This window comes from Anastrepha obliqua, unplaced genomic scaffold (assembly GCF_027943255.1).
Source record: "Anastrepha obliqua isolate idAnaObli1 unplaced genomic scaffold, idAnaObli1_1.0 ptg000023l, whole genome shotgun sequence".
Taxonomy (NCBI): domain Eukaryota; kingdom Metazoa; phylum Arthropoda; class Insecta; order Diptera; family Tephritidae; genus Anastrepha; species Anastrepha obliqua.
The window spans coordinates 1,215,504-1,503,861 of NW_026562184.1; the positions used below are offsets into that span (position 1 = coordinate 1,215,504).

The 288,358-nt window shown below is 40.5% G+C and overlaps 2 protein-coding genes across 7 annotated transcripts; one reads left to right on the plus strand and one right to left on the minus strand.

The window, feature by feature from the left end:
• Positions 1-18,024: 18,024 nt before the first annotated feature.
• Positions 18,025-137,572, minus strand: LOC129251498 (plexin-A2). Of its 6 annotated transcripts, none has more exons than XM_054890830.1 (9): positions 137,270-137,572; positions 102,090-103,531; positions 27,536-28,781; positions 21,305-23,635; positions 21,051-21,246; positions 20,444-20,830; positions 20,224-20,354; positions 20,016-20,161; positions 18,025-19,951 (listed from the first exon to the last, which is right to left on the minus strand). In XM_054890830.1, exons 2-9 carry the CDS (start codon positions 103,512-103,514, stop codon positions 19,784-19,786), a joined length of 6,030 nt encoding a protein of 2,009 aa, XP_054746805.1. In that variant the 5' UTR covers positions 103,515-103,531; positions 137,270-137,572; the 3' UTR covers positions 18,025-19,783. The 6 variants fall into 6 exon arrangements, with proteins under 6 accessions (XP_054746805.1, XP_054746803.1, XP_054746808.1 ...); XM_054890828.1 differs by having other exon boundaries at positions 136,939-137,572; XM_054890833.1 differs by having other exon boundaries at positions 20,444-20,779; positions 136,939-137,571.
• A 92,560-nt stretch (positions 137,573-230,132) lies between these two features.
• Positions 230,133-232,299, plus strand: LOC129251486 (putative nuclease HARBI1). Its single transcript, XM_054890821.1, has 4 exons — positions 230,133-230,203; positions 231,707-231,890; positions 231,944-232,088; positions 232,208-232,299. Exons 1-4 carry the CDS (start codon positions 230,133-230,135, stop codon positions 232,297-232,299), a joined length of 492 nt encoding a protein of 163 aa, XP_054746796.1.
• The last annotated feature ends 56,059 nt before the right edge of the window (positions 232,300-288,358 follow it).

A 288,358-nucleotide genomic window follows, 5' to 3' on the forward strand; every position in this document is an offset into this window, starting at 1 on the left:
CACATCTTTGGTGACGCGCCAGAAGCTCCGGGAGCTCGGATCGGAGGTTCTTTTGCATCCACCGTATAGTCCGGATCTCGCACCAAGTGATTACCACCTATTTCTGTCCATGGCGAACGAGCTTGGTAGTCGGAAGTTGTCCACAAGAGAGTCCTGTGAAAACTGGCTCTCCGAGTTTTTTGACAATAGGAAAGCGAGCTTTTATAAGAGGGGCATTATGAAGTTAGCATCTCGTTGGGAACTCGACATCGAACAAAACGGCGCATTTTTGACTTACATCGCATTATTATAACCAATTTTATGAACAATTGAAAATTCAATAAAAATACCGCAAGACTTTTTTCACAACCTATATGATAACTACTAAGTTGTTAAGTAATACTTTTGCATTGATAATTTTATTTGTTTTTATTAAACTTTACTGATCAAATTTCAAGTTACAAAGCGTTTTTCAATAGGTGCGCTTCAACTTTTTTCCGATAGGGAGGGCGAACGACGCAATACTTTTTATTTTTCGGTTGTCATTTGTAAACTTCATTAGTATACATTTCATCATGGAACGCTACACACTTGAGCAACGATTGCAAATCGTGCAAATTTTTTATGAAAATAATCGCTCTGTTGCTGCTGCTTTAAGAGCATTACGGCCAAAAAATCATCTTCAGTGATGAAGCTCACTTTTGGCTCAATGGCTTTGTCAACAAGCTAAATATGCGTTACTGCAATCCACACGTGATTCATGAGGCACCGTTGCATCCCGAAAAAATCACTGTTTGGTGCGGTTTACATGCCGGCGGTGTAATTGGCCTATATTTTTTCGTTGACGAGAACGATCGCCACGTTACTGTGAATGGAAATCGATACCGCGACATGATAAACGATTATTTTTGGCCGCAATTGAATGGTATGGACTTAGTAGACGACATGTGGTTTCAACAGGACGGGGCCACAAGCCACACAGCACACGCTACAATTGATTTGTTGAAGAGTAAGTTCGATGAGCGCATTATTTCCAGAAATGGACCGGTCGAATGGCCGCCGCGCTCGTGTGATTTGACGCCTCTAGACTATTTTCTTTGGGGTTATGTGAAGTCATTGGTCTACAGTAACAAGCCGGCGACGATTTGTGAACTCAGAGCCAATATTGAACGCGAAATTGCTGGAATTTCGGCCGATTTATGCAAAAGAGTGGTCGAAAATTGGGTTCAACGATTGGACTTCGTAAAACGTGCACGCGGTGGTCATGCAAAAGAAATCGAATTTCATGCTTAAATCTATATGTTCAAACTCGATAATAAAAAAAAAAATTAGTTAAAAAAGTCAAACCGTTTGCGTTTTATTCAAAAAAATAGTTCAAGCGCTCTTACTGAAAAACGCTTTACTATGTGCCCAGTTCCTTTTTAGGTGATCGATATTTTTCAGGATTTTTCATTACGAGGTTATTGTTTTTGTTTTTGTGAGTGATGAAATGTGTGACTAAATAATAAAATTCTTGTTATTAAAGGCCAAGTGTGCTTTTAGTGTTTCCATAACTGCTTTTCTTTTCCAATGTGGGGCTACTGCCTATTCTAAGACCGGCTATGCCTTCTCCTACAAAATACACATGGCTCTATTTACTCTTTAGAAAGCAGTTTGTTTGCGTCGTTACCAATTTGCTGCACTGACGGTATAAAAATCATTATTCAAATTATACATCTAATAGCTTTTCGTTGTCGATAAGACCATACATATACATATGTATTTCATTATGATATTTCTGATAGATTTGAAAATATTTTAATGGACGTTTCAAAAGAAATACTAGCCTTACAGTTTTTTTGTTTTGGCTCATTTAAATCATTCCATTGAAGGTATATACATTTTACATGATTTCCGCCCAACCACAACTATTATACTATTTATTTATTGTATTAATAGCTTACATTTACATTTCTAACTAATATTGAATTTCATATTCGGACATCTTGCCTTCTTTTAATATTATATCATCTGTGAATATCGAGACTCACCCTTGCCCTTTTAACATTTATTACCAGAATATGTGTGGGTTTACAACTAAACCTTAGACTTTGTACAAATTAAGTTTATAATTGAACTCTGATGTTTTTTTTAAACTTTGTTCAAAGCTGATTTTTTGACGATAAATATCTACAACGTCTATTGGAAGGGTCGGGAAGCGTTCACAACTGGACTAGCTCGATGTGGTAGTCCTTGTATTGCTATACAACGAAAATATCGTTATTTGCTTCTTTTGTTGCAAAATGGAGATTCGCTATAGGATCAATTACCTATATGTAAAACTGATCGGTTATTCGCCATTTATAATTAGCGTTATACTTATACATATTCTTCTCCACTTATAATTAGCGTAATACTTATACATATTCCGCCAGGCAGCACAGATACTGCATAAGGCGCATACCTCGTAGATTTAGTATTTAAACCATTAAACTGCAACTTTTATATTTTAGGTGATTTTAACCTAAGTAACATAGTCCGGGCACCGGTGGATGACAGTTTAGCTTTGTATTCTAAAAATTTTAATAGTTTTTCAGAAATATATGTTGTAGAAAATGTATTATATTTGCGCCTCTCACAGATTAACAAATTTTAAAATAAACTTGTTAAGATCCTAGACCTACTATTTACAAGTGATAACATGAATTTTTCTCTTGGGGAATGTCTCGACCCACTTTCGCACTCTAGTCTACGTCATGTTCCTATCGTTCTGCAATTGGAGTTTCATGAATTTAAAAGCATTAATTTTGATACTCATTTTAAAAATTACCCTTTTAGGAACTGCGATTTTAATGATATAAATTATTAATTAAAAGAAGCTTAAAAATTTAATAGTTTTTTAAAACACATATTTAAATTGACAAAAACGTATTTTCAAAATGAAAGTAAGTCAGTATGTTTAAATCCCAGAGCAATACCCTCCATACAAAATATGTTACGAAATTTGACTCTGGCATGTAATTGAACCCTAAATCTTTTAAGTGTTACGTCAAATCGAAGAACTCGTGTTTAAGCATTCCCTCGCATGCAATCAAACCTATGCTCATTTTGCTTCAGAAACCGCTAATCTCTTTCCTAAATTTTTCAGCTCGAGCATTGCGCCAAATATGAACCTGAGTGAAGACATTGTTTCTCCTGTCGATTCCTCTATAAATTTTATAGAGCTCGTTTTACTTGGGAGGTAACTGTAACAAATCTCGCGGTTTTTTCTGAATTTTTTGTTTCTGCCTTTATTAATTAAGCTCAAGTCAATACCATCTAAACTGATTTTGACAATTGACTTTTAACAAAGTAACTCACTCACTCTTATTATCTAAACGAGCTGATCTTGGCTTTCATTCTCGCTTTTCGTCTTGAGTGAAGTCATACTTGGCGGAATGCCGTTATGCTTTTTGTCTTTTTTTTTTTGAATACAGTTATTTATTGCAATCTGGTTTTTAACATTCAGCAATACTTGTACTTAAAATTAAAACATTATACGAAGTCTGTTAATAAAATAAGGTGAATTTTCAAATTTCGCGGGCTACGTACATTCGATTTCTATTATTATTTTGTTTATGTTTGTACACACGCCTCGAAGATATGCTGACGGTTTTAGCAATATAGCACGTTTAGTTTGTTTGTGAGAGGATAAATAAGACAAGAGTTTTGCACACCACTCTCCACTTATTATGGTAGTGGGGCAACCATTTCTTATTAGCATAAAAATCCGTTGTTGACTTTCTCTTCAGTTCTCTTCAGGAGATGGGATTGAGAGTTATTTCTGCAACCAAAGGGTTTGGCAAGCTTTTTTATTTCTTCAGCTATTGTAGTAAATTTGAGATCACGATGGATTTGGGCATTTGTGATATAATATGGTGCGTTTGTAATCATTCTAAGTGTGGTTCGATTGGAATCTTTGAAGTATTTCGATGTTAGAATTGGCTGCAGTGCCCCAAAGCTGTTTGCTGTAGGGGCATATCGGTTTTAATATGGCTGTGTAGAGTGTGAGCTTTTGAGAGAAACATAAGAATTTCGATTAAGTAACCAGTATAGATTTTACAGTTCGATTTAAGGTGCCTTACATTTAGTGAAGATATGTGCTTTCAATGTATGTAAGCTTGCTGTCGAGGTGCATACCAATATATTTAGTAACGTTAATATGGGACATAATTACTTTATTGAGTTTCACGGCAGAGCAAGGACTTCAATTGAGTGTAAAAATTACTTGAACTGATTTTATCTCATTGGATTTTATTCTCCAATCATATAACCATTGAGTCAAAATAAAAAGTATTTTTGGAGTTTAAGTGAAGTCTTGTTCGGGTTAGAGTCAATTGCGACAACAGCGGTGTTATCTGCAGCAGTTCAGACGATAGTTTTCTCAGTGCCTGGTAAATCGTGGGTGTAGAGTAAGGGTCCATTATATTTCCCTGGGGTACACCAGCGAAATTTTCACAGAGTTCAGAATGTTCTTAACAAAGAAATGTCGGTCTTCGAGGAAGGACTTGATGAAAGTGTAATAATTTTTTGTAGAGCGTCTTTGATTTCGCATATAAATCCGTCATGCCAAACGCAGTCAAAGGTTTTGGACATGTGGAAAAATGCGTCGAGGAATACTTCTTATGCTTAAAAGCTTTGTGGAAATTATTTACGAGTATCTGTGCCTGTTCGATGGTACCGTGTATCTTTCTGAAGTCGAAGTAAAGATTTAGATTTAATTTTCGGCAGTTCTCATGCTATTCCTTCTATGAACGCCTGGAACGGAAGACTGATCGACTTCGGAAAGCTGCAATCACAACAAACAGCCAGCAGATTCGCCACTCGACTCTCACTCCTGCTCTCTGTGAGTACTGCCCAACAAACCGGTATGCACGAGCAATGCAGCAACATTTCTCGTTCTCTACGTACCGCCGCCGAAAAAGACATCGGATTTCGGCGAGGCCAAAAACAATTGGTACGACGATGAATGTCATGCTGCTGCACAAAGACAACACCTGGCTATAGAACCACGCTGTGATCGGGCGCAACGTGAGCCATATAGGACCGCTACAGGGAGCTGAAAAAGGAAGAAAGGCCTATTATTAATATGAAGAAACGAGAGGTCGAAATACGTAAGTACGAGGAGCTTGAGATGCTGACCAACAGAAAAAACGCCCGTAAATTTTACCAGAAAGTTCGGTGGCTTATACAAGGGGGTTTTTCTGTAAGAACAAAAACGGTGATATGGTGACGGATATCCAGATACTTCTCAAAACTGCTAAGTAGTGACCACTGCGTATGTCATACCTGAATCGTTGCCGACGGGACTGTCATTCCGCTACCCAACCAAAGCCAGTTAATATGGTAGCATTGTATATGTACGTAAGGAAAGGGATTACTTTGTCTGTCAGTTGTTCAAGTACTTCTTCTGTTCGGAAATCATATGCGGGAACTTTCTCTGTTTTAAGCCTTTTTATTGCTGCTTTTACTTCTTCCTTCGAAAATTTGTTTATCGGCGGATCCATTTTGTGAATGAGTATCTTTGACTTTTTGAGCATTGCTTAGCGAGGGTTTAATTTCATGTAGTGTAAAAACTCGGGATAAGTGCCGAGCAAATATGTGAGCTTTTTGAAGGTCTGATTTATCCGATTTATTGTTTTTTCCATTTTAATGGCTGTTTGTGTTAATGCTGGCTTTTTAGACTTTTGGCAGCTTTCCAAATTGAGTAGTCAGTGTTAGGGGTTACATCGAAGTTACTGAGGAAGTCTGGAGTTGTGTGTTATGTAAATTCTTGAGAATATCTTTTAGCTCTTCGGGGAGTGAGTTTAATGTTCTTTTGTCTTCAGGACGTCTATTTTTTTGCCATGTTTTCTTGCCTGTTGCATTTCTTCTAATTTATCTTTAACCACCAGAGATACTTGTGTGTGTTGTAGCTTGGTGAGGGAAGGTGTTGTGTTCCATGCCGCATGGTAAAGTCAATTATTAAAACCCTCGACGGAATTTATAATATATTCATTGCGCTTGATGGGGTGCTTAAGGTTAATTGTTGAAATCAATTTCGAAAGTAAAACCAATCGGTCTTATTATTCTGAAGAATGCAGTGGGAAAATGAGTTAACTGAACAGAGGATAGTTCATAACATGAATTGTAGGCTATTTCACTAGCTGGAATTCCTTTCGCAAGCAAAAGTCGATGAAATCGGGTATTTTATTTATGCCAGTTAGCCAATATGTTGGCGAGCCTGAGGAGGCCGTGATGAGGTTCAACTTGGTTATAGCTGCTAATAGTTGGTGACCTTTTGGGGTAGAGAGTCCGAATTCCCATTGAGTGTATTTTGCATTGCACTTATTATACTAAGAACCTGTTTCCAAGAGTTTTGAAGAATTTTTCATACTCTTCTGCCTTGATAGAATGGTTGGGTAAGCTGTATGCTTATGAGATTGTATGTGGGCTTTTCGAGTTTTGCACAACAATACTTGTGGCTTGAATAACTTCTGTACAGTATGAATTTCAGCCGTAGTGTTTAATCTGGGTTTATTGAAAGTAGTAGACGCAGTATGGGCTTTTTTTTAGCTGATAAAGCTTGTAATTTGGAGTTCGAAAATAGCTATAAAATGAGTTTCGAATATTAGGAGAATATTTATGTCGTGACATTTGAGTAGCGTTTTGTTTTAAGGGCCTAGTATGGGTTTTTCAGAGCCTATTGGCATTCTAAAGAAGAATATTCATGGGACTAAAGGGTTCAATTTTTGTGTCGTGAGAGTAACGAGCAGATTCATCATTGAAGGGACTTGTTGCAAGACTTGTCTGAGAAGCGTCATCAATTCTCGTATATTACTTGCTGTGTGTTCAAGTGTTGTTTCTTTGGGATGGGGCGCTAGGAGACACTTGTATTTGGTGGCTTTTTCAAGTTTTTGTACACCATGCAGACTGAAAAATTGGCTGCGTGATTTCCTACGCACAGGACCCATTTACGTCGTCAATTTTGTTTTTATGCGAGCAGTCTGAAGATAAGTGGGCTTCAGCGCATTTGATACAAACTGGTTTTCTGTGACAGTAGGTTTTAGTGTGGCCATACTCCTTACATTTAGCGCATTATGGAATTTCGCGTTTCGAGAGTGGGGGTTCAAAGACAATTATCGTGTTGGGCAAATATTTCACTTCATAAAGTTTTTTATTATTCCGGTTCGGCTTCAGCTCGACAATGAACATAGAGAGTGGTTTTTTCCTGTTTCTATGCTTAATATTATAGATGTTTTCGGCTGAGTGACCAAGCTCATTCAGCTCTTGTGAAACATATTCTGCTTTGGGCTTATCTGAGCTATTAAGTTGTCTCTTCTTTGACTCTGTAGATTGCCAATCATTACCTTGCACAGATTTACTGGTTGAGGGTAGGGGGAGGCATCCTTTTCTTGAGAAAGCAGAGGCAGCGATTTATGTAGCGGCAGAATATATTGTTGCACATTTACCTTCGAATTTTTTTAGGAAATTTGTGAATTTCAAATTGAGTCAAGGACTGAAATATTGGGTGCTCCAGGTGTTCGAAAAACTCTTTGGTCGGGCATCTGCTTCTTCTCTTGTCTTGTTGTAACATTTACTGCATTATTTATTGCAAAAAAAGAGAATTTGGGAGTAGTTTGTTGTCTTTGGTGTCGTTGTTTTTTTTTTTTTTTTTGGTTTCCACCGCCTCCGTTAGGCGGGGAGTTGCCAACAAACATTTTTTTAGTTTTTCGGAATATTTATTCAAAGTAATGTTTTAACATAAAATTATTTTTTGGCAACCCTCTTCAAATAGTTCAACAATTTTTTTTATTGTGTAAATTGCAATTTATGTTGTTTTACTGCGCAGTCGTAGAAAAGTTTTTAATTTTATTTTTAACTGGTTCTGAGCGACTGTGTTGAAGTTATATAACCGGGCTATGGGATAATTTGCACTTTTGTACACTTTTCACTGTGCTATCGTGTTATTCTTTGCACTATTTATTGTACATATATTTTGGGAAAACATTAGGGAAGTAAAATTTTCTCATCCGCACTTCACGAGAGTTGCCAACCGTTAAATTGTGTGAATGGTATTTGCTCGCGCTCTTTTATTGCTTCATCTGGTGTTCCGCAAGGTTTCACCATTGGACCTCTTTTATTTGCCATTTTTATTACAGTGCTTCAGGTGTTATAATATTTTTCGTTTTTATTAATGGCATACAACATTACTTCAGGTATTATAATACGAGATGTGTTAGAAAAGTATCGGACTTTGTTTTTTATTTCTAACACCTGACAAATTTGAAATACGGCCGCTTGCATAAGCGGACCTGTAACCTTTCTGCATATGTGTGAATTTTTTCCCGTCTGTCGCTAGCATCAGTTGCGTCAAGCAGTGTGATCGTAAGATGGTATTTAAAGCTCTCGTCGGGGTTTTTGAATACAAGTAAAATGACGGAACGATTGGAGGGAGCACCGTTAATGCATTAAATTTTGCCAGAAACTGGGCGATAGCCAGGTGGAAACCATTCAAAAGATTCGGTTGGCTTTCGGTGACGATGCTATAGGTATCACACAGATTAAGGAGTAGTTCAATCGGTTTAAAAACGGTCGCACATCGGCGGAGAGCGAGCCACGCTCTGGTCGGACATCAACATGCCGAAATGAGCATGTCATTGCCAAAGTGAACGCTGTGATGATGCGGGACCGTCGTGTGACTATCCGAGAAATTGCAGAGGAGATAGACATCAGCACTTTTTCGGCTCACTTCATTGTGACCGAAGACTTGGCCATGAAGAAAGTGGCGGCTAAATTTGTGCCGAAGCTGCTGACGGCGGGGCAAAAGAAACTTCGTGTTGAAGTCTCACAGGACATGCTTCATTCGATAAACAGTGATCCTGACTTCATGAACCCCATTATCACTGGTGATGAGTCCTGGTTGTACGGGTACGACCCGAAAACCAAAATGCAGTCGTCACAGTGGAAGCATTCCTCGTCACCAAGACGTATTCAAAAACCAACGAGAGCAGTAAATACCATGTTACGTTCACATTGCTTGAGAGCAACTGACGCTAGCGAGAGGCAGGAAAAAATGCACACATGTGCAGGAAGGTTACAGGTCTGCTTATGCAAGCGCGCGTAATTCAAATTTGTCAGGTGTTAGAAATACAAAACAAAGTAGGACACTTTTCTAACAGACCTCGTACTTTATTCATGACTTGCAGATATTTAAAACTGCCACGAGACTTTTGATTATATCAAACTTCAATCGAATCTTCATAATTTAACAGCTTGGTGTGATGGGAATCGCTTGCACCTAAATATTATAAAATGCTTTGATATTATTTTCAAAATCTCGATCTCCTATCAATACTAACTATTATATTATTGACTTTTAAATAGTCAATTTAATTGCCTTTCGCAAAGTTTTACTCTATGCTTGCATTCATTCTTCACCTAATCTCAGATTCCTCTGATCCACATTCACTTAAACTATGGTTTACATCATTGTTATAATCGAATTTCGAATATGCCGTCTTCATACGGAGACCGTATTATGTTTGTTATAAGGCGTTTTTCAATAGATGCGCTTCAACTTTTTTCCGATAGGGAGGGCGAACGACGCAATATTTTTTATTTTTCGCTTGTCATTTGTAAACTTCATTAGTATACATTTCATCATGGAACCCTACACACTGGAGCAACGATTGCAAATCGTACAAATTTTTTATGAAAATAATCGTTCTGTTGCTGCTGCTTTAAGAGCATTACGGCCAAAAAATCATCTTCAGTGATGAAGCTCACTTTTGGCTCAATGGCTTTGTCAACAAGCTAAATATGCGTTACTGGGCAGAAAGCAATCCACACGTGATTCATGAGGCACCGTTGCATCCCGAAAAAATCACTGTTTGGTGCGGTTTACATGCCGGCGGTGTAATTGGCCTATATTTTTTCGTTGACGAGAACGATCGCCACGTTACTGTGAATGGAAATCGATACCGCAACATGATAAACGATTATTTTTGGCCGCAATTGAATGGTATGAACTTAGACGACATGTGGTTTCAACAGGACGGGGCCACAAGCCACACAGCACACGCTACAATTGATTTGTTGAAGAGTAAGTTCGATGAGCGCATTATTTCCAGAAATGGACCGGTCGAATGGCCGCCGCGCTCGTATGATTTGACGCCTCTAGACTATTTTCTTTGGGGTTATGTGAAGTCATTGGTCTACAGTAACAAGCCGGCGACGATTTGTGAGCTCAGAGCCAATATTGAACGCGAAATTGCTGGAATTTCGGCCGATTTATGCAAAAGAGTGGTCGAAAATTGGGTTCAACGATTGGACTTCGTAAAACGTGCACGCGGTGGTCATGCAAAAGAAATTGAATTTCATACTTAAATGTATATGTTCAAACTCGATAATAAAAAAAAATTAGTTAAAAAGTCAAACCGTTTGTGTTTTATTCAAAAAAAAAGTTGAAGCGATCTTACTGAAAAACGCTTTATAAAATGGCTTGAGCGTGCTCAAAAAACTTTATGCGCTTTGCTCCTCGGTCGCTACGATTTTATGATCCCATACCTTCCTGTAACTCTAAGTGGATATTAATTAACTCAAAAGCGCTAAATAGTTGAAGAACTATTCTGTCATCGACATTTGTTTTTGATATAAAATGATATATTGCCGATTGATTTGCTATTCATACTCGAATGTATTCATTTTAATATTTCATCTAGAAGGCTACGAAATCACGATATTTTCCCTGTACGCTTTAACTATAAAATTCCTGCTGACGAATTCAACTGCTGCAAAAAAAAAAAAAACGATGTAAATGAATTGTCAAATGCGTTCGAGAGATCTCGTCTTTTCTAAAAATCTTTAAGTAAAACTAAATCAATGTTATCAGTTCGTTCTAACGATGCACTCAATTCAGAAAATGATTCCTAGGCAAATATTCGAGATAAGTGACACCCAGAATTGCGTTTCTTAAATTAGAAAAGATCGTATTATTTAAAATCCAATACAAGTTGTCTTCAAATTAGAGACAACTTTGTACACAAGCGAAACCCTACACGAAAAGAACTAGTTCCAGCGGATTAAAATAATAATACAGTCGATAAAAACTTACATATCATTCGTAAAAATTGTTCTTTGATTGATTGGACCTGCTCAATATTTACCCCATGACCATAAGCGTATACACATACGTATACATATATTTTTTTCATTAAACTTAAAATCTCATAAGGGAATCGACGGTTAAATACATCAGCAAAATCAGTCAGATGAAGATTAAACTGAACGCTTAACTTTTCGTAGTAAATGGAACTACTTCTAATAAGGGCAGACGAAGTTAAATCATCATCATTGTTAGCTCAACAACCCGGTGCGGGTTATTGGCCTGCTGCTATAACATTTGTCTCCACATCGATTTATCCCTCGGTTGAGTTCTCCAACAACGTATACATATATCTCAGGGTTCCAATCTACGCCATCCAACCATCGGAGTTTTGGTCTTCCTTTACCTCTATTTCTTCCCACCACTCTTCGATGGGTATGCTTCTTGTGCCTTTATTATATGACCAGCCCATCGTAGATGACTAACCTTTATTGTCTTGACAATATCCGGTGGTTTATATAGTCTTTGAAGCTCGTGATTGAATCGTATTCTTCAAATGACGTTTTCAAAAACAGCACCAAATATTTTTTTTGTAAATTATTATTGTCTGTCTAAACCCGGTCCGGTCCAGTAATTTTCAATCTGTTTTGTTGTTGTTGTTGTAGCAGAAGGTAGGTTGTAGCAAAGGTACTGCTACAGCATCTGTTTTGTCCTGCATCTTGTTGACGTAATGGAGGAGGTGTCTCCTGACATGCACCCTAACAAAATCTGCTTGCTGAGCAGTTTTTTGTGCTCCTTCACAGGGAGCATCTTGGCCTCATCGTGTAGCTGTTGTAGTGGGGACATCAGGAGATATCCCGTCGCTGTCCGAATAGCAGTGTTCTGGCAAGCCTGAAGCTTCGTGCAGTGCGTATCACTAGTACCAGGCGACCAGGCAGGCGTAGCGTAGTTTAGAACCGATCGGCAAATTGCCTTAAATTCTGATAGTAACATTTCTTTTCTTTGCCCCAAGTGCAGCCGGCAAGCGATTTGAGGACCTTGTTAGCAGTACAATTAGTGTGTCATCGACTTTGACCTTAAGTCGCAGTTTGACCTGCTTTATCCAGGTGGTAAAGAGGGTCGCCGTGGACTTCGTGGGGAAAAGTTGTAGATTCCTCGCAGTGAAAAAGCGAGAAAGATTATTGAGGTAATCGTTCACTGTGGCGCACAGGCCATCAATATCATTGCCCGACGCCATTATCGTACATTCGTAAGCGTAGGAGACCAGGGATACTCCCTCTGGTGGATGGTGGAGCTTCGATACATAGAAGTTGAAAAGCAAGGTAAAAGGACACCACTCTGCGGTCAGGTCTTCAGGTGCTCAACCCATTTGGTCCGCTGGTATTGGGACTGTATTGTGGATCTCCGAATTGATAAAGGATGCGGGAATCCCGGGATTGGCTTGGTGTAGGTGGTAACGCTTGTTTGTAAAAACGGCTGCTTCGGCTGGGAAATTGGGACGTATGTCCCGGATCCTTCTAGCAAGGATGGAGCGAGGCGCAGCAGCTGTGCCCACAGTGCGGAATGCACGTTCGCCTACACCCACATCCGTGGGGATGGGAAAAGCGGCGAAGATGCCCTCAGTGAAATCCGTGAAGCCGGCCCAATTAGCTTTGTTGAAGTTAATATATGACCCGTGATCCGCGGAAACAAAGTCGGCCGGTCCCTCAATCGAGATGATAATGGGCAAGTGGCCTGATACGGGCAGCAGATGACAGGAAGTATATATATGTTATAAACCGACCGAACAGCTATAACTTGACATTCTCAGGTGCTGTCCCTGCAGTCGATGCCTTGGTCGATCAGACGATACTGCACTGTGTGGTGGACTATGAACGCTAGGCCACCACCATTGTCTAGCTCGCGATCTTGTCTGAGCAGGTTATAGCAATACCTGGTATTCAGGGAGGAGCTAGCGTGCAGTTTGGTTCCTGGGACCGCAGCTATTGGTCTCATCTATCTTATCTCGTAAGTCCGTTACAGTTGAATTGAAGAACCTTGAAGCTCCTTGGTATGACTGTCGTAACGCATGGTGTGAGGGACGCATGGGGTGGGCTACGTTGGTCCTGCTCTGCGTTCCGCTGTTGTTGTTGCTGCGTTATGGTAGTACGCGGCCGCGCCTCAGGGGGCGGTTGAGGGTTCAGAGCTCTGCAGCAGGGAGTAACGTGGTCACGTGGCCACTCACGGGTGGTACGCAGGCCAGAGCATCTCCGAAAGTGGCACCAACCATTGCAAAAGTTTTGATGCGCCGATAAGCTCTTTACCGTTGAGGTATTGTTTGTAGCGGTTTGATAGTACCGGCACATTAGAGGATGTGGTAGCCATTGAGGCAGGAGACGACTGGCGGCGAGAGCGACATATAGCCATATACCGTATCTCCCCGTGTGCTGCAGACGCAGCAATAGAATACCTCTGGTACAGGGTTGGATTCAATACCAGCCCTGAGGAGAAGTATTTGGAATAAAATTGTTGAATAGGATTGCTAATGTGATGACAGAAGAGGGGTGCAGATACGGTGCACTAGACATGGCTGGTTTATTGGGGCGGCAGCCCTTGGTCGGCAAAAGCTCGAGTCATTCCCGCTGCTAAGGGAATGGGCTTTCGCCGATTTTCTCCACTGCTTGTCCTTCTGGTGATGACACTATTGTCTTTGTCTTGTCCCTATTAAGTAATAGTCCTCAAATGATATCGATATAGCGTCCAAATGATCTGCATATGCCACGACTTATACCTATTTAAAGAACATAGTGCCATATATGATTACGCCACCTTTCTTTATTACTTTCTCGAAGGCGAGAATAAACAGCAGGTAGAAAAGACCATCACCACGTCTGAGGCCACTTTTTGTTATGAATTCCGATGACAGCGAATTTCCAATTTCTAGGACGTTTCTAACATTTACTAGTGTTAATTTTTTTGTCGAATAAGTTTGTGTGGGATTCCAAGTGCGTGTATAGCAGCGACGAGATCGGTTCATATAATACTATCATATGCAGCTTTAAAGTCAATAAACAAATGGAATGTGGTTACGTTGTTTGCTTGGACTTTTTTTTAAATTCGATCTATAGTGGACCTTCCTGATTTGAAAGCAGCCTAATTATTTGCTATTATCTTATCATATAAATAATGTCGTAGAGAATATTAAAGACTGTTATCGGTCTATAGTCTTCACATTTGAATTTATCTCCCTTTTTTTGAAGTGGGGAAGATTATTCCGAATTCCTATTGTTCTGGGAAGGCCGGTTATAGCTCTTTCAAATTCACCAAAATTTAGGTCCTCTAAGTTTGGATCGCGTTCTGGAATTGAGAATTCAAATAGATCCTCAGATTCGCTGTTTCCATGGAGATGCTCATCAAAGAACTCTACCAGAAATCTACTGGACCAGACAGTATTTAGACAGTGAATAAACGACATTCACCAGGGGACCGTCACCACATTCTTAAGCTTCCGTCCTGTGAATGCCGTAATCGGATACCAACCACCACTTATTGCTGATGAAGAGCTCCAGCTTCCTCGTGAGACACGTGTAACACTGGCACAACTACGTTCTGAATACTGTAACAGGTTAAACTCCTACTTATCCAGAATTGACCCCGACATACCAGACATATGTCCGGCATGTGGAGATACCCCGCGCGACACTCACCACCTTTTTGCAAGCCCTCTAAAACCTACTCATCTAACACCCCTCTCTCTCTGGACCCAACCTGTCGAAACAGCATGTTTCCTGGACCTACCTTTAGATGAGCGAGACGAAGACGATCGGTGATATACCCCACACTGACGGGGCGTCTATTACTGTTAAAACAACAACAACAACAACAACAACAAGGTTGAATTCTGATCTGTCTTTATTGATTTCTTTGTAGAACTGAGGCGAATTACGGGTATCGTACGCACTTGTAACGATTCAAAAAAGTTTTTGATATAGTTTCTCTTTTTGGCTCTCTGGACTCGCTTTTCGTCTTTCCGCATTTGCATGTATTCCGCAGCTGAGGCCCGTGTTACGCGCGATAACTTTTTCCGATATGTCTCGTTCTTTTTATTGGTTGCGCTTCGACATTGCGCGTCGAACCAAGATTGGGCAACTGCGTATGGGTTGTTCCACGAATATCAAGGGAGACGGAGTTTATTGTGTTAAGTTGAGACTGCCACATCTCCGTTTGGTTCTTGATTATGTTCATACTTTTTAATTCCTCAATTAAGTTATCTTAGAATGTCTGTTTTTAAGGTTATCCAATACGTTTACACATATTGTTCCCCCTTTTGTACTACGCGCTTTTCTCGACAAGGAGACACGTGCTCGCAGGCTTGTTTTCCCTAAACAATTAGCAGAATCCACGTTGGCTCCGCGATATATACGAACATTTGCAAGGGACGATTTATGTCGACGATCGATCAAAACGTGGTCGATTTGGTTTTTAATTTTTCCACTGGGCGAAACCCAAGTCATCTCATAGACGTTTGACCGATTGAACTTTGCATTGAATGTTAATTATTCTGATATTGCAAAATTTAGCACAAATTCTAGTATTTACGGATGCAAAATTTGTTGCTTAGCCGAAAATTTTTTTGCTTAGCCGAAAATTATGAAACCTACACCAAATGTGTAATGTTTCGCACTGCAACTATATAAGAGATAATTTTGTTGTGAGCGACGCCATTTCCAGTCCACCTTACTTCTCGCATTGCTAGAATATCAGCTGGATATCAGAAGAAGTAAATTATTAATTGGAAATATGTAGGTGGATTTTTTAGTCAAATCGGTATGTGCCAGTATGTGCAACCACGGTAATTTGTCACTTAGTTATATACTCTAATAAAATCTGTTTGATCTTCCTTTTTGCGAACGAACTTATGGTATACCGAACAGAAGCAAGCTATTAGAAACAATTCAATTATACATTTTTTGTGTAAAAATCTCTACCTAATAATACGCTCCAAAAATTTACAGCTGATTTAAGGGTATCCCATCACACAATCCTTCTTTTAAGTAATATCATGTAAATAATTTAATTAGTATTACATACAGTGATATAATATTGTAATTGTTTTTGCGCAGGTAAGTGTAAAACAATTATTGAATTGACATATACACAAATGATCGTTTTTAGATAACGGCCATTTGAACTCAGTTATTATCTAATGTATTTCTAAAGTTTACAAGTTTCCAAGCTTATATGCTTACATGTTTACCTACAAATACCTATATAAGTACAGTATACATAATAGTATATATAGCATATATACATTGTGTTTTCTTTATGCTAAAAACAATAAAATAATCTTGCTCACTTCTTTTTATCGTTGTTTAGCATGGAAGGATATAGAAAACTTGTTACAGAAAATGTAACATTCGTCATTGGCAATTTAACTTTTGACTCATTTGATCTTTGTCCCTTCATGCATAAATACATATTTGTAGATATTTTAGTTGCGGTAACCTATTACCTTATGTATTCTAAACACAGCGATTATTGATTATAAATAAAAGGCGAAAGTTCCAAAATATACAAAAGCCGCTTTACATCTATTTCCGATATACCTCCTGCCTTCATTACTTTTTTCAATTTCACATCACGCAATACCTATTTAGATCGATTTATTTAAATACGTGACAAAAATTATCACCGTATATGCATGGTATGCATCTACGAGAGGCATGGTAAAATTACAATATACGTGTTAATATGCCCACAAAATTGAATACAAACAGTACATAAATGTTTTGATTGAATGGTTCATGTTAAATTCAGAGTTTTTTTTTTAAGATTTTCGTTGATTATCTAAATAAATGAATGCTTGTGAAATAAAAATAAATACGAAATAAAAACAACAAAAAATAAAAATAAATACAAAACATAAAAATGGAAAGAAACAAATAAATGCAAAAAACAAAAACTAAAACTAAAACAAAAACTAAATAAAATAAATATATATAAAAAAATAAACACAAAAAATATATAAATACAAAAACATAAATAGGTAAGTACAAAAAAAAAATGCAACAAAGTGACCGCTAATAAAAACTTAACTTTAAATACATATGCTTTGTGTGTGTGTGTATATATTACATTGCAATATACACGAAGTTAAATTATTAATTTTAAACAGGTATATGAGTTCCACTTCCTATAGTTGTTAAGTCTTTTGTAATTGCTTTAGCTAAGTGCTTGTTAAGTGTTTTTACTAGCTAAATTGGCTATATTTCTTTTGATACCATATGTAATGTAGTATAGTTACGATGGAGTTTCAATACATGATATGAAAGGTTTTGTTTAAGAAATAGTGCTTATGAAAATGTGTAAAAGAATATTTTAATAAAAACCAATAGTGTATATCATGGAAAATGTAGATTAAAATATAAACCATCGGTTTTCTCTCTTATAACGCAGACCTTACTCCAGACTAAGCTTCAACACATGGACAAGTATTTTGTAGCCTGTAATGGCAATCAATCAAAGTCCACTAAAGGTCCTACCTTCTTATGATAGAAAAGGTATACTACTTCTTTCCAAACTTCTTGTGCCTGGGTAACCTTACGTAACCTCAAATATCTACGCTTAATTAAGAAAGAAACAAGTAAATGAATGTTTGCGATTTGCATATTGAAAACTTCTACCCAGTTCTTAAAATTTCAAAAGTCTTCCCGATGTCAAATACAAAAAGTGTCGAAAAATCTGGATGGATGCACATTAAATTGTTAAGCACGGACTGATAAACGAAACCAGAACAAAACGCTAAACAAATTAAATTCGAGATTTAATATATAATTTCTTTTAGATAAAAGACTTTCTGTTTTTATTTTTGATTAAAAAATGTTCTATCAAAAAGTAAATTGAAATGTTTACAAATATACACAAACAAACATTAATTATCAAGAATAAAATGATACCAAGCTGATACAAAAAACTGTTAAGTGGTTGAATTAAAATATAGGAAATTAAAAATTATCATAATTAGAACTTTGAATAATTATAAATAATATTTAATATACAATACAAACCCAATAAACTATGTAATGAAATTATTCCTAAACTGTATTTTCATACTTTCATATGAAGAAATGTCATACAATAGACGAAATTAGCGTTTTGTTATAAAACAAGAACAAAACCGTCCATAATGTGAAGTATTATAACCAAAACATCATATCTCATGTCTATTCTCTTCATTATTTGAACATACATATGTTATTCCTTGACTAACAGATGAAGAATACAATATAAATAATTCGAATAACTTTCGAAGGACATATTTACAGATATTTTTCCAAAACTTATCTGACTATGAGTATGCGCTGTATTCATATTATATTTGTACTTATATAATGTACACACATAACTTTTATTTTACGCCTGTCTAATGTATACATTTAACCTTTTGTTACATAAGAATCGAAACAAAATGTAACTTTCTATGGAATTTGGAGTAAATTGATGCAGCTCTTATTTTCCTAATTACGGATTATATTACGTTCACATTCACAAATTTCATTATAACCGATTACAGATACAGTTATTACTATAATTATAAAATAACACATTCCTTAAATTTTTCGAAGAATAACAAAATCAAAACAAACAAACTCCTACTTGTATTTAATCCGTAACTGTTTTTGGATGTTTTATTTTTATTTTACCTAAATATTGTTAAGCTAAATGATTTGTATAATATAAAAATTTATTTTACTTTATATTTTATATAAAAATCAGTCATTTTGTATTTTTTACGTTTATGTTCGTTTTTATGACCTTATATCTGCTATGTTAATTTTTCGTGTACGTGGTTATGCAATTAAATCTGTGGGGAATGGTCAAAGGGATGGAAAAACCTAAAGGGACTATAGAAATACTTAGCAGCAGCGCTAGTGAGTATCATCATTAATATAGAGACATTTACCCGAAGTAGCATGTTCGCAATAACTGTGTACGTTAACATCCGCATCGATATTCAAAATTTTCTTATATTTATTAAATATAACTATTCATGACTTTTTGAGAACTTATAAAATGCTTTATTCGCAACCACGATTGAAAAATAGACAACGATGATTTTATTTTAGATTGTTACGTGTTTGAACACATGGATTTGTAAAAAGCATTAATAAATATAAATTTTGTAAGTTAAAAATCAAAACCACGCCACACTGACCGTTTTTTGCTTTAATTATTTAGTGTACTTTCGTAATCAAAAGTATTGGTAGCCGACACCAATAAATTAGTAAAGGGTTGCCATTGGGTTGGTATTGATAATAGAAAATACGTGTTTTGTTTCTATTCTACAAAAAAGAAATCAATATACTTGAAGACGACATGAACTTTAGACACTTTATGTACAATACACCTAGATAAAAGAAAAATATTTTCAGGCATTTGTTGACATTATGATGCCAAATATATCATAATTGTTTTTCCTTCCCATCGGCAGTATCGAAGTATTAATATTGTTTGGTTTATAAAAATATTTTAATTGTTGTGCAATTGAATGAAGCATTCAATCAAAGAATTTTGACAGTTTATTAAGATGTTGTCTTCACTGATTTTGTTTAATCTGAGTAATGATATTGCGAATTTTTGCTAATGTTTAGAATGAATTGAGGGCACTTAAAAAAGATCATATTGCATACTGCATTCGATTAATGGAAAACTTTGCAATCTCTATTCTCCTGACATCATGTTATGAACTTGCTCTAACTTAAAGGCAAGGCGTTGTTTTTGTGAAAACTCATCTTCTTCCAATGTTACTGTTAATTGTTCATTATATTTTACCGCGTAGGTATATAGTTCATGGAGGGCACAATTCGTATTGAACTCCGTAGTATGCAGCTAAAATAAACAGACGGGAAAAAGTTACAACTTAAGAAATTCGGCATCTTATTTCAGTTCATACTCTCGATTCTTCGGCTAACATAGCATTCATGTCCTGATCGGAGATTGAAGACATTTCTCTTATATCACGATAATACCTTTCAACCCATTTGCGATATTCAGGTATGTCTTTTGCGTACAGCAATTTCGAGCTCGGCGAATCTTTTCCTATTAAAAATATATATTTTTTATCACTATTTTCCACAATGAACGTTTTATGTCAATTTTACCTAAGCGATGGTCTGACGTAGAGCACGAGTCCATAAATGTTTGAGCGACAACCGATAAACAGGAATCAACTATATTTGACTTGTGTATGTCAAACACAAAGTTTGGATTCTTTATTAAATTAACCCAAAATCTAAAAATTTAATTTTTTTTTTGCAGAACAAATAGGCAATAAGTCATTGAAATCTTCACAAGGGAATTAAAAGAGCATATGTATATTACCTTAAAGGCAAACTATTGCTTTTCCATGTGTGCACAACTTCGTGATCAGTTATTCCATGTAACAGCGCTTGATCGTCCAAAAAATCAAACATATATTTGATCGCCAATGGTAAAGCTGAGCCTCGGTGAGCTGTGCTAAAAATTGTCTCAAAGAGATCATCAACAAATTTTTGTAAAGTTCCTTTGGTTGCAAGCAGACGGGTCAAATATATCTCCGACACTAGCTTATTTACACGCTCGCCTTCTTTTTGAATATCGCTATCATGGTGCTTTACCAAATGCCAAAATTTTATACCATTCTCGTGTAAATCATTATTTAGTGGACTTCCGGCTCGGCTAAACGTTGGTGAGGAAGATGTATATTTCGATAAATTCAATGTTTCATATCTGTTGGCGAAACGATCCGGCGAAAAAGCAATAATATTTAAGAGAGATATGTGTTAGTAGTTTATAAATTTTCATTTTCAAGTTTATAAGGTTAACATAATATGAGATTATATTAATGAAAAATGTAGTACGATTAGTATTAAGTTTATTTGCCAGAAAAAAAAATTATATTCAAATATTAAAAAAAATTTAAGTTTAGAGGTTTAATTCGTTCACTCACTTGTGACATTTCTCATTTTTGTCAGAAAGTATTGAAAAGTTATAATTCGAACTTTGCTTTGGAACTAAACTCAGGCCGGCTCCATCAGGAACATTATAGTGCTGTAATGTATTCAGTTTCTTCCATTCGCTTTCTGTTTTCGATGTGGTATCTTCATCATATAAAATGACACGACCACTAGCTCCAGTTCGCCATTCTGTAAAGAGGGAAAATAAATTTTAAAGCTTAAGATGTGGGCTACTGACAAGGATTACCTAAATCAAGATCATCCTTACGCGGTCGCTGACTCCAAGGAATGTTGCGATATATTGTATCCAAGCATTTTTCTTTAACTTGGCCAATTGTATCGCAATCGAGAACTTTTACCGGTACATTTTCGGTGTGAGTTGGCATCATGTCTATACTATTACAGAATATCGGCTGTTGAATAATACTTGCATATACAGTCATTGGCCGAAAATCGATGAGTTGTCGTATAAGCTTTTCTTCACTAAGTGAGTAACGAGCTTCATGTGTGCACGCATCAACAGGACCTTTATCTACTTGACCCTTTACTGCCCTGAACAGCATATATAGAGGCTCTCCGGCACATTCTTTTAAGAACTTATATAGTAAGAAAGTAAACCATGCACTGAGCATTTTTTCTGCAACACTTTCGGTACGACGTAGTAGTAGTTTTGGATGACTTTTACCCTCTATACATTTTTCAATTAAATCACCAAGCAATGTCTTAAGAATATCAGTACAATATTCTAGTTTTGATTGAAGTGTTACCATAATAAGTGAAGCCACATTGACGCGCTCACGCATGGAAAAGTAGCGATTCGATTCTAGTGTTCGAATGAAGAGTAGTAAAAATGTTTTATTCATTATAAGTTGCCCAAAGAGACGTAAGCCTTTTTCTTTGCGTAATAATTCAGGCCGCTCCCACTGTAACACAATGTGATCTTCGTGATTTGGAAAAAGAATTTTCATGGCATATGTACGATAATCTAAAAATGGTATACCACCGGATGTAAGATCGCCTGTTAAATCGGTCATTTCAGTTTGCAGCTCAGCAAAAGCTTCTTTGCATTCAGCAGCAACTCTAAGTTCCAATATATCCATTTGTTCCTGCATGTTTCGCAAAACACGATTCGATTCAGAAGTTTTTTTTTTATATGCAACAAGAAGAGCGACAAAAATTATAAGTATAAGGACGGTGCAGACTCCAATCACCAGCAGTACGTTTTTGCTTAAATCATGGATTAAATTAGGCGATGCATAGCTCAAAACTCCAATACGATATTCCAGAGATTGTCCAACACGAACAATAACTTCCGGGCCTGGGCCCGATTCTGTCGCTGATTCCGGTGGTGGACGGCACGTTAATTGTTGACGTGACAATGAAGTTATGTTGCAAATACCTTTGCCAATGCGTACAACTACATCAGTTTCCTTGCATGCACGGTCCAAATTGCGGCCATTTATTGTTAAATACTCGCTTTTATAATATTTGATATGCTCTTCGAAGTTATAATACAAAGGATTTGGATAAAGCTCAAAATTATTTTTGTGAGTACTAGAGAGATTTTGGACACGTAAAACGCTGTCCATGAGGAACCCATATTCAAGTAGCTCTGGATTCTCTGCATCAAGTATATCGTTATCAGTTTCAATGACAGGGGAATAACATATCATCTCTGTCGCTGATTCAACCTTGCATTGGCTATAAAATATTTTACTTTTATAATAAACATACATTCTTGGACTCTGAATATAATTAAACTGGGTTCCGGTCACTGTGATTTCAATGCCACCAGCCGGTATGCCCCGTGGCACTTTGAGCTGACCACTTGGCCCTGACGATACCTGTTCAATTGAAGGATCAAGGACGTACTTAAAGTTGTATTCATTGAATTCGCGTTGTCCGTTGTCAAATAAAATTTTAAGGCGCCCTTCAATAATACCTGGTGAAGGTGCAGTGCGGCATATAGCCTGTGTGACATCTACGCTCAATATTTCGCACGGCAAATGCTCATTTATAAATGCTTGGATTCGTGATCCCGCATTCAAATATTTCCCAATTATTCGTACATGCGTGCCCCCAGAAACAGGGCCATATTGAGGTGAAAAATTTGTGATTTTTGGATCCACAAACTCATAATCTTCCTTGGATTCGCCGCGGTAATCTCCAATTTGGACAACAATACGACCATTTCGATATAATTGAACTCCGGGACTATCCACATTACACCTAATTTCCTTAGTAGCAATATAGTACTGTTGGAATGGCATACAATTGATACCAGCTATACGTACACCCGAATAAATATCAGTGAAGTTTTTGCCTAAATTAATTCCACGTATTGTAATATTAGTACCCCCTTCCCATGGGCCAGTTTTTGGATAAAATGAATGAATTTCGGGATTCGGGCAAGTTTCCATACGATTCAGCCAATCAGTTTTCCCTTCGTTATTTTTATTACATTGTTCTTCTACTTCGCACGTATTTGTAGATGAACACCAACCACAATTGTATTTTTCAGCCAAAGCTAAACACATGCCACAGCTATCAGCCATATCCCGACACCTATATATCACAACTATTAAAAAATAAAAAAAAAATCAATATTCAGGAAAATAAAAGAAAAAGAACATTGACAACAAAATGAGAACTTTTAATTAATTTAAATCGATACATGCGCCATAAACTATAGAAATATTACGATCAATCCACTGAAGGCAAAATATACCTATAATGCAGCATGGTTGCTTTTCCCAAACACTCTGCATCAGAGAACGTTAATGTATAGAGAAGTCTCACGAGCTACGAATATTGTGAATTGTCAAAAATGAAGTGAAACCGCGAAGACTTTTTCACGTCGTTCAACTCGACAGCGGGTAACTTCTTAACAGAGCTGATTACAGTAAGTTATGTACAAGTACATTGGCTCTGCCCAGCTTTTGGTTTCTGTATGAAATTGACGAATGCCGACGGCATTTTGCAAGGAATTCGCTTGTACATTTTTATGTTCCCTTGATAAACGTAATTTTATTAAACTTATATTTTCAAACAAATTAAATGATTGTAAAAGTTTGAATTATGCGCCAACATTTAAAATGAAAGTAACTTTAATGTTCGTTGATGTAATTTAAAACGAAGAATTTAAACAAAATACATTATAAAACGTTTTAGTAAATTTAGAACTTCATAGAAATTTGATGAAAATGTTTACTATTTTTTCGAGTCGAAATTAGTTTTAGACAAGAATTCATAGAGCATACAGGTGTTTTGGTATATTGATGTACATATGTATTATATATGTATATCAATATATTATATATATATGAGACTGGGGCAAAAAAATCGACTTTTTTTTCTTCACTATATCGAAAATCTTGTTCAAGGTGATAAAAAAAAAATATTGTGAAGATTTGAGCCGTTAATATTAATTTTAAGAGGTCTATCACCTTCAATTTTGATTTTTTATTTGATCTTTCAATTTTGCGTCAAAGCTCCCAAACTACTGAGGTGAAAAAATTTTTGTATACATAGATTTTTAGTAAATTAAATTCCCTACAAAAAAGGTCTCTTTCGTTCTTTCTTTCTTGCCAGATGAGTCGTTTCCGAGTAATCAAGCTTTGAACATTGATATATTTTTTTTTTATTTAAGTTTTTTATTTTGCAATTCTGCAACTTATCAATAAATAAATATAAAAAAATGAACAATAAAGATTTTGTAAGGAAATTCAATTCTCTACCAAAAAGGTTTCCTAACATTTTTTTATAAAATCGCTCTTTCAAAAGTTATTCGCAATTGTAGATGAAAAAAAATTAAATTATTGTTTTTTTCGTTGTTTAACCAATTTTTTATACTCAGTGGAACAAATTGTTATTTTATTTAATAATAAAAATCATCATATAAATTATATAAGATATCCAAACCTTTTTTCTGTTAATAGCTATTTATTATTATTTATATTGTAGTAAAATTACGTTTTCGTGAAGGTGATAGACCTCTTAATATTAATATTAAGGGCTCAAATCTTCACAATATTTTTTTTATTATATTTTATCACCTTGAACAAGATTTTCGATATAGTGAAGAAAAAAAAAAAGTCGATTTCTTTGGCCCAGTCTAATATATATATACATATATTATGTAAGTTATGTTTGTGCAAAAGTTCAATTGCATCTCTAATTCTTGTAGTGTCACATATCTGCACACGCACTGGAGCAACAATGGCCCATCTCACGACGCAGCGCCTTACCATATTCACATTTGAATATGCATTCATTTGTTCCTTTGGCAAACGAAATTTTTTTCAATTTATATTTATTACAAGGGAATAATACATATATGTATGCATTTTATAGATAGTATAAAACTTTGAAATTTAAAATAAATAAAAGAAAACTTTATAGAAATGTATTTGTATGGGACAACTAAGTTCTATTGCATCTTTAATAAATATAGTATTGCACGCATATATGCACTAAAGCAACATGACCTACCTCACGAGCATCGCCTTATCATATTTCATGCAATAATTATTGAGTAAATATCCGAATGATCGAATTCCTGCATACCAAATGCTAATACAATCCTCTTTTGCATATGCATCTACATACAACCGCACACACAAGGCACTCACTTTATTTCTCTAAATGCGTAGGTTGTCCACAGCTAAAATTCTATGCCTAGCGACTACAAGAACAAAATGCATTAATAGGCGCAGCCGTAGCGGCCATCATTATAGTTACCATGGCGCTGAACAATCTAAATTAGTCGGAGCGGCGCTGAACAGGGTCAACTATTGTACAGTACAAGAAAAACTCATCATCAAAAAGTTCAATGATAAATTTCAGCTCATAGTTCTAAGAGCAAAGTATTTTCATTCATAAAACGAGCCGCCCATATGCCAATTTTCTCGACCGTTCGAAAATAGACAATATTGGAATATTTCGCGTAGAATTATTTGCCAACATTTGGTAAATCTTGAATTTTTGTCAAGTCGAGTGCCCCCGGCTCCGTATAAATGTTTGCACCTATATATCTTCTGCTCAAATATGAACGAGACGGTATCAATAAAACGGTCCGCGGATGACATATGGCCAAAATACATTTTTTGTTTTTTGGTAGGACTACTATAAGCTTACATGACAAATTTCAGCGTGATATGTCACATAGTTTTTTTTCTGTGCTACTGTAAACAAGTCAAGCTCGAGTGTGTTCTTCGAATTTAACGATGGAAATTCAAAGAATTTGTTTGAAATTTTGTTATTCCAACAAAATTTCGGCTTCAGACGCCTTAAAAATGTTGCAGACAACCTATGGGGACTCTGTTCTATCGCGTGTACGTGTTTTCCAGTGGTACAAATCGTTCAAAGAGGGCCGTACATCGGTTGAAAACTTGCCTCATGAAAGTCATGAAAGTCATCGGAAAAGTAAAGGAAATTGTGCTTGAAAATCGCAAAAATCGCAAAATCGGTTAACGCTGAATATTATTTAGACGTTTTAAAGCGTTTGCGCGAGAACATTCGTCTTAAAAGGAAGGAATTGTGGGACAACAAGTCATGGTTCTTGCATCACGATAATGCACAAGCTCACACATCACGTCTTGTTCGCGATTATTTGAACAAAAATAATGTTAATACCGTTCCGCAAGCAGAAAACACACAAGTAGCTCATAAAAATATTTTCAGTCTGACATTTCAATACTAAGAGAAAATTTCCAAACAATTATTTTATGTTCTCTGGTAGTAGGTAAATAATTACTTTACGTATGTAGTTCTTCAATTGATAAAAAATGCACAAAAACATATGCATATATCTGCAAGTTTAGAAACTTACTCTGAAATCAGAGTATTTTAAGGTTCCTGTACACATTTGAAGGTTACTGTACATACAATGCTGTGCCTATGAATGTGCGCGCTGGATTTCTTGAGAAGTTTTACCGTAACATTTTTTGCTGTGGCAAGTGCACATATGTACATACACACATAGTATGTATATAAATTCACATATTTAAATTTGCATATGCCATCTTCCTGTGTGCCTGGTAATGAAATGTTTTCTATAGAGGATTTTGATTCAGTGAATTTAGGGAATTCAACAAAGTTTTTTACAGAGCACCAGACAGACAGACATAATATACATATGTAATATACATATGTATGTATTATATATAATTTTTGATGATTTGGAAAATATTCAAATATATAGGTCATATTAAAAAGCTACCTAACATTCTTTGCTTCTAATCACCAACAAATTCTTATCGACTGATGCTAAATTTACATAATTCAGTCCCCTACTGTTAACTTTTCGTGAAAAATGTGTCTGTGGTGATTAGTCTTCGCGAAATGAGCACCCCTCGAAATTCCACACGTTCCTGTCATTGAGACTTCTCTATACATTAACGTTCTCTGCTCCGCGCTTTACCAATAGCTTTGACAAAACAAACCAAAAATTAAATTCTCTTATATATCCTAAACTTACCATGAATATCGTGCGGATTATCGAGGGGTTTCGAGCCACCCCAGATTACAGCAAACGTTGCAGTCAAATTAGGTGAACGCGAAGTATACTGAAACTCCATAGTGTCGCAATATATGGTATCTCCCAAGAGTTGGGCGTTCAAACTAGTGACACGGCCTTCGATGTTAAACTGACATACAAAACGCGTTTGAACGATGAATTGACCTATTATGTGCACCTTCACTTTAATAGACTTACTAGTTCCAGCAGCAACCAACATTTCACTCCCTTCACCAGTAGCATTAATTGTTGGACAAAATCCAGGACCTGAGCGATAACTCGGTCCGATGCGACTTACACCAGTAACTAGAATATCATTCCGACAATTTTCTGCAGTGTCATGTGTGCAGCGATGAGCTTCTACACACCAATCACATGGAAATTCAGAAGAAACGCATCTCGTACATGACGAATGGGTGCTACAGTCAAAAAATGTAAAATCAGTAGAAACAAGATCGGGCCCATCCTTCGTTCGAACGGATAACTTGGCTGTGAAATGGTGTTTACCCTGTTCTATTTGTGGCAGCATATCGGTACGTGGAGTTGTACAATTCACACCATTGCGCTTTTTTGTCGCATTCGTAAATAGCGCTTTCTCTTCAGTAGTAAATGCACATACGAGATTTTCTTTCAGTTGCGGCAAATGGTCGATAATTAGCTCTAGAGTTCTTGCCGTGGTTCGCTGCAATTGGTGTGGTACAACACTTGTTATTGTTGTGCATTTTCCAGTCTTATAACTAACCCAGTATAAAGGATCGTTTGCATCATCTTCGCAACTAGAACGTGGACTGCATTTATTTTCAAGCGAACACCAGCCACAATATGGATCGCGTGCGCCCAAACATTCACCACATGTACTGTAATCGGAGCAATGAAACACCTTTACTTTCGCTACTTCATTACGCGACATAACGTAAATGTACAAATTCCGACTATCGAAATGCATATCCGAATTAATAGGTGAACCCATTTTTATTGGTATATTGTCATACTCATTCGCAGAATCTGCCGATTCAACGACTACTTTTTTTAAATATCCATTTGCTGTACCAATGAATACAACTGTATAACCACTGGTGCTTGTGGCAGCAACCGCTGTGAGTCGAGTATTAAACATTGCAACCGGTACGACAGTAATGGGTTGTTCACCTCCCAATGGCGAGTTTACGTCGAGGCCGCAAAAATCCTCTCCTATCGTTTGCAATTTCTGTAAAAAAATTATAATATATAAATATGCAATTAATATATTTACAAGTATTTTTAGAATTTAGTTAATACTAATACACGGGTTCGAAATCGAACAACACTTCGCCACACTTCTTCTTTAACATTAAATGCTAGAATGTGCATCAAGGTTGTCAAACGTGGGCTTCAACCCCAAAATTTCCCCCGCACCCCTTTTCACTCTATCCATGTACACAGATGTAATCGTTTGTATTGAAGACACAGCCATAAATTTAATATATTAATAAGCTCCAAATGCACGATTTTTCTTGGGCCTTGTGAAAATGAGCCTAAGAAGGGAAAGAAAGTTATAATCAGATATTTGATTGGGAGTTTTCCAGACATGGGGTTGTTCTTTCAGCAATCTATAATTCCAGCAATCCTTTTTAACGAGTCTGTCATATGACAGCATTACTACACATTCTTCATATATCGGCTAGCATCGAGAGCCGATGTTTACCTTTATGGCCAGAGAAAGGTTCATTCGAACTAAACTTTTGTTAGTAAAGAGGTAACCTTGTTTTAACAAATCTTTGCGGATCTAGAAAAGGCGGTTGTCCAGATAGTAATGTGTTTTAGCGCCCCCTGAATGGTTTGGAGTCAGCGGCGTCGGAAGGTATTCTAACAGGGTCTCGAAAATACCGATCCACCTCTGGGAGTATACTTACTGCGACATTGGGATCTACCGTAGTCTACCGTTCACCCTCGCCTCACTATACTTCTGGTCAACAAAAGGTCTCATTTGAGTAGGTGGCCAACGGACCAGACATGACAAACGAAAAAAAAAGCCTCGCGGGCACGGCAAAAAACCAAGACCTAGAGCGGCACATGCTCGGTGTCTGCTTACGTCGGCTCGACGTAGCTCTCTGCATCTGAGCATGATTCGGGTTCTACATATGCACTTGCATCACTCAAAGCCACCGTCCGCTGCTCTCCTTCTTCTTTTTTGCCTTCTCAATTGTCTTGTCACAAATATATATAAGGTCTGCCTCAACCATTGTCATATAGTGGTTTTTATCCTGAAAAGGGTCAGGGTCTCTCATGTGACTATAGGCAAAATAACCGACTTCCTTCCAAAAATTTTTGAAGAGACTGCTGTACGTTCAATATGACAGAAACTATTCCGGACTCGAAACCCGTTGAATGCTCGAAACACCAGATCACAGATAAAGGGTTTTAAATGGCAACCTCCTGCAAACCATCTGCTGTTCGGAGGGGCATAAAACTGTAGGTCCTCCTTTGCGAAAAAACACCAAAAAGCACACTACAAATCGGAGGAGTTTGGCCAAACACCAAAACAAAGGGTGTAAGCGCCAATCAATATATATAAGATATATATATTTTTAATTTATATATTTAACAAATAAAAACACTTTCTTATGTTCGATGAACTATTATACGCATAGGACGCACCTTTATTTTACAAAGATCATACGATGACTAACTCTAGGTTTGATGAACGAAAGAATTTATGCTAAAAAGTCAGGAAGCAGTTATTAACGGCATAGTTATGAACAGTAATGTATTCAGCAATTCATGTAAGGCAAATAAAGAATATATATATATTATACAGAAAGAGAATTCAGTAAATCCTACATTATGAGTGCATGTACATACCTTCTACTCAAATATGAACGAGACGGTATCAATACAACGGTCCGCGGATGACGTATGGCAAAAATAAATTTTTCGTTTTTTGGTAGGACTGTTATAAGCTTACATGACAAATTTCAGCGTGATATGTCACATAGTTTGTTTTCTGTGCTACTGTAAACAAGTCAAGCTCGAGTGTGTTCTTCGAATTTAACGATGGAAATTCAAAGAATTTGTTTGAAATTTTGTTATTCCAACAAAATTTCGGCTTCAGACGCCTTAAAAATGTTGCAGACAACCTATGGGGACTCTGCTCTATTCGCGTGCACGTGTTTTCCAGTGGTACAAATCGTTCAAAGAGGGCCGTACATCGCACAGTGCGGCCGATTCCCAAAAAGCTCATATTTGAGGAGAAGGTATATGTATGTATGTGTGTATCATATATTAGAAGGGCATAGAAAGCGCAATATCCACCACTTCCACTCGCTTTCGCATCAAAAATAAAAACGATCAATTGTCGGACATCGTACATTGACATCTCGTTGCATCTCACACGTGTAGAGATATTGAATGTCGATATGTTTTGTTCTTCGACGACTCCGGACTTTTAACTAATGCGATTGCTCTTTGGTTGTCGCATTTAATTACCGTAGGATTGCTCTGTTTATACCCCAAGTCTGTCAAAAGTTTGCGAAACCACACAGCGCTTCTTGTTGCTTCACAAAGAGCAACAAATTCAGCCTCAGTCGTAGAGGTTGCTATCACACTTTGTTTTTTAGAACTCCATGCTATTTGTCCACCATTTAGGAATGCTATCCAACCTGATGTACTGCGACGAGTGTCAACATCACCGCCCCAGTCAGAATCACAAAAGAAGCTTAATACCGCATCAGGAGTACCAGATTTAAAAATTATGCCACGTTTTAGTGAACCCTTCAAATACTTAAACATTCGTTTAATTCCGTTCCAGTAAATTTCAGTAGGATGTTCCATAAATCTGCTTAGCACACCAACTGAAAAAGCAATGTCAGGCCGCGTTATAATCATTAAGTACATGAGCGAACCAATTGCCTCTCGAAACGACAATTTCTTCATATGTTGTGGTTCGCTCTCTGCTTTTGAGAATTTAATACCTGGCTCCGCAGGTGTAGAAACTGGAATACCATCAAGGTGATGAAATTTTTCTAATACTCTCTTTGTATATGCGCTCTGAAAAATTTTACGTTTACGTTTTTCCCGATTTCTTAAGATTTGGAAACCCACAAAACATTCCGCTTCTTTAAACATAATATCAAACTCCGCATTTATATCTGCTCTCACTCATGCGTATCGTACAACAGGTGAAAATACATCAGTATAATCAACACCACATTTTTGTGCACAACCTCTTACAACGAGTCTGGCTTTGAAGCGATCTATATCTCCATTGGCTTTAAATTTCTTTTTGAACACCCACCGATTTGAAATTACGTGCATATCAGGCGTGCGTGAAACAAGAGTTCAAGTTTTTGTTTTGTGCAAAGCTTTTATCTCATTCATTTTCGGTTAGTTTTATTTCTTGTTCCATACTTCATTGTTTTGATCATGTACGCTGTCAAGGCACTCGTTGAATATTACCTCTCTTGTTATGAGAATATTTCTTCCGTATGGCTCGTAAATTCTGTTCGCCTTACTTGCGTCGTTATAACCAATCATCACACATTTCGTAGAATTTTTCTCCCACTTTGTTCTCTGCTCTTTTGGAATATGTACGTACACTTCGCTGCCAAAAACACGAAGATGCGATGCTGAGGGTTTCGCGCCGAACCATTTTTCATATGGCGTCATTCCTCCAATGACTTTGGATGCCGTTCTGTTTTTTAAATACACAGCAGTATTAGATGCTTCTGCCCATAAATGTAGAGGCAAATTTTTCATGTGCAAGATCGCTTTAGCACATTCTACTATCGTTCTATTTTGCCTTTCTATAAAGCCATTTTGCTCAGGTGCTCTTGGAGTCGTTATATCGTGCTTAATGCCTTTCTTCAGAAGAAATTTGTCTACGGACTCATTGCAAAACTCCAGTCCACCATCAGATCGTAAACGTTTGACTCGATGCCCATCTGCTTCAACATCAGGGCAAAATTTCACCAAATTGTCCAATACATCTGATTTATATTTCAAAAAATAAATAACGGGTGATCTTTTTTGCTATTATCATTTTAAACAGTTGGTTTAAACAGCTGATGAACGTTTCGTGTTTTGTTTCACTGTCAAACATCTTCAGTTTGGTCTATAATTTAACCATGAATCGTCTTACAAACGAACAACGATTGCAAATTATTGAATTTTATTATAAAAATGCGTGTTCTGTTGAGAAAGCTTATCGCGCGCTTCTTCCATTTTATGGTCAGTTTAATCGACCCACTGAAGCGGCTATTCGAGCTATTGTGACTAAATTTAGAACCAAATTTACATTATTGGACATCAAACCACCAACACGCTTACGTAGAGTGTGAACTGAAGAAAATATCGCAGCTGTATCGGCCAGTGTTAATGATGGCCATCAATTATCGATTCGTCGCCGTTCGCAGCAATTGGGCCTCTGTTACTCTACAGCGTGGAAAATTTTGCGAAAGGATTTAGGTGTAAAGCCTTTCAAAATACAGCTGGTGCATGAATTGAAGCCGAACGACCTACCGCAACGCAGAATTTTTGGTGAATGGACTCTTGGAAAGTTGGCCGAAGATCCACGTTTTTAGCGAAAAAATTGTGTTCAGCGACGAAGCTCATTTTTGGATCAATGGGTACGTAAATAAGCAGAATTGTCGATTTTGGAGTGAAGATCAGCCAGAAGAATTGCAAGAGCTACCAATGTATCCAGAAAAGGTCACAGTTTGGTGCGGTTTATGAGCTGGAGGTATCATTGGACCGTACTTCTTCAAAGATGCTGCGAATCGTAACGTAACTGTGAATGGTGCGCGCTACCGTGAAATGATATCCAACTTGACTTGCATAACATGTGGTTTCAGCAAGACGGTGCCACATACCACACAGCACGCATAACAATGGACTTGTTGAGAGGCGAGTTCAGTGAACATTTTATTTCACGTTCGGGACCTGTCAATTGGCCACCCAGATCGTGCGATATAACTCCTTTAGATTATTTTTTGTAGGGCTATGTTAAAGCTCATGTCTATTCAGACAAACCTGCTTCAATTAACGCATTGGAAGACAACATTAAAGCATTTATATGTGAGATACCGGCCGAAACATTCGAAAGAGTATGCCAAAATTGGACTAAGCGGATGGACCATTTGAAGCGCAGTCGCGGTCAACATTTGCATGAAATAATCTTCAAACATTAAATTATATGGACTGTACTATCGATTTAAATAAAAATTTCATGCATTTTTCTGAGTTTTACGTATGTTTTTTTGAAAAACTTTCCTATAGCTCTTAAAAAATCAGCCTTTAAAACTGTACCTCAAATAATCATCTTTTAAAAGCATGAAATAATTAGCTCCGCCAACTGGTGGCGTGCTTACCTTACCAAAAAGGTCAACATGAAATACTTCACCAGCCTTAGATGAATGTTTCGCTGCGGATTTAGGGAAACTGAAGCGATGCTGTTTTCCGTAAACACAACCTTCACACCATGCTTTATCTGTGTTGTCAATGTGAAGATCTTTTATAATTTCTTTAGCCGACATTTCTCTAAGAGTTTCGAAGTTCACATGGCCTCAACGCGCATGCCATACGCGCAATGATGTTATTGCTACTTGTAATTGACTTTCTTTAATCTGTCTTCGCGTTCTCCATTAGCTATGATAGCGCCATTTTTCTGAAAGTACACGCGTTTTCCACCTTCTGCAAAAATTACTTTAACACTTTCTCTGTCACTCTTGATACAGATATAAAATTTCGATCCAAATTGGGTACATGCAAAACATCTTTAATCAAACAAACCTCTTTTGACATTCCCGTTTGAACTTTTATGTCACATACACCCTTTACTTCCAATTTCCTGCCGTCACCAACTTTAACTTGGCATGCACCTTCGGAAAACGCTGTAAAATTATGGAACAATTCACCTTGAAACGACATATGGTCATTAGCTGCCGAGTCGGCGTACCACTCATATCTGATTTTCCCTTCTGCATTCTTCTAATGTAAATGCACTAGCTTTTGCTGTAGTCTCTTTCTGAACTGACATAGAATGACTATCAGACCACTCGTTAAAACCTCTTTGCTTGCTCGCCTGCTGTCGTTTATGGCATTCCCTGGCCCAATGTCCTTGTTTTCCACAAAAGTTGCACTTGCCTGGTCGTCTTTTTGCCTAATTGCCTTGAAGTACATACGCAGTTTATGCATCTTTGCTTTCATCGGTTGAACGCGCATTGATGAGAGACTCCTCATTTATCAGGTGATCTGTGGATCGATCCAGATTTTGTTCAGCTCGCGGAACTGCATACCATGCTCTGCGTACGTGATCAAATTTCAGTGGTAAACTGCTTAATATGTTTGTTATTATCATAGGCTCTTTTTGTTCAAGATCCATATCCTTCAACCTCTGTGCAAGAGACAATAAAGCTCGGCACCTTTTCATCGCCATCCATTTTGCAATTAATAAATTTTTCTAGTAACACCTGTGCGGACTGATCACTCTTTTCTGAGTGAACCACTTGAAGACGAAACAGTTCTTAACGACATAGTTATGAACAGTAATGTATTCAGCAATTCATGTAAGGCAAATAAAGAATATATATATATATTATACAGAAAGAGAATTCAGTAAATCCTACATTATGAGTGCATGTACATATATGTACGTATGTGTGCATTGTATAATATATTAGAAGAGTATAAAAAGCGCAATGCCCAACATATATATATATATCATACGTATACAAGAAGCTTTCAACAACCTCTACTGCTATCACAAACAAATACAGCGTTTTTCAATAGGTGCGCTTTAACTTTTTTCCGATAGGGAGGGCGAACGACGCAATATTTTTTATTTTTCGCTTGTCATTTGTAAACTTCATTAGTATACATTTCATCATGGAACGCTACACACTTGAGCAACGATTGCAAATCGTGCAAATTTTTTTTGAAAATTTATAAATTTTCCAAAAAATCATCTTCAGTGATGAAGCTCACTTTTGGCTCAATGGCTTTGTCAACAAGCTAAATATGCGTTACTGGGCAGAAAGCAATCCACACGTGATTCATGAGGCACCGGTGCATCCCGAAAAAATCACTGTTTGGTGCGGTTTACATGCCGGCGGCGTAATTGGCCCATATTTTTTCGTTGACGAGAACGATTGCCACGTTACTGTGAATGGAAATCGATACCGCAACATGATAAACGATTATTTTTGGCCGCAATCGAATGGTATGGACTTAGACGATATGTGGTTTCAACAGGACGGGGCCACAAGCCACACAGCACACGCTACAATTGATTTGTTGAAGAGTAAGTTCGATGAGCGCATTATTTCCAGAAATGGACCGGTCGAATGGCCGCCGCGCTCGTATGATTTGACGCCTCTAGACTATTTTCTTTGGGGTTATGTGAAGTCATTGGTCTACAGTAACAAGCCGGCGACGATTTGTGAGCTCAGAGCCAATATTGAACGCGAAATTGCTGGAATTTCGGCCGATTTATGCAAAAGAGTGGTCGAAAATTGGGTTCAACGATTGGACTTCGTAAAACGTGCACGCGGTGGTCATGCAAAAGAAATCGAATTTTATACTTAAATGTATATGTTCAAACTGGATAATAAAAAAAAATTAGTTAAAAAAGTCACACCGTTTGTGTTTTATTCAAAAAAAAGTTGAAGCGCTCTTACTGAAAAACGCTTTATGTTATACGCGCATTCAAGTTCCCTCGCCCCTGATAACAAAGATTAATACACCGATTGTACACTGCGGTTGTGAGGTTCATCCTCTTCTATGAGGTCACAATTTAGTGGACAATGTTGAAAAATATGGTATCCAAGAACAAAATGGAAAAAGTGTACTCCCAGAAGAGTTTTTAAAGTTCTGTTGGATATTTTTGAAAAATTCCACAGATATTTATGGAAAATTCTAAACTAATTTCAACGTAATCAGGCTGAATGGATGTCTGCCCTGGAAAGACTTCAGAATTAGGCACTCGAAAATAAATTCTTGGAACTCTTCCGGGAACACCTAAGGAGCTAGATTGCACTGCTCCACAATTCTGTTTTGATAATAATTTTTCCACACTAATCTCAGAAAAATGTGAATGGGATAAAGTGAAAGACCCAGGGTCAGTAGCTAACTTCACTGACGGATCAAGACTAAGTAAAGGATCAGCAAACTACTGCAATCGGATCATGTCCAAAGGAGGCTCTCAATGCACTGACACACGTTATTCCAATAGACCTACATATTAAGAAGACGGCAACCATGAGTGCATTTAAATTAAATGAAGCGGGTCGCTGGAAAGAAAAAAACGTCAGGTCATGCCAATCTATTATTGCGACAAACTCAGTTATCTCTGGAGAGAAATGATTACGTCGTCCCGACGGTAACTTTCAATAGGAATTTCGCCACTCTCCTTCCATCTAAGGAGGAATGGAGTAAGGGGTTCTTACTAAACGACTACAGTCTATGGCAGTAAACTGGATTGTGAAGTTGGAGCTAGTATATATTATCATAGACTTAAAATTGAAAGATCTGTGCGTCTCCCTAATACCAGCAGTATCTTCCAGGCAGAAGTACTTGCAATTGGGGAAGCTTGTAGGCTACTAATCGCAGATTTCTCTATTTAGGTCAATATCGCTATTCTTTCAGATAGCCAAGTCGCAATCTAGACACTGGATTCGGCTACACCTGTCAAGTGGTGGAACGAAGTAGGAACAGCCTTACCACCTTGAGTGAAAATCATAAAGTTACCTTAATCTGGGTCCCGGGACATCATTAAAGGTAACGACGAAGCAGATGATCTGGCAAGAGGGGACCGGCCATGAATAACACTCTTGCAGAATCGGTATTCGCACCATTAGGTGCAGTCAAGGCTTAGACGTGAACAACTTAATAAGATTCTTAAACCGCATAGACTAAAAAAGTTGGTAACGAAGATGTGGCAACAAAATGGTGCGGAAGCGCTAGTTGGATTCTAGATGAATCACTACTTTAACCAACCATAGCTCGAATATATCAAGCATACTTGTGCGAAAACGTCTTAATGATCTCCGATACACAACGAAGACCGTAAATTAAGCACGATGAGGGTAACTTGAAAGTTTACTTTTCTTGATTGTCTTAAAAATGGAGCCATATTCCTTTGAATCTATGCCACTAAACTGGTTATTCATGCATAATAACGAGCCTAAGCATACATCAAAAGAGACGGAAAATTGGCTTTCCAAAAAAAAAAATTCCAGTTATGCATTGGCCAGCACACAGCCCCGAACTAAACGGCTTACTAAAAGAATATATGGTATTTGTGCGAAAAAAAAATTTATTGTTATGTTATTGTGGGGAAGCCTCATCATGTTGGTCTCCTTGACGCGGGGATGAGGCTTAAGTGGTGGTCTGACCCCCATAGCATGGGGGTAAACCCAACACGAACTAAGAGGGAAGCTTCATATGGAGACTGGCTTGCCATCTATTCGCTTTACGGCGAACCTGGTGGCCAACCAATCACCATGCGAAGATCACCGTACCGACGAAGATCCCTTTGCCATCCCCAAACCCCTTACATCCCGTTATTTCCTCTCCTAGCCCACCCCCTAATCCAGGGTGTTATGCGACACCGTGCCCATTGGATGGTTTGCAGCCAGGGGGTTCACCAGACCGGCTGTATTTCAACGGCGCCTTCCTAACACCGGGCCGCCTTAGGAAGTAACTGTGGCCTTGCCACGGTATGGGGCGCTGCCGTGGTGGACCGTTTTGAATTCCCCATTATACAGATAGACCACTGCGCTCGCCTCGTCGAGCAGGTGGTCGTACGAAAAAGATGAATACAGATAATTCAAGCAACAAAACTTCCATTGTAGCGGGAGCAGGCTACAGTGGTCGCAATCCCACTGCCAAACATACACAGAACGCTCTTCAGCGCGGAGGTGCCGTTGTCAACGAAGACTCGGACCACGAAAGCGCCGGGAGCATCAATACAGCTGAGGAAGAGGCTCTTCTGCGTTCTCCGGCTAAGTCCAATGGTGCTGCTTCGGATAGCAAGAACAGACCAAGGACCAAGCCTGATAAAGAGAAGCTGAAGGCCAATGCCCGATACAAGGCTGCGGTCAAAGTTTGTGACCGATTTGGCAGCAAGTCCAACCTGACGAAGCAAGAGGAGGAACGGTTGGCTTGGGCCAAAGAGGAGATCAAAAATGGCCGGGCCTTCTACGCAGCAAAGCCAATGTTCGCAGCCTCGAACCCGAAATATGCGAACAAAATCGAAGAAGAGCTAGCCATCAAGAGGCAGCGTTCTGCGGATAGTGAGGCCTCAGGGCCATCAAAAAAGCAGAAGCACAGGCACGAGATGGCTAAACCTAAAAACGGAGACGAAGGACCTACGACGTCGAAAGCAGCGGTAGCGGCCAGTGAAATTGCCAAGAGACACCTCATAGTGGCACTCACTGACCGCAGCGACCAGCTGGGGCGAATGTCGCAGGAACGGTGGAAGGTAGTGGAGATGAAGCTACTGGAAACCTTGTTTACTAAAATGGACGCGGAGCCGAACGCACCCATGCCAGCATTCGACGGAGCAGGGTGGTTCAGCGGCGTCAAAATAATAAAGTGCAAGGATGACCCCACGCTCACATGGCTAAAGGAAGCGGTGAGAACGCTTCGCGGCCTGTGGGAGGGGGCATCACTGGAAATCGTTGATCGCAGCTGCATTCCCTCAATACCGAAGGCAAAGGTTTTCATTCCGCGAGTGGTAAAACCGGAATATGCGCTGCGACTACTACAACGTCAAAACACGGACGTGCCGACAGACGATTGGAAAGTGTTGAGCGTGGCAAAACCAACAACTGCTGATGGTGGCCAGGATTACATTATCCAAATCAACAAGCCGGCAGAGGACCTGCTTTACGCGCGATTCGGGAGGATGGCTTGGGGAGTTGGTAGCGTGCACCTTCGCCTCAAAAAGCGCAACTCGGCAGACGACAATCACAACACGCTCGCTGCGGGGGAGGTGGAAAAGGATCTCGGCATAGAAGAGATCCTGGAAGCCTCCCTCAATATACAGGAAGTGGAGAAGGGCGACTTGGAGGTAGTATCCAACCCCGAGGAGGTACTGAGGCTAGATGCTGAAAGTCCTTCAGATAAACCTCCACAAAAGTAAAAACGCCTCAGCCGAGCTCCTGCTCAACATAGAGGGAGTCGGCTACGATGTGGCTCTAGTCCAGGAACCATGGATAGCGTCGGGCAACATAGTCTCCGGTCTAAAGTCACAAAACTACAACACATACATCCCGAGGTAAGAACAGCGATATTGGTCAAAAAAAGTATATGTTCTTATATTGATCATAATCTCTCTTCAGACGATCTGACAGTGGTGGCGCTGGAGGGCTGCAAGGATGAGACGCTACTCTTTGGGTCCTGCTATATGCCACATGATGAGGAAGCACCACAAGCGGAACTTCGGAAGCTGGTAGAAACAGCTGCCAGAAAGAAGCATGCTCTGGTGGTAGGAACGGACGCAAACGCACATCACACGGTCTGGGGAAGTGCAGACATAAACGACCGAGGTGAGTCACTATTTACCTATATTCTTCAAAGTAGTCTAGAAATAGCTAATAGAGGTGAGGAACCAACATATGTGGGACCAACCTCGAAGAATGTACTCGATTTAACACTCTACACAAGCAGGCATGTTATGGTTCAGGAATGGGAAGTATTGAGTAGGCCCTCATTCTCTGATCACAGATACATAAGCTTTCAGGTGATATTTCGCTCAAAAAAAAAGCTTACATCCTTTAGAAATCCTAAGAACACGAACTGGGACTTGTATAGGGATATACTATCAAAAACACCAATAATACCCCGGAAATACAAGACAAACATCGCGCTTGAGAAAGGGGTTGAATTGTTTACAACTACGCTTGTTAAAGCCTTTAAAAGATCCTGCCCTCCAACACGTAATAGACGCAAGGTGAAGCCTCCTTGGTGGAACAGGGAATTAGGAGCACAAAGGCGTAGGGTACATGAATTCTATAGGTTAGCAAAAGTGGCTGACGATGAGTTCTGTTGGAAAGAGTATAAGGATCTGCTAAAAGTATACAAGAAAGAGATACGTAAAGCCAAGAGAGAATCTTGGAAAGACTTCTGTAGCAGTATGGAAGGCACTAACGATGTGGCTAGACTTAGGAAACTGTTATCCAAGAATCCGTCTATGCCAAGAACAATACGAAAAACTAACGGGGAGTGGGCTGACAGCTGTGAGGACTCTCTAGAAGACCTAGTCAGTACACACTTTCCAGGGTGTGCGGACACTGCAGATCTCGAACCTAGAGGAGATATTGTGCACGAAATCCCGACGAACGTAATTACAAACAACAAAATAGAATGGGCTATACAAAGTTTCGACCCATACAAATCGCCAGGACTGGATGGAATCTTCCCGGCCATGCTCCAAAAGGTAAGCCATCTTGTGGTACCATGGTTAAGAACGATATTCAGGGGATGCCTGAGGTTCAGCTACGTTCCTGTATTGTGGAGAGAGGCGAGGGTTGTGTTTATTCCAAAAGCGGGAAAAAGCAACCCTCTTTACTCAAAGGAGTACAGGCCCATTAGTCTGACCTCATTTCTCCTGAAAACGTTAGAGAAGATTTTAGACACATACATTAGAGACACAATTGCGCCGGACGAATTATCCAAGGCGCAGCATGCCTACACTAAAGGCAGATCCACTGAAACTGCACTTCACTCACTTATACTAAACATAGAAAAGGCGTTAGAATATAAGGAGTATGCTCTAGGAGTATTTCTAGATATATCAGGAGCCTTTAACAACGTGACAAAAGATGCTATTTTAAACAGCATTGAGTCTCTTAATGTGCAACCCGCGGTTTATCTATGGATAAGGCAGCTATTAGCTAGCAGAAAGATAAAAGCGGAGTGGAACGATGCGAGCGTCACCAAATATGCATGTAGAGGTACTCCGCAAGGTGGGGTACTATCACCGCTATTATGGTTACTTGTAGCAAATGAAATTCTTAAGAAACTTGACGGAGGGGCACCTAAACTAGTGGCTTATGCCGATGACATAGCTATAGTAGTTACGGGAAAGTACCTGGACACCATCAGCAATGTGATGAACAACACTCTCAAAACGATACACCAATGGACATCCCGCGCAGGGCTAGGGATAAACGCCGGAAAAACGGACATGGTACTTTTTACCAGGAAGTACAAAGTTCCGGCGTGGAACCTACCGAAGCTGGGCAATAACGAACTACTTCTCAAAGACTATGCGAGGTACCTCGGAGTAATACTGGACAGCAAATTGCTGTGGAAGCACAACGTTGAGGAGAGGGTGAAGAAGGCCAGTAATGCATTGTACGCATGTAAAAGAATGCTAGGCGTTACTTGGGGTCTATCACCCTCTCTGATGCATTGGTGCTACACAGCAGTAGTCAGACCGATATTGCTGTATGGAACCTTAGTATGGTGGACTGCGACAAAAAAACTGACATACTTAATGCCGCTAGAAAGGATTCAACGCCTCGCTGCTCTGTGCATAACAGGAGCGATGAAGACCACCCCAACGGCGGCACTGGAGAAGATACTCAGCATGCCACCTATTGACCTCATGGCGGAAAACCTGGCAGCGAAATCCGCGAGGAGGCTAATGGCTGCGGGGGTATTCACCTGCAGAACCTTCGGTCACAGCTCAATAGGAAAGTGGAGCTCAGGTGGCACGGACTACATGACTCCGTACTTTAATTGGGAGAGAAGGTTTCGCACTACAATTGAAGAGGAGGGATGGCACAAAGGCATGAAGCCTGGCCATAGAACTTTTCACATCTATACAGACGGCTCGAAAACTCCAGACGGAGTGGGAGCAGGTATTTACTGCTCAAAACTAGGAATAAGGCAGCCTATCAAGCTGCCAGACCACAGCAGTATTTTCCAAGCGGAAGTTTTTGCTGTGGGGAAGGCCGCGGAGCTAGCCTACTCTAGAACAAGAAAGAACTCAACAATTAATATGTACGTGGATAGTCAAGCAGCAATAAGAGCAATAAGCTCATATTGTATTAAGTCCGAAAATGTTCGACGGAGCAGGGAGGCCATAGAAAGGCTAGCCGGAAACAATAGGCTGCATATCTACTGGGTACCTGGTCACAAAGGCATTATGGGGAACGAAATAGTAGATGAGATAGCAAAAAGTGCTGTGAGGCTACCATTTGATCAAGAGAACGACATACCAAAACCGCTAAACACAATATACAACGAAATGGACGACCACATGAAAAGGCAAGTGGAAGCTAGGTGGACTAACTTGACCACATGTAAAACAGCAAAAGTCATGTGTAGAACTAACGACAAAAAACTGACTCCATTCGTACTTACGCTCTCGCGAAAGGAATGCAGAACTATCATAGGTATGCTAACAGGCCACAATCTACTGGCTGCATATGCGTACAAGATAGGGATTGCTAACACGGACAAATGCAGGAAATGCAGAGAGGATGTTGAGGAGACTTTAGAACACCTTCTGTGCGCTTGTCCGGCATTACTAAAAACGCGACTAAAATCCCTGGGAGCCCCACTATTTGAGGGTTTGGAAGACGTCTCTAAAGCGGAGCTCCCAGCCCTACTTAGATTCGCTAAAAGCGCTGACATCCTACATGATGTCTACTTCAGGTATTCATAGAGGTCGGTCTCCATATGGTATCGCTAGGGACCAAAAGGTCTATGCGCGGCTTATTGCCAACCAGGCTAACCTAACCTAACCTATTGTGGGGAAGTGCACTTTTTCCCTGTCCATAGCTGTATATATGGACGCCTGCATAAATTACCAACATAAATCTCGTGGCCCTTTAAACCTACTTATGTAGTAACGCGTTTATTTTGGGTCCGACCTCAGCAAAACAACGTTTTGTGTGCGTCTTGCTGGAAACGAAGCGAGGTTATATTCGGGCAACGACAATCAGTTGACAACATTTTATTTTAACGTGTACAAACATTAAGAAAACATTTTATTTAAATAAAAATATATTGAAATTAATATCAATCCCAATACTAATCCGAAAAAACTCCAAAGAAATAATAACTTCGTTGCAGAGCGACCCCAGAGCTTTTTCATGGAAGAAATACGCTCGGATGTATGCCTTACTTACAGCGGATTTCGAATGGTAGTCACGCATCAACCCATTCGGCGACGGGGATCGCCTTATATGCCTAATAATAATTGACATTATGTGATTGAATTTTGGAAGCCTCCAGCTGCAAAAGTAATATTAAAAGTATTAACGACCAGACCGCAAGCTATCAACTAGGAACTCGCTACAACATGTTTACCACCCAAATCAAATCAAACCCGGAGACGAATACAATTGAACATTGAAGAAATACATGTGATTATTATTGGACGATATTTATTTCCGGGGCGGCCGCCGTAGCCGAATGGGTTGGTGCGTAACTACCATTCGGAATTCAGAGAGAACGCAGGTTCGAATTTCGGTGAAAGACCAAAAATGAAGGAACAGTTTTTTTGATAGCGGTCGACCCGTGGCAGGCAATGGCAAAACCTCCGAGTGTATTTCTGCCGTTCGGAGTCGGCTTGAAACTGTAGGTCCCTCTATTTGTGAAACAACATCAAGACGCACGCAACAAATAGGAGGAGCTCGGCCAAACTCCCAAAAAATGTATACGTGCCAGTTATATACATATATATATATGTATAGATATTTCTGGAAAACGGACATCGTTAGGGTTAAGGGTTGGTCTATTATAATTACACAATGTAAAAAGTGAGCTATAGTTATGATATATTATATTTTTTATTTAACCCGAAAAACTATTTATAACATAATAAATCATGCAAAATATTAAAATAGGCTGGAGCCAATAACTGCAAGTGGAAGATCAAGTAAAATATTTTTTATTTTTACCACGCCGACAAGAAATCTTGCTGGTGAGCTTCGAGATGAGTGTGGGATCGAAGTTTCCAAGTTTTCCAAAGCACAATTATACTTCACGAGTTGCTCTCTAAAAACCAATGATCTTACTATCCGCATATTGAAAATCAATTATTTTTCGCTAAGATGTACCTAGCTCAACTACCTAGCTACTGGAATGATGCCATCATGCTGCTTACAATGATGGACCCAATATAATGGAAGCAGTCATTAAAAGGTCTGGAAAGGCTGAATATTGTACCGACAACGAAATTTGGCAAACTTTCAATTATGCGGTATACATATCCAGCTAGGAAACAGGTGATTTGGTGTTTATACAAGATAAAATGGACCCACAACAAGAATTAAATATTTTGCAATGCCATTTGACAAATAATGCAACAAAATTTGGCTTGATTGGTGACAACAAACCTAAGTTTAAATTCTACCAGGGTAACAACCCAAAACGTAATGCTCATTAGTCAGAGTGAAGCTTATTTTTAGTTGCAGTAAAGTATTGAATACGGCAGCTGCCGTAGCCCATCGGTTGATGTGTGACTACCATTCGGAATTGCGTAGGTTCGAGTCTCCGTGTACACCAAAACGATAGAAAAGTTTTTTTCTAATAACGGTCGTCCCTGGGCACGCTATGCGACTGTATTTCTACCATTTAAAATTTTTCTCGATTTATGGGACAAAATCTAGACGCGCACCACAATTAGCAGGAGGAGCTCGGCCAAACAATAAGGGTATAAGCGCCAATTATATATTAAGTATTGGATACCCCAGCCCAAAGCCCGGTTGACAAAGAAGTCTTGCGGTATTTTTATTGAATTTTCAATTGTTCATAAAATTGGTTATAATAATGCGATTTAAGTCAAATATGCGCCGTTTTGTTCGATGACGAGTTCCCAACGAGATGCTAACTTCATAATGCCCCTCTTATAGAAGCTCGCTTCCCTATTGTCAAAAAACTCGGAGAGCCAGTTTTCACAGGACTCTCTTGAGGACAACTTCCGACTACCAAGCTCGTTCGCCATGGACAGAAATAGGTGGTAATCACTTGGTGCGAGATCCGGACTATACGGTGGATGCAAAAGAACCTCCCATCCGAGCTCCCGGAGCTTCTGGCGCGTCACCAAAGATGTGTGTGGCCTGGCGTTGTCCTGATGGAAGACAATTCGGCCTCTGTTGATCAAAGATGGCCTCTTCTGCATGAGTGCTGCATTCAAGCGGTCCAGTTGTTGGCAGTACAGGTCCGAATTGAGCGTTTGGCCATAGGGGAGCAGCTCATAGTAGATGATTCCCTGTCAATCCCACCAAACACACAGAAGAACCTTCCTGGCCGTCAATCCAGGCTTGGCCACCGTCTGGGCAGCTTCACCGCTTTTCGACCACGACCGTTTGCGCTTCACGTTGTCGTAAGTGACCCACTTTTCATTGCCAGTCACCATCCGCTTCAAAAACGGGTCGATTTTGTTGCGATTCAGAAGCGATTCGCATGCATCCATACGGGCAAAAATGTTTTTTTGCGTCAAGTCGTGTGGCACCCATACATCGAGCTTCTTTTTGAATCCAAGCTTCGTCAAATGGTTTATAACGGTTTGATGACTCATGCCCAGCTCTTGGCCGATGGTACGGCTGCTACCATGCCGGTCTCTTTCGATCAATTCAGCGATTTTATCGCAATTTTCGATGACAGGCCTTCCGAACCGTGGAGCATCTTCGTTGTGCGGTGGAAATGGAAACTGTATCGGGTCAATAAACTGCACAAATTTTATTGGCAGCATGAGATGCATTTTTGCCTTTATCGTAGTAGTACTGTAAAATATGCCGTATTTTCTCTTTATTTTGCTCTATGTTTGCGACGCTATAACTCACGAACGACTAAAAGCAAACAACAATTAATCAAACACGTGTTAGCACGTGAAAAGAGCTTTCCAAAAAGCTCTAGCGTGAACCGATGCGACGAATACAACTAGAACTACGCGCTTGCAAAGACAAGCTTGCGGAAATACCGCAAGACTTTTTTGCCAACCTTATATTATTGCAATATAAAGTTTGTCGGCATATTTCAGAAAAAAAAAACACTCAGAAGGTCGAGAATAGCATAAAAACGGTATTTTAATAGAATGGCACAAGATACATCAGGACTATGAAGGCCAAAACATTATTGATTCTATAAAAAGCAGACTAGAAGGTGTTATAGATTCCCGGGGTAGTGCTTGATCTGCAAATTATTAGAAAATTTGTAAGTTTACCGTAAATTATTAACCCTCGACCATAAAAGAGTCAAAAAGTTCCAAAAGCGAATGTTGAATTTAGGAATCAAAAGTTCCCTCAAACTCTATTTTTATCTAAATTGCTTAGCTTCAATAAATAAGGATGTGAATATTTTAAAGAACCCAATCCTTACTCAATTAAGGAGAAACCTTCAGAGGTCCCGATTTTGCCCCCACAGTTCATCTACGCGCAGGCGCCAAGGACATCTTCTACGGAGATTATGTGGCATGGCCTACATTTAGAGACCTGTCCTTTGTATTCATTACCCAAGAATAAGGCATGTGGAAAGACTGTTATACTTAAACCAAAACACAAGAGGCGAAACACGAAATGACACATGCAACTCTATTAAAACCCACAAATACCCTACAGTTCTTTTAAAAATTTAATCAATCTCAGGATAGCCACATCAAGATGGGATCTTTTTCAGTTCAAAACTACCGAAGGAAACCCTGGAAGCTTCTGAATAGAACCTTGAAGATAACTCCACAATACCTCATGGGCAACTTTGGATGGTTTTAGACCTAAAAATATAAAGCTATGGTTTTAGTAATTAATTTTAAAGTTTCAACTTCAAAACTTTACCGCACTGCAATAAAAAAGCCGATGAAAAACTATGTAACACTTTTCATGTCAACTTATCCGAAAGCCCGATACCTGAACAGTCAAAGTCGCAAAAATTTCAGAAAATTCAAATTCCACAAGAAGTATAATATCCTGCAACATAGAGATTCAGTCACTCGAACCCAATCATCCCCGGAAGGATCAAGAGTCTCAGGTTCGACACCTGCTACCAGCACAGATACTTCCACGGCAACTCAAACCGAAACATAAATCAGCAAGCCTACACCAATACCATACAGTCCACTCTATAATACAATAACATGACCCAGGATAATCTATGTACTAACTCGTTTTTGGGAGTAGATGTACTTTACAAAGGAAACTATCAAAAAACTTCACGTCGAAACTCCATTGGCCGCTGTGCTTTTCAGAAAATCTAGCGAAGACCCAATAAAAGACTTTGAGCTCCAAAAGGTTACATCCGGTATAAATTGCGTATACTTCCCATATGAATCCTTTAAAGGCAGCCAATGATATCTGATGTCCAAAAGATGCGCATGTCAAATATTTCTCGCAAACAAATGTACGTAGACGATATCTTAACAGGAACCAACGAGATATCAATTGCCATACTAGCAAAAGATGAGCTAATTTCTGCTCTGGATTAAATTTGCCTTACGCAAGTGGACCTCGAATGAACCGGAAATATTGGCAGAACTACCTCTCAAGGACACACATTAAACAAGGAATCACTGAATTTACGCGAGTTCGACAATACCAAAGCCCTAGGTATTCCATGGAACTCCAAAAAAGATTAATTCTTCTTTCTCATCAACCCAATAGAGAATAAACCCGTCTACACCAAACGTGCGGTTATATCAGCTATAGCAAAATATTTGACCCCGCCGGTTGGCCCAGTGCAGTAATAATTACGACGAAAATTATTATGAAACAAGTATGGCGTTATACATCCGACTGAGCCGGGAATCTTAACTTACGCACAATAAATTGAAATACCTAGATGGACATACAACAGTACCAACAAACCGTGGAATTTCATGGATTTTCCTTATGCCGATACCTGTTTTAATCGAGTCACGAACTGTTAGTTTCGAAAACGAGCGTTAGGTAGGTAGGTGGATTGGAAGGGTTACCCAAGGAATGGGCACATTTGGACGAAGATAAACGGATTCGTCTTTTGTGATACCATTGTGAAGGAGGTAATGAGAAGGAGAAAACCAATGGGATGAAAGGAGAGGGCGAGAAGTGGTGGTGGTGTGATGGTTAGAAGATGGGTTTAGAGTATGCGGAGTATGAACGATGACTGTGCTGCGTTTGCGTCAACCGCTTTATGCTGCTGATGAAGTTCATCAGATTTTTAATGTCAACGCCAGATATATCAGAAGGCGTAGCAAAGAAGTAAGAGCCAAGATACCTAGATCTTAGCTCCGCCAGAGCAGGGCAGTTAAGGAGAAGGTGCTGAGATTATTCCACCTCTTCCTCCATACATCCGAAGCGAGACTTAAAATCATACCGTCTCAAAGGTTAGAAATCTGTGGAGCCATTCTACTAGCTAATCTTATTGAGACTATCTGCAATTAAACTCAGAGCAATATTAGAGCTAATTTTGGACGGATTTATTTATAGCTCTACAGTGGTTAATCAAACCGTCATGTTCTTGGACACATACATCAACTGCCACCATGTCGAAAGCCATGACAATCCCGCTGATTTGGTAAGTCGAGGATGTACGCCCACGGAGCTTCTGAATGGCGAACTCTGCTGTCATCATGTCGAAAGCCATAACAATCCCGCAGATTTGGTAAGTCGAGGATGTACGCCCACGGAGCTTCTACATGGCGAACTCTGCTGGCACATACCCAAACAGTTACAACTCGAACAAGAATAGTGGCCAACAACCCAAAAATCCTACAGCATACCGATTGAAATCAAAGGGAAGACCCAAGAAGATATCCCGGAAAGTCTCCTCACTACTACATTTGTGTAATTGCGTATTCATTCAGGTTCTACTCAAATGCTTCACTCAGGAGACGTGACCCGGAATATTCAGGCAACGAAATAACTTCAAGAAAATTTAAAGCGACACGAAAAAAGTCACTTATTTTGATCGAAAAAATCATTTCCCAAAAGAGTGTGCTGCTTTGACCCGAAAGAACCAGATCCCCAAGAAAAGTTCACTATTGACACTTCACTCGTAAATGAACCCGAACAGAATAATGCGAGTTGATGGACGATTAAGCAATTCAGCCGCACTATCATATAAGTAGCGATAGCCGATCTTATTACCGTATAGCAGCTAAATGCTAAAACTACTGACCCGATTTACCCACAATTTTGGATAAAAAAAATTAAGAACCCTCATAAAATCGTTATCCACAACAGCAAATTTTGTATATTATACAAGAATACCAAACGCAAACAGATAATGGCGGCACTACCAGCTGGGATGAGAGCCCTAACCCGTCCATTTACCAACACATGAATTGATTTCTCCAGACCCTATGGCATCTAAAAAAACACTGGAAGAGCATTCTTAATAACCAAGGGTTAAATCTGTACATTGGCGGCCGCCGTAGCCGAATGGGTTGGTGCGTGATTACCATTCGGAATTCACAGAGAGGTCGTTGGTTCGAATCTCGGTGAAAGCAAAATTAATAAAAACATTTTTCTAATAGCGGTCGCCCCTAGGCAGGCAATGGCAAACCTCCGAGTGTATTTCTGCCATGAAAAAGCTCCTCATAAAAATATCTGTCGGTCGGAGTCGGCTTGAAACTGTAGGTCCCTCCATTTGTGGAACAACATCAAGACGCACACCACAAATAGGAGGAGGAGCTCGGCCAAACACCTAACAGAAGTGTACGCGCCAATTATTTATTTATTTTTTTATTTTTTATTTAAATCTGTACAATCGTTTGCTTCACAAGGCTATACACCTCGAGACCGTCAGCAATATTACGACACAAGCATTCATGGCCGCATTTCCCCACTATTAGTCAAAAACCGCCGAGGAATTCTCAAAACCCTACAAACCCACACAATAACTAGTTATGGAAACCAACATAAAAGGCTGCCTGAGTTCTCGTCCACTAAGCCCCTCAAATGATGATCCAACAAATTTAGAGCCCTTAATAATATAAGCAGATGGAAAAAATTAAAGGCACTCCATGAATATTTCCCAGGAGCACTAAGAGCTGAAAGAGCTTCAGCAATTCTTTCCCGGAGTTTTTGTGCGTCTATTTTTCGTATCCACGAAGAGAGAGGTAACATCCATCGCACCGCAGGCCCCAAAATTTGCAAGGGTGATCATCGGCCGGTGACATGCTCCAAATGTACTTAGTCCTGCCATAAGTTCTGTTACAAGTTAAGTCCGTTATAGATATAAAAAAATTACAATACTCTTTTTGAAGTTCGTTTTATTTAATCATGTAAATATTAAAAAACAAAAATTTTAATTTTCATTCGAAATGGTAACCATTTGCTTTTACTCACGCCTTAAGGGGTAACACCACTGTAGAAATTTCAAAAAATTGATTTTTTTTTATAAGCTTAAAAACTTCTTTGAACCTTTTAAAATACAGAACAAAAAGTTGTATACGTTACCGAAGTCTATTTCATAAATATTTTAAGCTTTTAACCAAGCGTTAGTGACTGCTACCTAACGACTTCTCCAAATTTCCAAACTTTAAACGCGTTTTTCTCAAAACACGTTTTCTGAAATTGGCACGCAGCATAACTCAAACAATTTTAAATATTTTTAATCAGGTTTTTCACTACGTCTGTATAATAACCTTCTTAAGTGAAGGGCGTAGGGGATTTTCGATAGATTAATTTAAACGATTGTTATAATTGTTTAAGTGCCGTTTTTTTAGTCCAAAATAGAGTTTTTTCCTTCAAATGCTTGCTAATTCCACAAAAATAAATATTTTTTAAATCGCCTACGTGTTTCTCTAGCTATTCTTATCTAGATTAAGAAAAAAAATGTTTCTTTGTTCCAGATTAAAATTTGCACCCTCTGTGCTGCGTGCCGCGGAGCTCCTTCAAGAGAAACCACATTACAAAAATGTCTCCAATGCCGCCATTTTGTAAAATTTTTCGATTAAACTTTGTAGTTTTGTATTTTAGTATATAAGTAATAACTTCCCAAATCAGAGTGATTGTTTCCCCTTTCCTTCTCTACAAAAAAATTCTTTAAAAATCGTGTTTATTTTACGCGTGTACAGTGGTGTTACCCCTTAATACGATTAACTATCCTCTTTCCGATTTAGCACGGCTTCCATGGATATTGAAATCGCCAAATCGACCAAAATTTAGTCCAATGGATTCACATTTGGACTTCCAGACGGCCAATCTTCTGCGGCTATGAACCCAGGAATTTTTTTTTCTGGGTGGTTCTTGCCTATGGGCAGGAGCGGAATCTCGCTAGAAGATCCAACGCTCTCCATTGAAGAGAGTAGTGCTCAACCGCTTCACACACTTTTTAAGACATCCTTCTGGTACACTTTTGCCCCGGTCTTAACCCGGTTTTTGCAGAAATGAAGAGATTTAACGCCTTTACAAGACACTCCCCAAAAATCCATTAGGAAAGCTGGATGGTGGCCACTCTGAACTCTTGGATTTTTTGCGTCTTTGAAAGTTTTAGCATAGATTTTTTCGTTTCGCTTATTAAAAACTTCTTCAACAGTGAAAATTTTCTCATCTGTTAAAACAATATTTTCATGGCCGCTGACCGCATGCCACCAAAGAAGAAGCTGTCTGCATTGGTTGAGTCTAATTTTCTTCAAGTGCGTTGTCAAAAGATAACCAGTTGAGCGACGGAAGGCTTTCATGTGGAGATCATCTCTTAATTCTTTCTTGAACGGCTTTTATGCCTGCACTGATTCAAACCACACGAGGGCGACCACTTCTGTTTCTGTCTGTGATACAATGACTGCAATACGATTTTCATTAGCTCTCCAATTGTTAACAAGCGGAACTTCGAACGAAACTGAGTATAATTTATGAAGCAAAAAAAGCGGAACTTTTTCTGCGAATTTGAATATAAGGGGAAAGTAAGACGCGTTGATATCGGCATTATTGACCTTAACAAACGCTCTGTTTGTTCTGCCTTTTCCAAACTGGATAAAGAAGCAAAGCGAATGGGTCTGGTGGTGAAAGAGGACAAAACGGCACCCACATCACTGTTGACAGTTATGATTTCGAGTTTGTAAAAAATTTGTTTATTTACGAATCAGCATTGACACCGATAGCAATGTCAGCCTGGAAATCCAAAGAAGTAGGCAACTGACGACGAACAAAACTAATACTCTACAAGACTCTCATCATGCCCGTCCTAACGTATGGCGCAGAACCTTGGACGATAACAATATTCGAATATATGAAGGTGTACGTGTTTCTTTGAACACTTATTGAATATTTTAATTTTGTGGTCGCGAAAATAATTGTGTGTGAAAATTTTTCAAATTATTAGGTCAGTCCATAAGTTCGTGCGTATTTTACCCATAATTTAACTTTTGTACGATTTTTGTATACAAAAAATTATTCGTGGAATATAACGGAACTATTTATATTTTCTTTGATATATTGTTCATTCAACAAGTGATTTTAATCGCGGTAGAAGCACGTGTTGTTAAAAAATAAAATGGAATCTTCGAACGCGCATAAGAGGCATATTTTGTATTTTTTTTTATAAAAATGGTAAAAATGCAACAACTGCTGCTGCAGAAATAATCACTGTTCACGGAGAGGATACCGTGAGTGTAAGCAATGCGCAAAAGCGGTTTTCAAAATTCCGAAGTGGTAACTGCGACGTGGAGGATGCCCCGCGCGCTGGTCGTCTTAAAGTCTTTAACTCCGACACCTTGCTCGAACTCGTGGAAGCTGAGCCAAATTTGACAGTCGATATGATAGCTCATAGGTTAAATTCATCGCATGGAACAGTTCACAGGCACCTGGTTCAGATGGGAAAGGTTTCAAACCTGGGAAAATGGGTTTCCGCATAGACTTTCCGTCGCCAACCTTCAACAGAGAGTGAATGTGTGTTCTCTGCTGCTGCAACGGCTTGAAAATGAAAGTTTTTTGAACCGTATCGTTACTGGTGATGAAAAATGGGTCCTTTACAATAATCTTGTTCGCATAGGCCAATGGTTAGATAAAGATGAAACACCAGAACCGACCTCTAGAGGAGGCCTTCACGCCAAGCAGATTCTCCTGTCTATTTGGTGGGATATGGCCGGTATTGCCTAGTATGAACTTCTGTAACCAAACCAGACGATAACTGCTGATTATTATTCCCATCAGCTATCAAACCTCAATGAGGCACTTAACAAAAATCGACCGTCTTTAGTGAATAGACGCAAAGTTTTATTTCACCACGGCAACGCAAGACCTCATACCGCAAGGCAAACATTAGGCAAGCTGAACGAGCTCGGATGGGAGCTAATGCCGCATCCACCATACTCTCTGGATATTGCACCTTGTGATTATCACCTTTTCCGTGGACTTCAATCCCATACGAGTAACAAGAACTACTCCTCAAAAGAAGCTATAAAAAGGGGTATCGAAGCGTATTTTGGCTCCAAGGGCAAACAACAATTAAAAATTAGCCTGAACGTTGGGAAGACATTGTAAGCAATGAAGGAAAATATATTATTGATTAATAAATACTTTAAACATCTTTTTTATTAATTTTAAAACTACCTTTAAAAAACGCACGAACTTATGGACTGATATAACAAGCAAAAAATGACTTCAAGAGGAAAAGTAACACGCCAAACGGTATCTACTCCGCAAAGCAGCGCGAGCATTCTAACTAAATGGGAGCAAAAAGGGAGCTCAACCACCTCTTTTCTGGCTTGAGCGGATAGAGAAACAACTCGAGTTGCAGAGAAGGAGTATCATCGAAGAGATTTCCGAAAGACTGAAAACCTCGGAACAGCGAGTGATGCAGCGGTTTGGCGAAATTGCGGCTGAGATGGCGAGTCTGCGGAAAGCCATGACAATAACGGAAGAACGCGTGGGGAAAGCTGAAGCACAAATTCAACTCAATGGTCAACTAGAGGGTGAAATTGCGCTACTGAAGACTCAGCTGGATGAGTGCCAAAATCAAGCTCTCTCCACCGATCTCATCATCAACGGCTTGCCGCACATGGAAGGTGAGAATATTGACAATATTTTTGGTAGCCTGTGTCATACTCTTAACATGCCAGCGCCACAAGTTTTCTCCGCCCTTCGACTGCGTAAGTAGAGCAACTCTACTGCGTCTGCTGTTATAATTAAATTATCATCTTCTGCTGATCGCTCAAGATTATTCAAAACAGTGGCTTATTATTGCAAAGCCAAAGAGGGGTCACTATTACTCTGCGATGCTGGACTCAAATCAGAAGGCAAATACACATACACGAATGTATCACAAAAAGCAATCGCGAACTAATGCGTTTTGAAATGCAGCTCAGGAGAGAACAAAAAATCACAGCCGCCTTCACTATTCGTGGTTATGTGTATGTACACGTTCGCCCTAAATGCAAAGCAGTTAGGGTGACTAATATTGAGTGCATTGAAAATGCAGTTGCTGCAGCCACCTAATGCTCTTTTATAGATGCTCAGAATGTCTAATACGTATCTATGTTTATGCTCTAAATACTCTCTGTTATTTTATTCTTTTCTTTTCCTTTATTTTATTGCTTTTCTCTTACCTTCTCACATCTTGTGTTACTTCTTAATTTTCTCTGTTATTTTAACTATTTTTTTACATTTTTTTCTGTTTCTTGCTCTTCTATCTTTGTTTATGCCAATCATTTTTGCAAACACACATACATACATATACTCTTGCCTGCTTGTGCTTTGTTGTTTCTGTTTTTGCTCAGTTCTACTCAAATTTATAGGTCTGTACGGTAAACTGAGTTCGAGCGTTAATGAAGAAAATTCTCATTGATATTATGTGCAAACAAAATGATGGTTTTAATGTAGTACATTTTGATGCACGTAGCCTAAAGTCAGGGGTGTAGGCCAGATCGCCTCCCCGTGGTGCACCCTGAGTAGCGCTAAATGATCTGCGGCCCCAACGGTCTTCCTGAACGATGACGACCCCCCTCGCTTTCGGATTTAGACTTATTCTCCTTCAACAAATTCTTAACTTTTTGATCCCTGTGCTCGTAATCGCGGCAATCTGCCACCTGAGTATGCTGAGGTGAAACTCAGCAGAAATGGCTGGTGGGCTAATGACATGACTGCCCCCGTCCCGCTAAAACCTTGGCAGGCCTCGGAGTACGTTCCAAACCCGTAGCCATTGGGTAGGCAGTGTAGGTGCGGTTGAGACGACTCCCGTCTTTGTGTCCGGCCTGGCTCTGGATGGGAAAGCCAGCACCAGCAAGGCACTTTCTCCTAGTTTTCCGGGGACTTCGGGGGTATCTCTCCGGAGACCATCCACTAGGCCTAAATGGCAGCAAGGGCAGAGTAAACGGCCTTCTCTGATCTTCGTATGGCTACCAAGATCCTAAAGCGCTACGGTGGGCAGAATGCCTCTCAGTTATCTGAGAAGCATTCCCAGACGCTCGAGTGAGCCAGGAAGGTCATCAGGGGAGCAGAGGAGGGCAGCGGAAAGGGAGTGGAAGCGAATGCGCCACAATTGGACTCGGGAGTTAAAAGGCAGCGCTCCCAAGAAGAGGATATCCCACAATAAAAGAGGCCCAGGATTAGTGGTGGCCCGCCAAAATCATTTAGCGAAGTCGCTAAACAGGTGATCTCGATCATTCTTGGAGTAATGGACAGCGGTAAGGCAGACTGCGCTATCTCTAGGGAGGAATGGAAGAGGGTAGCGTCCGCCATCTCCGCGGTTTTTATGAGGGTAGTGAGGGGAAAATGGGAGCTGTATAAGGGAGGGCTAGGAATATATAAGTCCGAAATTAGGAAAGCGAAGAGAGACTCTTGGGGAAGCTTCTGCCAGAGCGTAGAGGGCTGCCATGAGTCCTCCAGATTTAGACGAATACTCACGAAGACTTCCGCTCCCTTGAGGTACTACTTAAGAGACGAATTGGGACGTTGGGCGATGAGCAGCGAGGAGTCACTAAAGTTCCTTCTCGACGCCCATTTTCCGACGAGCCCAGCACCTAGCAGCACCGGCCTGAAAAGCAGTTCAACTTGCATTCGGGACCGGGGCTGGTTGCTGGATAAGCGCCGCCTAGCTTGGGCCATTGACTCCTTTAGACCCTTCAAGTGGCCTGGTCCTAACGGCATCATTCCTGCACAACTGCAAAAATCTGTGGAGGTATCATGCCGTTGGTTGAGCCCTATCTATGCGGGCTGCGTAGCCAGGTTGTCTTTATACCCATGGCAGGCAAGAGCTCGCATGTCTCCCCTAAAGACTTCAGGCAAATCAGTCTCTCATCTTTCTTACTGAAAACCCTTCACAGACTGATTGACCTGCACATAAGAAGCGAAATTCCTCGCGGTCGGTTGTCGCATACCCAACATGCTTATTGCAAGGGCCGATCGGTTGAATCTGCCCTGCACACAATTGTGAAAGAGATTGAAGAGCCTCTTTCTCAGAAGGAGCTTGCGGTGGGCGCCTTCCTCGACATTGAGGGGGCTTTTAACAACGTCCTCTCGGAGGCAAGCCCCAGGTCTCTGGGTAAACTGGGGCTCGAAACCGACCTGACCAGATTTATCTATAAAATGCTTAGCGACAGAACTGTTGCGGCAGAATGGGGCGACATCTCCATCCACCAGCAAGTGAGCAGGGGCACTCCGCAAGGTGGTGCTCTCTCGCCTTTCCTCTGGGTTGTTGTCGTAAATGACTTGCTGGAGGAGCTGGTGAAAGGGGGCTGAAGGGTGGTTGCCTACGCGGATGACGTCGCATTAATCGTTAGAGGAAAATTTGTGGATACTCTGTACAACTTGATGCAGGGATATCTGAACATAGTTGTTAGATGGGCAACGGATTGCGGCCTGTCGGTGAATCCTCTTAAGACGGAGCTCGTCCTATTTACGAGGAAATATAAAATACCCAGAGCTCAACTTCCCTCACTAGGGGCGCTCCTCTGATGCTTTACGACAAGGTGAAATACTTGACAGCAAGCTTACATGGAAGATCAATATTGAGGAAAGAGCGAGGAAGGCAACAATCGCCTTGTATGGGTGCAAGGGCGCAATTGGCAAAAGATGGGGCCTTTCGCCAGAGTTGTTTTCTGGCTTTATATAATACTATTGTTAAGCCTATCTTGTTATATGGAGTCATAGTCTGGTGGAACTCACTAGAGAATACGACATGGGTGAAGAAACTGGAGAGAGCTCAGAGGTCGGCACTCATTGGAATCAGTGAGACGCATCGAACGACTCCTACTCTGGCGCTCAACGCAATGTTAAATGTGGTACCCGTAGACATCGCTGGCAGATTTGCCGTTACACCTACCGCAATCAGACTGAGGGGCTGGAGCTATAAGCTCAACGTCACTTATGGGCACTCAAGCACATTTAGAAACTTCGAGTTCAGCCCTTTTTCAACGGATCAGTTTATACCCTCGTTTAGTCCAACCGGAACCTTTTCCACTTATATTCCGTCAAGGGAAGAGTGGACGGAGGGCCACATTTGGAGGCAGGACCTGGTGAACTTGTTCACGGATGGATCGAAGTTGGAAGGAAAGGTTGGCGGAGGAGTATTTTGCGAGGAGCTGCCCATCAGACTCAAATTCAGGTTAACGGACCCCTGCAGTGTGTTCCAGGCAGAGGTAGCCGCAATCAAGGAGGCAGCTGATTGGCTGCTCAAATGCGTACTAACAGTCACGAAAGTAAATATTTACTTCGGTGCATTCGGAATTGGTCAATGAATGTTTAACCTCACTTTCGACTGCGTCCAAATTCTTTGACATCAGCCTCATCTGGATTCCCGGTCACAGCGACATTGCGGGAAACTGTGAGGCGGATGAGCTGGCCAGACAAGGGACATGTGAGGTGATTTCCCCGCGGAGGGAGAAAATTGGAATCCCCCTGACTACCTGCGGTCTGCTCCTGGAAAGATGGGCATCGCACCAACTCAGCGAACGATGGGACAAGTACACAAACGTGTAAGGTCGCGAAATCCTTCTGGCCTCGTGTGGACCGGAGGCGCTCGGGCGAGCTTCGGAGGCTGACAAAATATCAGATCTCTAATCTCGTGGGTTCTCTTATAGGACACAATGCGCGAGGAATGCATGCTCTGAGACTTGGAATCCCCTCGAGTCCTTTTTGGGCTGGATGTATGGAGGATGAGGTGGAATCATCTCAGCACCTTCTCCTTAGCTGCTCTGCTTTGGCGGGGCTAAGATCCAGGCATCTTAGCTCCTATTTCTTTGCCACGCCTGCTGATATAGCTGGCGCTAACATTAAAAATCTGATGAATTTCATCAGCAGCATAAAGCGGTTGACGCAAATATAGTCATCGTTCGTAATTCGCACGTTCCTAACCATCTCATCACCACCTCTCCCCGCTTTCTCCCTGCATCCCATCGGTCTTTCTCTCTCGCCTCACCCCCTTCATAATGGTATCAGAAAGGACGAATCTTTCTTCGTCCAAGTGTGCCCATTCCCTGGGCAACCATACCAACCTAACCTAACTCGATGTAATTTGCGGTTCTGAGACCTGGTTTCATAATAACCTCCCTGATTTCAACCTCTCTTTAAATGGGTACAATTTATTGAGAAACGATCGTAATCTTAATAGAAAAGGGGGGGAGTTGCAGTGCACTGCAAAAAAAGTTTGAAATTTAAACTGACAGCAAAGTCAAAGAACTGTGAAAATGAATAATTATTTACTGAAGTATCTGATGGCATGAATAAAATTTTAACTGCATGTGTTTACAATCCTAACAAAAGTATTGCTCTTGATACACTATTTGTTGACCTGTCTCAATATGTCTTAAATTACGAACGTATCCTGTTGTGTGGTGATTTCAATGTTAACCTTATAGAAAATGAGCCTAGTAGTAGCAAACTATTCGACCAGTTGGCAACAGCAGTACTTTGGGTTGTTAACGGAATTTCGACGAATTGTTAACGAGATATTCAAATAACTCCCAACCTAGTCTTCTTGATTATTTTATAAAATGTGACTTATCACATATTCTTAAATTCGACCAAGCTGACTTTATCTCTGACCATGACTTAATATTTTGTACTTTAGATGTTGTAATGAATCGTCCAGATTTAGGTGCCATCTACGAGTATCGTGATTTTAAATCGTTGAATGTTAATTCTCTGTATTCAGACATGGGTTTTATAAATTAGAATGAATGTTGGTTTCTTAGTACAATTGATAATAAACTTGACTTCCTCAACCGTAACCTATCCTCGTTATTTAACATGCATGTTCAGCTTCGTTCTGTAAATGTTTTAAATAGTTCATGTCCTTGGTACAACGCGAAAGTTCGAGCTGCCATTAGAAAGCGCAACAAATCTTATGCTAAGTGGAGAAAAAATAGGACAGTTACTCCAAACTTGATCCGTCACTTTCAACAAGAGAACTTTGGCGCAACCTAAAAAAATTTTAAATTCATGGCAAGGAAAGTCCCGAATGTGAGATTGACCTTGATGAACTTAATGACTACTTTATTAGTGTTGGTAAGAAAACAAATTGTGCTCCTATTTTAAAAGAGTCCTCATCTTGTGCTACTCTAAAAGAACAGTTTCAATTTATGACAGTTAGTGAGGTAGATGTCTTGAAAACTTTATCCAAAATAAAGCCTAAGGCTATGATGGCATCTAGCTAAAATTCGTCCGTATACAAGTCGAAGTCATCCAATATATAATAGGACCCCTTACCCATATAATAGGGTAGTTCATGTTCCCCAGTATTATGGAAAAAGGCTACAGAACAATCGTCTACTCCACTACAATCTGGCTCCAGACAAAGTTGCTCGACTGGAATGATTAAAATACTGGACGATATTAGAATTAGTTTTGACAACGGAGACTTGACTCTACTTTGTTTACTTGACTTTTCTAAAGCATTTGACTCAGTGAATCATAAATTGTTATGTTTGAAGCTTAAACACTATCTCGGCTTCAAAGACAGTGCTGTAAAGCCCATAGCCAGCTACCTTGGTGACAGAACGCAGAAGGTAAAGACCAATTAACATCTCAGTCTAGATATGTACTTATTGGTGTTCCGCAAGAGTCTATCCTTGGTCCACTTTTATTCAGTCTTTTTGTCAATGATGTTTTTACCGTTTGTCAGTATGTGAATGTCCATGCGTACCTGTCCAGTCGTATTGGTCTCGTTGAAGATTTATGTTTCAAAATAAACAGTGATTTGTCTGCTATTTCTGTATGGGCTAAAGAAAACTCTTTATGTCTGAACGCGTCAAAGTCATATATCTTACCTATATGTAATAGTGTTGTGCATGTTGACAATATCCCTAAATTGTGGATAGGTACAAGTTCCCTTACCTTTATGGATAAGGTAAAAAATTTGGGGTTTATTCTTAACACAAAACTTACCTGTGCTTACCTTATAAATAGGGTTGTGGGGAATATTTATGCTACATTGCGTAAGCTGAGAGTCTCTGCAACATTCACGCCAGAGAAAACGAGGTGCAAATTAGTTCTCCAGCTAATTATGCCACTCATTACCTACTCTGAAGTGGTATACAGCAAACTTGACTCCACATCTTGCCATAAACTTAATGTGGCATTTAATAACGCCTCGTGGTATGTATAAGGGATTGGCAGATATGACCGTATCTATGCCTGGCGATCAAGGTTACTGGGCTGTTGCCTTAATAGTTATTTGTCTGCTAGAAATTGCATATTTTTGTGCAAACTTACATTATTCAAGTCTCCTCCCTATCTGACAGAGAAGTTGATACCAGTAAGGTCTCGCAGACACAACAAATTCATCGTTCCAAAATTTAATTACTTAGCATAATCTAGATTATTTTTCATTAATGCTGTTAAAGTGTGGAACTCATGACCCGACACTGTGAAGGCTGGACTTAACAGATTTAACTTCAGGGCACACGTCTATAATTACTTTAAAAGTGTGTGATTGCATTAAATTAGGGCATTAAATTTCTCTCTACATTCTCTAAATACTACTTGTGTGTTTTCTTTTCTAAATCCTCCTTTTCTTTCCTACTGCTTCTTTTCTTCTTATTATTATAATTAAGTTAAATATATTGGATTGATTTGTAAATGAACTGGTGTAAAATTTAGATTAAGAAACTTGTATGTCAAAAATATTCCAGTTGTATATAATATTATTGAGGTACTCTTAAAAGACCTTAGTCTTACATAACTATTTATATAAACAAATAAATAAAAAAATAAATAAAAAGTTTCATTATCTCCGAAGCTGTTTGAAGAGTGATGCGTTGAAAATTATCAATGGATTTAAAATATGTGACGTAAATTACGTTGAAGCATGGACTTATTAATATCGCGGTATAAGGTTATTCGTGTTATTGTGGAAGCTCATCTTCGCGATATTAACATTGTCTCACTGTCACCTTCGCCGGTGTTTAAAGGGCTACGATTGATAATGCTGACACAATCAAAGACGTAACTGATCCGTCCCAACAGCATATTCGCGAGCTTAAAGCGTTGGGTCGGCCGATTGAGTTTTGGAAAGATTGGTTGGTGCATGAGATGGTAGTAAATAGGCATTCGAAACGCGTAAGCAGTGGGAGTTATCGCTCGTTAGTGATGAGCCTCCCTCCTTTGAAGAACTAATCACATTTTTAGCGATAATAGCGATCGACATTATCGATGCTTTCGTCCTCAACAACATCGGCACCAATTAAGGTTAAAACTGCATTAGCAAGCAAGTCAACAAATGGGTTTAACGACCATTACCACCGCGAATAATAACATCAGTAACGCGTCCCGTCCGTTATGCGCTGATGATGCCACATCAAAAGTAACCGCAAAAGCTTTTTGACCTCCAGCGAACACCGCCGCTTGAACTCCACCTCCAATTCGCCCATCCCAGTAAAAAGAGTTGTGCTGTTATCCACCGCATTAGTGAAGGTACGCGACTGTTCTGGTAATTGGCAGCCCGCACCTTTACTTTTCTACTCTGGATCGCATGCTTCCTTTCTGACTCAAGCGTGTGTGCACCGCTTGGGCCTGCCGCACGCATCGAAGTATACCTAGATAGACTGTTGCCGATCCATTGTGGTACCACAGTAGCAGTTTATCTGCTACTCCTCGCGAAACCTTTTTGTTTTAAGTGCAAACCCATTGATCTGGCTGACACTTATATCCTTAAGGTCATCAGTAGCATTTAGAAACGATGCGCTAAAATATCTGAACCAAGTGGCATGCCACCGGGACCGTAACACAGAAGGTGTCTAACGGACTCTTCCTCCTCCTCATTCTCGCAACTTCTGCAATAGTTGAAATGAGGTACGTGGAATTTTTGAGCATGTTGACCTTTAAGACAGTGGCCTGTGATTAATGCAACTAAAATAGAAACGTTTTTCCATGATTAAGTAGCACCTTTGAGCGACTAGCGTGACAAATGCTACCAGCACCACGCAGTTTATGGGTTGAGAGGGGTACACCTACAATCTCCATATGAAGACGGAGGCGACTGGTACTGCTCTCTCTCGCTAATTTCTCTGCCTCATAATTCCTGGTATGTCACTATGCCCTGGCAGCCATATTAAATGGATCGGGAAATATTCCGCTATCTCGTAAAGAGAGGCCCGGGATTTGCGAGCAATGATAGAATTAGAGACAACCCCAACCAAGAGATTTAATCGCCGCTTGGCTACCGGAGTAAATATAGATTTCTTTGAAGGTAGTCACATTTTTTCCTAACCAGACAGCTACTTCATTATTGGCTAGAATTCCAGCCTGAAATACGCTACACTGATTAGGAAGACGAGCCGAAACGCTTACTTTTTGCTTCTTACAGTAGACACAAAAGCCTACTTTATCGTCAAGCTTTGCGGCATCAGTAAAGAACCGTAGGTAGTTTTTCCGACCAGGTATATTGCCAACTTTCATCAAGCTGGAATTCTAGTACTAAATAATCTGTTAAAGTATTGTCGTTCAAACAATACTCAATAGGGTTGCTTGAACCCAGACCGAGTATTATGGCCGAATGTCGAACAACGGAATTGCGCCATTGATTAGTTTCTACAAGCCGAGCAACAGTGTTACCTGCGTTCTGTTTATTAACTATATCTAGGAGAGGTAAGAAGAAAATAGTATTCAGAGCATCAGATCATCAGAGGGTGTAGTTCTAAGAGTGCCGCTGATACATATATGTGCCATACGTTAAACCCTCTGAAGCATGTTTTTAACCGTTGTCTTGTCGAGAGTCGCCCAACAAACTATAATCCCGGAGGGGAGGATGTGTCTGATAACGGTCATATACAGCCAGTAAGTGTTCTTCGGAGAAAGACCCCACCTGCAACTTGTCACACTGCCAAAGTTACACTCGAACTTTTGGCTACCGTTTTTGAAAACCGAATAATCACCTGAAATTCCTATATCAATTGGCTGACTCGGAGATGTGACTTAAGCCCGTTGGACTATTTTTTGTTCGGAGCCGTTAAGGACAAATGCTATGCGAACCATCCAGAGGCGATTGATACTTTAAAACACGAAATCGAAGTTGCCATTCATGAAATTGGAACCCAAACAATCGAAAATGTGCTAAAAATTGGGTTGATCGAATGGCCTACTGTAAGGCCAGTCGTGGCAGTCATTTGAACGATATTATTTTTCATTCATAAATGACAATGTTCAATCTTCAAAATAAAAAAAATACCAGTCTAACGGTTAGACGCGATAGAAGTGAAACCTTCCGTAAAACAAACTGAGAGAGAATAAGACGAAAGCAGCATTAGGAGCGGGATAATTATAGGTTCATTATAATATTGCTATAAAGTTCATATTCTATTTTCTTCATTTTATTATTATTCATCCTCAATGTTTTCAATTTCAACAAATGATACGAGTGGCTTATGATAGATAAAATATGATACAAATGCTTTGGTTTCGATGTTGTCAACATATCTTTGAAATACCGCGTCAATGGTTGTTTTTGATCGTGTTGTCGATTCAGTGCGATTGTTACACATTTTTAAATTGAATGTTGTATTGAGAACGTCAATTAAAGGAACCGCTGTGTCCAATGCAAAATTTGCATTAAAATCGCCACTTAAAATCATTCGAACTTTATTGTAATCTTTTCTAAGTATCCGCGATACTTCTGGTGTATACTTTATTAAATTTTCGTGAATGAATTCCGTGATGCTATTTATTGATTTTTTTTTTCTGTCGATACTCACGACACTTTTCTGTATTATTTTTCGGCATAATTGCGGTAAATATTTAGAAATGAAAATATTTACGAATATAAAAATACACACGCGGTTGCTATTATGAGCGTCCCCAGCAAAACCTGCGTGACCGAAACTCTAACACAATTACATTTTTTTGAATGTTACAAACACATATGCACGCAGGTTTTGCTGGGGCGTGACCGAAACTCTAACACAATTACACATATGCACTCGTATTTGTTTGAAAATCGACTTTTTTTTTCTGGTTCTCCGTCACCTTTGGAAAATGTGTAAACAGTAAGCAAACTTTATTCATATATTTTTCCTCATCTTTGCATTAGTAAAATTAAACAAACGCCGTAGCCGAATGGGTTGGTGCGTGACTACTATTCAGAATTCACAGAGCGTCAGTTCGAATCTCGGTGAAAACACCAAAATTAAGGAAAACTATTTTTCTAATAGCGCTCACCCCTCAGCAGGCAATGTCAAAACACCGAGTGTATTTCTGCCATGAAAAAAAGCTCCTCATAAACATATCATAAAATAAAATAAAATAAAATAACTGTATAAAAAAATTTTTTTTCTTGTGATTCGAACCAAGAATTTTGGATCGGAAGCTCACATTGCTAGCCGCTCGGCTATCGCGCCATGCTATCGGCGCTGGCCTAAAAGTTATTTAGTTCGTCGCTACGTTTATATGTTATATTCGTAGCCAAGAGTGTCGCTGTTTTCGTTTCACTTTTTCTCAAATCACTCCCAACGAATCTAAAGAAGTTTTCACTTCAAAAAGTTTGAAAAAATATTGATTAGTTTTTTTTTATAGCCGATTCAAAAAGCAAATTTTACATGGCCCACCCTATAAATAGTAGTAGGGAATTCTTTATTTAATTTATAAAAAATTATGGTTAACAATTGATTTCATTCATACATTAATTCATTTAATATATTAATATGTTAAAGTAAATAAAGAAATAAAAAAAAATATGTTTGTGACAAAAACGAAGTTGTCTGTCACAGCTCTTAAATTAATTAATAATTGAACTCTGCTTTAAGAAAATCTCTATAGTGCCAGGCTGAGTATATGAAACCAGTTAGTGTTCTCCAGTTTTGGCCACTTAGTATATTTATTACTTCAGCGTCGTTTAGCTTCTCTGCATTTAAGTATCTTTCTCTGATTTCCTTCAGTACAGGGCACCTTCCTAAGAAGTTATACATGTCTTCTTCTTCGTTTGACTTACATAGTGTGCAATTTTTTACCGCGTTTCCATAAGCTATCGCATTCTGTTTTTACAAAACACATCTTGCTTTAAATATTGTTGTTATGTCAGCTAACCGCACATCTTCTCTAAAGTATGATTCTCCTTTTGAGTGATCTAAGTGTTTATATATTCGTTTGGTACTTGATAGTGCTTTTTGTTTTGCCATGTTTAAATTTTTTAGTTTAATGTTTGATAAAAGCTGGGAACAGCGATCTTGCCAGTCCGTAGCAGTTATGTTTTCTTCAAGCTTTAAGCCAAATTCCATACCTGAGTCATTGAGTTGTTTGAGCCAAAACAAGTTTTTTCGTAATATACACTGTGTAAGATTGTGCGGGAGTCTTCTTCTTAATTGGCGCGATAACCGCTTACGCGATTTTGGCCGAGTTTAACAAAGCGCGCCAGTCGTTTCTTTCTCGTGCTAACCGGCGCCAGTTGGACACACCAAGTGAAGCCAAGTCCTTCTCCACCTGATCTTTCCAACGCAGAGGGGGCCGCCCTCTTCCTCTGCTACCACCAGCTGGTACCACATCGAATACTTTCAAAGCCGGAGCCTTTGTATCCATTCGGACGACATGACCCAGCCAACGTAGCCGCTGGATCTTTATTCGCTGCGCTATGTCTATGTCGTCGTAAAGCTCATACAGCTCATCGTTCCATCGTCTGCGATATTCGCCGTTGCCAACGTGCAAAGGTCCAAAAATCTTACGCAGAATCTTTCTCTCGAACACTCCAAGCGTCGCTTCATCGGATGTTGTCATCGTCCAAGCTTCTGCGCCATACGTTAGGACGGGCATGATGAGAGTCTTGTAGAGTGTTAGTTTTGTTCGTCGAGAGAGGACTTTACTGCTCAGTTGCCTACTTAGTCCAAAGTAGCACTTGTTGGCAAGATAGATTCTACGTTGGATTTCAAGGCTGACATTGTTTTCGGTGTTAATGCTGGTTCCTAAATAAACGAAGTCTTTTACAACCTCGAAATTATAACTGTCAACGTGGGTGCCGATACGCGAGTGCGCCGACTGTTTGTTTGAAGACAGGAGGTACTTCGTTTTGTCCTCGTTCACCACCAGACCCACTCGCTTTGCCTCTTTATCCAGTTTGGAGAAGGCAGAACTAACAGCGCGGTTGTTAAGGCCGAGTTAAGGGAGTCTACTCCTGTTGTATTTATAGATAGTTTTCCAAATGTATTTCATATGTCGTTCTAACGAATATAAGTAGCAATCTTCTACGTAAGTTTCTAGTGTTATTGCATAATTCGGGGTGAAGTCAGGTGGTTTGGAAATTCTTTTGATAAAACAACGCTGAAGTTTATTTACTTCTTCGAACAGCGTACGAGTATAACCCTAGATTTGAGCAGCGTATGTTTGTATGGCTCTGCACACAGCCTGAAACAGCTTCTATTTGTCTTTGTATGAGATGTATGACTTAGCTACGAAATTGTTCCATGTAGTATTAATGCTAGCTTTTGTTGTATTATTTCTGGCTTGCACATGTTTGGCAAACGCCTTTTTGGATGTGAGAATGACACCAAGATATTTATATTCTGCTACCACTTTTATTTCCTCACCTTTGTACCACCATTTTTCTGCCTTGGCTAGTTGACCACCTTTTCTAAACAACATCGTCTCAGATTTCATTAAATTTACTTCCATGTTCCACTCAGCGCAATATATTTCTAGTTTTATATATTATATATATATATATATGACGGGTGATTTTTTAGCTGTTATTGTATCTTTTTAAACAATGGGTTTAAACAGCTGACGCACGTTTCGTGTTTTGTTTCACAGTCAAACAACTTCAGTTTGGTCTACAATTTAACCATGAATCGTCTTACAAACGAACAACGCTTGCAAATCATTGAATTTTATTATAAAAATGCGTGTTCTGTTAAGAAAGTTTAAGATCCACTTTTTTATCGAAAAATTGTGTTCAGGGACGAAGGGATCAATGGGTAAATAAGCAAAATTGTCGATTTGGGAGTGAAGATCAGCCAGAAGAATTGCAAGAGCTACCAATATATCCAGAAAAGGTCACAGTTTGGTGCGGTTTACGAGCTGGAGGTATCATTGGACCGTACTTCTTCAAAGATGCTGCGAATCGTAACGTAACTGTGAATGGTGCGCGCTACCGTGAAATGATATCCAACTTGACTTGCATAACATGTGGTTTCAGCAAGACGGTGCCACATACCACACAGCACGCATAACAATGGACTTGTTGAGAGGCGAGTTCAGTGAACATTTTATTTCACGTTCGGGACCTGTCAATTGGCCACCCAGATCGTGCGATATAACGCATTTAGGTTAATTTTTGTAGGGCTATGCTAAAGCTCATGTCTATTCAGACGAGCCTGCTTCAATTAACGCATTGGAAGACAACATTAAAGCTTTTATATGTGAGATACCGGCTGAAACATTGGAAAGAGTATGCCAAAATTGAACTAAGCGGATGGACCAATTGAAGCGCAGTCGCGGTCAACATTTGCATGAAATAATAATGTCATGCATTTTTCTGAATTTTACGTGTGTTTTTTGAAAAACTTTCCTATAGCTCTTAAAAAATCACCCTTTATATATAATTGGGGCTTACAGCCTTTATGGGTGTTTGGTAGCCGAGCCGAGCCGAAACGCTTACTTTTTGCTTCTTACAGTAGACACAAAAGCCTACTTTATCGTCAAGCTTTGCGGCATCAGTAAAGAACCGTAGGTAGTTTTTCCGACCAGGTATATTGCCAACTTTCATCAAGCTGGAATTCTAGTACTAAATAATCTGTTAAAGTATTGTCGTTCAAACAATACTCAATAGGGTTGCTTGAACCCAGACCGAGTATTATGGCCGAATGTCGAACAACGGAATTGCGCCATTGATTAGTTTCTACAAGCCGAGCAACAGTGTTACCTGCGTTCTGTTTATTAACTATATCAGGGAGAGGTAAGAAGAAAATAGTATTCAGAGCATCAGATCATCAGAGGGTGTAGTTCTAAGAGTGCCGCTGATACATACATATATGTGCCATACGTTAAACCCTCTGAAGCATGTTTTTAACCGTTGTCTTGTCGAGAGTCGCCCAATAAACTATAATCCCGGAGGGGAGGATGTGTCTGATAACGGTCATATACAGCCAGTAAGTGTTCTTCGGAGAAAGACCCCACCTGCAACTTGTCACACTGCCAAAGTTACACTCGAACTTTTGGCTACCGTTTTTGAAAACCGAATAATCACCTGAAATTCCTATATCAATTGGCTGACTCGGAGATGTGATTTAAGCCCGTTGGACTATTTTTTGTTCGGAGCCGTTAAGGACAAATGCTATGCGAACCATCCAGAGGCGATTGATGCTTTAAAACACGAAATCGAAGTTGCCATTCATGAAATGTGCTAAAAATTGGGTTGATCGAATGGCCTACTGTAAGGCCAGTCGTGGCAGTCATTTGAACGATATTATTTTTCATTCATAAATGACAATGTTCAATCTTCAAAATAAAAAAAATACCAGTCTAACGGTTAGACGCGATAGAAGTGAAACCTTCCGTAAAACAAACAGAGAGAATAAGACGAAAGCAGCATTAGGAGCGGGATAATTATAGGTTCATTATAATATTGCTATAAAGTTCATATTCTATTTTCTTCATTTTATTATTATTCATCCTCAATGTTTTCAATTTCAACAAATGATACGAGTGGCTTATGATAGATAAAATATGATACAAATGCTTTGGTTTCGATGTTGTCAACATATCTTTGAAATACCGCGTCAATGGTTGTTTTTGATCCTGTTGTCGATTCAGTGCGATTGTTACACATTTTTAAATTGAATGTTGTATTGAGAACGTCAATTAAAGGAACCGCTGTGTCCAATGCAAAATTTACATTAAAATCGACACTTAAAATCATTGGAACTTTATTGTAATCTTTTCTAAGTATCCGCGATACTTCTGGTGTATACTTTATTAAATTTTCGTGAATGAATTCCGTGATGCTATTTATTGATTTTTTTTTCTGTCGATACTCACGACACTTTTCTGTATTATTTTTCGGCATAATTGCGGTAAATATTTAGAAATGAAAATATTTACGAATATAAAAATACACACGCGGTTGCTATTATGAGCGTCCCCAGCAAAACAAACGCCGTAGCCGAATGGGTTGGTGCGTGACTACTATTCAGAATTCACAGAGCGTCAGTTCGAATCTCGGTGAAAACACCAAAATTAAGGAAAACTATTTTTCTAATAGCGCTCACCCCTCAGCAGGCAATGGCAAAACACCGAGTGTATTTCTGCCATGAAAAAAAGCTCCTCATAAACATATCATAAAATAAAATAAAATAAAATAACTGTATAAAAAAAATTTTTTTCTTGTGATTCGAACCAAGAATTTTGGATCGGAAGCTCACATTGCTAGCCGCTCGGCTATCGCGCCATGCTATCGGCGCTGGCCTAAAAGTTATTTAGTTCGTCGCTACGTTTATATGTTATATTCGTAGCCAAGAGTGTCGCTTTTTTCGTTTCACTTTTTCTCAAATCACTCCCAACGAATCTAAAGAAGTTTTCACTTCAAAAAGTTTGAAAAAATATTGATTAGTTTTTTTTTATAGCCGATTCAAAAAGCAAATTTTACATGGCCCACCCTATAAATAGTAGTAGGGAATTCTTTATTTAATTTATAAAAAATTATGGTTAACAATTGATTTCATTCATACATTAATTCATTTAATATATTAATATGTTAAAGTAAATAAAGAAATAAAAAAAAATATGTTTGTGACAAAAACGAAGTTGTCTGTCACAGCTCTTAAATTAATTAATAATTGAACTCTGCTATAAGAAAATCTCTATAGTGCCAGGCTGAGTATATGAAACCAGTTAGTGTTCTCCAGTTTTGGCCACTTAGTATATTTATTACTTCAGCGTCGTTTAGCTTCTCTGCATTTAAGTATCTTTCTCTGATTTCCTTCAGTACAGGGCACCTTCCTAAGAAGTTATACATGTCTTCTTCTTCGTTTGACTTGCATAGTGTGCAATTTTTTACCGCGTTTCCATAAGCTATCGCATTCTGTTTTTACAAAACACATCTTGCTTTAAATATTGTTGTTATGTCAGCTAACCGCACATCTTCTCTAAAGTATGATTCTCCTTTTGAGTGATCTAAGTGTTTATATATTCGTTTGGTACTTGATAGTGCTTTTTGTTTTGCCATGTTTAAATTTTTTAGTTTAATGTTTGATAAAAGCTGGGAACAGCGATCTTGCCAGTCCGTAGCAGTTATGTTTTCTTCAAGCTTTAAGCCAAATTCCATACCTGAGTCATTGAGTTGTTTGAGCCAAAACAAGTTTTTTCGTAATATACACTGTGTAAGATTGTGCGGGAGTCTTCTTCTTAATTGGCGCGATAACCGCTTACGCGATTTTGGCCGAGTTTAACAAAGCGCGCCAGTCGTTTCTTTCTCGTGCTAACCGGCGCCAGTTGGACACACCAAGTGAAGCCAAGTCCTTCTCCACCTGATCTTTCCAACGCAGAGGGGGCCGCCCTCTTCCTCTGCTACCACCAGCTGGTACCACATCGAATACTTTCAAAGCCGGAGCCTTTGTATCCATTCGGACGACATGACCCAGCCAACGTAGCCGCTGGATCTTTATTCGCTGCGCTATGTCTATGTCGTCGTAAAGCTCATACAGCTCATCGTTCCATCGTCTGCGATATTCGCCGTTGCCAACGTGCAAAGGTCCAAAAATCTTACGCAGAATCTTTCTCTCGAACACTCCAAGCGTCGCTTCATCGGATGTTGTCATCGTCCAAGCTTCTGCGCCATACGTTAGGACGGGCATGATGAGAGTCTTGTAGAGTGTTAGTTTTGTTCGTCGAGAGAGGACTTTACTGCTCAGTTGCCTACTTAGTCCAAAGTAGCACTTTCGGTGTTAATGCTGGTTCCTAAATAAACGAAGTCTTTTACAACCTCGAAATTATAACTGTCAACGTGGGTGCCGATACGCGAGTGCGCCGACTGTTTGTTTGAAGACAGGAGGTACTTCGTTTTGTCCTCGTTCACCACCAGACCCACTCGCTTTGCCTCTTTATCCAGTTTGGAGAAGGCAGAACTAACAGCGCGGTTGTTAAGGCCGAGTTAAGGGAGTCTACTCCTGTTGTATTTATAGATAGTTTTCCAAATGTATTTCATATGTCGTTCTAACGAATATAAGTAGCAATCTTCTACGTAAGTTTCTAGTGTTATTGCATAATTCGGGGTGAAGTCAGGTGGTTTGGAAATTCTTTTGATAAAACAACGCTGAAGTTTATTTACTTCTTCGAACAGCGTACGAGTATAACCCTAGATTTGAGCAGCGTATGTTTGTATGGCTCTGCACACAGCCTGAAACAGCTTCTATTTGTCTTTGTATGAGATGTATGACTTAGCTACGAAATTGTTCCATGTAGTATTAATGCTAGCTTTTGTTGTATTATTTCTGGCTTGCACATGTTTGGCAAACGCCTTTTTGGATGTGAGAATGACAACAAGATATTTATATTCTGCTACCACTTTTATTTCCTCACCTTTGTACCACCATTTTTCTGCCTTGGCTAGTTGACCACCTTTTCTAAACAACATCGTCTCAGATTTCATTAAATTTACTTCCATGTTCCACTCAGCGCAATATATTTCTAGTTTTATATATTATATATATATATATATGACGGGTGATTTTTTAGCTGTTATTGTATCTTTTTAAACAATGGGTTTAAACAGCTGACGCACGTTTCGTGTTTTGTTTCACAGTCAAACAACTTCAGTTTGGTCTACAATTTAACCATGAATCGTCTTACAAACGAACAACGCTTGCAAATCATTGAATTTTATTATAAAAATGCGTGTTCTGTTAAGAAAGTTTAAGATCCACTTTTTTATCGAAAAATTGTGTTCAGGGACGAAGGGATCAATGGGTAAATAAGCAAAATTGTCGATTTTGGAGTGAAGATCAGCCAGAAGAATTGCAAGAGCTACCAATATATCCAGAAAAGGTCACAGTTTGGTGCGGTTTACGAGCTGGAGGTATCATTGGACCGTACTTCTTCAAAGATGCTGCGAATCGTAACGTAACTGTGAATGGTGCGCGCTACCGTGAAATGATATCCAACTTGACTTGCATAACATGTGGTTTCAGCAAGACGGTGCCACATACCACACAGCACGCATAACAATGGACTTGTTGAGAGGCGAGTTCAGTGAACATTTTATTTCACGTTCGGGACCTGTCAATTGGCCACCCAGATCGTGCGATATAACGCATTTAGGTTAATTTTTGTAGGGCTATGCTAAAGCTCATGTCTATTCAGACGAGCCTGCTTCAATTAACGCATTGGAAGACAACATTAAAGCTTTTATATGTGAGATACCGGCTGAAACATTGGAAAGAGTATGCCAAAATTGAACTAAGCGGATGGACCAATTGAAGCGCAGTCGCGGTCAACATTTGCATGAAATAATAATGTCATGCATTTTTCTGAATTTTACGTGTGTTTTTTGAAAAACTTTCCTATAGCTCTTAAAAAATCACCCTTTATATATAATTGGGGCTTACAACCTTTATGGGTGTTTGGTAGAGCTCCTCCTCATATTTGTAGTTTGCGTCTACATGTTGTTTCACAAATGGAGGGATTTACAGTTTTAAGCCGATTCCGAACGCCAGGTATTTTTTATGAGGAATTTTTTCATGGCAGAAATGCACTCGGAGGTTTGCCATTGCCTGTCGAGGGGCGACCGCTATTAGAAATAACTTTTTTCTTAATTTTGGTGTTTCACGGAGATTCGAGCCACCTACGTTCTCCGAATTCCGAATGGTCGTCACGCGCCAACCGAATCGGCTACGACGGCCGTCGGCTTTCTTTACCATGTGATCTACATTCATTTTCCAATTCACTATCCTGTCGAGAATTGCACGTAAATATCATATCTTCTATTTTTAGCCACCATTTAATGTTGGCTTCATAAATTGTGGAATTTGGTATTTCCCCGAAAACAGAACTAATTCTGTTTTTGACAGTGCACACCTAAGCTGCTATTTAGAGCCCATCTAGACAGCCTATCTAGTCAGCATCAGATCGCTTAGAGTTGAAAGATATTACCCACATGTAGCAACAACTGTGTAATCTGCATAAGCAATTACCTTACGGCCCGACCATCGAGCATCAAAGGAGATCGATCACGGCTAGATTCCACAGAAGAGGAGGAAGAACATATGTATATAACAAAGCACCTCATCTCAAAATTATTTTCCGATTAACTAGTACGTAACGTACTGTAGTCTAATTGACACATCCACTCCAATCTTACGAAGGGCCGAGAGTATTTTCTCTGAAGAGATATTATTAAATGCACCTTCAAAATAGGAAGCCTGCTAGAGTATATTCTTTAACCGAGAAAGATTTCTCAATAGTACCACAAGGGAGTGCAAGGCCTATCTACCTACGACCGACCTACCATTAGTGCAAGATACCATTGTTCAAGCAACCTTTTATGTGAAGATTGATCAAACGTTCCAAAGTTTTTAGATGGAACGATGACAAGCTGATTGGTCTGAAATCCTTCGGAAGGACATGCGAAATCTTGCCTTGGTAATAAAAACCACGTTGGTTTCTCCCCACTTATCCGGAACATATGACAACATTTAAAATCGACGAGGAGCCACAGTATCGCCGGATCAAGCTTTCGTTGAAACTCTACTGGAACGTACCGCCACTACCAGGAGATTTATAAGGTCTGAAACTATTAACGGCCCATCGAATCTTAGTTTCAGAGACGATTTCGTCAGTGTTCGTTGTTGTACTCTTCGTTGTGATATAACGCCGAGATGGTAGTAGATCTATTATGGATGCCTGTGAACTGCCAGAAAAGTGAGTATCTAATAGAAGATCCAGAGATTCCCCACTAGTCATGGTCCACGAACCGTCCGATTTTTTTACAAAACTTACTGACGTGGATATCGAGGACAATACTTTCCTGAGCCTAGAACTCATCCTTCAACTCGTAGTCGATTTATTAAAACTACAGTCGGACATAGTCAGGCCTAACACTCTTGACTACTGAGAAGTGCCAAGGCCAGGTCCTACCAAAGCTTCAGTAGAGCCACAGATCAAATATTGAGCATTGGAGGAGTTGCCTCTTTCTGTTTTTTTAAGAGAACCGGACTCAGTTTTGTGTTTTCTTTCCATTCCATAGTTAGGTCCCACGAGTGTGGGGCAACGGAAGATCCTCTCGCACAGAGAATAATACATTAGATCGCCAGGTACTCTGTATACTCTTTTTGCGACTGGGCCCCAAGGGGAGAAAGAGAGGGGGAAAGGAGAAACTACGATAGGAAGAAAAGTGGGGTCACCCCATCAGAAAGTGGGAATTACTGGAATTGGGTCAGCGCGGGGAGGACGAGCTAGAGGTGAAGTATCACTTTGCCATTCTTCTTTCCCTACAGATCAATGCTTCATTGTCAAAACGAGCGACTTACCAAATCAGATCATTACTGTTTTGACGTGGCCGCATATTCGAGGTTTATGGAGCCTGGACGTGTAGATACATTGATTAGCATGGACTTAAGGGCCAATTTATCTGCTGCAAAAAGCATATCTTCCGCATAAGGAGCGTCACTGCGAAGACCACTCCGAAACAACGCATCGAAGGGAACCTAACACACACGGTTCGTCTTCGAATTGCCGCTGAAGCCCGATGTACCTCTAAGACATTTCTAAAATTTTGCCATCTAGAATTTGAGATTCGTCAAATGGTTGTGCTACGGCTGTTAACGTCATCCTGAAGGACTTTTACATGGATGATCTACTTACTGGTGATATAGTAAAGGACTTCAATTGCTGCAGCAAAACGTCTCCGAAATATGAAGGGAAGGGGGGTTTGAGCATCGAAAATGGGCTTCGAACTGTGTTGAGCTAAACGCAAGCAGTTACACTGTATCTACTAACATATCACAATTGACGATAAGGAACGGGAACGCTTCAGGTCTTATCTGGAATACAGAGGGAGACTACTTCATGTTTACCATTACTTTGAGGGAACCGATTGTGCATGTACCGAATGTATGTTTCTAACGGGCGCAAGTACGCTCTTCGATCCTCTGGGGAAGTAGCTGGTTCATTTACGAAATCTCACGAATTCGCTGGCGCGTCCGAGCGCGATTACGCCGCCGTTCTGTACGCACGTACAACCCAAAACTACGGTAGCATTGCTGTGTAAATAATTTAATCGAAAACCAAGGTGCTGCCGCTTAAATCATCAACGTTGCCACGTCTTGAACTATTCGCCGCTATACAGCTGGCCTAATCTCCTGTACCCGCTGTTCGCTTCGGTAGAGTCAGTACCAAAACATTGGCATGATTATAAACTCACCCCAGCAGATGGATGATGTTTATTGCCGACCGTGTCGCTGACATTCAATAATCTATGGAGAATGCTTATGCTGCTACAACAACAACATAACTGATCGGCGATGACGAAATACGAGGGGGGCTCAATAAGTACCCACGTGAAAAATGAAGACACCAATTTGTTTTTTAACATGTTCCCCTTTTAGAAAAATACACTTCTCCTAACGCTCCGGCCATTTTTTTAACCCCTCCGAAAAATTGGATTTGTCCAACTCTCCAAAATACGCCTCTGCCTCGGCGATTACTTCCTGGTCTGAACTAAATTTCTTTCCGCGAGTCATTTCTTCATGTTAGGGAAAAATAAAACGACGCAGGGAGCCAGATCGAGTGAATACGGGGGGTGCGACAGCAATTCATACCGCAATTGATGCAGTTTGGCGGCGAAAACTCCGGATGAATGTGCTGGTGCGTTATCGTGGTGAAAAAGAACCTTCTTTTCGCTAATTGCGGCCGAGTCTCCTTCAATTTTTTGTGAAAGCTGTCGAATAACTTACTGTAGTGTTCTCCCGTTATTCCTTCTTAAAAAATCGATGACGCCGTTCGCATCCCAAAAAATCGTCGCCATGACCTTTCCGGCCGATGGGACTGTCTTCGGCTTCTTTAGAGCAGATTCACCGGGAGAAATCCATTGTTTTGATTATTGCTTAGTTCCTGGTGTGTAATGATGAACCCAGGTTTCATTAAAGGTGACAACTCGACGCAAAAATTCCTTCTGATCTCGCTTAAATTGCTCCAAACACTGTTTCGAAGTTAACAGCCGCATCCTATTGTTGTTGCTTGTGAGCAATCGCGGTACCCATCGGGCCGACAATTTTTTCATCACCAACTTATCTTGCAAACTATTAATTGCCGTTCCGGTCGACACGTCTATGGCCTCTGTTACTTCGCGCACTTTCGTTCGTCGATCAGCGAGAATCATATCGTGGACTTTTTGAATGGTTTCCTCGGTAATCACATCAGTTGGGCGTCCTGGTCGTTCCTCATCAAAAACGAAAGTTCGTCCTGGTTTAAATTCGTTGAACCAATATCTAACTGTAGTCATAGATGGCAAAACCGTCTCCATAGACAGCATCCAACCTTGCTTTTATCTCTTCGCATTCCATAACCAAATCCAAATCCATCCACTTGTTTGTACATCAGTCTTACCACACAACCCATGGGTGACCTGCCTGTCACTCGCACAACCGACGCCCATTGTTTTACTTGCACTGTTGTCGATTTCGCTGGACCTTACCTCTAAAAGTTCACCCAAGGAAGAGGAGCTAACGCTGCTAAGGGTTACATCTGCTCGTTCATCTGTATGTGCACTGGTGCGATGCATCTCGAATTTGTTGGTGACCTGTCAACTTCAGCGTTCCTTAATGCGTTTAAAAGCTTCACAAATCGCAGAGGACCTTATCAGGTGATGACGTGTGGAGTTGCCTGATCTCATATCGGGCGCGTCCCAGGTGGTTGATATGGAAGCACTGGCATCATAATAGTGGCCTTCCAAGCTGGGTTAGGTACCAACACTCGTGTGATGACTCAAAGTTGGCAGAGAATCATTGTGTCATCCGCGAACCAAACTGGCTAGGGAGGAGTCCCGAACAAAAACCGAAAAGGTAATGGACAACAATGGATCCTTGGACCCACACAAGTTACAATCCACCGGCTTCGGCGGCAGGAGCATGGATTCTGGAGGCCCCAACCATTACCCAAGTCTCTCAGCTCTATGAGCGAGAGGGCATCCTGCAGAAGACGGGGGTTGCTATCGCAATCTCCTCTTCTTCAGAGACGAAAAAACATTTCTCAGTTTCGGAGGGCCCGAGTTGTGAGGCTGCTTCGGTGGCGGCACGACCTCCCATCGAAGAGCGTGGCAAGAAGGGAAAGGAGAAAGCGGCGAACAAGGCTCATGCGGCTCTGTCGGCCCTTCTGCGTCTGTGTCCTCCAAAAGGCCTCGATCGGCGCAAGTGAAACCAACAGAAGCCAACGGGTCTTCGGTGGGTACAGGTGCTCCCAAATTGTCTTGCTCTCGGCGTAAGCGGAGGAAGACGGTGGCTAAAAGCAGCACACCTCCCTGCCCTGAGACTGATCCTGATATCCGCGCCATGACCCCCCAAGGTACGAGCGTGATATCGGCGCCAGTCAATGTGGAGAGCGATGGTTCTACTGAGCCGGGGTCTAATTGCAGCCTCGACAACAAGTCCAACCCACCTGCCTACCCGGCGAAAATTTCGCCAGTGGAGGATGGCGAGCTGGATCTTCGCCTGAGAACATCCAAGGGTGTAGCCAGGCTATCCTATAGCGAGAAGGCTGCTGGCCCACGACCTGTGGCTGTGATCGGAAAACTGGGGTGGGACCATCAGCTGACTGATGCAGAAATTAAATTCTGCAAAAACCGGCTGATGCGTTGGGCTGTTGCGTCCGGTCCTGAAGCCAACGCGAAGGGCTATGAGGCAAAGGACGGCACCATAAGGGTAATGTGCGCGTCTCTGGACAACTTTGAGTGGATCAGGACCGCTGTCAATAACGTGCCGCTTATGGGGAACACTCGCTTCGCGGTATACAACGAGGATAGTGTGTCCTCCAGGAAGGCCATCTGCTGGATTCCGGATCCCGATCTGTCCACTGCGGATGTCCTGTCTTGCCTGCGTGCCCAGAATCCGGGCATCAACACGAGGCACTGGCGAACCCTTTCGCACACAGAGAGTAACAACCGGGAAGGAAAGGAAGAAGCCCCTTCCTTCTTCTTGTGGTGCGAGTGGATGAGGCCAGTGTTGATGTCATGGGCTCTCGGTACAGGAACTGTCTGAGTCTCTTTTTTGGGACTGTCACTTTCTAAGTCTATTCCAAATGAGTGGCTCAGACTGCGGTTCCTGTAATTACCGTCCCCTGACGGTTACACAGATTAGCTTCCAGCATTCCAAAGCCGCTGCTGCACTTTTAAGTTTAGCCAGCTGCACACATTATCTCATATAAAAACAGTGCAAGAGTCCTGGGTCTTTAGGGGCCGCATCTGTGGCTTTAGCGCGTTGAAAGCGGCCACGGTATTATATGACAGCAGTTCGAGTAGACCTAGAACCGATCTTTTAGTACCATCCCATCTCACAGTGACGAGTCTGGAGCAATTCTGTTGTCAGGACCTGGTAGCTGCAGAGGTGTGTTATAAGAGTAGCAGCGGATTGCTGAGATTTGTAATATTTTATTTTCCTTACGATGCCCTGGATGGGCCACCACCTGGGAAGGCCACCAGTCCTGTAAGGTTCTGTGACCGGCGCAGTCTGGGCCTCGTTTTCTGCAGCGATGCTAATGCCCAGCATACAATCTGGGGGCGCAGCAAATGCAATGAGCGGGCTCTCGGCTATTCGAGATTATCGCTTCCTCTTGCCTAAACATACACAACAATGGCAGACAGCCCCCGTTTGTTACTGCTAGAAGGCAGGAGGTGATTGATCGCACCGTATCAAATTCAAAATTTGGGTGGTCAATCAGGAACTGGAGAGTCCTTGCCGAAGATTCGTGCTCGGACCGAAGGTATATTGAGTTTCAGTGTGGCGAGGAGGCACCAATGCCATTGCCCTCCAGAAAAAAAGGAAAACAGACTGGCAGAAGTTTAGGGGGCGTTGCGGGGCTTTGACGTGACACCACCCAGACTACGGAAAGAACCGGGGATTGAAGTGGCAGTGGAGAAACTCAGCCCTGCCTTTGATGAATGTTTTGAGTCAGCCTGTCCAATTTGACCAATTAGGGCAGGCCATTGACAGAAGGGACTACGCTATGGGCATATTTTTGGATATAGAGGGGGCTTTTGATAATGCCACTTTCGGCAGTATGTGCAGCTCTGCCAGCAGACATGGTGCAGACCGTTTGCTGGTGAACTGGATTCGTTTAATGCTAGCCCAAAGAATCGTCACGGTGCGCGCGGAGGAGGATCTGCTGTTACCGTCCGCGGTTAATAGAGGTTGGCCCAAGGTGGTGTGCTGTCTCCATTGTTCTGGTGCATGGTGATCGATCCTCTACTCACCACCTTAAATGGTGCTGGAGTCTACACACAAGCATATGTGGACGACGTTGCCTGTTTGATAACGGGCCCTTCGCTTATGAACATCTGTAGAGAAGTGCAGAAAATACTGGATATAATTGTCACTTGGTGCTGTGCGAATGGGCTATCGGCAAACGCCACCAAAACTGATATTGTCCTCTTTACCAGAAGGTAAATCGTTCTGCGTAGGCTAAAAGGAGTCACAATCCAGCTAACCAAAGAAATCAAATATCGTGGAGTAATCCTCGATAGAAAACTTTTTTGGAAGTCACACGTTATAACAAAAACTTCCACAGCCTTCTGGCAGTGCGAAGGTGTCGTTGGGAAAACGTGAGGTCTTTTTCCTAGTAAGGTCCTATGGATCTACACGGCTATAAGAACTATTATCACCTATGCATCAGTGGTCTGGATTAGTAGACTCTCTCTCGTGGGAGTCAGGAGGACCCTATCAAGACTACAACGCACTGTGGCCATCTGTTGCACCGGAGCTTTTTCGACTACTTCGGGCCCGGCATTAGATGATCTGATTGGTTTGCCACCACTTGATGCTTTCATCCAAGGAGAGAACATGAAGGTCATCTGCAGACTGAAAAACAATGGGAACTGGTACGGCCCCTGTCCGGCATTGGAAAACAGAGAAGGCATGGACTTCGATCCAACGATTCTCTCTATGCCCCTTGACTCCATACCATCAAGAGCTGTGTGCTGCCAGAGGCTCAAATGTGGTCCAAACTCTGAAAATGAGCCGACACAAACACTCTTTTCGCATTTTCACGGATGGCTCCAGGACCGAGCATGGCTCCGGGTCTGGGGTCTACGTGGAATCCAGCAGGGCAAAACTGCACTTTGCTCTTTGAATGTATGCATCTGTGTTTCAAGCGGAGGTGTATGCAGTTCAAGAAGCGATGATTTAGAGTTGTCCAAAATGGAGAAAGCTCTTTATCGTTGGTTTATCCGAATGCGAAGTTAGTTAGTTATCCGTCCATCAAAGTTAGCCCATAACAACTTTTGCGGAACGCACAGCAGGACCAACGCAGACAACACCACACATCCCTCATCGCCCGAGTTACAATTACACTCCCGAGGAGTTTTAATTTCTTACAACTGAACTGCAACGGACTTACGAGTATGATTGACGAGATAGTCGACTTCATGAGCCGACAAGGTATCAAGATAACTGCACGCTAGCTCCACCCTGATCACCAGGGATGGCTACAACGTGCACAGAAAGGATCGCGATCGAGACCACGGTGGAGGCTTAGCGTTTATAGTCCACCATACAGTACCCCAGCGGGTTAAGGGGTTAGAATTTTCCCGCGGTAGTGGATGCCTGTCGTAAGAGGCGACTAAAATCCACACCCCAGTCGGTTAGTTATGAGCATTAACTCAACTATAATAGACTGAGGGGAACAGGTATGGTAAACGGCGGGGGGGACCCCATTAAGAACGAGACCAGTAAGATCTTAATTATGGCAAACTGGAATGGAAAGGAATTTAGTTCGACATGGGCTGGTTACTGTGTTATTCTAGGACTTTAGTAAGCAAGGGTGATACCTTGCCGAAATGGCTCCTGGGTTAATGTCACGGTAGCCCCCGTCCCGTTAAAACCTCGGCAGGCTTCAGGTAACGCTCTCTAAGCGTCACCACTCACTTGGTCGTGTAGGTCCAGTTGAATTTTTTCCTGGTTAGTGCTAACCCGGCTCTGAACACATGTACCCATAAAGACATGTGTCAACCCTCGCATCGCCTCCCTACATAGAATAGACAACCATGGGGTTATAAGGCAACTACACTACGATTAGAGATAACGGACTTGAGTGGGGACCCTTTTAAAATGGAGACACAACTACATACTAAAACAACAACAAAAACAACAACATTACTAAGTGGCAACGAACCAGACAAAAAAAGCGGCAGCAATAACGGCAGTAAAGATAATGAGGTCGGATCCATCCATTCCGGAGGACATCAAAAACTCTCAGATCTCCCGTTCTTGCTGCTGCATCGCGCGAAAATGAGACTGAGGCGATGAAAGATAATATCGTGAACAGCGCGGATAGTAAGCGAACGGCATTCTGCGGGCTAGGCGAGAAAATACGTAGCCTGGTTGAAATGCTGGAGGAGGGCAAAAGGCGTTCTATACACAAGCCTATGAGAGATGCCATAGAGAGTATCAAGGCACTATACGAGCTGGCAGCCATTGAGCAGGGAGACCAAAAAGCCAAGGAGGTAATTAGAAAAAGCAGCGGTTCACAAACATCCCCATGGCTAAGGCACAACCCAGACCCCAACAGGAAACTGGATGGTGCGCTTTTGACTCCAAAACCTAAGCGGACCAACTTGGAGAAGAACAGAACAGGCGTACAGAAAGTTACTGGAACACCACCTACCTCCACCACACGGAGGGAAACTAAAAAAGCGGATGCAACTCAGTGGAGAACGGTGGTTAAGAAAACCAAGCCAAAGGATACAAGACCAAGGAGAGTTAGATCTGACGCGATAGTGATAGAAGCGAAGGCCGAAACTTCCTACGCGGATATACTGAAGTCGTTAAAATCCGACCCCAAACTCGGAGAAGTTGGCAAAATGGTCTCAAAAATAAGGCAAACGCAAAAGGGTGAAATACTCATCCAGCTATCAAATGCGGGTGAACAAACCAAGGAGTTCACCTCAATAATAGGCAATACACTAGGAGAACGAGGGGCGGTACGGAGCCTAACACAAAAAACGGTTCTCGAGTGTAAAGACATCGACGAGATCACTACCAAAGAAGACATAATAAGCGCAATATGCGATCAATTCGACATTGGGGCACCTACGATAGAGGTAGTAAATATACGAAAGGCGTTCAATGGCACACAGACTGCAGTCCTAAGCCTGACAGAAACAGAGGCGAATAAAATTCTCACTGCTGGACGAGTCAAAGTGGGCTGGGTAAACTGTCGGATCCGTGAACGCCTAATATTAACAAGATTCTTTAAATGCTTAGAGTTTGGACACATTCGGCGAGACTGCAAAAACAAAGCAGATCGTTCAAAACAGTGTAGAAAGTGCGGCGAGGAAGGCCACATCGCGAAGGAATGCAGCAAGGACCCAGAATGCATGCTCTGCAAAGCCAGAGGGGAATCCAATTTTAAACATATAGCTTAGCAAAGCTAAGCATATAGCCGGCAGCGGTAGATGCCCAGTTTTCAAGAGAGCTCTGAGTGACCAAAGGAGACGAGAGTTATCCAGATTAACTTAAACCACTGCGAAGCAGCACAGGACCTGCTTACTCAGATGTCAATAGAGCGTAGAGCAGAGGTAGTCTTAATATGCGACCCCTTTAGGGTTAAAAAGGACGCTAGATTGTGTTGCAGCAAGGAATGGAAACTGTCATTTGGATGCGCAAACACCCTCTCCAAGAGATTTATGATCAAGTGGAGGGCTTCGTAAGAGCTAAATTGGACAACATTTATATGTATAGCTGCTATGACCCGCCTAGATGGACGCGAGAGCGCTTCGAAACGTTTCTAGATGACCTCACGCGGGACGTCGAAGTTAGGTCGCCAGTGGTAATTGCTGGTGATTTCAACGCATGGGCTACCGAGTGGGGTAGTAGACTTACCAACGCCAGAGGACGTAGCCTGCTAGAAGCCATTGCTAGAGTAGACATTAGCATTGCAAATAATGGTCGCGCGTTTACATATCGCAAGGTCGGTACGGGATCTATTATTGATCTAACACTTGTCACCAGTTCACTTTTGCAGAAAATCAAGTGGCGAGTAAGTGAGGAATGACCATCAGGCAATTCTATTCGAACTGTCAAAGAATAAAAGAGTACACGCAATTAAGCCAGTAGGACCAAGGTGGAATGACAGAAAGATGAACACCGAGGCCCTTGGGTACGCACTAAACGACCAACGTTTAGAGCGAGGTACAGCAAGTGAGCAAGCTCGACAACTAAAGAGCATTTTGTCTAAAGCTTGTGATGCGGCAATGCCAATAAGAAGGCCAAATCGACAAGGAGCGCCCTGCTATTGGTGGACTGAGGGGATAGCGCAACTGAGACGGATCTGCTTGTAAGCGCGGCGAAAATGCAAAAGTCCAGGGGCTGAGCTTGCTATGAAACGGTGCTAGCGCATGTTCGAAAGGCAAGGAAAGCACTACAAGAAGCGATTGAAAAAAGTAAAGTTGAGAGCTTTAAGCAACTGTGCAACGATGCGGACATAAACCCATGGGGTATTGCATACAAAATGGTATTAAAGAAACTTGTGGGACAACGAGCTCCATCAGTCGTATGTCCAGTTATTCTTGATCGAATTGTAGTGACGCTATTTCCCCAGGGACCGAGTATAGATAGATTAGAGTCTGCAGATACCGTAAACACCCAGCAGATTTCAGTCGTATCTGCAATAGAGATAATGGAAGCGTGCAAGAAAATCGGCGACCAAAGCGCACCGGAGCCGGATGGCATACCAAATGTAGCTCTTAAGGCGGCTATCCGCTTGCGTCCCGAAATATTTGTTGCGGTACTACAAAAATGCTTAGACGAAGGTGTTTTTCCTACACAGTGGAAATTGCAACGACTTGATGATCCGTCCTCGTACCGGCCGATTTGCCTACTGGACACCACAGGCAAAATACTGGAGCGTATTATTTGCAATATTGCCTATACTAGAGGGGAAGGGAGCATTGAGTACAATGCAGTTTGGCTTCCGGAAAAACCGTTCGACGATTGATGCAGTTACTACGGTTGTCAAAACGGCTATTAAGGCAATAGAAGGAAAGCGGTGGCGTTGGGGCACCAAGGAATACTGTGCTGTACCCACATTGGATGTCAAAAACGCCTTTAATTCGGCAAGCTGGTCGCACATCTTGAATAGCCTGTATGAAATTGGCATTCCGCCGTATCAGGATATTAAGGAGTTACTTCTCTGATAGAGAACTGATGTATGAGAGCAGTGCTGGAACAAAAAGGTACAAAGTTACTGCTGACGTGCCACAGGGATCGGTCCTAGGTTCTGTACTCTGGAATATCATGTACGACAAAGTCCTTCGCTTACCGGTATCCAGAGAGGTAAGAATAATAGGCTTTGCGGATGATATAGCGATAGTGACGGTGGCTAAGCACATACAGGAAGTGGAGCAGATTACAAATAGAGCGATAAAACAAGTGAAAGATTGGCTCGAACAGGTGGGACTTAAATTGGCAGAGCAAAAAACGGAGACGGTTCTGATAACAAGTCGGAAAAAGGTCGAGCAGATGAGAATCAGAGTGGGAGAGCAAATTTTTCACTCACAACCGGCTCTGAAATACCTAGGATTTATGATAGATTGTAGGTTAAATTTTAAGGCCCATATTGACTACGCGGTAGAGAAAACCGCTAACATACAAGCGGCACTCTCAAGGATCCTACCTAACATAGGTGGTCCTAAGTCAACTAGAAGGAATTTGCTTGCAAATGTGGCCACTTCAGTCCTCCTGTATGCAGCCAAAGTTTGGGAAAATGCGGCGGAACTGAAGGATAACAAAAGGAAGCTATTGTCTGTATATAGGCTAAGTGCCCTAAGGGCATGTTGCGGTTACAGAACAATATCGGATGACGCGGCGTTTGTCATAGCTGGTATGATACCAGCGGATATTCTCGCGAGTGAAATGAAGCGAGTCTATGACAGATGTGCAGCGGATGCCGAAATAAATAAAAAAGTGGTGAGAGAAGAAGAGCGGCTTGTGTCACTAACAAGGTGGCAAGACCGATGGAATACCTCCAATAGAGTGCGATGGACCTATAAACTGATTCCCGATTTGCGACCATGGCTAAATCGGAGTTTTGGAGATACAACCTACCATGTGACAAAGTTCCTTTCTGGACATGGAGGTTTTAGGAAATATCTGCATAGGTTCGGGCATGATGATAGCCCCTACTGCCCTGTGTGCATCAATGTAGAAGAAGACGTGGAACATGCCAGTTTTCACTGCCCACGCTTTAGAACAGGAAGAATAATTCCAAATGCAACTGACGTAGTCGAGTTCATGTTGCAATCGGAAGAAAAGTGGGAGGAGATAGCTGCATACGCTACCAGAATTCAAAAAGAACTCAGATACATTGAGCAAATGAGACGCAGTAGCCGATAGACATTGACGAAGCTATATAGCTAACCAGCCCTCCGAAGTAATGCGTTGAAGCCGTTCCGCAGGGAGAGTGGTGGAGGAGACGGAGTTCAAGAGTTCAGTACGTAGGTGTACTGTTTTGAAAGTCCAGACAGTATGAAAATTACTGACTGTGCGTGGTCCAGAATGAGGTGTATCCTTAGCAAGCAGTATGAATCGTGCATGCCGTTGTTGTTGTTGTTAACAGCATAGGTAGCCCTGTCAGTGTAGGCATATCATCGTTCGTCTTCGTCTAGCTCATCTAGGGGTAGGCCCAGGAAACATGCTGTTTCGACAGGTTGGGTCCAGAGGGAGAGGGTTGTTAGAAGAGTCGGTTTAAGGGGGCATGTGAAGAGGTGGTTAGTGTCGTGCGGGGTACCTTCAAATGCCGGACATGTGTTTGGTATGTCGGGGTCGATTCTGGATAAGTAGGAGTTTAACCTGCTACAGTATCCAGATCATAGTTGTGCCAGTGTTACACGGGTCTCACGGGGAAGCTGGAGCTCTTCATCTGCTGCAAGTGGTGGTTGGACTGCGATTACGGTATTCACAGGACGGGAGTTCATGAAGGTGGTAACGGTCTCCCGGTGAATGTCGTTTATAGACTGTCTAAATACTGTCCGGTCCAGTAGGTTACGGTCAGTCTTGTCCTGGATTTCGCCAGCGTAGTCAAGGACGTGTCTCCTGACGTGCCTGGGAGGCGGCTCGGGCTCAAGCAGGTGTCTGCAGGGATGAGACCTACGGTAGCATCCGAGCAGGAACTGCTTGCTGAGCAATTTGTTGTGCTCCACAACTGGAAGCATCTGTGCCTCGTTATGAAGGTGTTGGATGGGTGACATCAGGAGGCACCCGGTCGCTGTCCGAATAGCGGTATTTTGACAGGTCTGTAGCTTTGTCCACTTCGAATCACTAGTTCCAGGCGACCAGACAGGCGCAGCATAGTTAAGAACCGGCCGGCCAATTGCCTTAAATGTCGAAACCAACAGTTCTTTGTCTTTGCCCCAAGAGCTGCCGGCCAGCGATTTGAGGACCTTGTTGCGATTTTGGACTTTTGTGGCAATTGCGGTTGTGTGCGCAGAGAAGGAGAGCAAGCTGTCAAAGGTTACACCCAAAATTTTGGGGTTATTTACCGTCGGAATTGGTGTATCATCGACTTTTACCTTGAGGGACAGTTTGATCTCCTTTGTCCAGGTGGTAAAGAGGGTCGCCGTGGACTTGGTGGGGAAAGTTGGAGATTCCTCGCAGTGAAAAAGCGAGAAAGGTCGGTGAGGTAGTTGATCACTTTGGAACACAGGCCATCGATGTCATTGCCCGACGCCATGATCGTGCAGTCGTCAGCGTATGAGATCAGGGAAACTCCCGCTGGTGGTTGGGGGAGCTTCGAGATGTAGAAGTTGAACAGCAAGGGAGAAAGGACACCACCCTGCCGTACACCTTGCTTAATCTTTCTCTGCTTTGACGTTTGATCTCGAAATATCACTGACGAGTGACGACCGCTCAGATAGTTCGCGGACCACCTCTTCAGCCCTTTCGGGAGTGTCGACTGATAAATGTCATCTAGTAGCGTGGAATGGCTGACTGTATCGAAAGCCTTTTTCAAGTCCAACGCTACTAGGACAGTCCTCTCGCAGGGGCGGTTTGGTTAAGCCCTCGATTTATCTGGGCGTTTATGGCGGTGAGTGCAGTGGTGGTGCTGTGCACTCGACGGAAGCCGTGCTGATGTGGGGCTGGGGCCAGGTGTTTCGTGTAGAGGGGGAGTAGGGGGGTTTCAAGTGTCTTCACTACTGGGGAAAGGAGAGTTATCGGCCGATAAGACTCCCCTTGGTTGGCGGGTTTCCCAGGTTTCAGTAGTGGGACCACTCTCCCTGCTTTCCAATTGTCAGGGATGATGAGAGTGGCCATGGACAGATTGAAAACCCTTGTGAGGAATCCTACTACCAGGGGTCCCAGATGCTTCAGCATCAGCGCGTTTAAGGGGTAACACCACTGTACACGCGTAAAATAAACACGATTTTTAAAGAATTTTTTTGTATAGAAGGGAAGGTAGAACAATCACTCTGATTTGGGAAGTTATTACTTATATACTAAAATACAAAACTACAAAGTTTGATAGAAAAATTTTACAAAATGGCGGCATTGGAGACATTTTTGTAATGTGGTTTCTCTTGAAGGAGCTCCGCGGCACGCAGCACAGAGGGTGCAAATTTTAATCTGGAACAAAGAAACATTTTTTTCTTAATCTAGATAAGAATAGCTAGAGAAACACGTAGGGGACTTAAAAAATATTTATTTTTGTGGAATTAACAAGCATTTGAAGGAAAACACTCTATTTTGGACTAAAAATCGGCACTTAAATAATTATAACAATCGTTTAAATTAATCTATCGAAAATCCCCTACGCTCTTCTCTTAAGAAGGTTATTATACAGACGTAGTGAAAAACCTGATTAAAAATATTTAAAATTGTTTGAGTTATGCTGCGTGCCAATTTCAGAAAACGTGTTTTGAGAAAAACGCGTTTAAAGTTTGGAAATTTGGAGAAGTCGTTAGGTAGCAGTCCCTAACGCTTGGTTAAAAGCTTCAAATATTTATGAAATAAACTTCGGTAACGTATAAAACTTTTTGTTCTGTATTTTAAAAGGTTCAAAGAATTTTTTAAGCTTATAAAAATAAATCAATTTTTTGAAATTTCTACAGTGGTGTTACCCCTTATGCCGTCAGGGCCAATGGCTTTCGATGATTTCGACTTGTTGATGGCCCCCTGAACCTCATCACCGGAGAAAGTAAGTGGCGCACTGTCGTTCGTCAGTTTGTGCAGCCTTCTGGTAGCACGAAGTTTGGTTCTGTCGTTCGGAGGATGCAATATGAAAAGCCGGCTAAAATAGCTCGCGCATCTTTTCGGGTCCGACGAAGTGCAACCGTTGAAGGTGATAGCCACCTTGTCGTTGTGCTTCGTCGGGTTTGACAGGGACCTAACGGTGGACCAGAGCTTACTCACCCCGGAGGTGAGGTTACAGGTCTTCAGGTGCTCAACCCATTTAGTCCGCTTATGCTGGTTCACCAGTTGCCGGATCTCCAAATTGAGATCCCTTATGCGGGGATCCCCGGGATCGGCCTGGCGTAGGTGGTCACGCTCGTTTGCTAAACTGGCTGCTTCGGCTGGGAAATGAGGCCGGATGCCCTTATAGCTTCCAGCTGGAATGAAGAGAGCCGCAGCAGCTGTGAGCACCTTGCGGAATGCGCGTTCGCCTACGCGCACATCAGTGGGGATGGGAAGAGCGGCGAAGGTGTCCTCGGTGAATTCCGTGAAGCCGGCCCAATTAGCTTTTTTAAAGTTAAAATAGGACCGGTGATTCGTGGAAACGAAGTCGGCAGGTCTCTCAATCGAGACGATAATGGGCAAGTGGTCTGATGCAAGCGATAGCATAGGTCGCCACGTTATGCTATTTATCAGACCAGCGCTAGCAATTGTTAGGTCAGGCGAACTGCTGCTATTGCCCACTACCCTGATGGGGGCGTCGTCGTTCACTGTGCTGAATGTCGAGTCGTCTATCTGCTCTGCCAGTTGCTGTCCCCTACGATCATTTGGCAGGCTTGAATGCCAAAGATCGTGATGCGCATTAAAGTCACCTACAACCAATCGGTTTTCACCTCTGATGAGCGCAGCTATATCAGGGTGATATCCTGCCGGGCAGCAGGTGACAGAGGGTATATATAAGGTTATCAAAAAAGTCTTGCGGTATTTTTATATAATTTTCAATTGTTCATAAAATTGGTTATAATAATGCGATTTAAGTCAAATATGCGCCGTTTTGTTCGATGACGAGTTCCCAACGATATGCCAACTTCATAATGCCCCTCTTATAGAAGCTCGCTTCCCTATTGTCAAAAAACTCGGAGAGCCAGTTTTCACAGGACTCTCTTGTGGACAACTTCCGACTACCAAGCTCGTTCGCCATGGACAGAAATAGGTGGTAATCACTTGGTGCGAGATCCGGACTATACGGTGGATGCAAAAGAACCTCCCATCCGAGCTCCCGGATCTTCTGGCGCGTCACCAAAGATGTGTGTGGCCTGGCGTTGTCCTGATGGAAGACAATTCGGCCTCTGTTGATCAAAGATGGCCTCTTCTGCATGAGTACTGCATTCAAGCGGTCCAGTTGTTGGCAGTACAGGTCCGAATTGAGCGTTTGGCCATAGGGGAGCAGCTCATAGTGGATGATTCCCTGCCAATCCCACCAAACACACAGAAGAACCTTCCTGGCCGTCAATCCAGGCTTGGCCACCGACTGGGCAGCTTCACCGCTTTTCGACCACGACCGTTTGCGCTTCACGTTGTCTTAAGTGACTCACTTTTCATCGCCAGTCACCATCCCCTTCAAAAACGAGTCGATTTTGTTGCGATTCAGAAGCGATTCGCATGCATCCATACGGGCAAAAATGTTTTTTTGCGTCAAGTCGTGTGGCACCCATACACAGAGCTTCTTTTTGAATCCAAGCTTCTTCAAATGGTTTATAACGGTTTGATGACTCATACCCAGCTCTTGGCCGATGCTACGGCTGCTACTATGCCGGTCTCTTTCGATCAATTCAGCGATTTTATCGCAATTTTTGACGACAGGCCTTCCGGACCGTGGCGCATCTTCGATCATCTCTGCACCAGAACGAAAACGTTGAAACCATCGTTGTGCGGTGGAAATGGAAACTGTATTGGGTACATAAACTGCACAAATTTTATTGGCAGCATGAGATGCATTTTTGCCTTTATCGTAGTAGTACTGTAAAATATGCCGTATTTTCTCTTCGTTTTGCTCCATGTTTGCGACGCTATAACTCACGAACGACTAAAAGCAAACAACAATTAATCAAACACGTGTTAGCACGTGAAAAGAGCTTTCCAAAAAGCTCTAGCGTGAACCGATGCGAAGAATACAACTAGAACTACGCGCTTGCAAAGACAAGCTTGCGGAAATACCGCAAGACTTTTTTGACAACCTTATCTCTTCCCATTTGGTAATTAGTAATTTCATCATTTCGATTTACAACTCCAAATACTGCCATGTCACTTCCTTCGACCTTATTGATATATTTGCATATGTATTTGATAGATTTTACAGAGTTACAATATTCAACATTTATATGTGTGTTAAATGTTTTCGATAATAATTTGGAATACGGAACTATCCAACGGTTATCGATCTCCACATTTTGATTATTTATTTTCACAGTGACTGTTTTTCCATTATCTTCTGGTGATCTTCTACGGTACAATGGATATCCATCATTTCCAGTCATTGTTTCAGCAATTAATTGTCTTGGGTAGTTTTTTGAACATTTACCATCAACCATACATGGAGAATTTTGAGTTAACGTACCACACGGTCCCTGAATCATGTTTTTGGTTACAGTAGTATGTAATTCTGGATCTTCATTTATATCTGGAATTTCAGCATATATAATATGATCAATTTTATCTGTGGTTAGTTTTTGTTTTAACCAAATCAAAATATGCGCATGAGGCAAGCCTCTTTGTTGCCATTCCACAGAATACATGAAACATTGTACATCTCCGTAAACTTTATGTTTTACAATGAAATCCATTAGAGACTGTAGCTTTCGTCTAAACACTCTTGCAGTAATGTCATGCCTATCAGTAGCTGTTTGCCCAGTATATAAATGATTTTTAATATCATCTCATTTCGGATTGCATGTGAAAGTTATGAATAAGTCGGGTCGACCATAATTTCTGACATAACACATTGCATCTTGGGCGCATCATGCATATGCCTTGGATTGCCTGTATACGATGAAGGTAATATTCCCATTTGACAAATGTTATTAACGTTGGTATCGTTGTTAATTATACAATGAATGTCTCTCAGCTACGCTTAATAACAGCGTAAGCAAATTAACATCAACAGAGGAACTAGAAGAGGCAGTAACAGAAATGACTGACTCAATCATGGCCTCATATCAAGACTGTTGTCCACTAAAAATGAAATCCTCCACGAAGAGGGTTCCCTGGTGGAACAACGAACTTGACAAACTTCGGAAAGCAACGAGAAAACTATTCAACACTGCAAAGAGAACAAACAAATGGGACGAATATAGGAAATCCCTAACTAACTATAACAAAGAACTAAGGAAATCCAAACGAAACTCTTGGAAAAACTTCTGCGAGGATCTAAAAGATACTCCAGCAACAGTTAGAATCCAAAAATCACTTTCCAAAGGTGACTCAAGACCCGTAGGCACACTAAAAGGTCCAAACGGAACTATTACCAACACATTCGTAGAAACACTAGAGCTTCTTCTAAAGACTCACTTCCCAGATTGTAAAAGTCATGACCCATCAATCGACAATAGTCTAGACATGGTAACTCACCATCAACGGAGATCTACGGTCTCATTTGTCAATAAAATCATAAATTTCGAAATTTCATCGACTTCCACTTTGTTGTAGGTGGTGAAGAGGGTCGCCGTCGATTTAGTGGGGGAGAGTTGTAAATTCCTCGCAGTGAAGAAGCGAGAAAGGCTTGCGAGGTAGTCGTTTACCTTGGAGCATAGGCCATCAATGTCATTGCCCGACACCATTATCGTGCAGTGGTCGGCGTATGAGATGAGGGAGACTCACTCTGGTGGCTGGGGGAGTTTCGAGATATAGAAATTAAAAAGCAAGGGTGAAAGGACACCACCCTGCGGTACTCCTTGCTTCATTTTCCTCTGTTTAGATGTTTGGTCTCGGAATATCTCCGACGCATAACGACCACTCAGGTAGTTCGCGGTTCACCTCTTCATCAGCCCTGCCGGGAGTGTCGACTGTAAAATGTCATCTAGTAGCGTGGCGGGGCTGACTGTGTTGAAAGCCTTTTTTAGATCCAACGGTACTAGCACAGTCCTCTCGCAGGAGCGGTTTTGGTTGAGGCCGCGGTTTACCTGAGTGTTAATGACGGTGAGTGCCGTGGTGGTGCTGTGCATTCTACGGAAACCATGCTGGTGCGAGGCTGGGGTCATGTGTTTCATAAGAAGTGGGAGTAGAAGGGCTTCAAGAGTCTTCACTAATGGGGAAAGGAGTGTTATCGGACGATAGGACTCCCCTTGGTTGGCGGGTTTCCCTGGCTTCAGTAGTGGGACCACTCTCCCTAATTTCCACTCATCAGGAATGATGAGAGTGGTCATAGACAGGTTGAAGACCTTGGTGAGAGATTCTACTCCCAAAGGACCCAGCTTTTTCAACATCAGCATGTTAAGTCCGTCAGGGCCAATGGCTTTTGATGGTTTCTTGTGTTTGATGGCCTCCTGAACCTCGTCGCTGGAGAAAGCAAGTGGCGCACTGTTGTATGTCAGTTTGTGCAGCCGTCTGGTGGCTCTACGTTTGGATTTGTCGAACGGAGGATGCAGAATAAATTGCCGGCTAAAGTAGCACGTGCTTCTCTTCGCATCCGACGAAGCACGACCGTTGAAGGGCATATCAACCTTGTCATTGTGCTTCGTCGGGTTCGACAGGGACCCTACGGTGGACCAGAGCTTGCTCACACTAGAGGTGAAGTTGCAGGACTTCAGATGCTCTACCCATTTGTTCCGCTTATATCGGGTTACCAGTTGCCGTATCTCGGAATTGAGATCCTTTATCCGAGGATCCCCTGGATCGGCCTGGAGTAGACGATCACGCTCGTTTGCCAGAATAGCTGCTTCAGCTGGGAAATTGGGACGTATGTCCCTGATCCTTCCAGCAGGTATGAAGAGAGCAGCGGCAGCTGTGATCGCCATGCGGAATGCACGTTCGCCTACGCGCACATCGGTGCGAATGGGGAGAGCGGCGAAGATGTCTTCAGCAAATTTCGCGAATCTGGTCCAATCAGCTTTGTTAAAGTTGACACATGACCGGTGATTCGCGGAAACAAAGTCGGCAGCTCTCTCGATCGAGACGATAATGGGCAAGTGGTCTGATGCAAGCGATAGCATAGGTCACAAGGTTATGGTATTTATCAAACCTTCGCTAGCAATTGGGGTATCAGGCGAGCTGCAGCAATTGCTGGTGGACTATGAACGCTAAGTCTTCACCGTGGTCTCGCTCGCGATCCTTTCTGAGTACATTGTAGCCGTCCCTGGTGCTGCGCAGGTAAGAGCCCCTCCGAAAGTGGCACAAGCCATTGCAAGAATTGTATTGGACTATTGTCAGGTTCCGAGGAACTCTGGTCTGACACACGGAGCAGACTGTGCGGGAGACCAAGAGCTGCTGGTTTGTCCCCGCACTGGGGTAGGACCAGGAGGGTTGTGGGTCGTTGGGGGAGTTGTGTTGCTCATGGGGGCTACTTAACCTTGAGGTCTTGTTGGTGACTGCAGTTTGAAGTGCCGACATTGAGGGTAGTAGCGCCGTTGAGACAGGCGCCGCCTAATGCCGGGAGCAACACGTGGCCACACACCTTGTCCCCTCCCTATGATTCTTAAGGCCTGAACAGGACAAAGACTGTTGCTATCGACATTTAAGGCAATTGGTCGGCCGGTTCTATACTACGCAGCGCTTGTCTAGTCGCCTGGAACTAGTGATACGCAGTGAACAAAGCTACAGACATGCCAAAATACTGCCATTCGAACAGCGACCGGTTGCCTCCTGATGTCCCCGGTTCAAAACCTACACAACGGGGCAAAAATGCTTCCAGTAATGGAGCATAACAAACTGCTCTGCAAGCAATTCCTACTGGGATGTTACCGCAGGTTTCACGTCTGCAGACACCTGCTTGAGCCTGAGCTGCCTCCCAGGCACGTCAGGAGCCATCTCTTAGACTACGCTGACGAAGTCCAGGACAAAACTGACCGCTATCTACTGGACCTGACCGTGTTTAGACAGTCAATAAACGACATTCACCGGGAGACCGTCACCACCTTCTTAAGCTCCCGTCCTGTGAATACCGCAATCGGAGTCCAACCACCACTTGCAGCAGATGAAGAGCTCCAGCTTCCTCGTGAGACACGTGTAACACTGGCACAATTACGTTCTGAATATTGCAGCAGGTTAAACTCCTACCTATCCAGAATCGACCCAGACATACCAAACATATGTCCGTCACGTAAAGGCACCCCGCACGACACTAACCACCTTTTCACGTGCCCCTTAAAACCGGCTCTTCTAACAACCCTCTCCCTCTTAACCGAATCCGTCGAAACAGCATGTTTCCTGGGCCTACCCCTAGATGAGCTAGACGAAGACGACCGGTGATATGCCCGACACTGGCGGGGCTACTATTACTGTTGACAAACAAACGCCAGCCCTGAAGAGAAGTATTCGGAGCAAACGTGCTGCCAGAGATTGCTACTGTGACTAAAGATTGGGGGTGGGATACGGTACACTAGACAGGGCTAGTTTACTGGGTCGGCAGTCCTTGAAACAAAACTTTGCGTCTACTCACTAGAGACGGTCGACTTTTTTTAAAATGCATAATTCAGCTTTGATAGCTGATGGGAGTAATAATCAGCAGTTATCGTCTGGTTTGGTTCCAGAAGTTCATAATAAATAATACCGGTCATATCCCATAAAATAGACAGGAGGGGTGAAGACCATCTCTAGGGGTCGGTTCTGGTGTTTCATAATATATTTATCTATCACTAGGCGTTTGCGAACAGGATTATTGTAAACGACCCATTTTTCATCACCAGTAACGATACGGTTAAAAAAACTTTCATTTTCAAGCCGTTGCAGCAGCTGAGAACACACATTCTCTCTCTGCTGAAGGTTGGCGACGGAAAGTCTATGCGGAACCCATTTTCCCAGCTTTGAAACCTTTCCCAAGTGAACCAGGTGCCTGTTAACTGTTCCATGCGATGAATTTAACCTCTGAGCTATCATGTCGACTGTCAAATTTGGCTCAGCTTCCACTAGTTCGAGCAAGGTGTCGAAGTTAAAGACTTCAGGACGACCTGCGCGCGTGGCATGCTCCACGTCGCAGTTATTGATCTTTACTGAGTGCTTGGTAACTTCTTCATGAAAACCAAAAAGAGTTGATAAAAATTCTCTAGAATTCATTTCTGGGGGAATGTACGTTGTGTGTTTTTTTTCCAAAGGTTCCAGGAATGTACGTTTTTTTTTTTTTTTTTGCAAGGTTCCAAGAAAAAACACTTTTATCCAGAGGTAACGTTGTGAATCTGTCCATGCTAATGTTTCGACCAGATACTTTGGAAGTGACGACAAGTTCTTTCCCAACTCACTCTGCTTAAATTCACCTCTCGAGTATTATCGTGATTGCCTGTATAGAGAATCCCTTTCAGCGGATAAACATTACTTGCATCGCACATCCATAACAGTTTGAGACTGTACTTAGCAGGGTTTGATGGCATGTATTGGGTAAACTTCGTTCTTCCTCGATAAGGAAAAAGCTGTTCATGAATAGTCAAGTGTTCTCTTGGTTTATACATTGTTGATAGGTTTGCATTCAGCATGTTTCATACATCAGTGATTGGTGCAGCTTTGTCTGTGGCTGCTGGTATACGGCGTGTTATATGATCATCAAAACGTATTTCATCTACGTGGTCTGTGTTCGAGTTATTTGCATCCGCACATAACAAAATTCAAAAAAAAAGAATACATTTCTGTCACCGCAACTTTCTTCCATATACGCGCCTCCTTTTGAGGATTTTGTTATTATAAGCTTCATATACAGCTTCTGCTTTTTTATTCGTGCAACGCATTACAATATCAACGATTTCAATTGACATATTTTTTTTTTTAATTTATCAGCAATTGTTAACATCGGATTTATCGAATGTATACAACTATTTCGGGATATAGAGCACTTATACCCAAAAAATTATACCGGGGTATCCGGGTGGCAGAGTATGTCGATTTTTTTCGGTGGCAACACCAAGGTTAATGTCATTAGCTCTAGTTAGCCCAAATACCTTGCTGAACGAATTCAATCCCCTAAATCGTCCCGATCACTTAACCTATTTAGTAAGAGATAAACTTTTCTTGTATCTGAGCGTCAGTTCTTCGTTTTTGCTGTTCGGTTTTGGAACGCTCTACCATAAAAGATCAAAACCATTCGAAGTACCTTGCGCTTTAAAAATGAACTCACACACTATTTTGCACACTAAATTGCTAATATATATACACGTACATACAGAGATTCCTCTAATGTTTCCTTATTTTTCTCCACCTACATCAACTTTTAAAGCCTTCTTCCTCTTCTCCAATCGTTTTCACTAAAACGCATGTATTTTTAATGTTATGTTTAATATTTTAGAATAAAGCTCAAACACTGTAAAATAACTTGTGGTTGTGTGTTTCAATAATAAATAAATAACATAATAAAAAATAAAATAAAAAAATATCCTAGTCCCCCTTTCAATTGATGGGTTGGATTCCATTAAGTGCACCAAACGCTCGAACTGATTGTTTGTTAACTATAGTAGCCCCGCCAGTGTCGGGCATATCACCGGTCGTCTTCGTCTAGCTCATCTAGGGTAGGCCCAGGAAATATGGTGTTTCGACGGGATGGGCCAGAGGGAGAGGGTTGTTAGAAGAGTCGGTTTTAAGAGACACGTGAAAAGGTGGTAAGTGTCGTGCGGGGTGCCTTTACGGATATATGTTTGGTATGTCGGGGTCGATTCTGGATAGGCAGGAGTTTAACCTGCTACAATATCCAGAACGTAATCTGCTGTAGGTGGTGGTTGGACTCCGATTACGGTATTCACAGGGCGGGAGCTTAAGAAGGTGGTGACGGTCTCCCGGTGAATGTCGTTTATTGACTGTCTAAACACTGTCAGGTCCAGTAGATTGCGGTCAGTTTTGTCCTGGATTTCGTCAGCGTAGTCGAAGAGATGTCTCCTGACGTGCCTGGAAGGCGGCTCAGGCTCAAGCAGGTGTCTGCAGAAGTGAAACCTGCGGTAACATCCTAGTAGAATCTGCTTGCTGAGCAGTTTGTTATGCTCCATTACTGGAAGCATTTGTGCCTTGTTGTGTAGGTGTTGAACCGGGGACATCAGGAGGCAACCGGTCGCTGTACGAATGGCAGTATTTTGGCATGTCTGTAGCTTTGTCCACTGCATGTCACTGCATAGTTTAGAACCGGCCGACCAATTGCCTTAAATGTCGATAACAACAGTTCTTTGTCTTTGCCCCAAGTGCTGCCGCCCAGCGATTTGAGGACCTTGTTGCGGTTTTGGACTTTAGTGGCAATTGCGGTTGTGTGCGCAGAGAAGGAGAGCAAGCTGTCGAAGGTTACACCCAAAATTTTGGGGTTATTTACCGTCGGAATTGGTGTGTCATCGACTTTAACCTTAAGGGACAGCTTGACCTCCTTTGTCCAGGTGGTAAAGAGGGTCGCCGTGGAGTTGGTGGGGGAGAGTTGGAGATTCCTCACAGTGAAAAAGCGAGAAAGGTCGGTGAGGTAGTTGTTCACTTTGGAACACAGGGAATCGATGTCATTGCCTGACGCCATTATCGTGCAGTCGTCAGCGTATGAGATCAGGGAAACTCCCGCTGGTGGTTGGGGGAGCTTCGAGATGTAGAAATTGAACAGCAAGGGAGAAAGGACACCACCCTGCCGTACACCTTGCTTAATCTTTCTCTGCTTTGACATTTGATCTCGAAATATCACTGACGAGTGCCGACCGCTTAGATAGTTCGCGGTCCACCTCTTCAGCCCTGGCGGGAGTGTCGACTGATATATGTCATCTAGTAGCGTGGAGGGGCCTCTGTATCGAAAGCCTTCTTCAAGTCCAACGCTACTAGGACAGTCCTCTCGCACGGGCGGTTTTGATTAAGCCCGCGATTTTTTTGGGCGTTTATGGCGGTGAGTGCAGTGGTGGTGCTGTGCACTCGTCGGAAACCGTAAAGATGTGGGGCTGGGGCCAGGTGTTTCGTGTAGAGGGGAAGTAGGAGGGCTTCAAGTGTCTTCACTACTGGGGAAAGGAGAGTTATCGGACGATAAGACTCCCCTTGGTTGGCGGGTTTCCCAGGTTTCAGTAGTGGGACCACTCTCCCTGCTTTCCACTTTTCAGGGATGATGAGAGTGGCCATGGACAGGTTGAAGACCTTTGCGAGGTAATCTACTCCAAATGGACCCAGCTTTTTCAACATCAGCATGTTTAGTCCGTCGGGGCCAATGGCTTTTGATGGTTTCCTGTGTTTCAGGGCCCCCTGAACCTCGTCGCTGGTGAAAGCAAGCGGTGCAGTGTTGTAGGGCAGTTTGTGCAGCCGTCTGGTGGCACAACGTTTAGATCTGTCGACCGGAGGATGCAATATAAATTGCCGGCTAAAATAGCTCGCGCATCTCTTCGGGTCCGACGAAGTACGACCGTTGAAGGTGATAGCCACCTTGTCGTTGTGCTTCGTCGGGTTCGATAGGGCCCTAACGGTGGACCAGAGCTTACTCACCCCAGAGGTGAGGTTACAGGTCTTCAAGTGCTCAACCCATTTAGTCCGATTGTGTTGGCCTACCAGTTGCAGGATCTCCAAATTGAGATCCCTTATGCGGGGATCCCCCGGATCGGCCTGGCGTAGGGGATCACGCTCGTTTGCTAAACTGGCTGCTTCGGCTGGGAAATGGGAACGGACGTCCTTAAAACTTCCAGGTGGGATGAAGAGAGCCGCAGCAGCTGTTAGCACCTTGCGGAAAGCGCGTTTGCCTGCGCGCACATCGGTGGGAATGGGAAGAGCGGCGAAGGTGTTCTCGGTGAATTCCGTGAAGCCGGCCCAATTAGCTTTTTTAAAGTGAAAATAGGACCGTTGATCCGCGGAAACAAAGTCGGCAGGTTTCTCGATCGAGATGATAATGGGCAAGTGGTCTGATGCAAGCGATGGCACAGGCCGCCAGGTTATGCTATTTATCAGACCTTCCCTAGCAATTGTTATGTCAGGCGACCTGTTGCAATTGCCCACTACCTTGGTGGGGACTTCGTCGTTCACAGTGCTGAATATCGAATCGTCTATCTGCTCTGCTAATTGCTGTCCCCTACGATCGTTTGGCAGGTTTGAATGCCAAAGATCGTGATGCGCATTGATGTCACCTACAACCAATCGGTTTTCACCTCTGATAACCGCACCTATATCAGGGTGATATCCTGCCGGGCAGGAGGTGACAGGGGGTATATATATGTTAAATATTTCGAGCTCGGAATCGCCTAACCGGACAGCTATGCCTTGCCATTCTAAGGTGCTGTATCTTCATCAATGAGACGATACTGCACTGTGTGGTGGACTATAAACGCTAGGCCACCACCATTATCTCGCTCGCGTTCATGTCTGAGCACGTTATAGCCATCCCTGGTGATCAGAGAGGACCTAGCGTACAGCTTGGTTTCCTGGACCGTAGCTATTTTGATACTGTGCCGGCTCATGAAGTCAACTATCTCGCCGACCTTGCTCGTGGGTCCGTTACAGTTGAATTGCAGAAGCTTAAAGCTTCTGGGTGAGGTGGTTGTAACTCGGGGGGCGAGAGACGCGTGGGGTTGTCTACGTTTTGCCTGCTGTGCAATCCGATGTTGTTGTTGCGGCCTGATGATGGTGGGCGACCGCGCCACGGGGGGCATTTGCGGGTACAGAGCACTACAGCAGGGGGCAACGTAGTCAGTTGTCCACTCACGGGTGGTGCGCAGGCCGGAACGCCTCCGAAAATGGCACCAGCCATTGCAAGAATTGCACTTGACTGATACCAGATTCCGAGGTATTACGCCCTGACACACGGAACAGACTGTGCAGGGGATCAAGAGCTGCTGGTTTGTCCCCGCACTGGGGTTGAAGCAGGAGGGAAGGGGATGGGTTAAGTCGGGGGAGTTGTGTTGCTCCGATAGGCTCCTCACCGTAGAGGTATTGGTTGTGGTGGCGGTCGGTAGTGCCGGCCTATCAGGGGGGGTAGTAGCCGTGGAGGCATTTGACGGACTGGCGGGAGCAACACGAGGCCACATACCGTGTGGACCACTCCCTATGAGTCTTAAAGCCTGAGCAGGTCTTAAGATGGCTCCGCCCGCTGCACTTGTTGCACCTAACCGAGGTGAAGTTCGGGTGGAGCCGTTTATGGCAGACGCAGCAAAAGAATACTTCTGGCCCAGGGTTGGATTCAATTCCAGCCCTGAGGAGAAGTATTTGGAGCAAGGTTGCTGCGAGAAGTTGCTCCTGTGACGTAAGGGGTGGGGTGATATACTGTTCACTAGACAGGACTAGTTTACTGGGGCGGTCCCACTGGGTCGGGGAAAACCCGAGTCATTCCGATAACCAAGAACCGGCTGCCATGGGAACTGCTCACTCGTATTGCTTAAATGTTCTTAATATTTTGTTAATCCCTAAATCATCATTTATTGCAAAAATGTACTTTATAATAGACAAATTTATAAAGTAAACGTTCCTATGAGTCGTTTTTACGTTTTGGGAAAGACCCGAAGACCCCGTCGACACAGCATGTTTCTTGCGCCTTGTCAATCGGATAATCCTATGTTAATTTCATCGTAATAAAGCGAAGGAATCGTCAGAACTTTTTACTTGAGCTAATATTTTTTTTAATTTGTGGAATATTCCATACGAAGTTAAATCAATGTATTTAGATTTTTTTACAAATAAACTTACATATTTCGCAAAGGTTTTATCCATATGTGTTTTGGATATATTGCATATTGAAAAGTTTTATATTACGAAGCATAGAAACAAACTTACCGTCGGTACACATGGCATGTTTGGCGATATAAATCCCAAGCCTCGAGATCCCACACCGTTAAAACAAGACTTGATATTCTGCATAAATTTTCGACGTATGGATTTCAAGGAATAAATGCACAGGGCTGAATTGTCAGTAGACAAATTTCCATTTCCAACACTGAATGCTCCGTACAAAACGTCATCTTGGACTGTTATACCCAGACTTCCGGCTAGATCCGCACTTGGTTTACCTAAATATCCAGCTTGAACCAGATTATATTTAGTTCCGCCAGTTATACAGTCAATTGGGATTTCTGTGTATGAATAATAATTCGAATCCTCCTGGCAGATGCGTACAAGTTTCGTTATATATTCCTTAGGAGAGGAATGATAATTATGTTTCAATTGAGTAGTTAAAAAATATGAAAATCGCTCTGAGCTGAACCCATAAACGTAATTGATTAAATAGCCCTCCCGAGCATACGAATTTATGAAGGTGCGGGTTCCTGTTGTCACTGCTGATGACGCGATTTGGAAAATTTTGGGTTTTTCTAGAGAACGTGATGCAACAGCTGGAATTTCGCTTCGATATGGTGAATTATTAGTGTAAGTGACACCGACATACATGACATTAGTGATGGGAGGTTGTGGTGGCCCCGGAGCTATGAATGCCACAGTGGAAGAGTTTGCATCATTCGCAACAACAGCATCTGGTACATCTTGTTCCACAATACTAACGTTTTGTAAATTACGTACGGTACATGTTCCTTGAAATAAGGATCCACACGCTATCAGCCGCGAGGTTGCACGATCAATTAGCAGCACTTTGTTGTAGTTATCTGCAGGCTTTCGTATTGCATGAGCTGGGCAGTCTAGGACTGTACATTCAACCGAGTCATTTTTGGGACCTGTTTTTACCGTTTCGTGCAATTCTAACTCGGGTGAAAGTTGATATAAATAATTAACGCCACCCACAAACACTCGCCCAGTGAATGTATCAACAACCAAATGATTTAAAGGTGTATCGAAGTGAATAACACTCGTTATGATGTTGCTATAGTTTTTGGCATCGACAGGACTCCTCTCATTAAAATCCCCAACTTCTTCACCATCGAACTGTGTTGACTGCGGTGAAGCAAGCAATGATGGAGAATTTCCTCCGCTGCTACCAGAAATTGCTGATTTTAAACTCGCCGATGTAAATCCGTCAATTACACCGTCACTGCGTTCCAAAATATCCTCTTGATTATTCAATAGAACTGGCGATGAGTTAACGAGTGCAGTATTAAGCGATGAACGAGCAAACAATATTTCTGTACTGCTGTGACTAGTATCACTTGTTGTACTGATAGTCCTAATTTGTCTAGTCTGAGTATTAACGCTTCCTATGGACGTCACGTAATTTAGCGTAAATGCCAGAAGAAACCAAATTATAAACCGCATGTTTCATAACATAAGATCTAAAAAGAAGTAATTAATATAGGAAAATTGGTTAATTTGAATGCTCTTACTGGTTAACAAATCACTTTTTACACATACCCAAATTCTACATTGTAAATATTAGAGATAATTTAATTCCAAAGTGCCCAATACAAATATGTTCGAGGCAATTAATAACGCTATACGAAAAATCGAATTTTTTCTAAGTTTTTTTCTCAAAGTGTTCACCCTTTCTTATGGTAAATCGGATATACGAGGTGTGTTCAAAAAATAAGGTGAAAGTTTCAAGTTTCGCGGGGTACGTACATTCGACTTTCGATTGTTATTTTTTTTATGCTGGTACACTCGTCTCGCAAATATGTTCACAGTGTAGGAATATATAGGGTGGGCCATGTAAAATTTGCTTTTTGAATCGGCTATATAAAAAACTAATCGATATTTTTTCAAACTTTTTTCTTTTATTTTGGAATTTGAACATTGTCATTTATGAATGAAAAATAATATCGTTCAAATGACTGCCACGACTGGCTTTACAGTAGGCCATTCGATCAACCCAATCTTTAAGCACATTTACGATTGTTTGGGCTCCAATTTCATGAATGGCAACTTCGATTTCGTGTTTTAAAACATCAATCGTCTCTGGATGGTTCGTATAGCATTTGTCCTTAACGGCTCCCTACAAAAAATAGTCCAACGGGCTGAAATGATAGCTCCGAGGCGGCCAATTGATATCGGAATTCAAAAACGGTAGCCAAAAGTTCGGTGTAACTTTGGCAGTGTGACAAGTTGCACCGTCCTGTTGAAACCAAATGTCGTCCATGTCATCCTCTTCAATTTTTGGAAACAAAAACTCGTTGAACATGTCACGGTAACGCTCGCCATTTACTGTGACTGCGGAAGAAGAAGAATACTCACCTCTTTGGAAATAGGTTTTCAATATTTCCCAATTTTGTTCAAGCGTATAGCGTCCCATTTCGTAAATTATGAACACATTTGATATGTCATTTGTGTTACCATTCTCAAAAAAATAGGTGGTTCAAAAAGCAAACGCTATATTGCCCACCCGTTAGCATATTTAATTTGTTTGTGAGAGGCAATAAGACAAGTGTTTTGCGTGTTCGGCGATTTTCTGCTATCGAAAAAAAAATTGATCAAAAAAGTTGCATCAAATTTTGTGTAAAAAATGGAATTAAGTGCTCAAAAACACTAGAAATGTTGACAGTGGTATACGGTAAGAGTACTCTGAGTCAAAAAATGTTTACAAGTGGTACAAGATTTTCACAGAAGGTCAAGAAGATGTGAATGACAACGCTCGGTCTGGACGCCCCAGCTTATCAACAATCAACAAACAACAATAAGAACACAATTCGCAAAAGAAAAATGTTTAGCCATTTCGTAAACTAACATAATTATCTTAAAAATATTAGGATATAAATGAAAACGGACACGAAAATAGCAGTACCAAAAATATATTAGATTATTCCAAAAATTTTAATCTGTGATGTGATTAGAAAGTTTTTATTATTTATTATTTTGAAATATTATTCTAATCTTTAACTGAACGCATATTTAAATAAATTCTATAACGAAAAACAAATATTTTAATTATAACAAAAAATAGAAGGAATTTTATAACAAAAAATAGAAATTCAGGATTAACATTAAAATAGCACATTCTTACCAAGTTTATTGAAAAGAACAAAGGAAAATTGTATTGACAAAGTTTGCAGATACAAAGTTGAAAATAATATTTAGTTATATTAAATTTCCCAAATTTTTTAAGTCTAAGATTTAAAGACATTAAGTCCAGCAGTTACTCATAATTTTTATTGATATTCTTGTATAACCTTAAAAAACTGAAGGCATTGCTATTTCAATGCTACACGTAGCGACACTAATAAAGAACCGTTATTCACGTAGTTTTTAGATTTAATCAGGCTAACTCTATACATCTATGGTCCCTAAACCCTTCGTAGATATTTGGTATTGAAATTTTCTTTTACATGATTTATAGGTGGTGGAAGACGGGTCATGTGTGGAACTGAAAAGAGTGGAGGGGGGACATATTACAGTTGTCACAATTGGGGGTTAGATGTGAGGGTTTACATGTCGATGGAAAAAACGGTGGCAATGCTGCTTAAGGGCTGATTGTCATTGAAATGTCCACCGATTGTCCGTTTGAATGGGGTTATCACCAGGTATGGGTGCGCCTCCTCTTGACCTGGGTATTTGGAGTGCATGAGCCTTAGGCATTTGTGTGTGTTGAGTAAGTGGCAAGTCTCAATGGCTGTGGGACATATGAGTATCATACATTCGGGATGTTTCATTTTTCAGGGGAAATCCGGATTTTGCCTTTAGCCGGGGCTTTCTCCTCACAGGACATGGGCCTCTTTTTGCATGACAGGCGGATGTCTGTAAGTGAGAAATGTGTTAGTGGGTCACCAAGAGAAGACTGCGTGCATGTCCTCTGCGAAAATCCGATGTATTCAAAAATTAGGAATCTGGCGGGTGTTGCGATTAGTTAGACCACCAGTCCGGAGCTGTATGGAAGCTCAACTGGGATTAGTCTTGCCTACGAAGTCTGACTGGAGACGTAAATCTGGTAACACGGGGAACAGGAGCCTTCGAAGCTTGCTTCGACCTGTACTTGAGGTAGGCCCCTCGGAGAGCATCGTGGCGGTAGTGGTTTAACATCCAAATGCGGGTAGAGCCTTTTTGGCTCGATGTAGAGTTGCATTGCAACCGGGTGCCGAACCCATAGTACGCCAGAGGTTTAAATAAGCCTCGAACCCCACCAAGCTGGTTAGTGTGTCCATTCTACACTGCCAATTCGTACCTAAATGCTTTTGCGTTTTTAGGGTGCTGATCAATGTATGATTTGATCCGTTCTGCTTTTGAGCACCATGGTGTCGTACCGTCGCCGGGAGGTTAGGTTAGGTTGCAGCAGTTGTCCTGTGGGACACACTCAGGCTCATAGCCCATTATGATGCCAGGTGGGGAACTTGTCCCTAACACTCCTAAAACCAGTGTGTGATTTTCAAAATTTTTAAAATATCTCTGGTTTCTGTAGAACTGAGATCTTCCAACTCATTAAAAAATTCTCAACCCAGAATAGTAAACTTGCGTCTGGATAGAGCAGGACAGTGGCACAGTAGGTGGAGATTGTCTCTTCCTCGTCCTCATCTAGACAACTTCTACAGAAGTCATGTGTTTGCACACCCATCCTTTGGGCGTGCCTACCTATTAGGCAGTGCCTAATGTAAGAATGTGTTTATTTTGGCTTAGCAGAGATTCTGTGCGTTTAGATTTAGAGCCGGCCACAGTTATCGGGCGATTTTGCAGGTGGCTTCATTACGCCATCTTTCGTTTGCTTTCTTTACAATTGCTTCAAAGATGAGAATCTTACATGTTTGTAAGAGTATCCCTATTGTCACGTATCCTTTAAGCCAACACTTAAAAAAAATGCCGAGATTAGATCATTCTTACCACAGAGTTAATTTCGAAGTCACCACCTTTTAATTGCATTTCTTATTCACCATATACGCTGTCAATGGGGTGCTTTCTAAATTTTCTTGCTTTTGTGTTGCTGTCAAAAACGGCAAGAAAGACCGACGCCGACGAGCAACGAAGGAGTTCGAGTGCAAGGTAGCAGTAGTGAGTGCCGCAAAAATATTCATTATCTTTTAAAAAGGCTAACTTATAGCCAAGTTTAACGTTTTTGTAAAATGATACATGGAATTTAATAAAAAATGTTCATATGAATTTATGTGTTTTTGTGGACAAAACGTAGTGACCGGACATCTTGATATATTGCCCGGCCATCCCTCTTGACACTATGTCATTATCTATGTACTCATCAGTCAATTTAGTTCCGAGTCTCGCTAGTTCATCGGCTCTACAGTTACCCTCAATGTCGCGATGGCCAGGAACCCATGTTACCTTTAGGTGAAATGACTCAGCCATCTCGTTAAGAAATGTACGGAATTCCATGGCTACCGTGGAGGTTATCGACTGTTTTGTGAGGGATTTTATCGCCGCTTGGCTATCAGTGAAAATGTAGATATCATTTCCGGATATCGCATCACACTGTAACCGTGTTGCGGCTTTTATTATTGCCATCAGTTCAGCCTGAAAGACACTACAGTAGTCGGGGAGCCGTAAACTGAAGGAGATCCTCAGATGTTCGGAATATACACCTCCGTCCACCCTGCCCTCGAGCTTTGAGCCATCTGTGTATACATGGATGGACTCGCCCTGTCTCACATCGTCCCGTTCCCACTCTTCCCTTGAGGGTAGGGGGGTCGTTAACGATGTAATGGCAAGTATAGGCGGGAGTGCATAGTCCACCAGTCCGGGAAGCCCCAAAGTGCCAGGATTTTACCGTGACCATAATCCGTGTTTGACCACTTATTTAGAGTGTTCAGACTTATTGCCGCACTGCGTGCATTATATATTGCCTGCAGATCTACCAGAAGGAAGTTTAATGCCGCATATAATGCTTTCGATTGTGTGGTTGACATAGCGCCGGTTATCAGAACAGATACTAGTCTTTGAACCTTGTCAAGTTTCATGATATTCACACCCTTCTGAACGGCATCCCACCATATTTCAATACCAAAGTAGAGAATTGGCCTGACCACTGCTGTGTAGAGCCAATGTATCACTCTGGGGTCCAATCCCCATTTCTTCCCAATAAGCCTTCCGCAGGAGTACATTGCGGTCATAGCTTAGCGTGTTCTGTCTGCGACTGTGAGCCCCCAATTTAGCTTCCTATCTAGTACAAGTCCTAGATATTTTGTCCTTTCTGTTACTCTAAGTGGTTTCCCTCCTAGGAATATTTGTTGAAGAGGAGGTGTTTTGTGTTTCCTACTAAAAAGTATCAGAACCGTTTTTTCGGGATTTACTTCTAGTCCTCGACTTTTGCACCAAAGTGATAATCTGTTGAGAGATCTTTGTTGGAGATCACATAATGTTGGAAGATGTTTCCCCGAGATTGCTTTACAATATCATCGGCATATGATATTATTTTCTTGTAGAAGATTATTGACAGTTAGGTTCCACAGAAGTGGAGATATTACCCCACCTTGGGATGTACCCCTGATCGGACATTTTTTAATGGAGGTGTCACCCCAATTTGCGCTTCTCGTTTGCCCAGTTAGAATTCGTTTCTATAAACGCCGGGAGGTACTCACGTAAAAAAACACCGGACATCAAGTTCGTCATGTTAAGTCCTTTTCCACCTGATCATTTCAATGCAGACTAGGTCTTCTCTTTCCTCTGCTACCACCAGTTGGTACCGCATAGAATACTTTCAGAGCCGCAGTTTTTGTATCCAATCGGACGACATGACCCCACCAACGAAGCCGCAGGATCTTCATTCGCTGTGCTAAGTCTATTTCGTCATGAAGCTCGTACAGCTCATCGTTTCATCGTGTACGATACTCGCCGTCACCAACGTGCAAAGATCCAAAAATCGTCTACAAAATCTTTCCCTCAAACACTCCAGGGGACTCCTGATCTGACGCTTCATCTGCGCCATACGATAGGACGGGCTTGAAGCCTTGTAGAGTGTTAGTTTTGTGCGTCGAGATAGTAGCACTTGTTGGAAAGAGAGATTCTTCGTTGGATTTCAGGCTGACATTGTTACCAGTGTTAATGTTAGTTCCTAGATAAACAAAGTTTTTTACAATCTCGAAATCATAACGTCAACAGTGACATAGGTACCGATACGAGAGTGCGCCGACTGTTTGTTTGATGACAATGATGATGTTCGTTTTGTCCCCGTTTACCACCAGACCCACTTGCTTTGCCTCTTTATCCAGTTTGGAAAAGGCAGAACTAACAGTGCGATTGTTAAGGTCGATGATGTAACATTAAACAATCTTATGGACACTAATACTAAAAGTATGAAGTGTAGAAGACGAAACGACTGCACGCCTTTAAAAGCTTTGAAAGATGAAAATATTGATAAAGAGCGTTTTGAAAGTTCCAAAATGTCAAGTTATCAAGTTTCTAAAGCAAGAAAGTTTAATAGAGATAGGCATATCCGATTTTTCCTTCAACAAATTTCAATTAGCATCAAAATTCTCCGTAAATCGAATGCATCATTTAATAAAATCAATTTAGTTTTACAAGAGAAGTTATCTCAGTTATGTACGCATGACCTCATTTAGTGACGTCATTCTTGGTTTTGAAAATAAAATTGCAGACAAAGAAAAACAAACAAGCTTACATATGTTGCAAAGAGGTAAAAATCTTGGACTTTATAAAGAACTCTTTATATTGTACGTTATGGAAGTGGTTCAGTTAAAAATCATGATATCAAACATGAAGTAAAATTACTCTTTCGAAAAATAAGAAAGAAAATACTAGTGTCGCAACTGCCAAATATATGGACAAGGCGACCGTGGAAGTTTTGTGAATCCAAATTGTGCCAGCGTTCCCACGACAGTCGGTTCTTCGTTAAAGGAACTTCCTGGATTTATATCCGTCCAAGAACTGTCACTCCAGCAGTATTTCCCGTACATGGATGCGCAAACTACAATATCATTTCTAAATAAAATTACTCCAAGTGTTAAAATCGACCCTTTTACCAAGAACGGTAGAATACAAGATTGCACCCATCACAGCGGCGTAACGTCATACTAGTGCAATTGCGTGAGGGAAGTATGAAATTGAGAACAAGATTTAAAGAAGATTAAATTTCACAAACAATACAGGAATAAACTGCTCAAGTGTGACTTCATACACACAGAGATTCTGTCAAATTCACTAAGAGCGAAATAGCAGTACGATGTACATCACTTACATAAGTATTTTATACATCGTTGCCATGTACTTACAAATTAAAGGTGAATATACTCGCTCCCATACACCGCATTTTCGGCAAAATTAGCATTTCCTCACTCACAATTCCCACCTCTCTCGCCAGAGCGTATGATGAGTGTAATGGGTACAACAACCACAACAAAGGCTTTCTACTCACTGAATGGTTTATCAGCAGAACCTGAATGAACCGCCAGTATTTTTACAAAGAGATTATAGACCGAACTCTTAAGCTTGTACTGAAATTAAAAGAATAATAGTAATAATTGGTCTACAGCTTTATGCCACCTTCGAACGGCAGATGATTTTTTATGAAAAGGTTTTTCATGGCAGAAATACACTCGACGGTTTACCTGTCAAAGGCGGCCGCTGTTAGAAAAAACGTTTTTCATCATTTGGTTACTAGCAAATTGTAGTCAATTAGTCCTTACTTTTCAATACTCTACGACAAAATAACGATCAAATCTAAAATAAAAGTAATTTTCTGAAATTGTTGTAGCATTGGAACTAAATTTATGGAAGTTTTTGATTATCTGGCGAGATAACCATGCATGCTTGTAGAGACTTCGCCGAAACACTCAGACAAGCTTTACCAACCAAATTACTTGTGCATACGTGAAGACGGAGAAGTCAGTACGGATGGTGAAGTTGCCATATTAGTTAATGGATTAGTTGTTCTGTAATACCTAATACAGATACCGAAGTGATCGAAAGTATTGGAATTGAAATTACTTCTGCATGCAACAAAATAATAAAACTGATCGATACCTACTTTCCGGGAGGCCCTCATACCTTTAAAGTTACAAATAGCTATAAAACATATTTTGGAAAAATTATCAATGCCAATGGGTATCTTTTATTTATTTTTTTTTTCGAAGTGAAACTTTTTCGATGGACGACCGAGAATGGGGAGTAATATTTCAAGGCCATGCAACGTTTTGGGCATTTTCGTTCCGCGAAAAAAAAACGATATAACGTAGAGGAAAAGGAGAGAGAGAGAGCTATACGTTATATATATCTTAGATACACTTTATGCTATTTTTCCTGAGTTTTTCCTTGTGGTGGCTAATTTTTAGTGAGAAATAACACTGTCTACTTTTTGGCGCTTTATTGTTGGTGCAAACGTGTAGGAAATATATTTTTGGTGCCTACTTTTTGGCGTTATACTTTCTTGGTGCCTGGCTGGTGCTTGTGCGTACTATAAAGTGCTATCCATTCCGGATTTATTGGTATTGTCTTGAGGTAATTTGTGCCGTTGCTGCGGTCCTGGTATTGCTACATTTGAGCGGGTGATAAACGCTTGGAGTAGTGTGCGTTGTTGCACGGTTTGTGTCCGGCGTTTACCTACACCTGTCGACCCTTCCCCGTTTTTTGTAAATTTTGTCTATTTGTATTCTCTGTAAATGTTGTGAATTTATTTAGATATATATTCTCTCTCTCTCTCTCTCATTCTCTCTCGGATCTCTCCCTATTTCTTTGTCTGACTTGAAAGTTTCACTTCTGTTGTGTACTTCGCTACACGCACTTTTTTTTGTGTGGAAATTTTAGTAGTAGTCATACGTATTGGATCAATAAATTTACCTTTTCCAATAGCAGTTTCATATTCAATCCACATGCATGCCATCTTTTCGCAGGTTTGCATCTTCAAATAAAGATTTAGTAATCCTAAATATGCTCATGCATTTAACTCAAACAATAGTTTTAAATTAATGACCATCTGCCAGTGAAGTCTGTTTTCAACCTAAACTTTTCCTACTGTGATAATCATGAGCCGCAAGGCGTAGGGCAGATCGCCTCCACGCGGTGTATCTACGTTGGATAACATCAAGAGATCTGAGGCCTTAACAGGTTCTCTCTAAACCTGAATGTTGACGACTCCTGCTTTCTTATGAACTATCTACTTTCTTTACCTGACTATTTGATCTTGAATCCCTCAGCTGGACGTTACGATATTCTACCACCTGAGAACTCTCGGATGATACTCAGCTGATGTCGCTGGTGGGCTAACGCCGTGACTGCCCCCGTCCCGCTAAACCCTAGCAAGCCCCGGCGTACGTTCAAAAGCAGGCGCCATTAGCTATATTAGATCGCTTTCATAGTGCCCATTTACACAGGGAAACATTTTGTTCCCGGGAGGACGGCCGCGGAAAAGAGAAGGGAACTTGTCTTTCGTACTGGCGCCACGCTTTTCACTTCTTATTCGTATTTCCAATCTTAAAGCAATTTTTGGCAGTTGCTTCATTCGTTTTCTTCTTTTCTGAGAGAAAGTTCTGAGTTCTGTGTTGGTTTTTAAGAAAACAGAAAAAATCAACAATGACAAACATCAGCACGCTGCTTGAGAAAAGAAGGATTATTTTTGTTAGTAAAGTTGGTATAATTTAAAAAACATGTGGGACATGTTCATGCTGAATTCTAATTTTTCCCCCATTTCTATATACTCATGTTAAATTTAAATTCATTAGTTGCTTCATTCGTTTTCTTCTTTTCTGAGAGAAAGTTCTGAGTTCTGTGTTGGTTTTTAATAAAACGGAAAAAATCAACAATGACAAACATCAGCACGCTGCTTGAGAAAAGAAGGATTATTTTTGTTAGTAAAGTTGGTATAATTTAAAAAACATGTGGGACATGTTCATGCTGAATTCTAATTTTTCCCCCATTTCTATATACTCATGTTAAATTTAAATTAATTATTTACATATGCAAATATTTATATATGTGTATATGTAAAAAACACAACAAATTATTTATTATTTAACCAGTCTGCATTCTTCATTGAAATATTTAAGATACTGTTGCGGACGTTCACCGCTTTACATGTTAGTCGGTTGTAGAATATATCCGAACCAGAAGATGCTATCGTAATAAATGTGAAAATGTTGTCGAAAACAATTTTTCCTGTGTGACCGCGATGTTCTAGATGTCTCCGCGTGTAAATCGGCACATACAGATCAAATTTTGTTGCCTTAACTTGCGAATTCTCTTTCGGTGTTCCCCGTCGTGCTCGCCCGGTAATTCCGTTGCCTTCAATTGTTTAGTTTTTGGTCTACAGTCAACAACAAAATTGAGAAGAACGATAACACAAAGGGTGTTGACAGAATACAAGCATCACAGTCTTCCTGGTATCCATTCTAAACAAATGTATTTTTTGTCACCGCTTTTATTCACCGCTTGCTAAGTCAAAATGAAAGCAATAAATTAAAAAAAAAAATTCACTTAAATGCAAAAGTTGCACAATGGAATTTAAATATGTCAAATATTGAATCCGGAAGAAAGGGAGTTATGCTGATCGAAAATGAAAATGAAACAGAAACCAAAAACGATTGAAAACAGTATTACAGAAATCTAGGTTATAAGACCGAGCTTACAGTAATGTTATGAGAACATGAATGCGTCTTGCCACCAGATGGCGAGTAAATGTGGCAAAACAGATAACATTTTAGATGGCGACCACATATACCAAAACAAATAACAATTAGAAGGCGAGAGAGAAACAGTTTAATGGTTAATGGATAGAGCATTCAGGAATACACATTTGCCGCAGAATAAGTGTGCGTTTGCGGAAAGCGACCCAAAGCAGGTACTATTAACTTTACATTTTAGCGGAGGAATATCGACATTTGCCGGAGTATAAATACGAGTTGCAATCAATATACAGTCAGATGTGGGACACACGCAGTAATACTTGTGACACATGATGTTGTTGTTGTAGCAGTAACGTTGCCCTGTCAGTGTAGCGGTAGGCCCAGGAAACTAGCTGTTTCGACGGGTTGGGGCCAGAGGGAGAGGGGTGGTAGATGAGTGGGTTTAGTGGGGCATGTGAAAAGGTGGTTAGTGTCGTGCGGGGTGCCTTCACATGCTGGACATATGTTTAGTATGTCGGGTCGATTCTGGATAAGTAGGAGTTTAACCTGCTACAATATCCAGAACGTAATTGTGCCAAGGTTACGCGGGACTCGCGGGGAAGTTGGAGCTCTTCGTCTGCGATTGGTAGTGGTTGGACTCCGATAACGATACTCGGGGGTCGGGAGGTTAAGAAGGTCGTGAGAGTCTCCCGACGAATATCGTTCATGGCCTGTGTGTACACTGTCCGATCCAGTAGCTTTCTGTTGGTTTTGTGTGAGATCTCGTCCACGTAGTTGAGGAGATGCCTCCTGATGTGCATTTGAGGTGGCTCAGGCTCGAACAGGTGTCTGCATGGGTGGGGCCTGCGGTATCACCCTAGCAGAGACTGCTTTCTGAGCAAATTGTTATGCCCCTTACTAGGCAGCATTAGGGCCTCATCATGTAGATGTTGTATAGGTGACATCAGAAGGCATCCTGTCGCGGTCCTTAATGCAGTGCTTTGGCAGGTCTGAAGCTTCGTCCACTGCGAATCATTGGTTCAGGCAGCATAGTTTAGAACCGGTCGGCCTATTGCTTTAAAAGTCGACAGCAACATTTCCTTGTCTTTGCCCCAAGTGCTGCCGACGAGCGACTTGAGAACCTTGTTGCGATTCTGTACTTTAGTTGCAATATCGGTTTTATGCGCTGAGAAGGAGAGCAAGCTGTCAAAGGTGACTCCCAATATTTTGGGGTTGTTAACCGTCCTAATTGGTGTATCATCGACTTCCACTTTGTTGTAGGTGGTGAAGAGGGTCGCCGTCGATTTAGTGGGGGAGAGTTGTAAATTCCTCGCAGTGAAGAAGCGAGAAAGGCTTGCGAGGTAGTCGTTTACCTTGGAGCATAGGCCATCAATGTCATTGCCCGACACCATTATCGTGCAGTGGTCGGCGTATGAGATGAGGGAGACTCACTCTGGTGGCTGGGGGAGTTTCGAGATATAGAAATTAAAAAGCAAGGGTAAAAGGACACCACCCTGCGGTACTCCTTGCTTCATTTTCCTCTGTTTAGATGTTTGGTCTCGGAATATTTCCGACGCATAACGACCACTCAGGTAGTTCGCGATCCACCTCGTAAAATCTCATCTAGTAGCGTGGCGTGGTTGACTGTGTTGAAAGCCGTTTTTAGATCCAACGCTACTAGCACAGTAGGAGTCACTGAAGTTACTTCTCGACGCCCATTTTCCGATGAGCCCAGCACCAAGCAGCACCGGCCTGAATAGCATTTCAACTTGCATTCCGGACCGGGGCTGGTTACTGAATAAGCGTCGCCTGACTTGTGCCATTGACTCCTTTAGGCCCTTCAAGTCGCCTGGTCCTGACGGCATCATTCCTGCACAACTGCAGAAATCTCTGGAGGTATCATGCCGTTGGTTGAGCCCCATCTATGCGAGCTGCGTAGCCAGGGGCTATATACCAAGATCATGGAGGGCCGTGAAGGTTGTCTTTATACCCAAGGCAGACAAGAGCTCGCATGTCTCCCCTAAGGATTTCTGGCCAATTAGTCTCTCATCTTTCTTACTGTAAACCCTTCACAGACTGATTGACCTGCACATAAGAAGCGAAATTCCTCGGGGTCGGCTGTCGCATACTCAACATGCTTATTGCAAGGGTAGATCGGTGGAATCTGCCATACATACAATCGTGGAAGAAATCGAAGAGTCTCTTCTTCAGAAGGAGTTTGCAGTAGGCGCCTTCCTCGACATTAAGGGGGCTTTTAACAACGTCCTCCCGGAGGCAATTACCAGGTCTCTAGGTAAACTAGGGGTCGGAACCGACCTTATAATATTTATCCACAAAATGCTTAGCGACAGAACTGTCTCGGCAGAGTGGGGCAGTATCTCCATCCACCGGCAGGTGAGTAGAGGCACTCCGCAAGGTGGGGTTCTCTCACCATTCTTCTGGGATGTGGTTTTAAATGACCTGTTGGAGGAGCTGGTGAAGGGGGGCTGCAGGGTAATTGCCTACGCGGATGACGTGGGACTAATTGTTAGAGGAAAATTTTTGGACACTCTGTACAACTTGATGCAGGGATATCTGAATGCAGTTGTTAGATGGGCAACGGATTGTGGCCTGTCGGTGAATCCTCTTAAGACGGAGCTCATCCTATTTACGAGGAAATATAAAATACCCAGAGCTCAGCTTCCCTCACTGGGGGGCGCTCCTCTGATGCTTTCTGATAAGGTGAAGTACCTAGGTATTATCCTTCACAGCAATCTTACATGGAAGCCCAATATTGAGGAAAGGGTGAGGAAGGCAACAATCGCCTTGTATGGGTGCAAGGGCGCAATTGGCAAAAGATGGGCCTCTCGCCTAGAGTTGTTTCCTGGCTATATAATACTATTGAAATGCCTACCTTTTTATATGGAGTCATAGTCTGGTGAAACTCACTATAGAAGACGTGAAGAAGGTCGGCACTCATTGGAATCAGTGGGGCGCTTCGAACGACTCCTACTCTGGCGCTCAACGCAATGTTAAATGTGGTACCCGTAGATATCGCAGGCAGAATTGCCGCTACACGTACCGCAATCAGACTGAGGGGCTGGAGCTATAAGCTCAACCTCACTTATGGGCACTCAAGCATTCTTAGAAACTTTGCGTTCATCCCTCTGTCAACAGACCAGTGTATACCCTCGTTTAGTCCAACCGGAACATTCTCCACTCACATCCCGTCAAGGGAAGAGTGGACGGAGGGCTACACTTAGGGGCAGGACCTGGTGAACTTGTTCACGGATGGATCGAAGTTGGAAGGAAAGGTTGGCGGAGGAGTCTTTAGCGAGGGGCTCCTCGTCAGACTAAAGTTCAGATTACCGGACCACTGCAGTGTGTTCTAGGCAGATGTAGCCGCAATCAAGGAGGCAGCTGATTGGCTGCTCAAATGCATACTAACAGTCAAGAAAGTAAATATTTACTCCGACAGCTAAGTGGCAATAAGGGCCCTCGGGTCTATGACGGTGCATTCGGAATTGGTCAAGGAATGCTTACCTCACTTTCGACTGCGTCCGAATTCTTTGACATCAGCCTCATTTGGGATCCCGGTCACAGCGACATTGCGGGAAACTGTGAGGCGGATGAGCTGGCCAGACAAGGGACATGTGAGGGGACTACCTGACTACCAGCGGTCTGCTCCTGGAAAGATGGGCATCGCACCAACTCAGCGAGCGCTGGGCAAATACACAAACGTGTAAAGTCGCGAAACCCTTCTGGCCACGTGTGGACCGAAGGCACTCGGGCGAGCTTCTGAGGCTGACAAAATATCAGCTCTCCAATCTAGTGGGTTCTCTCACAGGACACAATGCGCGAGGAATGCATGCTCTGAGACTTGGAATCACCTCGAGTCCTTTTTGCGCTGGATGTATGGAGGATGAGGTGGAATCATCTCAGCACCTTCTCCTTAGTTGCCCTGCTCTGGCGGGGCTAAGATCCAGGCATCTTGGCTCTTACTTCTTTGCCACGCCTGGTGATATAGCTGGCGCTGACATTAAAAATCTGATGAATTTCATTAGCAGCACAAAGCGGTTGACGCAAACATAGTCATCGTTCATAATCCGCACGCTCCTAACAATTCCATCACCACCTCTCCCTGCCCTCTCCCTGCATCCCATCGGTCCTTCCCTTTCACCTCACTTCCTTCCCAATGGTATCACAAAGGACGAATCCTTCTTGGTCCAAGTGTGCTCACTCCCTGGGCAACCATACTAACCTAACCTAACCTAGGACAGTCCTCTCGCAGGAGCGGTTTTGGTTGAGTCCGCGGTTTACCTGGGTGTTAATGACGGTGAGTGCCGTGGTGGTGCTATGCACTTTTCGGCAACCATGCTAGTGTGACGATGGGGTCAGGTGTTTCGTAAAGAGTGGAAGTAGAAGGGCCTCAAGAGTCTTCACTACTGGGCAAAGGAGAGTTATCGGGCGATATGACTTCCCTTGGTTGGCGCGTTTCCCAGGCTTCAGTAGTGGGACCACTCTCCCTAATTTCCACTTAGCAGGAATGAGTGGCGATAGACAGGTTGAAGACCTTGGTGAGATATTCTACTCCTAATGGACCCAGATTTTTCAACATCAGCATGTTTAGTCCAGGATGTTGTTGTTGTAGCAGCATAAACATTCCCCATACTTACATACGGGGAATGCTGCTGGAGTGACAGTCCATGGCCAGATATAAATCCGGGTCGTTTCGGTAACATAGAACCGACTGTCGTGGAAACGACAGTGGTGTTGGCGTCAATATCGATGGGAAGCTATTTATACAAGAATATCTTACAAAAGAAATCTTAAACTAAAGAACCGAAAACCTCTAACGTCAACGTTTTCTATTCGTGGGCATGAGTTTGTCAGCGGTCGTCTTTAAACTGATGCTGTAAAAGAGCTGCCAATAAGTAAACAAGAATTTGTTACCAACTTTTCCTTATATTAACACTGTTATATCTGAGTTAAGATTATTCCCTTATATGTAATTTGTGTTCTTAATATTCTCCGCTTTACAGAATAATCTTTTTCATTTTGATTTCATGTATATTTCTTCCATTATTCCCTTGCTTTATTTACATTCCTCCACCTTACATACCGTGTCAGCCATAAATTGCCGATGTGTAATGAAATAGCACAAGTTGACAAAGAGCATTATAGAGGAATGCTTATACTCACTTCTAATCATTACAAATTACTATCTATCTTTTGTTTTCGATAGTTTTAGCATAAATTTAATATGTATTACATGGCTTAAAGAGTATATGATAGTAACGTATATTTTCTGTGCGGCTACAATACAGTTAGATGAGATAACGCGGCATTTCTTTGCATTTTAAAAATAATTTCAAATAGAAAGAAATCTACAGATCAGATCATTCGCAGGAAGTTTAATACATATTTGGTTAATTTTATTATAATAACACTAAGACTCTTGTTTCATGCATTTAGAACCCTAACAATAGAAATAATCTAACATATGATAACATTCGCGAAACGTCTAACAACAATATCAAACGAATGAGATATTAAAAAAAGACACGACAAAAAAAAAGAAAGTGTGTGGTAGTTCACGGAACCCGCACGATTGAAGTGAAACTTCTTTTATCAACAAATCAATAATTTAACTATTATTTCAATATAATGCATGCAGAAGTCATGGAAAGCATGGAATGGAATTTTATTAAACAGAATTATTTATTTATTTTAATATAAAAAGAAATGAATTTATTGTACTCAATTACATTTGGTTCTCGGCATTGTCATTATCATTATTGGATTCGTTTTCCAAAAATGAAACAAGGGCTTTATGGTAACTGAAATACGTAAAAAATGATCTACATTCTAATCTATCAAGGTATCGATGAAATACTGCATCAATGGTAGTTCCGCATCTTGTTGTTGGTACTACAAATTATCACTTATCGTACAACCGGAGGATTCACTGTCACGGTGTTCAACAGTAGCTCTTAATTTTTTACGCTCCAAATACTCACGTTGCCGTTCAGCACCTGTTTTCGGTTTCCGTTTTTGTTGATTTGATGCCATATTTAACAGAAATCAATCAACAAAGCAAAATATGTTTGTAAGATTTGCTCAAAACTACACACACACTCTATGACGCGTCTCGCGTTACTAATATAATATTGTGTTTGGGATAACTGTCAACTGTTTCCACCGAAATGCGTTCGCAAAGTGTATGGTCTTTGGTATGGTAAACAGATTTATGATACATTATTTTGCGGCGACAGCACAGCGCGATAGCCCAGCGGCTAGCAATGTGGGCTTCCGATCCGAAATCCTTGGTTCGAATCACAAGAAATTTTTTTTTTTTTTTTTTATGCATTTATTTCATTTTGTTTTATGATATGTTTATGAGCAGATTTTTTTCATGGCAGAAATACACTCGGAGGTTTGCCATTGCCTGCCGAGGGGCGACCGCTATTAGAAAAATGTTTTCATTAATTTTGCTTTCACCGAGATTCGAACCAACGACCTCTCTGTGAATTCCGAACGGTGATCACGCACCAACCCACTCGGCTACGGCGGCCGTCAATCAAATGTCATATTTACAAATTACATTCGATAAGAATGCAATAATAAACGACCGCATTACATTCACGACGACACGCCACGCCAGTCTTTTAACAGATGGCGCTGGCATAGCGTGAGTTTTACGTAGTTTAGCGTAGTTTTACTCCTCACAGCGTTTCATCCACGCCACGCTTTTAACAGATGGCGCTGGCGTAGCGTCACATATCGATGAAACGCTATGGTTTTACTCCTCACAGCGTTTCATCCTTCGAGACAAAAGAAGTTTCACTTCAAAAAGTTGCTGGAAAATATTAGTGGTCACATCTAGAAATTACGATAGTGTTAAGCACACGTATATAAACAGAGGCGCATGAGCACAAGATATTCAGTGTTAAGTTGAACGAGTGAACGTACAATATTATATACATATCTTAAAGTGATTGAGTATTGAAATAAAGCAAAAAAGTTGTGTTGCCATGGGTTTATAAGTTTTATTTAGCAATTCAGTGATCGAACTCAGAGGAATCATAAATGAACGTTTTATTTGGAGAAACACGTATCAATCTTATTGCGGACGCATACTTAAATGTAATGATTTTTTCTTCCAGGAATTCCGATAGGAATTTTAATCATCAATAAATATGTTAGGCAATTTGCTTTGCGCCGCACCGCAAGTCAAGCCTTTTGAATGTGTTTGGTGTCAGTGACAGAGTTACATCAGTCACATTGATCAGCTTCCCATTGATGGAGTTTTTGAGCATAAGTTGATATTCTTATCCTACAGCGTTCACTTCAGTAGCAAACTCATTCAAAAGTCTTATTTTTTTGTGATTTTAAGCGTATTCACTATTTTTAATGATTTCCTTATTATTCATTCCCATAACAGCCGGTTCTACGTTACCGGAATGACTCGGGTTTTTCCCGACCAAGAGCTGCCGCCCCAGTAAACTAGACCTGTCTAGTGAACAGTCTATTACCCCACAACCCTCCTACTCCTACCCCAGTGCGGGGACAAACCAGCAGCTCTTGGTACCCCGAACAGTCTGCTCCGTATGTCTGACCGTAGTTCCTCGGAACTTGACAACTGTCCAATGCAATTCTTGCAGTGGCTGTTGCCATTTTCGGAGGTGCTCCGGCCTGCACACCACTCGCGAGTGGTGGCGCGACTTCGTTGCCCCCTGCTGCAGAGCTCTGCACCCGCAACCGCCCCCAGTGGCGCGGCCACCAGTCAACGTCAGACAACAAATTTTGCGGAACGCACAGCAGGACCAACGTAGACAACACCACGCATCCCTCACCCCCCGAGTTACGATCACACTCCCGCGAAGCTTCAAGCTATTACAACTGAAATGTAACGGACTCACGAGCAAGACCGCAGGGACAGCACCTTAGAATGTCAAGATATAGCTGTCCGGTCAGGCGATGCCGAGCTCGAAATTTATAATATCTATGTGCGTGATTACCATTCGGAATTCACAGAGAGAACGTTGGTTCGAATCTCGGTGAAAGCAAAATTAAAAGGAAACATTTTTCTCGGCAGGCAATGGCAAACCTCCGAGTGTATTTCTGCCATGAAAAAACTCCTCATAAAAATGTTTGCCGTTCGGAGTCGGCTTGAAACTGTAGGTCCCTCCATTTGTGGAACAACATCAAAACGCACACCACAAATAGGAGGAGGAGCTCGGCCAAACACCCAAAAAGGGTGTACGCGCCAATTATATATACAGCTGTCCACAAAAAAATAGGAGTGCCGATATGAAAAATATAAGTGCACAATTTTTTTTATCGCTAACGCAAGTGACTCCGATTCATAACGGTACACCTTACGGGTCACTAGTATTGAAATGTGAATCGAAATTTATTATTGCTTTCCCTATTTTAAAACTGTAATACATTTTGTTGTAGAAGGTTGTTATTGCGCTACACAAAATAATAGGGGTGCGAACTTTGTTTCTTAAAATATCGATAAACTAGCAAACATATTTACAAAAATCGAAAAGTAAGAAGGGTGCTAGTAGTTTCGAAGAATTATTGTTAATACTTGGGTTGATTTATTTTGTCTTAGTGGGTAGAGGAAAGCATTGTATGGAAGAGAAGCGAGCTTTAATCAAAAGTCTCAAGAACAGCGGAAAAACGTACAAGGAAATTCAAAATATACTTGGATGTTCTGCGAAAATGATAGCAAACGCCTTGTATTATAAAACAAAAGCTGAAAAACGCGGGCGAAAACAAAAACTTTCCTCTAAGGACGATCGCAACATCATACGCACCTGGAAAGGTAACCCATTTGTTTCCGCAAGAGAATTATGCGACGATCTTGATTTACCAGTTAGTGCTGAAACTGTACGCAGACATTTGGTCTATAATAATTTATACGCAAGAAGTCCCCGGAAAGTGCCCTTTCTAAAAAAGAAGCATGTGCAAGCCCGTATAGAGTTTGCACAGGAGCATAAATCTTCGCCGGCTAGTAAATGGCGAAATATTTTGTGGTCAGATGAAAGTAAAATCGACTTGTTTGGCAGTTCAGGCTCCAGAAAGTATGTTCGACGCCCACCCAATATGGAATATACAGGCATGTTCTGCAAATCGTTTTCGGGCAATATTTTCGCATTTTCCGTTTCCAAATCGTTTGACATGTTCTGTAAATCGTTCCGTTTTCGTTTTTTTTTTTCGAACATCAGCAAATCGTTTTTTCACCCTGTTCTGGAAATCGAAATCGTTAAAATTTTCCAGTTTTATTTTCGGCAACTTAAACGTTAGCGGTTTGTGACATTCTTAAAACTGTTTGTTGAAATAAATTTATCAAAATGTGAGTATTTACTCAAAATAACTGCATATATTTATGTAAATAAAAGTGTTTATTTAAAATATTTAAAACTTATTCAAAAACTTTTAGGGGAAAACATAAGAACTCCAAGCAAGAGCTAATTTTAGTCGAGTTTATGGAATCTCATCCAGATTTGGCGAAGAATTTTTCGAAGGGCGACAGAGTTGCTGTTGAGGAAAAGTGGAAAGAGCTAACGACGCTGCTAAATGCAGAAGGGCCGCCCCAAAAAGATGTTAATGGATGGAAAAAAGTAAGTATTTAGTCAAATATTAAAATAAATATTTTTGAGTTGTCTTTTTTCAAGATATGGTCTGACTGGAAGGGGTGCATTCGGAAAAAGGTTGCCCATAACAATCTAGAATCGAGGGCAACAGGAGGTGGACCCTTTAATAAGCATGTACTGACGAGCAACGAAGAATGTGTTGCAAGAACTTGTGGAATTTTTGCAGCCGTTGAGGGCATAAGCCATTCTAGAAGCTTTGGGACAGAAGAAAATAATAGCGCTATCGAATCTGAGGAAGAACGTCCCCAAACAAGTAGGGAAGCGGTGGCTACCCCGAGAGCTGCAAAAAGGCCACGAGTGTCAACGCAGGACAGCCTTCAGTCATGTATGGCAACGCAATCTAGTTGTATGGAGAAAATATCCACCACTTTAGATAACATTTGCGAAAACCAACACAAGATTGCAAAATCGCAGGAAGATGAAAGGGAAGAGATTCGACGACTTCGTCGTGCTGTTGAGAAACAAAATGAATTGCTGGCAGAGCAAAATCGCTTGAAGACTCAAAGTATAGAGCAAAAGCAAAGACATTACCTCAAAATGGAGCAGTTGCAACAGGAAACAGTTAATATTAAAACTAAAATGCTTGAGATAGAGACTAAAAGATAAATATAAAAGAATCTTATTGAACTGTTATGTATATATTTACTTTTAATATGAATAAATTTTATGTTTCATAATATTAAATTTCTAGCAATAGAGTCTCTTATATTTCTGCCAACACTATATAAACTACTGTTTTCCTCATTTTCAGCAATTTCCTCATCAATTGGATTGTTTTCTAATACGGTTTCTGTTTCAATGTCATCTATTTGATTACTCCTACATATGTTATGTAGTGCGCAACAAACATTTATTATCTTCACTACCTTTTGCGGCGTATATGGCAGGGTAGTTTTCAAACAACGAAACCGACTTTTTAATACTCCTATAACACGCTCAACGATGTTACGTGCTTTTGCATGCTGCTGGTTAAATCTGTGTTCTGCCAATCTTGAGCCTGGGTTTCTATATGGAGTCAGTAGAAATGGCTCTATACCAAAACCAGAATCTCCCAGTAGCCAAGACCCTCGGTCACCAGCTTCATACTGCGATAGGTAATAGTGTTTTGCACTGCTCATACTAAATACGAAAGCGTCATGGCTTGCACCAGGCCGAGTTGCATCTACTGCTCTTATTATCATATCAAAATCACAAATCTCTAAAATAAAGGCAGTAAATTTTAAATTTTAGGAACACAATTTAAATTAATTCTTACAATCATTGCGTTTATGCTAAAAAATCCTTTTCGGTTAAAAAATAGATGCTCGTTCTCAAAAGGTTTAATCAGAGCCACATGTGTTCCATCAATACACCCTATTACTCCTGGAATACCGAATTTTTCTACAAAATGAAGTTTTGATTTTCTAGAATCCTCTTCAGACATTTTCAGCTTAATCCACTTAGGACACAGAACATTTTCCAAAGCATTGATCATTTCGGATAATATTTTTGAGACTGTGCTTCTACCCATAGCAATATCTGTATCCTTTCCGACGGAACGTTGATAGGAACCCTCTGCGAAAAACCTAAGACTTGCTGCCAGCTTTAATAAAATAGGTATGGACGTTTCCTTGACGAAAGATTTTACTTCATTCAGCACTTCTAAAAAAGCGTACTTGTTTAGGCGATAGTTGGAAACAAATCTAAAGTAGAAAAACTTAATGAATGCCACAAAGTATAACCATTTCTAATCTTACGTAGAATCCGGTGCACTGAGAGGATTCGAAAGGTCTCTTAAACGCCGCCTATCTATTCTACTTTGGTAATCTTGCTCCTGTTCGTTTAACACATAAGCTGCCATAAAAAACATGATAATTTTTTAATTAATATAAATCCGTTTATTTTGAAATTATTTCGTATTTTTTGCCAACGAATTCTTTTGTCATTTGGTTTGTTTAATTGCCAAAGAGAAATCAGCTGCTTCGAACTTAAATTCGAATTTAAATGAAATCGTACGAATTACAGAACACCCAAAACAAAATCGTACGAATTGCCATTTCGGATCCGAATTGAAATCGCGCGATTTTCAGAACATGCCTGATAATCCTCGATTCACAACAAAAACAGTGAAGCATGGTGGCGCTAAGGTCATGGTATGGGGTAGCTTTTCGTATGGCACCGTAGGTCCAATATATTTAATCGAAGGCATTATGGATCAAAAGGTTTATGTGAGGATATTAGAAGAAGTTATGCTACCATATGCCACATGGAATATGCCACTAAAATGGATATTTCAACAGGATAATTATCCTAAGCACACGAGTAAGTCAGCGAAAGAATAGTTCAGAGTCAATGGGATTGACCTCAACCCAATAGAAAATCTATGGACCGATATTAAAAAATGTGTTGATCACCAAAAACCCACCAACTCGAAAGATTTATGGAAGGTGGTAAAAGAGGCATGGGAAGGAATCCCAATTAAGCGTTGTCAGGATCTCATCGACTCAATGCTGCGAAGGTGCGAAGCAGTGTTAAGAAATCGAGGATATACCACGAAGTATTAATGTCATTAAATAGTTTTGAAAAGCTTTAAGACCATTTAGTGTTAAAAGTTTAGAGAAACTAAGTATTATACAAATCACTCCTATTTTTATGTGGAAGCAATTTTTTATATATCTTTACCTGAATTAAATTTTAAGTTTATGTATACGTTTAATTGAAATGTGATAACTACGAATAGATATATAGCTCATATTTTTATGTGGAAGCAATTTTTTATATATCTTTACCTGAATTAAATTTTAAGTTTATGTAAACGTTTAATTGAAATGTGATAACTACGAATAGATGTATATAGCTCATGTGATTAATGTTACGCTAAAAGTTTTGAAATAAAACCATTTTATTCTAAAAAAATGAACTTTGAACATTTTTCACGTCGGCACTCCTATTATTTTGTGGACAGCCGCATATATACCCCCTGTCACCTGCTGCAAGTGCTGAAAGTTCACCTCTGGCGTGAGCAAGCTCTGGTCCACCGTAAGATCCCTGTCGAACCCGACAAAGCACAACGACAAGGTGGATATCACCTTCAACGGTCGTACTACGTCGGATCCGAAGAGATGCGCGAGCTACTTTAGCCGCAATTTATACTGCATCCTCCGTTCGACAAATCCAAACGTTGTGCTACCGGACGGTTGCACAAACTGACACACAACAGTGCACCACTTGCTTTCACCAGCGACGAGGTTCAGCGGGCCATCAAACTCATTAAAACATCTAAAGCCATTGGCCCTGACGGACTAAACAAGCTGATGTTGAAAAAGCTGTGTCCATTGGGAGTAGAATTTCTCACCAAGGTCTTCAACCTGTCAATGACCACTCTCATCATTCCTGATAAGTGGAAATTAGGGAGAGTGGTCCCACTACTCAAGCCCGGGAAACCCGCCAACCAAGGGGAGTCTTATCGTCCGATAGTGAAGACTCTTGGGAGTAGAACCTACTGCTTACAGAACACCTGACCCCAGCCTCACACCAGCATGGTTTCCGAAGTGTGCACAGCACCACCACGGCACTCACCGTCATTAACTCCCAGGTAAACCGCGGACTTAACCAAAACCGCCCCTACGAGAGGACTGCTGTAGTAGCGTTGGATTTACAAAAGGCTTTCGATACAGTTAGCCACGCCACGCTACTAAATGACATTTTACAGTCGACACTCCCGCCAGGGCTGAAGAGGTGGACCGCGAACTACCTGAGTGGTCGTCACTCGTCGGTGATATTTCGAGACCAAACGTCTAAACAGGGAAAAATAAAGCAGGGAGTACCGCAGGGTGGTGTCCTTTCACAAAAACGGCTCCACCCGAACTCCACTTCGGTTAGGTGTAATCAGTGCAACGGGTGGTGCCGTCTTAAGACCTGCTCAGGCCTTAAGACTCATAGGGAGTGGTCTACAAGGTATGTGATACGATGCCGTCCTCAGTGCCGGCACAAACCATACCTTAACGGTAAGTAGCCCTCAGGCGCAATACAACTCTCCCACTGACCCACAACCTTCCTGTTCCTACCCCAGTGCAGGGCAAAATCAGCAGCTCTTGGTCCCGCGCACAGTCTGTTCCGTATGTCAGACTATAGTTATTCGGGCCCTCACAACAGTCTAGTGCAATTCTTGCAATGGCTGATGCCGTTTTCGGAGGTGCTCTGGCCTGCGCACCACTCGTGAGTGGCGTGGCCACCAGTCAACATCAGGTCACAACCTATTTTGCGGAACGCACAGCAGGACCAACGCAGACAACATCACGCATCCCTCACCCCCCGAGTTACGACAATACTCCCGCGAAGCTTCAAGCTTTTGCAATTAAACTGCAACGGACTCACGAGCAAGATTGACGAGGTAGTCGACTTCATGAGCCGGTTTGGAATCAAGATAGCCACAGTCCAGGAGACAAAACTGCACGCTAGCTCCCCCCTGATTACCAGGGACGGCTACAATGTCCACAGAAAGGACCGCGAGCGAGACAACGGTGATGGCCTAGCGTTCATAGTCCACCATTCAGTGCAGTATCGTCTAATCGATGAAGGCATCGACCGCAGGGACAGCACCTTAGAATGTCAAGGTATGGTTGTCCGGTCAGGCGATGCCGAGATCGAAATATATAATATTTACATACCCCCTGTCACCTGCTGCCCGGCAGGATATATCCCTGATATTGGTGCGCTCATCAGGGGAGAAAACCGATTGGTAGTAGGTGACTTTAACGCGCATCACGATCTTTGGCATTCAAGCCTGCCAAATGATCGTAGGGGGCAGCTATTGGCAGAGCAGATAGACGATTCGACGTTCAGCACTGTGAACGACGACGCCCCCACCAGGGTAGTGGGCAATTGCAGCAGCTCGCCTGACATAACAATTGCCAGCGCTGGTCTGATAAATAGCATAACCTGGCGACCTATGCTATCGTTGCATCAGACCACTTGCCCATTATCATCTCGATCGAGAAACCTGCCGACTTTGTTTCCGCGAATCACCGGTCATACATCAACTTCGACTAAGCAGATTGGACCAGATTCGCGGAATTTACTGAATACATCTTCACAGCCCTACCCACTTCCACCGATGTGCGCGCAGGCGAACGCGGATTCCGCAAGGCGATCACAGCCGCCGCGTCTTGCTTCATACATGCTGGACGGATACGGGAATTACGTCCCAATTTCCCAGCTGAAGCAGCCGTTCTGGCAAACGAGCGTGACCGCCTACGTCAGGCCGATCCCGGGGATCCTCGTATAAAGGACCTCAATTCGGAGATCCGGCAACTGGTCACCCAACACAAGCGGACCAAATAGGTAGAGCATTTGAAATCCTGTAACTTCACCTCGGGTATGAGCAAGCTCTGGTCCACCGTAAGGTCCCTGTCGAACCCGACGAAGCACAACGACAAGGTGAATATCACCTTACAGGCTCGTACTTCGTACTTTTAGCCGGAAATTTATACTGCATCCTCCGGTCGACAGATCCAAACGTTGTGCCACCAGACGGTTGCACAAACTACCATACAACAGTGCACCGCTTACTTTCACCAGTGACGAGGTTCCAAACGTTGTGCCACCAGACGGTTGCACAAACTACCATACAACAGTGCACCGCTTACTTTCACCAGTGACGAGGTTCAGGGGGCCATCAAACACATGAAACCATCTAAAGCCATTGGCCCTGACGGATTAAACATGTTGATGTTGAAAAAGCTGGGTCCATTGGGAGTAGAATTCCTCACCAAGGTCTTCAAACTGTCTACGGCCACTCTCATCATTCCTGATAAGTGGAAATTAGGGAGAGTGGTCCCACTACTGAAGCCCGGGAAACCCGCCAACCAAGGGGAGTCTTATCGGCCGATAACTCTCCTTTCCCCAGTAGCGAAGACACTTGAAGCCCTTCTGCTCCCTCTCCTCACAGAACACCTGCCTCCAGCCCTACACCAGCATGGTTTTCGAAGAGTGCACAGCACTACCACGGCACTCACCGTCATAAGCATCCAGGTAAACCGTGGACTAAAAAAAAACCGCCCCTGCGAGAGGACTGTCCTATTAGCGTTGGACTTACAAAAGGCTTTCGATACAGGCAGCCACGCCACGCTACTAGATGACATTTTACAGTCGACACTCCCGCCAGGGCTGAAGAGGTGGACCGCGAACTACCTGAGTGATCGTCACTCGTCGGTGATATTTCGAGACCAAACTTCAAAACAGGGAAAACTTAAGCAAGGAGTACCGCAGGGTGGTGTCCTTTCACCCTTGCTTTTTAATTTCTATGTTTCGAAACTCCCTCAGCCACCAGAGGGAGTCTCCCTCGTCTCATACGCCGACGACTGCACGATAATGGCGTCGGGCAATGACATTGATGGCCTATGCTCAAAAGTAAACGACTAATTCGCCCGCCTTTCACCAGTGATACGCAGTGGACGAAGCTTCAGACCTGCCAGAATACTGCCATCAGGACCGCGACAGGATGTCTCCTGATGTCCCCTATCCAACATTTGCACGACGAGGCGCACATGCTCCCGATTAAGGAGCACAACAAAATGCTCGGCAAGCAGTTTCTGCTTGGGTGTCACCGTAGGCCTCACCCATCCAGACACCTGCTCAAGCCTGAGCCACCTCCCAGGCACATCAGGAGACACTTCCTCAACTACGTGGACGACATCCAGGACAAAACGGACAGACCACTCCAGGATCAGACAGTATACAGACAGGCAATTAACGACATTCATCGGGAGACGCTTACCACCTCCTTAAGCTCCCGACCCCCGAATGCCGTTATCGGAGTCCAACCACCACCTATCGCAGACGAAGAGCTCCAACTTCCTCGAGAGTCCCGCGTAATCTTGGCACAATTACGTTCTGGATATTGTAGCAGGTTAAACTCCTACCTATCCAGAATCGACCCCGACATACTAAACATATGTCCAGCATGTGAAGGTACCCCGCACGACACTAACCACCTCTTCACATGCCCCATCAAACCCACTCATCTAACACCTATCTCCCTCTGGACCCAACCCGTCGAAACTGCCACTTTCCTGGGCCTACCGTTAGATGAGCTAGACGAAGACGACCGGTAATTACACTACACTGACAGGGCGAAGATACTGCTACAACAACAACAACCTAACAATAGTTAGCGCGGGTCTGATAAATAGCATAACGTGGCGACCTATGCTATCGCTTGCATCAGACCACTTGCGCATTATCGTCTCGATTGAGAGACCTGCCGACTTTCTTTCCGCGAACCACCGGTCCTACTTTAAAAAGCTAATTGGGCCGGCTTCAGGGAATTCACCGAGGACAACTTCGCCGCTCTTCCCATCCCCACCGATGTGCGCGCAGGCAAACGCGCATTACGCAAGGTGCTCACAGCTGCAGCGGCCCGCTTCATCCCAGCTGGAAGCTTCAAGGACATCCGTTCTCATTCACCAGGCGAAGCACCCAGCTTGGCAAACGAGCGTGACCACCTACGCCAGGCGGGTCTCGGAGATCCCCGCACAAAGGATCTCAATTTGGAGATCCGGCAACTCGTAGACCAACACAAGCGGACTAAATGGGTTGAGCACTTGAAGACCTGTAACCTCACCTCTGGGATGAGTAAGCTCTGGTCCACCGTTAGGTTCCTGTCGAACCCGACGAAGCACAACGACAAGGTGGCCATCACCTTCAACGGATGTACTTCGTCGGACCCGAAGGGATGCGCTAGCTATTTTAGCCGGCTTTTTATACTGCATCCTCCGGCCGACAGATCCAAGCGTCGTGCTACCAGAAGGTTGCACAAACTGACGAACGACAGTGCGTCACTTACTTTCTCTGGTGATAAGGTTCAGGGGACCATCAACAAATCAAAAACATCTAAAGCCATTGGCCTTGACGGACTAAACGCGCTGATGCTGAAGCACTTGCGACCATTGGGAGTAGGATTTCTCACAAGGGTTTTCCATCTGTCCTTGGCCACTCTCATCATCCCTGACAAGTGGAAAGCAGGGAAAGTGGTATCACTACTGAAACCTGGGAAGCCCGCCAACCAAGGGGAATCTTATCGTACGATAACTCTCCTTTCCCCAGTAGTGAAGACACTGGAAGCCCTCCTACTCCCACTCTTCACGAAACACCTGGCCCTCAGCCCCACATGGCCTATGTTCCAAAGTGAACAATTACCTCACCGACTTTTCTCGCTTTTTCACTGCGGGGAATCTCCAACTTTCCCCCACTAAATCCACGGCGACCCTCTTTACCTCCTGAACAAAGGAGGTGAAACTGTCCCTTAACGGAAAAGTCGACGACAAACCAATTCCGACTGTAAACAGCCCCAAAATCTTGGGTGTAACCTTTGACAGTTTACTCTCCTTCTCAGCGCACACAACCGCAATTGCCACTAAAGTCCAAAACCGCAATAAGGTCCTCAAATCGCTTGCCTGCAGCACTTGGGGCAAAGACATAGAAATGTTGCTATCTATATTTAAGGCAATTGGTCGGCCGGTTCTAAACTATGCAGTGCCTGTCTGGTCGCCTGGAACTAGTGACACGCAGTGAACAAAGCTTCAGACATGCCAAAATACTGCCATTCGGACAGCGACTGGGTGCCTCCTGATGTCCCCGGTTCAACACCTACACAACGAGGCACAAATGCTTCTAGTAATGGAGCAGAATAAACTGCTCAGCAAGCAGTTCCTTCTGAGATGTTACCGCAGGATTCACCCCTGCAGACACCTGCTTGAGCCTGAGCCGCCTCCCAGGAGACATCTCTTAGACTACGCTGACGAAATCCATGACAAAACTGACCGCAATCTACTGGACCTGACAGTATTTCCAAAGTCAATAAACGACATTCACCAGGGGCCCGTCACCACCTTCTTAAGCTCCCGTCCTGTGAATGCCGTAATCGGAGTCCAACCACCACTTACAGCAGATGAAGAGCTCCAGCTTCCTCGTGAGACACGTGTAACACTGGCACAATTACGATCTGGATATTGTAGCAGGTTAAACTCCTACTTATCCAGAATCGACCCCGACATACCAAACATATGTCCGGCATGTGAAGGCACCCCGTACGACACTAACCACCTTTTCACATGCCCCCTAAAATCGACTCATCTAACACCCCTCTCCCTCTAGACCCATGCTGTTTCCTGGGCCTACCCGTAGATGAGCTAGACGAAGACGACCGGTGATATGCCCGACACTGGCGGGGCTCCTATTACTGTTAACAAACAAACGCCATAACGCATTCATATTTGACGAAACGATTGACTCTAAGAGAGCTTCCTGGGAAGTTTGGACGAATTTCCCATATAGTTCTGATTTTGCATTGTACTACAATTTGTTACGGTCTCTGCTAAAATCTTTTAATGTACTAAGCTTGAGCTTAGTAGTGGCCCATAGAATGCACTTCAGCCAGTTCTTCGCCCAGAAGCACCAGAAATTGTAGGCTGCAAAATACCTAAATATAATGTATCAAAATTACACATTTTTGATTAAATCAATTCGTATGTACTAGTAGACATTTATTTAATTATGTGAAAATTACTTACTTTAAGACTAACCGCTTCAAATCACTCGTTAATATAGAAAATTTACGACGCCTCATATCAGCACTCAGTCGAAAATATAAATATGCAATTCCCAAACAAGCGATAATCAAACAAAACTTCTTTCTTGATTTTGCCTATATCAATGTTTTATTTAACAACAGTATAATAACTTCCAATGAAATGCAACTGATTTTTCACCCATAATCATTCTAATACAATACGAAACGCATTTCTTTAGTTCTTAATAAGCTTAAACAAACTACGGTCGCAACATTGGGTCGAAAAGTTACAATCATGAAATTTCGCTATACGATGGTGAATATAAAAGGGAGTGGGAAAAACAATGTATATCATCCATCGTAGAGAGTAAACACGTATACAACCTATCGGGAGAGGATGTAACCAACCTATTCATCTCTCAAAAAGATTTAGGAAAAGAGTTAGAAATGGGGAGGGTCATTATTTTATGTTGCATTCAGGTTCTTCTCTTCAAGAGCTGGACGACAAACATGTACACTTGCTACAAAAAGTATCCGTATACAAAGAAATGAAAGCAACATATTAAGAAATTCATTGTTAAAAAAACTAAAACATTTTAACCTCTTATGAGAAATGTTTACTCAGTAATTTTTCTACCTTTTTGATAAATTTTTGGCTGGGATTCGCAATAATGTGACTTGGGCAACTTTTGGCAAACTATGTTTTAATTAATGAAACTTTGTGGAGATGTTAGGGAGGTGTTATAACTCCCAATTATTCGGGAAATAACAGTTTCGTAATAATTTGCCTTCAAAATGCCCTCGGGAACTTCACTATAGTATGGCACATTGCACTATATATTTTTTTACACTTCACTAAAATTCACTAAATATACCCTCACTTGCATGTTTTTACTTATTTTTATACTTGAATTCGAATTATTTTCATTAAAATTAAATGCAAATGCATTTATCTATAAAATCACTTTCCAACTTTAAACGCGAATAAGGATTGGAATGACAGCAGTATAGTATAGTAACAGTGTTGCCGGATGCCTGCAAATGAAAACAAAAATAGAGTATTTCCGTTTAGTGTTAATGATAGGGATGGGGATTATTGTGCCTCCTTACTACACACACGCATATTACGATTTAATTTTGGGTTCAATGGTTTTAACACGGAAAAGAGTTATACGCAAAAATACTGTGGATTACGTAGCCGGAGTTGGACTGATGAGAGCTATTTTTTTGAAAGTAAACGAGTTTTTATTAAAAAGACAACTACAACCACCCTATTTGTTTTGCTGACGTGATAATAGAATGTTTGTGGAGAAAATCTGTTTATAATAGGCATTAGGACCCGTTTGTAAAACTGATCGAAGCAATACAATATACTAATAAACCGTAATTTTTGGTTTTTGATTACTTTCTTATTTTTTGCGATACCTTTAATATCATTGTTTTTAAGCTTCGAGGAGTTAAATACGTGCATAAAATAACCCAGAAAATCGCATTGTTTTTATTTTAAATTTCCTCCTGCAACGCTTTTTTTGAATGTTTATATTTTCAAAAGTATTTCTCAATTTTAAATTACAGCAAAAAATACTCACGATTTACAATCAACCCTCCACTGCACATCTCTGCAAACGAACTTAGTTTTTATTTCAGGTGTATAGCAACACCAACTTTTCGCTAAATTACACAATTTTAACATTAAATTACTTAAAAGCTATAAGCCTCCGGAGGGTGCGGTGTTCAGTTTTAAGATTGGGATACACCTCTCTACCCCCCTTTTAAACTTTCCTTTCCAAAGCAAGTTACATTATACTAAATTTTTCCCAAATTTTTTTCTAAGTATATCTTTAGAAATTAAATTTTACAAAACAAAAAACGGCTAGAATTTAGTATAATGCCGATCGCTTTGGAAAAAACGGTAAAAAAGGGGGTGATAGAGGGGTGTATCCCCATCTTAAAACTGAAAACAGAACCTGCCGGAGGCTTATAGTTTTTAAGTAATTTAATGTTAAAGTTCTATAATTTAGCGAAAAGTTGGTGTTGCCATACACCTGAAATGAAAACGAAGTTCGCACGCAGGGATGTTCAGTGGAAGGTTCATTGTAAAACTGCAGTATTTCTTGCCTTAATTTAAAGTTGAGAAATGAATTTGAAAATAAAAACAAACAACTCATTTAAACTTAAAAACAATGATATTAAGCGTATCACAAAAAATAATAAAGTAATTAAAATTAAATTAAATTAATTAACACAGTATTTTTGCGTGGAACTCTTTATCGCGTAGGCGGCCTTCGACCGCGCTTCATAAAAATAACCCTCATCAGTCCTACTCCGGCTACGCAATCCACAGTATTTTTGCGTAGAACTCCTTTTCGTGTAGGCGGCCTTCGGCCGCGCTTCAAAAAAATAACCCTCATCAGTCCAACTCCGGCTACGCAATCCGCAGTATTTTTGTGTAGAACTCCTTTTCGCGTGGGCGGCCTTCGGCCGCTCTTCAAAAAAATAACCCTCATCAGTCCAACTCCGGCTACGCAATCCACAGTATTTTTGCGTAGAACTCCTTTTCGCGTGGGCGGCCTTCGGCCGCGCTTCAAAAAAATAACCCTCATCAGTCCAACTCCGGCTAAGCAATCCACAGTATTTTTGCGTAGAACTCTTTTCGCGTGGGCGGCCTTCGGCCGCACTTCAAAAAAATAACCCTCATCAGTCCAACTCCGGCTATGCAATGCACAGTATTTTTGCGTAAAACTCCTTTCCGTGTTAAAACCATTGAACCCAAAATTAAAACGTCATATGCGTGTATGTAGTAAGCAGGCACAATAACCCCCATTCCCATCATTAACACTAAACTCAAGTACTTAATTTTTGTTTTCATTTGCAGGCATCCGGCAACACCATACTGTTGTAATTCCAATCTTCTTCTTGTTCGTGCTTAAAATTGGAATGTGATTGCATAGGCAAATGAATTTGCATTTAATTTTAATAGATATAATTAGAATATTAGCATAAAAATCGGTACAAACACGCGTGTGAGTGTATATTTGGTGATTTATAGTGAAATGTTAAAAAATATAGAGTGTAATGTGGCAAATTATACTGATGTTCCCAAGGGCATTTTGAATGTAAATAATTAAAAAATTATTATTTCCCGATTAATTTAAAGTTATAAAGAGTGTTCATTAACACCTCACTAACATCTCCACCAAATTTCATTAAAAAAAAACATTATAGTTTGCCAGAAATTCCAAGATCGGCATTGTTCTAAATTCCAGCCCAAAAAACTTCATTTCAACGAAGCAGAAAAAGTACCGAACATATCTGAAATCAACAGAAAAAACGCATGTATGTTGCAAACGAAAATGTTAACAAGCCTAAAGAATTTTCGGAAAGTCATCTATTTTCGGATGAAAGCAAATATTGCATATTTGGCATTAAAGGAAAAAAAACTTGTATGGCGTAAGCGCGGCACTGCGCTCAAAAAAGAAAAGCTTGTACCAACTGTGAACCATGGCGGGAGAGGTGTGATGGTCTGGGGATATATGGCGGAGCAAGGAGTTGGCAAACTTGTTTATAGAGTTAACAATTTCACATAAATTTTCTTATTTAATTTTTTTTTAAAGACTAGCATGATGCAAAACGTTCAACAGTTGGATCTTGGTGATGATTTCTGGTTTCACAATGATAATGACCCAAAGCATTCGGTATATAATGTTAAGGTCTGGTGGCTGTATAACATAAATTACAAATTTAATTTTTAAAGATATACTTAGAAAAATATGTATATACGTTTAAAATGTATTAGTTTTTTTACTCTCATTTCTTTGTGTACGGATACTTTTTCTGGCAAGTGTATATTGGCACACACTCCCAATCCCACGAAAGGGGCGAAAAAGCTCATGAATATTTCAATACGCGCAGATGCCGCCCCGGCAAAGTGAATATTTTGACGTCAATTGTACCATTTACTTTGAAAAAGCAACAGACTATAGCATTTGATAATGTAGTTGCACAATTTCAGGCAATGCCTTTCAAACAGAAAATTAAACCGTAGTTGTTTCACATTTACTTACGAATTTTAAAGCGATACGTCCTAGCTAATTAATGCATTATTTTTCAATGTTTATATCAATTGTTCTCTCGATTCGGTCCGCTTGGATTCGCACAACTGTTGGTACATTTCCTACTTTATACACATTATTTATTTAATTTTATTATTTGTATTGCGGCTCTGCGGTTCCAGAAAGAGCTTATAGAGTAGAGAGCACAATATTCACCGATAAAAAGAAAATCACATCAATGGAGTCGAAATGAAAAACACTTTTCTTTTTTTCTGTCACAATCGTTAACTATTGTTTTATAGAACTCAGTGCAATCTTATAAATTCAATCCATGTCAGCTCACCCCTTGCAGATAAGACAATGTGAATAATCCAAATTTCAATAATTGTTTGGGTTGACCACCATGATTCACTTGCTCAAACACGACTAGTTTATACACTTCTCATGAATTCAAACTTCATTTGCAACTCAATTTTTCTGTATTCTGTACTTAAATGGAAGTAATGCGGAACACCTCCATTTAATCGTATTACAGCTAAATAAATTCAATTGTCCTATTGAACCAAAATTTTATAGCAACAGATATATGCACACCGTATCATATAACTCCCGCTTGCTGTTCACTAGTTTGTTTGAAGTTCTTTTCCACATTGTCATATCCACACACATACACCATCGTAGTTGCCATACTCATATTTTCACTTCTAAATTTTGTGTGTATGTGGCGCAACTTCAAACAGAAAGAATTGCTTTAGATAATTGTTTCGGGAAATATTTAGTATAATGTCTATTCCTTTAAAAAAAAAGGTTAAAAGGGGACGATATAGGGGTGTATACCAATCTTAAAACTGAAAACGGCTAGAATTTAGTATAATGCCGATCGCTTTGGAAAAAACGGTAAAAAGGGGGTGATAGAGGGGTGTATCCCCATCTTAAAACTGAAAACAGAACCTGCCGGAGGCTTATAGTTTTTAAGTAATTTAATGTCAAAGTTCTATAATTTAGCGAAAAGTTGGTGTTGCCATACACCTGAAATGAAAACGAAGTTCGCACGCAGGGATGTTCAGTGGAAGGTTCATTGTAAAACTGCAGTATTTTTTGCCTTAATTTAAAGTTGAGAAATGAATTTGAAAATAAAAACATATAACTCATTTAAACTTAAAAACAATGATATTAAACGTATCACAAAAAATAATAAAGTAATTAAAATTAAATTAAATTAATTAACACAGTATTTTTGCGTGGAACTCTTTATCGCGTAGGCGGCCTTCGGCCGCGCTTCATAAAAATAACCCTCATCAGTCCTACTCCGGCTACGCAATCCACAGTATTTTTGCGTAGAACTCCTTTTCGCGTGGGCGGCCTTCGGCCGCGCTTCAAAAAAATAACCCTCATCAGTCCAACTCCGGCTACGCAATCCACAGTATTTTTGCGTAGAACTCCTTTTCGCGTGGGCGGCCTTCGGCCGCGCTTCAAAAAAATAACCCTCATCAGTCCAACTCCGGCTACGCAATCCACAGTATTTTTGCGTAGAACTCCTTTTCGCGTGGGCGGCCTTCGGCCGCACTTCAAAAAAATAACCCTCATCAGTCCAACTCCGGCTACGCAATGCACAGTATTTTTGCGTAAAACTCCTTTCCGTGTTAAAACCATTGAACCCAAAATTAAAACGTCATATGCGTGTATGTAGTAAGCAGGCACAATAACCCCCATTCCCATCATTAACACTAAACACAAGTACTTAATTTTTGTTTTCATTTGCAGGCATCCGGCAACACCATACTGTTGTAATTCCAATCTTCTTCTTGTTCGCGCTTAAAATTGGAATGTGATTGCATAGGCAAATGAATTTGCATTTAATTTTAATAGATATAATTAGAATATTAGCATAAAAATCGGTACAAACACGCGTGTGAGTGTATATTTGGTGATTTATAGTGAAATGTTAAAAAATATAGAGTGTAATGTGGCAAATTATACTGATGTTCCCAAGGGCATTTTGAATGTAAATAATTAAAAAATTATTATTTTCCGATTAATTTAAAGTTATAAAGAGTGTTCCTTAACACCTCACTAACATCTCCACCAAGTTTCATTTAAAAAAACATTATAGTTTGCCAGAAATTCCAAGATCGGCATTGTTCTAAATTCCAGCCCTGAAAACTGCATCCTCCGGAGCCTTATAGTTTTTAAGTTATTTAATGTTAAATTTCTGTAATTTAGTGAAAAGTTGGTGTTGCCATACACCTGAAATAAAAACTAAGTTCGTATGCAGAGATGTTCAGTGGAGGGTTGCTTGTAAAATTGCAGTATTTTTTGCTGTAATTTAAAATTGAGAAATATTTTTGAAAATAAAAACATACAACTCATCGAAACTTAAAAACAATGATAATAAGCGTATCACAAAAAATAAGAAAGTAATTAAAAAACAAAAATTACGGTTTATTAGTATATTGTATTGCTTCGATCAGTTTTACAAACGGGTCCTAATGCCTATTATAAACAGATTTTCTCCACAAACATTCTATTATCACGTCAGCAAAACAAATAGGGTGGTTGTAGTTGTCATTTTAATAAAAACTCGTTTACTTTCAAAAAAAATAGCCCTCATCAGTCTAACTCCGGCTACGCAATCCACAGTATTTTTGCGTAGAACTCCTTTCCGTGTTAAAACCATTGAACCCAAAATTAAAACGTCATATACGTCTATGTAATAAGGAGGCACAATAACCGCCATCCCCATTATTAATACTAAACTGAAATACTCTATTTTTGTTTTCATTTGCAGACATCCGGCAACACTATACTGTTGTCATTCGAATCTTTTTAAAATTGTAAGGTGATTGTATGGAGAAATGCATTTGCATTTAGTTTTAATGAAAATAATTCGAATATAAGGATAAAAATAAGTAAAAAGTACGCGTGTGAAAGTATATGTAAAAAATTATATAGTGTAATGTGCCAGATTATAGTGAAGTTCCCGAGGGCATTTTGAAGGCAAAAAATTACGAAATTATTTCCCGAATAATTTTGAGTTATAAAGAGTTTTCTTTACACCTCTCCACCAAGTTTCATTAATAAAGACATTATAGTTTGCCAAAAATTGCCCAATAGACATTAGCCAGCCATTTTTTCCTTTATTTATTAGCTTATAATTGATAAATATATATGTATATATTTCACAGCAAAACATGCTTCTTCAACACTTCAACTTAATTTTAACATCACATCAAAAAATGTTAACTTTGCAGTTTTCATAGTCTGGGACCATTACGTATCATTTCTATTCAAGGCGAAGTGAATACAGAAGGTGGCGTCTTCTACCTCAAAGACGATAGAATATCAAGGCGAATTGGGTACTGATTATGACGTCTTGACACAACATTTACGTTTAGCGAATTTCACAAATCTGACGTAACTCCCCTTTCCAATACAAAACAAACAAAAGATAGAAACACTATACGTTTGTTAAAATTCAGTGAATGGCTTGGTAGTATGTTGATCTACAAGATTTTAACAAAACAACCTAATCCAAACTAGGCGCCGGGTGTTATAATAGGGCCAGCTTAACTTCAGACCGGAAGAAAAAATCTAGGTTACCCATACAAAACTTCTCTGCCAAAATCCGACACTTCAAATAATCTCAGATTATAAATATACCTCTTGCTGGACAACCCTGTGTTATCGATAATTATTATAACAATTGTAAAGCTAGATATACACGAGGCAACCGTTGAAGCAACGTGTTGCCTTTGTTTAAGAAACACGTTGCGACCGTTGCTTCAATCTCAGTATTGTGTATAACTGTGGTGCAGGAAAGGTACAAGCGGAAGATACGTAAAATTAAATTTTTTAAATGATCGACGAAATACGTAAAATTACTTCTCTTATTATAATTGACGAACTTTTGTACGAAAATGAGGAAGAAGAGATGCAACAAAAGAAGAGAAAGAAAATTTTGTCCAAAAATTGGCTTTTAAAAAAAATCGAATTTTCGAACGAGAGGCTGCTGAAAGAACTGAAGGAAAATGATTTTTTTTTTTACCGTATTCACTGTAGCATTTTTATCAATTTTATTGTATTCATTTTTTAATTGCTCGTATGCTTTTTTTCTAAAATTTTTATTTTTAAATTTTTTACTACTTATATCCCACAGCTCTCTCAAATTTTTATATTCGTTAATAAAATTAACATAATTTCCATTATTTTCAATTGGCATTTTTTCTTTTTTCACTTTATTTTACTCCGCACGAACCTTCTTCGCTTGTTTTGAACGAACTGAACGAGTAAAAGCAGTAAACAATAATACGCACGATGCAACGGTTGCAGCAACCTATCCCAAAAATGAAATTTATTTGATAATTCAGGCAACGGTTGCAGCAACATGAAAATCAATTCGCAACACAGCTACACACGAGGCAACGGTTGCTTTAACATGGCCGTGTTGCTGCAACGGTTGCCTGGTGTGTATTAAGCTTAAGGAGAAGAGTAAAAGTACAAACTAAATAAAATGGACGCCGGCGAAGAAAAAGGGAGAGTTTAGAATAACTAAACATTAAGTATTCGATTAAAATAAATCTTTTATTCTTATACAAACATCTGTAGAACTTACGAAATATGTTTTTATTATAAACACTTTAAGGTTTATCAACTCTTGTTATTTGTAATAATTTTCTTATTGAAAATAAATATGTATATTAAAGAAAATATTTTGGAAAATAAATATAGAAAAATTGTAATTTTGAAGCTAAAGAAACGAGTTTATATTTGGATTTTTGCTACAAGACTATCGTTTCAGTATCCACAGAATTTTGGGTTTTCATCACAACATTTGCTCCCTCTCGCAGTATAATTTATTGATCCTATGAACTGGATCATCTCGCAACAAATACAAAACTTTTAAGCAATTAAAGAATAAGGATTTTCCCCGCAACGTTTATTGACGCAACAATTAAGGATTAGGATTCTCCCCGCTACATTTTACTGCCGCAACATTAGGCACTGAAATGGGTAGAACTGCTTGGCCAACCCACTGCAGTTGCGTCTTATTACTGACATTCCCACGACAGTTGGTTCTAAGTTACCGGAAGGACCCGGTCAAGGTCTGTCACTCCAGCAGCGTTCCCCGTACATTGATAGTAGAACAACAAAACCTTATTACTACAACGCTGTATGTTGGAAGGGATCACTACCGTATGAAATTCTATCGCCTGGCCAAACGATTGAATCTTATGTTTACTTTTATGCACTACTTGGTAAAGAAAAAAGGTTTGCAGACATAATTCTAAGACAATTTTTGTTAGATAATATTAATTATGCATGCATAAAAAAGGCTCTCTATAAATACGCATTAGCCTGTTATTGCTTATTATTAAATGTAATGTTGTTGTTGTTGTTGTAGCAGTATCTTCGCCCTGTCAGTGTAGTGTAATTACCGGTCGTCTTCGTCTAGCTCATCTAACGGTAGGCCCAGGAAAGTGGCAGTTTCGACGGGTTGGGTCCAGAGGGAGATAGGTGTTAGATGAGTGGGTTTGTTGGGACATGTGAAAAGGTGGTTAGTGTCGTGCGGGGTGCCTTCACATGCTGGACATATGTTTAGTATGTCGGGGTCGATTCTGGATAGGTAGGAGTTTAACCTGCTACAATATCCAGAACGTAATTGTGCCAAGATTACGCGGGACTCTCGGGGAAGCTGGAGCTCTTCATCTGCGATGGGTGGTGGTTGGACTCCGATAACGGCATTCGGGGGTCGGGAGCTTAGGAAGGTGGTAAGGGTCTCCCGATGAATGTCGTTAATGGTCTGTCTGTATACTGTCTGATCCTGGAGTTGTCTGTCTGTTTTGTTCAGGATCTCGTCCACGTAGTTGAGGAAGTGTCTCCTGATGTGCCTGGGAGGTGGCTCGGGCCCGAGCAGGTGTCTGCATGGGTGAGGCCTACGGTGACACCCTAGCAGAAACTGCTTGCCGAGCATTTTGTTGTGCTCCTTAACAGGGAGCATGTTGGCCTCATTGTGTAGGTGTTGAATTGGGGACATCAGGAGACATCCTGTCGCGGTCCTAACGGCAGTATTCTGGCAGGTCTGTAGCTTCGTCCACTGCGTATCACTGGTTCCAGGCGACCAGACAGGCGCGGCATAGTTGAGAACCGGTCGGCCTATTGCTTTGAAAGTCGACAGCAACATTTCTTTGTCTTTGCCCCAAGTGCTGCCGGCGAGCGACTTGAGGACCTTGTTGCGATTCTGTACTCTCGTTGCAATAGCGGTTGTGTGCGCTGAGAAGGAGAGCAAGCTGTCAAAGGTGACTCCCAAAATTCTGGGGTTGTTAACCGTCGGTATTGGGGTATCATCGACGTGCACCTGAAGTTGCAGCTTGACCTCCTTTGTCCAGGAGGTAAAAAGGGTCGCCGTGGATTTAGTGGGAGAAAGTTTTAAGTTTCTCGCAGTGAAGAAGCGAGAAAGGCGGGCGAGGTAGTCGTTTACCTTGGAGCATAGGCCATCAATGTCATTGCCCGATGCAATTATCGTGCAGTCGTCGGCGTATGAGACCAGTGAGACTCCCTCTGGTGGCTGGGGGAGTTTCGAAATATAGAAATTAAAAAGCAAGGGTGAAAGGACACCACCCGGCGGTACTCCTTGCTTTATTTTTCTCTGTTTGGAGGTTTGGTCTCGAAATATCACCGACGAGTGACGACCATTCAGGTAATTCGCGATCCACCTCTTCAGCCCTGGCGGGAGTGTCGACTGTAAAATGTCATTTAGTAGCGTGGCGTGGCTGACTGTATCGAAAGCCTTTTGTAAGTCCAACGCTACTAGGACAGTCCTCTCGCAAGGGCGGTTTTGGTTTAGTGCACGGTTTACCTGGCTGCTTATGACGGTGAGTGCCGTGGTGGTGCTGTGCACTCTTCGGAAACCATGCTGGTGTGGGGCTGAAGTCAGGTGCTCAGTGAGGAGTGGGAGTAGAAGGGCTTCAAGTGTCTTCACTACTGGGGAAAGGAGAGTTATCGGACGATAAACTCCCCTTGGTTGGCGGGTTTCCCAGGCTTCAGCAGTGGGACCACTCTCCCTAATTTCCACTTATCAGGAATGATGAGAGTGGCCATGGACAGGTTAAAGACCTTTGTGAGGTAATCTACTCTCAATGCACCCAGCTTTTTCAACATCAGCATGTTTAGTCCGTCGGGGCCAATGGCTTTTGATGGTTTCATGTGTTTGATGGCCCCCTGAACCTCGTCGCTGGTGAAAGCAAGCGGTGCACTGTTGTAGGGCAGTTTGTGCAACCGTCTGGTGGCACAACGTTTGGATCTGTCGACCGGAGGATGCAGTATAAATTGCCGGGTAAAATAGCTCGCGCATCTCTTCGGGTCCGACGAAGACGACCGTTGAAGGTGATATGCACCTTGCCGTTGTGCTTCGTCGGGTTCGACAGGGACCTTACGGTGGACCAGAGCTTGCTCAAACCAGAGGTGAAGTTACAGGACTTCAGATGCTCTACCCATTTGGTCCGCTTATGTTGGGTGACCAGTTGCCGGATCTCCGAATTGAGATCCTTTATTCGAGGATCCCCGGGATCGGCCTGACGTAGACGGTCACGCTCGTTTGCCATAACGGCTGCTTCGGTTGGGAAGTTGGGACGTAATTCCCGGATCCGTCCAGCGGATATGAAGCGAGCCGCGGCGGCTGTGATCGCCTTGCGGAGTGCGCGTTCGCCTGCGCGCACATCGGTGGGAGTGGGTAGGGCTGCGAAGATGTCCTCAGTAAATTCCGCCAATCTGGTCCAACCAGCTTTGTAAAAGTTGACGTATGACCGGTGATCCGCGGAAACAAATTCGGCAGGTCTTTCGATCGAGATGATAATGGGCAAGTGGTTTGATGCAAGCGATAGCATAGGTCGCCAGGTTATGCTATTTATCAGACCCGCGCTAGCAATTGTTATGTCAGGCGAGCTGCTGCAATTGCCCACCACCCTGGTGGGGGCGTCGTCGTTTACAGTGCTGAACGTCGAATCGTCTATCTGCTCTGCCAATAGCTGTCCTCTACGATCATTTGGCAGGCTTGAATGCCAAAAATCGTGATGCGCGTTAAAGTCACCTACTACCAATCGGTTTTCTCCCCTGATGAGCGCACTAATATCAGGGAGATATCCTGCCGGGCAGCAGGTGACAGGGGGTATGTAAATATTATATACTAGCAAACCCGGCCCCCTTCGCTGGGCACACTAAAATAGAATAGATATGGTTTAGAACAGAAAATATATGATTTTCATATTATTTATTTCTTTATTCTTTATTCAAGCGCTTTGGCATAAACAATATTTTTTGTTTTTCTATTTGTTTTTGAGTAAATATAAAATATAAATTGAAAATCAGGAAAAAAGAAGATTGATTTTTAATTTCAAATCAACGCATATGAATAAACAATCGTCTTTTTTCCTGATCATCCATGAATTTTTCGTTTCAATTTATATGTTTTTTAAGCATTGGAGCTTTTTTAACCATTATCCATTTATATTTTTCAAAAAAAAAAACGAAAAAAAATTTTTTTTCCACGAACACATAATTTCATTCGGATTTCACATTAAATTCTCAAATTTCGTAAGAAATTATTCACTGTTCCAAAATCCACTCCAAAAAAGTTCACAAACAATTTTTACATGTTGCACTTACGTTTTTTCCTTATGGCATCCAAATCAGAAAGAAATATTGACACATTGTAACTCACACTGTCAATTTGACAGTTCAGTTCCGCCCCAAGCGTTAAAAAAGTAAGCGACATTATGGCTGGCTCAAAAGAACGCTGTACCCGTTGCCAGTGCTACGAATTACAACCAAACTTTACGAAACCCATTTTCAATACTTACTTAACAATGTGCGTAAGTTTGGTTTAATTCGGTTCAAAGACACGGCGGGTCCACGTTTTGGCATATATTTCGAGACCCTATTCATCAATAGGTATGAAAATTACCCCGTATTAAAGCACTTATCAACAGCTTTCATTTGATATCCATATTGTACAAACACATTCTAGGGTCCACGTTTTGGTCTCTATCTCGAGACCCTAGTCACGGAGCGGATGGAAATACTCTGAACTAAAGCACTCACCAACAGCTTCCATTTGATACCCATATTGTACATACACATCCGAAGGTTACCCGGGTCCACGTTTTGACCTATATCTCGAGACCCTATCTACCAATAGGTATCCAAACTATACGGAAACCATCTTCAATACCTCCTTAACAATGTGTGTAAGTTTGGTTTAATTCGGTTCAAAGACACGGCGGGTCCACGTTTTGGCATATATTTCCAGACCCTATTCATCAATAGATATGAAAATTACCCCGTATTAAAGCACTTATCAACAGCTTTCATTTGATACCCATATTGTACATATACAACCAAAGGTTACCCGGGTCCACGTTTTGACCTATATCTCGAGACCCCAGTCACGGAGCGGCATGAAAAATACTCTGTACTAAAGCATTCACCAACAGCTTCAATTTGATATCCATATTGTACAAACACATTCTAGGGTCCACGTTTTGGTCTCTATCTCGAGACCCTACTCACGGAGCGGCATGAAAAATACTCTGGACTAAAGTATTCACCAACAGCTTCCATTTGCTACCCATATTGTACATACACATCCGAAGGTTACCCGGGTCTACGTTTTGACCTATATCTCGAGCCCTATTTCCAAAATAAAATATAATCCATGTTACTCGTGGATGATGTAGCTTTCGAATGGTGAAAGAATTTTTAAAATCGGTCCAGTAGTTTTTGAGCCTATTCATTACAAACAAACAAAGTTTTCCTCTTTATAATATTAGTATAGATTTCGAGCTCGGCATCGCCTGACCGGACAGCTATACCTTGACGTTCTAAGGTGCTGTCCCTGCGGTCGATGCCTTCATCAATAAGACGATACTGCACTGATTAGTGTACTATGAACGCTAGGCCACCACCGGTTTCTCGCTCGCGGTCCTTTCGGTGCACATTGTAGCCGTCCCTGGTAATCAGGGGGGAGCTAGCGTGCAGTTTTGTCTCCTGGACCGCAGCTATCTTAATTATTAAATGTAATATTGAATGTAGCATGCGTATTGCTGCCATAATATGTTACAACCTTAGTACACATTGTTTACGGATTTTCTCCAAAAGTCTATTACTAGCAGTAAGTTGTGCAAATATATTAACCCTAGAACACACACCCGGGTACAAATGTATCCACTTCAACTTTGAAGTGTTGTAACTTTTGAACCGCTATACCTCTATACCGCTAACTTCGGATCTAGGAAGATTATTTAGTTTTGAGTTCAAATTCAAAATTTGAACCAGATCGGACCATTGGTTCAGGAGCTACAGCCTTCCAAACACATTATATACGTAAACACACACCCGGGATACGTTTGTACCCCAATAGTAAAAATCCTCATAATAATCAAAAAAAACATTTTTTATATTATTTTTTTATTTGAAAAATTAAAAATATTCATTTCACACATTATATTATTGACTTTTATTATAAAAATTATAAAAATGGATCTTATATCTAAGGAAAATCATGGCAAATAGAGCAATTTGTTGATGTGACCGAATGTTCAAGACACATTGGCTTCTTACATTTGGCGCACAGCTTTCTGGTTTTTCTACGGCGTTTTTCCTCTTGTGCGTAACATAAATAGCAAGATCCGGACACAGGTTTTGGCGTGTGCGCTGCGGCAGATGTTGATGCTGCTGTTGACACCATTGATTCCAGCGGTCGGTTGAAATATGCTTCAATAGCAATTTTAGTCGAAAAATTTCGCGTCACTTGACGATTTATGGCTCTGGCTTCAATAATGGGCATACACAATGCTTCAGCCAAGCTGCGCAGGATCTGCTTACGCTTGTTGTTTGTTCTCCAAGGCAACATAGGGTTATTCAAATCGTAGACAATGTAGGCTGCAAGAGCTGTAATGTCCAACATGTTGAAGAACATCGCTAGAGGCCATCGTTTTGTTTGTCTTTGTGTTGGATATTCCGCAAACATTTGGTCCATTTGATCAACACCGCCTTTGGTACGATTATAATATTCAATTATTTCAGGTTTCCCACTGTCAGTTATTTCAGCATCATTATGCATGGTCGAAAGCAAAATTACTGCTTTATTTTTTTTGGGAACATAAGAGCACATTGTCACATTATTTTTGAAGCCAAATGTCGTTGAACTAATTGTCCTGTTTTTGTTCTGCTTCATTTCTTGAGGAATATATGATTTGTTTTTGCGCAAAGTTCCAACGATCGTGAGTTTCCAGGTGAGAAGCAGTTCTGCAACTGACAAGGTCGTAAAAAAATTGTCCATTGTAATGTTTCGGCCACTTCCTTGGTATTTGACAGACAAATCCTTCACCACTCGTTCGCCTTGGTTCGTTTCCCTACCAGTTTCTGCTTGGCCAGTATATATTTGTCCATGCAGTGGATATGCATTTGTGGCATCGCAAATCCACCAAATCTTGACACCATATTTAGCAGGTTTTGACGGTATGTACTGCGTAAACCGTGTGCGTTCAGGGTAAGCCAAGCATGAGCTGGGCTTGTAATGTGCAGCAAGAATATTATTCATCATCGCCCACAACTCACTGATCGGTGCTGCTTTATCAGTTAGTAAGCGTGTTGCACGAGTGTTTTTATCGTCAAATCTTAGGAACCGCAATATCGAACAGAAACGGTTGACTCCCATTGTGGCGCGATATAAAGGATAGTTTTTGACGCTCCATAAATCTCGAACATGTCCTCCATTGCTATGGTTCGCACCAGTCATAATAAGTACGCCAAAAAATGCATACAGCTCTGTTATTGACACAGGCGTCCATGACTTAGGAGTTGTGTTTGGATGAGCATTGTTGTAAGCATTATAAGTCTCTTTTGCTAACTTATTTGTGTGGCGCATAATTATATCAGCCATTTCAACGTTCATGAAACATTTGAATGTTTGCTCTATTGACAACATTTCAGTGCATCTAGCTGGTCCAGAACGTTCTCTTATAATATTTTGTCTGAGTACCTGACGACTTACATTTGGTTCTTTCATCCACTCAGTACCATCACGTGCAACAAATTTTTCGCCACTAGCAGGTAATTCATTATTTTCTTCTACTTCTTCTTCTTCATCGTCTTCTTCATCATCCTTATAGTCCGCATAATCAGGTAATACTTCTGCGGCACTTTGCGAAACTTCAGCATCGTCATCAGCAATTTCAATGTCATTGAATTGAATTTCTTTTTCATCTTCTGAGTCAAAGTCATAGGGAGCGTCATCGTCACAAATTTCATCAAATAAAGGTTGTTTATATGATTCTCGCTGTTCCTCAGTTAGCCTGCATAATAAAAAAAATTAGTATATGTTTACATTGTTGCTTATTTAACATTTTTTACCTTCTATATGCTGCACTTGATAAATATTTGTTTCTTCTTGAAGTCATTTCGTATCCAGTTATTTATAGTTTCAGTTATATTTATTTTCACTTATATTTTCACTTCTTACACTTTTGAGCACCAAAACAATAATGAAAATATCAACAGGCAGCATTTATAACAACACCTCGTGTGAAAACAACCCTTGCAGCTGCATATAAAATACAAAAACCAGTTATACCAGTGTAATTGCTACCTACGTACCCATACCTTGCGCGACCTTTTTGCACATATCTTTTGAACCAGGTAGAATATTTCAATGAAATAAAAACCAAAATGTGTATTCGTTGTTACTCTACAAGTATATTATTATAAATTATATTATTTTGTTTTGTATTTATCAGGATAACAACAAAAACAAAAATCCACTGTTGCATGTCCTGACTTTATTTGCCCATATCGCTGGAACCAGTAGGAATATTCGAATGAAACAAAAGACAAAATACTTGTTATATATTAAAATATACATTTCAAAAAAAAAAATCATAGAAATCGGTTGAATAAGCATAAAAAAAAAAACCGCAAAATAAGGTCCCGGGTACAAACGTATCCCGGGTGTGTGTTTACGTGGTATTTTCTGGGTGTGTGTTCTAGGGTTAAACATTCTCATGGCAGCAACCCGAATGACTCGAGTTTTTGCCGACCAAGAGCAGCCCCCAGTAAACTAGTCCTGTCTAGTGTACCGTACCTCAATTAAATTAACTATTCCTTCTTTTTGCCTTTTCTTCATATCGTAATAATAATTAAGGAAACCAAATATACTAAAATATTGCACCAAGAAAGTCCCTACAATCCTCCAAATGAAGGGAGGGGAATTACTTCCATGTAAAGTGGAGGACTCGGCGAAAGCCATAAAAAATACCAAACACAAACTACCCTCCACAATCGGTTCTTCTACGTAGCCGGAAAAACCAATAGTATTATCCGGCTATGGATTGTCACTTCAGCAGCATACCTCGTGTATGTATGAGGAATATTTATGCTGCTATAACAACAGCAACAACAACCAGATATGAGAAATTACATATTCACACACTCATGTATGTATATATACATATATTTGCCACTACGTCTTCCGAAAAAAAGGAACTCAAGCTGCATTTAGAGGCTTTACATTCTTTTGCCCTCTCACAATTTAAAACGCGAATCACAAATATTATATAATATTATATTACCAAGTTATTCACTGAATTTTTACAAACATATAATTTCTCATCAACTTGCAAACATCCAAATCTGTTTGACAAGTTTGACGTCAGCTCCCTTCGCAATACAAAACAAACGAACAAAAAAAAAAAAAGAAAAATTTGAGAAATTACATGTTTGGGAAAATTCAGTGAATGGCTTGGTAGCATTGTCATTTGAGAGATTTAAACAGTTTGTTTGCGTTTTTATGCCGAAGCCGACAAGGCAAGGAAATATGTGTGTGTGCGTATAATTTCTTGTGTTTGGTTGTTTCCATTGCTTTCGCCTACTCTTCTTTTTCACAAACAAGTAACTCCCCTTCCTTTTGCTTCTTTATTCTCTATCATTCTCTATTATTCACACACAGTTTCTTGCCAGGGCGTCATTTGCATAAAAAAGGCAGAAAAACTGCATTTGGAGGCATTTTTATAATTCCTCCATTCACAATTTAACACAGGGCATTTTGTTTTCATTAGATTGTTTAGTTTAAACGTCCGGCACCTCAATATTATTAAGCCATTCCCTGAATTATCGCAAACATCCAAGTTTTCTTCCTTTCGTTCGTTTTGTTTCTTTGTTTTGTATTTTAAGGAGATGATAGATAGAGGAAGAGTATACGATAACAATAGAGACTACTAATCCAAGAAACAGACTTTCCTCTACGTTGCCATCCGCATGAAAACGCAAAAGAAAACTGCATTTGAGGGCATTATATTCATTTGTGATTTTACAATTTAACAGGTGGTACTTCGTTTTTATTAATTTGTTAAGTTCAAATGACAGAAATCACAATATTACCAAGCCATTTACTGAATTTTCACAAACATGGAATTTCTCCTCACTTTGTTTGTTTTGTTTATTTCGTCGTTGTAGTCGACAAAGTCGCGAAAAGTGATGTAGCAAACCTGGAAACTTCGCCAGTCGACTTACATACATATTCAACGGTGACTGTGGAAAGTTTGGAAGAACTGCCATCGTGAAACATTGAAAAGATACAGGAGATGCAAAGCCAATTGGAAAAGTTCCACGTCTAGTTCTACTAGTAAAGTGCGAAGAAACAAATCAGATAATCTAGGATATGCAGCAAAGTGGTGTAAAATTATGTTCATATATGCATTACCAACAAATCCAATGACCATTGGTAATTTACCAACAAATCCACACCAGCTGTCAATACTGTTGTTCATAGAAATTATTTTGGGTGGAATATTTCGGTATTTTTGGTTTGTTTAATTATTATTAACGATATGAAGAAAATACAAGGAGAAAGAATAGCTAATTTAGTTGCGCAATTGGCTGCTAATAATAAACAGTTAGAGGAAATCCGTAAACGACGTTTACTGAGGTTTTAAATAATTATGCCAGCAATATGCATTCGTAATTCGATATTACATTTTGTAATCACTACATATTATAAAACAAAGTCGCTGTCCCTATGTCCCCTTGAATGCTTAAATCTTTAAAACTACGCAATGGATTTTGATGCGGTTTTTTTTAAAGATAGATTGATTGAAGAGGAAGGTTTATATCAATATAATGTGAAGAAATATATAAAGGGGGCGTGGCAATCGGTCAAAATGTGGCAAAAAATCATAAATTTTTTGTTTTCACGGCCATAAATCATAAACGAATCAACCAATTAAAATGAAACTTTCTTGAGGTTTAACTTTGAAATATTTACTTTCGTTCTGCACCAAAAAAAATAATTGATATATTTGTTATTTAACCAAAATTGTTTAAACAAAAGCAGCTCTTTTTCCAAAAAAAAAGCTGTTTGTGTGTTTGTTCGCTGTCAACCGAATGAAGCAACAGGCGTTAAGCGATAATCTCACCACACCTCATTAATGTTGAATTACATCGTATGGTGACGTATGTATATATGTATTTACGAATCGCTCGCATTATTTCATTTCGGACGTATGTACATATGTATGTATGTATGTATGCACTGAATTCCATGTAATTATATGTACATACAATTTTACAGCGAAATAAACCGCTATTTTCACGTTCTATATTAGTAAATCGCACATAATTAAAATACAGTTTTTGAATAGTTTTTATTGATTCGGAGCGCGTTTAGTTTGCTATCGATTCCATACAATAACATTTTTCGTCATTTACTTTTTACGACAACTAATAGCTTATTTTCGAAGCGATTTCAAAAAATAGGTACAGCATTAATCCTTATCCAATTAAATACCTTAAATACATTGTTGTTTTAATATAGATCTACATATGGATATGGCTCTTTACAGCATATAATTGAAAATTATGTTTTTCAAGATATTAAATCAGTAATTAGTAATTGAGATCTACCGGAAAAATTGCATTAGCTGTTGCGTCATCCGGCATTGCCGCTACTCTTTTGGAAGGAGGCCGAACCGCACACTCTACAATCAAGCTCCCGCTGAAAATCGCCACCGATGATGATAACAGCGTCTGTAGTGTTTCTAAACAGACCAATACAGGAAAATTGATGCGTGGCTGCTCATTAATAGCCTGGGACGAAGCTACCATGTCAAACAAGACGTCTGCGGAAGCACTGGATAGGACAATGCGCGATTTGCGCAACAAAAATTCACCTATGGGTGGATGTACAATTTTGTTCTCAGGAGATTTCCGTCAAATCCTACCAGTTGTGACTCGAGTAACACGTCCTGACGAAATAAATGCTTCGCTAAAAAGATCCCACCTTTGGTGCCAATAAATTAGAGCTTAAAACTAATATGAGGGTTTCGTCATCTTCACGTGAGAACAGGCTATTTCCAGAGATGCTGCTAAAAGTTGGCAATGGAGAATTAACACAAAGTTAGGGAAGAATTAACCTAGAAAACCATTGGGTTTTGATAGACAACATCCAAGAGTTAGTCAACAATGTCTATCCTGACTTTGATAACTTAAGTTATAAGACAATTTCTTGGTTTAAAGAAAGAGCTATTCTGTCACCAACTAACGAACAAGTAGATAAAGTAAATAACTTGATTATTTCAAAGATTGATGCACCGACGAAAATATACTACTCGGTCGATACTGTTCTCGGTTTGGAAGAAGCTGTTCATTTTCCTACAGAATTTCTAAATTCTTTGAATCCGTCTGGACTCCCTCCTCACAAAATGGAGCTGAAAATAGGTTGTTCTGTTATTTTATTAAGAAACCTAAATCCACCTAAACTTTGCAATGGCACGCGTTTGCTGGTAAAATCACTGAAAACTTTCATAATAGAGTGCACAATACTCACAGGATGTGGTACCGGCGAGGATGCATTGATTCCCCGAATCCCTCTGATACCATCGGATCTACCATTCCAATTTAAACGCTCACAATTTCCGGTAAAGACATCTTTTGCAATGACCATTAATAAATCTCAGGGTCAAACCTTCAACGTTGCAGGCTTAGATTTGAGCGTTGACTGTTTTTCACATGGCCAACTGTATGTCGCTCTTTCAGGAGTAACCTCTAGAGAAAACATGTTTGTATTGTCTAATGACAAGAAAGCTATGAACGTTGTATATAAAGACATTCTGTAATATATTAATTGTTGTAAAAATAAAATAAATACATATTTAAAAATGCAAAAAGTAAATATGTTAAAGTGTAGGGTATGAATTTAGATATTCCACAGATAGCAGGAAATCTTTATGCTATAAAGAAAGGGGAATTGTTTCACTCCAAATTTAACGCGTGCGGGCCACGGGCACTAATGAATAAGCCAAAACTACTGGATCGATTTTAATTATTTTTTCAGTGAGTGACATAAGGTATATATTTTATACACATGCGAAGCCGGGCGGGTTGCTAGTAAGTAATAAGAGGAAAAAGCGTTTATGGACACAAACATTTTATTAGAATTATGTCAACAAATCTGTTTTCTTTGCCGGCATCTAATTTATTTAGTTTTTACTTTGACGTTTTTCTTACACTCGGAAAAAGAATGATCTATTACACAGAAAACACAGGGTTGTATGTCAAAAAGTATTGTTGTTATCTAGGATTATTTTATAATCTCAGATTTCGGGAAAGAAATTTTGTATGGGAAATCTCGCTTTTTAATTACGGGCTGGGAGTTAAGGACGAAAAAGTAGATAATCTACGTTTACATATAAATCTCGCTTTTTAATTACGGTTTGGGAGTTAAGCGAGCATCGCTAGCGCGGGACTACGATGGAATTTGAAGAAGTGTGCCTTGTTTAAAACATAAATCACTTATTTTGGACATAAGGTGACAAGCGGAAGCGTTAAGAGAGACGAAGATAAAATAAAAGCAGTGAAAGTGGGCACGTCTAAGTAATTTGCACGAAGTGCTAAGTTTTCTATGACTGTACACGTATTACCAACGTTTTGATACAGGATTCGCACATGTTGCTCAGAGTCTCCCCAATCTCACTGAGAAGAATAGCGCTTTTGTGTGGCGTGTGAAGTGCTCTATAAGCTAAAAACGCTTCTTTGTACGGATTCTATGTTAACGTATCCAGTAGCGCGAGAAAAGTTCGATATACATACAGAATAGGAACGCGTACAGAATAGGAAGAGTACTGTCACATATCATCAATAATTTGGTATTTCCTTTTAATCCACAAAAAAAGAGAGAAAAAGGCTTCTCCAAAGCTGCAAGCGTCTTGGGAAGGTACATATTAGCTGATTTAAAGATTGCATGATGTGATGTGTCGTATGCAGCAATGCAAAATTGGACAGGGGAAAGTCAAAGAAGTTCACCTGGAGAGATTGGCTCCATTTGGATCGAAGAAACACTACCAAACAAATGAGATACCGAATCAAAACCATGAATACGAGTTGCCAAGTCTAAAAATGACGATAGCACATGTATATCAAGAATGATAGAGAAGAAGATTGCGTCTTCCGAATCCGCCATGTCGTGAGAGCTCATGAATAAACAAACAAAAGGAAGGGGAGTAACATGTTTGTGAAGAAGAAGAGTAGGTGAAAGCCACCAAACATAAGAAATTATACGCACACACACATACTCTTTTGCCACCTCGTCTTCCGCATAAAAACGCAAACAAACTGCATTTGGAGGCTTTATATTAATTTGTGCTTTCACAATTTAACACAAGGCACTTCGTTTTCATTAGTTTGGTTAGTTAAAATCTCATAAATCACAATACCACCAAGCCATTCACTGAATTTTCACAAACATGTAATTTCTCCTACTTTTCTTAGTTTTGTTCGTTTGTTTTGTATTGCGAGGGGAGCTGATGTCAAACTTGTCAAAATAGCGAAAAGTAAAATAACTGTTTTTTAATTTTAGATACTCAAACCGCCTTGTGTGTATATAAGTAGAGGGAGAGAACTTAAATTCATAGAGAAGGGGCAGGAACGAATGAGCGGGGTTAAATTTCAAATGCTAACAAAACGCGGCTAAAAAATTTTTATTATTTCACCACGCCCTTGGAAAAGTTAACATAAGAGAGTTAACATAGCGTAGCGTAGTCAACAGAATTAAATATAGCGTTTGCATTGAAATGTAAAATGCCATGATTTCATGTTAGGCAAAATAAAATAAGAGCAGACTTGTACATTTTTCTCATTTGCCGTTGGTAGTTGCATGCGCAAATGGATTATTTCTTGTGAGATGAATAAATTAATTCTAGGCATGCATGAATGTGAAATTTTAAGTATCTAATTAACTAGGTGTCGGATTTGTTGTGGGAGAGAGACATCGTTGCCAAGTACTGTCTTTCAGTCCGGTGGACGAGCCTCTCGCAATAATTCGCATCAAAGCCCGTTTTTTAACATCTCGCTAATATGCGCCCACTCCCCGACGGAAGACGATGCGACCAAAGATTCCTTCTATGAGCGCTTGGAGCGTGCCTATGACCGCTGTCCCCGCCAAATCGTGCTTGACGACTTCAACGCCAGGGTAGGCACGGAGGGAATTTTTGGTCCCACAGTCGGAAAATTCAGCCTGCACAACGAAACGTTCGAAGTGAATGGTCGTGCATCAATAATCGACATCACTGACGCCAGCACGGCCCTAGTACGATCATCAAGCTGGCAAGTGTGTGATTGTTATACAAGCAGTGACCTCCTTGCCATTAAGGTGGATTTTTCGTATGGAAAAGAAACCGTACAGCAAAAACAATATAAGGGCTGGAGGGGGGAGACGCTTGACGAAGAAATGTTCCAAATCATGCTAGAAGAGAACCCGACTAGCACCTACGATGTGGAACTACAGGCGGAGCTGCTAGTAAAACATGTTAGCAGAGCCTGCGATGCCGCTATGTGCAGGCAAAGACAGGGCGCGCCAAGAAAACCTGTGTACTGGCGGAACGAGGAGATCAGCACCCTAAGAAGCGAATGCAAAAAAGCAAGGCGCCGTTCCCAAAGGAGTTATGGGCTGGCAGAACACTACAGGATCCGAGAGAATTATTTATAAAAAGAAGCGGAAAGAATTAAAGAAAACCATTAAAAGAACTGTGCCAGAGTGTGGACGAAAACTCGTGGGGTGATGGCTACTGACTCGTTATGGCCAAGGTCAAAGGAGGTAGAGGACAGCCACCAACTTGCCCCATTCTACGAGTCTACGACAAAGCCAAAAGCCTAAATAGGCAACTAACGGCGGAAGAGCGTAAGGAAGAAAGACGGAGGAGCACAATTGAGTGGCAAAATCACTGAGATTTAGCGACAAAAGGGAGGTGGACGCATAAACTCATCAGAAGCGTGCAGGCTTGGGTTGAGAGAGGACATGGTGACACAGATTACTACCTGACAGAGTTCCCGACGGGACATGGATGCTATAGAGAGTATCTTCAAAGACTCGGCCACGAGGACGAAGCAGACTGCTCGTTCTGCGGCAACGGTAGTGAGAATGTGGAACATGTCTTCTTCTCCTGCCCGAGATATGCATCTGAAAGAATGTCCATTGAAGAAATCATAAAAGAAAGAGTAACCCCGGGCAACATTGTAAATCACATGCTGCAATCAAAGTTGGTGTGCACCAAAATGAGAAAATGGTCCGCAAATGCGTTACAAGAACTGAGGAAAAAGGAATGGGAATGGAGTAAACCAAGAAGACAAAGAAGTAATGAAGGGTAGACGGACACAGAAATATAAATGAAGAGCCATACTGGCTAGCTTGGCCCTGCGCTGCAATGCTTAAACGGCGGTACCGCAGCGCAAACTAAAGCTACAGAAGTCGGAGTTTGGGTTTAGTACGTAGGTGTACTGTTTCGCAAGTCTCGTTTACAAGTAATATTGACTGTGCGTGGTCCCGAATGAAGTGCACCTTTAGCGATCTGTATGAATCGTGCATGCCGTCTATATTGACGGTATCTATGTAAGAGTTCCTCTTCCGATAAAAAAAAACACAAAAAAAAACATCGAGTCGGATCATTACCTTGTTACAGCCAAACTGCGCACACACCTCTGTGCAGCCAAAAACTCTACCTACGCAAAGAATGTTCAACATCGAAAGGCTGCAATCACTACAGACAGCTAGAAGATTCGCCACTCGACTCTCACTCCTGTTGTCAGAGATTGCTGCCCAACAAACCGGCATGCACGAACAATGGAGCAACATTTCTCGTTCTCTACGTACCGCCGCCGAAGAAGAAATCGTATTCCGGCGAGCCCGAAAAAACAGTTGGCACGATGAGGAAAGTCAAGCTGCACCAAAAGGAACGGATGCCGCCTATAGAGCCACGCTGCGATCGGGCGTAACGCGAGCCACGTGGGATCACTACAGAGAGCTAAAAAAGGAAGAGTGACGTATTATCAGAAAGAAGAAACGATAGGCCAAAATACGTGAGTGCGAGGAGCTTGAGATGCTGTTCAACAGAAACAACGCCCGAAAATTCTACCAGAAAGTTCGGCGGCTTACAGTAGGTTTTAAGACCGGGGCGTTTTCCTGTAAGAATAAAGACGGCGAACTGGTGACTGAGTAATCTTAAATTATCGAGGGAACACTTCTCGAACCTGTTAAACTGTGATAGCTGCGCATATCACAGAGAATGGGAAGATCCCGACACCCCAATCGTCGACGACGCAATTGTCGTTCCGCTATCCGACCATGACGAGGTGAGAATAGCGATAACGCGGCTAAAGAACAACAAAGCCGCGGGCGCCGACGGACTGCCGGCTGAGCTATTCAAACATGGCGGCGAGGGGCTGGTAAGGTGCATGTATTAGCTTCTATGCAAAATATGGTCGGATGAAAGCATGGCTGCCGATTGTAATTTAAGTGTGTTCTGCCCAATCCATAAGAAGGGCGATCCTGCAATCTGTGCCAAATACCGCGGAATTAGTCTTCTAAATATCGCTTTCAAGGCTCTAGCGAGCGTATTGTGTGAAAGGCTGAAGCTCACGGTCAACAAAATATTCACAATACGCCAAATCTTGGAAAAGACCATTGAAAGGAGAATTGGGAAGGGCCTCTCCGAGCCGTTTGATACCAAACTAGCACTGGCGCGCTTTGTTAAACTCGGCCAAAATCGCATAAGCGGTTATCGCACCAATTAAGAAGAAGAAGGATGAACTAAATGGTATTGGTATTAAATGTATTATAAAAATTATTTCAAAATATCCATATAAAAAATTAACTTTGTTAACCATTCATTTACATCAAGGGTTAGTATTCAACAATATGTTGTACTTTTTAAATTATAATAACATCTACCATCCATATCTATGTGGGCAGAAAACAATCTTGACCTACCTTAAAACACAGCTCATATGCATATCTACATATGAAAAATTCAAGAGCAAATAGACAAACATATGCAAACATATTCGTAACATATGCAAAAAAACTCATCCAAACCGTATAGTTATAAAATTGGCGCAGTCGGGAGGATCCTAACGAAAAAGGATCCAGTGATACGAACCGCGTCCGCAAGAAAAATCTAAATTTGTGAAGACAAAATATTTGGTGCAGTGAAAGCTTAAAAAAAAAATCCTAGCCAACACCATCAAAATACATCGAACATTTTTTAACGTAAAAGTGAATCACCACGAAGTAGCAGTGAAAGCTTAGTTAAAACTTCAAGCCAACACCATTAAAGTGCAGTGAACAATTTCCACGTAAAAGCGAACTACGGAAAGCAGTAGAAGCTGCTAAAACTTTCAAAAATTAATTCAAAAGCTAGACGACAACGGGAATTCGACCAAAAGAGGATGGAATAGGAACATCCTCAAGTGACAACTGTAAATGTAGCCGACGAACTGGCCAGAAAAGATGCCCAACTGAAACGCCTGAGGTTGGCATACATGGAACTACAGCAACAAAAACAGTTCAAACAACACTTCTACCAACAACAATTCCAACCACAACCATCCAATCAGCTGGAGAGATTTTATAAAAATGCAGCATATCTACCAATATTTACTGGTATAGGAGATATAACAATAAACTCCTTCTTTAGCAGCGTAGAGTATCTGCTAGCCAACATAGAAGACGAGGAACTAAAAGAGGAAACTACAAAGGCCATTCTCTACCGTAATATACAGGGAGAAGCAAAAAATATGGTCATCAACGTACAGCAACCGGACAACTGGCAGGTAATAAAGAGAAGTTTGAAGCTGAGATACCGGCCGAACTTGGAGCCTCACCAAATGCATAGGAAAATCAATGAACTTCGAGTTAGTACCGTAAGTGAATAAACTGTAGAGTTACAAAATCTTAAATATAAAAATGATGAATTAAGTGTATATTATCAAGATGATAAATGTATAGATTTGTCTAACGTAGACAGTTTACTGATTAATATAGCCAAAGAAATAACGCAAGGAATACTATCCGATAAGATATACCCAGAAAGGGATCTAATTACAATAATAGAGATAATGATGAAACGTAGATATGAAGATGGCTGTAATAGGCAGGAACTTAGAAAATTTTGGCGGAAATTATTCCAGTACCTTTAAACAAACAAATAAACATAATATCTGAAACCCTAACCATAATAGAAATAACAATTATCAGAACAAAGGACAGGGCAATCTTAATTGAAGACTCAATAATAATTACAATAACAATGAGTATAATTATGATAGTAGGCATATGAATAATTCAGGGCAAATACAGGCAGAACAACAATGGAAGGATCAATAATTACAATAGATATTCAAATTTAGGTAACTTCCAAAGGTTCACACAGGCACGACACCCTGGGCCAAATTTTAACCAAAATCGTTGAAATCAACCCAGGCAAAGCCAAGCTGAGCCCATGGAAATAGATAACTGTCAAATGAATAGGCAAATAAATGAAGTGAATTATAGCGAAAATAATCAGGTAAATAATAATAATCAAAAAACCGCCAAGTAAGGAAACCCTAGAAGAAAAGGCAGCCAATATCGCTTGCCGCAATGGAAAATGAGTAAATTAAAAGGAAGAAAATATGAGTTCATTATCGGGATTGACTTGATGAACTGTTTCAACACAATAACATATTTAGTGCAGGTACAAATACCGTTTACTAATAAAAAAACTAGTTTTATAATAAATCCGTATAAATATGTAAAAGTGTGTGCATTAGAAGCAGCTAACTTCGATTGGAACAGAATACAATTAGACCATTTAAATAAAGAAGAACATGACGAAATAGTGAAAGTGTTGAATAAATTCAAAGGACTATTCTTCAAAGAAGGTGATCAGTTAACTAGTGCAATGGAAATCCAACACGAAATTAGAACGGTAACAGATGAACAGATAAATTCCAAATTGTACCGGTACCCCGCAAAACACGAAATGGAAGTAAGGAGACAAATACAGGAAATGAAAGAACATGGAATAATAAGAAAAAGTTGTTCAAGATATTCAAGCCCTTTAATATTAGTACCGAAAAAAGTTGACAATTCAGGGGGAAAAATATACAGAATCGTAGTGGACTACAGAAAACTCAACGAAGTGATTATTGACGACAAGTTCCCATTACCAAATATAGATTCAATTTTAGACAAGTTATGAAGAGCTCAGTACTTCACAAATTTAGACCTCGCAAAAGGATACCATCAGATTTTAATAAGGGAACAAGATAGGGAAAACAGCTTTTGTGATACCACATGGACTACACGAATTCATAAGGATGCGATTTGGGCTAAAAAATGCCCCAGCAACTGCTCATAGACTTATGAATGAAATATTACGTAACTTCATTAACAAAACCTGTGTAGTTTACCTAGACGACATTCTTATATTTAGTACATCTCTTCTAGAACATATAAAATCTATAACGGACATTTTCAGAGTTTTGAAACAAGCCAACTTATAAATACAGATTGACAAGTGCAATTTAATGAAAAGAGAGACAGAATTTTTAGGCCATATACTAAAAAAAGAAGGACTCAAACCAAATCCTAATAAAATTAAAACGACTGAGGACTTAACTCTACCAAAAACCGAAAAACAAAGAAAAAACTTTCTAGAACTTACAGGGTATTACCGTAAATTCGTAAAGGATTACGCAAAAGTTGCTCAACCAATAACAAAGTAACGAAAGGAGTAAAGATACATATTAGAGACCCAACATATAGAGAAGCTCCTGAGATACCCAAATTTTGAGAAAAAATTCACGCTAACAACAGACGCATCAAACTATGCTCTCGACGCAGTTGTATCCCAAGAAGGACACCCAACTTGTGTCGCGTCAAGAACACTAAACAACCATGAACGAAACGTTTCAGCTACCGATAAAGAATTTCTCGCCATATTGTGAAGCGAGCAGTATCTACGACCTTACCTCTATGGAAGAAAATTTAAAATTCTTACAGATCACCAACCGATAAAATTCGAACACTCGAAATACAGAGGAAAAGATTTGTCCCCAAGACACCAAAGATGGTTACTCAAACTAGGAGAATATGACTTGAGTATATCAAAGGAAAAGAAAATAGAGTAGCAGATTTTCGAAGTAGACTGCAAAATGAGAAGGACGAAAATAATTTGAAGGATATTGAATCCAATTTAAATGTAATACACAATATTGAAGAAGATAACGTGTCAATGGTAACAGTCCACTCTGCCGATGAAAATCTTTTAGATCATTTTTTCATAAAAGAAGAAATATTCTGGAAAAATAATAATTTATATAGCAGAATGTGACTTTAATGTAATGTGTGAGATATTGAGGAATTATATTACATAAGGAAAGATAGGCATATATTCAGAACTTTCAGATCACAGCTATAACATAGTGCAAGAAAAACTGATTAGTATGTATTCAAGGGCACAAGAAAATAATCGCAGATAACGAATTTAAATCCGCAAGAATAAGAGAGTTTTTGGACAATGAAAATGTAGAGCTTCATTTAACAAGACCTAATAGCCATACCGGCAATGCCGATATTCAAAGGTTTCACGACACGATCGCAGAAAAGTTTAGAATTTTATATAAATTAGAAAAAGGTTTGTCAATTAAACAGTTAATACAGAAAGCCATACGAAATTATAAAGAAGAAACGAGAGGCCGAAATACGTGAGTGCGAGGAGCTTGAGATGCTGTCCAATAGAAACAACGCCCGAAAATTCTATCAGAAAGTTCGGCGGCTTACAGAAGGTTTCAAGACCGGGGCTTTTTTCTGTGAGAACAAAGACGGCGATCTGGTGACTGACGTACAGAACAATCTTAAATTATGGAGGGAGCACTTCTCGAACCTGCGCATGTCACAGAGAATGTGAAGATCCCGATAACGCAATCGTTGACGACGGAATTGTCTTTCCGCTACCCGATCATGACGAGGTGAGAATAGCGATAACGCGGCTAAAGAACAACAAAGCCGCGGGCGTCGACGGACTGCCGGCTGAGATATACAAACATGGCGGCGAGGAGCTGGTAAGATGCATGCATCAGTTCCTATGCAAAATATGGTCGGATGAAAGCATGGCTGCCGATTGTAATTTAAATGTGCTCTGCCCAATCCATAAGAAGGGCGATCCTGTAGTTTGTGCCAATTACCGCGGGATAAGTCTTCTAAAAATCGCCCACAAGGTTCTAGCGAGCGTATTGTGTGAAAGGCTGAAGCCCACCGTCGACCAACTGATTGGACCTTATCAGTGAGGCTATAGACCTGGAAAGTCTACCATCGGCCAAATATTCAGAATACGCCAAATTTTGGAAAAGACTTATGAAAGGATAATCGACACACGCCATCTTTTCGTCTACTTCAAAGCTGCATTCAACAGTGTAGTATGTTCACTTATCGAATGCTCACTGTACTCAGTTGAATGCATAAATATTATTACAAACACATTGTGGCACTTGACTACAATATTCATATAAACAATGTGCAAGCACTTGTGGTAATACGATCCCTTGGACATTGCCCTGCATGGACATTGCCGCGTCGGCATATTTGACATGCGCCGACGGTTCAACAACCAAGTGAACATATTACCTCCTCCCCGCCGTTGCGACCCGCGTCAGCCCTTAGACGTTCTTATGTAAACAATACATAAAGAATTATACATAAGCTGACCGCGTCTCTGCCGGCGTCCCTGACAGCGCAGCCACGCTGTCTTTAGCTGTAAGAACCAAATTGTAACAACTGAAAATTCATTCAATAAAACACACTCGTAGCAACGAGTCGATTACGATTAAGACAAACAGAATTTCTTTGATTACGATTAATACATGGCGACCGTGACAGGACGCAGAAAATAAGCCCTGGAGTCAAGCAGCAGGAGGAAAGAAAGCTATGCCAACCACATCTACAAAGTATTGAAGCAGCTGGACGCTGGACAACTTTACATCGTAAAAGGCTGGACAACTTTACATCGTAAAAGGCTGGACAACTTTTCATCGTAAAAGGCAAAGAGCAGGAACAGCGTTGGAAACTACATTTTTCTTGTCTGAGTGAGTAGAGGTTCAATGAATGCAGTAATCAAAAAGAAAAAAGCCGGAAGAAGCGGCATGCGAGTACGCCTCCAAAAGAGGAAGGCGGAAATTCTCAAACTATTGTTTGCCACCAACCCACCATTACGTTGGGAGGCAACAATAGCACTACAAGCCGAGCTAGATCAGATTGATCAAGCCCAGAAGGCAAACCATAAGCATTCAACCTCTACCACCACACAAAGACATATAAAAACAATTGATAACACTATTCCCAAATTAAACCAGCCAGGAGCAATAAAAGCCCAGCTCAGTAAACCAGCCAAGAAGTGCCCAGACGACTGCGAGGGACCATTGGACAGTGCGTTCTGCCAATACACGTGCAAGCACTGCACGGCAGCGGATCCGAACATCAAGACGAACAACAACTAGAGACATCAAACGCGAGAGGCACCCCGCCGCTTGCGTCAACGGGGGAGCGCCAGCGTGCCAGATCCGGCGAAGACTAGCTGGTGCAGATGGACGATCAACAGCAGCAGAATTTAGATATATTTATATAATACATAAAAAAAAAAATTAATTAAAATTGTAATTAATTTAAGACAAATATAGTAAGCGGAAGCGATAACTGCATTGCCCGCTAGAGTATGGCCCGTGAAGCCATACAAACCACTAGGTAGGAGATCGCTGTTGATCGAATCAGGAAAAACTAATTAAATTAATATTGAGTCCTAAATGAACATTAACATTAGAAATAACAAAACTAAAATAAATGAACAGAAACAGTATAAGTAAATCTGACGATATATATATAATAACACCCAGAATGGGGTTAATTGATACCAAAACAGTGGACTCCACTGCAAATGTAATAAATAAAATAGAATCGCCAAATACTGATATGAAAATAACAAACATATTGTTGCTGATAATCGTTATTATTATGTGTGCATATATTATTTACAAAGCTTACATCCTACATAATAAATGTATAAAAAAGAGAGCCTTAAGCCAAGCTAACGATCTTGATAAGATCTGAAAATAATATACAAGCACACACGATTCTCATGGTAATGTGTTTATATATACAAAAAAAAACATGAATTTGATAAATAAAAAAAAAATCAAATATGAATACGGAGAAATGCATTAGAATAGTAATGACAATTGAACCCGATTTCCAGAACAGGGTATTCTCTATACTAAAAAACAGAGTAGAACCCATACTTATCTATGATTTAGAAAGTGAATACATGGAAAAGTATAACTTAGACTTTTCCCCCCTTTACCATTGTACTAGCACCCAAAAGGGAATAGTATTGACTACGGTAAAGAATTGCAGGGTATTTTCAGAGGCTCAACTCTATACAAAGTCCAAAATGAAACGACAATTAATGCAATAATCAAAAAATTGCAAGATACTATAGTTGGTGAAACATCCGACGTAGTAAAAGCCAAATTGTCTAAAACAATGCAAAAAGGGAAAACTGCCGAAAAATTCACGACAGAAATTGACAATTTACGAAAGCTTTTGGAAGCTTCGTATATTGACGAAGGCCTATCAGCCGAACATGCTGACAAATTCAGCACTAAAGAAGCCATTAACGCAATGGTTAAAAATTGTGAACACGGAAAGTTAAAAACAATCCTCGAGGCAGGCAATTTCAAAACAATGGATGAAGCCGTCACAAAGTATATACAATGTAGTACCGAAATGACAGGCAATCCCAATTCAATATTGCTCGCCCAAAGGGGCCGTGGTAATTATAACAACAGGAATAATTATCGCGGTAGAGGCAATGGTAGAGGCAATGGTCGAGGTTATTATAATAATAATAATTATAATAACAACAACCGCAATAATGGCCAGAATAATAATTACCAATATAATAATTATAGAGGTAATAATAGAGGAAACAACAGAGGAAACCATAGAGGAAATAACCACCAAAATGGAGGTTATAACCAAAACAGTAACAATAATGTAAGGGTGACCCAAAACGCTTCGGGAAACTCCCAACAGCCTTTAGATACTCAGCAGTAAATAATAAAATTCATACCATCAATCTCAGCCAAAACATATACGTAACCTTCACAAATATAAACACAGGAAAAGAACTAGTATTCTTGATAGACACAGGTGCAGATATATCTATATTAAAAGAAAATTCAGATGTTTTTCAATACATTCAAACTGATCATATAATAAATATACAGGGATTAAGTTAAGAAGTAACCAAATCTAAAGGACTTTTTCCATTGAAATCCAAACCACAAATTACATAATCCCCCACGATTTTCACATTGTAAATTTACAATTCGCTATTCCATGTGATGGAATACTAGGAATAGATTTCATTAAAAAATACAACTGTCAATTAGATTTCAAGCCGTCTGAAGACTGGCTTATAATCAGACCAACTAACTTAAAATACCCAATTTATGTTCCGATAACATACAGTTCTGGCAACAATTCCATAGTTCTGCCAGCAAGATCACAAGTGGTCCGAAAAATTACAATAAACTCAGTAGAAGACAGTGTATTTATTCCAAACCAAGAAATTCTGCATGGTATCTACATAGCAAATACCATAGCAACAACCCAAAATGCATTCATAAGAATGCTTAATACAACAAATGAAGATCAGTTAATCAACATAAATAAATTAGAATATGAACCACTTTCAAGCTACGAAGTAGTTAAAACAATTCCAGAGAATAGAGAGAAATCTGTACTAAAACAGCTATCAAAGAATTTCCCACCACAATTTCATAATCAACTAACAACAATCTGTAAACAATACAGCGATGTATTCGGACTAGAAACCGAACCAATAACCACAAATAATTTTTATAAACAAAAACTGAGATTGAAGGATGATGAAGAAATATACATTAAAAATTATAGAAATCCTCACAGTCACAAAGACGAAATTCAGAAACAAGTCCAAAAACTAATTGACGACAAAATAGTCGAACCATCTGTATCTGCTTATAATAGCCCTTTGTTATTAGTACCCAAAAAGTCACTTCCAAATTCGGAAACAAAAAAATGGCGATTAGTACAGGGTAGGCCATTTAAAGCGGGCCCATCTGGCAACCCTATAACTTTTGACAGGAACGTCAGATCGACTAATGACATAGCGCGTTGGAAGCGTCAGTCCAAGACAATTTTTACCATGGAGCAGTACACTCCAAAAGAACGCGCTGAAATAATTCAGCTTTACATCCAAAATAACTTCTCAATTGTGAAAACTCAACGAGCGTTTAAAAAAAAAATAAAGTTAAAAGTGCGCCATCCAAAAGCACTTTACAGCGTTTATACGCAAAATTTATTAACCACGGTAGTCTCAGCAATACCAGCCACGCATCCAGACAACGTACACGACGTTCTGCTGAAAATATCGAGGCTGTACGAGCCAGTGTTGAGGAGGCTCCGCGAACATCGAGTTATCGTCGTTCTCAGGAATTAGGCATCGCCAATCATCGAAGAAAATGACATGGAAGGCTACTGGTTCCAACAGGACGGGGCTACATGCCACACTTCACGCGCTACAATCGATTTTTTGAAGCCATTGTTCCCTGGAAGGTTGATTTCGAAAAATGGTGATTTTCCGTGGCCACCGAGATCACCAGATTTGACGCCACCGGACTTTTATTTGTGGGGTTATCTGAAATCCAAGGTATACATCAACAAGCCAAGGACTCTAACTCAACTTAAAAACAATATCCGACGCGAAATCGCCGCCATACCGGCCGAAATATTGGCCAAAACGATGGAAAACGCCGAAAAAAGGACACATTTGGCCATCAAGGCCAGAGGCAAACATTTGAAGGATATCATTTTCAAAAACTAGCTGGAACAAATCTCCTTGAATCAAAATAAATGATTTTTCATATCAACACAAAAAAAAAATGTTTTTTTCAATGTTTTTTTTCAGAAACAAATGGGCCCGCTTTAAATGGCCTACCCTGTAATTGACTATCGTCAAATTAATAAAAAACTGTTGTCTGATAAATATTCGCTCCCTAGAATTGATGATATTTTGGATCAACTAGGTAGAGCAAAGTACTTCTCATGCCTGGACTTAATGTCAGGTTTTCATCAAATTGAACTTGAAGAAAAATCAAGAGATATTACTTCTTTTTCAACAAACAATGGTTCATATCGCTTCACGCGATTACCATTCGGTTTAAAAATAGCGCCAAATTCGTTTCAGAGAATGATGACTATAGCTTTCTCTGGACTTGAACCTTCACAAGCATTCCTTTATATGCATGACTTAATAGTCATTGGTTGTTCTGAAAAACAGATGCTCAAAAACTTAACCGATGTTTTTGACAAATGTAGACAACACAATCTAAAGTTACATCCCGAAAAATGCTCATTTTTCATGCATAAAGTCACTTTCCTAGGACATAAATGCACAGACAAAGGAATCTTGCCCGACGACAAAAAATACGACGTCATCCAAAATTATCCAGTCCCACACGATGCGGACAGCGCTAGAAGATTTGTTGCATTTTGTAACTATTACAGAAGATTCATAAAAAATTTTGCTGATTATTCCCGTCACATAACGAGATTATGTAAAAAGAATGTAAAATTCGAATGGACAGCTAATTGCCAAAACGCCTTCGAACATCTAAAATCAGCACTAATGAATCCAACACTCCTACAATATCCAGATTTCAGCAAAGAATTCTGTATTATCACAGATGCTAGTAAACAAGCATGTGGAGCAGTTCTAACTCAGAACAAAAACGGACTCCATCTCCCAGTTGCATACGCATCAAGAGCATTCACAAAAGGTGAAAGCAACAAAAGCACAACAGAACAGGAATTAGCAGCTATTCATTGGGCAATAATATATTTCAGACCATATATTTATGGTAGACACTTCACTGTCAAAACAGATCACAGAGCACTTACTTACCTATTCTCAATGGTAAATCCAAGTTCGAAACTTACTCGAATGAGACTTGAATTAGAGGAATATAATTTCACAGTAGAATATCTAAAGGGCAAAGATAATTTTGTAGCCGATGCGCTATCAAGAATTACAATAAAGGACTTAAAAAACATACAAATAAGTAATAAAATTCTGAAAGTCACTACCAGAAATCAAAGTAAACAGTTAAATTCCTGCGCAGGAAAAGAAAAAGAGGATTTGCGAAAGCAAACTCTAAATGCTTCTCAGCCCAACGTATACGAAGTCATTGCAAATGACGAGGTACGAGAAGTAGTGACCTTGCGAATAACAGACTCTCTATGCTTACTAAAACATGGAAATAAAGTTATAGCAAGAATTGATGTTAGCAATATGTACACCAATGAAATTCTTGACTTAGGTCAGTTCTTTCAAAGGCTTGAAACAGAAGCCGGTATACTTAATATTAGCCAACTCAAAGTGGCATCGAGCGAAAAGATCTTTGAATTAATTTCAATAGATACCACTGTGGTACAAAAAAAAAAGTTGCAAAAAAACTTTGGATCGGACATGGTGAGGGTTGTAGCTTATGAAAAACTGAAAATAATGGTATAGTTGAAATTTCCAATACACCCCCAAAATCTCATTTTATGGCCATAAAACCGTTTTTTAGTAGGTTGATATGAACAATCACTCCTAACTTCGCCAATTTCCATCCGATTTCGAATTTGCTTTTTTAGTTCGAAAGAACAAAAACAAGCCTTTTTGACAGTGTGTTAACATTTTTTCTGAAATGACAACTGACGAGACTGTAGACGGAAGTATTTGGAATTTTTTTATTTTTTCTCTATTTTTTCGACTTTGACATAATTTTTACGATATTATCCGATATTGAGGATTTTTTTTAGTACACTACTGTTATAGTAAATTTAATTTTGCGTCAAATGAGCTATATTTGACTGTAATTGAATTAAAATTAGTAGAGTTGTGCGAGTTTTAAGATTTTTTGTTTTTTTTTTTACTAATTTGGAATGTTGGTATAGCTTACGCTAAATGGGAATAAGGACGTGTTTTGATGCGTTATTATAGATACGTAATATTTATTGGAGTATATATGAATACATAAGAGTACACTGTACTGCATACAACAGAACTGGTTAGAACTTACGAAAATATCTGACATATTATAGCACATTTTTTTCAATAGAAATATGGAAAAGCTCCCAAGTGTGCCAAAGTTCACACTGTACATTGATTAACAAAAGAAGTTTGTTATTATAATTTAACCTTATTAAAACGTCAAAGTTTTATTGTTTGTTTCATTGAAATTCAAAAGATATAAATCAAAACGTTGCCAGAAAAGTCAAATTACTCAATATTCTCCGATGATATGGCATCATCAGCCTTATCATAAACCAGATGATTGTTATTTTTGTAAAACGGACGTAAACGGTCATCATTATAAAACTCGAAAGCACATAAAGTATGCTGATGTTGCAACTGTTAAGAACCCCGTAGTCTTGGACGATATGATTGACTCAACTGCAGGTCATGAACTGAAGGAAGTTCAACTCATTGCTGATGATGATCAAACTGATAACAATAAACCTGATGATGAAGAGTACTTTCCGTCTGGTTCTAAGTTTTCAGAACGAGACATTGTATCAAATTCAGATTTTCAGGATCTTTCTCCTGATTTACATACTTCTATCGGGAAGACAATCTGAAACGCTCGCTTCTCGATTTAAACAATGGAATTTAGTTGATGACGACTTCAGATGAATGATGATGATCGAATTTCTTACAGAGAAGTATTCAAAACTGATGAAGAAATGACAAATGTACCGTACCATACTAAACTCCAAAGGGCCGTTTCCAATGCATTTTTAAGTTTGGAACCAGTGCCGTTGTGTACTGCACCGTACCATACCGTACAGTGCTGCACTGCGCAATACTCCAATAAATATTATGCGTTTATAATGACACTTGTTATTATTTTCATGCTTCGAAACGCATACCAAATCTCGTAGTAAAAAAAGAAAAAATCTTAAAACCCACACAACTCTATTAATTTTAATTCAATTACAGTCAAATATAGCTCATTTGACGCAAAATTAAATTTACTATAACAGTAGTGTACTAAAAAAAATCCTCAATATCGGATAATATCGTAAAAATTATGTCAAAGTCGAAAAAATAGAGAAAAAATAAAAAAATTTCAAATACTTCCGTCTACAGTCTCGTCAGTTGTCATTTCAGAAAAAATGTTAACACACTGTCAAAAAGGCTTGTTTTTGTTCTTTCGAACTAAAAAAGCAAATTCGAAATCGGATGGAAATTGGCGAAGTTAGGAGTGATTGTTCATATCAACCTACTGAAAAACGGTTTTATGGCCATAAAATGAGATTTTGGGGGTGTATTGGAAATTTCAACTATACCATTATTTTCAGTTTTTCATAAGCTACAACCCTCACCATATCCGATCCAAAGTTTTTTTGCAACTTTTTTTTTTGTACCACAGTGTACTTTTAAAAAAATGGGCAATGAAATATTGAAATCATTAAGAGTAGCGCTACTCCAGCCGGTGACCCTAATACAAAAAGATAAAGAAAAAGAAGCAATACTGTTTACATTCCATGATGATCCAATACAAGGAGGTCATACAGGAATAGCTAGAACAATAGCTAAAATAAAAAGACACTACTATTGGAAAAATATGACTCGTCATATCAAAGAGTACATACGTATATGTCCAAAATGCCAAATGTCAAAGACGACATTACACACAAAGACCCCAATGACTTTAACTGAAACTCCAATATATGCTTTCGACAGAGTGATAGTAGATACAATTGGTCCACTACCACGCACGGAAAATGGAAATGAATACGCAGTCACTTTAATATGTGATCTGACAAAGTATTTAGTAGCAATTCCAGTTGCAAACAAAAGTGCAACAACTGTCGCAAAAGCTATATTCGAATCCTTTATTCTGAAGTACGGTCCAATGAAGACGTTCATTACGGACATGGGAACAGAATATAAAAATTCAATTATATCTGACTTGTGCAAATACTTAAAGATAGACAACATAACGTCTACTGCACACCACCATCAGACCGTTGGACCAGTAGAAAGAAGCCACAGAACATTCAATGAATATATCCGTTCTTACATATCTGTTGACAAAACAGATTGGGACGTATGGCTACAATATTTCGTATACTGTTTCAACACGACACCCTCTATGGCACATAATTATTATCCATATGAGCTAGTTTTCGGCAAACAGAGTAACTCGCCAAAATATTTTACAAATATAGATAAAATAGAACCTATTTATAATATAGATGATTACTCTAAAGAAGTTAAGTTTAGATTAGAATCAGCCTATAAAAGGGCTAGATTACTATTAGAAAAACATAAAAATAGAAATAAAGAATATTACGATAGGAATATTATAGATAGTAACATAAAAATAGATGACCTAGTTTTATTAAAAAATGAAACAGGTCATAAGCTAGATAAAACATATTTAGGCCCTTATACTGTAGTAAAAATAGAAGATAACGATAATATAATAATTAAAGACAGTAAAAATAAGAAACAAAAAGTACATAAAGATAGGTTAAAGATTTTCATTTCTTGATATATTAAATACATGTTACTTCATAATCAGTTGACTACTATTATAAAGTAAAGCATGGCCATACCTATAATAAGTAATTAATACCATTTATATATATATCATCAAATCTATTAATTAATTAGTATTAAAATTCATAAAATCAAAAAAAAATAAATATATATAAATTTTAAACATATATAAGTAATAACACTAAGAAAATAACTTCATGTAATTACGTTATTTTTCTAAAGGAGGGAGATGTAGTATGTTCACTTATCGAATGCTCACTGTACTCAGTTGAATGCATAAATATTATTACAAACACATTGTAGCACTTGACTACAATATTCATATAAACAATGTGCAAGCACTTGTGGTAATACGATCCCTTGGACATTGCCCTGCATGGACATTGCCGCGTCGGCATATTTGACATGCGCCGACGGTTCAACAACCAAGTGAACATATTACCTCCTCCCCGCCGTTGCGACCCACGTCAGCCCTTAGACGTTCTTATGTAAACAATACATAAAGAATTATACATAAGCTGACCGCGTCTCTGCCGGCGTCTCTGACAGCGCAGCCACGCTGTCTTTAGCTGTAAGAACCAAATTGTAACAACTGAAAATTCATTCAATAAAACACACTCGTAGCAACGAGTCGATTACGATTAAGACAAACAGAATTTCTTTGATTACGATTAATACAATAGTACGAAAAAGAGTTACTTGTATGCCGTGATGTCTGAATTTAGTATCCCCGCAAAACTAATACGGCTATGCAAGATGACGTTGCTCAACACCAGCAGCGCCGTTAGAATTGGGAAGGACCTCTCCGAGCCGTTTGATACCAAACGAGGTTTCAGACAGGGTGACTCGCTGTCGTGTGACTTCTTTAACCTGATGTTGGAGATCATCGTAAGAGCCGCAGAACTTAATTGCTCAGGCACAATTTTTTATAAGAGCGTACAATTGTTGGCGTATGCCGATGATATTGACACCATCGGCCTTAACAACCGCGCTGTTAGTTCTGCCTTTTCTAAACTGGATAAAGGGGCAAAGCAAATGGGTCTGGTGGTGAACGAGGACAAAACGAAGTACCTCCTGTCTTCAAACAAATAAGTGCTACCTTGGACTAAGTAGGCAACTAATCAGTAAAGTTCTCTCTCGACGTGCCCGTTCTAGCATATGGCGCAGAAGTTTGGACGATGACAACATCCGATGAAGCGACGCTTGGAATATTTGGGAAAAAGATTCTGCGCAAGATTTTTGGACCTTGGAACTATGAGCTGTATGAGCTTTACGACGACATAGACATAGCGGAGCGAATAAAGATCCAGCGGCTACGTTGGCTGGGTCATGCTGTCCGAATGGATACAAACGCTCCGGCTCTGAAAGTATTCGATGCGGTACCAGCTGGTGGTAGCATATGAAGAGGAAGGACTTCTCTGCGTTGGAAAGATCAGGTGGAGAAGGACTTGGCTTCACTTGGTGTGTCCAACTGGCGCCGGTTGCACGAGAAAGAAACGACTGGCGCACTTTTTTAAACTCGGCCAAAATCGCGTAAGCGGTTATCGCGCCAATTAAGAAGAAGAAGAAAATACATATGTATGTCCTATACTAATACATTTAATACATAGAATTTCGCGCAATTTTTAATAAAAATCCAAAAAGAATAAATCCAATATGTAATAATGCATACAAATCATATGGATATATAAATGAACGAATCTTTTCCGTCGCAAGTAAATGGAACCTAATGCAAACTACATTTTTTCACCCTTGCGTGTCACTCTCTCCCTCTCATTTCCCTCCGGAAGTCATATTAATTGATTTCCTACTGTTAACTTGTGTTGAAGTAATTTCTGAGTTGAATTTCTTACCCGTGTTTTGTTAGAGCCCAAAATGGGGTAGGGCCGGGGGACTGAACCTTCTCTATGAATTTACGTTCTCTAGTAGAGGTACACGTGCATAGGATATTCAGTCTTAAGTTCAGCGTGTGAATGTGTAAACGAATAATAAAGCAATAAAGTGATTCAATCAAGCAAGTTGTGTTGCCATCAATTTGTGACTTTTATTTACCAATTCAGTGATCGAACTCATAGAAATTACTGTTAGTCATGGTATTTGGATAAAAACGTAATAAAGTCGTTACCATTGGTGTCAGAAGTGTCACTGTTTAATAGAATCCCATAAAATAGGACCCTAAAAATACAAAAATGGCAAAGCCAACAGCTTTAAGAGCTTAAGATTCAGCAACTCAGGAAGAAGTTGGAACAAGCTACGATGTTAGCTTCTGGAAACAAAGTAGAGTTGTAAGCACGATTATTCAGTCTTAAGTTAAGCGTGTGAACATTTTAGCGAATAGTAAAACAATAAAAGTGGCCGCCGTAGTCGAATGGGTTGGTGCGTAACTACTATTCGGAGTTCATTGGGAACTTAGGTTCGGATCTCGCTGAAAGACCAGGCAATGGCAAACCTCCAAGTGTATTTCTGCCATGAAAAAGCTGCTCATAAAAATATCTGCCGTTCAGAGTCGGTTTGAAACTGTAGGTCCCTTCATTTTTGGAAAAACATCAAGACGCACACGACAAATAGGAGGATGAGCTCGACCAAATACGTCGTGACGTCAGTGCTGGATATATACAAACAAAATGATGAGAAATAACTTGTTTGTGAGGAGGAAGAGTAAGTGAAAGCTGACCTTGTTATGTCGGTCTCCTTGCCGCGGGGATGAGGCTTAAGTGGCGAGTTAACCCCATGCTATGGAGATTAACTTACCACGAACTAAGAGGGCAGCTCAATATAGGATTTGGGTATCCACTCATCCGCGGAACGGCGGAATTGGTGGGCACCCAAGTACTATGTGGAGAGTACCGTACCGACAACCTGGCAGGAGGTATAAAATGCATTTTATTACAATGTGGAGGCTCAACAAGGATCTCTGTGCATGAGGTAACCCACTTTCGGGAAATCCTCCCGTCGAGCAATCGGGCATCGGATGTGCAGGCCCGAACCCCACACTCCCCTATGACCGGAACTGACACCCAGGGTTCCGGAGAAAGCGCACTACTAGTGGTGAAACATGGCACATTGGCTATGCCAATGGAGAGCCGAGTGAGTGTGAGCGATATACCGTCGTCGAAACGATCTGAAGCAACTGAACAAGTTGTGGAGGATGTGGAGATGGCGGACAATCTCTCAGTAGACTCAGACGGATCTCTGGCACCGAGTAAGTCTTTGACAACGGTTAAACCTGGTGCGAATCAGGTAAGTACCGGTAAAAAGACTGAAGTTATTGGAGAGCAGGTGTTGGTTTAACCGCAAGGCAGATCAAACGAAGAAGACAGAAGGCGAGGAAAGCCGAAGCACTAGCTAAGGCAAGGACTCAAGCTCCGTCAACTTCGACACCTGTAACGGGAACGGGACAGCCTGGCATTATAACATTATTTTTTTATTTACGTTTATGTTTCGCTGCTTTTATACTAAACTATAATGAAAATAACTGAACAAATTATATGCAAGTTAATAAGGTTTCATTTACATGCATAATAATTTTATCTTTTATTTCCACATTAAGATTAATTTTAGTATCTATTATCTATGTAACCTTATAGTATTTTTAGTTAAATAAAAAATTTAGTTAGATCTAACAGAGGATTCCTCTGTAGTGCTGCGCTCTTCCGGAAACGAAACGGGGTCTGTGCCAACGACCAGGAAGAGGAGAAAGGCAAAGAAGAGGAAAGTCGAGAGACGGAATTCGGAAATGCCTGAATCCTCGACCCAATCCAAGGCAGACAAACCTTTGCCTGACAAGGCAAAGGCTAAGGGACCTCAAATGTCGAATGACACTCTTCCGTCACCGTCTGGCGAATCATTCGCGAGAATGGCAGCAAAGGCAATGACGGTGGAGATACATACCGACAAACAAGACGGTCTACTGTCCAAAGGGCAACAAGACTATCTTGACAGCTATCTTTGGAAAGCTTTCGGTGAGTCGAAAGACGCGCCGACTTTCGAGGGGGAAAGCGTGGTGGACGGCATCGTAAAGGTGCACTGCTCCAATAATTTTTCCCGAGAATGGCTATAAAAAACGATAGCAAATATTACAGCCTGCGAAAACAGCAAGTTCATTCTTGTGGAGAGTAGCAAAGAAAGGCTGGTACGAGCAAGTGTCTGGATTCCGGGTCCTTCCTGTAATTCAGCAGAACTCCTCACACGCATGCGTGTCCAGAATACTCGTGCACCAGGCAGAAATCCGCTACCACTTCGGAGGCGGGTTCCCACCTGGTACTGGGTATCGATCTTGGGTCCCTCAAGGTTCTTAAGTCGAAGTACGGGTGCCGTCCTCACCTACATCTGGGGCGAATCCACTTCCGTGTCCAGGATAAGGTGGAGGACAAAGCGTAAATATACTCAGTCTCATGGCTGAAGTAATATTTACACAGATAAATCTGCAGCATAGCAAAGCGTCTACGGCTCTCTTGTGCCGTAGGCATGCAAAACTGCAAACAAACCCACACATAATACTAATACAAGAACCATGGGTATGTCACAAGCGTATCTGTGGTCTAGGTGCTATGTCGTGGGGACAAATACTTCATTGTGAAGGGAATGTGAGACCGCGAGCATGTATTATCATGCCGAGGTTGATCGAACACACGATGTTAAAAGAGCTATGCTCCGGAGATATCGTTGCTGCAAAAATAAAGTACTTGAAAAGTGGGAACAGTGTCGAAGCTATCATAGTTTCGGCCTACCTACCGTACGACTTTTTACAGCCACCTCCTTCGAGAGAGCTAAGAGAAGTGGTCAAGTATGCAGAATCCAATAATATGGGGCTAATAGTGGGCTGTGATGCAAATTCACAGAACATTGTGTGGGTAAGCAGCAAATGCAACCCCAGAGGTCACAAGGTCCTGGATTTTATCCTGTAATCCGATTTGGTCATTCAAAACACTGGTAACAAACCAACTTTTGTGACCAGAAAGAGATAAGAGGTGATTGATTTAACACTTACCAATAGGTCAGTTGGAAATCAAATCAACCGATGGCGAGTTTTGGAAGAGGACTCTCTTTCTGATCATCGTCTTATCGAATTCCGTCTGGGAATTGACACAATATCAATACCTTCTGGGAGGAATCCTCGAAATGTGGACTGGGACAGGTATGGTGAGCTTGTAACAGAGCGACTACCAAACCTGAAAAAACTCAAATCAGCAGAAATGATTGAAGATGCTACTAAGAAATTAGAAGGTACTTTAATCAATTGCTTTGAGGAACTGTGCCCACTCAGGCAAAGCAAGGCAGAGGAAAGCGGTTCCTTGGTGGAGCCCTGAACTGTCGAAGCTTCGAGTACGGTCCAGGAAACTTCTTAATAAGGCCTTGCAGACCAAAACAGAAGAGGACTGGGCTAATCATCGACTTACACAGAGAGAATATAAGAAAAAAGTACGGATAGCCAAACTTGAATCCTTTAGAAATTTCTGCAGTAACGTCGAAGAAATGAGGGAAATAGCGAGACTTTGTAAGGTCCTTCATTTGGACCGCTCAGTAAGGCTGGATTCCATTCGAAAACCTGATGGTTCATACACCATTTCCAAATCCGAAACGTTTAATGCTCTACTCGAAACACATTTTCCGGGTAGTAGAACTCTCTCTGAAGTAGAGAGTGGCATGAACAATAACGGTAGCAACGGTGGAACCTCTAGGTACAGCTGGTATATTGCTAGTCGGATAGTGACAAAAGAATCGATACGTTTTTCCTTGTCTTCCTTTGAGAACTTTAAGTACAATGGGCCTGGTTGAATATATCCAGCAATGCGTAAAAGGAGGAGACAGGCTGATTGAGACCCTGAAAAGGATCTTCACAGCCTGTCTTGCACTTGGGTATACACCATCCCAATGGTGACGCGTAAGGGTAGTATTTATTCCGAAACCAGGAAAAGACGACTATTCCCAGAAAAAAGTTTTAGACCAATCAGTTTGACATCGTTCATGTTGAAAAGTCTGGAACGAGTGGTGGAGAAACATATTCAAGTGGGGGTATTGCCGAGAAGTTCACTTAGTAGAAATCAACACGCTTACCAGAGTGGAAAATCATATGAATCAGCCTTACACGATCTTGTTAGCAATATTGAAGCCGGGCTGGAAGCTGACGAGTACACAATGGGCGTGTTCGTGGACATTGAGGGGGCTTTTGATAATGCCACTTTCGGCTCGATATGTTCTTCTGCCGAACGACACGGAGTTAATCAAGCCATTATAACATGAATATATTCCATGCTCTCTGAGAGGCTGTTAACGGCTGGTGGGAGCAGTGACGAACAAATCACAGTCAGGGCCAGACAAGGATGTCCCCAAGGGGGTGTTCTTTCTCCGCTGCTGTGGTGCTTCGTCGTGGACTCTCTATTAGTGGAGATGCAGGAACTCGGTTTTCACGTCCAAGCATATGCGGAGGACGTCTGTGCGCTAACATCGGATAAATGCCTAAGGCGGCTTTGCACGAAAGTGCAGAGGATTCTTGACAAAATCGACGACTGGTGCATGAGACAAGGTCTTTCCGTTAATCCGAATAAAACAACCATAGTCTTGCTTACGAGAAAACGGAAATTGGATGGACTCAGCCTTCCAACACTGAAAGGTGTGACACTTGGTCTTTCCAACGAAGTTAAATATCTAGGAGTAATCTTGGATAAGAAGCTGACATGGGAGACACACGTTTCACTGAAGATGAATCGTGTATTGAAGATTTTCCAGCAATGCCGTAGAGCCTTTGGCAAAACCTGGGGTCTGAAACCTGCTGTGGTCCTATGGATATACACAGCACTTATCAGACTAATCATCAGAATTTTGCATGCCTGCAAGATCGCACAGATTTCCGCTTGAAAAACACTAGCAGTGTTCGGCAGTTTAAAGGAGATAGATAAATTGGCTGATTTAGAGAAAACCCCTGCTCCGACTCCCAATTCCATCTTGGAACCGTCAGTGAAGACAGATGTGCAAGCTTCGGTGCAGATTTTCCCCTCGATCCAATCCTGCCTGTTTGGAAAGATTGCTTTAGCACGACCCCCAAACTCTAATTTGCGGATAGAGAGATCTGTCCGAAGTTCGGAGAAATACGGTGTTAACTGCCCGAAAATCCTTCCATGTCCCTTGAGAGATTGTCTCCAGAGACCAATCTCCTTTAACCTGATTGCACTTTGAGCTGCGATGGAAATGATGGAAAAGTCGATGGTAAGTAAGTGCAAAAGGATATTCAGGGCAGCACTGGGGCACGTTTTACATGCTTCGGTGATTCCAATGCATGCAGTCCTTTGCACCCTCCCCAGTTTAGTGATATTATAGCCCTTCCGGCATTCGTACGTTAAAATTGCCAAAACCACTGCGTTGTCCATCCACAGCATGACTTGTGGCTTGAGTCCCCATTTTTTACCGAACATAGATTAGCAGGAGTAGAAGGCTATACTGGCCTTCTTTACCCGATTTTCAATGTGTAGTTTCCAATAGAGTTTGGAGTCGAGTATCACTCCAAGATACCTAACTTCCCATGAGAGCAGGAGAACGAGGTTGTTTAATTTGGGAAGTCGAAGTCCAGACTGGAGGTTTATATTTTCTGGTAAATAGCACCAGCTCTGTTTTGTCAGAATTGTCTCGGAGGCCACAAGTGGCAGACCAGCGACTGAGTACAGCCAAAGACCTTTCAAAATCTCAGCCATGACTAAGCGAAACGGTCCCGATACCATCCGGACCAAGTCATCGGCGTATGCTACTACCTTAACCCCACCCTTATTTAGCATTATCAGACTTACGCTGCTGTGGTCTGGTGGCGACGGAGCATGGTTAAGTCCACAATCCGGGAACTATACGGGCTACAAAGAAGTGTATGTTTATGCATCACGGGTGCCATGAGTACAACCTCTGGTGATGCCCTAAATGCTATGCTTGATTTGCTCCCCCTGGATCTTAAGATACAACAGGAAGCAATAAAAGCAATGTGTAGACTCCATAAATATGATTTCTGGCACGAAGACGGAACTTCGGGACACAGAGAAATCTTTAAGTTGCTATCTGAGCAGTATCCTCTGTTTTTGGCACCTAAAGACGACCTGATACCCACAGTTTCATTTGGAAGGAAATTTGATGTCAGATTTCCATTGCGTGAACAATGGAGCAGTCCAGAATACATGCAGGGAGGTTTGACCGATATTTTCTTTACCGATGGGTACAAGAATGAAGTTGGGTCTGGAGCCGTATGGTACTTAAACGATAGTAATAAGTATCACTATGCTATGGGGGAAATGGCAACTGTTTTCAAAACAGAAGTTTTTGCCATCCTGAAAGTAACCGAATGGATAATTTAGAGGAGATGGAGCGGGAAACAGATTGGAGTTTTGAGTGACAGTCAGGCTGCATTGAAGGCCCGGGAGAATGCGAAGCAAACCTCAAAGATTGTTCAAGAATGTAAGAAGAAGCTTAATTCTGTCGCTAGACGAAACAGGCTTGTACTCATATGCGTTCCGGAACACTCCGGGGTTCAAGGAAACGAAATCGCCGGCGAATTGGCCAGCCGCGGATTAGCGATGCCCGCACAAGGGCCAGAGCCAATAATCGGAATCAGTTCCGCAGGAATTCTGAACTGGATCAGCGATTATGTAGGCAGTCTGAATAGGGAGCGATGGTAAGGTCTGGAACGCTGCAGAACTGCAAAGTGTTTTGTGACAAGTCCGAACAGAAAACTGTCAAACTTTCTACTAAAACTTAGAAGGAAAGATATTCGGTTGATGGTCGGCATCATTACAGGACACAACGCATGGGGTCAGCATATGACCACCATTGGAATCATTGAGGACCCGGTGTGCCTGTCATGCTTGGAGGAGGCGGATAGCACTGAGCACTTTCTCTGTGAGTGTTCTGCCTTTGCTAGAGCAAGGCTACGAGTTTTGGGTTCCGATGTCATGAGAATGAGTAATATTCGTTCTCTAAAACTGGAGGATATTTACAGAATTGCCAAAGAATCTGGAAAATTCTCACAGAACTAACTATGGCAACGAACCAGTCATGCCGAGAAGGTGTAGCAGCTCTGACAACTGCCTCTATCAATACGGGCTGTTGCTGGCTGACGCTTATCTAATTACTAGGAAAGTGAGATTCCATCAGCAAGCTGAGTGTCTCACTTTACCGTTCCGTGAAGGAACCATCAGATTTCCTAAGTGACCCCAGCTTTGCAGTTGGGTCCCTTTTCAGGATCAGAATTCCCTTCATGAGGCTATTTTCGATTCCCGAATAAGCCTCTTGTAGTTCTTCTGAACATCACGGTATCGCTCCCAGTCCTCAGCAAGGTTAGTCTTGAGGGCCCGGTTTAGAAGTTTTCTCGACTCACGCCTCAACATCTGGAGATCTCGATTCCACCAAGGAACGGGAGTCCGGTTAGGGAAAGGTCGAATTGGAGAGGCTGACTCAAAACATTCAGTTAGGGCAGCGTTGAGTTTCTCAACAGCCGCCTTAATGGCCTATTCTTTTCGAAGTCTTGGTGGCGTAACGTCAAGGTCCTACAACGCCTCCCTAAACTTCTGCCAGTCTGGTTTTCTGGGGTTTCTAGAGGGCAATGGCATTTTGCCTCCCCGCCACACTGAAACTCAATATACCTGTGGTCCGACCACGAATCTCGGGTGGTTGCCCTTCCAGAGCATCGTAAAGAAAATAAGTAGATGCAATCACAAACTTCGACCATCCGCGTCTGCCTCTGTAACACACCTCAGCCGCTACTAGGTCTTCGCAACAGAATTGCTCAAGACCCGTCACAGTGAGATGGGATGATACGTTACAGTGAGATGGGATGATGAGCGTTTTGGTACAATGGAATAGTCTTAAAATAATTAATGGAGTTCTGCATCGTGAAGATACTCCGTTCTGCAAACCCGGAAGAGGAGCAGGATGAGGCTGATGGTGCCAACGAACTGCTGACTGGCATGCAGCTAGATGACACCGAGTCCGAAAAAGGAAACCAGTAAACATGGGTTTAAAGGTTGTCCAAATCAATCTGCAGCATTCACGGTGTGCAACGGACAACCTAACCGTTCTCCTGGCGGAGGAGGACGTGGACATCGCAATAATTAAGGAACCCTGGGTGCGGAGCACCGAGGTGAAAGGGTTCACTGGGAAAACCTACAATATCTACTATAAACGGATAGAAGGTAATCCCAGAACATGTATTGTAGCTAAAAAACATTTAAACACATTTTTAATTCCATTGTATAGTTCACAGCATGTGACGGCTGTTGAGGTGGAAGCCACTGACGGAGTCAGAATTACGCTTGCCTCTATATACATGGCACATGAAAGACCAGCACCGCCTGAGGAGGCTTGTAAACTTTTGCAGGAAAACCCGAACAAAACCCTGCTTCTCGGATGCGATGCCAATGCAAGGCATGCTCTATGGGGAAGCTCCGAAACAAACGACCGAAGTGAGTGTCTTTATGATTTCATAATTAACAGTAACTTGTCGGTATGTAACAGGGGTAACACTCCCACTTTCACCTTTCCAAGTACGGAGTACTTCTGGGGATGGGAGGAAGTGATCGATGTTACCCTAATGTCTGAAAACAGCTCAGTAAGGTTAGAAAATTGGAGTGTAAAAGGTCTTTTTCGGATCACAGCTGGATCCTGTACGATCTGGATCTTAATGTTGATCCGCCCTTACCGTATAGAAATCCACTAAGAACCAACTGGAAAAGGTTCAGGAACATAGTTAATAAAAGGATAGGAGAGATTCTCATCCACAAAATCACTCTCACCGAAAATCTTAAGAGTAGGGTCACAACATTGGAGAAGGCATTTAGTAGGGCCTACAAAACGTCCTGCCCCATAAAATTTAGTAAAAAATCCCATCCCCCTTGGTGGAGCAGTGAGCTCTCAAAACTAAGGAAAAAATCTCGATCAACGTTTAACCTCAGCTACTCGACAGGAAATTGGCAATTGTACAAAGACAGTCGGAGACAGTACAAGAAGGCAATTAGGGCCGCCAAGAAAGAGAGCTGGAGCGAATTCTGTTCGTCTATCGAATCCAGCAGGGATTCTGCCAGGCTTAGCCGTGTTCTGTCCAAAGATCATTCAATGGCTTCTTGGGTCAAGAAGCCTGATGGTACTTGGACAGCTACGACAGAGGAATCGCTAGAACTTCTGCTTAACACACATTTCCCGGGGTGCAGCGTCCAGGAAAGAGGGAGGGGAAGTATCAGGCGGAGCCAATATAATCCACAGCACCTTGCAAAAGAAATAATTACAAAAGAGAAACTTGCATGGGCAATTAAATCTTTTTCACCTTTTAAATCTCCGGGGCCAGATGGGATCATCCCAAAGATGTTACAGGAAACCTTGAACTGTATCCTACCATGGCTAGAGGAAATTTTTAAAGCGTTTTTAAACCTAGGTCATATTCCAGATAGTTTGAAGCTAGTCAAGGTCGTCTTCATTCCAAAAATAGGCAGGAGGGGACATGAATCAGCGAAGGACTATAGGCCAATCAGTCTTTCGTCTTTCCTGTTAAAAACCTTTGAAAGACTTTTGGATATATATCTTAGAAGCTCTTTGGAGAGCTCTGGTATATCTACTGCACAACATGCGTACCTTAAAGGCAAATCTACGGAGACAGCGCTTCACGAGGTAATCCGAGCAATAGAGGGCTCTCTAGAGAACAAACATTATACCATGGCGGCATTCTTGGATATAGAAGGCGCCTTTAACAATGTTAGTACAGATGCGATCCAACGGGCGTTGATAGACTTAGAGGTGGACAATTGCATCAGTAATTGGGTCATCTCTATGCTAGAAACCAGGATCATCAAAGCTAATATGGGTAATATCAGTATAACCAAGAAGGTCCACAGAGGCACCCCACAGGGGGGAGTACTGTCTCCACTTCTCTGGTTATGCGTTATTAGCAAAGTCTTAATAAAACTTAATAGAGGTGGGGTAAAAGCGGTGGCGTACGCTGATGATGTGGTGTTAATGGCGTCAGGACTGTGTCCTAATACGATCAGTGGGATCATCCAAAGGGCATTAGGCGAGCTTAACTCTTGGGCCACAGGCTGTGGCCTAGGTTTAAACCCACGTAAAACAGAGCTTATGCTTTTCACCACCAGATATAAGGTACCACCTTTTACCCTACCAAATATTAACGGACAAACTCTCTCACTATCACCCAGCGCAAAGTACTTAGGGGTAATTCTGGACTCCAAACTAAGCTGGAAATTAAATGTTGAAGAACGGGTAAGGAAGGCAGAAATTGCTTTATATGCCTGTAAACGTATGCTTGGAAGAAGATGGGGTCTTCAACCTAAGCATACATTATGGCTGTATAAGACGGTTATACGACCTATTCTATCGTATGGTTCGGTAGTTTGGTGGAAGGCTCTAGGGAGAGAGTACAGTACCAAACTACTCGGCAGAATAAAAAGATCAGCATGTGCAATAACGGTCGGTGCAATCAGATCATGTCCTAGAGAGGCTCTCAATGCACTGACACACGTTATTCCAACACGTTATACCTACATATTAAGAAGACGGCAACCATGAGTGCATTTAGGTTAAACGAAGCGGGTCGCTGGAGGGAAAAAACTTATGGTCATGCTAGTCTATTATTGCGACAAACTCAGTTAATCTTGGTGAGAACTGACTACATCGTCCCGACGGTAACTTTCAATAGGAATTTTGCCACACTCTTTCCATCTAAGGAAGAATGGAATAAGGGACTCTCTCTAAACAACTTCGACACTACAGTCTATACGGATGGAAGTAAAATGGGCTGCGGTGTTGGAGCTGGTATATATTCTCACAGACTTAAAATTGAGAAATCTGTGTGTCTCCCTAATACCAGCAGTGTCTTCCAGGCGGAAGTACTGGCGATTGGGGAAGCTTGTAGTCTACTAATCGCAGATTTCTCTTTTAAGGGTAATATCGCTATTCTCTCGGATAGCCAAGCTGCAATCCAGGCACTCCAAAGTGGTGGAACAAAGTAGGAATAGCCTCACCATCTTGAGTGAAAACCATAAAGTTACCTTAATCTGGGTCCCGGGACATCGGAACATTGAAGGTAACGAAAAAGCAGATGAACTGGCAAGAGGGGGATCTGCCATGAATAATGCTCTTGCAGAATCGGTACTCACACCATTAGGTGCAGTCAAGAGCACAATTTCCCAAAAATACCTCCGAATCGCTGACTGTAGGTGGAAAGTCCAGACGAAATGCAAAATTAGCAGAACGTTATGGCCCACCTACAACCTCAAGCAGCTTTGAAGTCGGCGAAAAGATGGTGTGTGCCGATTCTCCTTGCATGGGATTGGTGTATTGTGAATATTTGGTCGATTGTGGACTTTCCAGAACTAAAGTCACACTGATAAGGTCCAATCAGTTGGTTGATGGTAGCCTTTATCCTTGCACACAATACGCTCGATAAAGCCTTATAGGCGATCTTTAGAGGACTAATCCCGCGGTAAATGGCACAGATTGCAGTATCATCCATCTTATGGATTGATGCATGCACCTTACCAGCTCCTAGCTGCCATGTTTGAATAGCTCAGCCGGCAGTCCGTCGGCGCCCGCGGCTTTGTTGTTCTCTAGCCGCGTTATCGCTATTCTCACCTCGTCATGGTCGGATAGCGGAACGACAATTCCGTCGTCAACGATTGGGGTATCGGGATCTTCACATTCTCTGTGACCTGCACAGCTACCACTATTTAACAGGTTCGAGAAGTGTTCCCTCCAAAACTTAAGTATGGTCTGGATGTCAGACACTAGATCGCCGTCTTTATTCTAACAGGAAAACGCCCCTGTCTTGAAACCTTCTGTAAGCCGCCGAACTTTCTGGTAGAATTCTCGGGCGTTGTTCCTATTGGCCGGCATCTCAAGTTTGTGGCACTCACGTATTTCGGGATCTCGTTTCTTCTTTCGGATAATACGTCTCTCTTGTTCGTCTGGTTCGTGTTGCGCCCGATCGCAGCTCTATAGGCAGCATCTTTTCTTTCTGCGGCAACATGGCATTCCTCGTCGTACCAACTATTTTTTCGGGCTCGCCGGAATCCGATTTCTTCTTCAGCGGTGGTACGTAGCGAACGAGAAATGTTGCTCCATTGCTCATGAATTCCGGTTTATTGGGCAGTACTCTCTGAGAGCAGGAGTGAGTGTTGAGTGGCGAATATTCTGGCTGTGTGTTGTGATTGCCACTTTTCGATATCAAACATTCCCTGCGTAAGTAGATGTGCGCTTTTTGCTGCACAGAGGCGTGTGCGCAGTTTGGCTGCAACGAGGTAATGATCCGAGTCGATGTTGGGTCCTCGGATCGTACGTACATCTAAAACACTAGAATCGTGTCTTCCATCTATCATAACATTATCGACTTGGTTTCGTGTTGTTCGATCAGGAGACAGCCACGTAGCTTGGTGTATATTTTTAAGCTGGAATCTGGTGCTGTAGACTACCATGTTTCGGGCCCAAGCGAAGTCGATCAGCCTCTGTCCGTTACCGGATGTTACGTTGTGTAGGCTAAACTTCCCGACTGTGGAATCAAAAATTCCCGCCGTGCCCACCCTGGCGTTGAAATCGCCAAGCACGATTTTTATGTCGTGGAGGGCCCAGCGCTCATAGGAACGTTCCAGGCGCTCATCGAAGGAATCTTTAGTCGCATTGTCCTTCTCTTCCGTCGGGGCGAGGGTGCAATTGAACGAGATGTTGAAAAATCGTGGTTTGACGCGGCATATTGCGAGATAATCGTCCACCGGATTGAACGACAGTACTTGGCGACGAAGTCTCTCTTCCACAACAAATCCTGCACCGAATTTGCGCTATTTTACATGGCAATTGTAGTAGACGTCGCAAGGTCCTATGTTTGTCCTGCCTTGCCGTCCATCGCATGTCATGAATGGCAGTGAAGTAACACTAAACATTTAAACTTAAGCAAATCGCCACAATGTCTCCTACAGTAAACCTATCTCGCGATATTTTACACAAAACATTAAGTTTACTACGGCACACACTACCACAATGAGTATGTAACTTACAATCATACAGTAAAGTTGATAACAAATAACATACGTTTAAGCATTGAGTAAATAATAACATAGTCACCATCTCGAACAAAAATTATTTTGTATGTGGAGTGCCAGTGGCCACTGGCCTGTAGTGGCACCAGCCACATTTACATTCGGTATCATATGGAATCAGCAGGAAAGTGAAAGATTTGTCGTGCGCATACAGCATATGTTTCAAAGGTCAGTTGGTGTGAGTTCGATATGTGAGTTTGATGTGTAAGTTCGTTGTAATTGTTGTAGCTCGCTTGTGGTTTCATTGTTTAATTGCTTCATTGAATTACTCAATGACTGCTTTTGTAAGATCTGTAGACGCTTGGCACCAGGTTCAAATCCTGGGACGGACATCTTTTTATTTTTTATTTAAATTTTATTTCTTTGATAATAGTGAAAGTATAATGGCTTTCGAGCCAATTAGTGAAAGACTCTGCCTCATGAGACTCAAAGGAAGATTTCAGAACATAACAGTTGTAGCCGCGTATGCGCCTACCGATGTCTCAGACGATTTTGCAAAAGACTCCTTCTATGCAGAACTGGAATATGTGATGTCAAAATCATGTAAATATGACATAAAAATGCTCCTCGGAGATTTAAATGCAAAGGTGGGAAACACCAATATTAGCAAAGACGTTGGGGGAAAGCACTCTCTACACGACGAATCGAACGATAATGGTGCACGACTAATAAATTTTTGTCTAAGCAGCGGGCTGTGGATAAGCAGCGTTTCTTTTCCACACAAGAAAATTCATAAGCAAACCTGGGAAATGCCCGGAAGGAGAGGATCGAACCAGATAGATCATGTATTGATGGATAAAAGACACGCAACCTCGGTCATTGACGTCAGATCGTTTAGAGGCGCAAACTGTGACTCTGACCACTACATGGTGATTGCCAGGATAAGGCAAAAAATTTCAAATATAGGCAACGATCGCAGGTTCAAGAAAGTAAAATGGAGTACTGAGCGAATTTCAGCGGATGAGAAAGAGCGTCGTGCATACCAAGAAATCATAAAGAGTAATCTAATCGTAACAAAGGAAGACTCAGCAGAAACAATCTGGGCTAAAGTAAAAAATGCGGTTATTGGAGCAGCTAAAGAGAAAATAGGCACAAAAAGATGCACCACAAATGAGTGGTTCGATGCAGAGTGTAAAGCAGCTATTGAAACAAAAAACGAAGCGCGAAGAAAATATTTAAACAAACGAACAAGACAAAACCTACTTGAATATAACGAAAAAAGGCAAGCCGCAAAGAAAATTATAAAACAAAGGAAAAAACAGGACATCAACAGCAAAGTTCAGCGTATCGAGAATGATTTCAGTCAAGGAAATGTAAGAAATATGTACAGCGCAATTAGAAGCCAAACAAAGACATATCAGCCACGAACAAATTTGTGCAAAACCAAGGAAGGTGAAATAATAACAGAAAGAGAAAAAATTTTGAATAGATGGCAAGAATACTTTAGTGATCTTCTGAATATAGAACATGCAACAGACTACGGTCCACACTGTATAGATGAGACATACTTTACAGCAGAAAACTTCATAGAAGCACCGGGTCGTAACGAAGTGGTAGAAAGTCTGAAAAAGTTAAAAAATAATAAAAGCAGCGGAAGTGACCAAATAAATGCAGAACTTCTAAAATACGGCGGTGAAGTACTCAATAACATGATAACAGAACTGATACGCAAAATTTGGGAAACCGAACATCTACCGGAAGAATGGAACAATAGCCTTATAGTACCATTACATAAAAAAGGCGACAAAACAAATTGTAATAATTATCGAGGCATATCTCTCCTCAACACTGGTTATAAAGTCTTTACAAATATACTCAATAAAAGGTTGAGCGTATATGCTGAGGAAATTTTGGATGACTACCAGTGCGGTTTTCGCCAGGGTAGATCCACAACAGACCAATGTTTCACACTAATGCAAATTCTTGAGAAACACAGAGAGTTCGAACTAAACCTGCACTGTCTGTTCATTGGTTTTAAGCAAGCTTTCGACAGCATCAATAGAAACTGTCTGAACGACATAATGCTTAAACAAGGTATACCGGTAAAAATTATAAAACTAATTCAGATGACACTATCAAACACTAATGCCAAGGTTATGATAAATGGAGATGTTACCAACGAATTCAGCATTTCATCAGGTGTAAAACAAGGCGATTCACTATCAGCGACAATTTTTAATTTATTACTACATGAGGTAGTATGCAAACTGAAATGTGGCAATTCGATTTTTAATTGCAGCTCGCAAGTGTTAGCTTATGCCGATGACATTGTCGTGATTGCACAGAATGAGCATGAGCTTAAGAAAATTTATATGCGATTGAAAAACACAGCTTTAGAAGTGGGTCTACGGGTAAACATAGATAAAACGAAATATATGCACTTCGCAAAGAAACCGAGTGAAGATGCACACATTGAAATAGATGGTGAATGCATACAGAAGGTCGACAAATTTAAATACTTAGGTTTTTTCATCAGCAGTAATTCTGACACTTCCGTGGCAATAAATGACCGAGTAAGTGCGGCAAACAAAGCATTCTTTGCTCACATAAAATTATTCAAGTCCCGATTGCTATCAAGAGATCAAAAGATGGCAATGTATAAAGCGCTTATAAGACCCATACTAACATACAGCAGTGAGGTATGGGTACTTAAAACAAAAGACATGGACCAAATACTAAGGTTTGAAAGAAAGATACTGCGAACAATATATGGTCCTTCCCGGCGAGATGACGGAACGTATCGGATAAGATACAATCATGAGCTAGACACATTGATACGTAATGGAAACGCAATACGCTTTATAAAAAGTCAACGAATCAGATGGCTGGGGCACATGTACCGAATGCCCAAATGGAGAGCTGCCAATATAGCGTTCCATAGACAACCAATTGGACGGAGATGTCGAGGGAGACCAAACAAACGCTGGGTAGATGAGGTCATAGCCGACCTGCAGAAAATGGGTATCACAAACTGGAAAGGAGTAGTAGAGAATCGATCGGAGTGGAGAACCGTAGTTGTGGAAGCAATGGTCTGCACAAGACTGTAATGCTAATGATGATGAATAATTTTTTTTTAAATTATGTAGATCACATACAAATATCATACTATATATACAATGTACAGCAGAAGTCTTGATACCCTACCACTTCGATGATGTGTTGTAAAAAATATCACTAACGTTTTTGAGTATTTTATAAAAAATTAAATAAATCCAATTGTTCCCGTGTGAAATATAAGAAAATATAAAATATCTCATTCTCAAATAAGAAGAAAAAAACCATAAAAACTCTGAAAATTCAAACAGCAAAAGTGTTGATACTCTTGGAATAAAGGTTTTACATATGTATGAAAAAGTTTAATAACAATTTGAGAAAAATTACATTCGACTTGTAGCAAGCTTTTAAGTTGATTTTGATTTGACAACAAATGGGATACTTTATGCATTAGCCACATCTTCATTATATGCGCGGTGTGTTTGGGATCGTTGTCCTGCTGGAAATAAAATCCACCAGACAATCCAATTTTTTAGCGCTTTGTAACAAGTTTTCTTGAAGTATTTTTAAATATAATATAGTATACTTCTTTTGTCATTATTTCATCAGTAAAAACAAGATTGCCAATACCTGACGTCGACATGCAGCCCTAAAACCATTACGCCTCAACCTGCATGCTTGACCGTTTTAATTGTATTTTTTTGATTTAATTCTTCATTTTGCTTCCTTTAACTTTAAGTCGCCCATCATATCCGAAAATATTATATTTCGATTTGTCAGAGAAAATTACTTTATCCCGAAGTCAAACTCTTTGAGTTGATAAGGTCTGGCAACTTCGGTATTTTATTTCTATTAGTATGATTGGCAATGGGCTTTTTTTAGCTATATATGCTTTATATCCATTTATCTTGATTGAATTTCGCACTGTATCCGATGAAGCAATGATGCTTAGAGATATTTGCAATACAGTAGCTATATTCGGAGCACTTTCGGAAGGATTTTTTTTCTATTGTTCTCTTGATAAATCGTTCATCTCTCTCGGTTAACTTCCTAGGGCGGCCTGATCTCTGCTTATTTTCAATCCTTTTCTCTTTTTTGAATCTTTATATTACTTTTTGCACTATTGCTTTACTCCTGCTGATGGTTTTTCTGATTTCTGAGTATGATTTTATATCTTTATGCATGGGTGCAACAATTTTTCTCTCTTTTAATGTCAATTCTTCATTTCCCGTGAGGAGTTGTCTGATCTCCCATCAGGCGCGTCCCAGGTAGTGGATAGGGACGCCCTGACATCACACGAGTGGCCTTTCCTGATGGGATGGGTTCAACACTCGTGTGATGACTCAAAGGTGGCATAGAATCATAGTGCCATCCGCGAACCAAACTGGCTAGGGAGGAGTCCCGAATAAAAACCCTGCTTCGTAATGGACAACATAGAGGATAATACTTCAGGTAAGTCCACACAAGTGGCAATTCACCCGCTTCGGTGGCAGGAGCATGGATTCTGGAGCCCCCAACCATTACCCAAGTCTCTCAGCTTTATGAGCGAGAGCGCATCCTGGAAGTGACGGGGGTTGCTATCGCAATCTCCTCTTCTTCAGAGTCTGAAAAACGTTTCCCTGAAAGCAGTACACCCCCCTGCCCTGCAGCTGCCACTAATGGCCGAGCCACGATCTCCTAAGGTACGAGCGCGATCTTAGCGCCAGTCAATGTGGGGGAAAGAGGTTCTGCTGAACCACATCCCTATCGGCGCCTCGACAAAAAGTCCAGCACAGCTGACGTATGCAGAAATCAAATACTGCAAAAGTCGACTGATGCGTCAGGTTATTGTCTCCGGTCCTGAAGCCAACGCGAAGGGCTATGAGACAAAGAACGGCACAGGGTACTCGCTTCGCAGTCTACAGCGAAGAGAGTGTACCCCACAGGAAGGCCATTTGCTGGATTCGAGATCCAGACCTGTCTACGGCGGATGTCCTATCCTGTCTACGTGCCCAGAATCCGGGCATCAGCACGAAGCTTTGGCGAGTCCTCTTGTACACCAAGAGCAAAAACCGGGCAGGAAAGGAAGGGGCTGCTCTTGTGGTGCGAGTGGACGAGTAGAGTGTTGATGTCATAGGCTCACGGTACGGGAACCGTCTGAGTCTCTCCTTTGGGACGGTCAGTTTTCACGTGTTTCTCAAATGATTGGCTCGGACGGTTCCTGCAGCTACCGTCCCTTAACGGTGACTCAGATTAACTTGCAGCATTCCAAAGCCGCAACCGCACTTCTAAGTAGAAGGCTTACCCAGCTGCACACATTACCCCACATAACAACAATGCAAGAGCCCTGGGTATGGGCCGCCTCTGTGGCTTATGCATATTGAAAGGAGTTCGAGTAGACCGGTCTTATAGTATCATCCCATCCCACTGTGAGGGGTCTTGACAGGGCTCTCGACTATTCGAATTTATCGCGTCCTCCTGCCTAGACACACATAACAAGGGCTCACAGCCAATGTTTGTAACTGCTAGAAGGTAGAAGGTGATTGATCTCCCCCTATCAAACTCAAAACTTGGGTGGTCATTCAAGAACTGGAGAGTCCTTGCCGAAGACTCGTGCTCGGACCACAGATACAGTGATTTTCAGTGTGCCGAGGAGGCATAAATGCCATTGCGCTCTAGAAACCCAAGAAAAACAGACTGGCAGAAGTTTAGGGGGGCGTTGCGGGACCTTGGACGCCACAAAGACTTCGAAAAGAGCAGGCCATTGAGGCGGCTGTTGAGAAACTCAACGCTGCCCTAACTGAATATTTTGAGTCAGCCTGTCCATTTCGACCTCTCCCTAACCAGACTTCTGTTCCTTAGTGGAATCGAGAGCTGCAGATATTGAGGCGTGAGTCTAAAAAGCTTCTAAACCGGGCCCTCAAGACAAACCTTGCTGAGGACTGGTATTGAATTTTTTAGTGACACGGTGAAATTGGATAGGATCCTGAAAAGGGACCCAACTGCAAAGCTGGGGTCACTTAGGAAATCTGATGGCTTCTTCACGGAGCGGCAATGTAAGACACTCAGCCTGCTGATGGAATCTCATTTTTCTGGTAATCAGATAAGCGTCAGCCGGCAACAGCCCTTATTGATAGAGGCGGTTGTCAGAGCTGCTACACCTTCTCGCTATGATTGGTACCTTGTCAGATATGTGGGGAATGAGGCCGCCATTCGATTTGCCCTCAAATCTTTTGGCGACTACAAGTTGCCCGGGTCAGATGGCATATATCCTGCCATGCTGAAGGCGCAGAGTCCGTGACAGCAGCCCTCAAGAAAATCTTCTCGGCATGCCTGGCACTGGCTTACATACAACGCTATTGGAGGATGGTGAGGGTCGCCTTCATCCCAAAGGTTGAAAGAGACGACTACGCCAGCCCCAAAAGCTTTACACCCATCAGCATGACTTCTTTCGAGCTGAAAAATCTCGGACGGCTGGTGGAATTGCGCATACGTCAGAAGTCTCTGAAGGCTTACTATCTGTCTCCATTTCAGCATGCTTATCAAAGTGGAAAATCCTGCGAGTCGGCACCGCAAAACCTTGTTGCTAGGGTAGAGATGGCCATGGACAGGAGGGACTACGCTATAGGCATCTTTTTAGACATGGAGGGTGCGTTTGATAATGCCACTTTTGACAGTATGTGTAGCTCTGCTAGTAGACCCGGCGTAGACCGGATTTCGATGGATTCGTTCGATGCTGGCCGAAAAAATCGTCTCGGTACGAGCAGAGGAATATGTGCTGGTGTCATCTGGGGTTAATAGAGGTTGCCCCCAAGGCGGTGTGCTGTCTCCATTGCTATGGTGCATGGTAATGGATCCTCTACTCACCACTTTAAGCGACTCGGGGGTCTACGCACAAGCACATGCGGACGATGTTGCCTGTTTGGTAACAGGCTCTTCGCTTATGAACATCTGCAGGAAAGTGGAGAAAACTCTGAATCTTGGTGCTGTGCGAATGGGCTATCTGCAAGACACACACAAGAATGATATTGTCCTCTTCACCAGAAGGAGGAAGCTTGATGGACTCGATCTGCTTAAGCTAAAATGAGTCACAATCAAGCTAACCAAAGATATTAAATATCTTGGAGTAATCCTCGATAGCAAGCTCTTCTGGAAATTTTACGTTAAAACAAGGACATCCAAAGCACTGACAGCTTTCTGGCAGTGCAAAGGTGTCTTTGGGAAATCGTGGGGTCTTTCTCCTAGCAAGGTGCTAGGATAAGACCTATCTGCAGGCGGAAACACAATGGGAACTGGTATGGTCCCTGTCCGGCAAAACAGATAAGGCATGGACTTCGATCCAACGATTCTCTCTATGCCCCTTGACTCAATGCCATCAAGAGTCGTACTTGAAAAGATATGTAGTATAGTACTGCCAGAGGCTCAGTTGTTGTCAAACTCAGAAAATGAGCACGGCAAACACTGTTTTCGCATTTTCACGGATGGCTCCAGGACCGAGCATGGCTCCGGCTCTGGGGTCTACGTGGAATCCATCAGGACAAAACTGCACTTTGCTCCTTAGCTGAGATGGACTCTGAGGCCAACTTCTTTGGCCCAGAGCCCGTTTTGCCACTCCCTCCTGCGGCCATCAAAGCCGCGGTTAGCAAATGGGTTACCAAAACCCATAAGCGAGCTTGGCAGGCTGAGAGGGGCTGGAGATGGACAAAACTGATGTTACCTGTCATATCCGATCGACTGTCGCAAACCCTCCTGTCGTTAAGCAGAAGAGAGTGCAGACGGCTGGTTGGACTGTGGTTTCTTTGGGCGAAGCACATGGAAAGCCCATCCTTTCAGACAGTGAATCGAATCAGATTTGAGATCTTTGGCACTACAAGATCTACTCAGATTTCTTCGGAGATCGGGTAGATTTAAAGAAAATTAAAAGGGAATCCTAGTGTAGTACAATAAACTTAATTAATATCTGATTGCTGCACTTGCTAGTTGTCACGACCAAAAAAAAAATGATTGTTAATTCTGAACACGTAAAAAAGTAAACACAGAAGCGAAATGAACTTCATCAGTTACACTGAAAATAGAAACAAACATTATTTCGAAGCATCGCAAATCAAAACTACGTCATTTCGCGCATTAGTTACTTCAAAGTGCGAGCGTATCAATACTTTTGCTGTTTGAATTTCATACTCACAGTTACATTTTTGCTTGCTGTTGTTGATGCTTTTTTTAAATTACTTCATTATAAACTACATTCAACGTCAAGTTTTCGTTATTGCCCATTTGAACTCTTATATTTTTCGAGGATCTAACCCGGCTTAACGCAACATAAAGTTGGCGGTGAGCAAAGCAATCCTCCTTTAAATGAAGCCCCACCCTTGATAATGTTTGCCCCTGGGCCTTGTTTATTGTTATGGCGAAGGCTATTATAATGGGAAATTGGCGGCGCTTCAACGTAAAAGAAGTGTGGTTTCGCTCGGCTGCAAATTTATACGAGGCAATAGAAATCGCCTTCCCTGGGCTTCTCCGCATAACACTTCCGCGTGCAAATAATTCGGATGCATTTGTTTTATGATAAGTCGTGTGCCATTCACCAATCCTTCTGCTAGGCTTAAATTGCGAACCAACATTATTGGTGTTCCAATTTTCAATTGAGGCTTATGCGGCGGAGTTCCACTTAAATTGAGGGAGTGTAAAAATTCCACAGGGAATCTTACCTGATCTTGTGAATCTTGTGAAACAATCGTATCACCGCTGAGATATGTGCGCTCTTGGCCAGGTAGCATATCGACTATACTCGAGTTTATGATGGCACATTGATCATTTTTTGGACATAATATGGCTCGGTCTTTTAAATTATCGATTTCTATTATTCCATTATTTGGTTGGAAAACCCAGTCAATGAGGTTTCCGTTTTTTAAAAGAATTTGGTCAGGAGTTTTTACTCTTGATGCATTATCTTGCCCTTCGCCGTGTCCTATGCGCAAAAGAAAATTACAATAGTCGGGTTCTTCACTACGCATATTGATTGTGAGCTTAAATGATTTAAAAAATTTCCACAAAGAGCAACGCTTTACACAATTACCAACTATGCCAGTTCGCGTACTTCTCGGTACCACAGGCAAAACTTGCCTAAAGTCTCCACCCAGAATAATAATTTTCCCACCAAAAGGCGTCTCATTTTGGTGAATATCGCGCAAAAGACGATCTAAACACAACAGAGCTCTGCCAGGTACCATGCTAGCTTCATCCCAAATAATAGCTTTTGCTGCCTTTAATCCCTGACCAGCTTTAGTGTTTGGTTTTACCAAAGAAACTGACGATTCAGTCAACGGTACGGGAAATTTAAAAACGCTGTGAGCAGTTCGCCCGCCTGGCAACAAAATTGAAGCTATACCTGTCCAAGCTACGGTAATCACTGTTTCTCCAATACCACGAATATAGTGAGTAAGAGTTTCATATAGAAATGTTTTTCCAGAGCCACCAGGTCCATCAATAAAAACAGCTTTAACAGATATGCCGTCATCATTTAACATTGTACATACTTCGTCAAAAATGTGTTTTTGTTCTCGATTAAGCTGATCTTTTAATGTTTGTGCGCATATCAAATCGACTTCAATGTCAGTTGTTAAAGTTGTAAGGTTGTCTGCAAAAGAAACTTCCGGCAAACCAAAATGTTTTGAAGATGTATTGTGGGAAAGTAAAATTTGATTAAATTCCCGCAACGCCAATATTTCACTTTCTACTACATTATTATCTCTTACAAAATCTTCAATAAAATATTCTTTAAATGTTGTCCAAAGTTCAAGGGGTGAAGTAGGTTCTCCAAACACGCAAATCATGGCAAAAATACGTCTTAACTGTGAGGGCATTTTGAAGGTAGAAACTTCTGTCAAAACAGCAACCCATTCCGAGTTATCCACTAATAGCTTTCGTTTGACGGCCGATTCCCAAAAAGAAGAGAGGAGCTCATTACCAACTGTCAATAAATCATTGTATGATTTAGGACCCTTTATGGAATCTAACAGTAAACGTAATGCAAATCGTTCTCGATCCTTTGGATCGACCGTATATATTCTGTCTATTGCGTTGGCTAAATTTTTTCTTCTCTGCCACGAACGTGAGCCTTGTTGCCAAGTGTAATGTTCAGGAATTTCTTGGTAAGTCAATGTATTAGCAAAAGTATCTATTGTATTCAGCTTAAAGTACGCAGTAAGTGTAGTGTCTCGGAATTCCGTAATCGCTTCTGCTATAATAGCACTGTCTTCACGAAAGTAAATATTTTGTAAATTTGGAAGGTGTACCGCAAGAGGTTTTACTGTGTGTGATTTTTCCTGCATTGGAAATTCAAAAAGTCTCCAACACGCTTCTGGTGCGCTTACATACCTAGCATCTACAAAAGTCGTTATCTCATCAAAATTAATGCAGTTACTAACAGGTTGTTCAATGATCTGAATACTTGCACAATCATATCCTTTATAGATATATTTATGTAGGTACTTAACACTTTTGATTGAAGAACATATTTCAACATTGATGTGAGCGGCGTATTTTTTTGTTAAGTATTTACTATATGGTACGATCCATCGATTATCTAATTCAATTTGGTTTTGATTGACTCGAACTAAAACTTTGCACCCGTCATCGCGGCGACGATACTGGGGATACCCATTGATATCTTGCAAAGTAACTTCTTGAAATAGTTTTGGATATTTTTTTGTGCATTCTCCATATTCAGACATGCAAGGCGATGAAGGATTAAGTGGGCCACATGGACCATGCACCATACATTTTAAAACAATTTCATGAAGTTCAGGTTCAGTTTCTTTATTCGGAATTTCAGCACAAACAGCCAAGTCTATAATAGAAGCATCAATAATGGTATCTGCATCATGAAGAGCAACCAAAATATGTGCATGCGGTAGACCTCTTTTTTGAAATTCTATTACGTATAGAAAATATTTCACCCTTCCAAATACATGCTTTTTTGAAATATCATTTAAAAGATCTTTTAGTTTTTGCTTAAAAACTCGCGCTATTAACTCAGGACGCATTTGGGGTACTTGATACTGTTCAATGTTTTGAGTTATCTCAGGCCATTTTGGATTAGAGGTATAAGTTATGAAAAGTGACGGCTTTCCATGTTTTCTAACAATAGCCATGGCATCTTGGTAATGCATATTCATATTGCGAGGTGAGCCTGGAAAACTGGAAGGCAGAACGACAATGCGACCAGGGCGTGCATTTTCTAGTTCTGCTTGACGCATAACATAATCGTGTAAGCCAGCATATGTTTCAACTCGAAGCTGATGTTGGTGATTACGCAAAAACGCCAACCTTGCACCCTCTATTCTAACGTACTGATCAACTAAATATTGTTGCCAAAGTTTACCTGAAGCATGAAGTAAGCTGAAACCTTCTCGAATCGCTATTCGATATGCAACGAATTGCAACTGTGTGACCCTGAACCTGCGACTTGTTCTGTATTCTTGCTCATGTAGTAGTGACAGCATGTAAGGAATTGATTTCTTCCCTATAAAAAATTTTTCTTTGTCAAGTTTACCAAAGTTTTTCAATAATGGAAAGTTACCTTTTTACATTTAAAATGTTTAGCATTGCAATGCAAACATATACTGGTTAAACCACCAAGCGTGCTATATTCTGCATTAAATGCTGGATCTAGAGCTTTTTTGTATGTACTTGTGCTTGCATGAATACGGACCTAAAAAACATGAAATCGTTTAAAACATATATGAAGCGGAAGCAAAGAGATGTAAGTTTTCAACAAAAACCGATTTAAGCGCACAACCACTTTGTTAAAAATCTATCTTATTTGAAGGATAGACATGTACTCTTTTCTAGTACGACACATCGCGTGCCAAATACCAAAAGGGCGTTTACAGCAAGTAGATGGATCATTGCCAAAAGCGTGTATACAATTTTTTTTTTTTTGCCATTCGTAAAATTTCTTGGATTTGCAAAAGTATAAATTTTTTTTTCACAGATCTTTACGTTTTAAAAAATTTTAAGAAGAATGGTAAAAAAAATTTTCAAAGTTCATATTCATATATGATATAATATATACATGTACACACATAGAATACAATACAAGGAAAAAAAAAAACACTTAAAAATGTATATCTGTGTCAAAAAGTTCCTTGATTTGATGGGTGAATTTGTCTGAGAATAGCCCAAATACAGTTTACCTTTGAAATAGTATCAAATAAAAAACTAATTTGTCTCTCTCTCTTCATTTTTTAAAACTATTTAAAATTTAGAGTTTTGCAAAAAGGATCAAGCGGACACAAAATTTTTAAATACATACATACGTTTATATATTGTAGTTCAATTGTACCATATATGAACGAAAACAAAAGTGGATGCTTCTACCAATCATATCCAATACGTGACGTTTCAAACATTTATCACTTACTTACCTGCTCTATTCCTCCACTTAAAGTAGGAACTTTTCTACGAACTCTTCTTGGTCGTCCTCTAGGCATATTTTAAAATTAAATATGTATGTACTTTTGTACCGTTGTTTTAAGTGAATTGACAAATTTCAAGTAAATTGTCAATTCATACCACATCATGGCAATACCATCACAACAAAAGTTTGAAAAAAATTCGCAGCAACCGTTGGGACTATGTTCATGAATACATATTTATTAGTAAAGAGAACAAAACAAAACAATTATTGAGAATCCAAATGTATACAATGCATGATGGAAAGAATAATGAGGTGGCGCCTATCGTGGTCCCGTTACTTTGCGCTCAGCGAATTTGACAACTAGTTACGTGATTTTCGCTCCAGTATGGCCAGATTCCCATTTTGTAACTTGAGTTATCATTTTTTTTTTGTTATTTTTATTATTTTTTTTCTCGGAGTTTTAGTTCTTTCTTCATCACATTTTTCTAGCTGTTCTAATTAAAATGCCCTGTTTATAATTTTGTAAAATATACATTTTTTAATAATTATTTAAATAATTCACTCAGTTTTATTTAGCTTTACTTTTTTTTAATGTCTGGTGGCATTGCCCGCGATTGCAGGTGTTGTTGGTGTTCTTCTGCTTTCGGCAGTCAAATCTCTCTCTCGCTACTGCAGTGTTGCCTAGCTTTGGATATAAAAACGCACTAAAATGCCCATTCAAAGAAAATAACCCAACAAATTTTTATTGAATCACTTAAAGAACTTTGTATGCGTGACAAATTGTCTTTAAAATGTGCGTTTTCTTAAATAAATGTGTTATGCTTATGTATAATTTAATTTATGAGTTTTTTTTTAAGCGAGACTCTTTTGTTAAGGGAACGACTTGTTTGCTATATTTGAAGTTATGTAACTATATAAGGTACTATTTTTGTAAAAATGTCAGTATGGTTTCTTTAGTATTTTCTGGTATTTTGTTGTTTATTTTTACAATGAATATAACTCTTAATGTCCTATGTCTCACTAAGGATTGATGACCGGAAGAAACGATTACACCTCTATGGTTTTAATTCGCATTCAATAAATTCAAAGGCTTTTTAAAATGTGTAAAAAGGTTTTCAATCTTAAGAAGAGTTGAGAGAGGGGCATTTAATATTTTTGCATAACCTTAAATGGAGCCAAAAATTAAATTCACACTTTCAAAATATCAAATTTTATAAAAACCAACTAATTTTCATTAGCACTAAAATCTTCTCAGAGTGACCTTTTTTTGTTTAATAATATAGTTTGTTTTTTAACCTAAAGTTTCGGTAGCTTTAAATTTAAAAAAAAAAAAACACGAAACTTCAAAATTTTCACATTTTCGGTATAAAAAAGCACTAAATTTATTGCGAAGAGCAAATGGTTGGCAATACTGCACAACTAAGCAAACGTGACGTCACGTACGCTCTGATGGGCGCAATCCTCTTTCGCTTTGCATAGACATCGCTGTTATCAATATGAAAATTTTGATAACTTTACATGCAAATATTTCATGAACAAATTAACCAATTTCAATTTTTATAATTTTCCGGAAATATGCTCATCAAAACCTTTCTTTTGATATATATTTCATATCTGTACATATTGTAGTTTAATCAGAATAAGCGCCATGTTTTAAAATAATACTATAGACTAGTATGTAACCCCCGAAAATCGGGTGGGCTTTTTTCCCACGGAAAGTAAACAGCATATGTGACACTTTTGTATATTAAAAGTTATGATGATTAGAAAAGTGTATATTTTTATTCACATGTAGTATGTAAGAACTTATGCATATAACATTTTTAAAATTTTTTTCAGTTAAATCAGTAATTTTTTTTTTAAATTACTTCATTATAAACTACATTCAACGCCAAGTTTTCGTTATTGCCCATTTGAACTCGTATATTTTCCCAGGATCTAACCCGGCTTAACGCAACATAAAGTTGGCCGTGAGCAAAGCAATCCTCCTTTAATTGAAGCCCCACCCTTGATAATGTTTGCCCCTGGGCCTTATTTATTGTTACGGCGAAGGCTATTATAATGGGAAATTGGCGGCGCTTCAACGTAAAAGGAAGTGTGGTTTCGCTCGGCTGCAAATTTATACGAGGCAATAGAAATCGCCTTCCCTGGGCCTCTCCGCATAACACTTCCGCGTGCAAACAATTCGGATGCATTTGTTTTATGATAATTCGTGTGCCATTCACCAACACAATTATACAATTTTTTTTTGCCATTCGTAAAATTTCTTGGATTTGCAAAAGTAAACATTTTTTTTCACAGATCTTTACGTTTCAAAACATTTTAAGAAGAATGCTAAAAAAAAATTTCAAAGTTCATATTCATATTATATACAATTTGATAATGTCTGCATACGAAGAAAAAAAACACTTAAAAATGTATATCTGTGCCAAAAAGTTCGTTGATTTGATGGGTAATAGAGTTCTTTTAAATGGCGTTGGGCATCGTCTATTACTACAATATAAAATTTGTCTGAGAAAACCCCAAATACAGTTTACCTTTGAAATAGTATCAAATAAATAACTAATTTGTCTCTCTCTCCTCATTTTTTAAAACTATTTAAAATTTTGAGTTTTGCAAAAAGGATCAAACGCATACAAAATTTTTAAGTACATACATACGTTTATATATTGAGTTCAATTGTACCATATATGAACGAAAACAAAAGAGGATGCTTCTACTAATCATATCCAATGCGTGACGTTTTAAACATTTATCACTTACATACTTACCTGCTCTATTCCTCCACTTAAGCACATTTTCGATTGTTTGGGCTCCAATTTCATGAATGGCAACTTTGATTTCATGTTTTAAAGCATCAATCGTGTCTGGATGGTTCGCATAGCATTTGTCCTTAACGGCTCTCCACAAAAAATAGTCCAACGGGCTTAAATCACCGCTCCGAGGCGGCCAATTGATATCGGAATTTCGGCTGATTATTCGGTTTTCAAAAACGGTAGCTTTTGGTTCGAGTGTAACTTTGGCAGTGTGACAAGTTGCACCGTCCTGTTGAAACCAAATGTCGTCCATGTCCTCCTCTTGAATTTTTGGAAACAAAAACTCGTTGAGCATGTCACGGTAACGCTCGCCATTTACTGTAACCGCGGCTGCTCGCTCATTTTCGAAAAAAAATGGCCCGATGATGCCGCCAGACCAAAAACCGCACCAAACAGTGACTCGTTGTGGATGCATTTGCTTCTCTACAGTAACGTGTGGATTTTCTGAGCCCCAAATCCGACAATTTTATTTATTACCGTAGCCACCGATGTGAAAATGAGCTTCATCAGAAAAGAAGAAGAAGACTCACCACTTTGGAAATAGGTTTTCAATATTTCCCAATTTTGTTCAAGCGTATAGCGTCCCATTTGGTAAATGATTTGACATGTCATATGTGTTACCATTCTCAAAAAAATAGGTGCTTCAAAAAGCAAACGCTATATGGCCTCCCTGTATATATCCTCGACAAAGGTGACATAAAAGAAAAAATTTATGTATTGTTATACGTTGATGATGTAGTAATAGCTACAGAAAACATGGAAAGATTGAGTGATTTCAAAAAGTTTTTGAGTAAAAAATGACTATATGGCCCTATTTGAGGCTGTGAGAGAAGCTAGTTAAGAAATGGTTTCATTTAGAGATAATAAATAAAAATAGTTAAGTAAATTCTAAGTATAATCATGCAGGGTTGAATAAATCCAAACATATGTATTTTAAGAATAAAAAAAGATAAACATATGTATTTTAAGAATAACAAAAGATAAACATATGTTAAGAATAACAAAAAATAATCATATCTATTTTAAGAATAACAAAATATAAACATGTTTTTCCTTAACAGCAAACAAAGAAACTAATACACAAGTCGTGTACCTAAAACAGTAAGATAAAATATAAGTATAAATACGACTGTCAAATATGTTGGCAGTCAGTCCAGTATTAACATGGCGTTAAGAACTACCCTAAAATTAAATTCATAAAAATAAATGTTTATATATTTTCCAAAGACAAGCAAGTCTTTAACTATCTTCCAAGTCTTTAATTGGCGATCCTGTCAGGAGTATCATATACATTGATGCACCAGTGAGCGGACCAAACAAATAGTCATCCTTGCCGCAGCAAAGACATACATACATATTCCTTCATAATAAAGGACAAAGTCTTATGTAAAAAAATAAAGGCTGTAAGGAAAAGAAGTGAAAATACATTGAACAAAGAATAAAAAAATTTGTGATAGAAAAACTATTCGTGTTTCTTCCATTAAAAAAAAAATAAAAACAGTGATCTAATTCTCATAGAAAGTAGCAGATGAGAAAATCTTTGGAGAAACGTAATAAACTTAATACATGAAGAAATTTATACACCATTGACGCTATGGAACTGTGGGGCATTGCCCGTAATTGCATGTACGCACTGTACAACGCGTTGATACAACAATCGCAGCGTGTGTGCTGGGCGTAGGGATTGTTGATACAAAAAGGCACCGTGTATACGTTGCTTTAGTATTTTTGTTCCTCGCGTTCGTGCAGGTAGATAGTAGTTGGTTGAAGTTTGATTGTATTGGATAGCAGTTGGTTGTTTGGTTTTTGCTATTTAATGTTGATTCAACTAAAAAAGACATTTCTATCATTTATTAATATTTCATTGTATAATAAATATTTGCCTGTACATACACTTAAAAATCTGCCTATAATAATAAATAAAAATATAAATTGGAAAAACCCAAAGAACAAATCGACGTGAACACCATGATTCAGCAGATGGCCAATTTGCAAGTATTGCTTCAGAGTATACAAGCAGAAAATGCGACATTAAGAGCCCGGATAGACCAGATCCAAGTTAACCCAGCAATGATTCCACAAGCAGCAGAACGATTGGAACCAGTCAATATAACTTTTACCAATCCAACCGATATCAACCTGGACTTGTTTAAAACACTACCGGATGGATGGAATTAGTAATCATAGGAATTCCAACAGATACGTAGGAGCTCTATCAATTATAAAAACTAAAATACAAGGTGCGGCAGCTGACGTGTTGTCCAACCATTACACAATATTTAATTTTGATGCAATCAGGAATAGATTGGACTATACCAATGCTGATCAACGACCTTAAATGTGTTGCAGGACGAAATGAAGAGACTCACACAAGGTTAACACAATTTAAGTGAATTTCTTGGCAATGTGAATGGAGCCCGGACGTTAATCACGTCAAAAATATCTATGTCTGGTCATAGCCAAGAAGTGGCCAAAGTAATGACTGATGAGGCAACACACGAAGCGGTAAGAGTGTTCAAGTGTGTTGATGAAATAAATAACTCATATATTCGTTCCACCCCATGCGGAAACCCTATAGGGGATTAAGAGCATGCATTTGCAGTAGCCCGTACCATAGAGCACGATGAAGAACATCGAAAGTTACGTCTAGGCTATGCACAACAGAACATTCATCCAACCAACAATAAACACTACTATGGGAAACAACATCACCAGAAACGTCCCATGTATCAGCAAAATACAACTATTACCAGCCGCCATCACAGTTACCAAAACTAGAACCAATGGACACAACCTCTGGAAACACAACATTCAGGCAACCAACTCAGCATCAAAACAACTAATACGACGTAAATAGAAACAAGAAAAATTGGAAAAGACCACGAGGTAACAGTAGCCAGTTCACCAATCAATACCAACAACCAATACTCATGCGGAACAAGAACTTAACATCCGAAAAAGACAACTCTAGCACAATTGTAGAGACAGGTACACAAAATCATTTAGTAGTTAAGTATTTAAACTAATAAACGGGTTGGCCCAGTATAGTAATGAATGATGGGAAAGTAAATTATGATGTTTTAGTAGATACAGATGCAACCCATAACTATGTTAAGAAACTTTCAAATTTAATATAACCAAAAAAGTAAAACCATTACAAGTGATATCAATGCATGGTAATTCTATAATTAATACGAAAACAACTATTAAATTTATGAATGAAGATTTAGATTTTCTTGAGGTAGATGAGATTAATGGATTTGATGTGATACTAGGATGGAACAAAATAAAGAAATTGCACGCGGTTATAAATTTGAACAAGATGGCATTGGAGGTGTTAAGAAAGTCGGAAATTAGTGAAAAAAATTATGCAAATTACACTATAGGGATAGGCACGTAAAGACCAGAAATCGATAGGTTAATGAAGGACAATAATGTTATAGGACCGTTACCCTTCACTACAAGGATTGAAGCTAGCATACGGACAGATACAATATACAAGTAATATAAAATACGTAGAATTCGTAAATAAGGAAATTGACAAATTGAAAGAGGGAATAATGAAAAAAACTACAGCCCATACAATTCACCCATGTTAACCGTACATAAGAAAGGTATAGATGAGAGCGGAAAACCCAAAAGACGTATGGTTGTAGATTTTAGGAAATTAAACGAGCATACGATCACAGACAGATACGTAATACCAGACGTAAATAGTACGCTGCAAAACTTGGGGAAAGCCAAATTTTTCACTACACTTGATTTGGAGTCCGGCTTTCATCAAATTAAGATAAAAGAAAGTGTCAGAGAGAAAACAGCGTTTTGTGGGAATGGAGGTAAATATGAGTTCATTCATCTAATAGGACTATGAATAAGTTCCTTGCGGTTTTACAACAGATGGCGTAACTTGATTATTATTCCATCGATCCACATTTCCAAACATTCATTGGAGAGCTACTGTCGTAAGGCACAAACGTCAGTATAAGTTTTTTATTTGAAGCGTAAACAACAATATTTTTACCACACTTGAAAATGTCGAATTTCGTGCCAAATAATGTGTTTTTGCGGGGAATTCTTCTTCATTATTTTAATATGAAGAAAAAAGCAGCCGAAAGTCATCGTATCTTGGTGGAAGTTTATGGTGAGCATGCTCTAGCTGAGCGAACGTGCCAGAAGTGGTTTGCACGCTTTAAAAGTGGTGATTTTGGCTTGGAAGACGAAGAACGCGAGGGTGCGCCGCCAAAGTTCATGGATACCGAATTGGAGGAATTGCTCGATCAAGATCCGGCTCAAACGCAAGAAGAGGTTGCAAAAACTTTGGGAGTTGATCAATCAACCATTTCCAAACGTTTAAAAGCCATGGGAATGATCCGAAAGGTAGGCCATTGGGTGCCGTATGAATTGAAGCCAAGAGACGTTGAACGCCGTTTTATGGCATGCGAACAACTGCTTCAACGGCACAAAAGAAAGGGTTTTTTGCATCGAATTGTGACTGGCGATGAAAAGTGGGTCCATTACGACAATCCAAAACGTCGGGCAACGTATGGATACCCTGGCCATGCTTCAACATCGACGTCGGCGCAGAATATTCATGGCCTGAAGGTTATGCTGTGTATCTGGTGGGACCAGCTGGGTGTTGTGTATTATGAGCTACTGAAACCGAATGAAACGATTACGGGGGATGTCTACCGACGACAATTGATGCGTTTGAGCCGAGCACTGCGAGAAAAACGGCCGCAATACGCCGATAGACACGACAAAGTTATTTTGCAACATGACAATGCTCGGCCACATGTTGCACAAGTGGTCAAAACATACTTAGAAACGCTCAAATGGGATGTCCTACCCCACCCGCCGTATAGTCCAGACCTTGCGCCATCCGATTACTATCTCTTCCGATCGATGCAACATGGCCTGGCTGACCAGCACTTCCGTAATTACGATGAAGTCAAAAAATGGATCGAAGGGACCTACAGTTTCAAGCCGACTCCGAACGGCGGATATTTTTATGAGGAGCGTTTTAGTGGCAAAAGTACACTCAGAGGTTTGCCATTGCCTACCGAGAGGCGACCGCTATTAGAAAAATGATGAGAAAGCTTTTGAACTCACTACAGACGCTTCCAATATAGCCATTGGAGCTGTATTGAGTCAAAACGTACCAACGAGAAAGAGTTACTTCGCGACCATATAACGCTACAAAAATTACGAAATTACATATACGAAGTTACATAGGTGAAGCATTCCAGGATAACTGGTTGTGCGCTGGGCTTGGGATCCGCCACTAAAAAATCCCCCGCAATCAAAAGATTAAAAAAGCCTCGGATGAGACCTTCCTATGCTGATGACGACCACTGCAAACGAAATAAAGATTACGATTTGAAGCCATTCACCTGGAATGTCCGGTCCCTTAATAGCGAAGGTCCCTCTGCCCGGCTGGTTTATGTCCTCGTGAGAGGTAAGGCTGACATCACTGCCATTCAGATGCGATGGACGGGACAAGGCAAGAAAAGCGTAGGACCTTGTGACGTTTACTTCAGCTGCCATGTAAAGGAGCGCAAATTCAAGGTTGGATTTGTTGTGGGAGAGAGACTTCGTCGCCAAGTACTGTCGTTCACTCCGGTGGACGAGCGTCTCGCAACAATCCGCATCAAATCCCGTTTTTCTAACATCTTAACAGACTCCAACATAAGAATATTCACCAAGTCACCTGGCTGCCACCTGATGGAAAAACACGAAACCAAATCGATCATGTTTTCATAGATGGAAGACACGCTTCTAGTGTAATAGATGTAGTATTGTTGCAGCCAAACTGCGCACATGCCTCTGTGCAGCAAAAAACGTACATTTACCTACGCAAAGAATATTCAACATCGGAAAGCTGCAATCACAACATACAGCCAGAAAATTCGCCACTCGACTCTCACTTCTGCTCTCAGAGAGTAGTGCTCAACAAACCGGCATGCACGAAAAATGGAGCAACATTTCTCGTTCTCTACGTACCGCCGCCGAAGAAGAAATCGGAGTTCGGCGACCCCGAAAAACAGTTGGTACGACGAGGAATGTTATGCTGCCGCAGAAAGAAAGGATGCCGCCTATAGAGACACGCTGCGATCGAGCGCAACGCAAACCATGTGGGATCGCTACCGAGAGATCAGAAAGGAAGAGAGATGTGTTATCCGAAAGAGGAAACGAGATCCCGAAAAACGTGAGTGCGAGGAACTTGAGATGCTAGCCAATAGGAACAACGCCCAAAAATTCTACCAGAAAGTTCGGCGGCTTAAAGAAGGTTTTAAGACCGGGGCGTTTCCCTGTAAGAACAAAGACGGTGATCTGGTGACTGACGTACAGAGCAATCTTAAATTATGGCGGGAACAATTCTCGAACCTGTTAAACAGTGACAGCTGCGCAATTCGCAGAGAATGAGAATATCCCGATACCCCAATAGTTGACGACGGAATTTTCGTTGCATTACCCGACCATGACGGGATGAGAATAGCGATAACGCGGCTAAAGAACAACAAGGCCGTGGGCGCCGACGGACGGCCGGCTGAGCTATTCGAACATGGCGGTGAGGAGCTGGTAAGGTGCATGCATCAGCTTCTATGCAAAATATGGTCGGATGAAAGCATGCCTGCCGATTGGAATTTAAGTGTGCTCTGTCCAATCCATTAGAAGGGCGATCCTGCAATCTGTGCCACTGAGCGCGAGACTAGTCTTCTAAATATCGCTTATAAGGTTCTAGCGAACGTATTGTGTGAAAGGCTGAAGCCCACCGTCAACCAACTGATTGGACCTTATCTATGCGCTTTAGTCCTGGAAAGTCTACCATCGACCAAATATTTACAATACGCCATGAAAGGAGAATCGACACACACCATCTTTTCGTCCATTTCAAAGCTGCATTCGACAGTACGGAAAGGAGTTACTTGTATGCCGCGATGTCTGAATTCGGTATCCCCACAAAACTAATACTGCTATTCAAGATGACATTGCTCAACACCAGCAGCGCCGTCAGAATTGGAAAGGACCTCTCCGAGCCGTTTGATACCAAACGAGGTTTCAGACTGGGTGACTCGCCGTCGTGTGACTTCTTTAACCTGATGATGGAGAGCATCATACGAGCCGCAGAACTTAATTGCTCAGGCACAATATTGGCGTATGCCGATGATATCGATATCATCGGTCTTAACAACCGCGCTGTTCTGCTTTCTCCAAACTGGATAAAGAGGCAAAGCGAATGGGTTTGGTGGTGAACGAGGACAAAACGAAGTACCACCTGTTTTCAAACAAGCAGTCGGCGCACTCGCGTATCGGCACCCACGTCACTGTCGACAGTTATAATTTTGAGGTTGTAAAATACTTCGTCTATTTAGGAACCAGTATTAACACCGATGACAATGTCAGCCTTGAAATCCAACGTAGAATCTCTCTTGCCAACAAGTGCTACTTTGGACTAAGTAGGCAACTGAGCAGTAATGTCCTCTCCCAACGAACAAAACTAGCACTCTACAAGGCTCTCATCATGCCCGTCATAACGTATGGCGCAGAAGCTTGGACCATTGAATCTTTAATTTGTTAATTGAAACACATATGTTAAGTTTATATGATATATATATAAGATTTTCTGGGTTTTCCTGTATCCTTGCAGCGAATGCTGAATCATTTAACACTTCGAAGACCGCCCACCAACCACTTTAGCTTAATAACTGAATATTTGTTTTTGTTTGTAAACTTACTAACAATGTTATTTTTGAAGGGAGCGTGTTGGAATACCCTTATTCAAATAATAACATTATGCAACATTATTTAGGTATAGGTTAGGTAGACGTGGTATTGGTGCTGCTTAAAAAGTAACCTATAAAATAAAAGGCAATCATCAATGTAAGCATAAATAAAATACTAGTGTTAATTATTTAATCGTAGAAGTTAGTTTTCCAACAAAGACTTTCCCGTTCTAGTAGTTCTACGAAAGCACTGCTCCTGGGCCGTTGAAAAAGTTCGATGGATCAAGTAATGTTTTTGTATTGAATCGTATTTAAATCGAGCTTGAAAGCGTGTTGGTTGAAGCCAGTATCATAATATTACATAATGCATAGAGATACGCAAATCATCGTGTCGAGTAATAAATACGCCCAATGATGGCTTTACTCGTAAACACAAATAGTAAAGGCTCAATATAAACAGTGGGAAAAATGAATGCATTTTGATAAAAATTGTTTCCTTAGTGAGCTAGATTCAGAATATTCGGGATTAGTTTTTGGTTTTTCATAGCTTTTACATTTTCGATGAAGTTAAATTTTTTTCTAAAGCATTTTAACAGTCCAAATACGTATATATTTGGGAAAATAACACATTTTATTTGCGCCCGCGAAGAAGACACTGCACGACGCAGCAGAAAAATGTGTATGTAAATATAGATACACTACAGCATAAAAAGCAGCAATCTGGTTTCTATACATATTTCGTCAATTTTTTCATTAATTCGATAAGATGTGAAAATATATTTTAATTAAGTACATATTTCGTCAACTTTTCATTAATTGGATAAGATGTGAAAATATATTTTAATTAAGTATTTATTTGCTATGAGGGAACAAAAAGAAATGTGTTTGAAATCTTCAATAGTACGAAATTTCGAAGACGTAAACTTATCTTAAGCTAACGGCGGCTTTTGTTTACATCATTAGTGTATGCCTCTGCGCGCACTTGACACAGCAGCTAAAACAATCACCATTCCCTACGACTACCGCCATTCTGTCTCGCACTTAGAAGACGTATTTACAAACATATAGATATGCCTACATCTATACTAATATTATAAAGAGGAAAACTTTGTTTGTTTGTTTGTTTGTTTGTAACGAATAGGCTCAAAAACTACTGGACCGATTTAAAAAATTTTTTCACCATTCGAAAACTACATTATCCAAGAGTAACATGGATTACATTTTATTTTGGAAAAAATAGGGTTCCGTAAGATATTTGGATTTTTCAGACACAAACTGAAAAAAATCTTATATATAAAATAAAGTCAACTTTTTGTGTGTGTTCGCTAACCGGCCGTGTCTGCACCGAATTAAACCAAACTTACACACATTGCTAAGAAGGTATTGAAGATGGTTTCCGTATAGTTTGGATACCTATTGGTGCATAGGGGTCGAGATATAGGTCAAAACGTGGACCCGGGTAACCTTCGGATGTGTATGTACAATATGGGTATCAAATGGAAGCTGTGGTGAATGCTTTTGTTCAGAGTATTTTTCATGCCGCTCCCTGACTAGGGTCTCGAGATAGAGATAGATAGATATTGTTTGTACAATATGGATATCAAATTGAAGCTGTTGGTGAATGCTTTAGTACAGAGTATTTTTCATGCCGCTCCGTGACTGGGATCTCGAGATATAGGTCAAAACGTGGACCCGGGTAACCTTTGGTTGTGTATGTACAATATGGGTATCAAATGAAAGCTGTTGATAAGTGCTTTAATACGGGGTAATTTTCATACCTATTGATGACTAGGGTCTCGAAATATATGCCAAAACGTGGACCCGCCGTGTCTTTGCACCGAATTAAACCAAACTTACACACATTGTTAAGGAGGTATTGAAAATGGTTTCCGTATAGTTTGGATACCTATTGGTAGATAGGGTCTCGAGATATAGGTCAAAACGTGGACCCGGGTAACCTTCGGATGTGTATGTACAATATGGGTATCAAATGGAAGCTGTTGGTGAATGCCTTAGTACAGAGTATTTTCCATGCCGCTACGTGACTGGGGTCTCGAGATATAGGTCAAAACGTGGACCCGGGTAAAGTTTGGTTGTGTATGTACAATATAGGTATCAAATGAAAGCTGTTGATAAGTGCTTTAATACGGGGTAATTTTCATACCTATTGATGACTAGGGTCTCGAAATATATGCCAAAACGTGGACCCGCCGTGTCTTTGCACCGAATTAAACCAAACTTATGCACATTGTTAAGTAAGTATTGAAAATGGGTTTCGTAAAGTTTGGTTGTAATTCGGAGCAGTGGCAACGGGTACAGCGTTCTTTTGAGCCAGCCATAATGTCGCTTACTTTTTTAATGCTTGGGGCGGAACTGAACTGTCAAATTGACAGTGTGAGTTACAATGTGTCAATATTTCTTTCTGATTTGGATGCCATAAGGAAAAAACGTAAGTGCAACATGTAAAAATTGTTTGTGAATTTTTTTGGAGTGGATTTTGGAACAGTGAATAATTTCTTACGAAATTTGAGAATTTAATGTGAAATCCGAATGAAATTATGTGTTCGTGGAAAAAACAATTTTTTTGGTTTTTTTTTTTTTGAAAAATATAAATGGATAATGGTTAAAAAAGCTCCAATGCTTAATAAAACATATAAATTGAAACGAAAAATTCATGGATGATCAGGAAAAAAGACGATTGTTTCATCATATGCGTTGATTTGAAATTTAAAAAAAATCCTCTTTTTTCCTGATTTTCAATTTATATTTTATATTTACTCAAAAACAAATAGAAAAACAAAAAATATTGTTTATGGCAAAGCGCTTGAATAAAGAATAAAGAAATAAATAATATGAAAACCATATATTTTCTGTTCTAAACCATATCTATTCTATTTTAGTGTGCCCAGCGAAGGGGGCCGGGTTTGCTAGTATGTAAATATATACGAAGATGCCGGCACTTACCACGCCAAAAATTGACGGTTAACCAAATATTTTTGTCTTCCTGAAGTATAACATTCTTATGGACAGCTTAGGCGCGTGAGGGAAGATGTGATGGGCTCTTTTTATTACTGATCGAGCCTTGCTTTGAAATAGCAAAATACATGGCAAAAAGAACTTGGACATTTATATAAAGTAGAGTTAGACAAATAATATTTAAGAAAAAATAATATATTATAATTACTATTTGGTCGACTGTTGACTAATAATTGAATTTCTCAATTCAATTGAGCTTTGTCCACACGTTTACCCATGTTTATAATTTTATTCAACAGAACACGACTGAAATTTTATTTTAATTTATTATGTTTGGTTCTTTTTTTGCACTGTTCTACCAAGACAAAATTAATTGTAGAATTCCCTATTTTAAAGTGCTAAACAATCGCATTAATGCCAGATGTCCGACTTCTTTTTTGACACCAATTTTGAGAATGCTGCATGATAAAATTTTGTAAACTACTATGATTTGTAAACTATTATTACCATTTTTGAAATCCTATTTAAATACCCAATAGCAAAATATAAAAATAAAAATATTTAACTTGCATTTCTTACGAAAATTTAAAATTTGAAACTGCATGCTACGTATGGCCGAGGTCTTTATTGAGCCACTGTAAGTAAAATTCCATTAAGTAAATAATGAATAAAGGGCATATATTTTATTAACCTTTATAGATAAATTCAAACATCTATACATCTATGAACAGGGGTTACACAGTTTATTCGTACACTCACAGTTTATAAATACCACCCGATGCAAAAAACCCTTCCGATTTTGTCGCTCGATCAGCAATTCGCACGTAAAAAATCGCCGTCCGACGTCGCGCAGCTTCAACTCGTACGGGACCCAATGTCCTTACTTTTGGATCATTCCCATCGCTTTTAGACGCTTGCAAACGGTTGATTTATCAACGCCCAATGATTCAGCAAACTCTTCTTGGGTTTGGCACGAGTCCTCGTTTACCAATTCCCCCAATTCCGCGTCCTCGAACTTTTTGGGCTGGCCAAGACGCTCCTTGTCTTCGGTGTGAAAATCACCACTTTTGAATCGTCGAAACCAGTACTCACATGTTGAAATCGACGGAGTATGGTCTGGGTAGGCCTCCTGCAGTAATTCACGGGCTTGGGCTGTATTTTTTTTCAAATTGAAGCAGAAAAGCAAAGCTTCCCGCAAATTGCGTTTCGACGGCACGAAAGTTGACATACTCGGAGCACGAAAACACTGCGTTGTTTATACTTCAGCGAAATGACAGATACTGATAAACAAAGCCTAGGGATGAGGCTTTGTCATGAATATATATTCAGTATTGCCAACGCGATAAAGTGATAAATAGCGCCATCTGTGTGTCACCTTTAAAACTAATTCAACCTCCTAATAATATGTAATAATAATAAAATGTTGATATATCCGTAAAGAATAACATATTTATTCAATATTTAAGGAACAAAAACTTTGAATTTCATTTCTGGAATTAGAGAACTTAAGGCAATAACGAAATAAGGCACAATTTAATGCAAAAATGTTATTCGTACATAGCCATGTAAGGAATACTTTATTTAAAAAATAATGAAAAAACAAGTATTTAGTACTTTGTTGGGCCGCCTTTAGCTTTAATAACTGCTTCCAAACGTCGTTGCATACTTTTTCCCAAAACTTTGGTTTCATTAGCTGCAATTTTCTCCCACTCAACACTTAAAGCTGTCTTTAATGACGCTTTTGATGTTTTTTTGTGCTTTCTGATTCTCCTTTCTAAGAGCTCCTAGACATGCTCAATTGGGTTCAGATGCGGTGATTGAGGGGTATATTTAAGCTGCTTACAGTAGTAAATAAGCCATTCTTACACGAGATGAGTGTTTTGGGTCATTGTCTTGTCGGAACAAGAACTCTCTAGCATTCAGTCCAAGCTTAACGGCATTATCATGCAAATTATTCTTCAAGATGTTTAAATACAGATGTTTGTCTATTTTATCATCAACAAAAACCATCTTCCTATTGCCGATGAGACTATGAGCCCCCAAACCATTGCATTTCCTCCCCCGTGCTTGACGGAAGGAATACGATTTTTTTCATCTGATCCGGAAACATTAAATTTCGACTCATCACTAAATATGACGTTTTCCCAAAAAGAATCTGGCACATTTATATAGCAATTGGCGAACTCCAATCTCTTATTTCTGTTAATATCTGAAATGTAGGGCTTGCGGCGTGCCATTTTACTACGATAACAAGCGTTTTTCAGACAATTACGGACTGTTTATGGGCTTACTTTTTTATGCAAAGACTCTAGAATATTTCGGCATAGTCTAGTGGAGGTTATTTCGGGATTTCGCGTTCCGCACGTGAAGTCAATATTTTTCGCCTTCCGGCTTAGTGGTGATTAGCTTCCAATTTACCAGTATTAACGTAATTAGCAATAACACTTTGACCGGTAGAATGCGATTTGCCAATTTTTTGTCGATTTCCCGCAGAGACTTGTTTTCCATGTACAATTTAATAACAATTTTACCCATTTTTAATGGCAAATCCGCACTTCGTCCCATTTTGCCACTTTCAATCGAGATACTACGCGCAACTGAAACTGAATCAGCGAGAAAAACAAAAAAAAAAAAAACACCTATATTATTTTGTTTTCAGCAATATTAGTAAAACACAAACGATTTTTACTGTTACTTTTGAAGCAATAATTTCATGAACTGAAAGTGTACGAATAAATGTTTTGCTACGTCTGCCTGCTTTCCTTGGAGTCCCTCAGTGTGAGTTGAAATAAGGGGAGTTTTGTTTCGGCAATTCATCAGGAATGTAACCCAAAAAAATATATTGTCACAGCAAATATTTTGCGGAAAGCTAAAATTTTTTACGTACTACGCCAGGTGTACGAATAATTTGCGTGACCACTGTATATAATTCAATATTAAGTCAAATCTTTGATCTCTTGATACATAATATCCTCCAACTCCTCGTTAGAGCATACAACGTTTAATGGTAATGTATGGTAGGTATAAAATTATCTACTTTCATGCGACGTAAATATTCAAATAAAATATTTTATATTAAAATCCTACAAAAATCAAAAGTAGGCAATTTAAAATTTTACCATAGCATCAAATATGATGCATTAGTGCGTACACATGATGGAAAGAATAAGGATATGGCGCCTATCGTGGTACCTATACTTTGTTCTCAGCGAATTTGACGATGAGTTACGTCGTTTTAGTACCAGTTTGGCCAGATTACCATTTTCGTAACTTCATTTATGATTTTTTTTTTGTTATTTAGTATCGGAGTCTTAGTTCTTTCTTCATGACATTTTTCTAGCCTGTTCTAATTGAAAGTAATTTTGTAAAATATACATTTTTTAAAATTAGTTCAACAATTCACTCAGTTTTATTTAGCTTTACTTTTTTCAACATCTGGTCGCATTACCCGCGATTGCAGTTGAAAGAGGGACATTTTATATTCTTCCATACCTTAAAAGGAGCAAAAAATTAAATTTACACTTTCAAAATATCAAATTTTATAAGAACCAACAAATTTTTATTAGCACTAAAATCTTCTCACAGTGACCTTTTTTAACATTCCTTTGTTTAATAATAAAGTTTTTTTTCTGACTATATTTTCGGTAGCTTTAAATTAAAAATAAGAAACAAACACCAACTTAAAAATTTTCGTATTTTGATATATAGAAAAGCACTAAATTTATAGTGAAGAGCAAATGGTTGGCAACACTGCACAACTTGGCAAAAGTGACGTCACGCACTCTATGCTGGGCGCAATCTTGTTTCTATCATTCTTGGTACGTACATGAATATATGTATGTATGTACATACGTTTACCGTACGCTTGCTCAGTGCCTAGGCACAGACAAATCGACGCATTCGCATGTACTTCGTGTCGATCTCTTTTTGTGTATACAAGCAAAGACTTCGTTTCTCGGGTCTCGAACTTGTTACAACAGTTCACCCTTCCTCTTCTTTTCACCCGACGGACCGCATTAATATACCATAATTCAGTGATTGTGACTCTATCTTATTACTTACTCAATGTTTAATCCTATGTTCTCTTCACTCACCAGTAAACCAGCTAGGTGTAGATAAAACACATTTATCAATTATCAGTCTCTTAATTCCAAAATCTTTGGGTTCAGATTTAAGCAAATTTCATAATTTTCAGCATTTCGCCTTTTTATCGTTATATATATGTAAATATGTACATATGTATGAGCGTGCATATGAAAAATTATAAGTTTTAAGGGAGCGTAGAAAAACAAACGCACATACAAAATAACAAACACTAGTCACTGTGACAATATTTTCCTTGCCCCGTACCCATATAAAAAATAATCCATACATACATATGTACATATACACCGGCACGCGAAAATAACAACATACATATGTATATGTACGTACATACTGTGCACAACATAAACCTTGATACCTACCATTTCTAAGTATAATTTTAAGAAATTTCGCACATTATGATAGATTCTGAAAAACTTTATTAATCTTTAATCTATCTTCTATAGTATTATTTTAAAACATGGCGCTTACATACAGTGCACAACATAAACCTTGATACCTACCATTTCTAAGTATAATTTTAAGAAATTTCGCACATTATGATAGATTCTGAAAAACTTTATTAATCTTTAATCTATCTTCTATAGTATTATTTTAAAACATGGCGCTTATTCTGATTAAACTACAATATGTACAGATATGAAATATATATCAAAAGAAAGGTTTTGATGAGCATATTTCCGGAAAATTATAAAAATTAAAATTGGTTAATTTGTTCATGAAATATTTGCGTGTAAAGTTATCAAAATTTTCATATTGATAACAGCGATGTCTATGCAAAGCGGGATGACACACAAACGCATATATATGAGTACGTTTGCTTTGTTTAGCTCCCTTTCTAATGAGCACAGCATTGTATACATTTGTGTTCTCAATAATTGTTTTGTTTTGTTCTCCTTACTAATAAATATGTATTCATGAACATAGTCCCAACGGGTGCTGCGATTTTTTTTTTCAAAATTTTGTTGTGATGGCAATAATTGGTATGAATTGACAATTGACTTGAAATTTGTCAATTCACTTAAAACAACGGTAACAGTGCAAATTAGAAAGAGTTTTGGGCAGACGAAAAATAGAATTTATTTTAAGAAAAAAGTACATCCATATTTAATTTTAAAATATGCCTAGAGGACGACCAAAAAGAGTTCATAGAAGGGTTCGTACAAGAGTTCTTACTTTAAGTGGAGGAATAGAGCAGGTAAGTAAGTGATAAATATTTCAAACGTCACGTATTGGATATGATTGGTAGAAGCATCCTCTTTTGTTTTCGTTCATATATGGTACAATTGAACTACAATATATAAACGTATGTATGTATTTAAAAATTCTGTGTGCGTTTGATCCTTTTTGCAAAACTCAAAGTTTAAAATAGTTTTAAAAAATGAGAAGAGAGAGACAAATTAGATATTTGTTTGATACTATTTCAAAGGTAAACTGTATTTGGGCTATTCTCAGACAAATTTTATAGTAATAGACGATGCCCAACGCCATTTAAAAGAACACTATTACCCATCCAATCAACGAACTTTTTGACACAGATATACATTTTTAAGTGTTTTTTTTTCTTTGTATTGTATTCTATGTGTGTACATGTATATTTTTATGTATGCAGCCATTATCAAATCATATATGAATATGAACTTTGACCATTTTTTTTACCATTCTTCTTAAAATTTTTTAAAACGTAAAGATCTGTGAAAACAAAATTTTTACTTTTGCAAATCCACGAAATTTTACGAATGGCAAAAAAAAAAAAATGTATAATTGTGTTGGTGAATGGCACACGACTTATCATAAAACAAATGGATCCGAATTGTTTGCACGCGGAAGTATTATGCGGAGAGGCTCAGGGAAGGCGATTTCTATTGCCTCGTATAAATTTGCAGCCGAGCGAAACCACACTTCCTTTTACGTTGAAGCGCCGCCAATTGCCCATTATAATAGCCTTCGCCGTAACAATAAATAAGGCGCAGGGGCAAACATTATCAAGGGTGGGGCTTCATTTAAAGGAGGATTGCTTTGCTCACGGCCAACTTTATGTTGCGTTAAGCCGGGTTAGATCCTGGGAAAATATACGAGTTCAAATGGGCAATAACGAAAACTTGGCGTTGAATGTAGTTTATAATGAAGTAATTTAAAAAAAAAATTACTGATTTAACTGAAAAAATTTTTAAAAATGTTATATGCATAAGTTCTTACATACTACATGTGAATAAAAATATACACTTTTCTAATCATCATAACTTTTAATATACAAAAGTGTCACATATGCTGTTTACTTTCCGTGGGAAAAAAGCCCACCCGATTTTCGGGGGTTACATACTAGTCTATAGTATTATTTTAAAACATGGCGCTTATTCTGACTAAACTACAACACGTACAGATATGAAATATGTATCAAAAGAAAGGTTTTGATGAGCATATTTCCGGAAAATTATAAAAATTAAAATTGGTTAATTTGTTCATGAAATATTTGCGTGTAAAGTTATTAAAATTTTCATATTGATAACAGCTATGTCTATGCAAAGCGGGTTGACACACAAATATACGCATATATGTATATGAGTACGTTTGCTTTGTTTAGCTCCCTTTCTAATGAGCACAGCATTGTATACATTTGGATTCTCAATAATTGTATTGTTTTGTTATCCTTACTAATAAATACATACATATGTATTCATGAACATAGTCCCATGCTGCGAATTTTTTTCAGAATTTTGTTGTGATCGCAATAATCTTCTTCTTCTATCTTCTTCTATAGTATTATCTATAGTATTATTTTAAAACATGGCGCTTATTCTGACTAAACTACAACACGTACAGATATGAAATATATATCAAAAGAAAGGTTTTGATGAGCATATTTCCGGAAAATTATAAAAATTAAAATTGGTTAATTTGTTCGTGAAATATTTGCGTGTAAAGTTATCAAAATTTTTATATTGATAACAGCGATGTCTATGCAAAGCGGGTTGACACACAAATATAGGCATATATGTATATGAGTACGTTTGCTTTGTTTAGCTCCCTTTCTAATGAGCACAGCATTGTATACATTTGGATTCTCAATAATTGTTTTGTTTTGTTATCCTTACTAATAAATACATACATATCGCACTTGTTACGTTAAAGCGTAACAACTCAAAATCTGAACATTTTCAGTAGAGACGAAAAACTGTTTCCGTAAATATTAATAATATAGGTATTACAAGGGAAAATATACATATGTAATTGCACGAGAATATCATTAAAAACAATATAACGGTTGTTTCATTCTTATTTGTTTAGTAGTTGCGCTAAAATAACAAATTTTTGAGTGGTTACTCTTTTCCTTTTCTTTTTGAGTTGTTACGCTTTAACGTAACAAGTGCGATATGTAAGTTAACACCGCTTACGCTGAAAGTTCATTCGCTGCACGCGCTTCCGTTCTAAAACCTTTTTGCTGACGCTATGTTTGCTACAAACCGTGTGAACGGCAATACATGAAGTTCCGGGAACACGATCACGTTGCACGGCAGGTGAATGAGGTGATGGATAAGTTACAATAGCTTTAAGTAACTCTGTAACAGTTAGTCTTAATTTGACAAGTGAATAAATAACAAGGAGCTTGCTCCGAAAAAAATATTTTTTTACATTTCTCAGAATAAATGTAATTAATTGGCGCCCAACGTGGTAAGGGCAAAAGGATAACGGGTTTTTTTTTGGTGAAAAGTTAATAACAGTGTTTAAGTCGGCCTAATTAGCCCGCCACACGCAAAATAAAATCGAGTATTCACCGATGCCTAAGTCGGCCTAAAGTAGCCCGCAGCATAAAAAGTAAAAATCCCGTCGTCACCAGTGCTTAAGTCGGCCTAAAGAAGCCCGCCGCACAAGGACAATCCGAAGCCCTGAACACCACGAAGAACTCCTGTAAAAGGACAAGTTACAACCACGTCTGTAGACCAGTTCGCAGACAACCTCGCGAGAAGGAGTACTGATAGACCCCCAGTAGCTGAAATAGGCAAAAAGGACCCCCCTTTGTGTAGGCAACGGCGGTAACTATTAGAAATTAATTTAGAAATAAGAAAACCAGAAATTGTGGAAGATAAAGTGGAAAATATTAGTGAAGAAAAATTTGAAAAAAAAGAAAAAAATTCCTTCTAATTTTAAAACCAGTAAGGAAAAGTTTTAAAATCTAAAGAAAATAATGAAAAGCAAATAAAAAAATTAAAAGGAAATTTTCATCGATAAATAAGCACATTTGCAAAGCCGTATTTTACCTTAGTGTTGTAATAATTTTTAAGAACGTATTTTATTATATTGCCCTATAAGTTTTGTTATAAAGCATAATAGTATTTTACTATAATTTTTTATGGATTTGATCCTTTAAGGTGCTTCAATCAAAAAATATTGTAATTAATTTTGTGAATTATGAATTAAAAATTTTCTTTGGTGATTATACAAGAAATTAAGGAAGAAAATAAATTTTAAGAAGTGCTTTTGCTAAATAAAATAACAGATAAAATAAAAGACATTTTTCAAGTTTACATATTAACTACATTATAAAGCAAAATGAGTAACCCAAATAATTTAATTAGACCTCCTATCCTTAATGCATCAATCCCTCCTAATCCTAACAATGCTATCAACATACCAGGACTGAGTGAATTAATTACGAACATTGTGAATAACGCGATAAGGACTACGAACAGTGACTTAGTAGGAACAGATCAAATAATAAATCCGGAACACCGTAACAATTTAGGCGAACTCGATAAAATACCGGATATAGTAAGATCAATTAGAGAATTCTCAGGAAAACAAGAAGAATTTAATTCTTGGAGGAAATCAGTAGAGCGTATACTTAAAATTTACGAACAGTCAGTAGGTACACCAAAATATTATGGGATCCTCAGTGTTATCAGAAACAAGATTATCGGCGAAGCTGACGCCGTACTGGAGTCCTATAACACTCCACTAAATTGGAAATCTATCTCGAAGTGTCTCACACTTCATTACGTGGACAAACGCGATATTCCTACTCTAGAGTACCAAATGACGACTCTAGTACAAGGACACCACACTGTACAAGATTATTATCAGATGGTATATAAAAATTTGTCCCTCATCCTAAACAAAATAGGGTGTATGGAACTATCTAATGACGCAACAAATCTTTTAACTCAAACCTACAGGGACAAAGCCCTGGATACATTTGTACGTGGTCTCAGAGGAGATCTACCACGCTTACTAGCTATGAGAGAACCAGTGGACCTGCCGCAAGCGCTCCACTTATGTCTCAAGCTGGAGAACCAAAGTTTTCGCACCAATCATGCATGCAACAATCAAAATTTTACAAAAAGATTCCAAAATCAACCACCACCGGTACCACAACGCAAGTTTACTCCTCAGCCATTTCAGAAACCTACCGTATTTTACCCTCAATTGGCCCACATGCCACAGCCTATAACAAATGCTTTCAGAAATTATAGCTTTCAAAAGCCACCCTATTTTAATCAAACCGATAACAATAATTACAATCCACAATTTGCACCACCGCGACCTTTCGGACCGAAACCACAGCAAAAACCTACACCAATGGACATCGACCAGACCATGCAGACAAAGAGAGTCAACTACATGAATCGGCCACCACCAAACCAGACATTTCAAGGAAAAAGACCACCAATAACACAACCACAAACGCAGGAAAAACGTCAAGGCAACTTCAACATAGAAACGGAACAGTATGAGGACTTTAGTCCTGAATCCGAACCAACATTACCTGAATATCTTGACTCGATTAGAAACTATAACATAACAGAAGACGACTTTCCTTCAGATTTCAACAACCAATTTAAAAATATGGACCTAACAGATATTCATTTTTTAGAATGAATGCCTCTTCATTGCCCTACATAGAGAGCAAGACAGGCGATGGTGAGGTCATAAAAATTCTGATAGACACAGGTTCTAATAAGAACTATGTGCAACCCCGACTAGCAAAAAAACCAATTAAAAACGAAACTCCCTTTAAAGCTAATTCCGTAGGAGGACATATTGATGTCACACACCATACTTTTGCAAACATCTTCGGATTAAAGGAATCCAATATAAAATTCTTCATTCTACCAACGTTAAAATCATTCCATGCTATAATAGGGAACGACTCATTAAAGGAACTAGACGCAGTAATACACACTAAAGATAATTACATGTTGATTAAAAACTGCCTTAAAATAAAACTAAAACAACAAATATCTCAGGACGTAAACGTAATCAACATAAGATCAGACCATCTAACACCACTTCAAAATGCTAATCTTAAAAAGTTAACGGAAAATTTCAAATCTCTGTTTTGTGATCCAGATGAAAAACTAACCTTCATCACCACAGTAAAAGGAGAAATTCGTACGATATCAGGAACCCCCGTTTATACAAGAAATTACCCCTATCCTATGTGTCTAAAGGACCACGTTGAAAAACAACTTCAAGAATATTTACGCGATGGCATTATTCGACCATCTCGATCACCATATAATTCACCAGTATGGATAGTCCCTAAAAAGTTAGACGCATCAGGCGAAAAAAGGTATAGGATGGTAGTAGACTATCGTAAACTCAACCTTGACACAGTACCCGACAGATATCCAATTCCGGATATTAATGAAGTATTAGCACAACTAGGCAAAAATAAAATTTTTTCAGTACTTGATCTTAAGAGCGGTTTTCACCAGATTCCCTTAAAAGAATCTGACATAGAGAAAACAGCATTCTCTGTAAATAACGGGAAATATGAATTTACCCGTCTTCCTTTCGGTCTCAAGAACGCACCTTCGATTTTTCAAAGGGCACTTGATGACATTCTAAGAGATCATATTGGCATACGATGCTACGTTTATATCGATGATATAATTATTTTCAGTAAAGATCAAGAGACCCATTTTAAGGACATTGAATTAATTTTCAATACCCTTTCAAAAGCCAATCTAAAAGTGCAACTGGACAAATGTGAATTCCTCAAATCTGAAGTCGAATTCTTAGGCTTCATAATATCAAACAACGGTCTTAAAGCAAACCCTAAGAAAGTAGAAACAATAATAAATTTTCCAGTTCCGAGAACCTTGAAAGACTTAAGGTCATTTCTAGGCCTGTCAGGCTTTTATCGCCGCTTCATTAGGGATTATGCGAAACTCGCAAAACCCCTGACAGCCCTTTTAAGAGGGGAGGATGGACGCGCGTCCAAGAACCAATCAAAAAAATTCCAATAACATTAAGTAACGAAGCTTTAACTGCCTTTAATAAACTCAAACTCTCCCTAACTGATGAAGACGTAATTCTAAACTACCCTGATTTCTTAAAACCATTTCAATTAACTACAGACGCTTCTAAATACGCAATTGGAGCAGTCTTGTCGCAAAACAATAGACCCATCTCTTTTATATCTCGTACTCTTAGCGAAACAGAAGAAAATTACGCTACTAATGAGAAAGAGATGTTAGCTATCATTTGGTCATTAAACAACTTCCGCAGTTATCTCTATGGATCAAGAAAAGTCCAAATTTTCACAGATCATCAGCCCTGGACTTATGCCCTCAGTAACAAAAACAACAACAATAAGATGAAAAGATGGAAGAATATCTTGGAAGAGTACAATTACGAATTGACCTATAAACCCGGAAAAGAAAATGTCGTAGCTGACACACTATCAAGACCACCTCAAATAAACCTTTTACCAGTTACTGAAAATGACAATAGCTCGTTAAGCGATACTATCCATAGTGATATTAGTTCTTCACAACATTTAATACCCATAGTTCAAGAACCAATAAATGTATTCAAAAACCAACTCTTCCTTTGTTTGGACGAAGTTTCCTCTTACCAATTTAAGATAATATTCCCGACCTACCATAGACACATTATTGCCGAACCACAGTTCACACAACAAAATCTGATAAATATTTTGAAACGATACTTGAATCCATCTGTTATAAACGGACTCAACACTGACGAACATACTTTAGGAATAATTCAGACAATATACCCAATTTATTATAGCAATTACAGAATTAGATTCACACGAACCAAAGTAACCGATTTAACTGAAGAAATAGACCAAACAAATGAAATTCTAAAAGAACACAAACGCGCTCATCGCAATGGACGCGAAAATAAACAGCAACTTCTAAAAAATTTCTACTTCCCACAGATGCAGGCTAAAATTGAAAGAATTATTAAACAATGCAAAATATGCAAAGAACAAAAATATGAAAGACATCCCCCAAAACTCTTATTGCAAGCCACCCCCATCCCACAATATTCCGGACAAATAGTTCATCTTGACATTTACCACACACACAAACACGTAATATTGACCGCAATCGATAAATTTTCTAAGTATGCTCAAGCGAAAATAATTAACTCAAGATCCACTCAAGATATAATTCAGCCCTTGAAAGAAATTCTCACAAATTACGGAATCCCAGAAAAAATCGTCATCGATAACGAAAAATCTTTAGGATCACATCCGATAACACATCTAATCCAAGATCAATTTAACATAGAAGTTTTTAAGGCACCCCCATATACTAGTACCGTTAATGGTCAAATAGAAAGATTTCACTCGACTTTAAGTGAAATTATTAGATGTATAAAAGCAGAAAAGTCTCATACCTCATTCCACGACTTGCTAGAAAAATCAATTTACAAATATAACTATTCAATCCATTCTACCACTAATCAAAAACCAGTCGAAGTATTTTTCGGACGTAGAGTAACTTCAAATCCACTACAATTAGAAGAAAATCGAAACGAAAACATTCGTAAATTAAAGGATAAGCAGGAGAAAGATCTTAAACATCATAACAAAAATAGAGACGTCTTTAAAGATTATAACCAAGGAGATGTCGTGTATGTCAAAACAAATAAAAGAGTAGGAAATAAACTTTCTAGTAGATATAAAGAGGAAATCGTAAAAGAAAATAAAAATAGCACAATCATTACTGAATCAGGTAGAATAGTTCATAAAGGACTAATTAGAAATTCATAATTAATACAATAAAAATAATTTTCTTTTCATAGAAGCAACATGGTAAATAGCAAGGACACACTACTAACGTTGATCATACTTATCTTGACGACCACTAGTCTAACGGACACGGAAATATTGGATTACACAAAAAATCACATAATAACGATTAATGACGGATAAGCTAAGATACAGGAAGGAACATTTAAGATAATACATCTTATTGACTTGGACCAATACGACTATTTCCTAAAGGACATACTTACATACCTCGACAAGAACATTCCCATAAACAACCTTTTCTACCCCATCCTCAAATCTCAAATAGATATATCATTAGAAATACTTTCAAATATAAGACCTAAAAAGGAATTTAGAACTAAGAGAGCAATAAATGCATTAGGAACGGTATGGAAGTATATTGCAGGTACTCCAGACCACGAGGATTTTGAAATTTTGAATAATGATTTAAATGAACTTAAGAAAAACAATAATGAACAAGTAATAATTAATGAAGCTTTTAACGAAAGAATTAACAATTTAACCAAGCTAGGAAATCAGTTACTAAACTCTATAAGGAAAGATAATTATGTAATAAGTGAAATAACATTGAATCTTGAAAGTAGAATAAGAATTATCAAAGAAGAATTAATAAATATAAAGTATGCCATTCAATGGGCAAAAATTGGAATCATTAACACAATATTATTGAATAAAAGAGAAATTGAAATAGCGATTATGAAATTAAAAGAAGAAAGAATGCCATTCGCATCAATTGAAGAAGCATTAGAATATGCAAAAGTTAATATAATAAGTAAAGAATCAAGAATTTTGTACTTGGTAAAAATACCACTAACGAGTAACATTACTTATAAGTATATTATAATAAGATCAGTTAAGAGAAACAAAGAAATTATCAAACTTGATTTTGAAGAAATTTTAAAAGATAAAAATGATATATATGGTATTAAAGATAAATGTACGAAATATAATGGAATAAAAATTTGTGAAAGAAGCAAAGTAATTAACATTAGTAATAGTACCTGCATCCCTCAATTAATAAGTAGTCAAAATTCACTTTGTACGATAAGCAACAATCAACACATACCGACTATAGAAGAGATACAACCCGGAATAATTCTACTAAATGATTTCAATGGAACAGTAAAAACGGAAAGAGAGCAGAGATCAATTATGGGTACATACCTAATTAAATTCCACAACACATCACTAAGTATCAACAACGAAACATTCACCAATATGGAAATGCCAACACTAATAGCAGAACCAGCGATTATACAGCCAACACCGTTAGAAAAAGAACGCATCAGCATTTTGTCATTAGAAGCCCTCAACGAGTTGCAAATTAACAACACAAAAAGAATAAACCTGTTAAAAACAGTTTCAGCAGTAAACAAGAGCAGTAAACAAGAGCACAATGCTAGGACTAGCAATCATCCTAACAGCAATCGTAATAACCTTTAAATTCTGGATAAAACCCAAGTCAAAGGTTATCATTCAAGAAGTACCAAATGAACCACTCACAATAGTCGATCTAAAGACCAGCTCGTCAGCGAATCTCCCAGCTGCACCAATCAACCCAATCAATAGCCAACTCGGACCCACCATTAGTTATTCGAATCTTCGGTTACATGACCTACCCTATTTTTAAATAAGACGATCGAGGACAATCGTTCTTAAGAAGGGAGGAGTTAACACCGCTTACGCTGAAAGTTCATTCGCTGCACGCGCTTCCGTTCTAAAACCTTTTTGCTGACGCTATGTTTGCTACAAACCGTGTGAACGGCAATACATGAAATTCCGGGAACACGATCACGTTGCACGGCAGGTGAATGAGGTGATGGATAAGTTACAATAGCTTTAAGTAACTCTGTAACAGTTAGTCTTAATTTGACAAGTGAATAAATAACAAGGAGCTTGCTCCGAAAAAATTATTTTTTTTACATTTCTCAAAATAAATGTAATTAATTTGTATTCCTGAACATAGTCCCAACGGGTGCTGCGAATTTTTTTCAGAATTTTGTTGTGATCGCAATAATCTTCTTCTTCTATCTTCTTCTATAGTATTATCTATAGTATTATTTTAAAACATGGCTCTTATTCTGACTAAACTACAACACGTACAGATATGAAATATATATCAAAAGAAAGGTTTTGATGAGCATATTTCCGGAAAATTATAAAAATTAAAATTGGTTAATTTGTTCATGAAATATTTGCGTGTAAAGTTATCAAAATTTTCATATTGATAACAGCGATGTCTATGCAAAGCGGGATGACACACAAACGCACATATATGAGTACGTTTGCTTTGTTTAGCTCCCTTTCTAATGAGCACAGCATTGTATACATTTGTGTTCTCAATAATTGTTTTGTTTTGTTCTCTTTACTAATAAATATGTATTCATGAACATAGTCCCAACGGGTGCTGCGAATTTTTTTCAAAATTTTGTTGTGATGGCAATAATTGATATGAATTGACAATTGACTTGAAATTTGTCAATTCACTTAAAACAACGGTAACAGTGCAAATTAGAAAGAGGTTTGGACAGACGCAAAATAGAATTTATTTTAAGAAAAAAGTACATCCATATTTAATTTTAAAATATGCCTAGAGGACGACCAAGAATAGTTCGTAGAAGAGTTCCTACTTTAAAAATTGGGTTGATCGAATGGCCTACTGTAAAGCCAGTCGTGGCAGTCATTTGAACGATATTATATTTCATTCATAAATGACAATGTTCAATATTCAAAATAAAAAAAAAAAGTTTAAAAAAATATTGATTTTTTTTTTTATAGCCGATTCAAAAAGCAAATTTTACATGACCTACCCTATATATAGCGATCTACTGGATAGTTTATAAAGCTACATTCTTTCAATGCTTGCTCAAACACCTGAAACCAGCACCTAGCTGCCTGTTTAAGTCCGTAAATTGCCTTATCTAACTTAGAAATATTTTCTGCATCGCATGGTACGCCTTGAGGTGGTTGCATATAGTATATCTCCTAATTTAAAATAGCATTAAGGAATGCTGTTTTAATATCCATTTGATGAACTTTTATATTATATTGAGCTGCTAATGCTAGAATGGATCTAAAACTTGCAATTATAGCAACAGGAGCGCAAACGTCTCATCATAATCAATTTGGTACTTTTGAGTAAATCCTCTTGCAACTAGTCTAGCTTTATATTTAATTGGAATTCCTAGTTCATTAAAATACCCATCTAGTGTTAACGATATTCTTATTTACTGGCTTCTTAGTAATTGTCCAGGTGTTATTAATTTCATGAGCTTCCAATTCTGTCTTTATTGCTTCCTCCCAAGCAGGTTTATCATTTCTGAGTTTTATTTCCTCAAATGAACTTGGAAATTCATAAAAAATTATGTGAGCATATAATACCTTTCACTTTTTCTAGTTGCTACTTTTGGATCAGTTTTCTTCTGAAAACAATTTTCTGATTGTTCAGCTCAATCCATACTCTCATTCTGGATACATATTTCCTTACTCTTATTCAGGAGATAACTGATCTCTGTTTTCTCTTTCTACTTTCATTAGAAAAATTAAGCTGATCACTTTCCTTACTTTCATTCAGGAATTCTGGCTTATCACCTTTCGTATCATTTCGGAAATAAGGCTGATCACATTCTTTACTTTTGTTCTGCACTTCTGATATATCACCTTCCGTACTATCATTCCGGAAATTAGTCTGATCACATTCCTTACCTTCGTTCAGAAATTTCTCATTTTTACTTTCCTTACTCTCATTTAGGACTTCTGGTTTATAACCTTTAACTGCTCTAGAATAAATCATATTTGTCTCATCAACAATAACATCTCTAGCAACAATAATTTTTTCTTTAATCACATCCCACAATTTATAGCCATTGGGCTTATACCCAATAATAATGGTTTTATATGATTTTTCATCGAATTTACTCGTTTTAATCTTATTGTGAACATATAACACAGCCCAATCCTAAATATTCTCGCGGAATTTCTCCTTTCCGCATTTTTAATTCCCCTAAGAAAAATTCCTCCAATTTTAAACCCTTAGGGAAAGGGATTTTTGGCGAGTAGGATTTTTTCTCACTTGTGTTTTTCGAAATCAGCTGTTTTGCTTATTGTTGTCAATTTTGCAATGCGTTTAAAATGTGAATATTGTTTATTTTTGCGAAATATAAATTGCATTTAAATAGGAAACTGAAAAATGAATAGCTTAGCATTAAATATGTTAGTGAGTGAAATAAATGAAGGGGAAAGGGAGCAATTAAACGGGCCACGAGTGGCGAGGAGGAAACTCCGGGACTTAATGAGCCCCTTGGAGATGCCTCAATCTTTGTAACGAGTGAAGAAAAGTGTGTTAAAATAACCAAATATTCAACTTTTTTTAATTGTTTAAACAGATTTCAGAAGTTTTTCAGGTTGAATAAACCAGCGTTTGAGTACTTGCTAAAAGTGGTGACGACTCATACACGACCAGCTAGGAAGCAGTTTGCTGTTACTCCAGTAGTAAAGTTAAGTGCATGTTTGGTTTTTCTTTGCGGAAGGCGGTTACCAGACGGATGTGGGAAAAGACCACGACGTGGGGCTAGCGCAGTCCAGTTTCTGCAAAGCACTTGTGGACGTCCTCTTTATATTTGAACAATATCTATGTCCAAGGTGGATACAGTTTCCAGTGACAGCCGAAGAAAAAAGTAAAATTGCGACTGCTTTTTACATTAATCATAAAATTCCACCTGTTGTCGTTTGCGTTGATGGAACGCACGTTAAGATAATTGCGCCATCCGAAAATAGTCATCTATACTACAACAGAAAGGGTTATTACAGCTTAAATGTTATGCTGGTAAGTTATTAAATCCTTTCTGAAGTACATTTAATGATTCTTTACAATAATAGGTATGTGACCATGAATTAAAAATACGCTACGTCGACGCTTCTCATCCGGGTGATAGTCATGATTCGCTAATTTGGAACGTTAGCGAATTACGTTCACATTATGAGACACAATTTTCAAACCACGAAAGAACTTTCTGGTTGTTAGGTAAAATTTTACATTTGTAAAAATTGTTCATTTATTAAATTTTATTTTATAAATTTATATACTCACATATTTATAAATATATCTTAACCGAGAAAATCTATTTCCAATTATTTATTAAGGTGATGCTGGATATCCGTTAGAACCATGGCTTATTACTCCTTATCGGACGTCGAACCAAGCAGAAATTAAGTTCAACGAAATGCTTTCATAATTGAAAGAACTAATGGTGTTTTAAAGAACCGATGGAGGTGCATTCTTGGTGGACGAGAACTACACTACGCTCCAGAGAAACCAGCACAAATTGTAAATGTTACTTGTTGCTTGCATAACATCTGCATTCATTTCAGAGCGAATATACCCGATACACCCGATGCCGAAGCGGAGTTAAACTTTCCTGAAATTCACGACGTCCATCCATAATTCAGTTACATAAAATCTTAGCTTATAAGTCTCATTATTAAATTAATTAATTGTTTTGGCGTTTGCATGTCTCCAGTTCTTGTATTCCAAGCAGTCTTTTATTTTTTCCTTATTTGTATTCAATCTCTTTCCTTCTCATTTGTTCCATTACATAGTTATGCCTTTTATTTTCTTCCAGCTTTTCTCTTTTAATAGCGTTAGCAATTTTGATTTCCTCCAGTTTCTCCTTTTTAACAGCCTCGATTGCCTTCAAATGCGTCTTCTTTAGCTCATATAATTTATCTAGCCTGCATGAAGTTTCCACCTGATCTTTCCAACGCAGAGGAGGCCTTCCTCTTCCTCTGCTACCACCAGCTGGTACCGCATCGAATACTTTCAAAGCCGGAGCGTTTGTATCCATTCGGACGACATGACCCAGCCAACGTAGCCGCTGGATCTTTATTCGCTGCGCTATGTCTATGTCGTCGTAAAGCTCATACAGCTCATCGTTCCATCGTCTGCGATATTCGCTGTTGCCAACGTGCAAAGGTCCAAAAATCTTACGCAGAATCTTTCTCTCGAACACTCCAAGCGTCGCTTCATCGGATGTTGTCATCGTCCAAGCTTCTGCGCCAAACGTTAGGACGGGCATGATGAGAGCCTTGTGGAATGTTAGTTTTGTTCGTCGAGAGAGGACTTTACTGCTCAATTGCCTACTTAGTCCAAAGTAGCTCTTGTTGGCAAGAGAGATTCTACGTTGGATTTCAAGGCTGACATTGTTATCGGTGTTAATGCTGGTTCCTAAATAGACGAAGTCTTTTACAACCTCGAAATTATAACTGTCTACAGTGACGTGGGTGCCGATACGCGAGTGCGCCGACTGTGTGTTTGAAGACAGGAGGTACTTCGTTTTGTCCTCGTTCACCACCAAACCCATTCGCTTTGCCTCTTTATCCAGTTTGGAGAAAGCAGAACTAACAGCGCGGTTGTTAAGGCCGATGGTGTCAATATCATCAGCATACGCCAGCAATTGTACGCTCTTATAAAATATTGTGCCTGAGCAATTAAGTTCTGCGGCTCGTACGATGCTCTCCAACATCAGGTTAAAGAAGTCAGACGACAGCGAGTCACCCTGTCTGAAACCTCGTTTGGTATCAAACGGCTCGGAGAAGTCCTTCCCAATTCTGACGGCGCTGCTGGTGTTGAGCAACGTCATCTTGAATAGCCGTATTAGTTTTGTGGGGATACCGAATTCAGACATCGCGGCATGCAGATAACTCCTCTTCGTATTGTCGAATGCAGCTTTGAAATGGACGAAAAGATGGTGTGTGTCGATTCTCCTTTCGTGGGTCTTTTCCAAGATTTGGCGTATTATAAATACTTGGTCGATGGTAGACTTTCCAGGTCTAAAGCCACACTGATAAGGTCCAATCAGTCTGTTGACGGTGGCTTTAGCCTTTCACACAATACGTTCGCTGGAACCTTATAAGCGATATTTAGAAGACTTATCCCGCGGTAATTGGCACAGATTGCAGAATCCATCTTCTTATGGATTAGGCAGAGCACACTTAAATTCCAATCGGCAGGCATGCTTTCATCCGACCATATTTTGCATAGGAACTGATGCATGCACCTTACCAGCTCCTGGCCGCCATGTTTGAATAGCTCAGCCGGCAGGTTCGAGAATTGTTCCCGCCATAATTTAAGATTGCTCTGGATGTCAGTCACCAGTTCGCCGTCTTTGTTCTTACAGGAAAACGCCCCGGTCTTAAAACCTTCTGTAAGCCGCCGAACTTTCTGATAGAATTTTCGGGCGTTGTTCCTGTTGGCCAGCATCTCAAGCTCCTCGCACTCACGTATTTCGGTCTCTCGTTTCTTCTGTTGGATAATACGTCTCTCTTCCTGTTTCAGCTCTCTGTAGCGATCCAACATGGTTCGCGTTGCCCCCAATCGCGGCGTAGCTCTATAGGCGGTATCCTTTCTTTCTGCGGCAGCATGACATTCCTCGCCGTACCAATTGTTTTTTAGGCCTCGCCGGAATCCGATTTCTTCTTCGGCGACGGTACGTAGGGAACGAGAAATGTTGCTCCATTGCTCGTGCATGCCGGTTTGTTGGGCAGTGCTCTCTGAGAGCAGGAGTGAGAGTCGTGTGGCGAATCTTCTGGCTTTCTGTTGTGATTGCAGCTTTTCCATGTCGAACATTATTTGCGTAGGTAGATGTACGTTTTTTACTGCACAGAGGCGTGTGCGCAGTTTGGCTGCAACAAGGTAATGATCCGAGTCAATGTTGGGTCCTCGGGTCGTACGTACATCTAATACACTAAAAGTGTGTCTTCCATCTTTCACAACATGATCGATCTGGTTTCGTGTTTTTCGATCAGGGGACAGCCAGGTAGCTTGGTGGTCTTTTTTAAGCTGGAATCTGGTGCTGCAGACAACCATGCTTCGGGCCCCGGCGAAGTCGATCAGCCTCTGACCGTTACCGGATGTTTCGTTGTGCAGGCTGAGTTTTCCGACTGTGAGACCAAAAACTCCTTCCTTGCTACCCTGGCGTTGAAATCGCCAAGCACGATTTTTATGTCGTGGCGGGGGCAGTGCTCATACGAACGTTCCAAGTGCTCATAGAAGGAATCTTTGGCCGCATCGTCCTTCTCTTCCGTCGGGGCGTGGGCGCAAATTAGCGATATGTTAAAAAAACGGGCTTTGATGCGGATTGTTGCGAGACGCTCGTCCACCGGAGTGAACGACAGTACTTGGCGACGAAGTCTCTCTCCTACAACAAATCCGACACCGAATTTGCGCTCCTTTACATGGCAGCTGTAGTAGACGTCGCAAGGTCCAACGATTTTCTTTCCTTGCCCCGTCCATCGCATGTCTTGAATGGCAGTGATGTCAGCCTTTACTCTCACGAGGACATCAACCAGTCGGGCAGAGGCACCTTCCCCATTGAGGGACAAATCATTCCAGGTGCATGCCTTCGAATCGTAATCCTTAGTTCGTTCGCAGGGGTCGTCATCAGTATAGGAAATTCTCATCCAAGACTTTGTAAATCTTTTCATTGGGGTGTGCGGTTTTAAGTGGCGGAACGCAAACCCAACGCACAAGCAACTATCCTGGAATGCTTCGCCTGCTCACGTTGTCTCACCCCAGAATGGCTGTGTAAAAGCTACCCAGAGAATACTTGAGCTAATCCCGGAAGTTGTGAGCTGGTTGAACCATATGTAGAAGAATCGCCCGGGCCATCAGTGACTTTCCCACTTGCGTGGACTTCTACATATAGAACCATCCCCCGTATTAGTGGGAGTGTTACCCCTGTTATATACCGATAAGTTAGTATTGATAATGACTCACCTCGGTCGTTTGTTTCAGAGCTTCCCATAAATCATGCCTCGCGTAGGCGTCGCATCCGAGTAGCAGGATTTTGGTTTTGATTTCTTCAAGCACAATTAGCTGTCCTACAGCGTTAATATTCGCATGCATCTAATTACCAACTAATTCTAATCGATTTGTGCTAAACTCAAGCAATTCAGTGTATTGACACTAATTTTTGGTGCAAAATGTGTCTGTGATGATAGGTTATGAAGGCTACCAGTAAGGGCTTTGCAAAGTCCTTCCACTCAATATAAACAGTGGGGCAAAAATGAAAATGCTGAACTGAAAATGGATTAATTTTGATGAAAATTTATTCCTTAGTGTGTTGAATCCTTGATATTTGGGTTTATTTCTTCGTTTTTCATAGCTTTTAAATTTTCCTTGAAATTAAGTCAGAAATACGGATTATTTTTTTCTTGAAACAGTTTAGCAATACCAAATAACGTATACATTTCGGACAACAAAATTTTTGATTTGTGCCCACTCAGAAAGCACGGTTTGCGGCAACCAAGCAAGTGCCGTTACGGGCACATAGAAATGTAACACGATTCAGAAATAACATTTATATGTAACCTATGATACAGTACAGCAAAAAACAGCAACAATCTGGATTCGAAGTAAATTTCTAACTTTACGACTATATTACTATATATATTTCAATACTCAACCACCTCAACTAAAACAACAACGAAATTTCGAAGATGTAAACTTATTTTATGAAGGATGGTTCCATATGTAGAAGTCCACGCAAGTGGGGAAAGTTACTGATCGCCATTCACTTGGGATTGGGCAAGACGATTCTTCTGCATATGGTTCAAGCAGCTCACAACTCCCGGGATTAGCCCAAGTATCGTCTCGGTAGCTTCCGAACACCCGTTGGGAGTGAGCTAACGTGAGAAGGCGAAACATTCCAGGATAGCTGGTCGTGCGCTGGGTTTGGGACCCGCCTCTTAAATCCTATGAGCGCTGCCCCACCACGACATAAAAATCGTGCTTGGCGACTTCAACACCAGGGTGGGCAAGGAGGGAATTTTCGGTCCCACAGTCGGAAAATTCAGCCTGCTTAACGAAAACAACCGGCAACGGACAGAGGCTGATCGACTTCGCCGGGGCCAGGAACATGGTAGTGAAACCAAATCGATCATGTTGTGATAGATGGAAGACACGCTTTTAGTGTATTAGATTTACGTACGATCCGAGGACTCAACATCGACTCGGATCATTACCTTGTTGCAGCCAAACTACGCACACGACTCTGTGAAGCAAAAAACGTACAGCTAGCTACACAAAGAATGTTCGACATCAAAAAGCTGAAATCACAACAGACAGCCAGAAGATTCGCCATCGATTCTCACTTCTGCTCTCAGAGATTACTGCCCAACAAACAGGCAAGCAAGTTTTCAAATTAAAAAATAATTTGACAAGAAAATCAGCGAGAATACCGACTAACAGCAGTCGCCTAATTTATTACAGGTGTACCTATAGCCACGGAAATGGAGGTAAAGATAGCTTTGGGTCGTTTTGGAAACGCTAAAGCTCCAGGACTAGATGGAATACCTAACGGAGCTCTTAAACTTGCACTGAAAGAAGACGCAAAACCCTTCGCGGAGACGTATCAAAAGTGTTTTCGAGATGGTAGTTTCCCAAAAATTAGGAAACAGCAACGACTCGTACTTTCGCCGAAACCTAATATCATGCCGGGTCAACCAAGCTCATAATAACTACTCTGTATGATTGATACGATGGGCAAAATTTTAGAACGGCTAATTGCTGATCGTTTAGAGCAGCATCTTAATGAAAAAGAAAGCTTGTCCGACAACCAATGTGGTTTCAGCAGGGGACGCCTCACTATTGATGCTATTAAAAAGCTTACATGAGTAACGGAAAATGCCATTGAAGGAACAAGATGGATGCATGGTACCAAGGAGCATTGCGCAAGGTCCAACGATTTGCGAAACTGCAAACAAACCCACACATAATACTTATACAAGAACCATGGGTATGTCACAAGCGTATCTGTGGTCTAAGTGCTATGTCGTGGGGACAAATACTTCATTGTGAAGGGAATGTGAGACCGCGAGCATGTATTATCATGCCGAGGTTGATCGAACACACGATGTTAAAAGAGCTATGCTCTGGAGATATCGTTGCTGCAAAAATAAAGTACTGGAAAAGTGGGAACAGTGTCGAAGCTATCATAGTTTCGGCCTACCTACCCTATGACTCTGTACAGCCACCTCCTTCGAGGGAGCTAAGAGAAGTGGTCAAGTACGCAGAATCCAATAATCTGGGGCTAATAGTGGGCTGTGACGCAAATTCACAGAACATTGTGTGGGGAAGCAGCAAATGCAACCCCAGAGGTCTCAAGTTACTGGATTTTATCCTGTCATCCGATTTGGTCATTCAAAACACTGGTAACAAACCAACTTTTGTGACCAGAAGGAGACAAGAGGTGATTGATTTAACACTTACCAATAGGTCAGTTGGAAATCAAATCAACCGATGGCGAGTTTTGGAAGAGGACTCTCTTTCTGATCATCGTCTTATCGAATTCCGACTGGGAATTGACACAATATCAATACCTTCCGGTAGGAATCCTCGAAATGTGGACTGGGACAGGTATGGTGAGCTTGTAACAGAGCGATTACCAAACCTGAAAAAACTCAAATCAGCAGAAATGATTGAAGATGCGACTAAGAAATTAGAAGGTACTTTAATCAATTGCTTTGAGGAACTGTGTCCACTCAGGCAAAGCAGACAGGGGAAAGCGGTTCCTTGGTGGAACCCTGAACTGTCGAAGCTTCGTGTACGGTCCAGGAAACTTCTTAATAAGGCCTTGAAGACCAAAACAGAAGAGGACTGGGCCAATCATCGACTTACACAGAGAGAATATAAGAAGAAAGTACGGCAAGCCAAACTTGAATCCTATAGAAATTTCTGCAGTAACGTCGAAGAAATGAGGGAAACAGCGAGACTTTGTAAGGTCCTTCATTTAGACCGCTCAGTAAGGCTGGATTCCATTCGAAAACCTGATGGTTCATACACCATTTCCAAATCGGAAACGTTTAATGCTTTACTCGAAACCCACTTTCCGGGTAGTAGAACTCTCTCTGAAGGTGAGAGTGGCATGAACAACAACGGTGGCAATGGTGGAACCTCTAGGTACAGCTGGTATATTGCTAGTCGGATAGTGACAAGGGAATCGATAAGGTTTTCCTTATCTTCCTTTGAAAACTTTAAGTCCCCTGGACCTGACGGAATATATCCAGCAATGCTTAAAAAAGGAGGAGACAGGCTGATTGAGGCCCTGAAAAGGATCTTTACAGCCTGTCTTGCATTTGGTTATATACCATCCCTATGGCGACGCGTAAGAGTAGTATTTATTCCGAAACCAGGAAAAGATGACTATTCCCTAGCAAAAAGTTTTAGACCAATCAGTTTGACATCGTTCATGTTGAAAAGTCTGGAACGAGTGGTGGAGAAACATATTCGAGTGGGGGTATTGCCGAGAAGTCCACTTAGTAGAAATCAACACGCTTACCAGAGTGGAAAATCATGTGAATCAGCCTTACACGATCTTGTTAGCAAGATTGAAGCTGGGCTGGAAGCTGACGAATACACAATGGGCGTGTTCGTGGACATTGAGGGGGCTTTTGATAATGCCACTTTCGGCTCGATATGTTCTTCTGCCGAACGACACGGAGTTAATCAAGCCATTATAAAATGGATATACTCCATGCTCTCTGAGAGGCTGTTAACCGCTGGTGGGAGCGATGACGAGCAAATCACAGTCAGGGCCAAGCAAGGATGTCCCCAAGGGGGTGTTCTTTCTCCGCTGCTGTGGTGCTTCGTCGTAGACTCCCTATTAGTGGAGATGCAGGAACTCGGCTTTCATGTCCAAGCATATGCGGACGACGTCTGTGCGCTAACATCGGATAAATCCTTAAGGAGGCTTTGCACGAAAGTGCAGAGGATTCTTGACAAAATCGATGAATGGTGCATGAGACAAGGTCTTTCCGTTAATCCGAACAAAACAACCATAGTCTTGTTTACGAGAAAACGGAAATTGGATGGACTCAGTCTTCCAACACTGAAAGGTGTGACACTTGGTCTTTCCAACGAAGTTAAATATCTAGGAGTAATTTTGGATAAGAAGCTGACTTGGGAGACACACGTTTCACTGAAGGTGAATCGCGCATTGAAGATTTTTCAGCAATGCCGTAGAGCCTTTGGCAAAACTTGGGGTCTGAAACCTGCTGTGGTCCTATGGATATACACGGCACTTATCAGACCAATCATCACTTACGCTTCTGTGGTCTGGTGGCGACGGAGCATGGTTAAGTCCACAATCCGGGAACTATACAGGCTGCAAAGAAGTGTATGTTTATGCATCACGGGTGCCATGAGTACAACCTCTGGAGATGCCCTAAATGCTATGCTCGATTTGCTCCCCCTGGATCTTAAGATACAACAGGAAGCAATAAAAGCAATGTGCAGACTCCATAAATATGGTCTCTGGCACGAAGATGGAACTTCGGGACACAGAGAAATCTTTAAGTTGCTGTCGGAGCAGTGTCCACTGTTTTTGGCACCTAAAGATGACCTGATACCCACAGTTTCATTCGGAAGGAAATTTGATGTCAGATTTCCATTGCGTGAGCAATGGAGCAATCCAGGAGGCATGCAGGGAGGTTTGACGGATATTTTCTTTACCGATGGGTCCAAGACTGAAATAGGGTCTGGCGCCGGATGGTACTTAAACGATAGTAATAAGTATCACTACGCTATGGGGGGAATGGCAACTGTTTTCCAAACAGAAGTTTTTGCCATCCTAAAAGTAGCCGAATGGATAATCGAGAGGAGATGGAGCGGGAAACAGATTGGAGTCTTCAGTGACAGTCAGGCTGCATTGAAGGCCCTGGAGAACGCGAAGCAAACCTCAAAGATTGTTCAAGAATGTAAGAAGAAGCTTAATTCTGTCGCAAGACAAAACAGGCTTGTACTTATATGGGTTCCGGGACACTCCGGTGTTCAAGGAAACGAAATTGCCGACGAATTGGCCAACCGTGGATCAGCGGTGCCCCCACAGGGGCCAGAGCCAATAATCGGAATCAGTCCCGCAGGAATCAAGAACTGGATCAACGATTATGTAGGCAATCTACATAAAGAGCGATGGTCCGGTCTAGAACGCTGCAGAACTGCAAAGTGTTTTGTGACAAGTCCGAACAGAAAACTGTCAAACTTTCTACGAAAACTTAGAAGGAAAGACATTCGGTTGATGGTCGGCATCATTACAGGACACAACCCATGGGGTCAGCATATGACCACCATTGGAATCATCGAGGACCCGGTATGCCTGTCATGCTTGGAGGAGGCGGATAGCACTGAGCACTTTCTCTGTGAGTGTCCTGCCTTTGCTAGAGCGCGACTACGGGTATTGGGTTCCGATGTCATGGGAATGGGTAATATTCGTTCTCTAAAACTGGAGGATATTTACAGATTTGTCAAAGAATCTGGAAAATTCTCACAGGACTAACTATCTCTATCTCTGTCTCTATTCTTTCCTATCTCTTTCTCTGATACTTTTCTCCCTCCCTCCTTGACTATCTACCCCCTTTCCAGAGCTTTAAATACAATGGGCTTTTTAGCCTGAGTGTTTTGGGAGCCACCAAATCTCCTGGTGCTCCTTGGCTCGACCTTTTCAAATTCAAATTCATTCAAGGAGCATTGCGCTGTTATAACATTTGACGTAAAAAATGCTTTTAACTCTGCATGCTGGTCTCACATAATGCAAGCGTTAGGGAACCTTGAAACGCCGCCATACCATGCACATTGCACTTAAAAAAGTTTGCGATAAAGCAGCACGGGTAAATACGGCGCTATTTCGAACATAGGCAGGCCAAGCCTTAAAATTCGAAACATACGCCAAGATTACAAAATCACTGTTTCGACTGAGCGCTATTTGAGTCGGAAGCACATTTCGCACAGTATCCCATGAAGCTATCGGAGTAATTGATGGCATAATGCCCATCGTCTCATTAGAAATGTGCAGGCATGGGTCGATAGAAAACATGGTAATGACGACTTTTATATGACGCAGTTTTTGACAGGACTTGGTTGTTTCAGAGAATATCTCCACAAGTATTATAAAATCTATTAAGTATAAAAAGTCCAAACAGAATTAAAAATTAAAAATAATATTAAAATAAAAAAATAAATTTTTCCGATTCTTGAGAACTAACGATACATTTTTAATATCTGACTCTCGCATAGTATGAGCGATAGTAACATACAACAATTAGAAACTTCATTTGAAAAGTTATTTACCACAGAAACATATTCGAAAATGGCCTTAACTAGTGATTAGTTGCAAGCTATTGTAGAAGGAACTGTCTCAAGCGCATTAGCCGCTCAGGAAAAATCTTTCATAAAAAATTAAAAGAAATAAAAGAAAGTTTTTCGAAAATCAGTACAAGTACCCCAAGTGTAGACACATATAAAGACGCTGGGTCTTATCCCATTGTATGTGTTGAAACTTTAGATGTCATGAAAACTCTCGGGGGAAGAAACGAGACTTATGTGTTTTGGAGAAAGGGTGCTCATGCAGCATATAGATTCTACGACAATTTTGACGGTAGCTCCAAACATTAACAAGCATTGATAATATTGAGGGCTCGGCCGACACAGTACTGTATTCTTTCGGTACTCCACTGGGTCAGGAAGTCTATGCTTATCACGATAGGTATCTCTTTGCCAATAACTTTGCCCGTAGCGTCGAAGAAAAAACTCAAAAGACGGAGATAAGACAAAGTAGAGACAGGAGTCCAGTACCGGACACTAGATACAGCCAGCAAGGAAGAAATCCTCATTTCATCCGAAAAATTGAAACAGCACCCAAAAATGATCAAGTCCAACCAATGGACGTTGATTCATCCTCACGCGTCAGCCAACCAACTTCTTACCAACCTCAAAACACTCAATGGCCAGTACAGCAAAAAGTCATTCAGGCTTAATAACTACAATCAGAACCATGCCTCCAAAAGGCCAAATAATAGCAGTGCAAGATTTACAGGACCAAAACAACAAAAAATTAATCATGTAACATCAGAAAATCCTTCCCGTGACCAAGACGACCCAGACTACCAAACAAAAGCTGAATCGGAAGTGGACGACATAGATGACGTACTAACAAGCTACGACCAAGTAAATTTTTTAGACACAACTCCCTGCTCCCGTTCACAGAAAGAACCGTGGCAGGGAAAAGTATTAAATTGCTTATTGAGGCAGGAGCCTTTAAAAAGTATATTAAAGAACTAAAAACTGTAATACCAGCAAAAAAACCTTTTCGAGTAAAATCGATTCACGGGTATAATGACGTGAACCAAAAATGCGTAATGCATTTGTTTAACGAAAACAACAAACATTTTCTTTCTACTATCAAATTCAACAACATTCGACGGAATAATTGGACTTGACTTCAAGAGACAGAACGACGTTTTTCTCGATTTCTAAAACAAAAAACTCATAACAAATAATGTTCACGAAAATATTAAATTCCTAAAATGTGCAAGTGTCAATTCCACCAAAATAGAAGAGATACAAGTACCCCAGCCTATGTTACGACAATTTCAAGCTATGATGTCGGACAGAACTGGCGTGTTCGCAGAAGCAGACGAAACACTCCCATACAATACTAACATTATATGTACCATCCAAACAGAAAACGAAGACCATGTATATTCCAAACTGTATCCATACCCAATGGGTACCGCTAAATTTGTAATCTCAGGAACACAAGCCTTATTTAAAGTCGGAATAATTCGACCGTCTAGATCACCATACAATAATCCCGTATGGGTAGTAAATAAAAAAGGAACCGATGAGCAGGGCAACAGGAAAAGCGTTTGGTCATACCAACCCTTAAGCTTCGCAGTGTCAGATCGCAATCCAAACGCAAAAATCAGACGTTAGAAAGATTTCATCGACAAATATAATGCAAACATCTTTTATAAACCTGGAAAAGAAAATTACGTTGCTGACGCACTATCGCGACACAACATCCATGGTTTAGAAGACGACACACAATCAGACATAGCCACAATGCATAGTGAAGTAATATTATACTTACTTACATTATAGAAACATCGGAAAAGCCTCTCAATTGTTTTCAAAACCAAATAGTAATAAAAGAAACGCAAAACCCTCCTATCCGCACGATTATATTGTTCAGTAAAAAAATCCGCCACATAATACATTTCTTAGAGAGAAACGCGCTTAATCAACAGGTTTGCGATTCAGTAAGAAAAGATTAAGTAAATGCAATTCATTGCGTTTTACCAACACTGGCGTTCGTACAACGCAAACTAGTTAAAACATTACTATAAACCACATTTTGCAACGCGAAAAAAATGTAAATGACATTACCGACAAAAATGAACACAAAGAAGTAGTTGTTGTAGAACACAATAGAGCTCACAGAGCAGCCCAAGAAGACGTGAAACAAATCCTGCAAAACTATTTTTCCCCAAAATGGCAAAATTGCCAATGGAAATTGTTTCAAATTGTAAAATTTGATGAGCTGCTAAAACTGATCGCCACCCACAAATCAGATTCTTGGTAAAACACTATTCCCGTCGTATGTGAGCGAATTCTTACATATTGACATTTATTCAACCAACAAGACATATTTTCTTATTGCTCTAGACAAATTGTCAAAATTTGCTATTGTCCAGCCTATCGCTTCTCTATATCAGAAAACAGCAATCCTACAACTCATAAACTTTTATCTAAATGCGAAAACTATATATTGTGACAATGAACCTTCCATTAAGTCGGAAACTGTTAACTCTTTCCGTCTCGGTGGTTAGCGTTGCTAACCACCTATTTTTTATTTTTTTTACGACGGTTGGCGACATTTATGTTTTTAATTTTGCACGAATATTGATTATTGCTTCCTTTTAAGTGAAGAGGGCGCTAATAGCTAGAAATACACCCACCACGTGTTGAGAAAATTTAAAGTAAAAATCCGTGGCCGCGCGTATTTGTGAGAGCTAGAAGTAAAAATTCATAATAAATTCAATAACGCAATTTATGGTTTGATTTTTGTGCAAATTTAGTTCTTGTGGTGTGTTTGATACACAGTGGTTGCTTTTTCGCTTAAATTTCTATTATTTTACGAATATTTTTTATAATCAGTGGTGGTTAGCAACAATAACCACCATCCTAGAATTTGATTTTTTATAGGGTCACTATGAGTGGGACTTTTTTTGGTATTTACAATATTTTAGGCAATTATTTCAATAATGCAACGATCATTGACGCAAAGGGAAATTGAAGAATGTTTGTATGAAGATTTACCTTGAGGACCTGAAAGTGAAGCCAGTTCCGATGAGGATGAAAATCTAGACACGCCTGAGTGGCCAGTGTCAAAATCGATATTGGATGTGTGTGGGGCAGATGTATAGAATATCCATGAAGAGCTATTCATATCATACCATTATCAAACTTTGTAAGTCAGAATAATATTGTTAGCTCTACGACCTTGCAGCCTCCTAAATGGAAAAGGACCTTCTCTATGGATATATCTGGCGAGTTTGTTGAGAGTGTGGGCTTAGCTGATCATATAATATTGTATAATCAGCTTGGAAGATTTAACACCCCTCCGATTGTTTCACATGTTTTGGACAAAGGACTTGGTTAAGGTCATAAGCTTTCAAACTAACCTATATGCAACACAAGAAGGTAAACCTTTTTCTCCTACCAGTCCTTCTGAAATACAAACTTTCTTGGCCATAAATATGGTGATGGGTATAAAAAAGCTACCGAGTTACAAAGATTACTGGTCTTCTGATCCTGATTTACGTGACTCCTACATTTCCTCTTGTATGCCCCTAAATCGCTTCAGCTGGCTTCTTGGATGCTTGCATATGAATGACAATAATCTCATGCCTGCTAGAACGCATTCAGACTATGATAAGTTATATAAAGTCCGTCCTATGCTTGAAATTCTTCGCCGCAACTTCAGAAATAATTATAAACCATCCGAATGTGTCGCGATCGATGAAAGCATGATAAAATTCAAAGATGTGGAACAAGTTAAGTAGACAAGCGAGCTCGAGGAAGTTCCGCGATCAGCAATGGTTCAAGCCCAAGATCTCCTGTACCATTTGCTATAAAACGGTATAAGCCTAGCGTGCCTGCTAAAATCCGCCATGAGAGTAATCGACACCAACCGCTTAGAGGCACACCTAGAAGATGCGCCTTTTGCAGTACCAAAAGCGTCCCTGTCCGCACAGTATGGCAATGCAGAACATGCCACGTCCCACTTTGGCTCCGAAAAGGAAAGACATGTTTTTCAGATTTTCACAAGAAATAATTATTTGTAAATTTATTACCAAATTTTGTATTGTCTTTTTTCTAAAAATAAATAAAAAAGTGAAGTAATTAAGTGCATTAGTTTTAATAAATTTTTGTACCCTTCAGTCATGGTGGTTACTGGTGGTGACCACCTTGTTTCTCAAAAACCTAAGGGTAAATATTTTTTTTTTTGCATTCGTGTGTTACTTGTATTCCATATTCACCAATTAACAACAAAAAATAAATTTTTTATGTCGCAGTAAAGAGCGTGACGGAAAGAGTTAAGCCTCTATTACAAAATCAATACAATATTCAAATTGTAAACGCACCTCCACTCCATAGCACATCAAACGGACAAGTAGAAAGGTTTCACAGCACCCTCCCTGAGACTGCGAGATGTTTAACGGCCCAGAGAAATCTTACCGATACAATTAAGGCAGTAGTCTGCTTTACAGTTCCAGAGGCCAATTCGACATATTTTCGAAGCTAGAGCAGTTTTGGTGGCCGAGCGTCGAGCAGGTGCGAATGCTCAGGCAGAACTTTAAAGCGCGTTTTCTCGAGTTTTCATTTTCACAAGTGTTAGAAAACGGTGCCGGCGATAGCAAAAAGAATATATGTCCGATCGAAAAAAACCAAAGTGATCTAGCTTCAGTATTAAATTATCTTCTATTTGAACTAAAAAAGTTGGACAAAAGTATTATTTAAACTACTTGTTTTGCAACTTAAAGTCAATTTTTTTTCTTAAAAAAGTGAATTTTTTTTTCAAACTTCGAAAAAATTTGGATTTTATTAATTCTTCGGTATTTTTTTAGTTCATAAAGAAAAGAAACTTATAAAAATTAAAAAAAAATTTGGTTCGAGTGTTTCAGATGCATCGCACGACCTCCATCACCGGCACCGATTTACAAGTGCAGACTCCAGGCGCTCCAGAAAAATACTTACAACTTTAAAAAATTTCAATATTTTTTAAAAATAAATATTGTTTTTTAAACCTTAAATATAGTACACTATCGTCTTAAAACGCTTTTTTATGGCTTCTAAAGCAGACTACTGCCTTAAATCCATACTACAAGCGCCCATAGAGTAAAAAAAAACAGTTCACTCAGTTACAAATAAACGCCCGATCGGCATAATACAATACATTCATCTTCCCCAGAACTTCAAACAGAAATCAAACACAGAATTCATAAGGCACAGCAAATTTAATCAAAGAGGTTAAACGAAAAAATACAATTCCGAGTAGGAGATACAGTATTTGAAAAAACGAACAAAGGGCTAGGAAACAAACTTACACCTTTGTATACTGAGAAAAAAATAGATGCAGACTTGGCGACCACAGTCCTCATAAAAGGGAGGGTGGTATACAAAGACAACTTAAGATAAATTACCGACTACTCGAATGCAAACTGCATACCCATAATAAGTGGAGACGTAACCATCTGGACGGAGTTTAAGTACTTAAAAAATTCAACTAATATAATTCAGCCCTCGGAAATGCTAAAAGACACTGACGAAATAAAAAAGCACTTCCCTAGGTCACATATGAGACAAATTTTGGATTCAGTCTTAAGACGTATACATACACTCATATTTAGAAACGCTAAATACTCACCATTGACAGGCTAGGAGTATCAATTCTCAGGGCACCGCTCCAGAGTTCGACGATTTTGAAAAATTGAAATTCACTCAAAGGGAACTTATCAAATCGGAAAACAAACAAATAGCTATAAATACAAAAATAAAAACTCAGATTAATGAATTAACTGACATAGTTAATCAGTTGATAGATGGCACAAAAATAAAAACAAGTAGACAGAGAACATTTATATGGGACAATGCTTTCACGAAATAGAATATCATATCATATCAGAACTTGAAACTCTAATATTATCAGTTACACTCTCAAAAATCGGAATCATCAATCCAGCTTTATTGGACTCAAGTAACCTAATTAATATTTTAAATGAGCACTATGTTCCTTTGAGAACTTTAAGTCCGCTGGACCTGACGGAATATATCCAGCAATGCTTAAAAAAGGAGGAGACAGGCTGATTGAGGCCCTGAAAAGGATCTTCACAGCCTGTCTTGCATTTGGTTATATACCATCCCAATGGCGGCGCGTAAGAGTAGTATTTATTCCGAAACCAGGAAAAGACGACTATTCTCTAGCAAAAAGTTTTAGACCAATCAGTTTGACATCGTTCATGTTGAAAAGTCTGGAACGAGTGGTGGAGAAACATATTCGAGTGGGGTATTGCCGAGAAGTCCACTTAGTAGAAATCAACACGCTTACCAGAGTGGAAAATCATGTGAATCAGCCTTACACGATCTTGTTAGCAAGATTGAAGCTGGGCTGGAAGCTGACGAATACACAATGGGCGTGTTCGTGGACATTGAGGGGGCTTTTGATAATGCCACTTTCGGCTCGATATGTTCTTCTGCCGAACGACACGGAGTTAATCAAGCCATTATAAAATGGATATACTCCATGCTCTCTGAGAGGCTGTTAACCGCTGGTGGGAGCGATGACGAGCAAATCACAGTCAGGGCCAAGCAAGGATGTCCCCAAGGGGGTGTTCTTTCTCCGCTGCTGTGGTGCTTCGTCGTAGACTCCCTATTAGTGGAGATGCAGGAACTCGGCTTTCACGTCCAAGCATATGCGGACGACGTCTGTGCGCTAACATCGGATAAATCCTTAAGGAGGCTTTGCACGAAAGTGCAGAGGATTCTTAACAAAATCGATGACTGGTGCATGAGACAAGGTCTTTCCGTTAATCCGAACAAAACAACTATAGTCTTGTTTACGAGAAAACGGAAATTGGATGGACTCAGTCTTCCAACACTGAAAGGTGTGACACTTGGTCTTTCCAACGAAGTTAAATATCTAGGAGTAATCTTGGATAAGAAGCTGACTTGGGAGACACACGTTTCACTGAAGGTGAATCGTGCATTGAAGATTTTTCAGCAATGCCGTAGAGCCTTTGGCAAAACCTGGGGTCTGAAACCTGCTGTGGTCCTATGGATATACACGGCACTTATCAGACCAACCATCACTTACGCTTCTGTGGTCTGGTGGCGACGGAGCATGGTTAAGTCCACAATCCGGGAACTATACAGGCTGCAAAGAAGTGTATGTTTATGCATCACGGGTGCCATGAGTACAACCTCTGGGGATGCCCTAAATGCTATGCTTGATTTGCTCCCCCTGGATCTTAAGATACAACAGGAAGCAATAAAAGCAATGTGTAGACTCCATAAATATGGTTTCTGGCACGAAGATGGAACTTCGGGACACAGAGAAATCTTTAAGTTGCTGTCGGAGCAGTATCCACTGTTTTTGGCACCTAAAGATGACCTGATACCCAAAGTTTCATTCGGAAGGAAATTTGATGTCAGATTTCCATTGCGTGAGCAATGGAGCAATCCAGGAGGCATGCAGGGAGGTTTGACGGATATTTTCTTTACCGATGGGTCCAAGAACGAAATAGGGTCTGGAGCCGGATGGTACTTAAACGATAGTAATAAGTATCACTATGCTATGGGGGGAATGGAAACTGTTTTCCAAACAGAAGTTTTTGCCATCCTAAAAGTAGCCGAATGGATAATCGAGAGGAGATGGAGCGGGAAACAGATTGGAGTCTTCAGTGACAGTCAGGCTGCATTGAAGGCCCTGGAGAACGCGAAGCAAACCTCAAAGATTGTTCAAGAATGTAAGAAGAAGCTTAACTCTGTCGCAAGAAAAAAAAGGCGTGTACTTATATGGGTTCCGGGACACTCCGGTGTTCAAGGAAACAAAATTGCCGACGAATTGGCCAACCGTGGATCAGCGGTGCCCCCACAGGGGCCAGAGCCAATAATCGGAATCAGTCCCGCAGGAATCAAGAATTGGATCAACGATTATGTAGGCAATCTACATAAAGAGCGATGGTCCGGACTGGAACGCTGCAGAATTGCAAAGTGTTTTGTGACGAGTCCGAACAGAAAACTGTCAAACTTTCTACTAAAACTTAGAAGGAAAGATATTCGGTTGATGGTCGGCATCATTACAGAACACAACCCATGGGGTCAGCATATGACCACCATTGGAATCATCGAGGACCCGGTATGCCTGTCATGCTTGGAGGAGGCGGATAGCACTGAGCACTTTCTCTGTGAGTGTCCTGCCTTTGCTAGAGCGCGACTACGAGTATTGGGTTCCGATGTCATGAGAATGAGTAATATTCGTTCTCTAAAACTGGAGGATATTTACAGATTTGCCAAAGAATTTGGAAAATTCTCACAGGACTAGCTATCTCTATTTCTGTCTCTATTCTTTCCTATATCTTTCTCTGATACTTTTCTCCTTCCCTCCTTGACTATCTACCCCCTTTCCAGAGCTTTAAATACAATGGGCTCTTTAGCCTGAGTGTTTTAGGAGCCACCAAATCTCCTGGTGCTCCTTGGCTCGACCTTTTCAAATTCCATTCACTATGCCAACATCACTATCACCGATCTAATGGAGGTGGCCGTAGTTAAGGTTTTATGAAATAATAATTTTCTACACTTTGTACAAATACGAGGAGGAGCTCGGCCAAACACCCAAAAAGGGTGTACGCGCCAACTATATATATATATATATTATACTAGCGGACCCTCACCCGCTTCGCTGGGTGAAAGAAAAATATAAATGAAAAGTGTTTTGTTTTTTTCTTGTTTCATCATTTAATTCATGCTCGGCCATTATTTTGTGACTTATTCTAATAACAATGTTTTATTTATTTTAGTGACTTACTCTAATGATTGTAAACTAACAACTTATTCTAAAGCCTTCTGATACACAAAATTTTTGGTTTTATTTTCATGCGGTGTATAAATATAAAGTAACGATGGTTTCCCTACTCGAGATCATCCTACATACAGTTGCTCATGTCCAAAGCATGGATAAGTTAGGTCAATTCCACATAATTGAAGTGTTTGACCTTGAGACTTATTGATTGTAATAGCAAAAGCAAGACGAATGGGAAATTGATGTCGCTTAAAATCTAAAGGCAAATCTGTTGAAATCATTGGAATGCGCGGAATCAAAACATCTTCACCTTTAAATTTGCCTTTCAAAATTGTTGCTTCAATTACATTTTTCATTGTCCGTTTCACTGCTAATCCTGTCCCATCGCATAGTTTCGACTGATTGATATTTCGCAACATAATGATCACTGCGCCGACTTTCAATTGCAAACGATGTGGTGGCAAGCCAGGCAAATTAAGTGAATTCAAAAATTCAATTGGATAATTCCCTACATCGTCGGGATTAGTAATTGAATCAATTGATTTATAGGTGACAACTTCACCTGGAATTTGAGTCAAAATACTGGCATTGATTTCATTGACATCGACATTTTTGGCAGTTAATATAGCTCTCTCGCTTAGCCAATCTTGATTTCGATAGTTTTGTGCAATATTTGGGAATACATTTTGCACTAATTGTACTCTTGATTCTGTTACGGTACAAAAATTAGTTGGAAGTGTGATCACGCATGTATTCTTATCAATTGGCTTTCATCCATTTCCAATTTACAACAAATGTTCGGAAAATTCAGCAGCTGTTGGATCATTCTGTAACTGCACACGAACATTAGTAGTTAATGTGAGTTTTTGAACATATCTCCACAGATTAGAAGATTTAAGGCACGCTCTCAATTCATCAGCTGTTTTTTGAGGTGGTTGAGCATTTCTGAGCTGAATATGCTCCTAATAAGAGACCAGCACTGTTTCACTACGATGATGTTTTTTGTTTTCTTTTTTTTTTCTTTTTTTTTTCCAGGTCAGATCCATTTAGTGAGGTCCAAGTATAGCAGCAAATCCTTTATCTCGATGTCTGAGATCTCCTTAATTTGCTGTAGGAAAGGCTTACCGAAGGATCGGAGTCGTGCCCTGGCTAGTCCCGGACATTCATATAAATAGTGGAAAAGACTTTTCTTCGCCCCTTCCGCTTGACAGCTTCTACAGATAGGATTGAAGGGTAGATTGAGTCTAGCTGCATGATCCCGTACTTTCCAATGTCCTGTAAGGGTTGCAGTGATGCGTGAAATGTTTGGCCGAGAACATCCTAGCAGGTCATTCGTCCTTTGGATTTTGTATGACGGACATGTGTTTTTTGTTGTGATACATGTAGGTATTTGCTTCCATCTTCTTTCGGCTAAAGCATGATAGTGTGAAGCAATGGATGCTTTTAATGTGTTCAGTGGGGTGGAAACTGCCACCGCCTCTGCTATGTCTGGTGTCGAGCCCTTTCTTGCTAGCTCATCCGCTATCTCATTGCCCCGTATGTTCCTATGACTGGGAACCCATATCAGGGTAATTTCAAGCCAATGGCTGAGCAGTTTCAGCTCTTCTCTACACTGTAGGACCAGTTTGGATGAAATGTAGTTGGAGTCTAAGGCCTTAATAGCTGCTTGACTGTCTGAGAAGATAGCTACTGTTGCACCAACTTCCTTGTAGAGTTCTTGGGATTTGCATGCTTCTCTGATCGCTAAAAGTTCTGCCTGGAACACGGTGGCATAATCAGGAAGACGAATTGATTGAGATAGGTTGAGTGGCTCCGAATGGAAGCCAGCTCCGACACCACAGTTCATCTTAGAACCATCGGTATACATTTCGATATCGTGTCTTCCAATCACCTCTCCTTTGCTCCACTCGGCTCTCGGTGGAAAACGTACCGTAAAGCCTTTCTTGAAGTTTAGGTCGGGGATTGTGTAGTCCGATCCATTTTTGAGCAGTGGGGGTCCCTGTAGGAGGATCTTACTGTGACCGTACGACCTTGTTGTCCAGCTTCCTATGTCTCTGAGTCTCACCGCGCTGTAAGTAGCTATTGTTTTAATGTGTAAATCTAATGGCAATAGATGTGTTAGTACATTGAGCGCTTCAGTAGGACTGGTGCTAAGCGCTCCTGTAGTTAAGATACACTCTGTTCTTTGTATCTTGTTCAGCTTAGTTTTGTTGTATTTCCTTTCTGTTGCAGGCCACAAAACCAGTGCCGCATATGTTAGTATTGGCCTTACAATGGCTGCGTAGGACCAGTTGGATAATTTTGGTTGGAGACCCCATTTTTCCCAACATTCTCTCACACGTGTAAAGTGCTATGTTTGCTTTCTGTGGTTAGTTTTTGTTTTAACCAAATCAAAATATGCGCATGAGGCAAGCCTCTTTTTTGCCATTCCACAGAATACATGAAACATTGTACATCTCCGTAAATTTTATGTTTTACAATGAAATCCATTAGAGACTGTAGCTTTCGTCTAAACACTCTTGCAGTAATGTCATGCCTATCAGTAGCTGATTGCCCAGTATATAAATGATTCTTGATATCATCCCATTTCGGATTGCATGTGAAAGTTATGAATAAGTCGGGTCGACCATAATTTCTGACATAACACATTGCATCTTGGGCGTATTCATGCATATGCCTTGGACTGCCTGTATACGATGAAGGTAATATTACCATTTGACCAATGTTATTAACGTTGGTATCGTTGTTAATTGCATCTCGTAAATGTATGTATTCGTCACAGCGTAATTTTCTTTGGTTGACTCTAATGTAATTCAATCGTTCTGTTTCTATTTTCGCATACATGTCAACAATATACTGATGAAATAATTTACGACATTTTAAAATGTGATTCTCTTGATTTTCTCTTATCATGATTCTGTATGCATAATAATTCATTGCGCTTGCAGTTTTATTTGTTTCTTGACCATTTGTGGAGTTATTTGTTTTATATCAATCGAATAACCATCTTCACCACGACAGAACATAAGAGGATATTGTAATACATCATATTTTCGATGCGTTTCATCAACACGTTGCAGTGTATCATTTCTTCTTTGCAAAACAATATCTCTTGGTTGAAATTCATCTCCAGATATAACAATTGCAACCTCGTTGGTTGATTGTATCTTCCACGATGTTCGCCGGCCGGCGTTTTATTTGCATCAATTTTAATTTTATGATTATCAGATGACAATCTTTCGATTGTTGTTTCCAAAACTCTGCACCAAAACATTATGTGTGTGTAATAAATCTTGTAATTCTCTCATAATGACTCTGTTTATATTTCCGGAAAATGCACACCGTGCTTCAAGTTCATCATTGTTGTCATTAATGAAATAAATTTGCAAAAATTTTCACTCTTGATCGGGTAGTGGTAGTAATGAACGTATTAAGTGATATGCTTGCCCTTGAATCTGAAAAAAGCCATAATTTGTGTCCATAAAATCTAATGATTCATTAGATGTGTCAGCGAATGTGTTGAACGTTGAAGTTTATGTATTACCTTGAACGTTGGCATGAAGTTATCGGTTATAATTTTTCCAGCACCAAAAGATGTCATTTGAAAACATGAATTATATGTGGAAATTTTTTGAAGAAAATGTTTGGAATCGGGTGATGTTCCCGATAATAATGTAGCTAATGGTTCGGGCGGATATTGTATGTCTGGTAAACGAACTTTTCCTGCAGCGCAACACATGCCTGGTGTTTCAGTTTTGAATTTCAATGCTTGACAAAATCCGCAAATTTTATCCATACTTCCAATGACAACGTATTTGTGAGATGAATAATAAGGTTGTGGATTATATTGAAATGCTGCACCATTCAAATTTACAGAATTGATATGACCTAGTACGATCTCTTTGTTGACTTAATCTATCAGCATGATTTTCCTCACTTTCATTTTGTCTGTGATTTTGCACATTTCAATTGTGACGTGTATTACGTCCGATGTTAGCATGCCTTCTACCTCTTGGAATTTCTTTTACCGAATCAAAGTGGTCTTCTTTATGTCACTCTGAGCTCTTGATTGCTACTTTTCTTGTTTATAAACTGAAATTCATATTAACATACTGTTAGCGCCATCTTTTAATAATATAATTGAACTGTGAGCACGCGTTGAAATGAAAATTACACAGAACAGAAATGGGAAATGATCAGCAAAAATAATATATATTTTTGAAATTTTTCTTGAAAATATCTACGGAAAGTGTGAAAACAATCTCTTTTCTTAAATATCTTAAGTAAAAACTTCTAAAATCTTAATTATTTTTGCCGATTTCTGTTGTGTGTATTTTTCACACCATTTATTCACTGTTTCACTTGTTATCAATCATTTGCAAAATTAATATATATTTTGTAAATTTTTCGTGAAAATATCGTTGGAAAATGTGAAAACAATCTCTTCTCTTAAATATTTCTGACGCACTTTTTTTATCTCTTTGGGTGATGCCTGGAAACTGCTTCACTTGAACACTTTACCAAATAAAATACTTTCTTGTTAGTTTTAACACTTACTTTCACTATGCACTATTACTGATAACCTTTGGTAATCTTCTAAGAAAACGGCCTTGCTTAAGTACTTTTTTAGCGACGACCTGTTCAGGTCCGTTGAGCTAATGGTTTTGCTTCGGTTATCCCGAAGAGTGGGTGTAAAGAAGTATTTAAGCAAAGTGTTAAGTTAGTCACAGCAGCATTGTGTTACGATTAATTATTGCAGGCGGTGCAGCCACTGCTGTATGAATATATGTATATGTATAAATGTTTGCATTCCATTGAAATGTATGCAACCGTTTACAATAACAACCACACGCGTAAAAAGAACGGTGCCTCGTGTATACTGTGTGTTGACGAAGAAGTACAGGAGATTTTAACCAAACATAGTTACAAACTTTCTCCACATGTGCCTCTTCAATGTGGCAAAGTTTGGTTAAAATCGGTTGAGCCATTCTCCGTAAAGTTCATCACAACGCGAAAAACGGATGAATTTTTATGTATATAGATATATATATATTATATATATATATATATATCTATATACATAAAAATTTTATATATATATATATATATGTTGTTGTTCCACAAATGGAGGGACCTACAGTTTCAAGCCGACTCCGAACGCCAGATATTTTTATGAGGAGCTTTTTCAGGGCAGAAAAAAACTCCAAGGTTTGCCATTGCCTGCTGAGGGGCGACCGAACCAACGTTCTCTCTGTGAATTCCGAATGGTAGTCACGCACCAACACATTCGGCTATGGCGGCCGGTTAATATGTAAAAAATTGAAATTGTACCCAGTCCAACACAAAAGTATCGTTATTAATTTCGCTGGAGAAGACAATATAGCTGACTGCCGTAAACAAATAATACCAATCGGAAACTGCAATCCTGCGCTGACAGCCACATTCTGCGAGAAATTACCAAACTCAAACTGCGCTCAACAATTAGACTCAGGTGGTACTGCCCACTGTTGGACTCGACCCAGCTATCTGGAACCGATTACAATTATCGATGACGGCGTCATCATCATCAACGAACAATCAATAAACGGAACGTTTCTTATTACCTTTGAAGACAGTATAAAAATAAATAACTCAGTATACTCAGTATTTATTCTGGACCAGCGGCATAAACACTACTAAATATAACAAGCCATCAAGATATCTCCAGTATACTTGCCATACTTGCAGAAACCTAACTTAGAAAACCTGCGACACAACTATCGACTAGAAGAAGGAGTTACACGGCGACCAGTAATATCGGGATTAACTGTAGCCGTTCTTCTAACACTCTGTTACACATCTTCAAAGGCCTACCAAAAACAAAAGGAACGACAACGTCAGCAAAATTTGCAGATCACTATCAACAGTCTTAAGGAAACCGAGGACGACTCCCACTTGAACGCTAGAGGAGTTAACACAATCAACCAATCGCAACAATGTATCTCTCAAAACAACGTTTGGCCGGCCTGAAAGACATACAGGTACATACTACGTCAGCGAAATACAGCCGAACACCGGTCTGCAGCATTGTAAGCAGTATGCAACTTTGTCACTGCAGAGAAATAGGATCCTAAGCGTGGGAACGCTGAATAACCAGTTTATGGTGCAGGTCTAACTTATGTTATAATAATATTTGTACTTCGCAAGTAGTATCATTCGGGAAATAAAGACCATGGCTACGCTTTTCTAATCTCGTGTGTGCTCAATTTATTTAGCTGATAAACTTAATTTATATACGTGCATACGAAATATCATCATTATTATGGAGACGTAGAAAAACAAACACACATAGAAAAAAGTAGACACTATTCACTGCGACAATATTACATATGTACGTGCATATAAATCGGCATACATATTATATATACATACCCTATGATCGAAAAGTATCGGGAAGGTGATGTTGACTGTTTTCTTCGATTGCCAAAGGGTAGTGCACCATGAGTACTTTCCATCGGGCCAGACAGTCAATAAAGAATATTGTTTATAAGTTTTGAAGCGTTTAAGAGATGCTGTACGTCGCAAACGGCCGGAAATGTGGGCAAAGAATTCTTGGATTTTGCATGATGATAACGCGCTATCGCATTGAGCCAAATTGTGCTGGATTATTTGACCAAACAAAAGTAAATACCACCGGGCAAGTATCGTATTCACCTGATATGGTCACGCGGGCCAAGTTGTTTCCCAAGTGTAAGTTACCACTTCGTGGAAGGAGATTTCAGTCGATAGAGGAGATCAAAGAGAAAGCGACGAAGGCTCTGAAGGCCGTCCAGGGGTGCATGGAGGACTGGGTTAAACGTTGGCACATGTGGGTTGCTTCGGACGGGCCATATTTTGAAGGAGATAAAATAAATTTGCCTGAAATTTAACTCTGTTTTTTTTTTTTATTTAAACATTCCCAGTACTTTCTGATCACAGAGTATGCACCGGCACGCACTCGCCACAACAAAAATATCACCATTTGCCAAATTCGAAACAATTCTATATTGCAAAGTTAGCAATTACTAGCACCCCCATACAAAATAATTTTTCTTCGAGATTGTAACTCTATTACTTAATGATTCATGTTTGGTGTATTTGTGTTATGTGCCAATGATGTAACACATGCTGATGAGTATACACCTTTTATGTATGTAGGGATGGGGAATCTTTCAACGAAATTAATTTTCTCCTTGTTCCTTTTGGTTGGTGAGGAAGGGTCAAAATACCTTCGCACTTGCAGCGACCGTCGTCTACTGCGTTGAGTGGTATCGCCACTAAATCAGTCCCTCCTCCTCTTCTGAGCAGACTTCTCTCCCGGAACTACTTTCTGCATTACCTCGGAAAGGCCTAGAATGGTGTCCATGAAGTGGACCAGTTCTATTCACCCACGTCTGGGTCCACCATATTTGTAGCCAGCTTCTTGCTATAGGCTCGTCTTCTTATGTCTCCACCCGTGTAGTGTTTGTGTCTATTGACTACAATACATACATGTGTAGGCTTCATGTTATCGGATAATCTCAATTGCTTCAATTTTTGGAGCAAAAGCAACATCTGAAAAATGTGATATCAGACTTGTTAGTACCTACTTTTTTCCCTTCTGATGTTGTCCTAAGTCAAATAGTTTGTGCCTCCTTATTCAAGAGTTCCTACTCTTCAGCCGCCCACTCCACATATCGCAGGTACTGCATTATTTTTGCTGAATATAATTTAACAGCATTCCAGTTATTGATTGATGCACACATGGCTGGTTTAAGATTGTTCACCTGCAACGAGAGTCCACGAAACACCGCCAGTATTTGACGCTCGTCCCGAAAATGGGCATATTGAAACATGACATGCCCTGCATCTTCGATTATGTTGTAGCAGTTTGAGCAGTAGGGATTTTATGTTTTTTTTTTGCGGATGAGGGGGTTGACAATGCCTAATGCCTCATCAAAGCCGCCGTCGCAGCAATGGTATATCCGGAGGCTAAAAAACTCCCCCTCCTTTGGAGCCGTCGCCCACTCTGGAACCGATTACATTTTCAGTGGTTATGTGACCGACTACATTCTCCAGCGTTCGACGTTCTTGTTCCCAACGCATGCATTAGAAGAATGTGTGCTTAGCATCATCTTCGGCGGCATCTCTGTATATTTATGTGTGGTGTTCGCATTTCCCTATTTTGAACAGGTATTTCTGGAAATACCCGCGCACTGAAAGCTCTGTATAAAAATTAATTTCGCCGTCCATCTGCCGCGTGTTTCGGTTATCCAGCGGTCTTGCTATAGCCTTAGCGTTTTATCTCTTATTTCACGCGCTGCAGGTTTGCTAATTCTTCCATTCCCTTTTGCTTTAATGGCCATAGTTTTTTCCTTTCAGAAGCTAGTAAGTCTATCGGTGTTGAGCCGCTTATTACTTGAACAGCTGGTTCTGATACTGTGCGGTAGGCGGACACAACTCTCAGGGCTGCCCTTCGTTGTACCGTTGCTAAGAGCTTGCATTGATGCTTTACCTTTAGCGCATTTTCCCACAGTTCAGCTCCGTATAATAGAACGGAGAGCGTGATAGCCATCAATATTTCGGGTTTGTTTGGGTTGGGCCACCTATATTTATTATAACGGAGAAGATTGATGGGACTTAGGCAATAGAACTTAGACCATACTATCGAAGAAAGCAGCACCCAATCTCCTTAGTCGTCTAGCTGCCAAACCCGGACATTTACAGAGAAAATGATCAACAGTCGCCTTTTCTGAAGAGTCCCCACAGCTCCTGCAATGGGGGTTAAATGGTAAACCTAGCTTTTCCGAGTGTGTGCCGATCGTCCAATGACCGGTAAACGCACGAGTTTAGAAATTGAATGGCCAGGTGTCCACACGACTTTCTCAGTCCTTCGTTTATTGTGCTGAGGCCAAAGGGTTTGCAAAAAAGCACATGAAGAAATGGAGCTTCATCTTTCCTGGGCTTTCTTGAGAAATAATTTGTACAGTTCCCCTTAAACAACGGTCAAGCGGATGCCAATGACCGGGTAGGAGGTCTCTGAGACCAATTCAGTCCCCTTTCTGGCAAGCTCATCACCAATTTCATTTCCCTCTATGTTCCTATGCCCTGGAACCCAGATCAGAGAAATGTTACCTGTACAGCCAAGAGATTTGATCTCCTCCTTACAGGAGTTTACTAATTTCGTTCTGCAAGCTTCGGTGTAGATTTTTCTCTCGATTCAATCCTGCCTATTTGGAAAGATTGTCGTAGCACGGATAGTTTCCGGATAGAGAGATCTGTTCGAAGTTCGGAGAAATACGGTGTTAACTGCTCGAAAATGCTACCACATCGCTTGAGAGATTGCCTTCAGAGGCCAATCTTAAAGGATTGCACCTTGAGCATCGATGGAAATAACGTAAAAGTCAATGGGAAGTAAGTGCAAAACGACATTCAAGGCAGCACTGGCGCACGTTCTACATGCTCCGGTGATGCCAATGCATGCAGTCCTTTACACCCTCCCCATTTTAGTTATATTATAGCCCTTCCGAAGAGCTTCCCACCAAACCATGCATCCATGCGTTAAAATTGCCAGAATCACTCCATTCTACATCCACAGCCCAGCACAGCGTCCCTCTGTGAACGAATCGAGTGACTTCAGCCCTTCTTGGCACCTCATTAACTTCCCTGCAGCCAAGCAGGGACGAGATCCAGAGACAGATAGGCCTTTCCACCTCTAGTCTATCTAACGCAGTGACAATTGACTCCGCCCTGATGTTATTGAAAGCACTCTCTATATCTATGAAGGCCACCAAAGCGAATTGTTTGCTTTCTCCCTGCCTTAGGTATGAGAACAACCCTCGTTTTCTTCCAGTTGGTGGGGACGTGATTTAGAGCGATACACGCCAAGTAAATTTCTTGCAGAAGAGGCACCACCAAGGCACTTGTTTTCTGAAGCATCACAGGCAAGACATCGTCAGAACCAGGGGAAAAAAAACAAAAAAAAAACATCACAATCCATTTTACTACCATCTGTATAGACTGTAGAGTTGAAGTTGTGTAGAGAGAGTGCCTTATTCTATTCTTCCTTAGATGGAAAGAGAGTGGCAAAATACCTATTGAAAGTGACCGTCGGGAGAATATAGTCAGTCCTCACCGAGATTAACTGAGTTTGTCGCAATAATAGACTAGCGTGATCATAAGTTTTTTTCTTTCCAGCGACCGGCTTCATTTAACCTAAATGCACTCATGGTTGCCGTCTTCTTAATATGTAGATCTATTGGAATAACTTGTGTCAGTGCATTGAGAGCCTCTGTAGGACACGATCTGATTGCACCGACCGTTATTGCACAGGCTGATCTTTGTATTCTGCCGAGTAATTTGGTATTGCACTCTCTCCCTAAAGCTTTCCACCAAACTACCGAACCATAATATAAAATAGGTCGTATAACAGCCTTATACAACCATAATGTAGGCTCAGGTTGAAGACCCCATCTTCTTCCTAGCACACGCTTACAGACATGTAAAGCAATTTCTGCTTTCTTTACCCGTTCTTCGGCATTTAATTTCCAGTTAATTTTGGAGTCCAGAATTACCCCTAAGTACTTTGCGCTGGGTGATAGTGAGAGAGTTTGTCCCTTAATATTTGGTAGGGTAAAAATTGGTACTTTGTATCTGGTGGCAAAAAGCATAAGTTCTGTTTTACGCGGGTTTAAACTTAGACCACAGCCCGTGGCCCAAAAGTTAAGCCCGCCGAATGACCTTTGGATGATCCCACTGATCGTGTTAGGACACAGTTGTGACGCCATTAACACCACATATCAGCGTACGCCACCGCTATTAAGTTTTATTAAGATTTTGCTAATCACACATAACCAAAGAAGTGGAAATAATACTCCCCTGTGGAGTGCCCTTATGGACCTTCTTTATTATGTTGTATTATGGGAAATAGCATAGCAGCTTTGATGATACTGGTTTCTAGCATAGAGATGACCGAATTACTAATGCAATTATCCCCCCCTAAGTCTATCAACGCCCGTTGAATGGCACCTGTACTAAGATTGTTAAAGGTCTTCTATATCAAATAATGCCGCCATGGTATTATGTTTGTTCTCTAGAGAGCCATCTATTGTTCGGATTCCCTTGTAAGGCGCTGCCTCCGTAGATTTGCCTTTAAGGTACGCATGTTGTGCAGTTGGTATACCAAAGAGTCCAGGGTTTCCTGTAACATCTTTGGAATGGTCCCTTCTGGCCCCGAAGATTTAAAAGGTGAAAAAGATTTGATTGTCCATGCAATTTTCTCCTTGCTAATTATTTCATTTCCAAGATGCTAAGGTTTATAGTGTGTCTGTCGTAGCAGTCCAAGTACGATCAGGTTTCTTGACCCAAGAAGCCATTGAATAATCTTAAAAAAAAACTAGGTTGACGAAGGAAATTCCCTCCAGCTCTCTTTCTCTTAGTTTTAAGAGCTCGCTGCTTCGCCAAGGCGGGTGAGTTTTTGCTAAATTTTATTTGGCAAGACGTTTTTTAGGCCCTCCGTGAGAGTGATTTGGTAGATCGGAATCTCTCCTACACTGTTATTTACTACATTTTTGAACCTCTTCCAGTTGGGTCTTAATGGATTTCGATACGGTAAGGGTGGATCAATCTTGGGATCCAGATTGTAGAAGATCCAACTGTGACAGTAAAGTAACATCAATCACTTCCTCCCCCCCTCTAAAGTACACCGTACTAGGAAAGGTGAAAGTGGGAGTATATATAACAGGATACCTATAAGTTAGTATTGATAATTAATTCATAAAAGGACTCACCTTGACTTTTTTGATTTTGATTCCTTCAATCACAAGTAGCTATCCTACAGCGTTAACATTCTTTGTTTCTAATTAAATACAAACCAATTCTACTCAATTTCTGCTAAATTCAAGCAATTCAGTATCTTGATGTTAACTTTTGATGAAAAATGTGTCTGTGGTGATAAATCTTCGTCGGACGAGAAATCTTAAAACTCCATGCGTTCCTCTAATTAAGACTTCTCTATATCTTAACGTTCTCTGGCCTACATGCGCACAGACATAGCAATGCGCAGAGAACGTTAATGGTATAGAGCAGTCTCAATGGGGGAATTTTATGGAATTTCGGCGGGTACTCATTCGGCGATTCACCATTTAATGATTCACCACATTTTGTACCAAAAGTTAACAGGAATAGACTGCTCTGTTTGAATTATTGAGTAAGTCATAACCTCGAGTAAAAAATATTTTCAATGTTGGGTTCCAGTACTGTCTGTACCGCCCTACTGGCACCCTATTTCCACTCAAATAGATTTTCCGTCCCAGTTTTACATAAAGTCATCTTGGCATTACAGTCCGGGTGTACCTGTACAATACCCCTCCAATTTTCATTTTTCGTATATTGTCTTCTACGTCTTGCAACCATCGCCTTCTTGGCCGGCCTCTCCTTCTTGCTCCTTCAGAGTTTGCTTCAAATACTTTTTTGGTCGTTCTTTCGCTGCTCATTCTTAAAACGTGTCCATATCACAGTAATCTTTCGGACTTTACAAACCGCATTAAATTTCCTCATGCGATTAAAACACAGAGCTCGTGGTTACCTGAATACGGTCATGTATAGAAAAGACGTATCCTTATTTACGCTGAGTACTACGCCTAAGTTCATAAACTCTTGCATGAACTCAAAAACATAAATTCCGATTCTGATGTGACTATCATGAAAGGATCGTGTCGTTACTTCGCCATTTCTTCATTTATATTGAGGCCCGCTGGTCTTGTAGCTTGCACTAAGCTCGTGGTATACGGTACCGTCTTCTAATCGTATAGGGGCGAATATTCTTCTAAGAGTTTTTCTTTCAAATCGTATCAGTAAATTCACGCCAATAAATTTAAGGACCCATGTTTCCCAGCCATAGGTGAGAACCGGCCTTAATATAGTTTTGTACTTCTGGAGTTTTTGTTCCTTTGATATCAATGAAGATATCAGAAGTTTGATATGGCCAAACTATGCTCTGTTAGCTGCCTGAATACGGTCTTGTATATATAAGGACATATCCTTAGATTAAAGTTGAGCTCATAAAATTTTTCGAATATCTGCAACATGACAAAGCATTGATCTGTTGTCGAGCGTCCACTTCTGAAACCGCATTGATAATATCCCACGATCTATCCTGCATACACATTTAGTTTCTCATACATTATGTTTGATAGAATCTTTTACCTCATGTTGAGGAGAGCTATCCCTCTATAATTTACACAATTTAATTTGTCCCTTTTTTATAAATTGGGACTATTAGGCTTGTATACCATTCTTCAGCCAAGTTTTCTGTTCTCCAAATTTGAAGTATCATTTCATGTATTTGTCTTATTAACTCTACGAGCCGTTTGATATCAAATGAGGTTTCAGACAAGGTGACTCGCTGTCGTGTGATTTCTTTAACCTGATGTTGGAAAAGATCGTGATAGCCGCAGAACTTAATCGCTCAGGCACAATTTTTTATAAGAGCGTACAATTGTTGGCGTATGCTGATGATATTGACACCATTGGCCTTAATAACCGCGCTGTTAGTTCTGCCTTTTCCAAACTGGATAAAGAGAAACAGCGAATGGGTCTGGTTGTGAACGAGGACCAAACGGAGACCCTCCTGTCGTCAAACAAAGGTCGCTGCACTCGCGTATCGGCACCCACGTCACTGTTGATAGTTATGATTTCGAGGTTGTAAAAGACTTAGTTTATTTAGGAACCAGCATAAACACCGATAACATGTCGGTGCAAGTGCTACTTTGGACTACGTAGGCAATTTAGTAGTAAAGTCTTCTCTCGATGAACAAAACGAACACCCCACAAGCAGAGACAGTTAATAGAAAGTGTTACCTCAAGTGTTTCATGTACATCACTCCACCGCGAGCTAGAGAAAACAATTTACATGTACATATATTATACCCAAACTTCTGCGGTCGTTCATTCTCCCACACTCCCACCTCCACTTTCCAACAAGCTCTTTACATAGCTTAGACATCATTAGTTCTGTTATTTTAACATTAAATATATATGTTAAAAAGTCAAATAAACGAATTGATGTAAACACAATCATAAGTTTTATTTAATTTATCAATAGGCCTATTCGATTCGCCAAGCGTTAGCAAGTGGCGAATAGATGAAGTAACTCGTATAAATAAACATATTTTGGAAATGCTGGAATAGAGCTGCCTTAAATTACATTTGTTTGTAAAATAGTGAGTTATAGCAGTTTTATGAGGTATAATCATACTCGTAAATCTTTCGTGAAGGGAGCAGAGTCCAGAGATAGCGAGTAGAGTATTTGCGAATAGATGGCGCCTAATATTGTTTATCTACATGTGTCAAAATCTACAGTGAATGCAACCGTTTATTTAATATCGAAAAAAGTGGTATAACATATAAAATCAAAACTCGTTTAAGAGACTCAAATATGCACTTAAGAGTATTAACAGCAGACATACATCTTCATATATCCATTTCATATATGGAAAATTAAAAAAAAACGTATAGCAACTAGAGTTGTTCATTGAACACTGAGTAAATGCGAATAATTAAAAAAAAAAACAATTCATAAGACACAAATATACATTTGTGAAACAACATCGGGACACACACCACAAATAGGAGGAGGAGCTCGGCCAAACACCCAAAAAGAGTGTACGCGCCAAAATAAATATATATATGGGGCATTCTTTCTCAACGGGAGACCCCTATCCATCCAAAAATGTTTTTGACCTAGAGAGTTCTAATAGGGCTTAAAATTTAGCTCTTTTTATCTACTTTTCAATGCAGAGTGGCCAAAAACGAAATTCAAGATGGCTAATTTAATATGGCTAAAAATGTAATCAAAATTCATTAAATTCATTCTAATAACCTATGCCAAAAAAATTCATTTCAACGGAAAGAGTTGTACGAGGTCTCAAAATTTAGCTAATAAAGTTTACTTTAAAATACAAAATGAAAAATTTTAAAATCCAAGATGGCGGTCACAACATGGCGGCTAATTTTTTAAAACTACTCAAATCCACTTAAAATTTATTACTCGGGGGTTTTTTTAAGTGAAAGCAAAGAAAATAAGAAACACTAAAATTAATATTGATCAAACCAAGGGTCCCCACAGCTTCTGCAATGGGGGTTAAATGGTAAACCTAGCTTTTCCGCGTGTGTACCGATCGTCTAATGACCGGTAAACACAACTACGAGTTTGAAAGTTGAAAGGCGTGTAGTTCCCAGGACTTTCTGAGTCCTCCGTCTTTTGTACTGAGGCCACAGGGTTTTCGAAATAGCACATGAAGAAATGGAGCACCAACTAACCAACGCTTACCGGAGAAATAAGATGTGAAATTCCCCTTTAACAAAAGTCAAGGGGTGCCGACGGCCGGGAAAGAAAATTCCGATACCAATTCAGGCTCATTCCTGCCAAGCTCATCAGCAATTTCATTTCCCTCTATGTTCCTATGGCCTAGAACAGGAATTTTACCTGCACACCCAAGAGATTTTATCGCCTCCTTACACGAGTGTAAATAATAATGATGTAAATTGGGCATCGTTTATTATAATTGTCAAATGGACAGTTATCAGATAATCATTTAATGTATTAGGAAAGTAGGGATTAATTTGTATGGAAGATAGAAACTTTGGAACAGAACAACTTTTCCAAAATAGCTATAATATCAATAAAAAACAACCAATATCCGACTGGAAATTTCAGCAAAACAGTCCCAATTGTATTTCTCCACCTCATCAATTTAAACCTCAAAGATCTTCTTCTTAATTGGCGCGATAACCGCTTACGCGATTTTGACCGAGTTTAATAAAGCGCGGCAGTCGTTTCTTTCTCGTGCTAACGGGCGCCAGTTGGACACACCAAGTGGAATCAAGTCCTTCTCCACCAGAACTTTCCAACGCAAAGGAGGCCTTCCTCTGCTACCTCCAGCTGATACCGCATCGAATACTTTCAGAGCCGCAGCGTTTTTATCCATTCCTAAGGTCCAAAAATCTTCCGCAGAATCTTTCTCTCAAACACTTCAAACGTCGCTTCAAAGGCTGTTGTCATCGTCTACGCTTCTGTGCCATACGATAAGACGGGCATGATGATTGCAGCATCACCCTTCTTATGGATTGGGCTGAGCACACTTAAATACCAATCGGCAGGCATGCTTTCATAGAAGCTGATGCATACAACTTACCAGCTCCTCGCCGCCATGTTTGAATAGCTGAGCCGGCAGTTCGTCGGCGCCCGCGGTTTTGTTGCTCTTCACCCGCGTTATCGCTATTCTCACCTCGTAGTTCCGTCGTCAACAATTGGGGTGTCGAGATCTTCACATTCTCTGTGACATGCGCAGCTATCACTATTTAGCAGGTTCGAGAAGTGTTCTCTCCATAGTTTAAGTATGCTCTGGATGTCAGTCACCAGATCGCCGTCTTTATTCTTGCAGCATCTCAAGCTCCTCGCACTCACGTATTTCGGGATCTGATTTCTTCTTTCGGATAATATGTCTCTCTTCCTTTCTTAGCTTTCGGTAACGATCCCACATGCCTCGCGTTGCGCCGGATCGCGACGTGGCTCTATAGACAGCATTGACATTCCTCGTCGTACCATCTGTTTTTTCGGGATCGCCGGAATCCAATTTCTTCCTCGGCGGCGGTACGTAGAGAACGAGAAATGTTGCTCGTGCATTCCGGTTTGTTGGGCAGTACTCTCTGAGAGCAGGAGTGAGAGTCGAGTAGCGAATCTTTTAGCAAACAGTTGTGATTGCAGCTTTTCGATGTTTCGGTAACGATCCCACATGCCTCGCGTTGCGCCGGATCGCGACGTGGCTCTATAGACAGCATTGACATTCCTCGTCGTACCAACTGTTTTTTCGGGATCGCCGGAATCCGATTTCTTCCTCGGCGGCGGTACGTAGAGAACGAGAAATGTTGCTCGTGCATTCCGGTTTGTTGGACAGTACTCTCTGAGAGCAGGAGTGAGAGTCGAGTAGCGAATCTTTTAGCAAACAGTTGTGATTGCAGCTTTTCGATGTTGAACATTCTTTGCGTAGGTATACGTATATGTACGTTTTTAAGCTTCTGAGTTTTATTCCTAGAGTCTTTCATTTGGTGAAAATATGGGCTTTTCATGTAAGTTTGCTATAAAGATGCATATCGGGATATTTTGTGGGGTTAGTTTGAAGGATAACTGTATTATCGTGCTTAACGGGTGGGCAAGTTTTTCGGTTTAGTGTTAAAGTAACTTACCTCAATACGTCACTCTTTCAACCAGTGAGATATTTAATCAAGTCTTTTCTGCAGTTTTTGGGCGACTACGTGGTGTTGGGAATCAACTGTAAGTACTGCAGTGTCATCTTTGTTTGACAAAGAAATATCGATTTTCGAGGTAGACCTTAATAAATATGTAATAATTTATTGGAAGAGTATCTTTTATTTTATAGAATAAGCGATCATGCCAAACGTGGTCAAAGGATTGATTGTATGATGTTTATGAGTCTATGGACTTGTTCGATGGTATTGTGTTTTTTCCTGAAACCGAATTGGTGATATGGCATTATATTTCGGTCGTCAATTATAGGCATCTTTTCCTTGAGGAGAGGGAATTTCATCACTTTAGAGGCAATAGACTGATGGGCCGATATAATTCGACTTGTCAAAGCTTTTTCCTGGTTTGAGGATCAGTTTTACTTGAGCTACTTTCCATTGAGGGGGAGAAAACCGGATAATATAATAGAATTGTATTTGTACGTAAGGAAAGCGAGTCCTCCCTCTATGAGTTGTTTCAGTATTTCTTCTGTTATGAGGTCATATCCAGGGGCCTCCTTTTTTTAAGTTGGTAAAGACCACTTCTTTAATTTCATTTTTCGAGAATTTTTTTAAGGGTGGGTCCATCTGGTGTATGCGTTGTAGGGTATATTTTACTTTTTGAGCAGTATTTGGAAAGGTCTTGATATCGTTGCGACAGAACATTCGGGTTAGGTAGGTAGGTAGGTTCGACGGCAAGAGTACCATAGGTACACTTCAGGTAGCACTTACGTGCTGTTTTGATACCATGGACCACTACCTGCAAACAAATTTAGGGAGTGGAGGAGAGAAAAGGGATCTAGGCTGGATCTAGGATCTCCTCAAGCCATCCCCAAAGGGCACGCTAAGGGACCTCAAGCGCCAAGCCGCCAGAGCAGGATACCTATCAGTTCTTTTATGGTTCCTATGGGAAAGCAAGGTTTCCCCGAACGAAGTCGACTTCGAAAAGGATCAGACTGTGATCGGAAAACCAGTTCTTCCGTGAAACCATCCAATTTTTAACCCTAACGGCAGAAGAGTTCGACGAGAGAGAAATGTCAAGGATTTCCTCCAAATCTCTTGATGAAACAAAAGCTGGGGTGTTGACTTTTTCCAGATGAGTAAATTACGGCAAAATATAAAATCAAAAAGAGACTAACCTCGTAACCTTGTCATGTCGGTCTCCTTGCCGCGGGGATGAGGCTTAAGTGGCGAGTTAACCCCATTCTATGGAGATTAACTTACCACTAAGAGGGCAGCTTCATATAGGAATTGGGTATCCACTCATCCGCGGAACGGCGGAATTGGTGGCCACCCAAGTACTATGTGGAGAGTACCGTACCGACAACCTGGCAGGAGGGATAAAATGCATTTCCTTTCTTTAATGTGGAGGCTAAATAAGGATATTTCTGCACGAGGTAACCCACTTTTGCAGGCTCGAACCCCACATTCCTCTATGACCGGAACTGACACCCAGGGTTCCGGAGGAAGCGCACTACTAGTGGTGAAACATGGCACATTGGCTATGCCAATGGAGAGCCGAGTGAGTGTGAACGATACACCGCCATCGAAACGATCTGAAGCAACTGAACAAGTTGTGGAGGATGTGGAAATGGCGGACAATCTCTCAGTAGACTCAGACGGATCTCTGGTACCGAGTAAGTCTTTGACAACGGTTAAACCTGGCGTGAATCAGGTAAGTACCGGTAAAAAGACTGAAGTTATTGGAGAGTCGAACGCAGGTGTTGGTCTAACCGCAATGCAGATCAAACGAAGAAGACAGAAGGCGAGGCAAGCCGAAGCACTAGCTAAGGCAAGGACTCAAGCTCCGTCAACTTCGACACCTGTAACGGAAACGGGAAAGCGTGGCAGAACAGAGGATTCCTCTGTAGCGCTGCGCTCTTCCGGAAACGAAACGGGGTCTGTGCCAACGACCGGGAAGAGGAGGAAGGCAAAGAAGAGGAAAGTTGAAAAACGGAATTCGGAAATGCCTGCATCCTCGACCCAATCCAAGGCAGACAAACCTTTGCCTGACAAGGCAGAGGCTAAGGGACCTCAAATGTCGAATGACACTCTTCGATCAACGTCTGGCGAATCATTCGCGAGAATGGCAGCAAAGGCAATGACGGTGGAGATACATACCGACAAACAAGATGGTCTACTGTCCAAAGGGCAACAAGACTATCTTGACAGCTATCTTTGGAAAGCTATCGGTGAGTCGAAAGACGCGCCGACCTTCGAGGGGAAAAGCATGGTGGACGGCATCGTAAAGGTGCACTGTTCCAATGCTTTTTCCCGAGAATGGCTGGAAAAAGCGATAGCAAAGATTCCAGCCTGCGAAAACAGCAAGTTTATTCTTGTTGAGAGTAGCAAAGAAAGGCTGGTACGAGCGAGTGTCCGGATTCCGGGTCCTTCCTGTAATTCAGCAGAACTCCTCAAACGCATCCGTGTTCAGAATAAGGATCTTGACACGACTCTCTGGAGAGTATACTCGTGCACCAGGCAGAAATCCGCTACCACTTCGGAGGCGGGTTCCCACCTGGTACTGGGTATCGATCTTGGGTCCCTCAAGGTTCTTAAGTCGAAATACGGGTGCAGTCCCCACCTACATCTGGGGCGGATCCAGTTCCGCGTCCAGGATAAGGTGGAGGACAAAGCGTAAATATACTCAGTCTCATGACTGAAGTAATATTTACACAGATAAATCTGCAGCATAGCAAAGCGTCTACGGCTCTCTTGTGCCGTAGGCATGCAAAACTGCAAACAAACCCACACATAATACTTATACAAGAACCATGGGTATGTCACAAGCGTATCTGTGGTCTAAGTGCTATGTCGTGGGGACAAATACTTCATTGTGAAGGGAATGTGAGACCGCGAGCATGTATTATCATGCCGAGGTTGATCGAACACACGATGTTAAAAGAGCTATGCTCCGGAGATATCGTTGCTGCAAAAATAAAGTACTTGAAAAGTGGGAACAGTGTCGAAGCTATTATAATTTCGGCCTACCTACCCTACGACTCTTTACAGCCACCTCCTTCGAGGAAGCTAAGAGAAGAGGTCAAGTACGCAGAATCCAATAATCTGGGGCTAATAGTGGGCTGTGATGCAAACTCACAGAACATTGTGTGGGTAAGCAGCAAATGCAACCCCAGAGGTCTCAAGGATTTTATCCTGTCATCCGACTTGGTCATTCAAAACACTGGTAACAAACCAACTTTTGTGACCAGAAGGAGACAAGAGGTGATTGATTTAACACTTACCAATAGGTCAGTTGGAAATCAAATCAACCGATGGCGAGTTTTGGAAGAGGACTCTCTTTCTGATCATCGTCTTATCGAATTCCGACTGGGAATTGACACAATATCAATACCTTCCGGTAGGAATCCTCGAAATGTGGACTGGGACAGGTATGGTGAGCTTGTAACAGAGCGATTAACAAACCTGAAAAAACTCAAATCAGCAGAAATGATTGAAGATGCGACTAAGAAATTAGAAGGTACTTTAATCAATTGCTTTGAGGAACTGTGTCCACTCAGGCAAAGCAGACAGGGGAAAGCGGTTCCTTGGTGGAACCCTGAACTGTCGAAGCTTCGTGCACGGTCCAGGAAACTTCTTAATAAGGCCTTGCAGACCAAAACAGAAGAGGACTGGGCTAGTCATCGACTTACACAGAGAGAATATAAGAAAAAAGTACGGCAAGCCAAACTTGAATCCTATAGAAATTTCTGCAGTAACGTCGAAGAAATGAGGGAAATAGCGAGACTTTGTAAGGTCCTTCATTTAGACCGCTCAGTAAGGCTGGATTCCATTCGAAAACCTGATGGTTCATACACCATTTCCAAATCGGAAACGTTTAATGCTCTACTCGAAACCCACATTCCGGGTAGTAGAACTCTCTCTGAAGTTGAGAGTGGCATGAACAACAACGGTGGCAACGGTGGAACCTCTAGGTACAGCTGGTATATTGCTAGTCGGATAGTGACAAGGGAATCGATAAGATTTTCCTTATCTTCCTTTGAGAACTTTAAGTCCCCTGGACCTGACGGAATATATCCAGCAATGCTTAAAAAAGGAGGAGACAGGCTGATTGAGGCCCTGAAAAGGATCTTCACAGCCTGTCTTGCATTTGGTTATATACCATCCCAATGGCGGCGCGTAAGAGTAGTATTTATTCCGAAACCAGGAAAAGACGACTATTCTCTAGCAAAAAGTTTTAGACCAATCAGTTTGACATCGTTCATGTTGAAAAGTCTGGAACGAGTGGTGGAGAAACATATTCGAGTGGGGTATTGCCGAGAAGTCCACTTAGTAGAAATCAACACGCTTACCAGAGTGGAAAATCATGTGAATCAGCCTTACACGATCTTGTTAGCAAGATTGAAGCCGGGCTGGAAGCTGACGAATACACAATGGGCGTGTTCGTGGACATTGAGGGGGCTTTTGATAATGCCACTTTCGGCTCGATATGTTCTTCTGCCGAACGACACGGAGTTAATCAAGCCATTATAAAATGGATATACTCCATGCTCTCTGAGAGGCTGTTAACCGCTGGTGGGAGCGATGACGAGCAAATCACAGTCAGGGCCAAGCAAGGATGTCCCCATGGGGGTGTTCTTTCTCCGCTGCTGTGGTGCTTCGTCGTAGACTCCCTATTAGTGGAGATGCAGGAACTCGGCTTTCACGTCCAAGCATATGCGGACGACGTCTGTGCGCTAACATCGGATAAATCCTTAAGGAGGCTTTGCACGAAAGTGCAGAGGATTCTTAACAAAATCGATGACTGGTGCATGAGACAAGGTCTTTCCGTTAATCCGAACAAAACAACTATAGTCTTGTTTACGAGAAAACGGAAATTGGATGGACTCAGTCTTCCAACACTGAAAGGTGTGACACTTGGTCTTTCCAACGAAGTTAAATATCTAGGAGTAATCTTGGATAAGAAGCTGACTTGGGAGACACACGTTTCACTGAAGGTGAATCGTGCATTGAAGATTTTTCAGCAATGCCGTAGAGCCTTTGGCAAAACCTGGGGTCTGAAACCTGCTGTGGTCCTATGGATATACACGGCACTTATCAGACCAACCATCACTTACGCTTCTGTGGTCTGGTGGCGACGGAGCATGGTTAAGTCCACAATCCGGGAACTATACAGGCTGCAAAGAAGTGTATGTTTATGCATCACGGGTGCCATGAGTACAACCTCTGGGGATGCCCTAAATGCTATGCTTGATTTGCTCCCCCTGGATCTTAAGATACAACAGGAAGCAATAAAAGCAATGTGTAGACTCCATAAATATGGTTTCTGGCACGAAGATGGAACTTCGGGACACAGAGAAATCTTTAAGTTGCTGTCGGAGCAGTATCCACTGTTTTTGGCACCTAAAGATGACCTGATACCCAAAGTTTCATTCGGAAGGAAATTTGATGTCAGATTTCCATTGCGTGAGCAATGGAGCAATCCAGGAGGCATGCAGGGAGGTTTGACGGATATTTTCTTTACCGATGGGTCCAAGACTGAAATAGGGTCTGGAGCCGGATGGTACTTAAACGATAGTAATAAGTATCACTATGCTATGGGGGGAATGGCAACTGTTTTCCAAACCGAAGTTTTTGCCATCCTAAAAGTAGCCGAATGGATAATCGAGAGGAGATGGAGCGGGAAACAGATTGGAGTCTTCAGTGACAGTCAGGCTGCATTGAAGGCCCTGGAGAACGCGAAGCAAACCTCAAAGATTGTTCAAGAATGTAAGAAGAAGCTTAATTCTGTCGCAAGACAAAACAGGCTTGTACTTATATGGGTTCCGGGACACTCCGGTGTTCAAGGAAACGAAATTGCCGACGAATTGGCCAACCGTGGATCAGCGGTGACCCCACAGGGGCCAGAGCCAATAATCGGAATCAGTCCCGCAGGAATCAAGAACTGGATCAACGATTATGTAGGCAATCTACATAAAGAGCGATGGTCCGGTCTATAACGCTGCAGAACTGCAAAGTGTTTTGTGACAAGTCCGAACAGAAAACTGTCAAACTTTCTACGAAAACTTAGAAGGAAAGACATTCGGTTGATGGCCGGCATCATTACAGGACACAACCCATGGGGTCAGCATATGACCACCATTGGAATCATCGAGGACCCGGTATGCCTGTCATGCTTGGAGGAGGCGGATAGCACTGAGCACTTTCTCTGTGAGTGTCCTGCCTTTGCTAGAGCGCGACTACGAGTATTGGGTTCCGATGTCATGAGAATGAGTAATATTCGTTCTCTAAAACTGGAGGATATTTACAGATTTGCCAAAGAATTTGGAAAATTCTCACAGGACTAACTATCTCTATCTCTGTCTCTATTCTTTCCTATCTCTTTCTATGATACTTTTCTCCCTCCCTCCTTGACTATCTACCCCCTTTCCAGAGCTTTAAATACAATGGGCTTTTTAGCCTGAGTGTTTTAGGAGCCACCAAATCTCCTGGTGCTCCTTGGCTCGACCTTTTCAAATTCAATTCAACCTCGTTCGTGGATCTCGCTGCTGCCCCAAATGGTGTGTCTGACATTCACGTCGCAGCCGATCAGGATGTTCTCTTTCTTGGACAGGAGAGTATCTATAATGGGCCATGACACCAAGCTGAAGCAACTGCCACTGGATGGTTCCACCCTGACCACCGTCGCATCCGGTGAACTGAAACCAGATAGCAAGAAGGCATTGATTGTGTTCCTATCTAGGATACAGGCTGATTTTTTAGCTATTATCTTTTTAAACAGTTGGTTTAAACAGCTGACGCACGTTTCGTGTCTGATTCCACTGCCAAACATCTTCAGTTTGATCTATAATTTAACCATGAATCGTCTTACAAACGAACAACGCTTACAAATCATTGAATTTTATTATAAAACTGAATGTTCTGTTAAGAAAGTTTATCGCGCGCTTCTTCCATTTTATGGTCGGTTTAATCGACCCACTGAAACGGCTATTCGAGCTATTGTGATAAATTTGGAACCAAATTTACATTACTGGACATCAAACCACCAACACGCTTATGTAGAGTGCGAACTGAAGAAAATATCGCAGTGGTATCGGCCAATGTTAATGATGACCGTCAATTATCGATTCATCGCCGTTCGCAGCAATTGGGCCTCTGTTACTCAACAACGTGGAAAATTTTGCGAAAGGATATAGGTGTGAAGCCTTTCAAATTACAGCTGGTGCAAGAATTAAAGCTGGACGATCTACCGCAACGCAGAATTTTTGAGGAATGGGCTCTAGGAAAGTTGGCCGAAGATCCACTTTTTTATCATTTTTGGATCAATGGGTAAGTAAATAAGCAGAATTGTCGATTTTGGAGTGAAGATCAACCAGAAGGATTGCAAGAGCTACCAATGTATCCAGAAAAGGTCACAGTTTGTTGCGGTTTATAGGCTGGAGGTATCATTGGACCGTACTTCTTCAAATATGCTGCGAATCGTAACGTAACTGTGAATGGTAAACGCTACCGTGAAATGATATACAACTTTTTTTTGCCAAAAATGCAAGGGCTTGACTTGCATGACATGTGGTTTCAGCAAGACGGTGCCACATGCCACGTAACACGCGTAACAATGGACTTGTTGAGAGGCGAGTTCGGTGAACATTTTATTTCGCGTTCGGGACCTGTCAATTGGCCACCCAGATCGTGCGATATAGCCTTTAGGGGCTATGTTAAAGCTCATGTCTATTCAGACAAGCCTGCTTCAATTAACGCATTGGAAGACAACATTAAAGCATTTATATGTGAGATACCGGCCGACACATTGGAAAGAGTATGCCAAAATTGAACTAAGCGGATGGACCATTTGAAGCGCAGTTGCGGTCAACATTTGCATGAAATAATCTTCAAACGTTAAATTATAAGGACTGTACTATCGATTTAAATAAAAATGTCATGCATTTTTCTGAATTTTACGTGTGTTTTTTTGAAAAACTTTCCTATAGCTCCTAAAAAACCACCCTTTAGTTGGCCACCTTTTTAGATAGAGAGACGGGATCCCCAATAGGTGTGTTTGACCTTATAGTATCCTCCAGCTAGAAACCTGTTTCCAGGGGTTTTAAAGAATTTCTCATACTCCTCTGTTTTGATAGCATGTTTGGGTTGGCTATACACTGATGATATTGTGATAGCGCCATTTGAACTCCCCATAACTATGATTGTGGCTTTAATAGCTTTTGTGCAAATAGAAGTTATGCTGTAATGCTTCATATTACTTTTTATGAGAATAGCGGAGCCGACATGTGCCTCTATATGTAAAGTGAGTTTCAGAGATCAGCAGGATACCTATATCGTGTGATTTGAACAGAGCTTTTAATTCCAATATATGTTTTGATAGGCCATTGGCATTCCAGATAAGAATAGTCATGGATTTGCAAAGCTTAATTTTTGAGTCGTATACTTGCTTGAGAAGAGCGATCATTTCTTGCATTTCACTTGAGGACTCATATGTGGTTTATTTGGACTGAGGTGTTGTAGGAGCATTCGTATTATGTGGAACATGTTTTACAACTTGTGGGTATGAGAGCGATTTTGGGACGTGTCTGGGCTGACAATGATCGAACCGGTTGAGCTTTGAGACTGAGCGATGGGTGGGGTGTTTTCATCCCTTTTTCTCAATGGCGGATATATTAGTTTTTGAAAGTTCTTATATATCACGAAACTTTTGTAATTCCCTGAATGATTTCCTTCACATACGGCGCATTTGACGTCGTCTGTTTTCGTTTTGCGCGAGCAATTTGCGGACAAGTGAGCTCCAACCCCTTTAACGCAGACGGATTTTCTGCGGCAATAGGTTTTAGTGTGGCCATACTGCTGACAGTTGCTGAACTGAAGAATTTCGAGATTCGGACGTGGGGTCTCAAAAATAATTTTTTAGTTAAATAAGTATTTGATGCCATAAATTTCTTTATTTTTCGGGCTTGGTTTCAACTAAGTAATGAACATTGGGAGAGGTTTTTTTTGTGTTTCTCAGTTGTAGTAGGCATACATAGCCTTAAAGGATTCGGGAATGGAAGCTTGTTGTAGATCGTAGGAGGAAGTTGTAGATCATAGGAGCCAGGAGCAGTTTCTGCTAAGAGCGTCATCAACGGTGAAATATTGATGAATTTGTCAACAAATATTAGTGGGGACTTGGGAGTTTTTTCTTGAGGATTAGGATTAGGTTCTTCTTCGTGAACTTTCAAAAAGGAAAATCTGTTTTGAGAGTGTTCAGCGCTGCCGAGCCAGTACTCATCAAGTTTGGTTACTTTTGAGAGGTTTTCAGCTTATCTGGGCTATCGCGAAGTCTCTCTTTTGGTTCGACGAGTTTCCAATCGTTGCCTGGTGAGTTCTTGCTGGACGAGGGTTGAGGGGAGAGTTCCTGTTGTTGCTTCTGTTGTGCTAATTGTTGTTGTTGTGGCAGTTGTTATACTGTTTGTTGTAGGATTTTTTGCAAACATTGCCGCAAATGAGTGTCGTTTGGGGCGTTTTGCTGTTTTTGTTGAAATTGCTTCTGCAACTGTTGTGGTTTTTGGCTTGCACCGCCCCTCAGAAGAGTAGTGGCCAATAGGCAATTTTTTTTGTGTTTAAGTTATTTGTATTGTTTAAGTTTTTTTTTTAGTTGTTGAATGCTTTTGGGAATTTTTCAGCATAAAAGTATGCTTTATTTTCTTAAATTTATATACATATGTTCGCTATGAGCAGCCTTTTTATTGTGCAAAATTCCAGTTTTGTTTTGGTTTTGTTTTTTGCTGCTTTATATATGGAGCCGTAAGAAAGGTTTAAACTTTTATAATATTTTTATACCTTTACTATTTTGAGCTTTTGCGGCAATTGTATTCAACCGCACTATGGGGTAATTTGCACTTTGGCACAATTTTTCACTGTTTAAATTTTATTTTTTTCTCTACATACATTAGTTAAGACTTTAGGGGTGCGAATTTCCTTGTCCTCACTTCACTAGAGTTGCAATATTTTAAGTATTTCTTTATAATTATGTTTTTCGTGTTCAATTTCATTTAAATCTAAACTTTTGAATTTTTTGCTTATTTATGTATTTTATACTGGCTGTGCTTATTTTTATAATATGTAGATGTAGACAGGTGATATATAGGTATTGTTTAAAAATATCCAACCAATGTTTCTTCTGGTATGGCGTTAGTAACGAATGTTATACAAATGGCACAATTTAATAGCGCTCTCACGAGAAACGAGTGTCATATCTATTCATCTATGGTTCGATGGCGAAACAATTACGCGGTGTTATATATTTATAGTTAAAATGCTTTAATGCCCTCGTCCCCATCTCTCTCACAAAAAAAGGAACCATTTTACTTCCATGGTTGTTTGGTCGCAGAACGAAACTGCATTTTATTTGAGAGTGGCAAATAAATTCAGTTTTTCGTTGACCGCCTTGGTTGTCTATTTCTCTTTTCACTGCTTTTTTTTTGCACATGTTAATTGCATATTAAACATTTTTGGCTGTGCTTTAAGATTTGTACAAATAAATTTTAATAGTTAACAAATATTCAACGCGTTTTTTCACATACGAGTATATTAAAGCAATTAACTTGTCATGGTTTGCTTTTGGTGGTTAACATCAGCCTCGCGCATCATCAATATCATCGCTAAAGACTTTCATCCAGGATTCCACCGTTTGAGGTCGAAGTTACCTCAGTTGTTAGCGGTATTTCGGTTCCGAGTCTCTGGACCAACTGCAAAAAACGGTATAAATTTTCCGTTGGACCGTTAACTGAAAGGATAAAGAGCTGTACATCGCTGCTCTGCGTTTTTCAGCTATGCCCATTTGTTTCGCTGTCACTGCTTTAATACTCCTTCGTTTATTAGACTCTGTGCTAGCCCTTCGTCTACGCATATCTTGGTTCGCAGCCTTGTTTTACAATTAGGGGCTATTCTGCTAATTCGCTACCATCGCTATTACCGCTTGATTGTATCGCTGTCATAACTAGTCATTGCTGATAATTCATTCTTTTGCTGCCCTAATCGAGCGCTGCTTTTACTCGTTATATTGTTGCGCTCACTCACATTTCATCTTGGTATCCCTCGTCGCTGCCGCTCCGCCACTATATAGTCTGTGTCGTTATTTATTTGTTTGTTTCCGCTTTTACTGTTTTTGCTGCTTTTGTTTGTTTATTAACAGTAATAGTAGCCCCGCCAGTGTCGGGTATATCATGTGTCATCTTCGTCTAGCTCATCTAGGGGTAGACCCAGGAAACATGCTGTTTCGACGAAATAGGTCCAGAGGGAGAGGGGTGTTAGATGAGTCGGTTTTAGGGGGCATGTGAAAAGGTGGTTAGTGTCGTGCGGGGTGCATGCCGGACATATGTTTGGTATGTCGGGGTGGATTCTGGATAAGTAGGAGTTTAACCTGCTACAATATCCAGAACGTATTTGTGCCAGTGTTACGCGGGACTCTCGGGGAAGCTGGAACTCTTCATCTGCTGTAGGTGGTGGTTGGACTCCGATTATGGCATTCACAGGACCGGAGCTTAAGAAGGTGGTGACGGTCTCCCGGTGAATGTCGTTTATTGACTGTCTAAATACTGTCAGGTCCAGTAGATTGGGGTCCGTTTTGTCCTGGATTTCGTCAGCGTAGTCTAAGAGATGTCTCCTGACGTGCCTGGGAGGCGGCTCAGGCTCAAGCAAATGTCTGCAGCGGTGAAACCTACGGTAACATCCCAGCAAGAACTGCCTGCTAAGCAGTTTGTTATGCTCCATGACTGGGGGCATTTGCGCCTCGTTGTGTAGGTGTTGAACCGGGGACATCAGGAGGCAACCGGTCGCTGTCCGAATGGCAGTGTTTTGGCATGTCTGAAGCTTTATCCACAGCGTGTCACTACTTCCAGGCGACCAGACAGGCGCAGCATAGTTTAGAACCGGCCGGCCAATTGCCTTAAATGTAGATAGCAACAATTCTTTGTCTATGCCCCAAGTGCTGGCGGCAAGCGATTTGAGGACCTTGTTGCGAATTTGGACTTTAGTGGCAATTGCGGTTGTGTGCGCTGAGAAGGAGAGCAAGCTGTAAAGGTGACACTCAAAATTTTGGGTTTATTTACCGTCGGAACTGGTGTGTCATCGACTTTTACCCTGAGGGACAGTTTGACCTCCTTTGTCCAGGTGGTAAAGAGGGTCGCCGTGGATTTGGTGGGGGAAAGTTGGAGATTCCTCGAAGTGAAAAAGCGAGAAAGGTCGACGAGGTAGCTGTTCACTTTGGAGCACAGACCATCGATGTCATTGCCCGAGGCCATTATCGTACAGTCGTGGGCGTATGAGACCAGGGAGACTCCCTCTGGTGGTTGGGGGAGCTTCGATATGTAGAAGTTGAACAGCAAGGGAGAAAGGACACCACCCTGCGGTACACCTTGCTTTATCTTCCTCTGTTTTGATGTTTGATCTCGAAAAGTCACTGACGAGTGACGACCGCTCAAATAATTTGCGGACCACCTCTTCAGCCCTGGCGGGAGAGTCGACTGATAAATATCATCTAGTAGAGTGGAATGGCTGACTGTGTCGAAAGCCTTCTTCAGGTCCAACGCTACTAGGACACTCCTCTCGCAAGGGTGGTTTTGGTTAAGCCCGCGATTTATCTGGGTGTTTATGGCGGTGAGTAATTTGGTGGTGCTATGCACTCGTCGGAATCCGTGCTGATGTGGGACTGGGGCCAGGTGTTTCGTGAAGAGTGGGAGTAGGAGGGCTTCAAGTTTCTTTACTACTGGGGAAAGGAGAGTCATCGGACGATAAGATTCCCCTTGGTTGGCAGGTTTCCCAGGTTTCAGTAGTGGGACCACTCTCCCTGCTTTCCACTTGTCAGGGATGATGAGAGTGGCCAGGGATAGATTGAAGACCCTTGTGATAAATCCTACTCCCAATGGACCCAGGTGCTTCAGCATCAGCGCGTTTAGTCCGTCAGGGCCAATGGCTTTTGATGTTTTCGATTTGTTGATGGCCCCTGAACCTCATCACCGGAGAAAGTAAGTGGCGCACTGTCGTTCGTCAGTTAGTGCAGCCTTCTGGTAGCACGACGCTTGGATCTGTCGACCGGCGAATGCAGTATAAAAAGCCGGCTAAAATAGCTCGCGCATCTTTTCGGGTCCGACGAAGTACAACCGTTGAAGGGGATGGCCACCTTGTCATTGTGCTTCGTCGGGTTCGACAGGGACCTAACGGTGGACCAGAGCTTGCTCACCCCGGAGGTGAGGTTACAGGTCTTCAAGTCCTCAACCCATTTAGTCCGCTTGTGTTGGTCTACCAGTTGCCGGATCTCCAAATTGAGATCCCTTATGCGGGGATCCCCGGGATCGGCCTGGCGTAGGTGGTCGCGCACTGCTGGGAAATGAGGACGGATGTCCTTAAAACTTCCACCTGGAATTGGGCGAGCCGCAGCAACTGTGAGCACCTTGCGGAATGCGCGTTCGCCTGCGCGCACATCGGTGGGGATGGGAAGAGCGGCGAAGGTGTCCTCAGTGAATTCAGTGAAACCGGCCCAATTAGCTTTTTTAAAGTTAAAATAGAACCGGTGGTTCCCGGAAACAAAGTCGGCAGGTATCTCAATCGAGACGATAATGGGCAAGCGGTCTGATGCAAGCGATAGCATAGGTCGCCACGTTATGCTATTTATCAGAACCGCGCTAGCTATTGTGATGTCAGGCGAGCTGCTACAATTGCCCACTACCCTGGAGGGGAATCGTCGTTCACAGTGCTGAATGTCGAATTGTCTATTTGCTCTGCCAATTGCTGTCCCCTATAATCATTTGGCAGGCTTGAATGCCAAAGATCGTGATGCGCATTAAAGTCACCTACAACCAATCGGTTTTCACCTCTGATGAGCGCACCTATATCAGGGTGATATCCTGCCGGGCAGCAGGTGACAGGGGTGTATGTAGATGTTAAAAATTTTGAGCTCAGAATCGCCTGTCCGGACAGCTATGCCTTGACATTCTAAGGTGCTGTCCCAGCGGTCGATTCATTCATCAATGAGACGATACTGCACTGTGTGGTGGACTATAAACGCTAGGCCACCACCAGTGTCTCGCTCGCGATCGTGTCTGTGCACCTTATAGTCATCCCTAGTGATCAGAGAGGACCTAGCGCGCAGCTTGGTTTCCTGGACCGCAGCTATCTTGATACTGTCCCGGCTCATAAAGTCAACTACCTCGTCGACCTTGCTCGTGAGTCCATTACAGTTGAATTGAAGAAGCTTAAAGCTTCTGGGTGATGTCGTTGTAACTCGGGGGGTGAGGGACGCATGGGGTTGCCTACGTTGCACCTGCTGTGCAATCCGCTGTTGTTGTTGCGGCCTGATGATGGTGGGCGGCCGCGCCACGGGTGGCGGTTGCGGGTGCAGAGCACTACAGCAGGGGGCAACGTAGTCAGTTGTCCACTCACGGGTGGTGCGCAGGCCGGAACATCTCCGAAAATGGCACCAATCATTGCAAAAATTGCACTTGACTGGTGCCAGATTCCGAGGTATTACGGCCTGACACACGGAACAGACTGTGCGGGGGACCAGGAGCTGCTGGTTTGTCCCCGCACTGGGGTTGGAGCAGGAGGGAAGGGGAGAGGTTAAGTCAGGGGAGTGGTGTTGCTCCGAGGTACTAGTTGTGGTGGCGGTTGGTAGTGCCGGCTTATCAGGGGGGGTAGTAGCCGTGGAGGCATTAGACGCCTGCTGGCGGGAGCAACACGGGGCCACATACCGTGTGGTCCACTCCCCATGTGTCTTAAGGCCTGAACAGGTCTTAAGATGGCTCCACCCGTTGCACTTGTTGCACCTAACCAAGGTGGAGTTCGGGTGGAGCCGTTTATGGCAGACGCAGCAATAGAATACTTCTGGCCCAGGGTTGGATTCAACTCCAGCCCTGAGGAGAAGTATTTGGAGCAAGGTTGCTGCGCGGAGTTGCTCCTCTGACGTAAGGGGTGGGGTGATGTACGGTTTACTAGACAGGGCTAGTTTACTGGGGCGGCAGCCCTTCGTCGGGAAAAACCCGAGTCATTCCGGTAACGTAGAACCCGCTGCTTGGGAATGTTTTTGCTGCTTAATAAGTTGCCGTTACCCAATCAACATTTGAATGGAGTTTCCTTGCCATTTGTCGTTTTCAAATGTTTATCGAATTAAAAGTAAACCTAGCATCAGTATTCACGCCCTCCTCTGTAAGGACTTATAGTTGATCGTATAATATGATATTTGTATTTTATTGCTTGCATTGCTTGTGATCGTATACTTTTATAATTTTATCATAACTTAAATTTCAATTATCCAACAATATTTCTAAAGAGAAAAAGATTTCCCGCGTCAAAAATACATATATTTGAAGCCAGTGTACTATCAAGTGGTAAGCTACTCTCAGGAGCTGAATACTAACGTCGACCTGGAATCCTTCAATCGTATTTCAATCAAAGGCTGTCAACCCAAACGGACACAGAAGAGTTGGATTCTTTCGATGGCGGTCATGCAGACTTGGCGGAGCCGTACATAACCGCAAAATTGATCATCCAGTCACAACTATCTGAGAAGCACAACGTAACACCATCAGATACCAATTAAGTGAAAAAACATCAAAAACAAAAACTACAAGTTACACTGCGGACAAGGACGAAATTAGCCGCCCTTTAGGAGGAGCTCTCTCATAAGCAGGACCCTTCCAGAAAAAGCAACAACCACAAATAATACATCGGTGGTATTAACAGCTGATAGTAGTTCAGCAACCCTGGCGCCCAGTCAAAGACGGGCAAACAAAATGGCTGCACATACAATTCTCACCCTCAGTGGCTCGGCAGGTACAAGCCACCAGCAGCAGCTAGTGATCACCCCGAAAGTGAACAATGGACAGCGAACTCCGACAATTAGCAATCCTGCGCCCAAAACAGGGGTGTTAGCGGAATTGATCGAGCACATGGGAAATGATATCGACGGTCTGTTACAATACGTTGAATCACGTCGAAATGTACATGGCGACATCTGAAAAATGTGCAGCATTATAAAACGTGCACACACAGCTGAAAATCGATGAGCGCACCACCAGCGTTATGTCTATACCAACGCAAACAAGGAAAACAACGGTGGCCAAAAAAACTGCAACTCTATCCGCAAAAAGAGACAGAACTAAAACTAGTCCTAGTGCAGCTCATGGAACAGAAATACCACCAGGCTCCAAGAAGAGAGGGTCAGAATTCACCTCCCAAGGATCGTAAAAAAATGGCTTAAGTGTACGGCAAACGATAGGAAGACCAGCGGCTCACTTCATCCGCGATCCAATGTGATCATAATCGAAAAAAAAGTGGAAGGAACAATTTTTTTTTTTATTGAAACGTATTTAATAATTATTCATTTACATTTCATATCATTACACCTAGTCTTAAAAACTAACAAATAATATATTTTTAATGATAATATGTTGCTTAGTGTTATCCTGTGGTTTTTTCCTTTTTAGACGTCTTTCCTTTAGAAGCTTCGGAGTTGAGGTGATTTAGCAGCCGTGTTGCATGTTTCGCTGCCATGAAGGTTATTGCGTCAGACACAGTTGATATTTTAATGTCCCTATGTAGGTCGACATACCAGGGTGCATTAACAATATTTCTTAAAATATTATTTTGTATGCGTTGAACTACGTCGATATGATTTTTGATTGCACACCCCCAAATTTGGATGCCATATGTCCAAACGGGCTTTAACATTTAACATAAATAAGCTGTTTGTTGCTTGTTGAAAATTTGGAATGCTTTCCAATAAGCCATTTAATTTTTTTGTATTTTATATTTAACGCTTCTGCTTTTATTTTTATGTGTTCTTTCCATTTCAGCTTTGTGTCAAGTGTCATTCCCAAATATTTTGCAGTGTTTGCATATGGTACTAATTTGCCGGAAATTTCTAGAGGTATATAGTTAACGTTTTTATTTGTAAAATTTATATGTGTTGATTTGTTTTCATTGAGTTTAATTCTCCATTTGTTGGTCCACTCAACAATTGCATTTACCGACAATTGCAGTTTCGCGGTTGATTCTGTTTCATCTTCACCAGTTGCTAAAATCTAGGTATCATCTGCAAATGTAGCTAGTGTGCAGTTTGCTGGTATGGGTATATCCGCTGTATACAGCAAGTACAAAGTTGGACCAAGTACACTCCCTTGGGGTACTTCGGCACAAATTTTTTTCATTGAAGAATATTCTTGACCAATTTTAACTCTGTAGTAACGATTATTAATATATGACTCCATCATCTTGGTAAATTGTGGTGGAAGCAAGGTCTTTAATTTTTAAATTAATCCTTCGTGCCAAACTTTATCAAACGCCTGTGCGACATCTAAGAATATGACTGCGCAGACTTTCTTCTTCTCTAACGCTTCTTCTATAACATATGCATTATGATCTATGGTTGAGTGTTTTTCACGAAAACCAAACAGATGTGAAGGGATAAGTTCCTTTAATAATAATATGTTTTAGTCTTGTCAAAAACAATTTTTCAAAAAGCTTTCCCATTATGGGTAACAATGAAATAGGTCTGTACGAACTTAATTCATTAGTATCTTTTCCGGGCTTAGGAATCATTATTATCTCTGATACTTTCAATTGTGAAGGGAAGTACTTTAGTTTTAAGCAAGCGTTCATTATACGTAGCAATTTTCTTAAAGCTTTTGGTGAGAGGTTTTTTAAAACTTCAGATGTGATAAGATCAAGGCCAGACGATTTCTTAAGCTTTAATTTTTTTATTTTATTAAGGAATTCTCCGGTTGTAATCGGTTGGATGCACGTTGAATCCTGCACAGTTGAAAGATCATTAAAAGAGTTAGTACCTTCAATTGGCTGAACCGTAATATTTCCCACTTTGTCCTTATTTTCCTTTTCTCGAGTAAAATTTTTAAAATCTTAGTTGGAGATTGGCGGCAGTATTTTTCTTGAATTACTGGTGGGCTTATCCAAGTAGCATTTTGAATTTGCGTCGAAAAGTCTTCAAGTTCATTATCAATGTCTTCAGAACTCTCAATAAACAATAGGTTTCTCGGAATATGTTTTGTAACAAAGAAATCGGTTAAATCGGATGTTTTAGACGGGTCTGTTGGCCAATATGTTGGATTACCCGTAGAGATAATACCTAGTTGTTGGGAGGCATTCAATAACTCGCGGCCTTTACTAGTTGTTAAACGGGCGCCCCAGTTTACATGTTTTGCGTTGAAATCTCCTCCAATCACAAATCTTCCTTTATGTTTATTTGAAAAAGTTTTGTATTGATCATATTTAATATTTTGTCTTGGTGGACTATATATGGATATGATGGACAAACTCGTATCATTTAGCTTAATGTTGATTGTTACTGCTTGGAATTCAGCAGTACTAATCTTTTCTTCCTCATAATGTTCTAAAGTTTACCAAAATGGCACTGCCTCCTCTAGCATTATTTAGAGGATGATTAGAACAATACATAAAATAATTTCTGAAATTGATGAACATTTGCTTTGTTAGGTGAGTTTCTGATATAAAGCAAATGTCGATTTTTCAGTTTTCAAGAATAAGTTCAAGTTCCTCCTTTTTCTTCATGATTCCATTTGCATTCCAGGCCATAACCTTGACGGTCGTTCTCATGTTTTTGATTTTTTGGTGTCTTGCTTTTGTTCAAGCTTTTCAATTCTTTTCAAAAGCTCTTGGTTGAAGGCGGTTTGCTCATTTAGGTTAGGTTAGGTTAGCCTGGTTGGCAATAAGCCGCGCATAGACCTTTTGGTCCCTAGCGATACCAGATGGAGACCGACCTCTATGAATACCTGAAGTAGACATCATGTAGGATGTCAGCGCTTTTAGCGAATCTAAGTAGGGCTGGGAGCTCCGCTTTAGAGACGTCTTCCAGACCCTCAAACAGTGGTGCTCCCAGGCATTTTAGTCGCGTTTTTAGTAATGCCGGACAAGCGCACAGAAGGTGTTCTAAAGTCTCCTCAACATCCTCTCTGCATTTCCTGCATTTGTCCGTGTTAGCAATCCCTATCTTGTACGCATATGCAGCCAGTAGATTGTGGCCTGTTAGCATACCTATGATAGTTCTGCATTCCTTTCGCGAAAGCGTAAGTACGAATGGAGTCAGTTTTTTGTCGTTAGTCCTACACATGACTTTTGCTGTTTTGCATGTGGTCAAGTTAGTCCACCTAGCTTCCACTTGCCTTTTCATGTGGTCGTCCATTTCGTTGTATATTGTGTTTAGCGGTTTTGGTATGTCGTTCTCTTGATCAAATGGTAGCCTCACAGCACTTTTTGCTATCTCATCTACTATTTCGTTCCCCATAATGCCTTTGTGACCAGGTACCCAGTAGATATGCAGCCTATTGTTTCCGGCTAGCCTTTCTATGGCCTCCCTGCTCCGTCGAACATTTTTGGACTTAATACAATATGAGCTTATTGCTCTTATTGCTGCTTGACTATCCACGTATATATTAATTGTTGAGTTCTTTCTTGTTCTAGAGTAGGCTAGCTCCGCGGCCTTCCCCACAGCAAAAACTTCCGCTTGGAAAATACTGCTGTGGTCTGGTAGCTTGATAGGCTGCCTTATTCCTAGTTTTGAGCAGTAAATACCTGCTCCCACTCCGTCTGGAGTTTTCGAGCCGTCTGTATAGATGTGAAAAGTTCTATGGCCAGGCTTCATGCCTTTGTGCCATCCCTCCTCTTCAATTGTAGTGCGAAACCTTCTCTCCCAATTAAAGTACGGAGTCATGTAGTCCGTGCCACCTGAGCTCCACTTTCCTATTGAGCTGTGACCGAAGGTTCTGCAGGTGAATACCCCCGCAGCCATTAGCCTCCTCGCGGATTTCGCTGCCAGGTTTTCCGCCATGAGGTCAATAGGTGGCATGCTGAGTATCTTCTCCAGTGCCGCCGTTGGAGTGGTTTTCATCGCTCCTGTTATGCACAGAGCAGCGAGGCGTTGAATCCTTTCTAGCGGCATTAAGTATGTCAGTTTTTTTGTCGCAGTCCACCATACTAAGGTTCCATACAGCAATATCGGTCTGACTACTGCTGTGTAGCACCAATGCATCAGAGAGGGTGATAGACCCCAAGTAACACCCAGCATTCTTTTACATGCGTACAAAGCATTACTGGCCTT

Excerpts from the sequence above, each read along its gene's own strand:
- LOC129251498 (XM_054890830.1), bottom strand. The coding sequence starts at position 103,514 with ATGCGGTTTATAATTTGGTTTCTTCTGGCATTTACGCTAAATTACGTG. Across the intron at positions 20,162-20,223 it reads TACGTCAGACCATCGCTTAG|GAAAAGATTCGCCGAGCTCG; the intron begins GTAAAATTGACA and ends TATTTTTAATAG. Across the intron at positions 19,952-20,015 it reads TGTTAGCCGAAGAATCGAGA|CTGCATACTACGGAGTTCAA; the intron begins GTATGAACTGAA and ends TGTTTATTTTAG.
- LOC129251486 (XM_054890821.1), top strand. The coding sequence starts at position 230,133 with ATGGATCTAAAACTTGCAATTATAGCAACAGGAGCGCAAACGTCTCAT. Across the intron at positions 231,891-231,943 it reads ACAGCTTAAATGTTATGCTG|GTATGTGACCATGAATTAAA; the intron begins GTAAGTTATTAA and ends TTACAATAATAG. Across the intron at positions 232,089-232,207 it reads AAGAACTTTCTGGTTGTTAG|GTGATGCTGGATATCCGTTA; the intron begins GTAAAATTTTAC and ends TTATTTATTAAG.